This window comes from Mustela nivalis (genome assembly GCF_964662115.1).
Source record: "Mustela nivalis genome assembly, chromosome: 14".
Taxonomy (NCBI): Eukaryota; Metazoa; Chordata; class Mammalia; order Carnivora; family Mustelidae; genus Mustela; species Mustela nivalis.
This window is the reverse complement of record NC_139033.1, coordinates 33754994-34043351: the sequence shown is the minus strand read 5'-3', so window position 1 is coordinate 34043351 and position 288358 is coordinate 33754994. Positions and strand designations below refer to the sequence as shown.

At 40.8% G+C, this 288358-nt stretch overlaps 1 protein-coding gene and 2 long non-coding RNA genes across 4 annotated transcripts; 1 reads left to right on the top strand and 2 right to left on the bottom strand.

Annotated features, from left to right (window-relative positions):
* Nucleotides 1-67385: 67385 nt before the first annotated feature.
* Nucleotides 67386-271921, top strand: CDH20 (cadherin 20). 2 transcript variants are annotated; one of them, XM_082699384.1, is made up of 12 exons: nt 67386-67518; nt 220723-221122; nt 231119-231413; nt 231937-232056; nt 234462-234629; nt 238542-238729; nt 247238-247491; nt 254143-254279; nt 256841-256962; nt 261661-261778; nt 266282-266533; nt 270788-271921. In XM_082699384.1, the coding sequence occupies exons 2-12, from the start codon at nt 220877-220879 to the stop codon at nt 271291-271293; spliced, it is 2406 nt and encodes an 801-aa protein (XP_082555510.1). In that variant the 5' UTR covers nt 67386-67518; nt 220723-220876; the 3' UTR covers nt 271294-271921. The 2 variants fall into 2 exon arrangements, with proteins under 2 accessions (XP_082555510.1, XP_082555511.1); XM_082699385.1 differs by lacking the exon at nt 67386-67518 and adding an exon at nt 203983-204102.
* LOC309848172 lies at nt 131053-135258 on the bottom strand. The gene is made up of 3 exons (XR_014302874.1): nt 135153-135258; nt 132505-132540; nt 131053-131721 (listed from the first exon to the last, which is right to left on the bottom strand). It is a non-coding gene; the product is annotated as an uncharacterized lncRNA (long non-coding RNA).
* On the bottom strand, nt 146199-216063 carry LOC309848173. The gene is made up of 3 exons (XR_014302875.1): nt 215933-216063; nt 152331-152440; nt 146199-146606 (listed from the first exon to the last, which is right to left on the bottom strand). It is a non-coding gene; the product is annotated as an uncharacterized lncRNA (long non-coding RNA).
* Nucleotides 271922-288358: the final 16437 nt, after the last annotated feature.

The following is a 288358-nucleotide window of genomic DNA, read 5'->3' as shown; positions in this document are numbered from 1 at the left end:
ATTCCTCCAGCGAACGTAATTATCAATACCCAGAGGCTACACAGTTGGCATCAGGTGTTGAAGCTGACAGGATCCAAAGAGATGGAGTCAAGATGGATGAGCCCAAAAAGCAAGCTAAAATGAGGAAGGCAAAAGAAATGATGGGGGGGCACCTGGGTGGCTCAGTGGGTTAAAGCCTCTGCTTTCAGCTCAGGTCATGATCCCAGGGTCTTGGGATCAAGCCCCACATCAGGCTCTCTGCTTGGCAGGGAGCCTGCTTCCTCCTCTCTCTCTGCCTGCCTCTCTGCCTGCTTGTGGTCTCTATCTGTCAAATAAATAAATAAAATCTTTAAAAAAAAAAAAATGATGGGCAGGAAGAAAAGCCCTAGTAATGCAGAAAGGGCGAACAGCAGAGTACAGAGAAGTAGGGAGGAGTCTGGAGCCCCTGGTTCTGGAGGTTTCTGCACCCAGCACCCATGAAGAAGGCCTGTTATACCCTAATCCTCATACCCTAAGCATTCACTACTCTCCAGCAGGGCCCTAGCAGAAGGCCTCATTCCCTTAACACAGGCTGCCTCATGGTTTTGCCTCCGTGGTTTCCTGTACCACGGGCATCTTCCACCAAAACCCAAATGCCACCAATTACAATTCTCCCCATCCTGCTTATGATGCTTTCCTCATTGTACCAACGTAGAGTAACTCCTGTCTCCCTGCCCTATGCTTTCACAAAAACCTGCTCTTTAGCACTTAGTATGTATTATCTGATTTAGACCCTACAGTAGGAGCCCTGGGAGCTACCATTACTGCACTAGCCTCACTTCCTTGGCAACGAAAGAGAGAGACTAGAAGTTTAAATAACCTGCACGAAGTCCCATGGGGGCCTGGGATTTGAGCCCTGGCAGTCAGGTGTCTGGGTCTATACCTGTAGCCCCTATGCTATCCTGCTAAGTGGGGGCTTAGGCTGCAATGAACAAAGTAGGGTCACTTGAGGACTGGAGCTGGTGGGAAACAAGACACGTTGCTAACAGAGAGAAGATCCATAAGCCTACATCAGATAAAAATCGTTCAAATTCCAGCCCACGCGCCAACGACCTGGTGATACAAACATGATATAGAAAGCAAAGACTCAGATAATAATGGGCCATGAATCAAAATGCTCCCCCCTTCAGTACATGGGGTGGGGGGTCTATGGAAGCCCCACTGACCAATTGCCCTAAAATTCCACTCCTCTGGGGCTAGAGCAGTAGGAAACAGTATCTGAGCAGAGTAGATAACTCCAAGTCTTTGCTTCCTTTTCTTGTCAATGAGGATCAGAAATTATCTCCAAATTCCCAACATCTTTGCATGTTTCCTTGGAAACAGCCCAGCCTAGGGAGCGGGGCACTCAAAAGCAGCTGCTGACAGTAAATCACCTGGCAGAGAACTGTAGGCCTGTAAAGCCCTCCCACCTACCCCACAACCAGTCCATTTCAGAGGAAGGGTGGACACCTATACTGTTTAGACTATGTGCTCTTGCTTCACTACTCTAGCGCCGTTCCTGTTGGAGCAGGTAGACTTACACTAGATAAATAATGCATTTTGTAGATCTCTAATCTGGAATAGAAGAAGCTTACTTGATACATGATAGTTTTTTAATAAACATCTAAAATATTCTAGCTGTGTAAATGTGAGAAAACTTGCTTAACCTCTCAAACAATTTATCTGTCAAGTAGAGATAATATCCACTGCTTACAGTGTAAGAAAGCATTAAATGAAATACTATAAGTAAAACACTATATCACTTGTTATGTGGTAGGCACGAAAGTGATGTTAACCAATCCTAAATTCTGCCACTCATTTGTTCAAAGGCAAGACCTCAGTGAAATTAACCTATTCCTACCAATCCTTACATAATTCTCCAGTTTCTTATGGGGGGGGGGGGAGTATTTTGAATGAGTTTTCTTATTTTTGAGAAGGCTGCCAAAACAATTGTTGTAATTAATGCAATGGACTGGTTAAAAAAAAAAAAAAATGTATCGGTCACTAATTCTCTATAAATGTTTGAGTCGTCTTCTGAATAACAAAGTGCTATGGAAACTTTTTTAATATCAGCAAATCAAGCAACTGATTAGATATTTACTCTTATGTATTAATTTCAAAGAACTTAGAACAAAAGCTTTGAAACAAAAGACACTGAACAAACAGCTAACAACCAGTGCCTTGAAAACGAAGGGGGGGAAAATCAGTGTTTGCTAACCATGCAATACATCATTCTGCACAAAACTTCAGTTTGTCCTCAGAATATAAGGAAAAGAATTATCACAGTATTAGATTTTTAGACTTTGTTCATATTTAAACAAGCCCCATAATGCCCATTGATCTGCATTTAGACAAGTTCTGAATTTAGACAAGGGCCAGCATCTGGGCGGAAATGAAGAATCGTGAAACAGTAAATTATATCCCCAAATTGCATAACCTCTGTTCTTTGGGGCACCAGATGAAGACAATGAGCAATTACATGCCTATCAGATGCTCAAGATAAGGGTAGATTACCAGAAATCAGGGAGATTCACTATTCTGTTGAGTAAGATCAGACACAGAAATTTACAAATGAAGGATAAAAATCAAGGCTTCAAAAGAATAAAAGAATACCAGAATAACCCATTTAAAATATTTACTAATTTTTTAGCTCTCTCTATAGGCACTTCAAGGTCATCTGAACAAAAACTAAAATAATGAAACTATATCCGCAGTGTAAGAGCTTTCTAGCAGAAAGCAGGATTAAAAGAGCAAACCCAAGACAGGAGGGTGGTAATATACGAACTGCAGAAAGGACAGCAGGGAAGTTATGGGAGGAGAAAACGGTGCTATGGGTGGGAATTAACAGCTATGCTTATTTCAGCCCCAAACACTCTGGTCTCAAAGTTAAATTAATTAGAAGATATAAAAATGCTTTCTTTATGTACATAACAGAGAGAGGCAAGATTAAAACCTTCTATGGCTCAGAAACAAAATCATCACAAAACCAGTTTCTGGGCCATGGTGGCCCCTGTCTTCCCAGCATAGAAGCTCCTCACTCAGCCCAAGCCACTGGACACTACTTTGAATGTTCCCTTCAGGTGGCTTGCTTTCTTTCTCACCTTAGCTTCTGTATATGAGCAGGAACTTGCTTCAAAACTCAGAGCCAGTGACGATTTTTGCCTTGGCAGTTATTTGAGAAGCCAAAACCCCATTGATCAAAATGGCCATAATGTTCCCCTCAGCTTGACAAACTTCAGAGGCTCCTTCCTAACTGTAGGCCCCTGACCTCCCTTTTCTTAGAACATTTATTTTAGAAAACTTGTAATTGCAAATTCTTTCTCTGCCCCTTTGAAATGTAGATACATCTTGTCTAGGCCTCTTAGGTTTTACAAACCAGGAATTTCTTTCTCAAGGACCTTGGAGCGATCCCTTTGAAATGTAATCATCAAGAAAGATAGCGCCCCAGTCTCTGTAGGAGAGAAGCCTCCCTTAAACAAGAGACAATTTGCCAATGCCAATGCCAATGGACCAATTGCATTAAACAGTCCTTCCGGGAGCCCTTCCTGGAGGCCCCACCCCCACCCTCCCGCACAAACATCCTCCAGTGCTTTTCCAGTAGCTACCCGACACCCAGAGCGTAAAAACCATCCCATCTTCTGTTTTGGCAGAGTTCAGTTCCATTTATCTACTCTATTCCAATATTCTTTATTTTTTACACTATTATAATATTCTTGAAAAAAAGTCTTCCTTGCCTGTTTAACTCCGTCAACGTAAAGGATTTCTTTGACAATGTAAAGGATTTCTAACAAGTTGCTTTAAGGTCTTTTGCCCTGTTCAAAGATTCCATAATAGAGTAAAACAATAACATTTAAAATGTATCTACAGTAATACATTTCATGCCAAAACTCTAAGAGACAAAAATAACTCCCATAATATATATTGAGAAAACTTTCAATCAAATTATAAGAGATGGTCAGTTCTCTATCAAAACAGAAAATTGGGGGTGCCTGGGTGACTCAATCAGTTAAGCATCCAACTCTTGACTTTCCCCACACCAGGCTCTGCACTCAGCACAGAGTCTGCTTGAGATTCTCTCTCTCTCTCCTTCTTCCTCTGCCCCTCCCCCCACTTAAACATGTGTGCTTGCTCACTCTCTCAAATAAATAAATAAATAGATAGATAGATAAATAAATAAATAAAATCTTCAAAAAAAACCACCAACCAACCAGCCAACCAAACAAAAAACAGAGAACAGAAAAGTCTCCTGTCTGGAAAGCCAAGGAGGCAGAGAAATTTTAGAAAGATGGAGAGGTCAACAGGGTCATATTGTAGAACCATCCAGTAAGATAAGGCAGAAAGTGACTGTGGGGTAACCTTTGCAAAAGTAATTCCAGTTAAATGGTGCCATTGATTGTAAGACAGAAGAGGAGAGAACAAAAAAAAAGGAAAAAAAAAAAAAGGAATAAGCCAACTTCCCATGGAATTGTGATGATGAATTAATGATGAAATGAGTGTTTTTGTCCTGGATCTATATGCCTAAACCCTAGTGCCCAAAATATGAGCCTCACCTGGGTTAGCATGGTACATATTTCCAAATGTAGCAACTAATAATCAAAGTGGGATACTTTGCACTTTGCTTTCCAAGCCAGTTAGACAATAGAGGTAACAAAACTATTGGTAAAATAATTGAGTGGGATTGGAACTAGAAACACCCAGAAAGGAACAGCAGCTTGGGCTGATAATGAAATTTTAAACAGTAACAGAGGGAAAAAGAAACTGTTCGATTCTGTTCTACAAAAGAGATTGCTCTTCAGAGTGAAACCTTACCAAGAGATAAAATTAAAATCACCAACAACTGGATAAGCAAACATGCCTGTTCCTGTCATGTAAGGACACATTATCTATGCAGCATTTTTGCCAAAAATGTTTAACCAAAATCTGATCATAAGGAAACAATCAGACCAATACACACTGAGGAACATTTTGAAAAACAATGGGAGCATTCTCTTCATAAATCTTCAGTGTCATGAAAGATGTAAAAAGCAGGGAACTTTCTAGACCAGAGAGAGGTGTGACAACTGAATGCAACACACCAGGTTACTCAGATCCTGTTCCAAAGAACATCACTGTGGAGCTGGGTGAAATTTGAATATGAACCGCATATTAAATAATATGGTAATGATAACTTCTTGAGAGTGATAAACATATTGTTACATAAAAAAGTGTTGTTCTTTTTGACTGTCTTTCTTGTTCTCAATAGTTCTGCAAAATTATATAGATGTATTGTTAAAAAAAGGAAGTAACGGGGCCAAAATGCAGTCACTTGTGCTAAGCCCCCACATGAACAAAACAACACTTAATACCTAACCTAATATTGTTTTCAGCCTCTTTAAGGAATGTCACTGTTAACCAGTCAGTTAAATATCACTTTTTACAATAAATAAATATCCATTTATAAATTTGTTTATAATTTATCTATTTTATTTATCCATTTATATTTATTCATCCATCTATTTATTTGAGAGAATGAGAGAGAACAATGGGGTACAGCCAAGGGGAGAGAGAGAAGCAGACTCCCCTGCTCAGCAGGGCTTGATCCCAGGACTACAGAACCATTGACCCAAGCCAAAGGCAGAAGCTTAACTGACTGAGCCACCCAGAACCCCTACCCAGAGTACTTTTTAAGTACAAATGAGAAAAGATAGTTTTTCTGGTTAGAACTAGTGAGGTAATCTACCTCATAGACCTCTGCCTTTCCCAGAAGGAAGGTGACTTTGCCTGAAATAATCTTTTGTTTATGACTTCCTTGTCCCATCCCTTTAAAAACCTTCCATTTTGTACAGCTCCTTGGAGCTCCTTTCTACTTGCTAAATGGGATGCTACCCAATTCATGAATTATGGAATACAGCCAATTAGAACTTCAAATTTACTCAGTTGAATTTTGTTTTTTTCACAGTACATTATGCATTATAATCTTAAGCAAAATTCTATTTTAAAACTAGTTAGCAAGAACTTAGAAGAAGAAATCATGTTTACTAGAAGGCAGCTCCATGTTTACCAAATTAAGTTAGACTAATTTTTGAGAGCTTAGAACACAAGATATTTCAGGGAAATGGAATAGAATTTAGTGGGTTTTTTTTTTCCAAAAGACAAAAAGGGCAATTAATGTCTATCTTAATATCATGTAGACAAACTAAAGAAATATGAGTTGAATGGTCATATGACAAAATGAATTCAATCTTATCTGAATGGACATAATTCAAAGGATTGAAATCAGCCTGGAGGGATCTCCTACAATTAAGATAAAGGATTCTCATCATCGACTGGATAAGACATGAATGGCATGGTAATAAAGCCTGTTAGTGACAATGGAAAATACTCTCAGTGATACAGTTATGAACTCCAAAGATCTTGATGGACTAAATGGTCAAAACCAACAACATGATATTTGAAGTCCCATTATTATCCATTAGTCTACATGCATTTTGAACATATGCCAGGAACTGGAAATAAAAAGGTAAACAAAAAGATGATGGAACTCTTAATCTTGCATGAAAATTTACATTTAACACAGTTACAAGTGAGGGGTGCCTAAGTGGCTCAGTTGGTTCAGTGGTCGATTCCTGATTTTGGCTCAGATCTCAGGGTCCTGAGATCGAGCCCCATGTCAGGCATCACACTCAGCAAGGAGTCTGCTTGAGGATTCTCTCTCTCCCCCTGCTCCTCCCCCTGCACACACTTTCTCTCTCTCAAATAAATAAATCTTTTTTAAAAAAGTTACAAGCGAGATAAGTTCGTGAAAGTGAAAGCACAGAGACTCGGAAGGGTGTATGAGAGAGACCAAAGAGAAACAGAAAATCAGGAAAGGCTGCCCTTGGGAGGCAATGCATGCAGGGAACATTTTAGGGTGCTCTGGGAATAGCCAATCAAATGAGAAGGCATCACCATGGAGGGGCAAAGGGAATTTGATATAGAAAAAGAAGCATGTACCAGCCTGTCAGAGGGTGTACATGTTCAAAGAAAGGCCCTAAGTAGACATGGCCTTGCACAGTCGCCAGCTGAGAGTAATCTGTATACTTAGAGCAGAGAGAGCAAGAGGAGACAACCCCAAAGAAACACAGGAGGTAAGAGACAATCCTAATAGCTGCATGAGTCAAAAAGGGTTACAGGTTGGGGCGCCTGGGTGGCTCAGTGGATTAAGCCGCTGCCTTCGGCTCAGGTCATGATCTCAGGGTCCTGGGATCGGGTCCCGCATCGAGCTCTCTGCTCAGCAGGGAGATTGCTTCTCTCTCTCTCTCTGGCTGCCTCTCTGTCTACTTGTGATTTCTCTCTGTCAAATAAATAAATCTTTAAAAAAAAAAAAAAAAGGGTTACAGGTTTACTGACTCTAATTTCAGTATGATTCAATAATGCAATGCAGTTATTCAAATGATACAAAACCCAGGACAAGGACAGTGAGGTCCTGTTCTGCTCACTGCCAATCATGCCCAACTTTAAATCTGGGCTTAGTTTGAATATATTCAGAGCCATTTGTATGTTGGAGTCAACTGAAATCCCAACAAAGTGTTGAAGAAATGGAAGTAGGTCACCTAAAGAAAAGCGGGAAGATTCCAGGAGGCATGATAACTACCATCAAATATCTGAAGGGCTGTCATGTGAAATAAATAGAACAACTCGTATGTATTTATCAAGAGTTAATGTATGGGAGTCCTAACAATGCACATTTAGTTCAATCTTAGGAAGTCTTCTAATAGATCCTGGCTGAAGACGGAACGGCTGTCTCGGGGAATGCTGAATCTCCCAGGCTGACTGATAAATAGACAAGGAATTTATAGAGAGAATTCAAGTCCTTGAACTAGAAAATTAATAGGCCTTTTTCCAATCCTGATAATCCATAATTCTACGACAGTGCCATTTCCATTACATTGGCAACATACTAAACAGCTATTCAGAACATTCTAGTAGGAAGAATTTGAATAGGGCCAAACTGACAAATCTATAAAAATAAAACTTAAAACCAACATCTGTACCACAAAGTTAAGACTGAGTCTTAAGGGGTGCCTGGATGGCTCAGTTGGTTAAGCCTCTGCCTTCAGCTGAGGTCATGATCCCAAGATCCTGGGATCAAGCCCCCTGTGGGGCTCTTTGCTCAGCACAGAGCGTGCTTCTCCCTCTGCCCCTTTCCCACCCAAGCTTATGCACTCTGTCTCTCTCTCAAATAAATAAATAAAATCTTTAAAAAAAAAAAAAAAGACTGCATCTTAAAAGTTACTTCAAAAAATAAAACCTCAAAATGTAAAATAAAAGCAAACCTCATTTTTGAGATGAAGGTAGCCTAGCCATTAAGAATGTGGACTTTACAACAGACCTGTGTGACTCGGAACAAATTTCACAGCCTTTCTGTGTCTTGGTCCTTTATCTGTGTAATGAAGATAATTTTTTAAAGTACCTGGCTTATGGGATTATTGTGGGAATTGGTGAGTTAACAAATTTAAAGTGCTCAGAACAGTGCCGGGCACATAGTAAACACTATAGAAGTGTTTGATATCTGTGATCAGTCATGGTAGTTAGATGAGAGATTATGGAGTCAAATTTGGAGCAAATCCAAGTTCCATTGCTAACTAGTTAGGTGACCTCTCCCTCCCTATAAAATGGGGATGAAATGATCTACCCATCAAGGCTAGTTTCAAATATCAGAAACCATCCTGGCCAGCATAATCAGCTGTAGATTTAGTGGGTGGCATTAGGAGTTTTACAAAGGTCTGGGACAGAGGCCTGGAGGGGCGGGTTCTGGATGAGCCCTCAGGACAACACTACACCACTGGTCCCTCAAGAGAATTGCGGTCTCTGGCATCATTTGGGATCAAGAGAATCAGAAACCCACTGTCCCAACTGCTAAGTCTGCATCACTTCTGCTAGGCTCTGGAAATCCCAAACTGTTACCATAACTGTAGACTTCCAGAACATACCACTGGAAAATGGGGGCCTACACTCCATGTCTCTATAATGACCCTGTTGTCATTGCTGCAAAACAACAAATGCCCCCACCACCTTACCAGCAGAGGAAATAGAGATAGACTTCACCACTTGTATGGATTCTAAACAGCATGGCAGACCACTGATTCATCCACAAACCTGAACTGTAAGAAAGTCTGAACAATGTCGCCTAATTTTTCAGCGGTAGTGCAATGGAACATTCTAAAAGGGAGCCAGGGTGGAGATAAAAGAGCTAATTTGCAGGATCTATCATCCTAACTCTTATCACTAAGGTCACAAACAGATAGGATACAATGGACAGCCATTTAGCCCCCTATTTGGCAGACAGGAATCATTCAGTAAGTTACTGACTGACTTCCAGTATAAACCTGGCTGCGTAAGGATTACCTTTCCATTTCTCATCCCAAAAGTCAAAAGAAAAAAAAAAAAACACAATAACTTAAAACTGCGTTTTCAGTAAAACTAAGAGAAACACATTATCTACTGACTCATAAACATACATAAAGCCTTCCAAAATTAGCAGAAATACAACACAAGCCACAGAGAAAGGCAGGCAGACAGGAAATAGTGGGCATGCTGACAGAGCCCAGTGACCCCAATCATATAGAGTGCTGAAAGTGAAACTTCACACCAAAGCGCAAAAGGATATACCTGGTTTGTGCAAATGGGTGCAGAAATGGAAGCGAGAAAGCTGAGAAAATGAACTCTCCTGGATGACCTTCATTTTATTTTGAAAAACAGGGAGAAAAGTACCCCAATGATTCACTTTCAGGAGCCACAGTTGCAAAAAGAGCAGGTGAGGGCTTTTCTGTTAAGAAGCCTGGAAGGCTGCCATCACACACACACACATACAGAAGCCCCGTACAAGGAGACACTTAGGGAAAATTCAAATCATTCAATGAGTAATATAAAAGAAATTCTCACAGAATCAACATGAAAATAAGATAAGTGAAAAATCTTGGGGATAAAGAGTAAATTTTACCATTAGGTGAAGAACACTTACCAGAAAGTGAGGAGATAAAAATAACTAACAAAACAAAGAGGCAACCCACAGAATGGCAGAAGATATTCACAAATGACACAACAGACAAAGGGCTGATATCCAAAATCTATAAACTCCTCAAACTCAACACCCAAAAAAATCAGATAATCATGTCAAAAAATGGGCAGAAGACATGAACAAACACTTCTCCAAAGCAGACTTACAAATAGCTCATAGACACATGAAAAAACGTTCATTGTTAGCCACCAGGGAGATTCAAATCAAAATCACATTGAGATATTGCCTTACAATAGTTAGAATGTCCAAAATCAACAGGACGGGAAATAACAAGTGTTGGAGAGAATGTGGAGATAGGGGAACCCCCTTACTCTGTTGGTGGGAATGCAAGTTGGTGCAGCCACTTTGGAAAACAGTGTGGAGATTCCTTAAGAAATTAAAAACAGAGCTTCCCTATGACCCTGCAATTGCACTACTAGGCATTTATCCCACAGATACAGATGTAGTGAAAAGAAGGGTCATCTGCTCCCCAATATTCATAGCAGCAGTGGCCACAATCACCAAACTGTGGAAAGAGCCAAGACGCCCTTCGACAGATGAATGGATAAAGAAGATATGGTCCATATAGACAAAGGAATATTATGCAGCCATCAGAAAGGATGAATACCCAACTTTTCTATCAACATGGACTGGACTGGAGGAGCTTATGCTGAGTGAAATAAGGCAAGCAGAGAAAGTCCATATGGTTTCACCTACTTGTGGAACATAAGGAATAACATAGAGGACGTTAGGAGAAGGAAAGGAAAAGTGAATTGGAAGAAATCAGAGGGGGACATGAAGCATGAGAGACTGTGGACTCTGAGAAACAAACTGAGGGTTTTGGAGGGAGGGAGTGGGGGGATGGGTGAGACTGATGGTGGGTATTAAGGAGGGCACATATTGCATGAAGCATTGGGTGAACTGCATAAACAATGAATCTTGGAACACTGGAAAAATAAAAATTAATTAGTTAATCAATTAATTTGACAAAAATTTAAAATATAAGAATTCAATAAGATAATTACCTGCTATGGGCTGAATTGTGTTCCCCACCAAAATTCATATGTTTAACTCCTAATCCCTAGTACCTCAGAATGTGACGGTATTTGGAGATAGGCCCTTTAAAGAGGTAAAGATAAATGAGGTCATTGGGGTGGGCCCTAGTCCAATAGGACTAGTGGCCTTATAAGGAAAGGACATAAGGACAGACACGCGCAGAAGAAGCACCATGTGAAGACAGAGGAGGATGACTAGCAATAAGCCAAGGGGAAAAGCCTTGGAAAAAAATCAACCTTCTCAACACTTCGATCTTGGACTTCCAACCTCCAGATTGTGAGAAAGTGAATTTCTGTTGTTCAAGCCACTCAGTCTGTGGCACTTTGTTCTGGCCGCCCCACCAAACTAAAACTTCAGGAACTAAAACTCTAGGAACAAAGATCACAATGGAGAAATGCCAAACTCAAGCAAGAGATGATGAGAAAACAGAAGAAACTGAAATTTAAGCTGAAGAACTCAGCAAGGAAAAGGGAGGGGGAAAAAGGGCACAATGGAACAACTAAAAAACACTGAAAAAACAGACCCTACAGAAAACACTGTTAGGGATGTATCAGACAGAAATAATAAGATGAACAAAATTCAGAGGAAATAAGAAAAAGGTTTTAAAGGGTTAGAGGGAAGATGAGTATAAAAAGCAGTCAAAGCAAATCTAAAACGTGCATAATTGGGGGCATCTGGGTGGCTCAGTGGTTAAGCCTCTGCCTTTGGCTCAAGTCGGGATCTTGGGGTCTTGGGATGGAGCCTCACATTGGGCTCTCTGCTCAGCAGGGAGCCCGCTTCCCCCTCTCTCTCTCTCTGCCTGCTGTTCTGCCTACTTGTGATCTCTCTCTCTCTCTGTCAAATAAAAAAATAAAAAATAAAAAAAGATCTAAAACGTGCATAATCGAAGATGCTAAAGAACACCAAGACAAGTCAACACAATGAAGTTAAAGCACGCAATTTGAGGAAAGTTTCTTGACTCGCCACACCAAAGGGCTCACCATGTGCCTGTGGTTAACAAGACACATCCCAGTAAAGTTTGGTTGTGGTTAACAAGACACATCCCAGTAAAGTTTCTGGAGTAGAAAAATAAATATATGCTCTGGGCAGGCAGGCAAAAAGAGGAAGATGTTCACAAAGTTAAAATTGCAAAGTGATCACAAATTTCTCTACAGCAACACACAATACCAGAAGTGGGGCGACACTAACAGGTAGTCATGTAAGAGTGTGAATCGAAAATTACGGGTATATCCGCTCACGGAAACGTCAGGTGTCAAGCTGCAGACAACTGAATATGCAGGTGCACAAGGGGCACAACACTCACAGGTTCTTCTTGGGCACTTGACCAGATTTAGTCAAGCAAGAAATGCCTAGAAAGAAAAGGTAACAGCTGGCAAAGAGAACTGAATATACTTTTTCTTTTTAAGATTTTATTTATTTCTTTGAAAGAGAGAAACATAGCAAGAGAGGGAACACAAGCAGAGAGAGTGGGAAAGGGAGAAGCAGGCTTCCTGACAAGCAGAGAGCCCAATGCGGGGCTCAATCCCAGGACCCTGGGATCATGACCTGAGCTGAAAGCAGATGCTTATCACTGAGCCACCCAGGTACCCTGAGAACTGATAATACTTAATGGTAAAATTAACAAAGTGAAGATTAAGATGATAAAAGAAAATGAAAATATTATATCTCCCCATGATGTAATAACCATACAACAATTAGGAGAAGAAATAGGTTAAGAGGTAGGAATGTACAGTTAGTGGTTAGTTCATTGTTTCACCTGTTAGTTAGCAGTCAAAGGATTTCATTCAATAATGTCATTGAAATGATAAAACATAAGTACGGTTAACAATACAATGTAAACACTAAGAAAATACTAATAATTAAAATTGAGTTGTAAAAAAGAAAGAACATGGAAAAGGAAACATGGCTGTTCACTGTAGAAATCAATAAATATTGACTAAAGAAACACAAGACTAAGACCATTATTATATAAAGATTTAATTATAAAGATAACCACTAGAACAAAAATATAAACTCCTAAACTCTGTAAGAAAAGAACTATACACACCTACAACTTAACAGGCCAACAGGGAACATAGTTAAGACTCTGAAAACATTACAAAACAGAAAATATTACAAGTAACAAGACAAAATTAAGATCAAATACAACTTTTGTGTCAAATCAGTAAATGTCAGTAAGTTTAATTCACGTATTAAAAAGAAGCTATGGCTAGATGAAGAAGTCAGCAAATCTTCACACACCACACACACACACACACACACACACACACACACACAACTGTAAGTGGTCAAAATTGTCAAAATAACTATTCCAGGAAATAGACCTAAAGCAGACAACACATTGGAAGAGTACTTGATCCTGAATAACTACTATAGTTTCAGATAAGAATAGTCTATGGCCTCATTGCCTGGGGTTGGTTACATACCCAACCCCAATTCAACAGACAAGAGCAGTGGTCTTACCAGCATTGATATTTTGCTGGAAAGATTTGCTGGAAAACCAGCCATTCTGATCTGAAAAGGGGCAATCTTTATTTGGATTGGGGGTGAGGAGGTGAGGGTAGGAAACTCATGGCTTTCTCCCTAAAAATGGTGGGCCTTCATAGGAAGCAATAAGGAAAAATTTATCTCTTCTCCAGCTTGAGGCTGCACTCATGGATGGAATAAATGCTTGAAATGAGAGTCACGGAAGGTTCTCCCTCCACATATCGTTGACCTGCAAGACACAGGGATGTACAGGGGAAACTCAAGAAAGCCTAATGGTAAAGAAAAAGCAAAAGAGATTTAAAAATGGCTAACCTCTGCACTTTCAACCTCAGCAGAGGGTTGAAGTCTTACTGGCTCAAAGTGTTTGAGCACAGCCTTGGCCCAGTCACTGGCTGACCAAGAAACTATGCAGACTCAGGAGCCACCACTCTAAAGACTGGCTGACAAGTGAAAAAGAGAATAAATAAACTGACCAGAGATTAAAGTGTATGCACACAATAGGGGAAGTAAGATTCCACATATTAAGTTCAGAAAATCTACAAAATAAAAAGAAAAACAAACAAAATAAATCAGAATCCTGAGTAGCTATAAAATGTTAATTAAATTGTCCAGAGTTCATTCAACCAAAAATTACAAACATACAAAGAAAAAGAAAGTGTGACTTACCCTGAGAGGAAAAAAGCATTTAAAATGAAGTGACTCCAGGTAGATGGAGATGTTGGATTTTTTAGACAATAAATTTCAAAGCATTTATTATAAATGCTTGGGAAGAATTTTTAAAAATATGATAATGGTAACTCAAATACTGAACCCATAGGCAATAGAACTCTTATTTTAAAAACAGAATCTCCAGAGTTAAAAAGTAGAATAGCCAAGAGATACTGGGTGGCTCAGTGTCCAACTCTTGGTTTCGGCTCTGGTCATGATCTTGGGAGTCATGGGATTGAGCCCCACGTCAGGGTCGGTGCTCAGTGTGGAGTCTTCTGGAGATTCTCTCCCTCTCCCTCCCGCTCTGCCCTTCCCCGGCTCATTCTCTCTAAATAAATAAATAAATAAATAAATAAGAAACAAATAAATAAATAAAATCTTGGGAGAAAAAAAGAAGAATAGCTAAAATGAAAAATTCATTACATGCGATCAACAGCAGACTGGAGATGAGAGAATAAAGTGAGAATGAACAATAGAACAATAAAAATTACCCAACCCAAAGAACAGAAAGGAAAAACACTGAATAAAAAAAAAAAAGAACAAACCTCAGAAGCCTGAGGGTCAAGATTAATCATGCCAACATACATGCAACCTAAATCTCAGAAAGAGAGAGGTAACAGGAAGGAAAAACTATTAGAAGAGATGGTGGTTTGAACCTTCTCAAATTTGCTAGAAAACAGTCTACATATCCAAGAAACTTGACAAAATCTGATTATCACACATACATGCATCATAACCAAACTTGTGAAAGACAAAGACTAAAAATAAATAAATAAATAAAGGCAAGAAATCTTGAATGTAGGAAGAGAAGAAAATTTATCAATTAATGGGAATATAATATGAATATTGGGCGACTTCCCAGCAGAAAGCATGGGGGCAAAAAGTCAGAGGAATCATATAATCGAAGTACTAAAGAATAAAAACTGCCAACTAAGAATTCTATCTCCAGAAAAATCAGCCTTCAGAACTGAATGTTAAATAGTGACACTTCCAAAATAAAATAACAATAACATGAGACTTGTTGCAAGCAGAACTGCCCTACAAGATACACTAGAAGAAATCCATCAGGCTAAAAGGAAATAACACTAGATGGTAACTCATGTCTGTAGGAAAGAATGAAGAATTCTGGAAATGGCAGATATGTAAGTAAATATAAAAAGAACAACTGGCCAGGAGATACCTTAACATCCTAACTACACTAGACTTGCCTTAGCTTCTCCAGAAGCTACTTCAAGAAGCTAGTAATTCAACCCAGAAATGCGAGGGCGTTAATGTCCCCAAGAGCATACCCCAACCAATGGAAAACAAGACAAGAATAAGCAGGAAGTTAAGTTGGTCATCTGCCTCCTACTTCCCACCCACCCTTCCTTTGCAGAGGATTATTCTGGGTGTACATTTGTAAATGCCACCTCTGTTTACCACTGTGTTCTTGTGAAGCTGTGGCTTCCTTAGTAACAGACCTCCTTGTAATTTTTCTGTTTTATTCCTCAGTTCACTTTGCTTTTTCCTTCATTGTCTTTTCTCCAAGATGACAAACCCCTCCAATAAGGTCCCTTTTTTAGGGAACAAAGCTCAGAGAGCTGGTACCAAAAGTGGCCCTAGAATCCAACTCTGTAGATGGGATTCAGAAGCTGAATTAGCAACCTGTCTGGAAATAATAGGGAGCCCTCTCTGGCAGTCATGTGGTAGTCATAGTAATAATTACTACTACTTGTTATGATCCTGCACCATGATTTTTCACTTAACAGTGTGTATTTTTGATATCTTCAATATCAATATATAGTGAACTTTCTCATTCTGGTTTTTGTTTTATTTTATTAACAAGAGTCAATTTCTAAGTTACCAGAATATTTATTTATTTATTTTTATTCATCATCCAACAAATATTTATTGATTTCCTCACTGTGTGCCAGAATCTATGCTCAACACTGGAACCACCTGAATGGGAAATAGACAACACCTCCTGGGGGGGAAAAAGTCCTTTTCCTCAAGGAGCTAACAGCATAGTAAGAGAACAATGTTTATTTATTTTAATTTTTTTAAGATTTTATTTATTTACTTGACAGAGAGAGAGCCCAAATAGGCAGAGCAGCAGTCAGAAGGAAAGGGAGAAGCAGGCTCCTGGTTGAGCAGAGAGCCTGACATGGGGCTCAATCCCAGGACCCTGGAATCATGACCTAAGCCAACGGCAGATGCTTAACCAACTGAGCCACCCAACTACCCTGTAAGAGAGCAATGTTGAAACAGACTCAGACATGCCAATGAGATCACAAAAGTAACAGTACTGATTCCTGACATGCAATGGCACCACAATGCTTAGAATTTTCACCCACAGTTAATTGGGATGAGATGCAGGTGGAAGGTGAGGTACCAGGCAACTAAAGGGCCACTGCACAGAATAGGTATGGGCCTGGGATGATGACAAGAAATCTGGAGAGGGTTGTCTGCTTTTCAAGGAATTGAAACCCTTGCAAAAAAAAAAAAAAAAAAAAAAAAAAGAAAGAAAGAAAAGAAAAGAAAAAGAAAGAAAAGAAAAGAAAAAGAAAGAAAAGGAAAAAAAAAAGAAAGAAAGAAAGAAAGAAAAGAAAAGAAAAAGAAATTGATAGGGTTGGCAGTAGCAAATAGCAAATAGCATACACAATAAAAATAGAATAAAACAAAATTAGAAATAAAAGAGTTCTTCCAACACACACATAGACACACACCCCACATGCACACAACAGGGTGATACTTATACCAGGCAGATGCCTTACCCCAAGGAGAAAGCCAGACTCAAAGAGATCATAGTTTTCATCTCAGATTCCCATAACCTTCCACAAAGGTCAGAGAAGATTATCTAAAGGGTTCAGGATTAATACAGGCGGTCCCAGGCCTTCCAGAACCATACAGGACAGATGAGGTATTGTGTTGGGTGGAAGTCTGGACCTACACGCCCACCTGCGTGTGTACACACACATACACACTGGACGTTCACTTGCAATTACAAGGGTGGTGGTGAATACCTAACAATTTGTTCTACAACAGGCAGAGCAGTCAAATCTCTGATCAGCGATAAACAACTACAAAAGCTACACCTGTGCTTACCAGAGGAAAATGAACTTCACTGCTCATGTATTTCCTGCCTCAAGTCAACTTCTAAAACTCTCACAGCTTCCCAGTACTCAAACCTAGAGACACTACTGCCCAGTCGGAAGTAATGGGCTGAGGGCAGGGGTGGGGGCGGGGCGGGGCAGGGGTGGGGGCTGGGCACCAAGGTTAGAATGGAAGTCCCAGCCCTGGTCTTCCCGCTCCACGTGAGGACTGGAAGAGCCTATGGTAGCACACACTCAACAGACCACAGCCCTCTATACAGCCTGGTTGCCTCTACACCCCGGTCTGCTCCTCCTCCTTATTGAGCCACATACCCTCTAAGGGCCCTGACTCTTCTAGAATTAGGCTCTTCCTCTCCTTCAGCTTGGCACACCAGCAATTTTCAAGTGAGGACTTCAGCTCTCGCTTCACTTTGGCTTCCCTCCTCCTTCATTTCTGAGCACCCGCAGTCTTGGATAAACAGGATTGCCTGCAGAAAGTTCCCCGTCCAGATCGTCCTGGAATCAAGGATGGAATCCAGATATAAATAGGCCAACTGAATTATGGGCAGAGAAGTAAAGGACAAAATGGCTTTGGCCTAGAGTAGCAGAAAACAGATCCAGGAATTTTGCAAGGATGGTTTCTGCACAGATTTAAGAGCTAGATTTATATGAACCCAAAAGTTATTTCCTAAATAATTCTACAGATCATAACAACCTCTCTACAAAGTGAAGTAGCTGGGTTTTTTTCATAGCGGAGCTATAACTTCCCAATATACCCTGGCTTCAGCTATTTCCGTACGTAAGCAGGGCTCTCCGTAAATATTTGCTGAATGGTGAATAAATGGGTGAGTGCTTGCAGTTCTGATTAGACAGATTAGAGCTTTTGGTCCTTTCATGGCAGTTGAAAAAGAGAACAATGTCATTTTGAATTATTCTGAGACTACCACTCTGGAACTACGGACAGGGGAGGCCTCAAAGCTGATGTGCCAAAAGGTGCCATCAAAAAACTGGATCCTCGGGGCGCCTGGGTGGCTCAGTGGGTTAAAGCCTCTGCTTTCGGCTCAGGTCATGATCCCAGGGTCCTGGGATCGAGCCCCACATCGGGCTCTCTGCTCAGCGGGGAGCCTGCTTCCTCTTCTCTCTCTGCCTGCCTCTCTGCCTACTTGTGATCTCTGTCTGTCAAATAAATAAATAAAATATTAAAAAAAAAAAAAAAAAAAAACTGGATCCTCTGGAGCGAGCGACTTCACTGAGAACTTCCACAGCAACACATCCACTCTGGGGTGTAACTGAAGTTTACAAAGATCACCAAAGTAGAGATGTGGGTGGTTCCTGGTCCTACTTTAGCTTCCCCCCACAATTCATATGTACCTTTCCTCCCAGCTCCCCAACACAGACACAGCTGTCTTACTCCTCAACCTCCTGCACTTGCCATTTTTCTTTTTTTTTCCAGTTTTCTCTCCTCTAATTCCTGTTTTACTTATAGGTAGATAGATGATATCTATCAATTGATCGATCGATGATTTCTATATCTATAGATAGATAGAAGATATCTATCTGTAGGTAGATAGAAGATATCCATCTGTAGATAGATAGATAGATAGATAGATAGATAGACAGATAGATAAACTTATGGAATAGAAGGTAAAGACCTCTGTCTCCTTGAGATCTCTGGTGTGCTCTTGGTCAGTTACCTAGTCATCTGCCCATCCTAATGGGGTTTCTTTTCATAAGGTATTCCTTGCTTTACTGGCCCATAGCTATGGGTTGTTGCTTAGGCCTCTGGTAGCTAGTCCTTCCCAAGTAAGTCCTGGTGTGATTCCAAGGTCAAGAGCACTACTGGCAAGCCAGACAGCTCTCTAAAACAATGGAAAGGGCAATAACTTCACGGCATGCGAACCCAAATGCTGCACCATCCTAAATGTGACAATTCTGAGGAAAACACATCCATCTAACCAATAATTAAGAATGGATTATAAAGCCTCTTGCTGACAGTACAAAGCTTTACTTGTTAGGAAGATATCTGTTGATAAAATATCTGTTGACAAGAGACCCTGCCAAGGAAAACTTCAGGCTGTCAAAAATCTACCAAAGATCTCTATCTTTTTTTTTTTCCAGTTGACATCCATTGTCATACATAATCACCAAAAAAAAAAAAAAAAAGTTTTTCTTCTGATGAGAACTTTTCAGATCTACTCTCTTAGCAAGTTTCAAATATATAATATGGTATTATTAGCTTTAGTCTCTACGACATATATTATATTATATTCCTGTGACTTGTTTATTTCATAACTGGAAGTTTGTACCTTTTGCCCTCCTTCCCCCAGGGACACCAGGACGGTTCATCTAGAGCCCACCAACGACAGTATGACAGCTGGTCCTTCGGGAGAATGGTAGGTTAGCAGAGCAGTTAAGTGCGCAAGCTCTCAACCCAAGTTGCTTACTTGGCAAAATTACTTAATTCTCTTTGCCTCAGTTTCACAGTCATAAAATGGAGATAATAGTAGCACCTACTTAAAAGTGTTTTTGTGACACATAAATGAGTTAATACCCATAGAACACTCAGAATACAGCTTGGCGCTCAGGAAGTATGGGGATCTGATTCTATCCAGCAAATATTTATTAAGTCTGTACTACAAATACAGCACTGTGTGTTAGGAAATAGAAAAACAAAAGTGAATAAGACACAGTGTCTGTTCTCCAAAAGCTTGTAGTCTAACGGCTTCATGAGAGATTATTTTCTTATATTAAAATAATATCTAAGTACCTGGCAATCTGTCACAAACACTACAACTATTTCTGGGACACTCTGACCACGAAAAAGATGGGTTCTTTTTCATAAGAAATCTTGAAAGCAAATAAGAAAATTGCAGTTATTATTTGGGCCCATCAATGAACTACAGAATATTTCATTTAGATCCATATGCTTTTCACCTTAGTCACTTGGAGAATTTTCTAAGTCTACTTCCAAAGGAATCTATGAACCAAGTTCAGGGATTCAAATGCTAATTCTTTATACTGCTGCCAATTTCTCACTGCACCTAAACTTGTAAAAAACAGAATGCAATCGGTATATCAACCCAAAATCCATGCAGGTATTGAAAAAAAGATAAAATTTCACATAATCCAGCTTCCAAATGGAAGCCATCCCTAGATTCGTCCATAGAGCTCTGGTTAACACAGTTACAGAAAGAAAGTTGCTAAGTTAAATTAAGGAAGATGACATAATTGAAACCTCTGAATCTAGCACTTCCCTCCTTGAAATTACTAAAATTGTAATTACAAAAATGAAAATGACTGAAATCCACTTATCTTCAGGGATTGGTTTACAGATTATTCCATAATAGGCATACCAAATGATCACAGCAACAAAAGTTGTGACAGGGTCACAGGAAATGGGCCTCCTGCCTGAAATCTCCAAAGATGTAAGAAATCATTTCTTTCAAATATTATAATGTCCAAATGTGCTAAATTGTTATAAATGTTACTATCTGAGAACCAAGTTAAAGGGAACACAAAATTTTGTTCCTCAGCAACCCTTCCCTGCCTACAGATAAACACACGACAGAGATGTTATAATACCTCCTTCGTGGGAACTGCCCTGTAAAACTCAATCGTTCTGTAGGACCAAGTGTTGGGATGTTGTAGCTGTGATGCTGCCAGTTCCAACCTGCCTAAGAATGCCCTATGGTGATTTCCTCAGCAATAGAATAGCGAGTCTGTGGCCTAAAGGGAGAGTGTGGTGGCCTTTGGACCTGACCTTCCAAGACAAAGAGGTGAGGAGCAAAAGAAACACTCAAGGGATGCCTGGGTGGCTCGGTCAGTTAAGGGTCTGCCTTCCGCTCAGGTCATGATCCCAGGGTCCTGGGATCAAGTCTTGTATCAAGCCTGCTTCTCCCTCTCCCTCTTTGTTCCTTCCCTGCTTGTGCCCTCTCTCTCTGACAAATAAATAAATAAAATCTTTAAAAAGGAAGGAAGGAAGAGAGGCAGGGAGGGAGGAGGAAGGGAGACTGACTCAAGGAGACTGGGTATGAAAGAGGGAGGGCTGGTGTCACTGCCAAACTCAACACTTGGAGAAGTACAGAAGGCCTCCCAGCCCTGTCATCAGAGCAGAATGCAGCAACAGAGTTCTCGAGCAAGTCTGACATGGATGGCCTAGAGTCTGCACATATACGAGCATGGAGACACATGGGTCCCCTTGTCTGGCAAATTTTGAAGGGAGACCACAACTCTCAAAAACAAAACAGAAGAGCAGGTAGCAGTGGGTCATTCGAACTGCAAGGGTGGTCTTGTTTTCCTTGGGTCAAGCAAGTACTTGGAGGGTGGCAGGACTGGGCCCTCCAAGAGCGGGAGGTTGAGGAAACCACATAATACAAGGTTACAGATAACAGTGTTTTCAGATTAGTCAACCAGAGAGAGTGTGAAGCCAGTATACTGGAAATGTGCGATGCGATGGAAGAACTTCTAGATTATCCATCCATTACCCTGTCCATGCAGTTGCCCACAAGGCAGCATACCTCATGAAGCATCTACCCCCAGAGCAGAAGAGCACCACTTAGGTAATGTTTCATCCTCTCGTTCCTCTAACTGCCTACCTATCCAAGAGTCAACAAAGCAAGAAGAACAAGGAGAAGGAATGAAATACAACAGAGCACATCTTTTCCCCAGTGCAAAGAGAAGAGAGACTGTCAATTACATGCGCTAAAAATTCTTTTATTTGAAAAAGTCACAATTACAGAAAAGAGAATGATCTTCATTACAGGAAAGAGATTAGAACATTACATAATCTGCCTAAGATGTGATCAAGAAGAGAAGAACATCTTAGATGGGTTTGAAAAAAAAAAATAGTAATGCCTTTTTCTAATAGTTGTCCAAGACTCTCCCATAATCAGTCAATCAATCAATCAATCAATCAGGAAGTTTTAATTAAGCACAAATTCTGTGAGAGAGCATGGTCCCACACAAATAACTTAGAGGGCCTTTACCCCATTTGGCAAAATTGGGGTAGACAGTGAGCAGAACTATACTGCCTAGGATTAGAGATATGCTGCTAGTTCTATACCTGCATGACCCTATCCTATAGAAATGGGAATTTGGTAAGAGGGAGGATCTTGCTAGACTGGTATTCCGGAGGCCTATCTAGACCAGTATAGTTGTTGAAACTAACGTGCCTTCTAAAGATGGGAAAGTTTAGGTTAAAATCAATGATAAATGTAGAGGGGAAAAAAATAGTGGCTGAGGGTAAAGGAATGAATAAGTGGATATGGAACAAGGGAGATCCAATATCACATTAGTGCCCTGAGAAAGAGTCAGAGCAAGAGAATGATATTGTCTCATAGCATAATTATACCAGATGCCCAAAATAATGAAGCCATATGGTTGCCAAGACCACCCCTGCTTTTGGAACCTGACAAGGTCTAATGGCAGCCTGCAAACCTGAATGGCATCATTCTGGGAAACATTCTGGTTGTACAATGCGATGATGAACTCGACAAATTGTTAATGAGGTTGGAACTCCAGTTATGTGCCAGTATCTTCTGACTCTCATTTTTGAGGTAACATATACCATAAATGATATCACTTGGGAAGAAATCTCCAGCAACTGTGTAATAGCTTCTGGCAGACTGATCACTGTGCAACTATAAATAAACCTTGATAAACAAATGCTTAGAAAGGCCCCTGGTCATAATGGAGAAAGCAGAGAGCTATCTGCCTGACATGCCACCATGCACTATGCACAAGGGCATATTGCTCTCATTCTTGTGGATGAAAAGCTGTTAACCAGAATAGAAGAACCAATGGGTTTCTGATGAGAATTAACCAGTAGGCTTCACAAGTGGGTCCAAATTCCCCTGGGGAGCAGCCCAACCTAAGAAGAGGAAAGCTGTGGGAAGTCACACAGCATATTCAAACTACATTGCATCTAGGCATGACTACCACTCATTTAACCCAACATTTGAGAGACCCAAATTTGGGGGTACGAAACATGTATCCTAACAGCACTCAGGCTATTAGCCCACAATGGCAATAACATGCCAGTGGGGTAAACCCCATTGGCCCATGAGACCTAAGTGTTTTAGAGGAGATGGGCGCCAGTATAGACATCATAGGACAAGCTGAATTCACTTTTAGTGAGGAAAATATTCAAAGGAAAAAGATGTATGAACTAGAATAAGCAGATTAGAGGGAATTCTCTTCCAGGAAGAAGGTAAGGGTTGGGACCCAGCCTGAAAAGATGACAAGGATTTAGTGAAGTGAGTTAGGCCAACTCAACAAATAATGCTCGATAATACTAGGACCCAGCATTGAGAAAGGGCTTATATCCCAATGCACCAGTACCTCTTGACTATTTTTTTAAGATTTTATCTATTTATTATTTGAGGGGAGGGGAAGAGGGAGTAGGAGAGAATCCTTAAGAAGACTCCCTGCTGAGCACAGAGCCCAACAAGGGGCTCAATCCTATGACCTGAGCCAAAGCCAAGAGCCAGACATTCAAGCAACTGAGCCACCCAGGTGCCTCCTGACTATTTTAATACAGATTAAGGCTAAAATAACTATGGGGCAATGGCCTTCCACCTTGCTACTGAGGCTTAAGAAGTGGACTTATGGGACATCAGGGATCTCCAAACCTCAGAAATTTCTCCGGGGCAATTTAATTTACATGAATGAGCATTGACTGCTTTCACTTCAAGAACAGATCAGAATAAAATATAAACTGTGATGTAACTAGCAGGGCTAAGAACTATTCTGAGTAACACTTGTGTCCTCTCCATAGAAGGAAGTGGGCTTGGCTACAAAGGAGCACACAATGGAAACCTGTCTCAATACAAAACTTTGAACTAAAGTAAGGAACTGGTTTTGTCCCTAACTGACTTAGAACCCAGAAATAACCAAACCATGGTCAATTGTAATGATTCCTGTCCATAATATCTGGTATATAGACAAGGGCCAGTTCTGTCGGGAAGACATTGCAAATACCAATATAATTCTTACTGATATGTTTTGTAACAGAACTGAAATGTATCATGACTATATTTAATATAGTGTAACATGGGCAGTGTCGGTAAGATTCAACTGCCTTATATAAATAAGTTATATAATAGTACCCATATTAATGATCAAATATTTCAGAAGTTGCAGTTAAAGCCTCTTCAGGATAGTAGTACTGATGGAAACTGACTGGCCTGAGAAGAAGTGGATTTTAGCTAAACATTAATTAATTACTATGCTAAATGGTTAACACACATTTATCACAAGGTACAAATAACAACAGATCAGGGAGAACAGCAAATAATCAAATTAGTACAAATATATAAATATATAAAATATATAAAAAGGCATATAATGCCTTTACAGGATGGACTGGTTCTTTCTTTAAGTTTATCCCTACGCCACACTAGATCTGTAAAATGTTAGGTGTATTCATGCTGACACTATCGTTGCATGTTATATAAATGCTATATTAAAGGCAGACTCTCATAAAAATATGATTATTTTAGGAAGAGAGCCTAGGCCAGGGGCCAAGGGTATAGGCTTTGTGGGAGAGAGATAACTCAGTAGGCCTGTGTTGCTCAAACCCTTCACATTCCCAAGTACTGCCTTCTTTTTTTTAAAGATTTTATTTATTTATTTGACAGAGAGAGAGAGAGAGAGAGAGAGATCACAAGTAGGCAGAGAGGCAGGCAGAAAGAGGGGGAAGCAGGCTCACCGCCGAGCAGAGAGCCCCAAGTGGGGCTCGATCCCAGGATCCTGAGACCATGACCCAAGCTGAAGGCAGAGGCTTGACCCACTGAGCCACCCAGGTGCCCCCCAAGTACTGCCTTCTTAAGGATTGGTCCTTGGCTGGCTCCTAAAAGACAAGCTCTGAGCCCTTGGAATATTCTGCCTGGTAAGAGTGCTTTTGTATGCCTGTAGTCTTGGGTCACCCAGCACTAGTTCGATCAGATAGTTTATGCTAACAATGTGATTTATGCTGATGCCTATTTTTGCTTTGAGTGGTTGAGGTCAGTTGTCTATGTGACTTAACCCCAGTAAAAACTCGGAACACCAACCCACAGCCCTTCCCCTGTTGGCTACACTGCATATGTTGTCATACATCATTGCTGGGAGAATTAAGCCCAACCAAGTGATTCTCTTGGAGAAGAACACCTGGAAGTTTGTGCATGGTTTCCTCTGGACCTTGTCCTGTGTGCTTTTTCCCTGTGCTTATTTTAATCTGCATCCCTCCACTGTAATAAACTATAACCATGAGTATAGCAGTTTTTTCTGTTCCCTATAAGTCCTTTCTAGTGAAGCATAAAGATTTAGGGTGATCTTGGCATTCTCCCAACCCATGGCGCAATCAGGCTACACAGAGGAGGTGGGTAGATACCCATCCTGAAGGATGGGTAGATATCCTAAGGAAAGACATATCGTTCAAGACAAGAGGGTGGTTGGACACAAAAGAAAGTTCTCTACCACAACAAAGAATCCTGAAAAGGAATAAGGAATTTCACTCATCTAGAAGACTTTGGACTGTCTTATGGCTTCCTGGTAATCACTTTATGACTACTTTCTAACTCTGGCAAAAAAGAACACAAAGCTACATCTTTTTTATTTTCTAAATTACATTCCATAAGTTTAGAAGCTAATCATGATCAATTCTCTAACTTCATTCATCTTCCCTAAAACAGCCCTGAAACATTTTTCTATTCTGAATGTTGATAAGTTGTGAATTTTATTTTCCACTGAGCCTAAATCTTTTATTTTTACAGATAAAACCCACAAACATAGGCCTCAGTTGACTGTCACTTTTTTTTTTGAGAAAATTCACAAATTGTGCCACATGATAGAACATGTACTATAAAAAGTTATTCCACATCAGCTGTCACCAAAAGCATCTGAATTCTTTTTGTTTGACCAAGGCTTTTTGCCAAGCAGCTAAAAATGTTCTATCGTGGACACTTGATTTCCTAATAAATCTTCTAGTTCATATCTCTGAAAAAGCTCTGTGGATTATCTGTATGATCTGGTCCAAATTTGCCTGATGTTCTAATCATGCCAAGGTCTGTACCACAAAAAGTCTTCCTCTGGATATTTCTTATCACTGCTGCTCGTGGTCTTCTCTCTGACTGACTCCTAGTTTGAAGAAATTCTTTCTTGGTTCTCTAGTACCCAAATCCAAGACTTGAAGCTGTCAAAATGAAGACCTTCCACAGATATGTCAGAAGTTTTTTCCTCTGAAACACCATGAAAATTCTGAGTAACTTCCCATGGAAGTTTTTCTCTGCATTATATATGGAAAAATATGTAACAGGAGTGAAGGGAGAAGTAACTCTATAGTAGGTGGGTAACCACAGAGTATTTCTCTTGAAGGAACACTGAGCTCAACTGATTCCTCTGATTTGCTTCCTATTTAAGATGTACCTTTCAAGGACCTAACAGTTCCTCTGAGTTCATACACGTAACATGACTTGCAGGAACATAAGTCAGCTGGCTAAACAATTGATTGGAAACTCCGGGGCTATTAGTTCTCATTCTTGTATTAGAATATTATAATTTGGTTCAAGTCCAGTGGCCTCTTTCTGTTCTGTATACTCAGATGTGACACAGTGCCAGGAGTCCAAACTTATCTCTTGGATTGTTTGAAAGATTATTAATGATGGAAATTTCAAAGAGTTCTCCTAGGATAAAACATCATACCAATACTAAGTAAAAGTACATGAATGATTTTAAATTATCATGGCGAAAAGTGTGGTGTAGTAGAGACTGTAACAGCCTCTCACATTTTGTGTTTACATTGGCAAGAATAATAATGTTGGCATATAATCTTTGTGCAAGTAACAGTAGTCAGCCAAGGGCTTGCCTTGAATCTTGAAGCAAAACAGAAAGTCTTAGGTACTTCTGAAGCTGGCACTCTCAACAATAAGCCATCCCTAAGCCCAGCAGATATATTTAACGTGTATGAATGAGTTAAAATGCAGTGAATTTTACCTGAGACTTTGCCTAACTGTGTTATCTGTTCTGTTCCTTAGGTACCTGGCACCTGACAGATTCTAATTTCAATATTTTAAAATCATTAGTGAGACTGCACTAAGCTTTAATTCCAAATGCCTTTAATCACTTGGTAAAATCTGTCTCAACAAAATTTTTCTATTTTTAATACCTCTTAGACTGTAAGGAACGAGTGAGAAGTAGCTTCTTTGCCCAACATTTATCCAGAGCTTTTTTTCATGAGAATTATAGATAAGAAACCTGAAATTAAGTAAGCATAAACAACAACAGAAAACAACAAATCTGTGTTAAAAAATAATTGAAAATCTAGGATCAGATAATCTCTTTACAAGTCAAATTCTCTACTAATGCCTCTTTTAGAGTCTCCCAAATTTCCAAGTGCAGAAACCATTCGATTCCGAGCTCTACCTGTACAGAACATACTTACTGAGAATGATGCTCTTTTCAATCACGGAGAGTCCCTACAATGACCCCATTAAGCCAACTGCCAATTTCCAAACTGTCACTAAAGAACGCAGCCTTAGTCAAGAAGACTTAGTAGATTTACATGCCAATAATGTAGATGTAGAAAAAAAAAAGTGGCCATGTACACCTGCACTCCTCCAACATTGGAGCTGGTCTGCTCATCCATCATTTACAACTCGTTGCCATGGTCTGCAAAGACACACTCGTAACCCAAAGAGGAAGAAAAGGAAATTGAATTCCCTGTAGTCTATACACACATATACATAGTATAAACATATTTGCTCAAACATGAATGTATATAAGCAGGAATCCAAACTTAGTAAGAGAAGCAGGAGTCTGAGCCAAAAGTTTAAGACTACTACATTTGTGCTGAGGGCGGGGTACAGGAAGGGTCTTACAGGGAAGAGAAGGGTAGCAAGAAGTCAAAGGGAAGCAGTCAGTGAGAGATCTGTGAGCTCTTCATCCCGGGTGCGGTGCACCTGCTCAGAAAAGTTTGATTTTATCTAAAAGCACAACTTAGCACTATAGTAAAGTCTTTGGCTACGGTTTTATATTTGGCTGCTGACAGCTTCCACATTCCACCAGTGTTTCTTTCCCTTCTGCTCCACATCGGAGCAAGCTGCTAAGAAAGCCAGTGTGCACCCTCCTTTAGTGCCAGTAAAAAGTTCAAATGGTGTCAGCCCCAGCCCACGTGAGCAAGCCTTCACCCCAGTCCCAGCCGCGCAACCACAATAAAAGCCAAGCCAATCTCCTCTCCCAGCTCTCTCGTCCCACATTCAGACCTGCCTGGAAACCTACCCCACTCCCCCCAGAAAGACTCAGCACGTGAATAATAAACATTTCAGACCCTCTTGTTTCATGTGTGGCGTCAATCAGTTTCTTTTCTTATTTTTTTTTTAAGATTGTATTTATTTGAGAGAGAGAGCACAAGACAGGGGAGGAGCAGAGGGAGAGGGAGAAGCAGACTCTCCACTGAGCAGGGAGCCTGATGTGGGGCTCAATCCTGGGCCTCCTGGATCATAACCTGAGCTAAAGGCAGACACTTAACTGACTGAGCCACCCAGGTGCCCTAGCATCAGTTTCAAGATCGGAACCAAGTTTTAAGTGAGCAGAAGAGTACACTCTTTGTGCAGGAGAGCACAACGAGCTCCATCTAAGCTATGCATGGTCATTATCAATTGGAGGAACTATTACCAGAGCGCACTGGGATTAGAGTCATTTCTACTCCCACTATTCAGCCCAGCATTTTTGTCAGCAGACAAACTGGTAACAAGTCTCTTATAACATTATCCATGTAAAACTACTTGCAACCTTTTTATCAGAAGTGACTAAGGGAATAAGTGCCCTAATTTATCTATGAGTGTGTCACAAGTCCCTCAGTTCAAGTCTCTGCCCACATACCTAGAGGAAATTTATGGGGCAGCCCAGCATTTTGGCACCTGCACTGTGAATACACAAAGAATAATGCATAAGATGGAAGCTTTTAGTGAAATAAAATCTGAAACTAGTAAGTATTGTATCATCTCATCTCATATCACAACCTGCCATATAACATTTTCTATAGTGAGTGTTAAATGACTTCCAAAGAATAGATGGGCCTTGAAAAATATAGAGACTATCTAATGCTATTGACAATCAAAGAAAATGGGCTTTTCTGAGATCTCCGTCTATGTCTATCTTAATAAAAGCAGAACGAATTGAGAAAGACTCCACAAGAGATACTTCAGGACATAGCACAGCACCCCCTGCGTCCCCAGGCTAAGTGTTTACAGAGAATCATGAAGAAAAAGGCCGAGAGAAAGGTGAAAAGCTGATTCTAGGACTGCCCCCTCATTGGACTGCAGAAGGTACCTCCCTTCATTAAAACCCTGAGACAAAGGTGGTGTCAGATACACAAATGAGAATAGTGACAACCAGCTTGCAGAGTAAGAGCATCATACAACTTTAAGTATCCAAAGTGCCTTCTGAACCGAAGCACTACTTAACTAGAAGTTAGTAGTGACTGGGTCCATCTTTCCTACATCCTACTCAATCTCTTAAGAAGTTGTGATAATTCAAGTCATAAAGGAAGTTTGGCTTGGTATAACTTTTTTTATTACCCTTTCATTTGTCTTCTTGAATACCTTTGCATGTTTGCAACAAGCAGATGTTGTATATTTGTGAAACAGAAAAAAAAACAATAAATACAAATTTAAAGGAGTCTATTTTGCCAAGTTATGAGAAGGGATTTTCTAATTAGAGCTGCTCTACAAAGAAATGGGCTTTCTCAACAAAAGATCGAGCTTCTAAATCCTGGAAATGCTCAAGTAGAAGCCATCTGTCATGCAGCACTTCTGCACTGGGAGAAAGATTGGAATGCATGATCTGCAAGGCCCCTTCTACTTGTAAAATGTGATGTGGACAGGGAAAACATGCTGTGCATCTGAGAATGATCTGGTCCTCTTAAGAAAAAAAATGTTTTGATCTCTTTTTCAAAATGGCATTCCAAGGACTGTCACATTGATGGTCCCCTAGAGGAGAGTAAAGACAACTATCTAACTCCTACTTCACTTCTTTAAAACATAATTTCTGATTAAGAGCAGGGACTAGATCCAACCTGCATGGCTCACTAGGTCAGCACAGTTTTTAAAATTTTCAATTTAGGCAATTAGGAAGGACATACACCTTTCCATTTACCATGTCACCATTCCTCATATTATACCAACCCAATTCACATATTTACATCAACTGAGCCCTGCAGGTGGTGGCACTTTTGAGATCCTAATCTATAATATAAATGAATAATAGCAACAGTAGCATAGCATAAGGTGGTATATAGTTACTTTTAAACAAATGTCACAAACAAAAAATATTAGAGGGGTCTGGAGGAGGAAAAGATAGTATGAGCTAAGTCTTCTCCAAGACTTCATGAAGAAGGGAAAATTTAAGTAATCTCTACACCCAACATGGAGCTCAAACTTATAACCCCAAGATCAAGAGCCGCATGCTCTCATGACTGAGCCAGCCAGGCCCCACTAGAAGGGAAAATTTACTCTGAGTTTTAAAGAACAGAAAGGACTGAAACAAGCAGAAAGAAGAAGAGAAGCCATCCCACACATGATGATGACAGGAAATCAGTCAAGGTGGGAAAACCCAACCACAGCTAGAAAGAAGTGCTGAGAACAGTGGATGAAAGCAGAAGAAAAAGATGGGAGTAGGAAGTTAGACTTGATCAAATTTTAGAAGGTTTGAAAGTCAAGTCACAGTAATCAGAAATTTTGACAGAAAGTGACAGAAACCCAAGCCAGAGTAGTCTATTCAAAAACAGGAATTTATCAGCTTCCCCCAGTTGATAAATTCAGACACAGCAGGGTCCGAGCACTCAAATGATATGATCAGCATGTTTCCTCTTCTCACTCTTGCATTACTTCTCATTTCTTCCATGTGTTTTCTGTCTTGTTGCACATGGATCACCACCATAAGATCAGGGATCCTGGCCTTCAGGACCCTCAACTTCTCCAGCTAGACTGAAAGAAAGATCCTTTCTCTCTGAGTACTCATTTATGAGCTCAAGAGAAGGATTCTGAGTCCAGGATATGCTAAACCACTGTGGTCAGAGGAAACTGGGCCTGTTAACAATACTGATGTATGTATACTGGACAGTCACAATAAAGGAAGGTATTGGGATGGCTCATCACCCCGCTGAAATCTACTGAAGATTTAAAAAGATCTAAAGATGTAAAACCTGAAACTCACAAGACCAAAACTCTGCCTTAAGAAGTTCATGTGATGATGGGCGCCTGGGTGGCTCAGTTGGTTAAGCGACTGCCTTCAGCTCAGGTCATGATCCTGGAGTCCTGGGATTGAGTCCTGCATCAGGCTCCTAGCTCTGCAGGGAGTCTGCTTCTCCCTCTAACCTTCTCCCCTCTCATTCTCTCTCTTTCTCTCTCTCAAATAAATAAATAAAATCTTTAAAGAAAGAAGTGATGAACTGGAGGAAGAGGCAAAAGAATATGGGAGGCCAGTTAGAAGGCTCATCCAGCAGCCTAGGACTGAAGACATAAAGTTTAGACTAAAATGGCAAAGGATAATGAAAATCAGACAGATGCAAGAAATATTTAGGAGAAAAAATCAATAGAATATGGAAATTGACTGGACACAGGAGAGGGAGGTTTCAATGATACTTCGTTCAGTAAGGCATTCATTCTGTTCCAGCTACTGTTCCAGACACTAGTGAATACAGCAGACAAGAGGTCTGCATCACAGAGCTCATGCTCCTCTGGGGAATATGGAAGAGGAACACAAACTGAAAAATAAGTAACATCATTTCAGTTCCTAATAAATGCTCTGAAGAAAAAAATAGTATGTCCATGGCATAGAAAGTGGGGAGCAGAAGGTACTTATCTAAAGATAAGGAGATCTGAGAAGGACTGTCAGAGAGATGACACTTGAGCTAAGAGGTGGACGGTGAGAAGGAAGCAGCAACGTAAGGATCTGCGGGGAGAAGCTGTCCAGGGAGCGGGACCAGCAAGTGAAAACTCTAAGCCAGGAACAGGATTGGCTGAGGAGTAAGACATAAGATCACCTGGCTGGAGAAAAGTGGACCAGGGGAGATAAGAGGAGACGAGATGGGTGCTGGACAGGCCCATATCTGGTGGAGCTGCCGAAACCATGGAAAGGAGATAGGATTTTATTCACAGAAATTCAGTGAAGGATGTAGGGCAGGAAAGAGACATGATCTCATTTGGGGTCTCCCCAGACCACCCAGGCTTCAATGTAGAGAATGGACCACAGACAAGAAGGAATCAAGAAGAGTCATTATCAGGTTTCTATGGTGGTCCAGACAGGAGAAAATGGCGGCTTAGGCTGGGGTGTTGGCAGTGGAGATGGTGTCAGATGGTCAAGGAAATTCAAGGTTTTGTGCCTGAGTGAAACACAGAAGTGGTTGAAGATTTTTCGTACTTTAGACCTGATTATGTCTAGTACTCAAGAGATGTCTAAGCTGTTGGATGTCTAAACTCCCTGTTCAAGAGCAAAGGCCCACAAGTGCTTCCTTTCAACCATGCAGAGAGGGGGAAACATGTGAACAAGCGCCAAAGAACTGCTTCTGATTGAAAGTTTTAACCAATAGTGGAAAACTGTTGACAATAGCTATTTTGGATACAGGAAAAGCCCGAAAGGATGCCCCCCAAAAATGAAAGGATGAGAAAGGAATATAAAAAATAAATAAAAGAAAAATTATTTCAGAGGAATTCTTAAAAACTTCATAGAAGGAAAAAAATAAAACAAGTTCTTTGGCCTCTGGTTTTTACGAATTTTGAACAAAAGAGGCATGATTCCCTACCACTTCTTCACTTTCTTCTTTCTACTAGAATTCTGGTGATTTTTCAGAACAAAAAATATTATAGAGACATTTCTATATATTCCTGCTTAAACAGTAATGTTTACAAATTTTCTGAAGGGGGTTTGGGCAGAATGTGTAACAGAAAAACATTTATGTCCTTTATTTGTTCTGCTAGTTAGTTACAGAAATTTATCCTAAAGAAACCCAAATATGGAAAATATTAAAAAGTTAATACAGATTGTTATATACATATACATGTAGATATAGTCTATACAGACAGACAGACTACAGAGACTATATACAGAATATACAGACTATGTGTGTGTGTAGACATATATACACATATCCACACACACACATATACATACACATATCCACACACACATATACATACACATATCCACACACACACACATATATATATACATATATCCACACATACATATCAGTTAAAAGTGTGAAATAATCTAAAAGAACAAGAGAGAAATGACAGGAACACATAGATAACTTTCCCATATTCTTTTTGTGCTGCATATATAAACACACATGGGCAGGAGGGAAATCTGGAGAAATCAAGAGAAAGGCCCTTCCCAGGTTTCACTGGGTAAGTAAAACCCTTCATGCAGTACCTGGCTCATGATCCTACAGCAGCACTAAGAATGTGAAAGTCTATCTTTGCAAAAAAGAAATTCCTGCATCTTTGTTATTTCAGACCTCAAATTCCAGTTTTAAAAGCAAAATAATCAATAAAAAAGAAAGGATGAAATAAATAAATTAAGAAATCCTGGGGAACTCTAGGTTCATCACTGGGGGACTGTAAACAGCGGATCAGCACCTTGAGGCTACATGCGCAGCAGTTCTGTTACACTTTTATCCCAGAATCATCTGTTTCCCAATGTTGTTCTTCTCATGCACGGTTTGGCCCAATAAGGTGTCTTTCACTATACTGATCTTTGAAATGCCTAAAAATCTTTAGTCTTGTTTAAAGAAGGGGCCCAAGAACCCACAACAAAGAGGACAGTATACAAGGAACTGGTTGTCACTGCCTGCTTGGGTTCTACGTTGAGAGAGAGACAGAAAGAAAGAGAGGCAGAGGAGACAAAGGCATGTGAAAACGAACAAAACCATCTGCACCATCAACAGCTGTCTGTGACAACCGCATGCCATCACCTTTGGGCCACCACTGAGTAATTTTTCATAATTAATGGGAGAACTGAAGAAATAAATGGTAGAAAATTTAATGGCAAGGCTGAATACAATACTGAAGGCAGAGAAACTGATATGATGGCTTCATATTCTGAACCAAGAAAGAAAGAGAACACCATGTGTTTCTATTTTGATGTTTTCATGTTTAATTAAGGACTTCAAAATTTTTTTTAACGAAAGTTAAGTTTGGCCCCTCAAATTTCACATAACTTTAATCAGTTTCCAGATTTCTCCAATATTTTCAAGAACGCATTCAAGGCTTATTTCGTGCTTTGAGTGACAAACACCTAAACACACTGTGACACAACCCACTTTAGAGTTTTTACAAAGATAAATGTGTTAAAAGAGTTACATTTTGGTGACTCTGACTTAAAGAAAGATAACCACGTGCCCTTGGTTATAGTGACATTTGTGCCTTGTTCATGTGGCAAAATTCTCCAGAGAGATCATTTACATTTAACAAAACACATGTGGTATAATCAAGGCTGTATCTTAACATCCTCATTTGGGGTATTGTCTCATAACATTGGCCTCTACTTTGGACACTGAAAAAAGAAACTAACGATCCAGATCCTACTTTTCTTTTTTTTTTTTTTCTTTTTCTGTTTCCTCTGACATGGAGTCGTTTGCCATGATTGCAAAATACAACGTTTTGTTTCTTTATACATGATGATGCCTGCTCTTGCCTACGTCAGCCAGGTTCCAACTCCTGGAAAAGTGAGAGGATGCTAACACTGCCCCGGCATGGATTCCAGGGCCCCTCTCGGTGAAGGCACATTTCCATTTTAATGACAGAAACGCATCAAATTCTTACATTAAAAGGAAGTAGCCAAAGATAAACCAAGTTCAGTGAGAAATACAAGCATTGTTTAAGCTATGTGAATAATTCTCACCAATATCATTGAGACACTAGTGACTTCACTGGTTGAATAAGCAATGACCCAAAGGTCATGGTTCTCCCACAGAATCAAGGTAGATGAAGAAATGACAGCAACAGCCCAATATCGTAACAATTCAACACCAGCTGAAAAACCTGAAACTTCCCTACCATGGCTTAGGAGTATTTATTTTGGGAAATACAGTGGTGACTGACTGTGGCCATTAGTTTTTTCCTGTTGTGATCTTCCTTTTTTTTTTTTTTTCTTTCGTGTGAGATTAATTTGTGACTGAGATTTATTAGCCTAAAGGAGGCTGGGGTTGATGAGATTTTGCTGATATACTGTGTAGAACACACATCAAGTCAAAGGGAAAAGATGAAAAATTGAAATGATAGAGTTGCATTGCTAGCTCGTTGCTGAGGTAATTGAAGTGGCTTGTGTTGTGCTGTGCTGTGATGGGTAGAAATAAAATGTGTACGAATTTATCTAGATCATTCTTCTGAAGAAAAGGACTACAAAATATATTCCCTCGCTATTTATGTATTGAGGAAATCTCCCAATTCCTTTTTTGACAGTCATATTGAAGCAAAACAAAATGAAACCCATTCACAATAAGCTCCAGAAGTGAAGCCAGCTCGAAGTTATCCATGGAAATAGGCATAAGGGTTAGCATAGATAATTGAAATATGAGCATAATGTAAAAACAGCATTTTGTCTATTAGGTGAAACCACAACTCCATATAATTTCTTTTCTAAAAGAACTGAAATAGCAAAATGAATTCAATTTTTTTTAACCTTCCCAAATTTCCCTCTGATGGGAGATTCTAATTATCAGCGAAATGCCTAAAAAATACATACTCACCAGAATGTTTTAAAAGGAATTTTTTTTTTTTTAGAGCAAGACGATTAAAAAAAAAAAAAAAAAGCCAAGACATTCACAAAGAACTAGAATATTGGCTCTGTAGGAACAACAATCTTTACCTCACTTATGTGTCCCACACAGCTAGAACTGTGCTTGTCATATGAAAGGCACCCAGTGTACCTTTGGGAATTAGCAAAGTGCACAATCAATCCTTTACCACTGAGACATGACTAGCTGGTGTGGGTGAGACCACATATATTTCTTCCCTTTTGAGAACCATTTGACAGATAAATGCCTCACAAGGAAATCTGGCACTCCATGCCAGTTCACCAGAACATGACGCTAGAGAGAGGACCACAACCCAAGTCTAGTGGACATGGGTTTTCCTTGAAGGTGGTATGACTGGAGAGGAGACATTCCCCCTCCATCTACTACCTGCACAGTTGCAGAGATTTCAGAGCTAGAAGACCCTCCCTCTCTTCCACTGAAACCCATGATGATATACCAGGACTGCTCTACGCCCACCACCTTAATTCTTCGGCCCCTCAGTTCACTCAACCAGGTAACATCAACCAGGTATTACAGGTCCTTCCCGGAGCTGGGCAAATCAGAGTCCAGGCATCACTGTCCTCTCTGCCACTTTTTCCACCTACTATCTGGACACAAGTAAAATAAAGTTTAAATCAGGGGTGCCTGGGTGGCTCAGTTGGTCAAGTGTCCTACTCTTGATTTTGGCTCAGGTCATCATCTCAGGGTCATGAAATGAAGCCTGCGTTGGGCTCTGCACTCAGCTAAGTCTGCTTGACCCTCTCCTTCTGCTCCTCCAGCTGCCTGCTAGCTCTCTCTCTCTCTCTCTCTCTCTTAAATAAATAAATAAATAAAATCTTAAAAATAAATAAAGTTTAGAGGCACTTGGGTGGCTCAGTCCGTTAAGCATCTAACTTCGGCTCAGTTCATGATCCCAGCATCCTGGGATCAAAACCCACATCCAATCCGACTTCCCAGTCAGCAGGGAGTCTGCTTCTCCTTCTCCCTCTCCCTCTGCCCTCCCTCTGCTCATGCTCTCTCTGTCTCTCTTTCAAATAAATAAATAAAATCTTTAAAAATAATAAACACAAAAATAAGGTTTAAATGACCAAAATATCTTAACGTGGGGGTTGCACAAAAGAACAAAAGAAAAAGTTTGAGGGAGAGTTATAAAAGCTAATGTGGGGATGAGGCCTCCAGATTTTATGCTGGTGGGAACCATGTCCTTCTGCTTCAGACTGCCCTCTGCATCACCTTAACAGCAAACCAGAAGTCTCTATCCCCAATGTGTGTTTACTTGCAGCACCCCAAAATTCTGACCTTAATCCAGAGAAAAATCTACCACTGTTTTAGTACCTAAAACTATGGTTTTAGTACCTAAAATTATGGTTCTCCTCACAGCACCTGTGCTCCAAAGGGCACCTAGAACATGCTTCATGTTTCGTATGAAGGCTAAGCCAGCACCACGGGACCCCATTACAACCCTGTTCTCTCCCAAGACACCTCCAATGAAAACAAAGAATACCTAAGACACTCTCCTGCACTCAGTCTTTGGAGGGCATCAAAGTCTCAAACTTCCAGAGAACAAAGAAACTTCTCACCCACAGAAGAATACCTTAGAGTGCTGGTTCTAGAAATTTTACTAGCTACGTGATCTTGGGCAAGTCACCTAACTACTGTGAGGCTTATTTTGTTCATATGTTAAATGGAAATACAACAGAACCCACCTCCAAAGGCTGTTGTGATAGTTAATTATGTGTAAGATATTTAGCACAAATAAAGTGCTGCTACATGCTACAACTTAGATGAGACTTGACAACGTTCTGCAGAGTGAAAGACACCAGTCTCAAAGACCATATACTCCATGATTCCACTCATATGAAGGTCCAGAATAGAGAAATCTCACACAGACAGAAAAGCAGACTAGTGGTTGCTCAGGGCTGGCGGTGGAGGGAGAGTAGGAGGGATAGCTAAAGGGTTTCTTTCTTAAAGTGATGAAGATGTCCTAAAATTAACTGTGGTGTTGGTTGCACATATCTGTGAATGTACTAAAAACCACTGAATTGGACACTTTCAGTGGGTGTATTATAAATATGTGAATTAAATCTCTCAATAAAGTTGTCTTTAAAAAGATATTTAGGATTAGGCCCAAGATGGTGGAGGAGTAGGAGACCTTTGTTTCGTCTTTTCCCAGGGATTCAGCGAGATAGCGATCGAATCATTCTGAACACTTGTCATCTCAACTGGAGATCTAAGAAAAGAATAGCTGCAACTCTACAAATAGAAAATCCACCACTTTCTGCAAGGTAGGAGGTGCAGAGAAGTGAACTCGAGGCGATCTATGGGAAGATAAGCCATGGGTGGAGGGAGCCTCCACAAGCCGGCTACTGGAAAGCAATATAGCAGAGGAGCCCAATATCAGAACCTTTAGAAGTCTGCTCCCGTGAGGAACTTCACTGCCTGAAAGGTACTACAGCGGCCAAAGGGTGGAATCCTAGGTTGGACAGTGTTAGAATTCTTGGGGTCACAGGAAGCCTAGGGGTGCCTGAGTGTGGCACAAAGATCAGAGCAGGGAAGCCAGCTGCTATCAGCAAGCCTAGGAGAGGGCTCTCAGCTCGGGGTTGCCAGAAACCCAAACCATAGCAAGGTTGGGTAACTACTCTCTGGACGAGGGCCCAACAAGCGGCAGAAACAGCAAGAACTCCTTCCTGCCCCATGAGGAGTGGTGTGGGTGTGAGGTGCAGGAGTCTGCAAGATTTGGAGACTCAAAAGGGGCTCACGTGCCTGGGACAGAAACACTCAAGTCACAGTCCAGTGCCACCAGAGACCAGGGAGACAGAAGTGATTGACTGCTTTTCCCTGAGGGTGCACTGAGGAGCCGGCAGAGCTCTTTGAGCTCTGGAGCTGGAGATTGGGAGGCTGCCACTTTCATTTTCATTCTAGAAAGGTGTGGAAAGCCTTTGGGGAACAAAAGCTACATAGAGCAAACCAGAGCTGATTACTCAGCCTGGCCCCCTGGAAAGGGTGGTACAATTCTGCCTGAGGCAAAGACACCTGAGAATCAGCCCAACAGGTCCCTCCCTCAGAAGATCAGCAAAAACATCTGACTAAGGCCAAGTTTACCGATCACAGAGAACTGCCAAACTCCAGCACTAGGGGAAAATAATATATAGAATTCATGGGCTTTTTTCCCATGATTCTTTAATCTTTCAATTTTAATTTTTTTCTCTTTCCTTTTTCCATGAATTCTTATTTTATCAACTCTTTTTAAAAAAATCTTTTTTAGGGGCACCTGGGTGGCTCAGTGGGTTAAAGCCTCTGCCTTCGGCTCAGGTCATGATCCCAGGGTCCTGGGATCGAGCCCCACATTGGGCTCTCTGCTCAGCAGGGAGCCTGCTTCCTCCTCTCTCTCTCTGCCTGCCTCTCAGCCTACTTGTAATCTCTGTCAAATAAATAAATTTTTTTAAAAAATCTTTAAAAAATCTTTTTTTAATTTTCATTTTTACAGTTACATTCTATCCTTACATTGTATTTAATTTTATTTTTGTATATATATGTTTTTCTTCCTTTACGATTTTGGGATACAGTTTCTTCTAAGAAACAGACTAAAATAATCGCAGAATTCAGTGTACTGCTCCGTCTGTACATCTGTCTGATTATATTCTTTCTTAAAATTATTTATTTATTTATTTATTTATTTATTTTTGGAGATCTGTTCTCTTCTTTTTTGTTTAGTGTCTATTTCTCTGGGGTCACTGTTGCCACTTTAGTATTTTGTTCTCTCATTCATCTATTCTTTTCTGGACAGAATGACAAGATGGGAAAACTCACCTCAAAATAAGAAAACGAATGTGCTATGGTAAGTGCTGTGAAGTGTGTAAACCTGGCGATTCACAGACCTGTACCCCTGGGATAAAATTACATTATATGTTTATTAAAAAATTTTAAATTTAATTTAAAAAAATAAGAAAACAAGAGGCAGTACTGACTGCCAAGGACCTAATCCGTATGAACATAAGTAAGATGTCAGAACTAGAGTTCAGAATCACAATTATAAAGATACTAGCTGGGCTTGAAACAAATATAGAAGACACTAGAGAATCCCTTTCTGGAAAAAATGAAAGAACCAAAATCTAATCAAGTCAAAATCAAAAAGGCTATTAATGAGGTGCAAAAAAAAAATATGGAGCCTCTAACTGCTAGGATAAATGAGGCAGAAGAACTAGTGATAAAGAAGATGAAATGATGGAGAATAAAGAAGCCAAGAAAAAGATAGATAAACAACAACCAGATCATGAGGGGAAAATCTAAGAGATAAGTGACACCATAAGGCAAAACAATATTATAATAATTGGGATATCAAAAGAAAAGGAAAGGTGGAGGCAGAAGGTATATTGGACCAAATTATACCCTAGACTTTCCCTTATCTGGGGAAGGAAACAGGCATTCAAGTCCAGGAGGCACAGAAAAACCTCAAAAATCAATAAAATAGGTCAACACCTTGACATATAACAGCAAAACTTGCAAATTTCAGAGAAAAAGAGAAAATCCCAAAAGCAGCTTGGAACAAGAGGTCTATAACCTACAAGGGTAGAAACATAAGACTAGGAACAGACTTATCCACAGAGACCTGGCAAGCCAGAAAGGACTGGCATCATATATTCAGAGTGCTAAATGAGAAAAATATGAAGCCAATACTTTATCCAGCAAGGCTCTCATTCAAAATAGAAGGAGAAATAAAAAGCTTCCAGGACAAACAGAACTAAAAAATATGTGCTCATTAAACCAGCCCTGCAAGAAATATTAAAAAGGATCTTTTTTTTAAGTGAAGAGAGAGCCCAAAAGTAACAGAGACCAGAAAGGAACAAAGACAAAATACAGATTCAGTGACTTTTCAGGTAATACAATGACACTAAATTGATATATTTCAATAATAACTCAGAATGTAAATGGGCTAAATGCCCCAATCAAAAGACACAGGGTATCAGCTTGGATTAAAAACAAAAAACAAAACAAAAAAAAAAAAAAACAAGACCCATTGATGGACTATCTGCAAGATACTCATTTGAGACCCAAAGACTTTAACACCTCACTCACTGCAATGGACAGATCATCGACAGATCATCTAAGCAAAATATCAACAAGGAAACATGAGTTTTGAATGGCACACTGGACCAGATGGACTTCACAGATATATTCAGAACATTCCATCCTAAAGCAACAGAATGCATATTCTTCTCAGGTGCCCATGAAACCTTCTCCAGAACAGATCACATGCTGGGTCACAAGTCAGGTCTCAACCAGTACCAAAAAAACTGCAATCACTTCCTGCATATTTTTGGACCACAATGCTTTGAAACAAACTCAGTCGCAAGGGGAAATCTGGAAAGAACCCCAATACATGGAGGCTAAAGAGCATCCTACTAAAGAATGAATGAATGGGTCAACCAGAAAATTAAAGAAAAACTTTTTAAAAAATTCATGGAAACAAATAATGAAAATGAAAACACAACTGTTCAAAACTCTTGGGATGCAGCAAAGACAGTCCTAAGAGGGAAGTATATTGCAATACAAGCCTTTCTCAAAAAACAAGAAAGGTCTCAAATACATAACCTAACTTTATACCAAAAGGAGCTGGAGAAAGAATGGCAAATAAAGCTGAAACCCACCAAAAGAAGAGAATTAATAAAGGAGAGCAGAAATCAACAAAAAAGAAACCAAAAGAACAGATCAACAAAATCAGAAGCTGTTTCTCTGAAAGAATTAATAAGATCAATAAACCACTGGCCAAACTTATCAAAAAGAAAAGAGAAAGGACCCAAATAAATAAGATCATGAATGAAAGAGGAAAGATCATAACCAACACCAAAAAAATACAATTGCAAGAACACATTATGACCAAGTATATGCCAGCAAATTAGACTATCTGGAAGAAATGGATGCATTCCTAGAAACATAAACTACCAAAACTGAAACAGGAAGAAATGGAAAACCTGGAAAGACCCATAACCAGCAAGGAAATTGAAGCAATCATCAACAATCTCCCAACAAACAAGAATCCAGGGCCAGATGGCTTCCCAGGGGAATTCTGTCAAACACTTAAAGAAGAAACCATACCTATTCTTCTGAAGTTGTTTCAAGAAATAAAAAGGCAGGAAAACTTCCAAACTCTTTCTATCAGACCAGCATTACCTTAATCCCCAAACAAGACAAAGACCCAACCAAAAAGGAGAATTACAGACCAATATCCCTGATGAACACGGATGCTAAAATTCTCACCAAGATACTAGCCAATAGGATCCAACAGTACATTAAAAGGATTATTCACCACGACCGAGTGGGATTTATTCCTGGGCTTTAAGGGTGGTTCAACATCCACAAATCAATCAATGTGATAACTACATTAATAGAAGAAAGGACAAGAACCATATAACCCTTTCAATAGATGCAGAAAAAGCATTTAACAAAGTACAGCATCCTTCCTCAATTAAAACTCTTCACAGTGTAGGGATAAAGGGAACATACCTCAAAATCATAAAAGACATATACAAAAAGTCCACAGAAAATATCATTCTCAGTGGAAAAAACCAAGTTTTTTCACTCAGGTCAGGGACACAGCAGTGATGTCCACTCTCACCACTGCTGTTCAACATATTACTAGAAGTCCTAGCCTCAGCAATCAGACAACAAAAGAAATAAAAGGTGTCTGAATTGGCAAAGAAGAAGTCAAACCCTCACTCTTCACAGAGGACATGATATTCTATGTGGAAAACCCAAAAGACTCTACCCCAAAATTGCTAAAACTCATACAGGAATTCAGTAAAGTGGCCAGACATAAAATCAATGCCCATAAATCAGTTAAATTTCTATACACTAACAATGAGACAGAAAAAAGACGAATTGAGAAGTCGATCCCATTTACAACTGCACCCAAAACCGTAAGATACCTAGGAATAAACCTAACCAAAGAGGCAAAGATCTGTACTCAGAAAATTATACAACACTCATGAAAGAAATTGAAGAAGACACAAAGAAGTGGAAATATTCCATGCTCATGAATTGGAAAAACAAATATTATGAAAATGTCTATGCTACCTAGAACAATTTATACATTCAGTGCAGTCCCTATCTAAATACCATCAACTTTTTTCACAGAACTGGAACAAATAATCCTAAAATTTGTATGGAACCAGAAAAGATCTCAAATAGCCAAAGGAATGTTGAAAAAGAAAACCAAAACTGGTGGCATCACAATCTCAGACTTCAAGCTCTATTAGAAAGCTGTAATTATCAAGACAGTATGGTGCTGGCACAAAAACAGACACATAGGTCAATGGAACAGAAGAGAGAGCCCAGAAATGGACTCTCAATTCTATGGTCAACTAATCTTCAACAAAGCAGGAAAGAATGTGCAATGGAAAAAAGTAAGTCACTTCAACAAATGGTGTTGGGAAAATTGGACATTCACACGCAGAAGAATGAAACTGGACCATTTCTTTATACCACACACAAAAATAGACTCAAAATGGATACAGAGCTAAATGCAAAACAGGAATCCATCAAATCCTAGAGAACACAGGCAGCAACTTCTGTGACCTCAGCCACAGCAACTTCTTGCTAGACATGTCTGCAAAGGCAAGGGAAACAAAGGCAAAAATGAACTCTTTTGGATAAAAGCTTTTGCAACGCAAAGGAAACAGTTGACAAAACCAAAAGACAACCAATGGAATGGAAGAAGATTATCTGCAAATGACATATCAGATAAAGGGCTAGTATTCAAAATCTATAAAGAACACATCAAACTCAACACCCAAAGAACAAATAATTCAATCAAAAAATGGGCAGAAGACAGGAACAGGCATTTCTCTGAAGAAGACATCCAAATGGCCAACAACACATGAAAAAAATGCTCAACATCACTCGGCATCAGGGAAATAAAAATCAAAACCACAATGAGATACCACTTCACACCAGTCACAATGGCTAAAATTAACAAGTAAGGAAATGAAAGATGTTGAAAAGTATGAAGAAGATGGCACAGGGAACCCTCTTACACTGTTAGTGGGAATGCAAGTTGGTACAGCCACTCTGGAAAACAGCATGGAGGTTCCTCAAAAAGTTAAAAATAGAGCTAACCTATGACCCAGCAATCACATTAATAGGGATTTACCCCAAAGACACAAATGTAGTTATCTGAAAAGGCACCTGCACCCAGTGTATATAGCAGAAATGTCTACAATAGCCAAACTATGGAAATAACCCAGATGTCCATCGACAGATGAATGGATCAAGAAGATGTGGAATACACACACACACACACACACACACACACACACGACAGAATACTACTCGGCCATCACAAAAAATGAAATCTTGCCATTTGCAACAACATGGATAGAACTAGAGATTATTATGCTAAGTGATATAAGTCAATCAGAGAAAGACAGTTACCCTATGATCTCAAAGATATCATGGAATTTAAGAAACAAAACAGAGGATCATAGGGAAAGAGAGGAAAGATAAGACAAGATGAAATCAGAGAGGGAGACAAACCATAAGAGACTCTCCATTATAGGAAACAAACTGAGGGTTGCTGGAACGGAGAGGGATGGGGGGGTGGGGGAGGGTAGGGTAACCAGGTGGTGGACATTAGAAGGGCATGTGACACTGGATATTACATAAGACTGATGAATCACTGACCTCTACCTCTGAAACCAGTAATACATTATATTTAATTTAAATTAAAAAACAAATTAAAAAATAAAAATGAAAAGATACTTAGCACAGGGCCTACCATATAATTAATGTTTGAAAATGCTAATTTTTATCATTTACTCATTCATTCAATAGATATTTATTAAGTTTCTACTATAAATCTGGCACCGCTCTTGTTCTTATTATTGTTTATATACCATTTTTACATTTTAAACTTTAATAGTCCCAGAAAACTTCTTAATGTTATTATGACTAAAATACCTCACTTGAAAAGGTAAAATTAATTTAGGTGAATAAAATGTTCTAGGTATAAAGTTTTTACCTGGGAAAAAGTTACTGAAACCCTGAAACCACATAGCCATCTTGAGAATACCAACAAAAAATGTCTTCATTTATTCAAAAGTAGAGTTAATTTATCTATATTTAACTTAGAAAGTTTTCAAATGAGAAATACATAATTTAGTGACAGCAGATCAGAGAACAAGTTTCCAGGTTTCTGTAGATTTGAGCATTTCATATTAAAGAAACACAGAAATGAAATCCTGCATTGAAAGGTTTAAGTCAAACAATAAACAAAATCTAAAGCCACACCCGAACTTCAGAAGACATTAGACAATTACTCTAAGTAGCTCTCCAAATGCCGCCATCCCTACAAACTTCCATGACTTCTGTAAAACAACCAAATTCCACTTCCTCCTGCCCCGCACTTTCAAGCACCCTCATTTCCATCTTCCGCCAAAGATTCCAGGTAACAAGTAACATAACGGATTCATAAGGAAAAAAAATTGAGAAAAGAATAAACAGGTCTCTAAAGATCTATATCCAAATGGGAAATTCTTTTACAAAAAAAATTTGGATCTGCTTCAGCAAGTGCAGAGATTTAAATGGTGTTGGGTTATGCCAAGCCTGCCCGTGTGCCAGCTCAGAGCTGGTTGTTTTAACCACAATTGGGAGGGGCACTGAGAGAACAAAGAAGAAAACTGACAAAACAGCCAGCAGCCAGACTCCCCCTGTGAAACTGACCTCCATTGTTTTTGTTTTGTTTTGTTTTGTTTTTAATTTCGGATAAGACAGGCTGCTCACCAGAACGCTCCCTTGACATTCTAGTAAATTCTCAGAAACCAGGGCCGAACAGGAAGGCACTGAAGGCACCTGTTAGACCCAGCTTCGCCTACAGATTCGTTGGTATCTTGGCTGCCGGGGCTGGAACGCAGGTTGGAAAAGTAAGTCTGAGCTGGTGAAGGGTTCTTATTTTCAAATAATGCTGTGCCACTGTCCTTACTTCCTCCCTAAACACCCCATGGGTTAGTTCATTCACGCTCTGTTCTACACCACCCAAAGCCACTGAAAAAGGGAGGGAAGTTGCCCTAAAAATCAAGTATCCTATGGGGTATCTTTTTCCTTTCAGGCATATTCAGGATTCCTTCCCAAGCACACATTCTGGAGCAAATCAAAGGAAAGAAATTGGAAAAAGCTGAAAGAGCAGGAACAGACTCTAGGTCTGTAGGCCAATTTCCATGAGGATCACACTCATTTCTCTTTTTCTTAAACATATGGCTAACTTACTTAGCCCGCTCTATTAATCAAGCCGTGAATTTAAATCATTAAAAATTTTACATTCTTTATAGAAGAAAATGGCTAGTTTTATTTTTATAGATAGACCAGTTTATATAGAGCAAAGTAATAATAACAATATAGTAATAATAATTGGGGGGGTCCTTCTATTAAGATGTGAATTTTGAATGAATTAACTTTCCTGTGTCACCTATAGAAGTATGTCCTCGCAATCAGAATCATGTTTGCCTGAATACAGTGATTTGTCCAGGATTCTTGACAAGTGCCTTCCGCCTATGGCTTGAGCTTTAGGACAGTGTGCTGGCTAGACCCAATGTTTCTTGAGGAAAGTGACTATGTCTCCTTATTTATTTATTTTTATCCTTCTTACCTCACATAGAGTCTGTCCCATAGTATGGACTTAGAAATTATTTGTGAAGTAAGCGAATTACCACCTGAGTTACTAATGTACACGTGGGCATCATTTCAGAGATCTTTAAACCAAGCAAGGCAACTTCCCTCATAAAACATCAGCCTAAACCCTTACAGACTATTATGGAATGATGCCCAGATTATCACTGAGAAGAGAACTTCGCTATGCTTCCCCTTTTGGTAGGCTTCGATAGTTGATGGGAAAGAGAAAAGTCACTCGTGGTCATTTTACTCCATTTCAGCAAAATATTTCCTGTTACCTTTGGGATTAAGATACGAGGCATCTTAGCTGGCTCTTAACCTCCCCCCAAAATTGCACTTGCCTGCTATTTCCCATTTGACTCCCAGATCCAGAGCCCCGTGGTCTAGGGCACCCAGATCAGAGGAGAGATCTGGGGACACACAGGCTTGTACTCTCTGCCTACAACCCAAGCCACGGGCAGTGAGCCTGGGCTGCATGGAAGCCCGCCCGGGGCTCCTGACAGTTGCTGGACGCCCACCCAGCCTCTCTTTTCCTTTCACACGCTTCATTCTTTGCTCTCTGTTAAGGATATGTATTGACTTTGTAGAACCACTGCAGCGAGCTGTAAATGATGCATTTAATGAAAAATTCTTGCCTAGCACTGGGAGAGAGAGCCAAACAATGTAGGGCAGTCACTGCTGGGCAGTGACGAGTATTGTAGTATCACATTCATCTGCTTCACCAGCAAGATAGATGTACAGCTGGCAGCATCTCAATGGTGTACACGGAGTAAAAAATATTAACGAATATTTTAATCGTATTCATTGTTTGTTGTTTCTCCTGTCCCTATCACAGTAATCCTTTATTCTCAAAGATGGGTAACGATTTTGCCTGAACATTCCAAATCCTGTATCATGAAAAGATGCACAAAAGGATTTCGAATGATTACTTTTTTGGAGGGAGTATATTAAATTTTGATTTCTGCAGAGCTCTACTGTTATTGCTACCATCCTTGTATTTTAATACTGAACTTCAGGCTATTGAAAAGATGCTTTTTCTTCCAGTTTCTCTCTTTGTCTCTATTGCTCTCTTAAAAATAAATAAATAAATAAATAAATAAATAAATAAGCCAGATTTGGCCTTTTCCAACAATGCCGGGAAGTACAAGCCAAGTGACAGAGTCTAATTAAATGGGCGCCTATGGTAACAAGAGAATCTGATGGCAGGGCCTGGCTTGGATGAGACTTGAGACGCTTCCCGGGGTCCCGGGGCTCCTGCCCTGTGGTTCACACTGACAGCGAAGAAAGTGCAGTCGCTGGATTTCAGATGTTCCTGGATGACCACACGCAGTGCCCTCACATACTCAGAGTGCATTTCCTGCCATGGCCTCACACGCAGCCCACCAGCTGTATTAAAGGGGCCCCCACATTCGGGTGCCTGGGTGGCTCAGTGCATTCAACGTCCAGCTCTTGATTTCTGCTGAGGTCATTATCCCAGGGTCTTAAAATCGAGCCCTGCGTCGGGCTCCGAGCTAGGCATGGAGACTGCTCAAGGTTCTCTCCCTTTGCCATTCCTCCTCCTTCTCTCTTAAAAAGTAAAAATAAGAAATAAGGGGGGGGGGGTACCTGCATGGCTGAGTGGGTTAAAGCCTCTGCCTTCGGCTCAGGTCATGATCTCAGGGTTCAGGGATCGAGTCCCGCATCAGGCTCTCTGCTCAGCAGGGAGCCTGCTTCCACCCCCCACCCCTTGGGCTCCTTCTCTGCCTACTTGTGATCTTGGTCTGTCAAATAAATAAATAAAATCTTTTTTAAAAAATTTTTTAAAAAAAAGCTTAAAAAAAAAAAAAAAAGAAAGAAAGAAAAGGGGCTCCACATTGCTGAATAGCCCTGAGACCAGAGAAACACAGCGCAGCCAACATGAGCCGCAGGATAAGCAGCCCAGCACTCGGCCCCCAGCCTGCCGGCGTGGAGCTCAGACAGAAGAGCCGGGCTAGTGATGACAGCCCGCAGGTGCATCTACCTGCTCATGCCAATGGAACAGGCTGCCTGGCTGTCCCCTGCGATCACCAGAAGTCACAAAGGTACCAGCTGACTTTTGTTCCTATTACCTGAGGCCTGCCCTCCGAAGAGAGGATCTTCCTGTGATGTTCTTTTTCTCAACTACTTACTCCCCTAAGAGAGAGTCTGTCCACACTGCAGTCCGGTGCTGTGTGTTTATTGGAATTGCTATTCACTGTACTAATTAGAGAACAGATTCTCTATTGGGTTTGGAGTTTCTGGGTTTTGTTTGCTTTTGTTTTTGTTCTTTGCCTACTCCCGCCACTAGAGCATGTGTCCAAGTGAAGACAAAAATATTTTCCATGAGATATTTAAAGAGTTGGCCAATTCTGATCGGGGAAAAAAAAAAAAAAATCAGTCAGCCATGGTCTGGGTGTCATATAAATGAAATAACTGGTGGGCAGGATTTTGTTGTTGTTTGTTACTGTGGCTGGATACAGGTGGAGTTATGGAAACGGTCACTCATTGTTTTCCATTTATGTCTAGCTTTGACAGGTTTCCCGGAGTCTCCAGAATGACCTGCTGCCATCTCCAGCCATCCTCGTCTTCAGAGAAGCCTAATTAAAGAAAAATCTTGCTTCTTATGGCTAGAAAAATCTTACTTTTTAGCATATCTAATCATAGAAATGTCATGTGGAGGCTTTACAGGATGCCTAGGATCCCATTAACTCCAAATATTAAAAGATTCCTCAAGTTTCTAAGTTTTCATTTAAATGACTCCATCAATTCCCTACCACTGAATACATTATCAAAACAATATATTCGATGTGCAGATTTATATTTTTCCCAAACTGTATTTCTAGAAATATGCCCTGTCAATATCTTATAAAATCCATATGTTCACATTCCATGTTCTTGAAACCATCACTTGGTTTATCTTTATTTTTCTCTTTGTTTCATCCATCTTCCTAGTACTTCTGGAGTCTAATAAATCACTCACAGTTTCCCACATTTAAGCTACACCAGGCTAATGAGACATTATCAACCTCACCTCTTGTCTCCATGATCTTTCTCTTGAAAAAGAATCTTCTTTCAGTCACTTCTCTGTGCCTCTTCTTTCCCTGATAACCTTGCCGGCTTAGAGTCCAAAAATACTTTGCTGCATGGTATTTGGGGAGATGAGATGTCTCATCATTTTCCCCCAACACTGTTCCTGGATGAATGAAATCTCCTTGGGAACATTATGCTGACTTCATGCAGAAACCTTCTGTATAAAACAACACATGTGACATCCTTAACTTTGCCCTACTTTTTTCTATTTCCTGAAGCTTTTAAAGGATGATTTGAATGTCCTCAATCTAAATCCTTCAATTCCTGTCTTATAAACACAAACCTTCTTTGACGCTTCTTTGTGAAACTTTGCTGGTTTCCCTGTAAGAAATCTCCCGGTCCATCATCTCCCTGGTCACATTCCTCCTACCCTCTGTCTCTTCTGGATTTCCAGAACCTTGCTTCTCTGGCAGACATTCCTTTCCATCAGGAGATAAAACAAAAGGCTTGCCCCCCAGTTTCACATCCCACTCTCTCACAGAGAATCATACAAAATCCAGTAACGACTCACCACAACTCGTAGCCTATAGCAAAACATTTCATTACATTTGTCCAGATTTCCCATAAGGCTCAACATAAAATTTTCAACAAACAAAATTAACTATGTGTTCTCTAATAATGGCTTGTGAACACCTGGTATTTATCTGCCTCCACATCTTTAAGATTTTATTTATTTATTTGACAGAGAGAGATCACAAGTAGGTGGAGAGGCAGGCCGAGAGAGAGGGGGAAGCAGGCTCCCTAGCAAGCAGAGAGCCCGACTTGGTGCTCAATCCCAGGACCCTGGGATCATGACCTGAGCCGAAGGCAGAGGCTTTAACCTACTGAGGCACCCAGGCACCCCTTTATTTTCATTTCTATTTAATTTTGCCTCTTTTAATAACTTTAAACAATACACCCAAACTCTTACTGTCCTTGCTCTCAGTGGATGCATCCATTTTCTTACATTTTTTTAGAATTTTTCCCTTTGTTTGGGGATCACACAGTCTGTTTTTCTGGCATAATTCTTATACTTCAAATACTGACTCTTTTTTGTCTTATTACCAGTGGGACACTGTCTACATATGTTAATATGGGATGTATGCTACCCTACTGTTTCTTTTCTATCTTTAAAATCTACCAGCCTGAAGTAACTAGTTATCATCCTGAAAAATCTAAAATCCACAATATGACAAGGGCTATGACAACCTCTTATTACTACAGTTTTTCTCCTCTCCACCACGGAGAGTAAAGATGGATCTCTCTCACGTCTGTATAGACTCTTCAGGCATTAACTTGGCTGGTACCCACATTGAGAGATCTTAGGGAAAAACCGTGTTTGCTGATCCAAACATTGTTCTCCGTCTAAACCTAATAAAATTCCTTTCTTTGGCACCTTCCCTTGTTTCTTCCCTAAGACCAACATCAGTCACGGGTCTTCCGCCACATAAACAAGATCTGTTAGAAACCTGTTTAACAGTCTTCGGTTTTGGCAAGCTTCCTGCAGGCAGAATTCACTCACAAATTCTTCAATCAGCATCCAAAATATCAACAAAATCAAGCTGCAATATCTGCCTTCTCCTCCTCCTCTCTACCAGGAACCTCACTTCTCTCCCATGTGCCATGAGGGGCTGTGAACATTGGCCACTTGGGTTTCAAAAATGCAGAGAGAGCCATCTAAGTTAGAATGATTTGCTGTCCCTAAGAACTTGATCACATCGCTAACTCTGAGCTGTAAGTGATATTTCAAAAGATACTATCAATAACATTCTTTATAGAACTGTTTCGATGGCAGAAAACGAACTGGCTTCCTTTAAAACACACACACACACACACACACCTCTCTACATAATGACACCCTCCTAGGTCATTCTGTCCTGCTGATGACACCGGTCTTCTAGGTCTGGAGCACCTGGGCTTGATATTATGAGGTGAGCTGGGTATTACCAGTGAAAGCAGCAGGATGACCAGGAGAATCCCAAGGAGACGGTACCTCCCAAGCTGCTTGAGTCAGGACAAGGCCCAGCTGGCCCTCCTCTCTTGGAGAATCTACTCTTTCCAGCTCTCAGACGTTGAAGGTCTCTTTGCCATTAAGTGCTTTACTTCTTCATTCTGAATTCTCTCATTTCTCCACAACCTCTAATCTCAGAATGTAGCTCTTCCGGATCTCTTTCAGCACCTCTTAATCTATTGGCGCTCTACCGTAGAGCACCCATTCTGCTCTTGCAAATAAGATGGATTTGCCATTGCTTGACTTCGATCAACCTCATCCTATAGATAAATTCTTCTGTTATTTGTTCTTTGATTCCTGTTATTCATGCTCTGATTTCTTCACTGGTTTCCCATACAAATGGGTGTCTTTTGAATGCCCTTAGTCTCATGTCTTTGTCTTGAAAGCATTCTCTCTCCTGCTTCATTACACATTCCATCCTTCTGCAACCTTTTTAGACGGGATTTTGGCTTATATTTTTTAATTCAACATATTCTAAAGTGAGATTATTCCTCTGTTATGGTGGAATATAACTAAATTTTCCAGATTCTACAAATTAACCTGGCTATTCCCTTAAAATTGTAAGGGAAAAGGGATATTCACCCAGATGTCAGGAAATGTGTTTCAGACAATATCTACTTACTGTCTCTGTCTAGAACATACTTGTTTTGTGCTGGTCTCAGCCTATCAATTATCAGTGTTGTGGCTGGACAAGCCCTTTTGGTTCATATCATGACTGTTGGATGCCCTTCAACAATAGCCATCAGGAAACTTTGAAAAAATAAAGGTTTGTTACTTAAGGACCCAGAAATTACATGGCACATCTGGGGCCACAAAACAAGGTCACAGGTAGAGAGAGAGCATGTGGGCCTGGGGTTCTACATTTACTGGGGTTGAGGAAGGGACCTAGGGTTTCTCCAGCTCACTCTTCTATGGGTAAATTTAAAACATAAGTGTGAGAATTTAAAGCACCAGAAGAAAAAATGAACAAACAAAAATGGTGGCCCAAATGGTCGATGAATCAAAATCAACCAAGCTCTCTAAAACAAAGGGGCGTGGGGGAGAGAGACAGGTTGGGGGTACAACTGACCTGGCTCTTTATCTGGTCAGGTGACTGGCAACAGCATATTCAAGATATCCCTCTTTGAAGTGGATGCCTTGGCAACCAAAGCTTAAGTCAGGCACCTGCATTACCGAAAAAGAACAACAACAGAAGCCAATGCCAGCGCTTACACTACAATGACTGTACTAGGCATTTAAGAGATCAGACACTTCTCTCCACACTCACAGGTTCAAGATCTACCTGTGGAGCTAGGTGCCAAGAAACAACTGCATCCAATGATGCACGCACCACCATGAAGGTAGGTCCAAGAAGTCTCCATTGGTAGGAAGCGATCCAAGAGGTTGCAACAGAAAAGCAAAGTGTTGAAGGAAGAGCCCATTCGCCAATCAGCAAGCCACAGAGCACGTGGGAAAGTGGAAGGGAAAGAGCGTTCCAAGCAGAAAGAAAAAATCATGTTCAAAATCCAAGAAGAGTAATGTATTTAGAATAAAGTATTTAGAGAACTACATGCGCTAACCGCCTCAACAAAGATAAAGCCACCTGTGCAGCCAGACTCTGAGCAAACGTGACCCGCGACTATGGAAACCCTAGCAGTTCGTGTAATCTCATTTCATACTAACAACTTCGCAATGAAGGCATTATGTCCATTTTATGGATGAAGAAAATGAAGCTTAGGGATTTTTTTTTTTTTAACATATCCAACCTCAATCAGCCCTTAGATGGTAGAGTTGGGAATGAACCCAGTTGTGTCTAATTCCATAGCCCACACTTCTTCCACTCCACCAGGATCTCTTCCGGATTTCATTCTGCAAGTGTTGAAAAGCCAGAATAGTTTTATACAAAAGAGGAACTTGATCACATTTGCCTTTTAGAGAAAACTGGTTTGAGGAGAGATGAACTGTAGGTAGGGAGTCCTTTAAAAAAAAAAAAAAACACACACACAACTGTTTTTGATAACCCAAGGAAGAGATGATGAGGACCTTAATTGGCAGAGGTGGCTTTAAGGGTAGAAAGGAGATTGTAACTCCAAGAAACAATCAGGATTTCGAATGGACAGCCCTTAATACTGACTGGCTGGGCCCTAAGGATGAGTGAGAGGAAGGCATTTCAGGGGTGTCTCTTGGATTTCTGACCACATGACTTGGTGAATAGTTTATCATCCTCAGAGACAGGGAAAAGTAATGGGTGAGAAAATGTGGGTGATGGATTTGGTTTCTTTCACCAGACTGGCCATGCACAAGACAGGCCACGGTGTCCGGCAGGCTAGAAATCTGGATCTGATGCACAAAGGTATAAGAGTATCTAGCTCCAGGAGTTCCAAACAGACAAGATCTAGCTCCTCACCATAACAAAATCCACAGGCAGAGAGAGGAGGGTGGTTAAACAAGAAAAGAATTTATCTCAGTGATGCCAACACAGCAAAGACAACAGACGAGCATCTCAAAGACAGTCTCCAAAGTGCCGAAAATATTTCCAGGTTTATATACACAAAAAGGTCAAAGGGACAAAGGTCAACAGGTACATTCAGGTGGGCAGTGAAGGTCAGGTCGATCATTGTCTTGGGGCCAATCACACAGGGTCTTGCTGGCTTAGGACAGTCCTAATTGACTAATTGAGGGGGTAATTTCAGTTCCCACGAGGGGACGTCCCCCGAGTCTTTTGCCTGAGTGAAGAGGTATGCTAGAAAGAACTTAGTCAGAAAGTACAGACTGAGGTCAAAATGGAGGTACTTGATGCCCCCTTTCAAATAAGATGGGGGCACAAGACTGAGGTCAGAGCTAGAGATAAAAAAAAAGAATAATCAGTATATGTTTGAAGCCATGGATAAGCAGAATATTGACTAAGAGGGATACAAAGTTGGCCGGGGCGAGACATATAAGAATAGAGCAAGGAGGTGAGCAGATAAAAGAAAGTCCTAAAGGAGCCTAACGGCCACCATCCATGTAGGAAGAGAAGAGGAGGGCAGAGCTGGCGACCGAGAAAGAGGAGCGGTTCCTAAGGAAGCCGGCATGATAGTGGCGGCAGCCATGATGCTCCCCAATGATCCTGCCATGTGTAACGCTCTCTTGAGTGTGGGCTCAATTCAGAGGCCTGCTTCTAACTAAAAGAACAGCAGTGGGGGGGAGGGAGATGAGTCTATTAAAAGGCTGCCGCTTCCATCTGGGGCACTTGTGAAGTCGGCTGCCACGTTGTGACAGTCTTAGGGAGAGGGAAGCCAGCTGCCACATCTGGAAGCCTGCGGAGAACCCATGTGACGTCCCAAAGTCTCCCAGCAGCCACTGGGAGTGGCCTTCCGAACACCCCTCACCCCCGCCACTGATGAGCCCTGAGCTAACTGCGGCCCCAGCCAACAGCCTCACCCTCACCTCTGGAGAGACACTGCACCAGAAACACCAGCGTCGTTGTTTCTGGCCCCCTGATGCACAGAAACTAAAATAACATGTGCCGTTTCATGCCACTAAGTTTGGGACAATTTGTTGTGTCGCTACCGATAACGAATACTAACACCCTGCAAAAACAGCCTAACGTGAGACAGGACCAAAGGACCCCTGCTCACTTACCAGTCACAATTTATCTTGTTGTTATGCATACGTCTGTCAATTTTGAGGGCTCATTCATCATTTCGGTAACACATCCCAGCCGGTAAATAGTGCATAGGTCTGAAAAGCAGTACAGTGTAGCGGTAAAGGGCACAGGCTCCGGAATCCAATTTCTATACCTCTGATTACTGTGCAGCCTTGCGCATGTGACTTTACCTCTCTGACTTTGGGGCCCTGAATCTTAGGAAGGATGTCAAAGCCCCTGTAGGGCTACTGGGAGGAATACATGAAGGAATGTGCCCCACGCTCTCAAAGCAGCAGGCACACCCACCGTCAACGTTAACTATTACGATTGTGGGTGTTGAGTGTGGGCATGGGCGGAGGGAAAGGGAGAGACACGTCAATTTATATTCTCACGTTGACTAAACAGTCACCTCCACTGGTCACTCTTTGTTTTGATCATGTTTTCCCCCTGAGAAACAGTTCCTTATTCAATACATATATACACCTGACCTCCTTTTTCCTTGGTGGAAGTTCATTATCATGTAAACACCACCCAGATTTCACTTCATACACCTTTAGAGCAGTCACTGACTTAGTCCTAACCCTGAACCTGACCAGCCCATCCCTCATCCTAAACTCAGTCCTATTGACAAGTGTTGTAAAACCACACATCTAACTTAACATGCAGGAATGCCATGTTGAACCCTGTCCTTACGCCACACCTTTGCCTGCTGTCTGCCTGGCAGACTCGGTAACAGTGAGTTACTTGCTTTACACATTGTATAAAAAAGGCACAGTTGACTTTTCTTAGGTCCCTAAGCCTCCCTCCCTCTTCTCCTATTTACTCCAGGACAGATCCTGTTTCTCTTCTTCCTTATTCTTATCTTTGGGATTCACCAAGTTCTAAAGATTAATCACTTTTACCGTGTTGGGTCTCTCCAGTTTATGACTGCCATAGGCCCCTCCTTTCCTTTCTTCGACCGTGGACCTCTCTTTTCTGGGGCAATCAGCTCTCATCTCCTTTGCTGAGCAGGAGCTCTCTTCATCACGCTGTTTTTGACACCTCATCTGGCTCTTTGACCACTCTTCTGCCTCCTCATCAACCCTGCTTTTCCCCTGATTTCTGTGGCCCCTCGGACTATCTCACTTTTCCCCTCTAGGTGGCGCCCTTGCACCAAGAAGGGCAGATAGGACCCTGTCGTCCTCTCCGGTCGCATTCTGAGCGGCCCTCTCAGGCAGGGTGTGCTGCGGCCTTTCCTCCTCGCAGAGATGCTGCGCCACTTTATATAAAGAGATCACTGCTGGGCCCTTGTTCTCCACACCTGAAAGACTTCCCCTGACAGCATATTTACTGGAATAATTTCTTAAGCTGCACCTGTAACCTGTTTGTCTTCGGACTCTGGTAAAATCCTTAACCTCTCAAAGCTTCACCGCAGTCATCTGTGGGGATAATAACAATGGTAGGCACCTTCAGGTGTGGCGATGCCATTTAAATGACATAATATATGCAAATGCAGGCCCAGAGTAAACAAGTAATAAATGCTGGGATTAGTATTGTTGCTGCCATCAGCCGCAGCAGCTCTGCCGTTCACTAACAGATATAGCCCTTTGCACGTTAGGTAAAAAAAATTCCTAAAATGTGGCTTAACTCCATCTTCCCTAGGCTATGGATAGTTCCGTATCCCCAAATATGTCTTCTTCTTTTCCCAAAATAGCACCATTCCAAAAGAAGCCATGATTGCTTCAATCCCACTATTTTATTTCTGGAAAGAACGGTGAGCAATTTTCGTCCTAAACATGCTAAGTAAAATCACAACAAACTTCTTCCAAGAGTCCTGTCCCTTGTTCTCCTGTAAGATCTCCAAAATAAATCCATTTTCTCCACTGGTCTGAAGTTTAACATCAAACTTCCTCCTGGGCAGAACCCGGTTTGCGAACAGTATTTCCCATGGGCAGATCCTACCTGAGCGGATGGCCAGGGTCCCCAGCGCTGTAACGGTCCCTCTTGTTGCACAGTGGTTCCTGTCTCCCCTAAAATGATTCCTCGCAGCGACCATGCTCTTGATGGCACGGTTATGGGGTCCCCTCCCTCGTTCACAGACTTCCTAGACGTTTGTTACTTCTCTGTTTATTTCACTCCTAACTACCTAAGAGCTGCGTGAAAGGCAGAACAGACTTCATTCGCTTCCTTTCCCCTTCTCAGTCTCCTGTTCCTGTATCTCCTGCACGTACCGCTCTCCGCCACATTTTGCTGTCTCTGCCCCTTCCAAGCTCACACTGCAATGGCCGCCAATCCGGTTTATAAATCCTATCCAAAACCCTCCTGTCACTAAACAGGGTTCTTGTTTAATGGGACCAGCCCCAGCTCTAACTGCTCTCAGCTGCATCTCCGACCGCTTTCACAACAGCAGTCACATCGGCCACTTTGGGTGGGTATCTCTCACAGCTGGCTCTGTTCTGGGCTCCTGACCACCTTGGGAGTGAAGTCTGATCACAGGTCAGATTTATAGAGGAGAAAATGCAAGCAAAAGAAATGAAGAACTTGCCTGGGGTCCATCCAATGGGTAGACACAGGGATAAACTCACGACCTCACTTCTCCTATAAGAAAAAAGGGGGCCCTTTCCAAATATTCTCAGTGGACCCCTCTGGGCACACCGCTCCTGTGTGAGACACATTTCAATATCCGTGCTTCCCCCCTCTGTGTCCCCCACACTGACAAAGCTCCCCAAGCCCCACTCCTGAGAAGAACAAGAATCAGGCTCATTGGATCTAAAAAGCTGATTGTTCCATGAATCCACACAAAAAGGAGAAACAGCCTATATGCATATGGAGGGGACAAAATGGTGTGACTTTCGTAAGTTCCCTTGACTCTCCATACCTCGGGATTTTTCCAACAATAAAATGAGAGGGCCGGATCTGACTGTCCCTAAGATCCCTTAGATTCAAAAAATTCTGATTTTCTTCTTTTCACAATGGTACAAATGATATTAAAGGAGATATGTCAATACCCTTTCTTGACAAAGATGACATTAAAAAGCACAAATACACACAGATATTCATAACTCTTATTAATAATAATGGGTAATCTTTAAGGTATGTTTACCATGTGCCCTGCGGTGCTGAACAGTTGTCATGATTCTCTAATTTAATGCTCATAAGAACCCTGTGAGGTGGGTAGTACTAGTCACACCCACTTTCCAGATAAGGAAGTGTAGACACACAACAGGATTCAATGATTTACTCAAAATCACTGGGTAGTAGCAGAGCCAAAGACTCCTGGGATCCCCCCTTAGCCACCACACTCTCCTCCTTTTGTTTTCTTAATGCTTTTTAGAGAGAGAGAAAAATGTAATTAGTGGCTATTAACTTTCCAGTGTAATACAGCATTAATCCTCTGATTTAAGTCATCTACAACTTCGCCTTTAATACGTTATCAATAAGCATATTTAGAGCTGTTTCTTATGATTATTTGTTGCATAAGGATTTCAGAATAACGTCAAGAATAACAAATAGTTTTTACTTACAAAGGGACTTGCAAATTGAGTTCCAATCATCTGCAAAACCTCTCCACATAAAATTAGTCATCCTATTTTATACTTTATTTTTAGGCTGCTTTATGTTCTCTTAACATTTGGTTAGTTAAACATCAAAATTCACAGCAGTCTATCTGTATGTGAGGACTTACTTACCGGAGCCTCAAAAATTAATTTATAGTCCATGCTAATTTTAGGAATTAGTGTATTTTTAAATAACATGCACCTTGCCCAGCTCTTAAAGGATTTGTTATGAATAAGAAGTGATTATTATGCATATGTGTCATGCTGAGCGTATGCGAATTTAACAGTGAATATATTTCAAGAGTTTTTTTCCACCATTTACTCTATTCTTTGAGAAAGCATCAAAATGAAAATAATAAGCCAAACCCACACATTGCTAAAACACAGACATTCCCACTCCCATTGCTGGCAACTTACATTTTTTTATATGAACCATAACTTAATATTATATTACTTTCATTTTTTAAAATTCTTAATCATCTCACATGACATCCGTCATACAAATAACAATCACAAAAATAAAGACAAATGATTTAAATGCATTCTTCCAAAAGATATGCCACTTGACAATGAATTATAAAAGTGAATATTTAAACATGACTCTTTTGTTTCAGCAAAAGAGGTTATAAGCATGCATCGTGATTTCAGAGCATCCGTGCTGTGTTTCACAACTCTCGAGATGCTGGTGTCACACGGAGGGGAACTGTCTGAGGGACTGCATAGGAAGTTAATTTAAAACCATCGGCCCCCTCACTGCACACAGTATGACATAATCAAAGAACATACACTCTGAACTTCACACCACTAATGCTGTCACATATATTATATTCAGACTGAGAGCTGGAATTTTATAACAAAACCTATTTCTATAGTTGAATCTAGGACATCACAGAGACATAGCTCATGGCGTCTGGGGCATCACGCACACTAATATATGATAATAAATCCAAAATAGTAGGAACGCTGGTTATCCTTCTGGATTAGTTTTCTGCTGCTTTTGTAATCAATTACTGCATCGTTAGTGGCTTTAAACAGCCCTAATTCAGGAGCTCACAGTTCTATCAGAGGTCTGGCATGTGTCCCACTGGGATAAGATCAGGGTGTCAACAGAGCCGTGCTCCCCTCTGGAGGCTCCCGGGAACAGTGTTTGCTTGCCTCTTCTAGCTTCTAGAAGCTACTTCCATTCTTCCTCTTAAGGCCCCTTCCATCATCTTCAAAGCCAGCCATGGCCAGCAGAGTCCTCATGTCATGTTACTCTGTCTCTGCCTTTTCCGTCTACATTTTCCATTTTTAAGGACCCTTGCGATGACATGGAGCCCCCTTGGCTAATCCAGGACAGCCCCCCGCTAACTGAACGCCAGCTGACGAGCACCCTGCGTTCCGCTTTGCCACATAACCTAACGCTGGTATGGGTTCTGAGGAAAAGAACGCGATCACCTCCGAGGGACCATGGCCAGCCCACCTCGGAAACAGTTAAAAGGAAACCTTGGTAAGATGCCCTAAAGTTCACGTGTGTTTTTCTCAGACCCCAGGGGAGATGTGTTCTAGCCATTCTCCAGCTGTACCCACCATTGGTTCCACCAGATTTTTTTCATCTTCTCAGACACCTCCATAACCAGGAGGCATCTTCAACCCCAGACACGCTCTTTTTCCCAATGCCAATTAATAAGGGACAAAGAGCATTTTCGTTGTTTGCCTACCAAACTCCGGCACGAGCCAGAATCAATATTTTGCAATTCTTCATTTTCTCTGACACCCCACATCAATTGTGTTTTATTCCGTTCAGCAAACAATTATCTAGTGCCGACAACATGCCTGGCACCGTGCTACGTACGGAGACACAAAGAGAAAAAGGCAAGCTCACTGTGTGTGTGTCACATATGTACATGTGTGTGCATGTGCGTGCACGTGGAAGTGTGTTTGTGTATATGCACATGCCTATCTGTGCATCTGAGTATGTACTGTATGTGCGTGTGTGCGTGCGTGTGTGTGTGTGTGAGAGAGAGAGAGAAAGGGAAGGCTGTTGAGACCAGAAACATCCAGGACAGGCAGTAAGAAGACATTATTTCAAAGGTAAGGCTGACATGCCCGCCACACCGCTTTTCTACCTCTCCTCCTGTCTCAGCTCCTGCTGCCACCTTCCTGGCTCAGGCCATCATCACATCTTGCTTCCGCCGCTGCGAGTCTCCCAGCTGGTCCCCACCCCATCTGTGCCTCCCCCACCCCCAAACGCCCCACGCTCAAATGTAAGCACGGCTGCAGTTAGGTCAGTTCCTGGCTCAAAAGCAGCACCTTCCTCCCGGCCCATGTTACGATGTATGTATTTCTCCACAGGGCACCCGAGGCCCTATGGGCTCCACCTACCCTTCTAGGGGTATCTCCTTTCAATGTCCTGTGTACCAGGGCACACTGCAGTCACAGTCACAATCACCCTGTGCTCTCCCAGGCTCTCCCTCTGACCACTGATAACCCCCCCCCTCCCGTTCCCCCGAATTCATTACTTGTACTGCCCAGTCTTCAGAACCCAACCAATACACACCCCTCCCATTGAGCACTCTTCGGTCCCATTCTTCCGTCTCCACTGGGGGATTAAAAAAACTCTCTCTCTCACTGGGCTTCCCATAGCACTTCATTTTTTATCCTTTCATAGAAACTACCCATTTCTGCCTTAGATTTCCACTTTGCTAAATATCAAGGCCCTCCCCCCAGATTATAAACTCCCTGAGAGCAGTCACTGGTTTTAATTTCTCTTTGAAACCCCTCTAATAACGAGCACAGCACCTTGCCCACAGCAAGGATATGTATTCACGTCTGCCGGATTTGACTGACTGGACCAGCAGCGTCAGCTCCCAGAATGTCGTCACAAGCACTGAATGTTTCTACAGCCAGTTCCCCTTGGCCGTGGTGGTGGTGGGGTGCGTTTACCTCCTACCAGAGTCACAAACACAGTGAAACAGACAGAAACTGACAGGCATCAACCGCGAGGGAAACAATTTCTTCGGAGGATGACGGAAAGTCACTAATGAACCTACAAATTCAAAGGACAGAATAAATGCACGTTACACCAAAACAAAAGTAAAGTAACACAGAACTGCAAATGGCCTTAGTGAAATCAGTACAGAGACATCATCCGACTCATCCATCAACGCTCCAGAGAAGAACATGTAGATGAAGAGCGACTTCGTCTTGGTTTTGTGAACATGTGTGTGTGTTTATTATAACAACAGTTCTGTAATGAATACTTAAGGTCAGAGAGGCTATGAAGCCACAAAAGTGTTTTTAATGGGTCACTGTCATCAGTTCTACTAAGTAATTACCATTACAAATCCAAAAAAATATCTGGAATGAGTAAAACTGATCATCTAGATCATGAAATTGCATTGGAAGGGTATTTGCTGACTCAGGAGACTAATTACAAGGAGGGATTGAGCTGCTTAGCACTTATCTCAATTGTAAAACCATAAACCACACTGGATGCGCCGTGGCTGCCAATCAGGGTCACTGTGGGGTAGCAAAAATAATACTGAACGAGGGTCAAGAGCCCCAGCTTTGTCATTAGCTCGGTGACCTTGGGAGCTCTTACTAAAGATCATCCCACAGGAAAAAAGCCGATCCCTTCTTTAGAGAAATATGGCCATCCTAGAAACTGAAGCTGCTCATTCACAGAAAATACCCTCAAACTGCAGAAAGATTACACACACACACACACACACACACACACACACACACACACACCACATTCACTCACCTTTTCCCAGACTAATACCTTCTTGCTTAATGGGCCGGTGTAGTACTACTATTAACCAGATGATTATAATTTGAGCAAGTGTTATCCATCCATGTCCTAAATAACAGTAGCTGACATAAAAATGATCAAACTGCTTTCTCACCCATGCAATTTGTCAGCCAGAGGTCAAGGCTAAAGTTGCTATATTTCTGAATCTACTTTTGACCAATAATAATAATATCATTACATGGTATTTTTAAATTTCCCCAACCCCCTGCTAACTATTACATTTAATCCTAGGAGCCCAGGAAAGTCAATGGGACACATTTTCTGAAGTGTGCATAATTGGTGTTGGTGGGCTTTCCGAATGCCTCCCACGAAGCTAAATTTGGGGATACAAAAGTGATTAAGACAAGGTTCCTGATTTCAGGTTGCTCTTGGTTAGTGGTAGAGACAACACATTGTGTTCTAATTATTTCTTTGTGCATCTTAGACATCCTAGGGGAACACAAAGAAGAGGATTGTATTTCTACTGGAAAAAGAAGTGGTGTGTGTGCGTGGGGGGGTTGCAGGAGGGAGGCTAGGCAGAGAGAGAGAGATAAAAGATGGCTTCACTGAGAAGGTGACTTCGTCAGTGGATCAAAGTCCCCATTCTATCTGTTTCTAGAAGCTCAGAGTGCCACTGCATTTCTGGGAGCTTCATATTCCTTGTCAATTAAATATGGAAACAATGCTGAATTTATAAGGAGGATGGAATTACTAGGAGGATAGAATGAGACAGCATTTGGGCAAGCAATTTGTAAATAGCAAAGGACCCAATAAATACAGTATTATTATTTCCACTTTGCAGAGGGGCTAACTTGGCCAGCTCAAAAGGGGAATGGCTTGCCCAAGACTGCCACACACTCCCAACCCACTGTCCTATCTCGGACTCTCACAGCCCTCCCCCAACACTGCCCACTGAACTCTGGGGGACATATGGAAAGCACTCATCCTGGTAACATTTGATGGACCCTAAAATCATGTTAACATATTCATATAAATAAACATTCCAACACCAGAAGACTTTTCTGTGATATATTGCCTCTAAATCCTAAGAGGATACTCCATAAAAGAAAGATCCAATGGAGCATTGTAAGGGAAGAATCGTGATGGGGAAAATATTAAATATTTAGTACAGGGATAAAACAGTATATACTTTTTTTTTACAAAGGGTTTTAAACTACCCAAAGTTTCAGAGAATAAAATAAGGCAGACCCTCAACTGTTTTAAGTGATTTGACTGTGAACTTCAATAGAAAATCTTTGAATAGAAATGTGCCTTACATTTAATACACTCAACAACTGTTGAATTCAGAGATTTAGCTCTATCATTTTTACTCCTAACACTGTAATATTAAAATTTCTCCCCTCGTCTATCTATAAACCTTGCTTTAAGCAAACCTACCATAGTCCATTGTTGAATTCTTCAAAGATTTTATTAAAATCTGATGAAGTCTCATCCATATAAATATGTATACATATAATTTTTCCTCCCTTATTAATAATGGGTTTAGAAAACCTTAAGTAAAAAAAAAAAAAAACTTTAAGTAAAAAAAACTGTATTTATTGAATACTATACAGTATGAGTTGGTGGATGGAAATATTCAGACATTCATGGGAAATTCACAAATAGTAGTATTTACTGAAGGCATCCATCTGTATTAGTCAGGGTTCCCTGAAAAAACGAACCAATAGGTGACAAATAATAAGGAATTGACTCATACATTTATGGAGGCTGGCAAGTCCAAAACCTGCAGAAGCTCCCAGAAATTCCCAATTCCAAGGCCATCAGGCAGGAGAATTCACTCACTCAGAGGGCCAGCCTTTTTATTCTATTTGGGACTTCAACTGATTGAATGCAGCCCACCCATACTGAGAAGAGCAATCTGCTTTATTTAGTCTACCAATTTAAATGTTAATCTCACCAAAACACCCTCAGAGAAACACCCAGAATAACACTGACCAAATATGCAGGCACCCTGTGGCCCAACATGGTAACAATGAAACTAAGCACACCATGCCCCCCCAAACAAACAAACAAACAAACAAACAAAAGCCTGTTTTGTCTTTTCTCTAAATTTTGGTAGGGAATTAATCACCAAGGAGAAATCACCTCAACAAAACAGAAACTTCTCTTTCTAGAGAAGGCGGTAGAAGCTCCTAGGGACCTGAAGACTCTGGCATATTGATTAGGCTGCTTCGAATCAGAGTTCATCTTCGCCATCTCCCCCCATCATATATACTACTTACCTTTCTGAGCCACACCTTTCTCATCTATTAAAATGGAAAAATAATAGTGCATATTGAACAGAGTAGTTAGGAAGTTTGAATGAGATGATTCCCATAATGTGTGTCTGTCACATGACAAGTTCTCAATAAACACTGGCCGCAGAAGTAATAGTTACTGTTATAACTGGGAGTTCCAATCCCAAGCTTTGCTGAAACCTATTAAAATATGGCATAACTGCCTTAACCGGGGTATTTATTTCCATCAGCGCAAATTTGGGGATTTTATCAGTTGCTTATACATATCCTTTTATCAGATGTTGATGCATAGATCATTTGGCCACAAGTACCACAAGTACAGGTAAAACATTTAGTAACCAATCAATTCATCAAAATACGTTTCTTTTTTCTTTTTTTAAGGATATTATTTATTTATTTGTCAGAGAGAGAGAGAGAGAGCGGGCGCGCACAGGCAGGCAGAGTGGCAGCAGAGGCAGAGGGAGAAGCGGGCTCCCCGTGGAGCGAGGAGCCGGATGTGGGACTCCATCCCAGGATGCTGGGATCAAGACCCAAGCCGAAGGCAGCCGCCCAACCAACTGAGCCACCCAAGCGTCCCAAAATAAGTTTATTTATTTAGAAAATCAGTAATGGGGGTTGGGGGGTAGAAATCCTAGAAGCAGGGCGGCTGGGTGGCTCAGTGGGTTAAAGCCTCTGCCTTGGGCTCAGGTCATGATCCCAGGGTCCTGGGATCAAGCCCCACATCTGGGTCTCTGCTCAGCAGGGAACCTGTTTCCTCCTCTCTCTCTGCCTACCTCTCTGCCTACCTCTCTGCCCATTTGACAGATCTCTGTCTGTCAAATAATATTTGAAAAATATTATTAAATATTTTAAATATTTTAATATTATTTTAAAAAATCCTAGAAGCAATCCACCTGAAGACTTTAAATTTTTTTAAGTTTTGATTTATTTATTTGGCAGAGAGAGAGAGAGATCACAAGTAGGCAGAGGCAGGCAGGGGGGGGGGGGAAGCGGGCCCCCTGCTGAGCAGAGAGCCCAACACAGGGCTCCATCCCAGGACCGTGAGATCCTGACCTGGGCCAAAGGCAGGGGCTTCACCCACTGAGCCACCGAGGTGCCCCCACCTGAAGACTTTAAAGAAAGAGAGAGATGTGGATGCGGAAAGGGGAACAGAGGGAGTCCCCCTCTACCCACGGATTAAATCTAGTCAGTAGTCAGTAAATGTAGTCAGTAACTTCTGAAGAACTTGGCACTGGAGGGTAGGAGGCAGGACAAAGGAGAGGCTGTCACTCCTGTCGACCTTGTCTGGCCCCACAGCCAAAAAGTTTGGACTATAGTCAGAAACTGCCTTCTGGAATGGCCTTGTCATAGTTACTGTGTAATTCAGAAGGCTCCCCTCACCTGAGGATGGCCTCAGCTTCCTCCTCGGAAAACGCTGTCCTGCAGGGAACTCTGTCTGCCCCATCTCTACCTCACCCAAAGGTTTAAAACCCTATGGTTTTGCTACGAGGACAAAGACAGTAAATGACAGCATTTGGAGAAATTCTTAAAAGTAAATGATAGAGGTTTTCCTCTCCGTCTACCATCTCTCCCCACTCCTGCTCCTGAAAATTATGTCTGTGGAATCCTCAAGGTCAAGGTTAAACCCAGGTCGAAATTCATCTCCTTTCTGATCCCGTTTGCCTATCTTTTCCAGTTCTCATTAACTACCTCTTCCGGAATCCGGAATCTATGCAGAGTAAGTCGCTTCGACTTCGGGGGGAGTTTGGGGGTAGACACCCTCCCCTCTGCCCCCAGGACTTCCTACCTCCTTTCCTCTTGCTCCTTCTCAACACTTCCTTACTCTCTCAGCCAATAGAGGGGTTTAAACATGTAAATGTGGTATCTAAACTGCATTTAAAGAATTAACCCATTTTGCCCCTCACTGCTCTGAACCACAGGGTGCCAACCGGACTCTAATTGCTTTCATCTGGTGGGGTTCCAGACAGCTCCTCAGAAGGAAGGAGCGCACATTCCTGGCACCAATTGGCTAATTCAATTTACTTCCACGGCATTAGCCTCTGTCAGAATATTCATGAGCAGGGGAATGAGGACCCGCGGCACAGACAGGCGGCAGCCACTCGGGCTAGGGAAGGCGCGAGGGAGGGGAGGCGGACCGCGCGCCGCGCTCCGGGGACGGTGACCGCGACGAGGCGGCTCTTCTCCGCGCGGGGCCGAGCGCAGGGGGCCGCGGGAGGGCGGGGCAGGGCATCGCGGGGTTGGCGCGCCTGGCATTGCAGCCCAACTCCTGGCGACCGCGCGGAGACTTTGCGAAAGATCCGAAGGCAGAAAAGCTGTGACACTTTTGATACAGGGGGTAGGGGGGTGGGGGGGGCGGGGGCACGTCGCAAGCGGAGGCGAAGGGACGCAGCGGGACACCTGCCGCCCGGCGGGGCTGGCAGCGATGTGACCTGGACGCCCGCCCCGAAGGAGTCCGGACCGAACGTCCCCGGAGAGTCGCCGGCCGTGCCAGGTAAAGGGGAGTGCTCGGGTGGGGACCCGCGCGTTTGTCCCCAGGCTCCGGAAGCTGGAGGCGCAGGGAGCCGGTGCCCGCTCTCTCCGGGCAGCAGCCCCCCGGCGCGGCGCTCTGTCCCTCTCCGCGCCATGCTCTCTCCGCAGGTCCCCGCCGCCGCGGCAAGCCTGCGGGCCGCTCGGAGTTGGACTTCCTCGGACTTTGGGGGAAGGGGACGTGAAGGAGCCGCCCGGGCTGGGGAGCTGCTTCCCGGGGGCAGGGAGCTGGGGCGCAGCGGGGCGGACGGAGGACGCTGAGCGCCGGTGGCGGGGGCTGCGCGCGCGGGGACGTGGGGACGGACGACCCAAGAGCGCGGCTCGCGGGGGCGCTTGGACCCGGCTTCGCCCTCGTTTCCCCGAGGGCGGCGGCGCCTCCGTCTGGCTGCCGATGGGCGAGAGCTGGCTGCGTCCCCAACTCGGGGATGCGCCCCGGGAAGGGGGACCGGAGAGCAAGGCTCCGGGGAGGCTCGGACGCCTGCGGGGCCGGTCGCAGTCCGCGCCTCTCGCCGCGCCCCCGCTCGAGCTCAGCGGTGGGAGGAGAATGTGGTGGTGACTCGGGTCCCCGCCACCTGCCGGACATCGCCAACTCCCCGGATTTCCTGTCTCCGGGCCCGACACTCCCAGGGAAAGCTCTGAATTGCGCTCGGGGTGTTTGGGTTTTGCTCGCCGTGGTGGCCATGGGGTGAGAGCTGGGGAGAGGAGGCTGCTAGGAGGTCGGATAGGGTGAAAGTTGCAGATGCGTCCAAGAAACGCAAACGCTGAGTCCCAGCCCGCCCTTAGCAACAGGAGAGACTGGAGGCTGGACTTGGGCTGAAGCAGGAGACTCGGCCTGGCTCTCCACCTCGGGGGCGCGGGGGTGGGGGATGGAACCTGGAGGGCAGCCTGGAGGCACTGCCAGAGCCCTTTCCTGTGTGCTGAGACCTGGCAGAGACAGAGAGCTGGCAGCACAACACCTGGGGGTGGGGCGGAGGGGTTGGATCCTGGTGGATTCAGGCTTCACTGTGCCTTTATTATTGTCATTGTCATTACTATTACTATTGCTGCTGTTGTTACTGGCACAACCGCCAGGAAGTATTTTGTCTTCTGTTAATAGGTCGCCTGGAAACTGACTCTGCCCCTCCCCAAATAAAATGTCCCCTGCTCCCTGCTAGTCTCTGATGTCCTCCCATCAAAGGAAATACTGTGGTGGTGTCAGGGACACAGCTAAGGAATCCGAGCGACTTAAAAACACAGAAACAAAAAGTCGCAACTGTATACTGTGACTGCGCCCATGCTAGAGATGGACTTCCATCAGCTCGCCTTCCTCCGCCTTATCTGGGGCTGGGGAGCAGTGGAGTCAGTGCCAATTGTGAACTCCGTCCATGACCCAGCTTTCTCCTTTCTTGTATTTATACAATCTGGGAATTAATTTTTATCTTCGGGTGACCCTCACAGCCCCACTGGGCATGTGACCTGGCAGGGGCAGGCTTCGGTTCCCAACACTGGAGGCAGCCACAAGGGCACCTGCGCTTGCCTCCTCTTGGCTTGGCCCCTGGTGAGAGCTGGCCAGCTGATGATGGAGAAAACAGGGCAAGAGTGTGGGAGAACAGCGTGTCAGAGCTAAGCCAAGTACAGGAGATGAGGTCAAGCCTCTTCACTGGCCGTATCCCTTTCTGCCAGAGCAGAGAGACAAATGAAGAGCAAGTGGGAAGTAGTATAAATTGGCAAACCAAGCTCTCAGAGTCTACTTAAGGCTGTCGCCGCTGACTTTGGTGTGACCTTTCCTGTCCCGTGCTTCTGATTTTCTCTATTTGCCAATGCACGAGTAGCCATGCCTTTCTAATAGGACAGTTGTCGTGAGATGATCTAATTTCACATCCCCAAAAAACGCTTGGAGCATCCTGGGAAAGGACAGTCTATAAAATACGAGATTTGAATGTTTTGTGAAAAGTTTGCTACACTGCAGGTTACGGAGACACATTTTTAGCATGTGTGCCATGTGGCAGTGTAAAATTAAAATGGAAAAGGAAAGTACAAACATAAAAATGACTTAGCATTCTTGACATTCTTGTGCATACTTGTAGAAAAATTATCTTTCATTTGGGGAGAGTTGCCCGGGAATTTAATCAGTGTTTATACTACTGAAACGCCCCCTTCTACCTTTCTCCCCTGTAAAATTTTATGACCCAGTTCTCACAGGAAAGGCAATGCGAATGGGCTAAGTGCTGGGGGCTGAGAGGCCAGATCCAAGGGTTGTTAGGGGAACCATCACATAGGGTTTGGAGACTGGAATGGGAAAAAAGATGCCATCACCCTCACAGAGCAGGGAAATGTTCGGGGGGCAGGGGGCAATTGAGCAGTGTAGGGCAGCGGACCTAGCAGTGGCTATCATCTGCTCCCAGATTCAGGAAAGACACTCCATCAGTCCAAAGAGGGCTAACCAAGGTGCTTTTTCCTCCTCCCTTCCGTTAAGGTACTGCCTTTCTCTTGCCTTTGGATTGGCGGTAATTTCTCTATCCCCGACTGTAGAGTAGAATAGTTTTGTCTTGCTGTTTCAAAGAGATCCAGGCGTATTCTCTCAGCCCCTTACATATTTGTAAATATTCCCCAAGTTCTGAAGCTTCTCAAAGACGTGCAGCTGGTGGTGAATTTAAGTAAATAGTTGGAAGTAATCAAGAGAGCCACTGAAAAGTGGGTATGTTTTCCCCTGGTGGAGAAGTTATTGAATGCCTTTTGAGCTCGAAAATGAGCAGTTTAGAAAAGCAGAGGGGATTTCCTTGACTTCCCTCTACCCATAAACCAGTTGTTGTACTTTTCCTCCCCTCATAGTAGTGAGCACTGTTTGCTTAAGCATTTTTTACAATTTTGGACTTAAAATGGGGTTTCGCCTGCTGGTGCTCTATGGAGAGAGGAAAAATGTAAAGAGATACGGAAGGAAGAGCTGCAGGGGCCAGAACATAAATCAGCCAGAATATATGGGGGGGTGATGAGAATAGGTCTTTTCACCCTAAAAAAAAATGTCCACTTTGGAAGAAAAAGAAGTCTGATTATTGGCATCCGAGGCTGAAACCAAGGCAGCTGATGCCCAGAGGAGCCAAAGGGCAGTTCTTCTTAGTTTAGAAACAGCAAGACAGCCTCTGCCAAAGATTGCTGTAAACACGGAATAAAGATTTCATTGTGGGCTGCTGTGACTAGAATAATTAGACAGTTAATTGTTCATTCTGATCTAGTGCTGTTGGAATCAGTAGTGCAGAGCAGCAAAAATACGAGCAAGGGAGAAATAGAAAAGTAACACATCACTTTTATCTTCACTTGTTTCCCTGGGATGGTATTCTGGAAATCCTAGTTAGTGTTCAAAAAAAAAAAAAAAAAAGAAAAGAAAGAAAAGAAAAGAAAAGCAATATTCATATCCCCAGAACCCTGGGGACACTGCATCTGTGACCCACTGCTGCCATTTCTTCCCCTCCAGGTTCTACTCTGGTTATGGACTAAATATGGCATCTTCTAAAACCAGCCTGAGGAAGACAGTAGGAATGAATGCATTAGGTGACCTGGGCGTCAGTTACTAGACTTATGTTAGGGGAGACCCTTAGTAGCAGCTCAATCAAAAAATATGCAAATAGAACTAAATTTTTGTGCTTCAGACATTTTTTTTTTTAGAGGCATTTAAGAAGTGTTTAAGAAGTAAACATTCCATTATTGACATTTAATTATTTTCTATTATAAAACAAATTGCCTAGTGATTAATCTTTTACATTTAATTGAAGAAATAGCCTCCTCTGTATTTTCACGCTAATTTAGAGACAAAAGAAAACATATTTTAAGTGATAAAGGTGATTTTAAGCAGCCGAGCATCTAGTTATTATAGGCAGTAGACTGTGACTTATTGTTATTTACTAAAAGATGGCACCGTCATAAATTCCTTTCAAAATGACTTCTGCAAATAAGAAATGAGTAAGAGACTGTGGAGAGCATTAAGTACTTGGTATCAGGGGTGGGAAGGAAGAATGATGTTATCTATGCATCAGATTTAAACTGTCCCTGAATCCTCATATTGATATGGAATATGGAGCAAAGTTCTCATTGTTCGAATGAAAAAAAAAGAAAAGAACATCTTTAAGTATCAACGTTAAATATAATTGTTCTGTGGATAAAAGCACTATGTTATAAAGTAAGCATGCTAAATTACATGAGGTCATAAAGTCCCATGAAAAGAAATACTTCATTTCTCCAAGATATGCATTTGATCTCAGTTTGCTAAAGAGGTACAGAACTACCTTTACCAACCTTCAGTTTCTTCTACCCATCATGAATAAAAAGGGATTGCAAAGGCAGAATTACTTACTGAGTGTTAAAAAGCATAAGTGGTGCGAAATTATGGAACTATCTAGATTTCAGACGACAAAATACTTTATGAAACGCACTATCTACAGCAATTAAAAATAGAAAATCCTATCGCCACATTAAATTGTGGCAACAACCCATTTTAAAGAGAAATTTAGTCTTTTCTCATTTAATTGCTATTCATGGTTTGCTAAATAGTTTTTCAGAATAACCTGCCAATCTCCTGCTAACCAGGACTGTCTAGTTAAGAACGTTCCTAATTACATATGGATTAACTTAATTTTAGAACCCTAAAAATATTCAACTCAAAGCATTACTCAAGTGCAATGCAAACGGTCCAATTCCCCTCAAGGTATATGCAATTTTTTTTTTTTTAAGGAATCATAAAAGAGAGCCCATTCGGTATGGGAATACATCAGTTAATAACTACACTAAAAGAGTAAGGAAAGCTATAAACTGGTCTATCTTTTTAAAATATGCAAAGTAAAGTTATAACAATACTACTCATTTCTTCTTCCAAAGCAGTAAGGGCAGGTCATGTCCTGCAAAGTACAAATGTCAAATACATCACAGAGCACTGCCTTTTGAAAGTGGCATTTTTTTTATGTATAAGAATGGTTAACTATCTAATTAAAAGCTTGGCCCCTCTTCCAACTAACACCTTGACCATGTTGACAGCAAGGAGGTATCTTGCATGGAAGAAATATTTCTTTATAGTTCTATAGCTCCTCGTTGGAATCTTACACACAGTAGATTCTCAATAAATATGGGATGATTTCATTTTTTAGAAGGAAAATAAAAGAGAATTAATGGAACTGTCAAGTTCGATGAATTCTTAATATTTTACATAAAATACTTGGTCTTTGTTACTTTAAATTATTTCTCTAAATTGGCAAGATATGCCTGTGACAATAATAAGAATCATTACTGGTGTTCATTCATTCGTAATGTTCCTTCTGCTGTGGAGAGGAGGAAGGTAAGAAAAGAGGAAAAACTTCGAAGGCTTTCCATTTGTTTTGGCATGTTTTCGAGTTTTACCTAAATACTGAACGTGTTTACGCGTGTATGTTATTAAAAATACACATTAACTCTTCAGGAGGAACATGACACTTCACCAAATGGTTATTATTCCCAACAAGTAGTCACACAAATTCTACCCTTGAAGTACCGAGGATTCACTAGACCAATTATGACTACATGGCTGCATGTTCCATCTTCTATCAGCTAATTAAAGGGTTATTAATAGAATAATTATTCCACTCCATGGCAATGGTTACTTCCGGTTGTCACTGGAGTTTGTCTGACGTATGGCCAAATGGTCAAAGCTGACCACGCATCTGTAACACTGTGTTCAGCATCTGACAGGAGGACAGAAATGCACACTGGAATTACTTGTGACCAATACGCTTATACTTACCTGTTCTTGCACCTGATTTATAACTAAAATAACCTAAGTGAACCTTAAAAAAAAAGCAGGTGCCCACAAGGAACTAAAATGTTCATTATAAGGTAAATCATCAGCCTGGTCTTTCTGTTTTCCTTTTAGGTCTGACCTTAGTTGAACAAACAAGGTGGTCTTAGTGTTTTCCTAGAGAATAGTACATAGTGTAATATGTTGGCATAATTGGGAGCTAGTAGTCAAGAGAAGACCAGGATAGAATTAGCATGAAGATTCAATTACCCCTTGTTCCCAGAGAGAGTTGTTTACTAGGATTCGAGTTAAGGTTGTGGTCGAAATAGCATGAAAAAATGAACAGCACAGGGGCGCCTGGGTGGCTCAGTGGGTTAAAGCCTCTGCCTTCAGCTCAGGTCATGATCCCAGAGTCCTGGGATCGAGCCCCATATCCGGCTCTCTGCTCAGCAGGGAGCCTGCTTCCTTCTCTCTCTCTCTCTCTCTCTCTCTCTCTGTCTGCCTGCCTCTCTGCCTAATTATGATCTCTGTCAAATAAATAAATAAAATCTTAAAAAAAAAAAAAATGAACAGCACAGCTTTCTTGTTCTCTAGCGGATATCTTTGTATGGAACCACACTTGGGTTTCCACTTTCCACCAACAAATTACAATACAGCTTTGGAAAAAGTAGTTGCTATAAATTGCTGGAGAGACATTTTAAGTGTGCACCTGAACATACATACGTATTTTAAATGTATTTATAAAAATCTGCAGTTAAAACTATTGTACGCATACTATTTTCCCAAAGGCACGGTGAACATTTCATATCATACTCATTATCACTTTATTTTATTGTATAAAGTCAAAGTCTTTGAATCCCGTATCAAGTCCTAATATGTGGTTAATTTGTACATATCATGAATAATCGATGAACTTCCCATAATTTGTTTTTTAAAGCCAACGGAAGTAATTCAGCAATTTAATTAGAAATTGGCTAAAGGAATTTCATTTAGAAGTAATTTCTAAAGGCAACCAAATACATGTCTTTTAATTTGAAAGATTATTAGCGCTCTGATAGAAGTATCAGAACAGATGGAAGTAAACACTCAGTCTCTGTATTTAAATCTTCTTCCATGCAAATGTTTTGAATAACCTGTACAGTACACATTATCACCTACTTGCCAGCCTTTCAGGTCAGGGAAAAACCACCGGGACATTACAACCCTCTCTGTGCCCACCCTCACACAGGCCCAAAGGTTGCCTTGTCTTCGTTTTCTAATGCAAAGACAATACAAGTTCCCAGGGCTCTCTTCTTCAGTTCCCTCCATTCCCTGCATCCAAGGTCTCGTCTGGAGTATGACTTTGCAGAGGCACCGTCATCCCATCACTGAAAAAAGCAGCCACACTGGAAAGCACGGGTCTTGTGTGCATTTTTAGATATTAAATAAGAATCTAAATCTGTGCCCATAATTTGCACCAACTGGCAAGAACCTCCCAAGGATGTTCATCTTACCAATAAATATTAAACATTTTTTGTGCTATTACTAACATCACTCCCGACTGTATTTAAAGCAAAAAAGTATCTCGCGGTCAAAGTACATTTTCATCCACATTGTAGTTTTGAAGTGTTACAGTTTTATTTACCTTTTCCCCTCGCCTGTGCTCTCATCTCCATAACACTGGGAACATTTATGTCTGTCTAAAAATGGGAGGCATACTGGTATTTGGAAATAAAATCCTCAAGTAGTCATTAAAAAATTAGTCCACTTGGCAGTCCAGCATCTCAGTGGAATGCTTCAGGCGGCTAAGCACAGATCATCTGATTCACGGGCTGGTGAACATTTGGAGATCAAGTTGCTGAGGGTCGTTTCTTTAAACACAGGAAAACAACAGATTTCTTTATGATATAGAAGTGCTATCCCTTTCTTTGGATACATCTATGTATACAGTAGCTCGCCTGTGTCCATTAAAATGCGTAGTATTCAGAGAGAAAGCAGACAGAACAATAAAAATAACCACCACGTATTCAGTCCTCGCCTCCGTGCCAGACACTACGTGGAGCGCTTCACAGGCATGACCTCCTTAGTCCCCTCGGTGAAGACAGCACTGCTCCCATCTTTGTTTTGCATATGCAAACCCTGAAGTCCAAGGTTAGGGGGTCACTGAGGACAGATTTCAAACCTAGGACTCTACAGTTTGAAAGTGTACTCACTGTACATTTCTACCACCTCCCCCAGAGCAGGGTTGTTTTGTTTGTTTGTTTGTTAAAGATTTATCTATGAGAGAGAGAGAGAGTATGTGTGGGATGGGGAAAGGCAGAGGGAGTGGGGCAGAATCTCAGGCAGACTCCCTGAGATATGGGGTGCCATCTCATGACCCTGAGACCATGACCTGAGCGGAAATTAAGAGTCAGACACACCCGACTGAGCCACCCAGGCGGCCTTAGAGCAGGGTTTTATAACTTCTACCCTGGTATTTGGGGCCAGATAATTATAAATTCTTTATTGGACAGGTAAGAAAGGAGCTGATCTGTGCGTTGTAAGATACTTAGCTGCTTGTCTACCTGATAGATTCCAGTAGCTTCCTTCCCCCCAACTGTGCACCCCAAAAATGTCTCTGGACATTGTGACATGTCTCCTGGCAAGCGAAATTACCCCAGACAGAGAACTGCCACCAGAGAAGAAGTTTAATGTCCATGCATTACTTATCAAACACACGTGTTTTCAATTTAAAGGTACGTCGTCCATTTCCCAAATAATAAGATAATTTGCATAGTTATGCTAGCCACGTGACATAGTCAATGCCTAATAATACTTCTTTAATAAATGGATGACATTATGGATAACCTCGTATAGGTTTCGAATGCTCTATTGTAGGCCTCTGTTGGACTTGGTACATTTTACATTTTACTTTAATTAGTGGATGCGCCCGTACCAGTGTGCCGATCATAGTTATAAATGTAATGAAGCAAGAAGGGAAAGGTGATATGTTCAAAGAAGAAATGGGATCAAAACGGTTGGTGAGATGGGCTGCACCTGAGGAGACGAATTGTCACATGAACAAATGCCTATGAGGAAAACAGACAATGTGAAGGCTGAGGGACAGGCCCACAGCCTCTGTCAGCTAAGAAGAGGCAGAGCTGGCACTCAAACTCACACTGCTCGGTCACAGCCCTTCCCTGGCTTTGCTTTGTCTTGGTCAGGGTGCACCCAAGCTGTCCCATTCTGCTCTCTCCTCAAACTCTGCCTGAGTCCCATCTGTAGAATATATCCACTGGCCTATGAAGGGCTCACAAGCATACCTTTGAGGTGAGAGAAATCGTTGAAAGTCTACAAAATGGCTGACCCGACACAGAAATAGACATAGACATAACAATCATCTTCAAGTATCTGGAATATCTTCACGAAAAATAGAAATGCAACTTATTCTGAATTGCATGGACACCTGAGCCAGGTCCCTCGAATGGAAACTATAGAGAAGCAAACTTTACTCCAGCACCATGACAAGTTTCTTAAGGAACTGACTGTCCTACGTTGGAATGGGCTCCCCTAGGGTGAAGTGAGCTCTCAGTCAGCAGAGGGGGAAGATGCAGATGACTGGCCTATGGGAGTCTGAGCCCAAACAGAGAGGAGAATGTACCAGACAGTCTCCAGGGTACTTTCTAGCTCTCGGTGTACAGAGACTCTTTATTTGTTTGTTTGCTTTGAGAGAGAGACAGAGAGAACATGTGTGAGTGCAGGGGGCAGAGGCAGAGGCAGAGGGAGGGAGAGAGAGAATCCCAAGCAGACTCTGGGCTGAGCCCAGGGCCCAAACAAGGAGCTTGGTCTCGTGACCCTGAGGTCACAACCCACGCTGAAACGAAGAGTCAGACATTTAGCCAACTGTGCCACCCAGGTGCCCCAGGAACTCTCTCTTACAGGCTATTATGGACCTTGTAAACTACTCCGTGTAATTCTGTTAATAAAAGCAAGATCTGTGTTTCCTCTACCCCACATATCTAGAGTTATAGGGGTAAGTAAAATAACAATGAGCAGGTGAGAGAATCTTACCATGTATCATCATGTAGAGTAAGAATTGTCTCCTGTGTGCCAAGCCTTGTGTGCAATGTACCCCCATCTTTTTTTTTTTTCTTTTAAAGATTTTATCTATTTATCAGAGAGAGAGAGGGGGAAATTCTGTCTGCACAGGCAATCAGAATGGCAGGCAGAGGCAGAGGGAGAAGCAGGCTCCCTGCTGAGCAAGGAGCCCCATGTGGGACTTGATCCCAGGATGCTGGGATCATGACCTGAGCCGAAGGCAGCTGCCTAACCAACTGAGCCACCCAGGCGTCCCAATGTACCCGCATCTTATCCCATCTTTTCCTGAAAGGAACCCCCTAAAATAAGAACTGGTATCATCACCACTTCATAACTGAAGAAACTGAGTCAAACAGAAGTTAAATAATTGATCCAAGGTTACACAGCTACTAATTCTAGCCTTACTATGCGAAACCAAGTCAGTCCCGACTTACAAAGTCTGCTTTACAAATACACAGCATACTCCTTCATCCTTTCAGCAAGGATACACACTATTTTGCTCGAAATGCTGGCAATTTCTAGAGTTTGAGACATATGGCTATTTAAATGCAAATACCTAAAACATTTTCCAAAGACTCAAATACAACGTTTAAAAAATTATTTGCTATTTTCTATTATCCATGATATTGCCCCCTTCAAACAGTGCAAATTGCTATGAGTTGACTTTAAGTAAATGAGCAAAACAAGGTTTTTAGGATTTTTTTTGTTTTTAACGTCTATAGAAGAAAGACTTGGTAAAAGCATTTTAGATACCATTCTGTAAATGAAAGAATTAGAACCCAGGCCTCCGGGCTATAAGTACTAGTATGAGAACAAGACTGATAACTTTGATTTCCACAGATTTAGGAAATTGTCACGGTCAGGTTTTTTAGACAGTTATATCATTAGAGATTGTGTTCTCTTCTGATCCTAATCATCTTGTTGGATTTCTTCTGTTTATGGTTATCTTACTGGCTACTTTGTAAAACCAAACTGATTTTTAAAACTACTTTCTATACCTTTATTATTTCATTGTCAAAATGCTGATGAAAAGCTCTAAACTCTTCTGCCACACAGCACTGGATTCGGCCTATCTGTGCCTGATTTCGTGAAGGGAGCTTCAACTTTGCAGGTTGCATCTGGCCATGTCCTATTTTCAGGGAGAGCTGCTTCACACCCGCCACTCCAGACAAGAATCAGCCCAGGATTTCAAACACAGTTCAGCATTCTCTTTCTAAACTTATTGCCAGCTTGGTGCTTACAATCATTGCAAGGTGCAATGAAGCCCGTAATTCTAGGTTGGTCATTTTTGCAAAGCATAAAGGCAGTCGTACAAAAGGGCCCGAGCACCTATCATAAGACTGAAGATGGCATCCAAAGCGGCTTTCTGCAGGCGGCCCTTTTGTCAAAAGGCAGAAGGCTTCGCCAAGCCCTGTGGCTCACGGAGTTCTCCCTCTGTCCATGGTAGGGGTCGGTCACCTGTTGTTAATGAAATGTATGTTCACAGAGCACCCAGCACATGTCTAAAAGAACTACCTGCTGGGCCTCATACTGTAACAATCCCTCACCAGGGTACCATTCCACCATGTCAAACTATGACCTGAACAACGTTCCTAAGACTTTGTGAAGTGGAACAGAGATTAGTTAGTGCACTGAAGCTTTATTCACAATTTCCCCCAGGTTTTTATGTTATTCCATAGGGGGAAACCTTTATAAAAAGAATGTTCTCAATGTACTCCATGGTGGGAAATATTCTAAATCAAGAGCAAAGATGTCTCTTAAATGAACATGAGTCACAGGAAACATGTGTACAACTCAAAGCAGTGGAGAGCACAGAGTACGAAACCAGGAAGGCACATCCAGGATCACACTTGAGCTGCCCAGAATGTAGGACCTGATGGGTTAGCCAGGGGATTCAGAAGGAATAAACCAGGAATGTCCTATGAACACTGAGGAACGTACCAGGCAAGTGCCACTGCTAGTACCTTGATGCCAGACTTCTCAGGTTCTTGAGTCAATGTGTGTCAAATATGGCATCAACTTCTACCCTCATTCGTGGTTCTAAGAACGTTGTTGCCTTTAAGTCATGACACCTTTAGAAGTCACTGGCTAGGGTGCCTGTGTAGCTCAGTTGGCTTAGCAACTGCCTTTGGCTCAGGTCATGATCCTGGAGTACCAGAATCAAGTCCCACATCAGGTTCCCTCCGCAGCAGGATGTCTGCTTCTCCCTCTGACCCTCTCCCCTCTCTCTGAAAAAAGAAGAAGAAGAAGAAGTCATCACTGGCTAAGGGATCTGAATAAATGGGGCAGGAGTTAGCGATGTCGAGTGGAGAAAAAGAATAACCACTAAGGCACAGTCTTATTTATCACAATAAGGGAGGGAGGAAATGTGCCACTATTAGAAGTTTCCTTATGATATGTAACCTTTAAGTTAAAGGGATCTTCTACCTTCTCTCTCCCATCCAACCCCACCATTATTCATGTCCTATGGAAGATACCAAAGAGAACTCTTGGCATTTGGAAATAAAAAGAAATCTTTCATACATTTGGTGCTAGGAAAAAGAAATATTTAAACCAAATTGAAGGCATCAAAAATAAGTAACTGCATTGAAAAGTCACAGCCATATTGAACAATAAACAATTTATGGAAGGAGCCCAGAAAAAAATTGTTTTTTAAAAAATTGAAAAGCGTAGCTTCTGACAAGTATTGTTTATTTATGAGTATAAGTAGAATTTTTTAAGGAACACAAAAATACTAAAATAAAATGCAAGTTTGACACACACATTTTTCTTTGAGGGTTGGCCAAAAGGGGGAATCTAGGCAGATAGGAGGTTAACTGCATAGCTTAATTCAATGATCATTATCTACACTAATTGAGAGAACAGAATCAGGATTATGTGAAATTGTTAATGGTCTGAAATCATTTACAGTTGACTAAGGAAGTGTTTGGGGCCTTTTGAGTTGAATACAGGTATGCTATCCAGCAATTCAGTTTTTAGGAAAACGAGTTTCATAAGTGAAGTCCAGATGCCCAAGCCTGACAAATTCTCTTGTTCCTCCTCCTCCTCTCTTAGCTCAGCTCCTTCCTACTTGTCCTGGGGTGCCCGTGGGCCACATCCCCCAGATTAGTGTGAGGCTCACCTTCTGCTGGGTATATCAGATAACCCAAAGGGCCACTGGATGTGCCTTTGCTCTTTGTTCTCTGATAGCTCTTGTGACAGTGTAAATTTATGAGTCAGAGGTCAATGAAAGGGGGGAGGTGCAGAGAAGATTAACCTAGGAAATTTCTGCCCCAATACCACGACTCCACACCTAATGTTCCAGATTTGTTTACCACTATCAGATTCACAAAAACAAAATGCCACCTCTCTTAAACAATTCCCTGGTTTCCAGGCAAAATGAAGTATGAATTGTTTCAAAAGGATTCTATGCATGCAAAGTGGATAGCTGTCAACAAAGCTATAATTAAGGAGATGAGACGCTGTCAATACACTTGAAATAATGATTTTCCTTGGAGCAGACACACTGTGTCTTATCTGTTCTCAACCCTCTTCTCATATGGCCTCCCTCCAGGATCATCTGAGTTTTCTCAATATAATTGAGGAGGGGGAACTCCCTATGCAGCTCTTTAAAGATTTTGAGAAATTCATAGACAACACTCTTCTTCCTTTTCAATGGACATGTTGCTTTGTTTTCTTAAAATTCATCATGTGTTTTAGACCAATTATTATCAATTGTCCTACCTCCAGTGTTCCATTCATTTAAAGAACCCAATATAGTTTCATTAGCCGATGAAGAGCAATAAGGATTACCTGCTGGGTGAATGAATAGAGCCTTGTCTTTGCAAATTAGTTTCACATGTGCTATTTCATGTTTTCAGCACCATCTGCCAACCGCCCTTCTCCTGGCTGCAACTGATTCCATACTATTTTGGTCTACTTGGGACATTTTAGATCTCAACAAATGTTTTTAAATGGAAGTACGGACTTTCCCTGCCAATTAAGTCACTTTCCTTACTCGTCCACTCTTAGGAACTGTTTCTACCACAGTCTTGCTCATGTCACTCCCACTTCTTGAGGAAATCACATTTCTCTGGAACCATCGCTGATCCTTTTCCCCAAAAGATGATTCAAAACATCTCTTCCTGGATGAGACCTCAAACAATTAGCCATAGATTTCTCTGCCCACCCCCAAGCTTCTGCTGTTCTCCGTGTACTAACCTACTTTTGGGCACCATGTTTGATGGTGTTTCTCCCAGAGATGGTGGTTGGCTCAGGGGTGTATTTCCTCAACTGAATCATAACTTCTTCAAAGCAGAAAAGGAATGTGCTCCTTTCCTATGTCACAGAGCTTCCCCCCTCTCAAAAGTAGGGGCTCATCAACGCCAGTGCTTTACTCCCGAAACATTCCTGAGTGTCAGCTCCGTGCTAGGACTGTTCTAAGGCTGACCTCCTGTCAGGTGGTTGTCTTACCTATGCAACCACAGAAAGATGAGGGGCTGCAAAGGTGGAAGGAGAGGAGCACACGAGCACAACGAGAATTCAGAAAGGAACAAGGGAAGTTCGGAAGGGTGTTAGGAGGGAGCTGTAAAGCTTCAATGTGCAGGAAAAGGGGGAAGTGGTCAGCTTTTTTAAAATGTGAATAATTACATTTTGGTTGCTCCTTGGAATCTAGGTGTAGCTTTGTGATGCACTGGGAAAAATAAATTCATTTTTAAATTGCACGTGGGCTGTGCTTTAAAGGTTGAAGAAGACAGAAGTCGAACTGTATACTCTTTAGGACTGGCTGTGAGAAACCCAGGAATTACCAGAACAACTAACCATGTCTCCATCTCTGAATTCCAGGCACCAGGTGGTACTTTGGCAAATCTGTTCTCTGTGCCCTACCTGCTAAAAAAAATCTTCTGTTTGACTTTCCCCATCTGCCTCCTAGCAAATCCAGCCCAAATCCAAAACAAACGGATGGAATTAGGTTCTGGAGATGGGCACTTTCCCAGGAAAACCTAGAGAAGTTCATTAACTGTTAGCAGTTTGAAATACTCATTTGCAAGTTGAACCCAAAATACTGTCATTCTCTGGATATGTCTTCCCAGGTTGAGATGCATGAATATGAACTATCCAGGAAATAGGCTAATTTAGAGGGAATTTAAGTTCTTAATGAATGTCTTCTAAGATTCCATAATGACTCCATTCTGTTTCTGCCGTGTAAAGAAGTATGCCCTTTTCACTGTTGTTAGCATGCATGTCTTAGAAATTCACTACTACACCATACAATGGCAATTATTTTTCCATGGATATCTAGAAATTCAGCATCTAGAGGCTCTGCACTGAGAATCAGAACACGGTGATTCAAGCCGTAGCTCTCGAAACCAAGCCTAAAACCAAATGCAGCAACATCCCAAATTAGGCCAGAGAACTATATAAGACTCCTAAATTGCCAAGTGCATATGATAAAAGAAAAGAAAGAGAAGCGTATAAACATTATTAAAATTGGATGTTTTGATCAATCTCACAACTGTGGCTTGCCTCGATGTAATCTGGCACATTTCTCCATAAACTAACAGCAGCTGAAGATTTAAATGAATGACTAGAGAATCACAGCCAAAGGTGGCACATTAGCCTATAGGGGTTCCAAGATAAAACAGCACAGACGGGGTGGCTAAAACAACAGAAACTTATTTTCTCACAGTTCTGGAGCCCGCGAGTACAAGATCAGGCTGCCAGCAGAGTTGGTGTTTAGGGAGCAGTCTCCCCTGGGACTGAGATGGCCACCTTCTCACTGCGTGCTCACCTGATCTCTTCATTATGCATGTGTGGCCAGGTGGGGGTGGGAGGGAGGGAAGAGAGAGAGAGAGCAGGAGCGCAAGCACTGGGGTCTCTTCTTATAGGAACATTGGTCCTATTGGATCAGCGCCCCAACCTGTGACCTCATTTAACCTTAATCACTTCCCTATTTCAACAGCCACCCTGGGAGGATTAGGGCTTCAGCATATGATTTCAAGGCAGATACATACACCTGAGCCATAACAGGGCTGTTTCAACCAATAAAACCCATTCAAGTATTTGTCCAATTAGATCGGCACAGGCATTAAGGAATCCCTGAATACTGACTGAACCCAGAGGGCTGAAGTGACTCCCACTGGCCACACAGTAGCTGCCTAACCTGAAACTGGACCCCAGGGCCCAGGCCATTGGTCCTGCCAGTGCGATACAGTGCTCCACCTCCATGGCCACCTGCCACAGTGCCTTAGCATGACCACTGCATTTCATGGTGTTTGGCAAGGTCTGTTGCTGCCTAGTCTTAAGAAATACCAGAAGAATCTAGGGTTTTCTCTCTCTTCTACTGGCTTTATGTTCTAAGCCCTTGTCATTTTTCTTTACATTTCTAGCATGAAATTATTGCTAGAAACCTTCTGATTCTTCCAGCAAGACTCCTAACTTTTTGACAAGACTGAATTCCCTTCAGTGATCTCCTTGGTTCTAGGGCTAGACTCGCAAGGTCTCCGGCGGATGGGTCAGGGCAGTTGTGCAAATGGAGGGTGAGCCCAAGCAAGAGTCCTTCCTCAGCCAAAAGGAACCATAAGCAGATGACTGAACTCGTTGTGTGCTGGCACGAGAAAGAAAGGGGGCTGCATTTACTCACCAGGACTTACAGTAACACCTACTAGCTGCTAGAACAAAAATGCCAAACATCAGAGCTTTCACACGCTGGAGGTCTAGGTCTCGCTCTCATTACAGTGCAATCGCCTCCCACGCAGTCCTTCTGAGTGCTTTTCCTCTAAGAAATGACTCAGAAATGTCCATCTCTTAGGTCTGCTTCCCCTAGGGGAAGAAATCTTTGCTTGAAGTCAGCCAAGGAGAGGCAGAAGGTGTGGTGGGTCTTTCAGAAATTTGTTTTAATTATTTTTGTTAACATATAATGTATTATTTGCCCCAGACTATTTTACAGTTAGTCACGAAAATGGTGTAGATCACTTCCAACTGCTTTTCTTCAACTCCAGAATCCTGCGATGGGACCCTAAGCTAACAGCAGGGAGACTGGGAATGTACTCTTCCCATGTGCCCGGGAAGAAGGAATGGGACTCTTGAGCATGCGAACAGCTCCCACCCTTTTCCTAACTACTGGGAAGCATCTTGTTGCTTAGATGAACTCACCCAGTTTGGTGGCACTGAGGATGGGGGAATGGGAGATGGGGGGCTGGGGGAACACCACATCATTGTCAGTAATTCCACTTTATCTGTGACGTGAAATGCAAGCTCCTTAACAAATCTCAGGAGACACAACATAGCAGTACCGTATGATGGTTAAGGGTGTTATCTCTGGAACCAGACAGCCTGAGTACCGCCGCCGCTGGTCCCAGGATCATAACCCACCCCGCTTTCTGCGGATGTGGGTGTCGCTGTCCCCATCTGAAGATTAGCTCCTGGTGCACTGGTTGGGGCTTTAACCAGCAGATCTTGGAGTGGTTAGCTTTAAGATCCCTGTTCCTGTTTCTGAGCTAGTTACTTATAGTCCCAGACAAGTTACTTCGTCTCTCTGAGCAAGTTCACTCATTTGAAGAATGAGAGTAATAATGTCAACCTTGAAGGAATTATATTTGATTATCTATATAAAACACTGTGCACCTTCCCTAACACATAGGGAACACACAATAAATGGTGACCGCAAATACTATCAGAAGAAAATGGAACCACATGCCTCTTTATGACCGCTAGCCAATAAAGATAACTGCAAAACCAAATTTAAAAAACTAAAAAAATGTTAGGTGGTATGGGATAGTTTAAAAAACCAGCAGGTTTGGAATTCGTACATCTGTGTGTAAGCTGCGTGGCTTTGGCTAAGTACCTTGACACCTTTCTTTAAAACAGATGCCTGCTACCCGTGTCCTGAAATTGACCTCATGACTCTGCATCATGAGATAACACACAGAAGCATCTAGCAGTTCCTGTTACAGAGTTAGGTACTGGAAGCAAGTTGAATGTGGGTCACCAAGTTCCTCTCAAACGGTTCTCCATCAGAAAGTAACATTTCAAACAATGAGAGTGAGAAAACACCATCTTAGAAAGACATGTTCCCAGAGAATAAATGATCGGTTTCAAGCAGATGCTTATTATGGTGATTTTTTGATCTTTGACCTTTATCACCCCCCAGCCCCATCTGAGAGCAGCTTCTTGATGCCTCTATTCAAATGATAATCACTGTGCAAAAACTCAATGTCTCTCCATTCAGGAGCTTACAGTACACATCTTAATAAACCATAATGAACTGAAGACGTGGATATCACTGGATAAACAGGCCTCTCTCTCCAGCTGTCATGTCTGTTTGTGACAGCAACTGGTATTTCATTGTAAAAGATGCTAATTTCAATCTGAGCTGTGGCAGTGTTGAGAGGAGCATAAAAGGAATTCTTGATTATCTATATCAGGAACTGTGGTCCCTGGGGATATGCTCGGAAACTTCAGATCACATATGGCAAGAGTGTTGTGATAAAATATGCATCAATGAGGCTTCACGATTTATGATAATAAAGAAATGGAAAGTTTTGCCCTCTATGATAACTGTTTGTGGCTGGTACGTCTCTCCTTTTTTCTATTTCTGGAGGCTTTATAAATGACATTTGTTGTACTAATTATGACATCATTCTGTACCTGGACCACCATCTCATTGCTGTAACTGTTCTGTCCAATTCCTGGGGGTTTCTCATAGTACTGTTTGAACAATGATGATTTTTCCCCTACCTTTAAGAAATAGTAATTATGTTGGCTGCTGGACCATATTAGCTGCCTATCAGAGTTAAACAAACACTAATTATTATTTCAACTTAAATATCACTGCTTATTAGCACTGGCCAGGCTACAGGGAGGCCAAAGTTTTCAGAGATGCAAAGCACACATTAGAGGGGGAGACGTGTGGAGGGCCAAATCAGGGTGGCCGCTGTCTTTCCTTGGGAATAGGTCACTCTTTATTTTTAAATATTCCCTTGGGGAGCAGAGAGTGTTGTGGTGAACTTTAACTGGTGTGAATACGAGCTGATGATGTTTGGGGAGAATTAATATTCTCACTTAGCAAAATTAAGAATTAGCCACTGCAACCCCTCGATTGCTTTATTTTGACCAGTTCTTGAAATCTCAAAATCCGAAAACCAGTGCAACGCTTCCCTATAACCCAGCACAAAATCTTCAGGTGGCTGAGGGCTTACTGACCATTTTACAAGGTATCTGGTTCTATTTTTAGAAGCTCTCATGATCAGAAATGTACTCACTTGATTGATACAAATCTGCCTTCATATGTTTGCAACCCTCAGTCCTCTCGTGTTACATGGAATAATCCTCATCCCTTTTGACAGAATGACTCTTCAAATGGATAAAGGCCAGCGTGGTCTCCCAGTTGGCCTCTGATCTGGTCACGCACACCTGCTGCTCATGGTTTCTACTTCATGATGACCCTAGGAACCACTGTCCCTTGCTTCCCGTCACCTCCAAGACCTGTGCTCTGACACAAGAAGGGTCTGGTACCTCGATTTCCAACTTAGAAATATTCCTTTAGCTGTCCAGAGATCAAAGCCTGAAGTCTTTAGAGCCTCACTGGCTTTTCCGCCACAGGCTTTCTCTCCCACCAGCTTCCCGCTGCAATCCGCACCAGTACACCTCCTTCTCTCTGATCCTATCCTTTTCCTGAACCCTGGGCCTTTTCTCCTCTAAATGATGATCTCTATCTCTCCAAGCCTGACTTACTCTTCAAAGCCCACCTCTCCCACAAAACCTTCTCAAACCCATAGGCTGGTATTCACTTCTCCAGCCCCTAGAGACCCATAATAGGGACTCTATATTGCAATACCAGCACTAATGATTCATTTACTTGTGTTCCTGTTGGTTTCCATAGGACATTAGAAGATCTATAATTGCACAGACGGCCTCACTTGCTTTTGAATACCCCGTAGCATCTACCACAGTGCTTTGCACTTGGTTTAATGTTCATTAAAATTCTGTTCCATTGAATTAAATGATCTCTCGCAAGCACGCAACCTATCAAATATCCTTCAACTGCCATTCCCCAGTTTGCCAACCGCAGACCCCACTGAGATCTCTCTTGATCTCAACCCACACCGTCCAGTACTGGAGTCACTAGCCACATGTGGCTATTTAATTTTAAACTCACATTAATGAGAGTTAAACCAAATTAAACCTTCAGATGTCCGTCACACTAGTTACATCTCCAGGGTTCTCTGTAGCCACATGTGGCTAGTAACTACCATACTGGACAGCACAGATACAGAACATTTACATCACAACAAACAGTTGTACTGGAGAGTGTGGGTCCAGACACTGTTCCAACAATAGAAGCACAACTTTCCTTGCTGTGTGATTAGCCACATCACATGCTTGCCGAACAGCATGCAAGCCTCTGGCTAATTAAAATCCCCAGGTCTTTTTTGAATGAACAGCTTTTAAGCTCAACTCCCTTCCTAGTGTACTTAGACAATTACTTCTGGGGATCTAAAGGTAATTTCCTCTCCACCATACCCCATTAAACCCTAATACATTTTATCTCTTCTGTTTTATCCGTCCAGCTTATCAAGATCTTTGGTTTTTAATTCTAGCATGCTTTGGCTATCCTAGCCCAGGTTTGAGTCACCTACACATTTTAAGTACTTCTAACTTCACACAAGTTGTCGATAAAAATGCTGCCTGTAAATAGGAGGAAGATATGATTTGTCATCCAAACCAGGACACTTTTCAGAGTGAAATGGAGTGCTATAAAGAAACTATGCCAGGACACAGGCACTAAACTGGGGCTGGGACCAGGGCACACCAGGGTGGATGGAACTTTGCCCATGAAGGTCACAACCAGACCGTCACTAGAGAGAGTCCTCCTGAACTGAGACTGCACTAGTATTTAAAATCTGGTAATATGCTAACTCAGTTTTATCTAATTTCAGACCACACTGCTCCACTTAATTCATGAAGCTAGCATGAGAAATAAAATATCCTAAGTTCAAATCATCTTAACTCCTCTTAGCCTTCAATACATGTACCAACATGACAATTTTTTTTCAGAAAGAGGACAACATAATGTAAGCAGAAAAAAACTCACATATACATTAGAAAAATATGAGCAGAAAAAAAGAATAAATTTATAAAATTGAATATAGTATCTTCCTTGTGGTTATATCAGGACTCCAGGTGTCCACAAAAACCTGCCTTATACATGATAAGTTAACAATGACTTAAAGATAGATTTTCAGAGTCAAACAAAAAGAAAGAACAGCCATCTTATATTACATTTTTTTCTGAATGTGTCAATTTAAAGAAATCTTACAGCTCATGGTGGTCACTAATAGTACTTGCCATTCATCTAGTAACTGAGCTAGCAAAATCCTGGTAAAATCCTAACAGAGCATGGTGCCCAGATTTTGTAAGACTGTAAAGACAGTATGGAGGCTTGCAACTTGAAGAAGAGGATGTCACATGGTCAACCCCCCATAAAGGAAATAAAATAAAGATTTATGTGGAGGTCTGTTTTAGTGGATTTTATGCACAGAAATATGAATAAATTTGGACCCCAAACTGGACAAAATGTCCCATAAATTAATGTAGCTAAAAGTCAGATAAAGGTCACAGCATTAGTTGACAGGGAGAGAAAAGAGTAATACTAGACAGAAAGCAGAGAAGAGAGAGAGTCTGGCCCCGTCTAGCCAGCCCTGTCCAGGCACTTCTTATCCTCTGAGCACGTTTCCTGATTCACCCAGGAAATCTCTCTTGGCCCCGGGATACCCCAGGCTGTCAGGAGGAGTGACCCCACCTCTTCCAAGTCCATAGGGACCATCTTGAACCCAAGTTTTCCAGCTTGAAAATCCTGCAATGCTACATCTAAGTGTCAAAAGAAATACTAAGGACTTCTCATACACATTGAAAATACAGCTCTCATTAAAATTAAAATGAACGCTTTTTAGAATTGTCACTTATTTCTTGGATCTCCACAATGTATAGCAAATGTCTAGAATCCATCTTTTCTACTTTTAAGACACTTTTAGGGCACTATATAGTATTATTGTGCCTATGTCTTTTACTTATTTTTCAACATTTTTCTCATACAGATTGTATGTCCTTCAACTCGAAATCAGATATGTGTAATTAGGTGCTTATAAATGAAATATTATTTCAATAAAATCTTACTTCTATTGAGCTATAACAGAATACTGAGATGAATATTATCTCTTAGGAAAATATTTATTTTCCTCTGCAGCCTAGATAGGGAAAGAGAACTTTCTAATCATTAGTCTGTGGGTTGAGTATATGTCATCCTTTTATTTTGGTCCTTATTTTAATTCCCAAGCTAATAGCAATTCACAGGCAGTTAAGAAACCCAATTTGATCAATTTTCTAAGTCCCTTGTTTTTCATTAGGACAATCCTTCAGGCTGGTGGCCTTCAATTAGTTTGGTGGACAGCTCTGGTTAATGTTTTAATGATCCCTAGCAAGAGAAACAAAAAAAAGAGAAAAAAAATAGGGTGGTGGGAGATTTACAATGGTGAGGATAAGCTCGATCAGGCAGGGAGACAGAGTACATAACCACGAATTAACTCTCGTCATTTCAACATCTGGAAGCTAAAAGGAAACACCCAAGTATCCCTGTGCTGCTGACAAGTCAGTCCTTGAAGTGTGGGCTACAACAAGTAGCCCCAATCCTATATTCCCAGACACTAGGAACTTGTCAAACAGCCTAGCTAATAACACTATTACAATATCTAATTTTTGAGGTTGTAACGATACCAAAATACTTGCCAAAAAAATGGAAGGAACAATATAATCTCTTGCAACAGTCTTCTAACTATCCCCTCTGCTTCCATCTTGCCTCTCTGCTGTCTAATTTACACACAGCAGACGGAATACTCTCTAAGAACAAACTAGATGGTATCACTCCTTTGCTTAAAACCCTCTAAAGATTTCTCGTTGCAATTAGAATAAAGTACAAAAATCTTTACTGTGGCAATAAACCCTACATGATGTAGTCTGTAACCACTTACACTTTTAGCTTCACGACTTAGGAACCCAGTTATAATGGCTTAAAAACTAACACTTAAATGAGCCAGAGATGCAAGCAGTTTACCTTAAACAAGTAAGGGCTTCCTTTTTTTCTCCTGTAACAAAAAGTCTAGAGATTGACAGCGCAGGGCTGGTACAGCTGCTTGACAAAATCGTTAAGGAACCACATTTTCTCTGGCTTCCTGCTCGGCTATCCTTATTATGTGCCTTTTGTCCTCAGAGTTGCAAAACGGCTGCTCTATTTCCAGACATTAAGTCTATATTCCAGGCAGGAAGGAAAAAAAAACAAAGGATGAAAGTACTGCATGCCAGTTGAGTCTGTGACTTTTAATGAGAAAAATAATCATTTTCCCAGGATCCCCAACTGGTTATCATCATCTCTTTGTTCAAGACAGTATCACAAGGCTACTGCAACACAAGAAAATCAAGCGCTATGGTTTGACTCCATTTCCTAATCTCTTCACTCCATTCTCCAGGCTCCAGCCATCCTAGCCTCTCTGTCACTCAAACAGCTTCTTCCTCCTTGCCATCCCTGGATCTTAACACTTGTGGTTCCTTTTGCCTAACTTTCCTCCAAATGGCTGCCGGGGCCCCGCCTTCCCATCATTCAAGCCTCTGCACGAATGTCAACTCCTGCACGCTGCTTTATCTGACTCTCTAGCAAACATAGTCCCCCCCATCTCCAGTCCCTCTCCATCTCTTATTTTGTTACACATTTGTTGTGGTGGTTTATTTTCTTTGTATCATGTCTTAGTATTTGAAATATTGTATTGTTTTGTCTTGCTGCTTATTATGGTCTATCCCCATTAGAATATAATCTCCTACCGGTGAGGTTTTCCCCTCTCTTCTCTCTGCCATCAGTGGTACCTGGGGCAGAGCAGGTATGGATTTGAGAGCCTGTTTCTGACTTAATGAATGGATCGTTGGATTTCCTGACCTATCCCAAATTTTCAACCCTTTCTTCACTAGATTCCTCCCTCACTCATGTTTGACTCTGAAATGAGTAATAGCATATTGGTGCTTGATTCTATTTGAATTTTCAAATTACATTTCATGTTTTCTTAAATTTCCATATCACTTAGTTGGCTTTTGTAAACATGATTGTCTTGGTCATAAAATGTGTTCGAGGAAATAATTTCCAATTATTTAGTATACGCGGTGGACTTTTGATTCCCCTACCACTTAGAAGCCTATGTTTTTAATTATTCTAAATATCTAGGCCATGAACAATTTTTTTTTAAAGATTTTATTTATTTATTTGACAGAGAGAGATGACAAGCAGGCAGAGAGGCAGGCACAGAGAGAGGAGGAAGCAGGCTCCCTGCTGAGCAGAGAGCCCGATGCGGGGCTCGATCCCAGGACTCTGAGATCATGACCTGAGCCCAAGGCAGTGGCTTAACCCACTGAGCCACCCAGGCACCCCGGCCATGAACAATTTTTTAACATTTTCTGAGTGACCCCTTCTATGTTCTAGAGACCACTATTCAAAGCTGATCCTGCACCTTTTTCTTTCTTAAAATCCAAGAGCATACATTAAACAATTTCTCAGAAACATCTCTAGACCCCTTATGAACTAAACAATCAATTTCCACACTCTCTCAGACAAGTTTCTAAATCTTTGAATACAAGTATTTTTGACTATCTGATTTTCATTCCTGCTTCAAACTTGGTAAATGACTTTAATGTGACTTTCTTGTTCCATCTCTTTTTGCATTCCCTAGAATACATTTTGCAGAGCATTACAGAGGGACTCAATTTTCCTTATCCCAAAGATTTAACATTTATTATGCTCAAAGCTTCCAAAGATTTTTTTGACGTAGATTTTTCCTTTATATTCATTTGTCTTGCTGCAGGGACAAAAAGCCAGGAGAGCAGGGGGGGGAAAAAAAGAAGAAAGAAAAGAAAAGAAACAGAAACAGAAAAAGAAAGAAAGAAAGAAAAATGTACCAAGCTTAGAAATCTTTTCCTTTTCCCTCATGGGCATAAATGAGAACCTTTTCATGACCAATCTTCTAAGAACTCATTTTTCTTTTCACTCTAGCTTCACTGAATAAGGGTGGGGAGCATGGATTATCTGGGTAAAGTAAAAGTAAAAATAGTGCTAAAGCTATGTTCTTTTCTTGAGAAGCCCTGAGGCATGCTACACTTAAAAAAAAAAAAAATCAAATTGTCCCATCCTGGGGTTTCTTTCTAAAGAGACAAGAAACATTTGGATACACTGAGCAAGAGAGTTAAATGTGTCAAAACGAAGCCTGAGCCCTATAGATGAACCAAAACTGATCTTTCCAGCCTTCAGTCCTGGTCCCTGGGGATCACTCCTCATCTATCACCACAGCTATTCCTCCAGCAACCCTAACTACTTGGTGAGGGCTGGGCTGCTCTGGTGATGGCCTGGGTTTAACATCAGGCCCCGGCTCGGTCCCTGGGCAGAGTGACAACAGACAAGGCAGTCATCCCTCGAGCAAGGTAAACTCTTGCAGGAGATTACAGAATAATTATTAGCAACATCCCAAAGAGTGGCTGTTCAAAGTTTGCCAGAGTCACTGAAAGGCTTGCTGAAAATGCAATCACTTTTTTTCTTCACTTTTTTTTTAAGATCTATTTATGTATTTTAGAGGGGAGGGGCAAGGGAGAGGGAGAGAGAAACCCAAGCAGACTCTGCACCGCGTGCAGAGCCCAAAGCAGGGCTCAATCTCATGACCTTGAGATCACAGCCTGAGACAAAACCAAGAGTCCTACACTCAACCGACTGTGCCATCCAGGCACCCCCTCTTCACTCTACTTTCACTGAATAAGGGTGAGAGCAGGGAACTAACTGGAAGTAAAAACAGTGCTAAACTAAGACTCCATATTTGATGGGTGCAGGGTGGAACTTGGGAACCTGCATTGAACAAACTCCCCAGGCAATCTTGATGCAGATAACCTATAGGCAACACTCAGAAAAGATACCCCAAACTAGTTAATGGGCAAAAGGGAGGGAATACGGCTTGGGTCTTGACAATTAAACCTGTTCTCAAAAATTGATGCAAATACGTTAGATTGCTGAATGGAAGAAACAAACAAAAACCAGCATGGATGTATGAATAAATGAATGAGAGCCCTTATTCACTTAACATTTATGGCAGGAATACGAAATGGAAGAATCTATGCCCCGGAAATTCTCAGTCTCGAACAGAGCACAAGTAGCCACCATACCATGGAGGAAAGCGGGGCAGGGGCTGTGCAGAGTGGAGAGCTCGGATTTACTGGGCAGTGAGGCTGTGCCAAGCACTTTGGAGACAGGTGCCCTATATACTCTGCCTGGTGGCACTGAGTTGTGCCTCAGAAGGGAGATTACACGTGAAGAAAGAATAAAACTTACCTGCTAACTAAGATGGGCACATTCCAAAGCACAGCCAGGCACAAAGACCTAACCACCTTTCCAATTCTACCTCCCAGGGCTGGGTGCAAGGACAAAAGTTGTGGAAGGTCATTTCCTTAAGTTGCCATCAAAGCCATGAATGTCTGTCTATGCTCACAACTTTCTCTTACATGTCAACTGCAATTTGCTGAAATCACACCACATTTGCCATGCTCATGTTAGCCACTGTAGACACCACCCTAATTTATGCCTCAGAGTTTTCTAGCAAGTGTGCATGATAAATCTCAGTCTGTGTCCTTGGCACTGTGTCAGTAAGGTGGACAATTAATGTATCATTCAGGTGGACTCTTTTCTCTGAAAGTCCCTAACAAGCCCTGTGCGGTGACTACAAGTACTTCAATTAGTTTGCAAAAGCAAGTTCACTCATTTTTTCCCCATTGCTTCATGGTTACCCTTCCCTTCTGCTAAACATATGCTGCAAAGTAGTAACAGAAGCTTGGAGAAGCAGCTAAGGAGAAGAAGGTAAATGCGTGCACTCAGAGACATCCCTCACGCTGTATTTAACAGGTTCCAACATTATCAGTGCTATATACTTGAATGAAATTTTAAAACAAGGGGAAAATTGTCTTCCTAGAGGATTGCACAGTGCATTTTTTTTGGTCCTGTCTGTGCTTTTCTTTATTAGTTCAACTTACTTAATTTTTGTTTATGAATTTTATTATCTCCTTCAGCCAATTAACCTCTTCACATTATACATAAAAGAAAATCTAACAATTGCTGAGCTAAGAACGAAAATATTTTTAAATTACAATCACTCATTGATAATATAATCAAACCAGAAGAATCATCAGAGGCCACATACGTGTCAGCTAGAGCTATTCCATAACAAGCAAAGTACAGAAACTGGGAGGAAGTGTTTACAAACTTCTATAGCAATTTGACAGAGAAATATTCTTTTCAATTAAATCCAAATATAAATTTTAAATTTGGGCTTGTCTATTTTTTTTTTCATTTCATTATTCTATTAAGCCACTTTTATTGTGCTTTAGAAATGCCCTCACAATATAACAGATTAGAAAATAAAAGCAGCCAGCCTATCAGCACAGATGGTTTGAGATGCCCTGATCTAAGATTATCCTCAGACCTATAATAATAATAATTACAATATTAATTTACAGTTGCACAGAGTTTTTTGTTTTTCAAACATTCCCTTGGTGGAATTCACATGATAGCAACCTTGCTAATTATCAATTTCCATTTCACAGAAGAAATTCGTCTCCAGAGAGGTTAAGTGAATCATCCAAAGGTCACACAGCAAGCCTGCGGTAGACATAGGACTATGACCTGTGGCCCTTATTTTAAGAAAGACATTTTTTTCTCCTACTATAACTCAAAACCATCACTTAAAGGAGGAAATTTTAGAAAATTTAAGAAAACCTACCGACATTAGGAAAAAAATGTTTTAAAATTTTTCTAAGACATAGTTCAATGGCAGCTTTCAAAAGATGCTTTTCTGTTTATGGAGGATTTGAATGATGGCAGAGACATTAAGGGTCCGTACCTTATATACCTCCCCTTGTATTATACAGATGGGGAAAACAGACCTAAAAATATAAGTGCTACTTATCAACAGAGTCAAGCAGAGTCAAGCGAGAGAGATGCTACATCTCTTGGACACTGCCCTTTCCACTTGTAAGCAAAGCCTCTGTCACTGATTTATCCAACACTTATTTATTGAGCACCTACTGTGTACCAGGGGCTATCATAGTGTGAAAGATACAAACTAGCAAAAACCCCAGCCCTCTTGCAGCTTACATTCTAGTGGGGACAGTAAGTGAATTAAACATGTTAGCAGTAAGCACCATGAGGATAAAAAGAAAAGGAGGAAGGAAGCCGTGAGAGTAAGGGAAGCAGGAATTTTAAGTAATCAAGGTGACATAGACCAGTCTTTGCTAAAACACACACATTTATATTATATATGTATATATAATATATTTATTCAGTTTCTCCAAAATGTCATTGCTTTTAGCCAACGACAGAAGTGCATTTATAGCAAAATCATAGTTCACTAACCTTCACAGGAGGTAAAGCCTTTGAAACAAGATACTTTGAAGATATAAGTGCCCTGGAGAAGTTTTATGTCTTATTCTTGCCATCTTCATGATCCAGGGACAGAAATGAAAGAGAGCAGATGAACCTTTTATGATTAATTAACAAGTGTTTATCCTGCTCCCCTAACATGCTTGGATCTGTGCTTGAATTATGGAGAAAACAAAAAGAAGATATTTGGTCCTGTTTGGGGGGAGTTTACAATCTAGCTTGTATGATTAAAAATATATATATACAAAAGAACATACTTAAAACCTCTCAAGAGCCACACAGGGTGAAAGTAAGCAAGAGAGGCTGTAGGCTGGGGCAAGGCTACAGGGCACGTTGAGGAAGCTGTTTACCTAAGTCCTAGGTGGGAATCTCTATGGGCACTATACTTTTTATGGGACCCCAAAACTCTCCTACCAAGCAACTCCACCCATTCTTCAAATAATGATGTAACAGGCATGCCTAATATCTTCTTTTCCTTTGTAGCTAATTTATGGGGAGGTCGAAGTATTCCTCAAGGACAAGGCCTAAGACCAAGTGGGCACCTGGGTGGCTCAGTCAGATGGGCATTTGCCTTCAGCTCAGGTCATGATCTCCGGGTCCTGGGACTGAGTCTCGAGTCAGGCTCCCTGCTCACTGGGGATTGCTTCTCCCTCTGCATCTGCACCCCGCCCTCCTGCCTCGCTCATGCACTCTCTCTTTCAAATAAATCAAATCTTAAAAAAAAAAAAAAAAAAAAGGCCAAGAGAAGGTGAATAAGAGACATCAGGAAAATGAAACCATAGCACTCCTTTAATGCATTTAGTATTTTATTTCTTTATAATGTATTTGAGAAAGAAAAGAAAGAGAAAGCGCACCTAAGTGGGGGCGAGGGGCAGAGAGAGAGAGAATCTCAAGCAGACACCGAGCTGAGTGCAGAGCCCCAGGCGAGGCTCAACCTCACAACTCATGAGATCCTGACCTGAGCTGAGACCAAGAGTTGGATGCTTAACGACAGCCATCCAGGTACCCCACATTTAGTATTATTTTAATTAACAAATAAGAATCCATGTCTCAATACACGTGAACTGTTGTCATTCTTTTGTCTGGAAGAGTGTAAATCTTTAATATCCATGTGGATACATGATGCTTATTTTCTGGGCTTGTGCTACATGTCACAGAGAGAATAATGACTTATTGTAGATTTATGAAGGAGGTCTATAAAAATTTATTTTCTCTTACTTAAGACAAGAGTCAGGGAATTTTTCCCACTGGATGGTAGTAACAGCTTTTTATTACATCAAATCTGGTAGTAGCTTACAGAGGAAAAATTGGCCTTCGATGGTGTCTAACTTCATGACCTAAATGAAATGAGATAGATAGTCCTCCCCTGGATGATTCTTTATATTGCTTGAAGTTAAATAAATAAAAGGTAGTGAGGGAGAGAAAGAAAAAAGGAAAAGAAAGTACTAGTAGTAAAGCACATCTTCATACAGTGCAGTGCTGTTGAGACCACACAGTGAGGTGCCAAAGTGACATAGGTTGGGGACAACTCAGAGCAAGTGCACCTCTAGTACAACGCATAGTGGCCATCTCTGTCATTGGTTTAGGTAAATTACAATTCCTTAAATTTAGTTAACTATTAGACAAAAACAAAACAAAACAAAGAAAACCACGATAGAGCTTTGGGAATATCTGGGAAATAAGTCATTCTATGTTACTAAGCTAGGGTTGACACTGTATAACTTTCAGCATCTAAACTATTTTTATTATTTCAATTTGAATAGAAATCCCATTTTCTTAAGTAAGGAATGTGTGTACCTCCACAGCATTTCGTCTCCACTTTCAGGGCATTTGTAGATAGAACTATCTTTTCTTTTCACATCCGTCTGCCATGCCAGCCGACCGAAGGTACACTCCCCAGGAAGCAGAAGTGTGTTTCATTCACCTCTGCTCTGCACAGAGTAGATGATCACTAATCTTAGTGGGATGAGTCCGCAGCACCCTTGCCATGTCTACTGCCGTGCCTTCAAAGATTCTTTCAATGATGAGTCAGACATCACCATGAATAACCGTTACTGAGCCAGACTAGAAAACACTCCCTGCGGTCCCACTCAGGAGCATAGGACTGTTTGCCTCTATATTAACTGGTCCCAGACATTGTGGGTTTTTTTTTTTAATTCAAAAAACTCATAGCTACTTCTGCTATGGCTACTTCTGCTGGGACACTAGACAGACCATGACACTTTTTTCAGGTGCCTTGGCAGAGTGATGCATTTCCAGTGACAGTCCCAAGAGTAAAAAGGGTTCGAGGAGTGAAAATGTGAGTTGTAACAGTAGGACTTTGTGAACTCTCTCCTGACAACTCAGACCCTCCCTTCCCACTTTGTTTTTAAACTGATTTGGGGGCTCTCAAATATGTATCAGAAAGATGAGACCAGTGATTGCATAGTTAAGATGTTGTATTTTCCAAACTGAAAAACTTTTGTAGGTTTACAGATTCCTAAAAATCGGGTCTTTTCAGAGGTAAATGTTTCCTTGGAACTCAAAGGTTCTACAACCTTGTAAGCTACTGAAATAGTAAAACTCGTATTTCAACGTGACACAGTGTTTGGCCACATACTAGACATTACAAGTCTTCAGTCTTCTTACCAAACAGAATCAACTTGAGGATTTATGTTAATATTTATAAAGTATTTAGAACTTCTTAGATATAAAATTTTTGGCAGAAATACTGGAGTTTTATTGTGACATTTATAACTCTAAAAAACACACTACTTGCAACAATGCCCATTGTAAGCCTCTTATGGTTTTCCCATACATTATCTAATTTAATCCTCACGCTGACCACTCATAAATATAGGCCAGTGTGAGATCTTTATCAGTTAATCTATAATACTAAATTATCAAATTTCATTTGGTTCTAAAACTGGCCTGAATTCTCTTTATGCTAGATATTATTCATTTCTTGTGTAAATGTCAGGGGCCAGAGAAAAACAAACTCACATTCTGCCATTTGGTATGAAGCAAGGAATTCTAAACCAACATCATTAGTGTAGTCAGTACTGGTGGTAAGCACTGCAAATACAGAAGATGTGTTTTAAAGTTAGAAGGCAGGCTTCTCCTCCCCCATGGCTTTCTTCTGACCACTTCAAGTTTCCCTAGACTTTATTAATGTACATCATTCTGTCGTTCAGAAAATTTAATGTTTGTAGTATGAACGTGGCAATATTTCTCTAAGATATACACTGAAGAAGTGGACATGTCCATAAATAAGTAAGTTTTTATTATAGGTATTTGATATTTATTAAAGGAACAGCAGCTGATAAAAGTTACAAAAATAATGGGATTTATATTTCTTAATTTTTAATGTGAAATTAGTCTACAGTGAGTAACCGGTATCTCTGATTTAGGCATGCCTTAATTATAATTTTAAAGCATTTGTTATAAGCTCATTCTAGACAAATCTGAATGTTATTTGGAGATTTATAATGTTGCTACACACACACACACACAATTTTTCATAATTCCTTTTTCTAATTTCATTTCCAACAGTGAAAAAAGCAGAGAGGGTAAAAAAAAAAAATCTCTTCTTGCATGGTTGTATTTTACCTCAAGATTATCTATTAGATGTTACTTTACATAATGCTAAATTACTGTGAAAAACTCTGGAATTACGGAGGAGGCTTGTGGGGATACAAAATGAATATATTAGGACTAAAACAGGTAAAGTCAGTTCCTAATTTTTAGTATACTAATGGCCATCTGTGGTGTGACTTAAGAGGTACATCCAGGATTGTAATTTCAGAGAAAAAGAGAAGAATAAAAAAAGTGGGTTTATTGAATGTCTTACTATAAAGGGCTTCTCCAGCCTTTTTAGAAAAGGTACCCGTTTCCTGTTAAGTAGAGCAGGGGAATATCCTAAAAGAGTCTTCAATTCTTAAGAAAGGGAGAAAAAAAGCATGACAAGTTCCTTTAAAAAATGTTTTACATGTCCTCTAAAATAGCAGACAGGGGAAAAATGAGCCCAAAAGCTTTGAACCCAAAATGATAAAACCAGAACAAAAGAAAGCCAAGCAAAATCCTAAGGAAATCAGATTTCATATCTAAGAGAAGTTAAACTCACATACAGGGCTTCTGTAGCAGTTGTAACAAATTAGTACAGTTGACCCTTGAACAAGGTTGGGGGTTAGGGGCACCAGCCCACAGTCAAAAATCTGGAAATAACTTCTGACCTGCCAAAAATTTAACTACTAACTGGCTACTGCTGACCAGATGCCTTACTGACTAATGTAAACAGTAAAATAATACATATTTGTATGTTATATGTATATGGCATATTCTTATAAAAAAGTGATCTAGACAAAGGAAAATGCTGTTAAAAAAAATCATAAGGCAGAGAAATACATTTATAGCACTAGACTGGGTTTGCCCCAAAAAAGGTAAGCCGATACAATTCAAACCTGTGTTGTTCAAAGGTCAACCGTAAACAATGTACATTTATTATCTTACAGGTCTGGAGTTCAGAAGTCTAAAATGGGTCTCACCATGCGACTCTTGGTCTCAGGGCTGTAAGTTTGAGCCCCATGCCAGGCATAGAGATTACTTAAAAATAAAATCCTTGGGGCGCCTGGGTGGCTCGGTCGTTACATGTCTGCCTTTGGCTCAGGTCATGATCCCAGGGTTCCAAGGATCGAGCCCTGCATCAGGCTCCCTGCTCGCCAGGAAACCTGCTTCTCCCTCTCCTGCTCCCCCTGCTTCTTGTGTTCCCTCTCTCGCTGTGTCTTTCTCTGTCACATAAATAAATAAAATCTTTAAATAAATAAGATCTTTCAAAAACAAACAAACAAACAAATCAAAATGGGTCTCCCTGGCCCAAAGTCAAGGTGTCAGCAGAGCTGTATTCACTCCTTGCTGGAGGTTCTATGGGAGAAACTGTTTCCTTGCCTTTTCCAGCTTCTCCAAGCTGCCTGCATTCTTGACTCACAGCCCCTTCCAGCTTCAGGGTCAGCCGTGAGGTCACATCTTGCTCACACTTCCACTCTGTGACTCTTCTGCCTCCCTCTTCCACATTTAAAGGACCTGCTTCAGTTTGCTGGGGCCGAGGCCATAAGGCTCTTCCTGGAGCCTGGAGGCTCCTTCTCCTGAGGGCTGCGGGGGAAAGACCTGCTCCAGGCCTCTCTCTTTGGCCAAGAGATGACCTCTTCTCCCTGTCTTCACGTGGCCTTCCCTCTATACCTGTGTCCACAAATTTCCTCTTCTTACAAGGACACAGTTATATTCCAGTAGGTTCTGCTTTAACACACTTACTTTAACCTGATTACCTCTGCAAAGGTCCTATTTCCAAATAAGGTCCTAATTTCCAAAATATCTCACTTTGAGATAATGGGAGTCAGGACTTGAACATATGGAATGGGGTGGGACTACTCAATTCAACCCGTAATAGGACCCTTGTGATTACACTGAGTCCACTTGGATAATCCAGGACAATCGCCTTATTTTAACGTCAGCTAATGCACACCCGTAACTCCGCCTGCTTCCTTAATTCCCCCTTTCCGGTATAAAATAACATTTTCACAAAGACATGGATACCTCTGGGAGGGATCATTATTCTATTGATCACACTCACTCTATCATTTTTATTTAATGTCAAGTTTTGTTTGTTAAGAAATCTGGTATATTTGGGGCACCTGGGTGGCTCAGTGGGTTAAGCTTCTGCCTTCAGCTCAGGTCAAGATCTCAGGGTCCTGGGATCAAGCCCCGCATCGGGTTCTCTGCTCAGCAGGGAGTCTGCTTCCCCCCCCCCCGCCCCTGCCTGCCTCTGTGCCTACTTGTGATCTCTCTCTCTCTGTCAAATAAATAAATAAAATCTTTAAAGAAAAAAAAAAAGAAATCTGGTATATTTGCTATATGTTGATGCCTGAGATATTTTGGATAATTAATAAATGTGGACTATTGGGGAAAAAAATGCTGTTTCAGTGAGGGGTGATACAACATACATAGAGCCACATACATTTTAGAGTTAAACAGAGAATTCCAGAAATTATAAACTCAGATGATATATATATATATATATATATATATATATATGCTATTTTTTAAATAATTAAAAATTTAAATATGTGTGGACATAGCCAAAACCCTAGAAATGACTTTATGTCATTTTTATGTTTTATGTGACATTGTATCATAAAACCAGATAATACCTAAAAATTTTTATTGTTAGTATTACATACTTAAAAACATACATACATACTTGAAAGCAAATTAGTAGCCAACTGCATTTAAAGTATAACTATACCATTAAATAAGCTTTACTTCTAAAAACATTCTTGTGGGGAAGAAGGCAAACATTTTCTCAAATGTCAAGAAGGAGTCAAAATTTATAAGCAAGATGTGGAGTTCACATAAAGCCATCCCAGAAATAAAATAAAGTGGGAACTAGTTCTTTTTCAGAAAGAAAGTTCCAGTTAGCTGAGAGTTCTATAAATCACATTTGCCCATTCTACTAGTCTCATAGAAAACTGGGCCTGACATTTAATAATATAAAAGCCTAATTTCTAATAAATAATTTTACTGAAAAAAATCATAAAAAAACAAATAGTTCCTGGACCTGGAAGTGTTCTATAAAAATCCCAACATGGGGTCTGGATACAAACAAAAGAGCAAGAGGAAACCATACAGGTTTACTGTGCATGAGATAGATCCATTTCAAGTAACAACAATACAGAATAGGTAGGTAGTATTTGAAACTGTGGAAACGGGGGCACCTGGGTGGCTCAGTCAAACGTCTGACTCTCGATTTCAGCTTGCATCATGATTCAGGGCTGTGAGACTGAGCTCCGAGCGGAGTCAGCTTGAGATTCTCTCTCTCCCTCTCCTTCTGCCCCTCCCCTCAACCATGCTCTCTACATACATACATACATACATACATATATACATACATACATACATACATAATGTGGAGACAGGCTCAGAGAAGTTACATGATTTATCCAAGCTCAAACAACTTGTAGCGATAGAACCGGAACTTGAAATTTGAACTCAGGTTTGTCTGACCGGCAAAACTCATGTTCTCCATCTGAAGGAAATATACTATATGGATTTCTAATCTCTTTAGTTATAGGATCTACTTTTAATACGAGTATATAATTCTACATATCATATATGTTCAAGTTAAGTATTCTCTTTAGAAAAACATCCAGCTCATATGTTAGGGGTTATGGGCTGAGCCTAGTAGTTTTAAGTAACATATTTTAAAAGGGATATAAATTCTATGTTTACATTTTCATTTCCAAGATTTGCCTCCTGATTTGTGAATTTTTATAACTAAGGATTTCTGCTCTAATCAGGACAGTTAGAACTTTATGGGGTGCTCGTTCTGTTTTGTCCATTTGATTTCCTTAGTCAGCCTTTGTGTTAAGGCAATAAAATGACGTAAGGTCTCTCATCCGGAGCACAGCCTTGTTGTCACAAGGATGCTCCAAGGTTTATGGGAGGCTTGCTTGCTGGCTTATCTTTGTCTAAATGAGATTTCAAATGTCAATGATTTAGTAATTCAGATCAATTAAGAGTGGGTATATCTATGCTTTGAGTCCAAAGCATAGAGGTAAGTAGGTAAGTCAAATACCTACTGAATGTAGGAGAGTTTTCATAACTCATGTTATATGGACACAATAGTACTTTTCTAGTACTTAGTAATAATAACAACAACAGTAGCAGCAGCAACAACAATAATAATAGTAGTCTCTACTTTGAAGTTTGTATTAAAAAAAAAGAGCAATGACAGATGAATTTTTAACCTGAAAACCATCATCGGGATATTCTTTTAAAATAACAGTGGAATTTTCCTCCAGCTAGAAAAAAATCATACGAGGCAGGTAGCTCCAGCAATAATTACTGATGGATAACAAAATCTATTAAAAAACAGAAGTGTCCTTTTAATACAACTCTTTATTGTTAGGGTCATTATGTCCAAAATAATCTTCCGAATTAAGAATGAATTTTAAGGGGCACCTGGGTGGCCAGTGGGTTAAAACCTCTGCCTCCACCTCGGGTCACCATCCCAGGGTCCTGGGATCGAGCCCCGAATTGGGCTCTCTGTTTGGCGGGGAGCCTGTTTCCCCCTCTCTCTGTGCCTGCCTCTCTGCCTACTTGTGATTTCTGTCTATCAAATAAATAAATAAAATCTTAAAAAAAAAAGAATTTTAAGAGCAAGAAATATTCATTAAAAAAAGATCCAAAGAGAGAGAGAGAGAGAGAGATCATATTTCCTTGTTTCATGTTTCCTAAGTTTAAAAAAATTACGGGAATTAGTAACCTTCAATTAACCTGTGGTATTTGTGCACTTCTCATTAATCAAAGTGCTTTCCATTGTAACCAATGAGATGGAGCACTGGGGCAGTATTTCTTCATTAGTGCTGGTTGGCTTGTTCTTGGTTTTTGTTTCCTACTGAAAAAAAATTAACTGGTGATAATGAAATGGTGTCTGTCTTGTTACAGGTGTTGTATAGTGAATCACTACAACCTTCTTTGGGATTGCTATCCATATTATTGGAACATGACATTTACTAAATTGAGGCGGCTAGACTCAAGGAAATGAGGTCACACATATTTTGTAATCCATTTATATGCATGGATATAAAATATACATTTGCTTGGATATAAGGAGAAAAAACTTCTTTTCAACAGAACTAACGAGAAAAATGAGGTATTTTCTTTCCAAAAATACCCATGCCCTATGTGTCATTACACAATAATGATTGACAGCTGCCCAGAGGGCTTAGTCTCAGGAAAGGCTAATAAATGACCAAAAGAAAATAGCTCATTAGGAGCTAGAAAGCAATGACTTTTTATATCCTACAGCTAAATTTGTGACAAACATGATTATTGGCCTTAACATTTTCCAAATGGTCTCCCTTCTTTCATTACAGTACAGAAATACACACTACTGCAAGTCAGCATGTCTTCTAGATGATTCCAGTAGAGGAATGCTACCTGTAAACAGCTTGGTTAGTCAGAAATGCACTGACTTCAAGAACAATATTTCAATCCCAGTCATTCCTCCTCATACTTGAAGGTCATGTTCTTAAAGATCCCTGTGGGAGTAAAACTGCAAGTTGAGAAACTATCCACTATAGAAAAGATGAGGCTGGAAGTCACAGAAAAGAATCTAATAAGAAGTCTTCATACTTCCATTCACTAGATGTGTGTGTGTGTGTGTGTGTGTGTGTGTGTGTGTGCGCGCGTGCGCATGCACATGTGTGAGTATGTGTGTACAAATACTGTACACTAAATAAAGATAATTAACAAAGATGTTTCACTCGTTTTAAAATTTAAAATAATGCGTACTATACTATTAATTTTCATTTGTCTCTCCTAGCTCCCCAGAAATTTCTCAGGATCTCTTTTCCCCATAATTTCAGTGTCCTAGGTTTTGCTTTGCTTTGCTGCACAGAATACTCATGGTAAAAGATTTTCTGCACGTTCTGATCCATTCAAATGTTCAACTCAGCTCTAAATAAATAAATATTAAGCCCTTATTAGGAAAAGAAAATATTTTAGGGGGCGCCTGGGTAGCTCAGTCGTTGGGTGTCTGCCTTCAGCTCAGGTCATGATCCAGGGTCTTGGGTTCAAGCTTCACATCAGGTTCCCTGCTCGGTGGGAAGCCTGCTTCTCCCTCTCCTGCTACTTGTGTTCCCTCTCTTGCTGTGTCTCTCTATGTCAAATTAATAAAATCTTAAAAAAAATTTTTTTATAATAAAAGAGCATTTATTTAAATATGTAAATAGTCCAGAAAGACTTCAACTAGAAAACAAAAAATGAATCACAAAGTTTCCCAAATGCTTCCTCCACGACAGTCTCTGCCCCATCAAGCCCTCTGATTTAGGCCAGAAGTTAGCAAACTATGGCTTATTTTTTTTATACTTGTCTATCTAATACTTTATTTTATTAAAATCAAAGTTTTACGGGGGCGCCTGGGTGGCTCAGTGGGTTAAGCCGCTGCCTTCGGCTCGGGTCACGATCTCAGGGTCCTGGGATCGAGTCCCATATCGGGCTCTCTGCTCAGCAGGGAGCCTGCTTCCCTCTCTCTCTCTCTCTCTGCCTGCCTCTCTCTCCATCTACTTGTGATCTCTCTCTGTCAAATAAATAAATAGAATCTTAAAAAAAAAAAAATCAAAGTTTTACGTATCTAAGTCCTCTCATCTAAGGTTTGAAGATTATTAATGTTTTGTCCATCGGCAATCATACATAAAATTATAGTAGTTTTATGGTTTTAATTTTTTAATTTTTTAAATTTTAATTCCAATATAGCTAACATAGAGTGATATATTAGTTCCAGATATACAGTACAGTGTTCAACATTTTCATACATCACCTGATGCTCGTCAGGACAACCGCTCTCCTTAATCCCCAGTCCTGTTTCCCCATGCCCCCCACCCCCCTCCCCTCTGGTGACCAACAGTGTGTTCTCTGTAGTTACAAGTCTGTTTCTTGGTTTGTCTCTCTCTCTCTCTGTTTTTCCTTTTCTCATCTGTTTTGTTTCTTAAATTCCACATTGGAGGGAAATCATATGGTATTTGTCTTTCTCTGACTGATTTCCACTACTTATTTTTTATACAGCCTGCAGCTTAAGAATTATTTTTACATTTTTAAAGGGTTGGGGAAAAAATCAAAGGAATACATCTGCGACATTAAAAATTATATGAAATTCGAGCTTCAGTGTCCATGAATAGAGTTTGATGGGCCCGCGGCTACACTCATTCACTGATGGCTCCCCTACGGCTGCTCTGTGCTGCGGCTGCAGAGCTGTGTAACAGCGGTACCCAGGCCGGACCGCAGAGCCTCAAGTCCTCAATATCTGACTGTTTACAGACAAAGTGGGCCAAGCCTTGGTTTACAAGGCAGCATTCCCCAATACATCAAATTACACATTCTCAGTCCTGTCTGTGATGATCCCATGAGCAAATTATGTCATCAATCCACCCCTCTTCATTAATGCAATGTCATTCAAAGGCAGGATTTTACTTTGTCTTTTCTTCTCTTGTCCTCCCCAACCTCTAACTCTTCTTCTTTGGGAGGTTTGGGGGATATTTTTGTTTTGTTTTAATTCTCTCTAATAGGAATGACTTTATTGTACATAAAACCCACCTAGCCCTGACCCCAGCAGATATTTATTTTAGATCTAATCACTACTGCACGAGTTTCCTTTACCCAACGACCAGAAATCTGCCCCATCAGATTCTCCTACCATTTCTCAGGCTCCTGAATTAATTTCAGAGCTCCCTCGTACATTCCATTGGGACTTCTGTTTCACCACCCAGATGTGCCACCCATGGCAACTGCTGCCACCATGACTGAGTTGTTGACTGATCTTCTCTTGGCTGCTCTTTCCAAAGCATGGGACACACCCTGATTCCATGCAGTACTTACGAAACCAAGCCTTTCATAAAGTCTTAGGGATGATGGAAGAAAGTGTAACACAAAACATAAATGACTACTGCTACTAAAGTGGCCACTTTTAAAGCCTGGGGCCCCAAACTTAATAGGACCAGAACCACCCATTTCCAAGAAGTCACCATCCACATCCTCACCTTGGTATCCGGGACCAGGTGAGTACCCATCAGATGTGGAGGAAGTTGTCCTTCCCAAGCCAGGGCCCACTGCCTGTCTTGTTCCATGTCTGAGGACATTAACCTTTCCCCCAGGCATCCCTTCTTATCAAGGCAAACCATGTCAGACTAGGGACTGATTTGGCACCAAGGTCCAGACAATAAAAGTCCAAGTCTGTCAGTACAGTTTTCCCCAAAATTCTGAATTGTCTTCCGCTCTCTGCAGTAATCTTTTCTCTAAGATGAAATGACAAGAAAATCAGATGTGTCTTTCTCTCTTGAGTCCTGTCTTAACTTAAAATCCTATCTAGATCAGATCATAATTGTCAAGCATAAAGCATCTGTATTTAAATTTAGAATGTGTGTGTTTGGGAGGGGTGTTCACCAACTATACTCCATAAAAGCATAAATAATACAGCAAATCTCCACTATTTAACACAACTCTTAACACTTCAGTGTAAAGCATTTTTATTGAATTGCCTCACTGTCAACACATCCTGAGAGCAAAGGGTTGGTATTTGCTTTATATCTGCATAACTGATAATATCCAGCATAGCGGAATATTCCACAATTGTATATTACATATTCTTCCCAGAATAAGAGCATGGTCTGTTCCAAATGGGGGGAAATCCCCATAACTCTTTAAAAGATAATGTTTCAATCTAAAAAACAAAACCGTAAAACTTTAGATTTTAGTTTGAACAGAAACTGTAACCAAAAACATTACTCTTTTCAAAAAGGTATAAAGAAGCACAGTGGTATATATTATAATTTCAAAAAATTGAACACCTCTTTGGAGAGGAACAGTTTTATATTCTACTTGCATCTGTTTTTCAGAACACGAAGATCAATTAGCATTTTACACAAAATTATCTACCCACCCTTTTTAAACTCATGAAAAATTTTCTGTTTAAGCCTTTTTAAAATACTTTTAGAGTTTTTAGATTCTCCTGGACTTGAAGATTTGGGCTTCCAATTATCTACGTAAGGTTTAACTATGCCCTTCCAGTTTCAGAGGTAGGTCAGTAGAGACCTGTCTATACCAAGCAAACACAAGTGAAAGACATGGTCTTATATCCCAGTGCAGTTCTTTCTGTCCACAGGTTCTGTCCCCATGCTTTGGTAACATCACCTTTTTCCTAAGTCAATTAGAGAAAGATAATTATCATATGATCCCTCTGATAAGAAGAATTTGAGAGGCAGGGCGGGAGACTTGGGAAGGAAAAAGTGAAACAAGATGGGATCAGGAGGGAGACAAATCATAAGAGACTCTTAATCTCACAAAGTGAGGGTTGCTATGGGGTTGGGGGGTAGGGAGAAGGTGGTTGGGTTATGGACATTGGGAAGGGTATGTACTATGGTGAGTGCTGTGAAATGTGTAAGCCTGATGATTCACAGACCTATATATATATATATATATAGCATTTTGTAGATGGTGTTCCTTTCCTGGTCTATCCACTCTGGTCTTATTGTTGTTATTATAAATAAGGTAATCCATCTTATTTTACGATGTATCAGTTTTGGCCACTCAATATTTAGGGTCTTCAGCAATAGTAAAGAGGTTATCTTAATGTAAGCCTTCATAAAGACAACAGAAACATTAGATTAGTTTTGAATGACTAAATCACGGTGTAGGATATATATATATTGCATAATTTATTAACAAATACTTATAAATATATATTAAATCAAGTAAGATATAAATTCATCATAAACCAATAAATACTTTCTATAACTCTGTAACCTCTTTTTTTTCAATGGGGAAGCAGTCTAGCTTTAAATCAGAACCAGAGGAAATAGGAGTTACTTATTGACTTAAGAAAAGTATCTGCTGAGGGACACCTGGGTGGCTCAATCTGTTAAGCATCTGCCTTTGGTTCAGGTTCATGATCCCAGGGTCCTGGGATCAAGTCCCACATAGGGCTCCTTGCTCAGCAGGGAGACCACTTCTGCCTCTGCCTGCTGTTCGCCCTGCTTGGGCTCACTCACTTGTTCTCTCTCTCTCTCTGACAAACAAATAAACAAAATCTTAAAAAAAAAAAAGTATCTGCTGAAAATAGGATTCATTTGATCATAGAATGCACATAAACATATTTTGAGCTGATACCAACTGTTACCCCATTAATAGAATATATTTTTTAACATAATGAAGTTTTTGAATACAGTTCTGTCTTGCAAATATTCTTAAAATAAGTTTAATAACAGCACAATGATATGTGCTCTCCATCCCTAAAATAGACTCAGGCCACCAAGATTCTGGCCTGTTGGCCAATTACGAGGTGTGAAATCAGCTCAGCTCCAAGTCAATTCCAGCAGATCCTGTTCGCAGGTCAAAGGAATGCATAGATCTACACACAGCAGTTGGTTCCTTATCCTGATTTTCCTACCAAATGTATAAAAGATACAAGGCAACAGTACTCAACTCTCTGTAGGCAGCATTTTTACAAAAACCAACCAATTCCTTTCTAAAGAAAAAGAATCAGGGCTGAATAGCTAGCTATGTTGAATTTTTACATATACATTTGTATGGGTTTTGGTTTACCTCTGGATATAAAAATATCCTCATCCGTCTATTATTTTTCCATCGGAAGTCACTTTCTCTCAACTACCAGTAGTATTTCTGGCATTATCTAAGAGAGATTTCTAACATTAATATGAAACGCAAATTCATAGCTTCTTAGGTGTTGATTCTCTTAAAAACTGAACTTTTCCAATCTGATATTTCCTTTCAAAAAAGATGCTGCCTCTTATTGAATTTGTGATTAGCTGTTCTAATTCATTATTATTAAAATATGTGTGTGTGTGTGTGTGTGTGTGTTGTAGGAGACAGACATAGAGACAGAGGAGAATGAGAAAATAAATATGCTAAAAACCTTAAGCCCAAGGTGCCTTGTTAGCGCAGTAGGTAGTGCTTTAGTCTCATAAAAACCTTAAGCCTTCAACTTCACACTTCGCAGACACTTTCTTCATGAGTAAAGTAAGTTTAGTGTATGGCCATGTCTCTTTGGAGGCGTAGCTTTCGCTTACTCAAAAGGTTTTCTGTATAACATATGAGCTATTTCAGGGTATTAAGAGCCCCCAAAAGATCAGCAATCAGGGCGACAGTGGTGAGGAACAGCTGTGAATGCAGGCACGGAGTTAAGTTATTTATGAAAGAGAAGTATCAGGCAAACCTAGAGATTCTGCTAAGGTTTTATTAAGAAGAACAGTAAGTTGCATTAGCAAGGCTGAGTAAAGACTAAGCTGATACAACAACAAGAATACAGACGAAGTTTATTTCTCTTCTGTATAGAACATGAGGCAACCCTGCTCCATGAGGCCACTCAGACAGGCATTCCTTCCAACGTGGAACCCTTAGAACTGACATAGTCAAAGTTGAGTTGACCCCCACATCCCTTTTTCCAGTCTATGGCTCTCACAGGGAAAAGTGGGAAAAGGAAGTCTGGAACAAGTAATTTCCTCCCGGACAATCACTTGCAGAAGTTGTACTTGGCACACTTATTTTCATTTCACTGGCAAGAATGGAGTCTCGTGGCCATATCCAGCTGCAAGGGAGTCTGGGAAATGCAGTTTCCAAGAGAGCAATTACATACCCAGATAAACTCCATTACAATGGAACAAGGAAGAACAAAATTAAGAGAGAATCAGCAGGTGCTTATTTGAGCCCTTTACTTTGGATTCCCCAGGATTGCCATTTATCTGGTTTTAGACTACGGGTCTCAATCTTGGGGGATGAAATTACATATTGGATCTATGTTACTCTTCACCTCAGAAACCTGCAGATATTTGATGTCCCTGCTTTCCTTGGGGAACTCAAGGGCCAAGAGGGCTCTGTTGCATCAGAAAAGACTAAAATGCTAAACAGCACTTTGTTCACTATTGGTTCATTCTACAAGATCAGATTAAATACTTCTATGAGTATTAAAAATTAAATCTTAACACAACAGGATGATGAAACAGCTTCATCTTCAAAATTACACTGACAGGTTAGCTGATATAGTAGACACATTTTTCCCAGAGAAAACGAACCAACGGGGATATACGTATGTAAGAAATTGGCTTGTATGATTACAGAGGCTATGTAAGTCCCCAGGTCTGCATTTGGCAAACTGGAGACCCAGGAAAACCAATGGTATAAATTCTAGTGCAAGCTCCTGAAGGCAGGAGAAAAACCAATGTCCCAGCTCAGAGGCAGTCAGGCAAAGGGAGTGAACACTTCCTTACTTAGCCTTTTTGTTCCGTTCAGGCCCTCGGCAGATTAGGTGCCAACCCACACTGGGAGAAGTAATTTGCTCTACTCCAGCTACTGATTCAAATGTTAATCTCATCCAGAAACACCTTCACAGACATTCCCCCAAACACTTTTTAACCAAATAGCTGGACACTTTGTAGCCCACTCAAGTTAACACATAAGGTTAACCATCAAGGCTGATGACTGTCCTTATTCTCTTTAGTAAAAGCTCTGAATTAGATCAAGAATGACCAAAATAATTGGGTGGATAATGAGGAAAACAGTTCTGTGTTGTTGTTTTAATTTCTAAAGGCCTGGCATTTGGCACTTGAGCTTAGGTGTGACTTGGGGTGTATTTTAAGGAAACAACCACACTCCAGGCAGAATTAATATGAGACATCCAGGGCTACTTACCAGGAATAGAATATATACTGCAAATAGCCAGTCTAAGAAAGAACATGTAGCAATTTAAGATCTTGTGATAAATTTGGAAGGTGGTCTTTTTCCCCCTCCCCCTCAGTAGTTTTCCCACAGTATTAAAGATGTTCTGAGATGTCCAGATAAATATGATACAAAATGAAAACTTAAGAATAACATCCACAATTAGGTTTTTTCCTTTATAAAGAACATAATTTGCAAGCTTTTAAGCTGTCTGTATCTCTTGAAATGATGTATAAAAATGATAATGACTCAGACAGTGTGACACAGACAATCAGTTCAGATAATTATGGCACAAAAGTAGATTTCTCTTATTCCAATTGGCTATTTTAATTGATCAGATAAGCCTAATAAGCAATTTCTACTTAATTTGTGCTAGCACATGTAATTTCAGCAGCTTTGAAGCATCACTATACTCCCTGAAATTTTTTGTTAAGGCTCTTTGGAAAACTGTAATGTCGCATTTTAAGGGCTTTATAGAATAGGACACCAAACCTTAAAACATGAAGAGAAAAATCCCTTCATAGCATTGTAGTGGTTTCCCTGGTTTTGAGATCTAGAATACACAAACTTAGCAACTGTTTTTCTATTCTTCAGGCTCACAGTATAAAGCTTAATAAGAGGGAAGAAAAACCTACAAAATATTCGTGAGGACCAAAGAGACAGAATGTCTATTATTAACTGATAGTTGTCAGTACTGTTAGATAGCTCCCAGTATGAATCCCAGAGAGATCAAAGTTATAGAGCGCTCTGAGTAGCAGAGAAAACATCAGAGGGGAGCCTTGACTGTGAAACTATGGACTGGAGATTTACATTTTCTCCCTCGTCTCGTGTCTTTGTTCATGAAATGGTCACTGTTGGAGTTGTTCTAATGTGATTTGTTGACTGACTCCAAGGGTTTGGTTAAATGAGGTAACCCTCACCACCGAAAAGGCTGCCAAGAGGGAGAAAGCAGGTGGGTGTCCTTCGATGATTTCATTGGGATTGTCATGTCAGGAGCCCGTCGCAGGCCTTCTATCTGCCCTCCATCTGCTGCTGGCCCAATGCGACGAGGAGCGCGCGTCGAAGGACTTTCGGCTCAGAGCTGATATAGGCAAAGCATCCTTGTCAGGTTTAGTAATGCAGGCAGACAAGAAGATGTTTATTTTAGATCATTCCTTCTGACAAGACCGTCGATTTGGAGTTGCTGCAACCATGAGTTAAGGGAAGTACCAAAGTGGCTGCAGGCACAGAAAACCTCCAAAAGGGAGCTTCTGGGGGCTTCTGGGGAAGAGCAGCAATAGCCCGATGAAAAGTCTTCTTAAATTTATCCACAGTTAGCTTTGAGCTTGCAAAATCTAAAGTGAAATCAAAGTGAGCTTCTAGGACTTGCTGCAAGAAAGAAGTGCCATAGCACTTTCCTCATCGCATGGAGCCGGGGGTAGGCGCGGGGGAGCACGGTCTCGGACTGGACGCCGCCTACAAATACTTCAGCAAAATGAAGGGAGAAAAGCACTGGGGAAGTGATGTGAAGAAGAGATGACAAGGTCCGCGTTGCTTTTTTTTACACAGTAGAAATGGAATTTAATTCCCATTTTCCTGTTTGAGTTTCCACAACCGTTGTTGTTAGAATTAACCAGACCAGGGTTCGGGGAGAATGGGCAGAGGTACTTCTTGGTCAGTTGGTGGCAGGTACTGCTCAAGTAAGATAAATGGGCTCTGATTTTGAAAAGCAGTTATTCTACAGAACGGATACAGCTGTCCCTCCCCTTAGTGTGATGAACAATGTGTTTACTATAAAATGCTAATTAGCCCTTAAAGTTATTAATGTAATTATTGTTCATCTAAGGACATAAATCTGAGAGTCCCTGAGGACAGAGGCATTGCTCATTTTGAAGAAGCAGGCTTAAAGCACTTTCTGCTTACCTATTTGCTTATTTTAAACTAAATCACTCGTAAAAGACAGACAACAATAAAATATGACCAAATTGCCAGCTATTCAAAGAGGACAAAGATGGTGAGAGCTGAAATAAGAGGTTGGAAGACACACTGACATTTGTTCATAAGTAAGGCACCACTTTTTAGGCCGAATAAGAGCAGATCGTGTATTTAAGTGTACGTGTTATGAATGCCTCATTTAATCTCTGATAGGGTAGCTTACTTTGAATCTGGAAGGGTTTGGAAGAATCATTTGGGCAGGGAAAATGAAAAATAGTGTTGCTCTATTCACTAAATATGGAAGATTTTGAAGGGGGTCTATTTATTTATATTTCTCACAGAACTGTGAGGTTAATGTGTCTCTAGGGGAAAAGAGCCATCTCCTCCTCCTTGCCTTCTTCAAACAGAGGGTTATCCCTCTAGTTGTCTGTAGTAAATAAAAGTTCCTTGCTACAAAGGTAAAAAGCATATTAGAATTTTACCTATCATGTTCAACTCGATTTAACTGAAAACGAGGTCAGGACTCCTCATCAGGACAGAAAGAAACAAGAGGTCTCACTGCTCAAATTCCCAATCCATTTCCTACAAAAATTATTCATACTGCATGTACCAGAAAATCTAGCTTAACATGGCTTAAGCAAAAACAGAGAATGGGTTTTCTTCTATAACTGGACACCCTGAGGTATAACCAGCTTCAGTTACTGTTTGATCCAGAAGTCCACCATATACTCAAAGTTCCCACTATGCTCTGCTGTGATTCTCACAGCTGTGTCCTAATCTGTGTATTGTCTTTGTCTTCAGGTGCACTCCCTTCAGAGCAATGATAGTGGCTGCAGTTTTAGATCTCAGAGCCACATTATCACATGGTCCATAGAAAAGGGGTGTTTATAGGTCTCTTAGAAGAGCAAGGAAGCCAGAAGGATGCCCCTGCAAAGATCTACTTGTGTCTACTGAATCACAGGCCCAGTGCAACAGACTCTATGTTGCCTATTCAATAGCTGCTATCCCCTTCCTCTTTGATAGCAGAACCTTGATTTTGTTCAAGTACGGACCAGTGTCGGGCTCAAGGAAGTGGGCCACACCCTCATCTTAAGGCATAAACCATAACTGGACTAAGTCAGTCATAATAATAACACTACTTTTTCCAGTGACTCCTTTAGGGCCTGGGCAATTCTGTTCAGTAGTACCTTTAGAGAAGTCTACTTGATTCCTCTGGAAAAGAGTTTCCTCATTAATAACAGAGAGAAATGTAAGTAGACATCTACTCTATCATCTTTGCATGTTGTTATAAAAGGAAGAGATATTTTAAACTGGCAGCTATCTTGAGACCATGAGAACCTTAGGCTGATCTAGAGACTGACTTAGTTGAGCCATGGAAAAAAACTGTGGAGCCCCTTCCAGAAATCTTGTTGGGGGATAGCCTCTTGGTTCCTATGACACTTCTACTCAAGTATCCTGCTATTTGCAGCTCAAAGCATCTCAATTGATAAAACCAATCCTGAGGACTCAGGAGATGGATGCGGTGGTGAGCTTAAGTTCTGAGGGCCCACCTAAGGGGTAGACTAGTCCCATTCAAAGAGCTTCGCTGAGAATGAAAAAGAGGAGTTATATAGAGGCAGATCTGAGTGACTTCAAGAAAGGCAAAAGGGAGAATGAATGCTGCAGAAACAACCCAAAAATGTTTGATACATATGACAATACACCTTCATTAAAAACACCAAGCTTTTCCCCCAAGAACCTGTAGAAGCCCCCGTTAATTATGAAGACAACCAGAAAATAGACCCTCTTTGGCAGATTTCAGCTGAGCACTTCCTCCTGGGTATCTCACAAGTTCATCACACTTAAATGTTTAAAATAAAACTCATGGGGCGCCTGGGTGGCTCAGTAGGTTAAAGCCTCTGCCTTTGAGTCAGGTCATGATCTCAGGGTCCTGGGATCGAGCCCCACATCCAGCTCTCTACTCAGGGGAGCCTGCTTCCTCCTCTCTCTCTGCCTGCCTCTCTACCTACTTGTGATCTCTATCTGTCAAATAAATAAATAAAATCTTTTAAAAAAATAAAATAAAACTCACAGTCTCCCTCAAAAGTCATCCTTCTATTATATTCCAAATCTCAGGTCATAAGATCTCTTTCACCAGTTCAAATAAACTAGAAAACTGAAAATCATTCCTGACCCTTCCTTCATCACCACCTCCCAATAAGGCCAAAACTTCTGTTCATTCCATATCCAGAATGTCTTTTGGTTCATCTCTTGCTGTTCATTCCCATTTCCTTCCTCACTCTCACCCACGTCCTGGGCCCCACAGCAACAAGGACTAGTTAGACTTCCAGAGTGTAGACACATTGAACTCCATCATTTCACATCTATTGGGATCTCAAACATTACTGAATGTTTAAAACAACCCTTCAAAAATTTCTTATACTGTTTCTGGGGCGCCTGGGTGGCTCAGTGGGTTAAAGCCTCTGCCTTCGGCTCAGGTCATGATCCCAGGGTCCTGGGATCGAGCCCCACATCAGGCTCTCTGCTCTGCAGGGGGCCTGCTTCCTCCTCTTTCTCTGCCTGCCTCTCTGCCTACTTGTGATCTCTGTCAAATAAATAAAATCTTTAAAAAAAAATTTTTTTTTATACTGTTTCTGATATAAAGCCTCAGACCACTTTGTTCCCTAAGTCCACACTTCAAAGCATGCATCTAAAAGCACCATGGGGGACGCCTGGGTGGCTCAGTTGGTTAAGCAGCTGCCTTCGGCTCAGGTCATGATCCTAGCGTCCTGGGATCGAGTCCCACAGAGGCTTCTCCCTTTGCCTCTGCTGCCACTCTGTCTGCCTGTGCTCGCTGTCTTCCCCCCTTTCTCTCTGATAAATAAGTAAGATCTTTAAAAAAATAAAAATAAAAATAAAACCACCATGGTAATTAAGCTAACAACAAGCAAGGTCATTTAAATCAAAATAATGTTTGCTAAAGAAAATGAAGTAATAGGGCAAAAGGGCAGAATGAGAAAACAAGGGCTTTGGAGTCAGCAAGTCCTCCACCTGAGTTTTAGCTTATTAGCTGGGTGAAAACTGGTTAAGTCTCTTAACCTCTCAGAGACTTCCTTTTATGAGTATGGGGAGCACGGTCCCCACTTTAGGAGCTGACAAGGGTTTGAAATAAGAAAACGATGGATAAGTAGGGCAGAATGACAGGAGACACTCAACAAATAACTGTTAGTGTTGTCCTTATTACTAGGCACTTACAAAATACTGGATTTTCTTCCTTATCCAGAACCAAGACTTTAAAAAACAAAATCCACAGGTTCATGTACTACTGCTCATATAATTTTCTCCTAAGAGAGCACCAACTGGTAACAATATGCAATTCTAATAAGCTTTCTTAGGTTGATTTCCCCAGTCCAAATCCAATGAATAGCAGCAAATTGAAAGGCAGAAAGGGTGAAGTCAGAGAAACAGCAGCTGGCAGGAGGGAAGCTGAAGGAGATGCCTTCTCAAAATGCACGAGCGGAGGCCAACAGACTTCACCAGCCCAAAGGGACCTACCCCGAGAGGTACAGAGAAGAGCACCACGTGGTGGTTAAGGACACAGATTAGGAACCCCACTACGAGGGTCTGAATCCCAGTTCTTCTGCTAACTACCTTACAGTCTCGGGCAGTTTCCCAACCTCCCTGTGCCTCAGTTTCCTCTCTGTGAAATGATGACAATCACTATCCCTATGTCATAGGGCTGTATGGAAATACATGTGGAAGTAAATCATCTGAAGCTACAGGGGACCTTGACCCATAGTGATTGACCAGAGAAGCAACTGCTTTTATTGTTACCACACCATATCATCAATAGAGATTATCAGAAAGACTGAATCATCACGTATTGTGTTTTGTATCCTCTGCTTTTAAAGAGAAATGGCAATACCTCTGATAATTAGTTCAATCAAAAATATCACATTCTAAAAACAGTCTGGCGCTTATGGTAGGACATTTTAGGTATCTGAAATATTCATGTACCTGAAATTCCACCAAGACTACCAGAAAAATGAGAAATTACACCAAGGTGCACATTTTTAAGTGGATGTTATTTTCAGTACATTAAAAGAGGTCTTTTCTTTCCCCCACGCCTGCAGAACCAAAAAGAGAGACAGGGAGGAAGACAGGCTTTTTTGAAAGGAGTTCCCCGGCACAGTGATGGAAGGGTCCAGCCTCAGCGGATGTTCCCCAGTGGGGAAAGAGCTGGACTCGAACGATCCCCAAGTTTCTAAGTGATCTAAAGATCCCAGCCTTGTGGCTTGTGAGATCGCCAGATCTCGGAACAAGCCTCCCTACCTCAAACACAAATCTGCCACAAATCTTCTCTTTTCTGTAAAGAAAACCACAAAAGAAATTTACTTATTCCCATTCCCTTAATTGAGAGAAGCTGGGAGCAGTGGATCTTGCATTTTTATAAAGAATGAGTGAAAACCACTTACCAGATTTTTGTCAGTATGTCGTGTCAGGCTAGTAGGTATGTTCACTACAGAGGTTTTTTTAAATAGTAAATCACTCAAAAAATGCTGCATTTAATTTTCAGTCCAAAAGCAGATGAACGTCATTTATCGTCATCATTCAGACCTTGTTCCTTGGATCTCATCAGAACAAAAACGGAAGTCCTAATGCAGTCTGATTTTGGCAATAAGTTCATATACAGTCTTCAATATTTCAGTCTTTGGAACCAATCTTCTGAAGGTGGAGGGAAATGCCTGCCCTCTGCCATGAAAACTAGAAGTAAGAGTCTATGCACCCCTCACAACTGTGCCATCTTTTCTCATTTAGTTACTCCTAATAAGTTAGAAAATCTAAACAAAAGTGTGGCTAAGCCACTGTGGCCAAGAAAACTGCCTGACAATATTTTTCAACTGTAGTCGTGAGCACTACATTAATATCTGACACATGAATCAATAATACTGATTTTATTTTCTTATAGAATCTTCAGGATTCTCTTAGCATTTAGGGATTAACTCCAAGTAATCAATTGTTTAAGCTGGTAATTTCCAGCTAAATGATGATTAAAAGCCCCACATTAATATCTACTCTTAAAAAAATAATTTAAAGCAAATCAAATTTGAGAATGTTATAACATTCCATGGCAGCCCAGTACTTTACCACATCAACGTAAGAATCTATTAGTAGACAATATATAAATCTGATAGGATTTGCTCAGTAGATACAAAAATGAAGTTTCAGGGGTGGCTGGGTGGCACAGTCAGTTGAGCGTCAGACTCTTGGTTTCGGCTCTTGTCGTGATCTCATGGGTCGTGAGAATGAGCCTCGCATTGGGCTCCATGCTTAGCGTGAAGTCTCATTGGCTTTCTCTCTCCCCTCTCCTTCTGTTCTTCCGCCCCTGCCCCCCACGCTCTTTCTCTCTCTCTCTCTCAAATAAAGAAATAAATTTTTAAAAAAAATTTTCCACAAAATTACCATATTTTCCTAATAGAAGTAAAAATAATAACTAACATTTAGATACACTATCTCCTTTTACCATCTCATCACCAAATTCAGAAGATGACACCACAGAACTCCATGTAAAAATTTAGGCTTAGAGACATGGAAGAATTGGTCTAACACCTTATTTCAAAACCTAGGCTTTAACCCATAATAATACATTATTACTTACACACTTAGTTAAAAGAAAAAAAAAAGAGGCTATTTCCTTAATGTGATAAACCATATCTACCTTAAATCAACAACCAGTATTATATTCATGACAAACAAGACATCAACAGCCAAGAACATTAAGACCCCCACATAAAAGATGTTAACAATTTATATAGAACACAAAAGTAGACAAATATAGGAAAAAAATAATTAGAATAATTTGTAAAAAGCAAGATACCTTTTATGTGTCTCCAAAATAGCAAACGTTTCAAATATAAAACTCAACTTTTTTAAGGATCTACTAGAACAATTACTGGCAGAAGCACAAATATCTATAACTTCTCCAGCCAGAAATGTATCAATAAATACAAAAACTTTCAGATAATCACATCTTTTGTTCCAATAACCCCTAGTTATTTCTAGGAAATAACTAGAAATTTATAGAATTTTTATAAAAAGACACTCTTTGAAATGTTCTATGTAACATGGAGAAAACCGGAACCAGCCTATTGGAACAATAGCGGAATGGTTGGGTTAATTTTAGTCATCCTGATGAAAAAATATTAAGCCAACTTCAAAATGTTGTTTGAATATTCACCCAACTTAAAAATAATCTGAATCGAGACACAGCTAGCTAAAGTTAAATGAAAAACAGGACAGCATATTTATATGTAATACTATCTTAATTGTGTACCTATGTGTATTAGCAGAAAAAAAAACTGAAGTAAATATATGACAGTGTTGGCAGAAATTATTTTTGTGTGGTAGATGTATGGTTGATTTTTATTTCTATCTTCATACATTTCTGCATTTTACAAAATCTCTACAAGGAACCTGGATAAATGTTATTTTCTTTAAAAATGCTATAAAAACAAGAGGGTCTCAACTGATGGTATCCTTTAAGAGGGCAGTGTGAGACACCCTCAGTTTGCGTCAGCACGGAGCTCCAGAGGAAGTGATCTATCTGCACGCAGACTTGCTCTCAACTTTCATGAATAAAGCAGCCGCCATCACACCGCTGATGTCCATTAGAGTAAGTGAACGCCAGCGACCATCAGGGTGGTCAGGCTTACGCACACCTCTTTTGCTGTTCCCGACTAGGACTTCTGCCAGAACAAGTAGGGGATGGAGGAGTGGGGAGCCTGAGGTAGACAACTGGCAGGGTCTATGCTCAAAGTGTAAGCAACCCATCCATAGGTATAATGACAAAACTGTCACTAAGTCATGGTTCTCATCACCAGTCGCCCTCAGACCATTAACTATGAGAACCTACAGGAGCATGTATCCCCCTCTGGGATACATGTCTATTTGCCCAGTTAAGTGGAGAGTTCTTGTTTGGCAAAAAGGTTGGAATTCATGAAACTGCTAAATTTCTTGAGATCTCCAGAGTCAAGTGCCTTCACACAGTACTTTCTAGAATTTCTTGAGTGTTCTTTTTGTTTTTTAAAGATTTTTATTTATTTATCTATCAGAGAGAGAGAGAGAGAGAATGAGTGAGCACAAGCAGGGAGAGTGGCAGAGGGAAAAGCAGGCTCCCCACTGAGCATGAAGTCTGAAGCCAGAACTTGACTCCAGGACTGTGGGATCATGACCTGAGCTGAAGGCTGACACTTAACCAAGTGAGCCAGCCAGCCATCCCTAGAGTGCTTTCTAGACAAGCTTGTCCATCCTCTGAGCAAATGCCCTTCACTATTCTAAATATACATAGAACAATGTACATAGACATAGAACAGACATGAATATATGTCTGCCAGGTGACTACATTAGACATCGAGAGTCAGGCAAGACAGCTTTATCATCTTCTACTACCTTCTAGCATCAACAGTGCCTACCCAACTAAAGTCAACATCTATTTGTCCATGGTGCAGCAAACCTTAGAAAAAAAATATTTCAGATTCTAGAGGTTAGGGCAATGGATAAAAGAAATTACTATTTTTCATTTTAATTTTTTATAATTTTTCTAAGTTTTCTCTCCTTGAGTATATAGTACCTTTATAATGGGGGGGGGGGCAACTTTAAAGTGCTTAATGTTCTCTGCTTTTGCAGAAATTAGCACCTGGCAAGGAGGACAGAGTCTTACAACCGGCTATATGACAGTATAAAGAGTATTACCAGCACAGTGCAAAAGTTTTGGGGAGCCCCCAGGGAAAGGGGAAGATTAACTCTGTCTAAGAAGAAACAGGAGCGATGATGTTGAGTTAGCTTCAGAGAGAAAGCAGCTTCTGAAATGGGCCTTGAAGGATGAGTACCATTTTTGTCTGACTAAATAGAGCATTCCAAGGAGAAGGTCAGCATGAGAAAACTCAGACATGAAAATCGAGCACACTCTAGGGATGTTAACCTGGTGAGACAGTCCTTATTTGATGTAGCCACCCAAACTGTCACCCTATTCCAACCCCAAAATTAATCTTGATTAACTTTCAATTCTTCAATATGCATTTGGGTTAAAATTGATTTCTTATTTTTATGTGTTTCACATTAAATAAAACTATGTGCTTCATCTGTCTCAATGTGAAAATTATTTTAAAAATGAAACTGATTTCAAAATTAAACAGATTTCAGTGTTCAGTCAATTCATTTAATTTGCATTTTAGAGATTTCTGTTGAGAAATTATAATGGTTCTTCAGAGCTCATTATTTCTTAGCTGTTTGATTAAAGGTTCTGTAACTTAGCTAATTCAGGTGTAGAACAACATTTAGGAAAACATATTTAAGTGGTTTTATGACATATGTGAGGATGTGAACTGTAATATAAATATGCAGTAATAGTTTCCAGCAGAAATTCTTTCAGACAGTTTAACCAGAGACTCCACCAAATCACCTTACAGCCAGTGGGGGAAATCATTTGCAGTGACAGGACTGCCCGAACAAGGAAGAGAGGACTGGGGCTCAAGTCCCAGTTCCTTCATTTATCAGTTGAGATCAGAGCAAATGATAAACTCTGAACCTCAGTTCCCAAATCCATAAAAGATGTAGCAATACTATGTATTCCTTACTTCACAGGATTACTAAAAATAACATGAGCGTGTACATTCATCACTTATGCAATTGTTAAAGACCTTAGAGATAACCTTATTAGGTTTCTAGATTTTACTTCATTCAGGGGCCCCTACAAGATGCAGGAAGAGTGGAAAAGGATGAAGAACATCGCTGCGAATGGATGGGGTCTACTCTCTCGCATCCTCATTTTCAGCTGAGGAGTCTGAGATTATCTGCTTTACATTCTGGGCTCCCGAAGAAGCTTCCATTTGAAGGAAAATGCCCAATGGTTTAAAAGGATTGAAAACCACAGATTTATTCCAACTACCTCATATTACAATGAAAAAAGTAAAACCCAGAGGAGCTGGATAACTTCTCCAACCTTAAGTAACTAACTACAAAGCGGCTGGGCAAATAAGAAAATACAATTGAGTCATCTAACCCCAAGCTCAATACCTTTTCTGCTATCCACAAGGAAGCATGAAATAACATGATGCACAGAAGTAAGGTGTATAGGAGAGAGTACATCACCTGTACACGACAGGAATTCTGCTCAGTAATACAAAACTATAGCTCATTCACTAAGCTGCATATTTATTCAATAAATATTAAATATCAGGTATCTGCCAGACATTGTTCTAAGCACTGGTTTAAATGCTGAATGCAATTCCATTTCAAATGAAGAAACTCTGACACCCCAGTTTAACACTGGAATAAAACACTCCATTTTGTCTAAAACTGATGAATGACAGGCAAAGTATTATAAATTTAATTATTGCCTATCCAAAAGTACCTCTAGTTCCAGGAGTGAAACAAACGTTAATATACTTTTTTCTGGGGCCACTTTCCCTGAATTTCCTTATTAGCACCTTTCCTTTTATCAAAAGCTAACACTCCATCTGAGAAGTACATTTCCTATACTCTCACCTTCAAGGAATAGGAACCTACAGGCACTGCCCTTCTCCTCTGTATATTTATTTTCTCCCTACCTAGAGATCATTCTGCCATAGATAAATATCTTCTAGTAACTCCCATATTAAAAACAAAACAAAAACCTTTGCCCTCTGACCAACTGCAACTCAGTTTCCTTTCATAGTTTCAAAGCAACTGTTTTTGGAAAAGAGTTGCCTAGAGATACCACAGTACAGATACTTCCCAAGCTTACCCCTCTCCCCCACCCACATCTCTCCTCAAGAAGGTGAGAAAGGAGATCTTGTCTGCTCACTATTTTATCCCCAGCACTGGAACAGCAGCTATTATCATATGCCAAATTCAGTAAATATTTGTTGTATGAATAAATCATGTAGAACCCTACAATGATTTAGTGAATTATATAACATGTACTTGCCAATTACTCATATATTTCTGAAAGATCAGTCACAGTATATGCTAAGTTTTACTTGTTCCAATTTTAAATAACACTCCAATCACCACTTGAAAAAATTTGTAATAACCCATAATGCTAGGGTAAAAGTAATCTACAAATGTAATTCAATCCCTACCAAAACTGAAATCAGATATTTTTGTAACTTGGCAAAATAATTCTGAATTCCATTCTAAAAGAATAAATATTTTTAAATCACTAGGAAAATTTGACTAAGAAGAATAATGCAGGCAAAACTGTACTACCAGATACAAAAATTGTGTTATAAAATAATAGTAATTAAAATAGGATAAAGGAGCAGAAACAAAAGAGAGAGTTCAGAATTGACCTCAAATATATCTAAGGATTTTGTAAACAAAAAAGGTAACACTTCAAATCAAGGAGGGAAATTGTGGTTATTCAATAAAAGGTCTTGGGACAACTGCCTCGCTACTTGCTAAATACGTAACCCTTCCTTACTCCTCATACCAAATTCCAACCAAATTCATAATAGAAAATAAGGATTTAGAAAATAATTTTATAGCCTTGGAGTGAGAATGCCTTTTGAGTATATCAACAAAGCTAGCACCATAGAGAAAAACACTGACTGATGACAGACTCAAGTCCTTAAAAGTGAAAAAACATATATGGTGAAAACAAAACAAAATAAACTAGGAAACCCTGTCAGCGAGATTAAAAGGCAAACAAACCCCAGCAAACATTTCTGCATCATATAAATGAAAACTGTTACAGAAGAGTGATGCTAAATCCACAGAAAGAACATCCTGATAGCTAAATGGGCAAAGGAAATAAATAACTCACGAAAGAATAAATATAAATGGTCAGTAAACATGTGAAAAGATAGCCAGGATCCTCGTAATCAAAAGAAAGCCAGTGAAGATGTTAAGTTTCTTTGAACTGTTATCCTAGCCAGCTGAAACGAAAGTATTGACAATACAAGGGGATGGAAAACAATTCTTCCGCACTTATTATGAGAGAATAAACTGACATAAAGTTTCTGGGAGTTAGTCTGGCATCTAATGTAAAATATCCATTAAGCGAATAATCAGACAATTAATACATAAAGGGTATTATTTGTGGAGTCATTTATAATTGAAAAAACAGTCTATCAGTGGGAGATTACTGAATATGTCATTATTGATCTGTGCAAAGAACTACTACAGAAACCTAATAACGTGAACCTACATTTTTGAAATGTAGAAAGATACCCACAATATGTCAAGTGGAAAAAGCGGATGACAAAATCATTCTACCTCCTAAATATTTCTCGAGTCAATCCTCTTCTTCCGTCTCCACCGCTACTCCGGCACAAGCTAACATCGCGTCCTCTTTCCTGCGCCAGCCTGCTTTCTGTGGCATGTCCACAGGCAGCTATGGGACAGCTTTACAGTGCTAATACCTGCTTATTTTACTGCTCACTGAAAAAGCGTCCTACCCCTTGGCCCATCCAGTTCCTGCCTCCTCCTCCAGATCTCTTGCCTCTATCCTGCTGGCTCCAACCTCCGTGGCCTTCTTTCAGTTCCCTATAACCCCTGGCCTACTCCAGTCTTGGTCTCTTGCACTTGTTCTGGAACATTCTCGCCCACCGTACACCTCCCATCTCCACACTATGCCTGTTGATGCTCCTGCCTTTTCAGCATTCAGCACAGATGCCATCACCTCAGGAAAGGCTTCCCTTTCCATATACTGTGGGTCAGTGCTGCCTTTATACATTCCCGTAGCTCTCTTACCTTTTCCTTGCTCACCTTATCAGTTTGCGATTTTTTATTTGTAGAATAGATCGTTACTATCCATCTCCCTCTAAAGGCCAAGGACAAAGACCATGTCAATTTTCTTCATCATTATATGTCACTGACATGTATTAAACACAATATGGAAACTGCCATGTGTCGGGCACTAAAATATATTATGAGTGAAGGAAGGAAAAGAGGGCGAGAAGAGAGGAGAGAATGAGGAGTCAGCACTGTCACTTGAAATTCAACAGAAAGAGCTAAAACCAAGACCTAAAGCTACTTCTTGATTATGATGATTAAAAATGTATCTATCCATCACAGATTTTGAACCATGAAAGTAGTAAACAGACACCTCACCAAAGAAGATAAACAGATGCCAAAGAAGTTTATGAAAAGATGTTCCATATCATGTCATCAGGGAAATACAAATTAAAACAATTAGATGTCACCACTACATACCCTTTTAGAATGGCCCAAATCCATGATACTGACACCACCAAATGCTGATGAAATATGAAGCACTAGGAACTCTGATTCATTGCTGGCAAGAATGCAAAATGGTAACGTTAATTTGAAGGTCAATCTGGTGCTTTCTTACAAAACTAAGTATACTATTCTCATAGGATTTAGCAATTGCACTCCTTGGTATTTACCTAAAAGAAGTTGGGTCTGCACAAAAACCTGCACAATGGTTACAGCAGCTTTATTCATAATGGTCAGAACTTGGAAGCAACCACAGTGGTCCTTCAGTAGGTGAACAGATAAGCTGTGGTAGTTCTAGACATGGGATGCCATCCAGTGCTAAGAAGAAATGAGCTATCAAGTCATGAAAAGATATGAAGGGGAATTTACATGCACGTTACCAAGTGAAAGAAGCCAATCTAAAAAGGCTACACACTATCTGACTCCAAACAAATGACATTCCGGAAGAGGCTAAAACTATGGAGACAGTAAAAATATCAGTGGTTGTCAAGAGTTGGGGGAGGGAAGGATGAAGAGGCAGAGCACAGAGATTTTTAGAGCAGTGAAAATACTCTGTATGATACGAGAATCGTGGATACATGCCATTATTCATTTTGCATCCAACATCAAAAGTGAACAGTAAGTAAATGATGAACTTTGGATCACAGTGATGTGTCAATGTCAGTCCAGCGCTTGTGACAGATGTAGCACTCTAGTGGGGAATGCTGATAATGGAGGGAAGCTGTGCATGTGTGGAGACTGGGGTGATACGGGAACTCTCTGCTTTGCACTCAATTTTGCTATCAACCTAAAACGGCCCTAAAAATAGTCTCTTAAAAAAGTGCTAAAGGTGGTGGTTGGGTGGCGGCACCTGGGTGGCTCAGTGGGGTAAGCCTCTGCCTTCAGCTCAGGTCATGATCTTAGGGTCCTGGGATCGACCCCCCCCCCAACAGGCTTTCTGCTCAGCAGGGAGCCTCCTTCCCCCTCTCTCTCTCTGCCTGCCTCTCTGGCTACTTGTGCTCTCTCTCTGTCAAATAAATAAATAAAGTCTTAAAAAAAAAAGTACTAAAGGGCTTTTTTTTTTCCTAGTATTTATCCTTCACAAATCAGAGGCTCAATGATGCATTTTCCGCTTATTCCCCTCATTGCCACAAACAAAATGGCAAATTCATCTCTAGCGTCAGGATCACTGTCTGGGTCAAGTTTATAGGACGTCAGTAATTCTGATGCCGAGAAACAGACCCATCTGTAACCCAGAGCCAGGATCCTAAATATTGTCCATAACAAAGCCAATTCTATTTTCCATTTGCATATAACAAATCAGAAATTCTATTTTAAATCAATGATTCCAGATTTCCAATTCTCACTCCCTCTTGCCCTAAAGAATTCCTAAGATTGGGGCGCCTGGGTGGCTCAGTGGGTTAAGCCGCTGCCTTCGGCTCAGGTCATGATCTCAGGGTCCTGGGATCGAGTTCTGCATCGGGCTCTCTGCTCAGCAGGGATCCTGCTTCCCTCTCTCTCTCTCTGCCTGCCTCTCCATCTACTTGTGATTTCTCTCTGTCGAATAAATAGAATCTTAAAAAAAAAAAAAAAAAAAAGAATTCCTAAGATAATTCCACTTTCTAGGGAAATTTCACTATAAACCTGAAAGGAAAAGACCAATTTCCTCTTCATCTTCACTCTGCTCCTCTTTTCCACATCATATGCCACAATATCCACCAAATCCACCCCTAACCACCTAGAAACTCAGGGCAGACATTTTGCTCCCATGGTTATCAAGTTCTAGTCCATGGATCCTAGCTCAACATTGTATTTTTAAAATTATGGAATTGCACTGGTGACAATCAAATGTTCATCTGTCAGTACAATAAAGAATCCAGGCCTAAGTGTAGAGCCCAGTCCATTTCTCCCAGTTAGGTCATTCTGATCTCACTTAGGAAGATGAAAGCTATTAAGAGAGCCGAAGACCACAGTGGTTCAAGGTGGTTAACGATTTTATTTTGAAAGGATTCAAGAAAATTACTGTGCATTTTGGCATCAAATACATGTGATATAAATTGTTTATAACTGTAGGCAGATTGGCACCTGTGGATAGTGGGTGGCTGAAGATTTACAGTCAATATTTAGTCAACAGCTCAGTCACTTTGCTCTCGATAGAAATGTCTATGACTTCTTCCAAATATTATTTTCCACTGTGTTTACAAGCTCATGTAATCTTTTTCCCACAAGTTATATCAAAATAATTTTTTAAATGATACATTTCAAAGACATCTGACATGCTAGTAAATGGGTCCGCAAGTGTGTTTATATCCCTGGTGTAATTGAAGGAATGGAATTATGGTAGGTAGACCCGCAGGAGGTCATTTGACATTTCTGGAAATGATATTCTTTACCTATACGGTAAAAAATAAGCCAAATCATCTGCTAGACTTCACTTCCCTTCTCAAATAGGCTTTTAATTTATGTAACAGTCTGCTTGTATCTTATACATGGCATTTATCAGATTCTACTTTTTAGGTATCTGAATTTTTCATACTCTACCCACTCCTACCACCACCAACTCCGGGTCCCTGGAGCCAGGGATTTTGTTTCATTCTATCAGTATATTCCCTGCTATACTTAGTAAAGTGTCCCAAATGCTCAGGTGCTCAGAATAGATATTGAATGAATGGGAGTGGTCAAAAGTGAGCAATTCCCCTGACACCCACTGTTCTGGGTTGAACTGTGCCCCCACCCTAAAAATTCCTATGTTGAAGTCCTAATCTCCAGTATCTCAGAATATAACTGTGTTTGGAACTAGGGTTGTTGCAGATAGAATCAGTTAAAATGAACAAACTGGGCTCCAATCCAATATAGTTGGTATCCTTATAAAAAGGGGAAATTTGGACATAGACACAAACACAGAGAACAGCATGCAGAGATCACCGTGAAGTTTTTACAAGTCAAAAAACACCAAAGTTTGTTAGCAAACTACCAGAGGTTAGGAAAGAGGCTTGAACAGATTCTCCCTCAGAGCCCCCAGAAGGAACCAACTTTGCCAGCACCGTGACCTTGAACTTCTAGCATACAGAACTACAAGACAATAAATATCTGTTGTTTAAGTCACCCAGTTTGTGGTTCTTTGTTATGTCAGCCGTAGCAAAGGGTACACGCACTGCATTACCAATAGCTGCCTCACTGGCAGTTACGAAAATAAACCCTTGGAGCCTCCACAGGTGAACAGCCACAGCTGCTGCTAGAAACCCAAGCCCTCTTGGCCAGTCTCACCAAATCCTCATGTCCACCGTCTGTACATCTGACCAACCCCTTACCTGCCCATCTGTCCCCCCTCCACTGGGCCTGGGAGACTTCCAGTATGCTTTCCCCTTCCACAGAACGCTCCTTCCACTTCCCTTGCATTAATGGAAACCTGTGCTCCCCCAAGAGCACCTGCTGTCTGGAACCTGCCGCTTTCTTAACTGGAAGCTGGTTTGTCTTTTGAGCTTCTTAGAAGTCCAAGCCAAGAGTCTGAGTTGCCCCAAACTACCACTTCCTCTTCCTTTTACAAACCCTCCTGCTTCTGGAAGTTTCACACTGTGCCCACTGGCTCCATTAGCTGCTGTGTTACCTTACCATTCACTGAGACAGCAGAGCAGGATAGTTAAGAATGGAGGTGCTATGGCCAGATTGCCCTCATCAGAGAACCAGTGCTGACACCTGCTAGCAATGTCACATGGGCAAGTCTGTCAACTTCTGTGCGCCTCATTTTGCTCATCTATAAAATGGAGCAATGATAATATATAAAGCTCTTAGAACAGTGGTAAGCGCCAAATAAGTATGAGTTACTATTGTATCAGTTTCTAGGTCCGAGTTGTTGTCTTTATCTCTACCTTACTCATTGTCTTCTTTCTTGGTGCCTTCCACATTCATGGGGATGACCCATCCCAACTTTGGCTTTCAATTCCTTGATCTCCTTCTTTCCATTGACTTTCTCCTTCACATTATCTGAGCCATTGATGACCCTGATCATGTTCCAGCCTCATCAACTCCAAAATGTGTACCACCTCGAACTTCTGAAATTAAAAACACCCCATTGTCTGATCACAACCTCCAATCTGTCTGCTTACTTGTGCAAGTGCTCTCACTACAAAAAATCTACAACCTCCCATGGCAACCCAGAAATGCCATTCTCAGTATTCCTCAGTCTCCTCCATCTTCATTTTCCTCTACATTCTTCCTCTCCACACTGGTCCTCAAACAAGTAAATATTGCTAAAGAAAATTATAGAACCATTTAAGCTGGTGCAGTGGGTTTTGGCACTTTGAAATATTTCCCTTCCTTCCATTAGTTATCCATACAACAGTAAGACTGTTCCTTTTAAATATGCTGATAGGCAAGACTCTGTTGACTCTCAAACAACTGGATGCATGAGCAGCTGTCTTTGGCTGCTGGTTCCCAGTTCAACCCTCGTCATAATCATTAATCTCGATAATGGATGGCCGTTTCAAGTAGCAAATGGGAACCCTCCAATCCTAACTGCCACTCCCAAGTTCTTTCCTGAGACTCCCACTCCCCTCAAACAACCTCTTTATGTCTTTACTGCTAGATATGGGATCTAGTTATGGGGATATTCTATGGAAAAGTGTTCATTTCTTTTCATAAAAGCAAAGCAAGACATTTTTTTCAGAAGAACAGGTACTTTTCCAATAGTCTTAGAAACTATCCATCCCCCTCAAAGACTGTGCACCAGCCCTGCAGTGAAGCCTGGTTCCCAACTCTCTCCCCAGGCAGAGTATCTCTACCCATGCCTGTGCGTGCATACTTGTGTGTGTCTGTACACAGGCGTAGGCATCACTGTAAAATGAGGAGCACACACCACTGAATGGGTATTCAATTCACTTTTACCTTGATGGCCATTTCTTAGACTAGAGAACAGTATTTTCACTTTAGCTGGCTCTGCTAAAAGAGTAAGGATTAGTTCATTTAGAAAATTCACAGTCCAAGTTAGAAGTTGTAAAAATCATTTTCAGAACTCATCTTTTCTAGGTATTCTTCTTAAAACCAGTAATTTAATTTACTAAAATTTTTAAATTATTTTTAAACCTGAGTACTTTCCCCATTCTTTCTTCTGAAGACCCCTTTTTATCTGCCCAGAGAGCTTAAAACCCCAGAAGGTTCTCTTGTGCTTTTTCAAGCTCTACCTCATGAAAGACCATAGTTATTTCCAAAATCCGCAGTGATTTCTGAGAGTTGACCTCCTCTCTGCTTGACAATTCTCCCACAGTTTACACACGTTGCCTCTGAGCAACTTGGCTTTAATTCTGGGGTTTGTAATTAACCTGCAGTGTGAATGTTTGCTGCAGGTGAATTTTTACCAAACCTAAGATGCCTCCATGTGAAGCAAGTAAGAGCCTAACTCCACAAACTCAGATGTTCAAAAGATCAGATCTATTTTTCCATTATTCCACTTCTGTTCTGAATCTCCATTCCGTACGGGTGGCTGGGAGTTCATCTCTGGCATTCAGCAAACCTCCTTCTCCTGGGATCAGCCTAACTTTCTGGGGAGAAGGGAGGGTTTTCATGGTAGCAAGACATTGGTGACAGCATTTCCCATTCACCTAAACAAAGTCTCCTGAGACATCCCTGGTGGCTGTCTGCATGATTCCTTCAATCCCCGCTGATCTTTCTACTGTGATCTGAAGACCCGGGAACTGTTTTAGCTTTGGTGCCATGTTGGGCCACCAGAGCCTCTCTGATGCTACTCATGAATCCATACTTCGATTCCTCTGATTGAGAAAGGTACTGTTCCTTCCGTGGGCATCAACCCAGGACACAGGAACAGGTCACCCCAATCTCGGCATCTCTGAGTTTCTTGGTGGTTGGCAAACCTCTAAGACTTCCCACGGGACTCACCTATACTCTTGTCCTCCTTACTTCTCCTCTTTCCCTCCATAGACTTCCCCATCTCCATCCCAACTTTCCATATTCCAAAAATAGTTTTCTCATCTAAACAAATAGTTTTCTCTGTCTCATATAGTTTCTTCCAGGCATTTTGTCTCAAACCTTTTTCTGATTCACTCTCCCCCTGAGGCAGCAAAGGCCCTCCTGGCTGCTCTAGCACCCAGCCCTTGTTCAGTTCCTTGAACACCTGACCTTTCCTTGGCCCAAATACTCTCTCAACCCTCCACTTGGCTGCCTCCTTCTCACCCTTCCAGCCTCAGTTTATCCTCTATTCAGTGAAACCTCCCCTAATCATACTAAGCTGCTACCCTTTATTCTCCATTACCACTGTTCCCGTAGACCTATCACAACTCGTTAATTTTTGTTTCTCTTTTGTTTACCTGTTTGTTGTCTGTGCTCCCTCTGGACTGTAAGTTCTAGGAGAGAAGAGACTTGGGGTTAGGAGCATATGCATGGGCTTTGGAGCCAGCCTGCCTCAGTCCTAATCTCAGCTCTGTGCTTATTAGCTGTGCGACCTTGGGCAAGTCATTCAACCTATGACTCAGTTTCCTCTTATGTAAAATGAGGGACACTTGCCTTATAAAGTTGTTATGACAATTAAGTAAGTCAATACTGGGCACACAGAAAGTGCTATAAAATATTTATTAGAGCAAATACCTAACACTTGGCATAATGCCTAAGTTATATGGGATGCCCAAAACATGTCTACTGAATGTAAGAATAAAAGGGGGAGAAATGAATGAATGTGGTATTCATTCATTCATTCCTCCCCCCTTTTATTTTACTACTGTCTGTAATTCACATGCTCTACTAGTTGAATCACAGGGTAAGAAGACCAAGGTCATTTGCTTGAATCCTAAAAAGGGAAGCAAAGTTTATTGTTTCCCAGCAACCGAGTACATTTCTAAACCTGTGTAGTTGTCCAGCAACTGAATAATGCTGTCTTCAGCTAGAATGAGTAAGAAAGTCTGAATGGGTCAATGTTTGCTTATCACAGTTAGCATAAAAATCATACCCAGGACATGTCCTATTCACTGTAGCCTCACATGAATGCTAGCTCTTATGTTTAATCACCCTATGAAAACTATCATTTTACAGACAATAATCCTAGAAGCTGAAAAGAGTAACAGCAATTTAATTCTGGTCTCCTTAGGATTACTTTCATATGTATAAAGTTAATATATCTAGAGGTACATATTTAACTCTATATATGGCTCTGTAATCAAAATCTGAGTCAAGTATTTGACTCAAAGAACAGTACATGCAAGGTCGGAAAACCCTTCTGCTGACTCATGTGTTGACATTTTTTTTTCAATATCCAAAACAAAACAAAAAAGGAAAGGAAAAGCAGAAGTAGATCAGAAGATACAGAAATGATCCTTAAAGAGGAGTCCTTACTATGCATTTAAGATTATCTATGACAGGGACGCCTGGGTGGCTCAGTTGGTTAAGCAGCTGCCTTCGGCTCAGGTCATGATCCCAGCGTCCTGGGATCGAGTCCCACATCCGGCTCCTTGCTCAGCAGGGAGCCTGCTTCTCCCTCTGCCTCTGCCTGCCATTCTGTCTGCCTGTGCTCGCTCTCCCCCCCCCCTCTGATAAATAAAATCTTAAAAAAAAAAAAAAAAAGATTATCTATGACATCCAGCATGTGCGAATGTTCCTGTTTTATTTGCTTTGTGGGCTTGTAGGCTCTTGCACATGGATTTTTCTCTTTCTTTTGCTTTCCCGCTGTCCATTTCAGGTCATTATAAAGGAATCACTGGCATGAGAGTGGGTCTAGCACTGACTGGTTGGAAAGAGAATTCTCATATTAGAAAGTAGAAATGAGTTTAGAAGGCTAAGCTTCCTATGACACGATCCAGTCTATGTAATGTTCTGGGGAGCTAGCACTCATCATCCAAGAACAGGACAGTCCCCTTGACTCTCTGACTAGCGGAAAAATTACTATTTCCCCAGACCCAATCCATTATCAGTTCTTGAGAGCAGAGCTGTTATGGATAAAGGAGAGCCCATTAATCTGTTTGTTTATACAGTATGCTTGAAATGTAGCCACGCATGCAACTTTTATCCATACAACTAATGAAATAAAGACATAAGATAGACACATTTCATTAGGACCTACCTGTCAGATTCTGACCCTAGAAACATTCAGTATTCGCTGCTAATTCACGTTGAGTCCCCAGCTGTATTCACAGAGCACTGGCAGTGGTATGAAACTCTACTGAGTGGAACATCTGAGACGTTTTCTGTGATTCACGTGCCTAACAGCAAAATGTTCTGTATTCTGCCACTAATTCCAAGATGTACTCAAGTAGCCTAACTTATCATGCTTATCTCTCTTTGCCGCTTTCCTTGGGTCTCATGCCCCAATTTTAAAATCTCTATGGCTATAAGGCCACATAGAGAAACACCTTCTCCCTGTTACACTTGATTTTGTGCCAATACCATGATTCATTTCATACGGGCAGCTCAATCTAGCATTTCCTCTCCAGCCTAAAATCTCATCGTGTTTTGTTCAGCTCACTGGATCAAAAATATATTGCCATATCATTTTCTCCACTGGAAAACATACTTACTATCATTTTTTTTTTTCATGGAAATCAGGCTTTACCCTTTGCGCACTGTTCCTCATCTCCCCTACCAACAGCTCCCTCCACTCCTTCCTAAATTGCTCACCATTCCAATAAAGTGACATACTGGAATGGAAAAAACTTGGTTTCAGTCTCGGGGATCAATTTATGATAATCTTAAATAAGCCTCTTTCTAATTGATGAGTCTATTGCAAATTGCATACTTCAGTTTACTCTGTAAGGAATACAATTAAACTAAGGCAAAGCTGGTTATGACTCATGTATAATGAAATGAAAACAGTATCATCATTAAACACCAAATAAAGCCATTGATTCCGTGTATTATTCTGTCAGTTTTAATTGAATTGCATTTTCCCCCTTTCAGTTCTTAATTATGCAGTTCATGCTGAATCTTTATTTTTATGCACAGAATGGGATAATGTTCTCTTCCTCCTTACCTTAGTGTCTAAAAATATAAGCCTATTGAGAACAGAATAGTCTTTGTTGGTCTTAATTAAAGCAAAACACCTGCTTTTATCCTGGGAGCTGAATGTGTTGCTGTACTGTGAGGCTGTTACCAAGTGAGGGGACAATAGGGCTGCTTCCTGTTGCATGTCCCTCTCCCCGACCTGTGGTCTCAACCTCTTTCTAAATTGTATCACAAGAGGGAAACTGTGACATCATATTGCCCAGCAGAGAAGATCCAGGACCTCTCCAGCCTGCTAATGAGCATTAACTCTGTCTAGACTACCAGGTCAAGATGGTACCAACCGAAGCAGATACTGTTTAACAGGGGGATAGATACAGTCAGCAAGATAATAATCTAAAAATTCACTCTTCTCCTTAGTTAGCTTGTGGAAGATTTCAACGCAAGAGCTGGACTCTCTGATACATACCACATAACTGAGGTTACATGCAAGTAAAAATGAACAAAGGAAGATGGTGTAAGTGGAGAACCTAGATGTGAAGGATATCCCGCTACTCTGATGTAATGCCTGTAATTCAGAAGAGGCAAAAGGAAGACAACCTTTACTCCTCTCTCTTCCCTTGAGGGTGTTGGCTATTTCTTAAGTGCTTCTCCCAGATTCAGGGATACACATCACTCTGATATCTACACACTTTTACTTCTAAGGTTCGATTCACCGGGGCCAGATGCTCTCATCTAGAAGTGTCAAATGATAATGAGTAATGAGCAAGTTTTTATCTTAGAGCATACAGACAAAGGCAAAATTATGCATTTTCAGGTAGGACAGTGTCCCAACAGAAACATAGTTTGGTGAATAAATCTTGGAATTGAGAATCTAGGGATGATCTAAGGTCAGTCTTTGATGTTCCAGTGATTTTCTATTACGAGCTGAGTAAATAAAGACTGAATAGTTATTATCATAGCTTGGAAACCCAGATGACCAGAGCCTGAGTCATGGGAAGAGGAAGAGGCTGCCATTCCGATATATCCCCAGAGTTGAGGGACTGTCCTTCTTGGGCTGAGAATATCTGATGGGTGGTGAGGAGCTGGCTCTCCCTGGAATTTCTCCTAGCTCTGGCATATCAGACTCTGCCACCCGTGCAGCTGCATCTCCAGTATTCATGCTAACAGTGAAAGCTGTCTTGGAATGAGAAGAGGCACTAATCATTCTTGTACTCATTTTACCCATGTTGAAACTCATCTGCCAATATTTCCCTGTATGATGCACTGCTAAGCATTCTAATAAGCTTATTCCAATTCCATCCTTTCTATTCCCAACTTACCCTGCTTTGATAGAAGAGAGGAGAGAAAAGAAATGCCTAAGAAATGAGAAGGGGGAGTAGAGTAGGCTGTGAGAAATAAAACGTATCAAGTTCCTTTCATGTCATAGGCACTGTTTTGTTTTGTTTTGTTTACATCAGTTACCAGTATTGGGTTTTTGTTTTTGTTTTTTTACATCACTGGCAGTTTTTTGTTTTTAGTTGTTTTTTTTTTTAAATATCAGTTTATGTGTAGGATTAACAAGGAAACAAGATCATGTTGCTTTGATACTGGACAGCCAAGGGTTAAATGTAAACGTGACTCATGGGTCTCCACATTTTAAAATATTCTTGACTCAGATTTTCTGGTAGTAGGTAGTTGGTAAGTCTATAAATAATGTTGATTTTCTATGTTCATTGTTTCTAATGTTGCAAACTAATGCTTATGCCATAGTATCATCTATTTCAAATCAATTTCCTACAAGTGCCTTTTTTAACTATATTAATAAATTAATTTATATTAATAAATTAAAACAGTATATTTGGGCAATGTTATTTTTCCTGTCCCACACAAATATGCAGAGATCTAAAAAGATTATGCAGGAGATAAAACTGTTGTTTACAGAGACTCTCCTTCAGAAGGGTTTATGAAATTCTTCTTCCACTATTAAAAATGAGAAACCGCAAAACAAGGAGATTATAACAAATCCTTGGCATAAATTCACATGAAGACTGCCTGCCAAAATTTTAATTAAGGAGAATAGGTTGGCTTATCAAATATAATTGAGAGAATATTGACCAAACGTTGGTTTGTCTAAAAGGCAACTGATGGAACATGAGGTTCTAGACACAGCCTCTCTCTGGTTCCCCCTCGATGTCCTTTGAAAAGGAACATTCTCCTTTACTTGGCCTTCCAAGAGCTGAAACAGTTAAATCAAAATGCCTGGCTGGGTCTGACAGCTAGGTTCTCTGGAAGTATAAAGCCTTTGGATGCTGAAGGAACTTTTTGAAGGCAGACACCAAAGGGATCTCCAGGCCTTTGCAGATCCAGAAGGATGCCCATGCTAGAGAAGGGTTCATGCCCCACCCTGCCTATAACTTGGGCCCCAACAAATTCTCTGATTAGATTTGCTGAACTACTTCTAAATGCGGACGACATAGATTTACCCTGCCAGCACACAGAAATAACTTCCTGAGATTAAAAAAATGACATATATTCAAGAAAAAAATGGAAATCAACTGACAAAAATACCCCATGAAATACATCCCTTGATTCCTTAATGTCATCCTCTTTAAGAGCCAGATTTTCTCACCGCCTAAACTACTCCCTGATTGTAAATTAAACACCATGTGGATAACTTGCTTGACAGTATTCTAGTGATCTCAGGTTAATGTTTAACTATTAACAGAAAATAGGATTCCAGGTACTATAGCCTGGGAAGAGTACCATTAGGGTACCATTTAGCAGATTCTGTTTAAGACTTACAATAAAGAAGTAACTTAACTGCTGGAGGAATCTGAGCCAGTGAAGAAATTGATGTGAAAAGAATCTATCCCCTGGGCTGGGGTATTTTATGTTTCAATATTGAAACTTGAACATTTTTTGCATCAGAAAAGTTATTCTTAGTTGTTGGCAGAGTAAATCCATGTTATCCTGCATTCTGAAGCAGTTCAGCTGAATCTAATTAGAACATCTGCAGATTTATGCAGCTTTCTGTATATTAAAGTCCCTAACCCTTGTGAAATAAATATTTCTCCTCAATCCTTTATTTTTACCCATCTGAGTGTTAATCAGACTAATATGGTATAAATTTTAGCAACCACTTTTATGATCCTAGGATGAATGGTGCACTACAAGTCTAAAATATCAAGACCTTATAAATAGTGTCAGTGTGCACTGGATTTCAATGCCTTCCTACTGGCCATCAATTTTGGCTTAGAGAAAGGGAAACAATTATGAACTCAGTCGTTTGCTTCTTGTTATTAGTTTTTCAGAGATTTTCAAGGTGATCCATACATTCCCAGAATATTAAGGAAAACCGCTTTGGTTTCAGTGTCTCTTGATAAAAAAAAAAAATTCATTGTCTCATGTAGACAATTAAACCAAAAAAGGTCAATTTGTTTTTGCAACTTAGATAAATTACTCAGATGCATATTGAAAATGACTGTTTTGCTAGAGTTAACTTTAAGATACTCCAACCCTCTTGGTAGGCAAGTCTGCCATCTTCCTTGAGTAATACACCTAGATGCTATACTTCTCGTTGGGACTTTGTTTTTTTTTTTAAATTTTAACCAACCTTCTATATCAGAGTAGGCTCACCTCCAGCAAATGAGTAATCTCCTCCTTAGACGTATAACACCTCAAGGTGTTACCAATTAGTCTGAAATTAAAATTAGTCTGAAATTTTCCAGCTGAGAAGCAGCACAGTAAAAAGAGGCTTAATCCTCAAGCCAGCTAGCCCTGTTGAAATTCCAGCTTTATCCCTGACTAGGTTTGAACAGCTGGGCAGCAATCAAACCATCCTGAAGCTTAAATTCTTCCTGGGTAAAATGGAGATAATATTTAACTTGGTAATAACTATAAGAATTAATTGAAAAGATGCATGTAACTAGGACATACTCAATAAGTAAGAGTCAAAATAGAGACATGGGGGCCTAAAAAGAGAAGCATGCAAAAAGAGATCCTTTTTCTTGGCAATTAAAAAGAATGTAGCATTTAATTTTTTTAAGGCATTATCACTCCCCCAAAGATTGTTATAAACAAGCCCCATCAACTTCTAGTCAAGCAACACTTTAAAGCAATGACTCTCAAAATACAGGGCCTGGACCAGCAACAGCAGCACTTGAAAAATTGTTAGAAATGCAAATTCTTGGGCCCCATTCCAGGCCTACGGAAGGAGAAACCTGAAGGGCGGGGCCCAGCAACCAGTGTTTAAAAAGCCTTCCAATGCGTGCTCAGGTTTGAGAAACACTATTTTAAGCCTTCCTTCAAATGTCAGCATAACCCCTAAGGCTTCCTCTATGAGGCGGTGAGGATTCCTCGTAGACTTGCTAAAGGATCTGAATCCCCACTTCCTCCCTCTTGGCATTCCTCTCCTGCTCTTTATTCAGGACTAATTGATGTTCACACTGGCCAATTAGTCAATGTTACAATTCAAATAGCCCCAGCTGGAGCCAAAATTAACATGAAAGCTTTCCTAAAATATTTGAGTGGGGTTTTTTTTTTTTTTTTTTTTTAACATTGGAGATTTTCCTATTTGAAAAACAAGGATTTGGGCCTATTTTTATTCAAGTACGAAGGTGTGTTCATGTGCTCCTTCCTCTATATAATCATGTTATGTGCTCATCAAATACAAACACTGCTAAAACTAGTCTGTTAAGTTCTCTACAAGTTGAAAAGAAATACCATAAAAGCAGATGTCCATCTTCATTGTATAATCATCCTAATCTGCTGATACTCATTCTGTTCCACTAATAGTCATAGTGGGACAGAAGTTGCCAGGCGCCGTTCTAGGTAGGTACATGGCATTCAGCTGTGAATAACAGGACTGGTTGTGGATAGAGGAGAATACTACAAAACAGTCAACAAATCAATACATACAGTAATTACGGATTGTGTTAAGTACTCTGTAAGATCCACACGGGACGATGTGATGGTCTGTGTAAGGAGTGGCTTCCTTAGGGTAGTCAAAAAGGGCCTCTTCAGGAACATATTATAGGAGCTCAGTCAAGAAAAAGAGGTAGAGGGGCACCTGGGTGGCTCAGTGGGTTAAGGCCTCTGCCTTCGGCTCTGGTCATGATCCCAGGGTCCTGGGATCGGCCCCGCGTTGGGCTCTCTGCTCCGCGGGGAGCCTGCTTCCTCCCCTCTCTCTCTCTGCCTGCCTCTCTGCCTACTTGTGATTTCTGTCAAATAAATAAAATCTTTAAAAAAAAAAAAAAGAAAAAGAAAAAGAGGTAGAGGGGGGTGGAGGATTTCAGGCAGAAAACAGAGCAAGTAACAGCTTGGGATTTTTCAAGAAACGAAAGAAAGCCACAGTGAGTTAATGGAAAAGAGTGTTGGGAAAATAGAATTAAGAACAAAATCTTCTCCCAATCCAGGAAACCTCTCCACAAATGTAGATAAGAAAGAAAACAATTTTATTATTGAACAAGTATTAAGCCAGAATGTGACACTCATCACAAGCAACCCACTAAGTGCCCCCAGAGACTGAAGGCCATCTAACTAACCCCTTTACGTGGCCAAGTGGATACAACCCATTAGATACATATTCTTAGGATAAACAACTAGTCAAGTAAAAAGCCTTGACAGCACCATTTGTCATACAGTTGCTCCTAAATTTACTTAGTAGTGGGGTGACCATCTGTGTTAGCTAATTGGCTTTATTCAGAGGAAAAATAAACTTCTCTTTATGACAAGGAGTTTCGTAACTTGGAATGAGGCACCCGCTGCAGTTAGGTTCTATCCTCCCACAGAAACTGGGAGGTATGTAGGGGCTCTATCTTCCTTAATGAGGACATTTCAAAGAGATGCTTCCCAGGGCCTTGAGAAACACAGTCCTGGGTCCTAAAGCTGGCAAGAGTTTATTTTAGCTCTTACAAAGATTTACATACATTTCAAACAGACAGTGAAAGAACTTACAAGTTTTTTAAAGTAAGCGTTCTAAGATTAGGGAAGGGAAGGAAGTCTCTTCCCTTATTTTCAACACTGAGAAATAAGCCCCTCATTTTTTCATTTGTTTTCACCATTCCATGAGGCATGAATTAAAGTACACAGGGACTAGATTATGCAGGTTCTGAAAACAGTGTGTATTTCATCTCGGAGAGATGGAATCCCACTGAAGGTTTGGGACAAGACCCAATATCTCTTACAAGACATTTAACCCCTCTGACATGATGTCCTGTGAAGAACACAGCTTGACTTTGGTGATGATTCTCACCAAAAAATGCATAACCTCAATCTAATTGCAGAGAACAACAGACAAACCTAAACTGAGGAACATCCTCCCAAAGAACTGACAAGCACTTTTTCAAAAATGTCAAAGTCATAAAAGATAAAGACTGAGAACCCATCATAAATTACAGGAGGCTAAAGAGATAGGAAAATGAACTGTAATGTGCGGTCCTGTATTAGGCCCTTGAACCAGACACAGTAGTGGGAAAACTGGCAAAATCTGAATAAGGTTTGTTAGCTTAGTTAATATTATTGTACCAGTGTTAATTTTCTGGCTTTCCAAGCTGGATAAAGGATATAGAGGAATGCTCTGCACTATTTTTGTACCTTTCTATAGGTCTACAATTATTTCAAAATTAGCATTTAAAAAAATTTAATAGATCATTTAAACTACTGAAAAATTGACTGGGGGGAGGAGTGCTGGGGATAGAAGTGCTGAACCCAGTTAGAAGGCTAATGAAAGAAAGTCCCGGTAAGAGATCATAGTTTGGAGATGATGTCAACAAAGAAGGAGAAAATTAGGAATGAAGATGTATTTTTAAGACAAAATTGACAGTATTTGGAGATCTACTCAGTGTTTGAAGTGAAGGACAGGGCTTATTTGTAGGAGTCTGGTGTAAGTAACTAAGTGGAGTATGTCATTTGCTCAGATAAAGCGAAGGGAGAGGGGCGCCTGGGTGGCTCAGTGGGTTAAATAAAGCCTCTGCCTTTGGCTCAGGTCATGATCTCAGGGTCCTGGGATCAAGCCCTGTATCAGGCTCTCTGCTCAGCAGGGAACCTGCTTCCCCCTCTCTTTCTCCCTGTCTCTCTGCCTACTTGTGATCTCTCTGTCAAATGAATAAATAAAACCTTTAAAAAAATAAAATAAAATAAGGTAGACCCAGGGTTCTGACAAGATGATCTGAGGTTCCAACCTCTCCTCAAGAGGTCATCTCATAAATCCAGCTCCCTCTGAACAAGGAGAGGGCACTGATCAATGTTATAATAATCAATATATGATTGTAATATTACCACTCAGACAGGTAGCTACAGATACTTCCAACCCTAGTTTAGACCCATGGACATAGCACAACCTGCACATGTAAGACTTGTTTCTTACTAATAATTTGGTTTTAGATTTGCTTCCTTTCCCTCCACTACTCCTCCAACCGCTTAGATGGCAATCTAGTAAGAAAACAGAGGTAACCAAAACCCAAGTGAAGCCTTCTTCCTCTTAATTTAGCCAACTGTGGAAGCCAAAAGAAAACTGCCACCTGCCTATTTTTTTATTTAAATAGTCATTACTGCATCAGTTAAAATTTAAGTAGTTTTAACTAAACTTCACACAATCATTAAATGTGGATAAAAGATAATTCAAATAAGAAAATGACAGAACTAACATTTCTAATTCTAGTATCAGCTCTTCATCCACATTACAAGTTTAAAAGTCAAGGCAATTAAATCAGATAAAGCAGTTAACATTCTTATTCTGCATTTTTTAAAAAAAATAAATAAGTAATTACAATCTTCCTCTTCCACATGAGGATGACTTTTCACAGAGACCGAGTATGTTACTACTTTCCATAGGATGCTTATGCAATGCCTCCACAGCATTCTCAACATCTTAAAAAAAAAAAAAAAAAATGGTTACGTAGAAATGGATTCATTATACAAGATTTTTGACACCAAAAACAACATGAGTCTATCTCAGAGTTTTCACTGCAGAAAAGTAAAATCCCCAGGGTGTATCTGAGGCAGCCTCCCTACCTCCCCTTTTTCAAAGACTTTAAGACCCTGACTTTTGGTTTTTGTTTTTTGTTTTGTTTTTTAAGATTTTATTTATTTATTTATTTGACAGACAGAGGTCACAAGTAGGCAGAGAGGCAGGCAGGGAAAGAGGAAGGGATGCAGGCTCCCCGCTGAGCAGAGAGCCCCATGCAGGACTCCATCCTAGGATTCTGGGATCATGACCTGAGCTGAAGGCAGAGGCTTTTTTCCACTGAGCCACCCAGGTCCCCAAATGTCATTATTATTATAGAACTTTAGTTATTACCCCAATTAAGACCCTGACTTTTAAAGGGATAGGCAACTCTTTCTGTCTTTGTGGTCCTGACTCGGGGGCAGACTTCTTTAGCAAGTGCCCAAGGCTGTCCTAGGGAAATTACAGCAAACTCAGGAGACCCTCTGGTGGAAACATTTGGACTCCGAAGTCACAGGTCCTGGAATAACCACTGTGCTCTCAGTAGTTAAGGCAAGCTGTTATTGAAACATGAGCACATTTAAATGACCCAAAAATATTGAAAAATAACTGCAAAACTGAATTAACTATAGGAAAAGAGTTCAGCCTTACTAAGAACCAAGGACATGTACAATAAAGTTTCCAGATACTAATTTCCATCTATCAAACTGGCAACTTAAAAACTCTATGGAAACCTACGCAATACAAATGTATACAAACACTGGTAAGGCGCAGGGAAAGAAACACTTGCATGTGCTGCTAGTGGGAGTGTAAACTGGTACAGCTGTTCTAGACCCTCCCAAACCGTGAATAGAAACTATACCCAACAATTTCATTTGATGAAACGAGTGAAGTTTTTGCATCCTTCTTGATGCAAAACATACTATAAGGCTACAATAATGAAAAACAGATATTATATGAACTAGGAACAGAGAAAGGGATTCAAATAGATATAACAATTTATATCAAGCTGGCCCTTGAAATGAGTGACGGAAGACGGTACAGAAAAGAAATGGTTTGGAAACAAGCGGATATGTTTTAGGAAACGCAAAAAGTTAGATTCCTTCCTCATACCATTAAGCAAAAACAAATTTCAAATGGATTAAATACCTAAACATAAAAGCCCTAGCAGAAAACTATTTCATAACGTTTGAGAGAAGAAGGTCTTTCTTAGCTAAGTTATAAAACCTAGAAGTCATACATAAGAGGACTAAAATTTAGACAATGAAAAATATTTGTATAGGGAAAAAAAAAAAGTAAAATTCAAAGATAAATGAAGACAGGGGCTGCCTGGGTGGCACATTCAGTTAAACATCAGATTCTTGGTTTCAGGTTAGCTCATGATCTCAGGCTTGTGAGATGGAGCCCTGTGTGGGGCTCTGTGCTCAGCGTGGAGTCGGCTTGAGAGTCTCCTGCCCTCTCCTTCTGTGCCTCCCCACAACAACTCTCTAAAACAAATAAATAAATCTTTTTTAAAAAAAAGATAAATGAAGATTGAAAGAACCCATTTGCCAGACATTTAAAAAAGGGCTAAAAGTTTCTGTAAATCAGAAACTTTTAATAGACATATACACATACGATTGAAACAGAAAATAATTCACTGAAATGGGAACACATCGACACACATTGAAAAGAGTTTTTTTAATTATTAAAGCAATAAAAATTAAGTTATATATGAAATTTTTGCATGTAAGACTGGCAAAATTTTGTTATTTATAATGCTCAAGAGGATGTGGAAAAATGGAAATTGACATTTGTTCCAGGCGTAAACTGGTACAATTTTTTAAATAATACTTTGGCAATATTTTTAAAACTTTAAAAACCACACATCCTATATTGGGATATCTCTCTTACAGAAAGCTATACTATGTAACATACTCAATACCGATACAAAGATATGCATCCAAGATGATAATAGTAGTTTTATTTATAATAGGAAAACAAACAGGGATAGCCCAAGAGTCCATCAGGTGGGGAATAAGGGTACATAGTGACTCTGCCTGTAGTATAATCAAAAAACTTTAAATAACAATAAACAAAAAAAATAAAAATAACATGTCATAACCAAGCTATTGCTTTAAAACAAATGGTTCCTCTATAAAGAAATACTTTATAGTCATTAAAAATGATGCTTTAGAATATTTACTGAGGCAATAATAGAGAAGGGTTCGTTATCTATGGAATAGAATGAGGTTACAATATCACTAGTTCAGTATGACCCATTTTTGCAACATACACACCAAAGCAAGGGCACACATCAACATACCAACAATGGACATTTCTGGGTGAGACAAGAAAGGGCATTCCAAAGTGGCTTAATTTATTCTTTTATTGTACTTTCCAACTTCCTCACCATTAACAATCGAATTTTGTATTTGGGGGAATAAAAGTTTAACAAAAAAAAATAAAATGAAGAGTCAGGAGAAGAATTCCAGAAGTAAGGCACAGTGCTTCCTTTTTCTCTTTCTCTCCAAATCCTAACTACCTAAAATGAAATGTTTTACACTTATTCTTTCAATCTAAATACAAAATGTTCTAATTTCATCTCCAAAGCATCCACAGTACCATCCATGCTCACATCTGTCAATCCCTTTTACAGGGGGTTTGGGAGTTTGTATGGTGAGATCTATGAACTCCACATTCTGCTGTCAGTCTTAACACCAGGGGTTTTAGAAAGTAGCATGAATAAAATGTGCTAACGCTGGCCTTGGGATAGAATCATTCCACAAAAGTGTTTATTTTTTATTTTTTTAACCAAAGAATGGATACATTTTTCAGCTGCTATATATAAAAATATTCACTTTTCAGTATGAAAGCTCAGCTGCGATGGGAAGAGAATATAATGCATTGTAAGAAAAAATTTAAAGTTATAAGCTTGTGTGGCCATGCATAAAAACTCCTAAAAACTGTGACCATCCAAGGGTTTCTCTCTGAATGGGTCTTTTATTCCAGTGAGTTGGCACAGTGAAAGATGCACTGCATTGTTCTGACATCACACCAGGGTGAAAACACACAGTTCTGTTGACATCAATACAATGCACTACAATATATTTTTTATATCCTCTGTAGGTGTTCTGAAAGGACCCCATTGGTGGAAACATTTTTTTAAAAAATTGCAGGAAAATCCCTGCAATGAATAGAGCACAAAAGCATCTCAATTTCCTAGGAAAAACTAGAGCCTACTTAGAAATGTGACAGTAACATTAAGCATACAAATAGAAAGAAATTTCAAAGGGAACATATAAAACACTTTTCCTGTGTCACAGTTCATTATGCAAACTCCATACATCTTAGCATAATGCCATATATTTAAGAAAATCAGTTTATCAGGAAACTTGCTCATAATAAGCCTCAGCAGATCAAGAGAAACTTAGTTTTGATGTAGACATGGTTTTATCTCCCTCTGAGCTCTGTTGTTCTCATACCTCCTGACATGAGACAATAAAATCTGTCTTTATTCGAATTCTTATAAATGAGCCTTCTTGTGGACTTCATGGTCCCTCCATCGAATTCTGGAAACTGAAAAATAAAACATTATCAGAGGTAGGTGTGAATGGTAATATGGATAGTGTGGAAAGCAATTAAACCAGTGGGAAAACAGACAAGTAAGGAACTGATGCAACCCTGGGACCCCAGTGGGTCTTGAATACTGAACAGTCAAGTGTAAGAATTCAGAATCTTGTTACATGCAGCTTGACTGAGAAACTGGAGAAACACAAAGGAAGGCCCCCATGAAATCAATTCATCGCAGCCCTATATATGATCCTCACGTTGTGAGTCTACATATGACCCTCACATTATATAAAACAGTAGCTCCAAATGAACTCTAGGAATCGGAGTACTTAATCATTGGCTAGCTTAGTTAGATATTAATTATAGATTGGTATTAATTGAAAATAATATAATATACTGTGCTCAAATTGATATAGGCTCCATTATATAAAAGTGTCAAATGAGTGATTTAGGATACTGTATGCTCTATCTGCTTCTTTTAGGAGCATATCCACCTAGTACAATATCCATAGAAAAGCAATTCTGTCCAAAAACATGTAGAACACCCAAAATAAAGGCATGAGTAAGAATGAAAGCAGTCATTAGGGAAAGCATTCTGCTAAAGGCAATTTGTGTTTTAATTCAATTAAAATTTTTAATTTAAGTTTTAGTTTTTTAATTTAAGTAACACATTTTAACTATCTCTATACCTACTCCTCAGCAGCATTAGATACATTCACATTGTTAGGCAAATATACCACCTTCCATCTCCAGAACTTTTTCTTCTTCCCAAACTAAAACTCCATACTCATTAAACAGTAACTCTTCACTGTATAAAAATTTTAAGAGGAAAAATATCAACAAGTGTACAAAAACATCATTTAACAAGTCAAATCCAAATAAAGAAAATTGTTTTGATGTGTTGTTTCCCGAACTATATATATAACAATCTCTTTTGTGATTTTTTTTTGCTATATTCAAGCATTTTGATTAACTTGTATTTTTATGAACTTAGTATTTATCATCTAACTACCTATTTCTACTTAACCCTAAGTACACCAGGAAAAATAGCATCATTTATCATCTGAGTCAAATAGGCCTTTTGATATTTTGTATTTTAAGTCATTTTACAAAAAACTTACAGAATAATAAAGAGATAATGAAAAACTTGATTTAAAATTTCATAAAAATTTAAACACAGCAAACCTCAAACAAGTGAATTTTAATACACAAGCATCATAAATGTTGAAATAGTACCAGAACACATCCTTTTTATGAGTCTTGTCACAAAATCTCAGTATATCGAAGTCCCTCCTGGTTGAACGACAAACGGAGTAAGAATGCCGTATTTTTTCATGTATCCTTAGAGATATATTGTTCTCTCATCAAACTAGCTTTTCAAGTTTGAAAAAACAAGATAGACATCTCCATCTGAAAACTCGTAATCTCGAATGTGGCTTACATGATCCATTTCGCCATCATCACTCAAGACCAGAGTGCTGCTCTCTGCCTCCTTGCATTTATCTTTGGATTCATCTTGTGTTTTGAACCAGCTTCCTTTATTTCATCCCTTACCATTTTGGAAAGAAAATGTAAAAATCTGAAGTCTCAGATTTATTTTGGTAATCATTTCACTGCATATATTCACTATATATATATGTATCAAATCATTATGCTATACATTTGAAACTCATACAATGTCATAAGCCAATTAATTATACCTCAACAAAACAATTTTTAATAAATAAAAAATTTTAATTTTTTGAAAGAAATATTTTTCAGTACCTTGGACAATATAATAAGAAAACTGAAGAATGGTTATTTTTACTCATTACATCATTCTTTTGAGGGCCTCAAATTTAGGGAGTTCTATCATTCTTATGTTTTCTTATTATTTCAGTCCTGTTTGGCCTAATTAGCCTACTTTGGCCTAGTTAATAACTGATAAATAATAATTAAATAATTCCTCACATGATGAATTAGCTCCATGTTCTAAGATCTAAAAAAAAATAGTGATAATAACAAGGTCACTAAGATCTCATAATGTATCTTAGATTTACAAAAGGATTTGCTGGACCCATACAGTGACTGCAGACTGAATGTGTTCTTCTATTTAAGAGAAATAGTAGGGGCAACTGGGTGGCTGAGTCAGACTCTTAGTTTTGGCCCAGGTCAGGAGCTTATGGATCATGAGATCAAGCCCTGCATAGGGCTCCATGCTCAGCAGGGAGTCTGCTTGAAGACTCCCTCCGTCTGCTCCTACCCTCGCTCAGTCTTGCACATGGGTGCATGCCCTCTCTCTAAAATAAATAAGTAAATATTTTTTGAAAACACAGAGAAATAGCAAATTTCTCTTTGCTCTCTGGAAGACTCTGAAGAAAGAATAAAAATCATGAAGTATCAGAGGTCACAAACAGTTAAACGTATTCAAAAAATAAATTCCAAAATTAGATTGAATCCAGTGCATATCAGTCAAATAAATTTGTTGTATAAGTAAATTTTGAATTACTGACATAATTTGAAAAACCAGTAATATTTGCTGTATCCATCTGGATTGTGTTCCTTCATATACCCGCCTAAAATAACAACAGCTTAAACAGATAAATCTCTCATTCAAAAGTAGTCAAGCCATAGGAAATCCAATCTTAGCTATGGTAGTAGCATCATAGTAATAATTAGGGAGCAGTATCCTATCTTTCTGCTTGGTCTTTCTTAGTATGAGTCCGTTGTTCTCAAGACTGCTTAATGGTCCAGCTCAGTGGCTGCTCCTCCAGCCGTCTCAGCTATAGGAGAAGCAGGACGGAAGAATGGGGCTAGGGCACACAGTGTGCAATTCTCAGATGAATAAGCACTCTTTAAGCATCCTTCCTGGATATCACACATGGCATTTCTGCTTATCTCACTGGCCAGAACGAAGACACATGACCACACCTAGGTGTAAAAAAAGCTAGGCCTTTACCTGGCACATTGCCACTATCAATAACAAAGAGATTCCTTTAATAAAGAAGAAGGAAGTGATGTATATTTAGTAGGTAATGAGCAGTTCATGCTACAGCCACCAAAAATAGATAGTAACTACAACACATTCAAGAAAAACAAAATATTATTTAGCTATATATATGGTATTGGTTGATAACTTAAGTTCAAAGCTCAAAAGCTTCTTGCACTTGGTTATAAAGGGAATGGTATCAAGTACTAGAAAAATGTTAACAATTTTCTCCTTGATTCCAACCGAAAGCACTGAGAAGGGCAAAAACTATTTTCCCCCACTAATTTAAGAATTCTGTGATCAGTATTTATGTCATATTTATGTCAGCACTAACAACCACCTCTCGAGCCACTGATATGCATCCCACACTTTGGGAAAGGTTGGGCATGAAAGAAATCATGAAAGTAAGTAAGATCATAGAGGTAAACTATAAAAGATGGGTTGCTGAGTCAAGGGACTCTAAACGAGAATAGTGGAATATATGAGCAAAAGGGCACTTAGATATGAGGTAGCCACAGAGTCATAAACTCATAAAATTGAAAATTATGTTACTAATCTTTCCCCATTGAATAGGATGATTCTTTTTAGAACATCTTGGGAATAGTCAATAATAGTTATCTAAGCTCTGTCTCAACCCTTCCAATGAGAATGGAGCCAATAATTGACAACCAATTCCATTTTAAAACATATCTATATACAGAATTAAAATAAACCTAATGTAGCTAACCCCGATTCCTCTCTGGAACTATATAGAAAAAGGAATGTAACCGTTTCTCCATGTATAAATCCTCTAAAATTGTATTTATTCACTTTTTTCATTTATAACTTCCACTTATTACTCATTCCTATTTTTTAAACCACTTGAATACATTTTTATGGAAAAAATACAATTTATGCAAATACAGAGCCCCCTGACTCTCCCTGAATCCCAAAGAGGGAAGCATTATTATCAGCTTATTATGAATTATTCCAGATCTTTATCTCTTTATGCACATAGGGAAATGAAATTATAATACATACATATTATATTCAGCATGCTATTTTTTCCACTTTATAAATCTTGATGATATTCTACATATCAAAACCAAGATCTGCCTCTTTTGTTTTCATTGCTGCATGGTATTCCATAGTTATATCAAGGATATAACCTAATTATGATAAAACCTTTGAATATTTCCAATTTGGGGCAATTAATAAAATTTCTAAATACCCTTATAAATTTCTAAATTATAAAATTTAGCCTTATAAATTTCCTTGTATATGTGCTTTTGCACATATGCGCCTGTGCACAAAATTTCTCTAAATTACCTATCAATAAACATTCATTTAATTAATCGTGCCAAACTGCCATGCCACACAACCACAGCATTTCACATCCATTAACAGATTATAAGGGTCTCCACTTCCTCACATTCTCAGCAGTAACAGATACTGTCAGTATTTATAGCTTTTCACAGTCAGAAAAAAACTTCTTTTTAAGATTTTATTTATTTATTTATTTGACAGACGGAGATCACAAGTAGGCAGAGAAGCAGGCAGAGAGAGAGAGGAGAAAGCAGGCTCCCTGCTGAGCAGAGAGCCCGATGCGGGGCTCGATCCCAGGACCCGGGATCATGACCTGAGGCGAAGGCAGAGGCTTTAACTCACTGAGCCACCCAAGCGCCCCCAAAAACTTTTTTTTTAAGTCATGCAGTATCTTTGCGATCCTTTCTTTCCAAGCCTAGCCCTCCAGTTCCTTCAATCCTACTTGCATAGGTCATGATTTTCAGACCTTTCACTTCTCCTAGAGATGCTTCAATTTATCATTATTACTCTTTAAAATGTACTTCTAAGAACTGATGACAATGGTATAACTATACTTTGACCTGACCTGTATACAAACAGGACTATTACTGATCTTCTGAACTTAGATCTTAACACTTTGGAAGTCACTGCTCTCATTAAGAACTTAGTAAAAGGTCTGAACATTTTCTCCTAAAAAAGAAGAAGAACACCGCCACCACCACCACATAGGGTACAAGATGCGTACAATATCAGGTTTCATGAACCATAGACCCAAAGTAAAATACATATTAATGCAGTCCCAAATCACATTTACATTAGAGACCATATCAGTTTATTGTTGTTTCACACTGAGTTTGCAATCAAACTAGATCTCAAATGTAATTCCCGTTATATATTTAACTACTAGAAAATTACATCTTTGTCAGCCTGTATTTTTTATACGTTTTTGAACCTAGGTACTAAAAAGCATTTACATTATTCTTTTGATGTTTCATCTTTTTACTTCCTACCCACTCTATCAGCCCATTGTGTTCTTTGTGAAGCCCACTGTCACCTAATTTATGAATGTCTTCAACCATCTCCATGAAAAAGATTTGAGTAGAAGCACCACAGCATGCCATACAGCTATACTCTCCAGAGGCTTCTTTTTTTTTTTAAAACAGGTATTTTTTGAGTGACCACTGGCCAGGCTCTGAAGTGACTAAACTGTGACCAAACACATACTTACTTTCCCCTGAAAGATGTCACGTACAAATTGATAAATATCTTGCTGACATCCAAGCACACTTTATGGGTAGCATCCCTAGTCTACCAAATTAGTAACATAAACATCAAAAAATGAACTGATATTAGTTTGCATTGCCCTGATCTGTTTTATTCATTCTTTCAAAAGATTTATGTAACATATTCTAGGTGAGAAGTACTGTCCCAGGGTTGGAATGGCAATGGTGCACACAACAAAATGATGTCCCCCTTACCGAGTCTGAAGTCTAGTGAGGGACCACAATGCTGGCTCCACGTCATCACCACACACCTTGCCGAGTGTCCAAAAACTTCTATTGGATAATCCATGCTAATACTGTGCCAACTATAAAAAACAAAGGGTCAAAAGGTGATTAAGTTTGGCATTATCTGATCAACAGTAACAGTGGTGAGACTACCAAAATGGTGTCTAAGACAACATTCAAGAATTTTTTTTTTTTGTTAGTAAAGGAAGCAGAGCAGAAAAACAGCCCATCAAGAAGACTGCAGCAAACTCAGGACATTAAAAAGTAGCGTAATCTAATCTACTGAATATGAAGATAAATTTCACTTAATGAAATTCATATTATTCTCTCTTATTATCTTTGCAAATTCACTATTATCACCAGAGGCATAAATCCCATTTGCATATTCCAAAAGGGTAAATATGAGTCTCTGGCAATCAGGATGAAATGTCTTCCACTGTTGAATCTCGTAGTCTATCAAAAGGGCACATGGTATTGTAGAACTGACAATTCGAAAAATCGAGTTCGATTTGTTTAGTGTCAATGAGTTTGGGTTTTTTTTTTTAAGTAGTTTTCATCTGAATAGTCACAAATTCCATTTTCAATAGTCCCTATCATAAAATGAGCTCATTTTCCAAGCCACTTTTCAAAAATCTATACACTACCATGCTTACTATGCCTAATATCTAAAGTAACAAAAGAGGTATATTGATTTGGGATTAACATGGTTTTAGGCCCATGCACTCATGACCTTAATCAGCATGGTAATATAAAAATAATTCATGAAGGACAATGTTAAATTAACACAAGTAGTTCTTTAGTTCTGCAGGATAGAAAAGTGATTTCCTACATAAGCTTAAAGACATAATTAAACATATATTTCATTTCTCTTTCAAGAATATTCTTTTTTTTTTTTTTTTTTTTAATCAGAGAGAGAGAAGGGGAGAGAGCAAGCACAGGCAGACAGAATGGCAGGCAGAGGCAGAGGGAGAAGCAGGCTCCCTGCCGAGCAAGGAGCCCGATGTGGGACTCGATCCCAGGACGCTGGGGATCATGACCTGAGCCGAAGGCAGCTGCTTAACCAACTGAGCCACTCAGGCGTCCCAAGAATATTCTTTTGACCATGTCTGATACAGCTGCAGGGAAAGCAGTTGGCAGCTGCCCATCAAAAGAAAAACTATCGGTTTTTTATAAAGTGGCTTTTCAAACTCTCTTTTTGTCTCTCCACCTCAATCTCCTCTGTCTTGATATCATTTCTTGAATTAGAAATTGGTGTTTTACTGGGGAAAATAATATTGCTACAAGTAAAAACAAAAATTAAATAGTGAAATTAATGAGGATTTCTCTAATTCCTTTTTAGTTAGCCAGGAATTTTTGTTGACCCCTGCTCTGTGTTTTTGAGAGAAGCTGTTATTAGAAGAAAACTACATAGCTGCAAATTACATTTTTAAAAAACTGAAACTATTTGTACATCTCAGAGAAATAATATTACCCAGCATGGGAGCCAAGATTCTACAAAAAAGATCATCACACTGTGAGTTTTTGATTACATGAGATTTAACAGAAATTATTTGTAGCATACATTATAAATGAGAACAAAAGTACATTATTTGTTAAATGTTATATTTATATAATATATAGTAAATGTGTAAATACTTATATATTTATAAATATATATCAAATGTGAATATATTTCTAAAATTTAGATAAATGTCCATATTTTATAGACATTACTAGTAAATGTGAAAGAGCACAGAACTCATAAGTAAAACTGCCCATGACTCATCTATTTAACATAAGACTAACTCTATGAAACAGTAGGGAAAATATGTTTTTTTTTTTTTAAAGATTATTTATTTATTTATTTATTTGACAGAGAGAAATCACAAGTAGGCAGAGAGGCAGGCAGAGAGAGAGAGAGGAGGAAGCAGGCTCCCTGCTGAGCAGAGAGCCCGATGCGGGACTCGATCCCAGAACCCTGAGATCATGACCTGAGCCGAAGGCAGCGGCTTAACCACTGAGCCACTCAGGCGCCCAGGAAAATATGTTCCAACAGTTATAATATTTTGCCTTTGACTACATTCAGATGTGAATTCTTTTGTACAGAGAGCAATGTGTTTCTCTATTACTTTTGCTTATTTATTGTCCTGAGTCTTTAAACATCAACAATTAGCAAAGAAAGAAATATTTTCTGTGATTCTGAAACATTCACAACTCTTCTTTACCTTCTTCTAGGCAAGTTAACTTTCTCCAAGTAGCAGGAGAAAAAGAGAGGAAAAATACAATGGTTAATTTTGTAGCTTGGGATAAATCTTATGGGTAGATAGCTGGCTTACTAACTAAATACACAACTGTATAATTATCATTTTGTTTTATTGCTTCCTGCTATTTCTTTAAGAAGAATCAGCATGACTACTACATACAATGGTTACCCACAGCATCCATCTTAAGTAAAATTATGAAACTGACAATCATGATTTTACTTGGAAAACAGTAAGCCAACGATTAGTAAGTCCGGCAGCTGTTCAAACTGAATCAGCAAGCACAGAGGATACGCAATGGCTCGGCACAGAGAAGTAGGTACAGGGGCAAATCCTGAGCCTGCCAAGCATCACCTGAAGAGTGGACCATGAAAGATGTGGTCAACAGGCTCGGGTCAGCATCAGAGCAACAGAGGATGAAGGTATCTGGAGCACGGGGAGAATAGTTTTGGGAGATCCCCTGCCTCCTCAATGCCCCTCTTGTCGGCCCTGCCAAGACAGTCTTCATCAGAGCGCTCGCTGTTTTGTGACACAGCCCAGATCTTGCATTTTGAGCTTCTCTCAGTGGGTCTGAGGACTCACTTTTCAGTGTGGAGAATTCACTATTCTGTAACTTCGGAGAGTACAATCCCACCAGAGATAATCTATGTGTACATATATATGTGTACATACATATCTCTATGATCTCTGCTTTACCCACCAGGGCCAAGGCCCTGTCTTCCCTATACACTGACTCCCCTGAATTGATGTATCACAAATCTGAGGATCTACTAAGTCCACACTGATTGTCTCTTATTTTTCTTTCTAACTTAATAGATCTATGCTATACTATAATATCTAGCCAGTAAGAGCCATTGTTTAATCATGATGTGTCTTGGACTTCCCAGTCCCTGTTCTTTTCTACCTTTCTTCCCTTAAAATCCTTAAATTCAAGGCTCTGTGATCTGGTTCTATAAATCTGAAGTCCTGTAAAATTCTTCTACTTAACACAAATTGTCTGTATTTCACTTCCAAAGCTAGAAAATGGGTTGTCTATGTTTCATTTCTAGATGTTACATTAAATTCTTTCAAACTGACAATTCTTTATTGTTTCCTAAAGTACCCAAATTAATTAAGGAATATAACATATATACAAGATAATGATCTCACTTTCAAAGATTCTAATCATTTCTAAAAGTCTGTAGTTGTTTCCAATTTATCTTTCTCTTGTTTTCTGGCAAGTATACCCTTTTTAGCCTAGTCTTCCCATACTCAACAAAAAATGGCAGGCAAGACAAGCTCCATAACTCTAAAGCAAACTCGAGTATATGCCCGGGTCTTTCAACTCATGTTTACAAGTGTGCTAGAGACACAGAAGTCTCACCTGCCATCTTGTACAACATTTACTAAATATCTTATTTCTCTGGGCATTGGGTAGCATGGCAGTATTAGCACTGATTATTTTTTGTGTCCAGATCAGACTTAATTTGCTCTAAGAAGAGAAGATGCCCTTCCCAATCAATATAGTGTACATCACACTATGAAATCTTACAAAATATAGAGACAGCTTACTGAGATCTCATCCATCTAGACTTTTGTATGTTCAGTTTCTTTAACATCAAAAAGTATTGGTTTAAAATTAGTCAATCTAGTCTTTGAATGTTTGCTTTGTTTTGTTTGCCCTTTGCTTTGAGAGCCTTCTTAAGATCCCAGGAATACTACTGGAATCCAATCTGATATAAGAATCTACTTGCTGCTTATGTAATTTTAAATCACATATTTTTTCTTCTTCCGTCAGTATTTTCGCTTTCTAACAGTAAAAGAAATAGTATAAGAATCTGGCCCTTGGGGGTGTCTGGGTGGTACAGTCAATTAGCACCTGACTCTTGGTTTCAGCTCAGGTCACAATATCAGGGTCGTGAGAATGAGCCCTGTGTCAGGCTCCACACTCAGCATGGAGTCTGCTTCAGATTCTCTCTCCTTCTCCCTCTACCCAGCCCCCTGCTCATGCTCGTGCTGTCTCTCTCTCTCTGCTAAATAAATCAATCTTTAATAAAAGAAAAAAAAAAAGAATTTGGTCCTTGGCCACAAACCATTTTGGGGAATTCCTCAATATTCTCACCTCAATTTCTATTCAAGCAACGAAAAGCTAATCAATGATGGGGTTAACAATTAGATTCCAGAGCTTCTAAAATATCTCCCATTACTCCACAGTCCCTTTCTCTTCTTCCCTCTCCCTCCTTCCTAAAAACATCTTACTGAACACTCAAGACAAAAATGAGGAGAAAGCCCAAGTCCTAGGGAGGCTTGCATCAGGGTCTGTATTACAAGTTCCCCAACTTCATTGTTCAGATTTGTTCTCAAGCAGAGGAAGATGGACAGGAAGTGGTGGGAACTTCTAGTGATGACCCTGTCATTGCGCTACAAAACAGAGGGTAGAACACTGTGCTCTCAGGTAAGGGGAAAGGTCAGAAGGAGACAGAGAAGGAGGGAGAAGGGGCATGAGGGGTGGCTAAGGGGCAGAGGAATGGCAGAAGGGCATCTCCCTCACTGCTCCTCATGCACGGTTAAACAGGTGACCCTGTAGACACCTGCCACCAACACATTCGCCCTGCCAGTCCCTGCGTCTCTCTTTGCCCCAACTTAAAATGGGGATAAAGAGAATGTATTTCCCAGGATGGTTGAGAGACTCAAATGAGTTAACATACATAGAGCCCTTAGAAAAGGGCTCAGCACATAATAAATCCTCACTAAATCATTTTTTAAAGAAATGCCACATGGCATAAAGAGGTCCAAGGACATGAAATTTAGAAAGGGTTTGAAAATGGGTTTTTAAAGCCTTGAGGGAGGAGGCATTATAAGAGGAGAACAGTGTTCTTTATCTTCTCAAAATACAGAACTTTTTAGTAAGCCTGGCAGATAGCCAAGGGAGCACATTTTTTTTATTTTCTTGTTTTGTTTTTCGACAAAACATAAATAAGACTACCTCCAGTCTTAGTAAATCAGTTCCTTCATATGGACAGAGTTTGATGAGAATGAAAACATCTCGTCCACTGTCACCCACTGCTCTTTCCATGACAGGTCAATATTGCTTGTCCCACAAGGACTGACTTAATGGCCTACATCAGGAGCATATTATGTGATTCATTTTCTTTGCAGGAAAATCAGTCATCATTTTCATAAACATCTGCAATCACTGCTCACCTCTGCTGCAGTGTTCCTGTGACACATCCTCATTGTTGTGTTAAGCAGCAGAGTTGGTGCTCTGTCAGGATACCGGCCAGCCAGGTCATCTCTGTGATGGCTCCAAAAGAGAGACCAAAGTCCCAGAACACAGGAGGGCAGTGATTCTGTCATGGTTGAGGAGGCAGGGACCTGACTTAGCCCACAATGAGGCCAACCTGTTTTACAGTAAACAGTGTGAAGAGGGCACAGAGCAAATGAGGGGAGCAGAGCAAAGTAGGAAACAAGCACGCAAGAATTCAGAGAGTGTGATCATTGTTGGGAAGGAGAGATTTGGGATAAAAAGAGGAAAAGAGTGAGAACATAGAGTCTGTTGAGATATCTGGGGATCCAGGTCTCTCTTGGAGTAGCCTTGTAACCACAAGCAACTCTCACCACTTCTCCGGGTCTGCCTTTCACCTATAAGAAGAGCAGTGGCCAGTAACCGTGCAATATTCACACATGGCAGGCCTTGTTCTCTCTGCTCTATGTGTGTGGACTCTTTATGGTCCCAACCACCTCAGGACATAGGTATAAAAAATTCCATCATCATCGTAGCCCATTTTTACAGAAGAAACTGAGGAACAGGGATTAAGTAATCTTCCCAAGGTCACCCATCCAGAAAGCAGAAGAACCAGATTCCCACCTGGGTCACCTACCTCCAGGGCCCATGTCTGTATCACCTTGCCTCTCTGAAAAGGGAGAGAACTAAACTATAAATGTATAATTTCAGATGGGAAAAAAAGACCTTTCGGTTTCTTTCATTTCCAACCCTTCATAAACCAATACTATCGTAATACTGTTACAAATAGGAAGTACTAAGAAAATGATCCCAGGCCTAGATGTTTCTGCAATGTCAAATACCTCAAAGGTTTCCAAATGCTTTCCATCTCCGTACTTACTGTAAAACAAGGAACAATCCACAACACAGGATGTGTCCATCGACCACACTGTGTTTAATCCTAGACTGATGGTCTCTAAACTCCAGCTCTGTGGTTATGAAAGGAAAATTTTGCAAAGCTGTCCAGGTGTCCCCCTTCTCTACAAAAACTTGATTTCACTAGAGGTTAAAATTCAACCTTAATAAAGCACCGAACACGGTGCCTGCTTTAGGTTAGATATCCTCCACTCATTTACAAGCAATTGCTGAGCTCGTGCTTTGTTTCTGGGGTTCATTCAGATGTGGAGGACGTAAGGATAAAGATACAGCCCCTCTGTGAACTTAGACTCTAGAAGGGAAGACAAAAAAACATATCCCAGGTGATACAAGACTGCCCCAAGTGTTGAAGACGTTTAAAACCGTAAGAGCTTTCCTTCTCAAGTCCTCCTTTTTACCAGGTGAGTTTAGGATGGGGAAGTGTCAGGGGATATAAAAATGGAATTTCCAATCCAGTAAGAGCATCAGTTGGCTCCAGCCTTCTCTATACTACAGCAACTCTGGCTCTTTCTCCTTAACACTACTACCGACGAGGTTTGCGAGGCCCCAGATATCCGAGAGTACCCTGTAGCTAATCCTCTTGACACCCTGGCACATCAAGGGCCTTTTTCTCCCTATGACCAGGATCTGGTTCGCTGTGATGATGCCTTGTGCATTGCACATAAGTAAGGGATAGTTCAGCAAGCGATGGCCACTAGAGTCTCCTGCACTCAATACTGAGGTCCTGCTATAGGGTAGGGTCTAGAGGCAGGCCCTTCACCAAAGACGAACACCATCAGGCTGATGCCTTCCATCTCAATATCTCAAATCTCCTAACTTCCACTGTTCTTCCATTGTGTGTGCCTCCTTTCCCTTGCCCAGAACTTGAGCCTTAGTTCAAACAGCTGTGGTTGGAAGGACACTGAGGAATTCTACACAGAATCACCACAACTCTTGGACACTAGCCCAAGGCTGAGATCCACATTTCACCTCTCCCTGCAGGATGAAGTCCTCACATTCCCCTTAGTTCTTTCCAGTAACGTGGACCCACAAAGGCACCATCCACCCGTCCTCCAGACATGGCTGATGCAGGTTTAAGCTAGAATACCTGTTCAAGAATATGCCTGTGGCTCAAAAGTAAGCCCCTCCCCTTTTCTTTAAAATGATCTCCACTTATCTGTGCCACAGGATTCCCAACCTCAGCAAGTCTGCAAAACCCCACATCTAGTAATGTTATCTTGGTGCAGGGATCAGTGGAGAATGTTATATAGGAATCCAGGTGGTGATGGGGATTTTATCTGAATCTCTGAGAGGTACTGGAGGTGTGCAGAGAATCATGAGTAAGTGACTTCTTTCCAACACATGGGCAAACAAGGGAACTTTCTGGAAAACATAATGCACCACATTTTTTTAAATGCTAATTCACATTTTTTGACTTGTGTTGCTCACTGTTCTCCTTCCAAACACAAACTATGACTGAACAGTGAGAGTGGGACTACATCTGGGGATTCTGCAGGATACCTTCTATACCTTACACCCGTATTTCCTCTCTCAGTGGTTCTACTTCAGGTAAAACTGGCTTTCAGATGCCCTTCCAGCTGTTTATAGCCTCCAAATAATTACAGTTAGTATGTTTGTTGTTCGAATAGAGCCAGCCAACTGAACATCTCCTGCGACTTCCGCTTTGAAGGGAAATCCTGTTCTCCCGATGCAGCCACAACTTAATTAAATTTTTTATAGCTTTCTCCAAATTTGATTTATCTTCCCCAAACCACCTGGAAGAAGCTCAAAGTGCTCTTCCCTCCTCTTCTCTCCAGTGCCCCTGGACAGTCTCTCCACCCACCCCACCCCCCATTCTCCCTAGCACTGAAGAATTGACCATCCCAGCAATTCTTCAGTCTTCGAGAAGACTATTGAATTAAGAGAGCAGAGAGAGGCTTGGGGGGTTCATTCTGAGAAGTAATTCCTCACCAATCCCTTCTCAGATAAACAATGATAGTTTACAGTTATTTCCTGTTTGGAATTAGTTACCCTTCTCTCTTTTACTTCAACAGACTTCTGTCCCTTTGTAGTTGATACTCTGAAAAACAGCCTATAGCCTCTGCTCTGGTGTCTGTGTTTGGGTCACATACCACACGTGTAACTGTGAGGAAGCTGCCACCTCAGAGGTGACCGGCACAGAGGCTGTGACAACACAGGGCACCAGGAGGGGTTCAGTAATGGTAGGAAAACATTTGGCTCTAGGTTTACCCCCAGATGTCTTTTTTTTTTCTTTTCTTTTTCTTTTAACAAAAATTCCTGAGTTGTTTTTCAGGTTGATCACAAAGACATAAATCTCACAGTATCTGGGGCACCTGGGTGGCTCAGTCGGTTTTTAAGCATCTGACTCTTGATTTCAGATCAGGTTGTGATTTCAGGGTCGTGAGATCAAGTCCCAAGTTAGCACCCATACTGGGCATGGAGCCTGCCTAAGATCTCTCTCCCTCTGTCCTTCCCTCCCCTCTTTCTCCCTCTCAAATAAAATTAATTAATTAATTGATTGATTTAATTAAGTAAGATAAGATAAAATAAAATAATCTCACAGTATCTAGGTTGTAAACTCTGTGAATAGTCGTATATCATTTTATCTTTAATTCTCAGTACTGCTGGGCATATAAAAAGGGTTCTCAACAACCACCAGACAGCTCCTTACAGAGGTAAACCATGAATAAATTCCTTTTGAAAACATCCCTGAGGAAGAACTGAATTTGCTGCATTCACCCATCACATATTCCGCTTATTACCATGAGCTACAGATCAGAAGGCAGATCTGCAGATGATCAGAAATGTTGGCTCTCACCTGTGTGCGCGGGAAATGAAGCCTGTGGATTGGAGTCTGTGTTCTGCCTCCCCGCGCTGCCACCCTCCTCCCACCTGGGAATCCACTCCTACTTTCCTTGCCTGTGTCCTTCTTGATTGGCAGCTGAACTGATACTCTGACCTTTGAACCGCTGATACTTTAAGGGTTTTTGACTTATTCTACCTAAGCGCTTTCCACAAAGGATGTACCAACACTCCTACCAAACCTCAACAGTGTCAATTTTCCAGCACCCTCACCAAAACTGAGTTAAGGAAATGTATGGTGAGTGGTGGAAACGTCTCACCGTTGGAATGACAGGTTTCAGATAAGCAAAGTAAGAAGCTAGAATGAACCACGCAGTACTGGATGAGGAGCACTTATAAGGATGAGCTCATGTTTAGCTTAATACAGACACGGATACAGACAGAAAAACAGTATCAATATACAGGTACAAGTGTGGTAGTACATATACATAATATTTCCTGACACTGTTCCCTAAGAGGGCCTAGAAGTAACACCACCCAGTAGCAACAAGCACACCTAGGGCCAAGATCTTGGTTTCTAATACCATTCTCCAGGAAAAGGAACCAGGGCTTCTTGGGAAAATGGCTGATTCTGGGACTGGGGCACTGAATATACAAGTGGAGCAAGGATCATCTTAACAGCGCCAGAAATTAAGTGTGCTCAAAAAACAAGTGACGGGGGGGCACTGGGTTAAGCCTCTGCCTTCCGCTCGGGTCATGATCCCAGGGTCCTGGGATCGAGCCCCATATTGGGCTCTCTGCTCAGCAGGGAGCCTGCTTCCTCCTCTCTCCACTTGCCTCTCTGCCTATTTGTAGTCTCTGTGTCAAATAATAAATGAAAATCTTAAAAAAAAAAAAACAAAACAAAAAAAAACCAATGGGAGCCTGCCACAGTTATAGGTGCCAACCTGAAAGAAAGCTGGGACTATTTGGCTGACAAAATAAATAACATAATACTGGATTATAACAAAGTATCTCAAAGTATAACATAAATATCCGTAAGTCCATACTAACATAAATCAATGATTAAATAAATAATTAAATGAGAGAGAAGAGACAGTCCCTGTGCAGTCCTCCAAAGAATTATGTAGATTTACCACCCTCAATGAGGTGGGACGTAATTCCCCACTCCTTCAGTGTGGGCCGCACAGTAACTTCCTTCCGAATAGTAGAGTATGGAAAGGGGAGGAAAAGAGTTACTTACAGTGGAGAAACCTGACAATACTACCAACTGACCCAGGCTGACATCAACAGTGATAAACCATGTTGATCGCAGGCATCCTGGATATGACGGGATGAGACCTTAACCTCTGTGGTCTTCTTCCCTAAAGCCCGTAACTCTTGTCCAACCATAAGGAAAACATCAGACAAGCCCAAATTGAAGAACATTCTACGAAATACCTCACCAGGATTCAAAATTGTCAGCGTCATCAAAAACTATGAAGTGTGAGAAACTAAGGAGATATGCTGACTAGATGTAATGTGTCAGCATGAATGGAAAAGGACATTAGGTAAAAACTAAGGAATCCCAAAGAAAGTACAGACTTCAGTTAAAAACAATGTATCAATACTGGTTCATTAGCTGTGACAAATGTTCCACAGTCATGTAAAAGGAAACTGAACACAGGGTATATGAGAACTCTCTGTAATAATCCTATATTTATCCTTTATATCATATATATATATATGATATATATGATATATATTATGATATGATATAAATATATATATATATTTATCCTATATATTTCCTTTTCTATAAATATAAACCTATTTTAAAATAAAAAACTTTATTAAACTTAGGGGGGAAAGGCATAGAAAGTACATGGAGTTCAATAAATAGTAGCTCTATTTTTTTCTAAATGATTTTTGCCATCTTGCAAAGTGAAAGAAAACATTTTTGTTGTTGTAATTTTAATTTCTTTGATTACTAACGAGGCTGGCCTTGCAAAAACGTTTGTCTTTGCTTTTATCTGGATTTTGTAGCTTCTTGATTCTTCTGATTTATCTGTACTCTCTAGGGTGATCAAACTTCCCAGTTTGTCAGGGAACAATTTATGTCTGCTATTCCAGCTAATGATTAATAAGAACATTTTTAATTTCAAAAGATAAACTGTATGGTCACCGTCCTACGTCCCACTGCTGCCCTCATGTTGTGTTCTCCCACTAATTGCCACCTCCGGCTGCTAATCCTTACTCATCCCCTGCTGCTGGTGTCCAACACATACCTTGACAATTAAATGGGTCAAGTTTTTGGTAGCTCACAGTCTTCTACTTCAACTACACTTTAAGAAAGATATGATCTCAATATAAATTAAAACTCATTTCATACTGCAATCCCCAACTTCCCATGATGGCAAGAGCACTGTTCTAAAGCGTGCAGGTCCCTTTCCCACGCTCTTGTGTTTTGAAAGACAGTTTCCTCTGCTCCTGTCCTCTGCGTTGGACTGCATTCAATGCCATGCCCAAAATGAGGCATGGGTACAAGAGCTGTGGACACACAGCTCTTCCAGCCGCCTTAGGAAGACATCTTTTCTCCTCATCCCTCCTTCCTTCCTTCCTTCCCCCCTCTTGCCTTCCTCTCTCTTCCATTTTCTTCCTTCCTTTTCTTACTTTCCCTTCTTTCCTTTCTCCATCTCCTTTTTTCGTTTTGACAAAAAGGAAGTTGTTTATGGTTCAATTTCCTCCCCCCTTTATTTATTATGCAAATTAAGCTCACTGAAGAAAATTAGAAAATACAAATAAGAAAGAAAAAAAATTCCACATCCATAGAAAACAACTACTAACATTTTTATGTATGTTTGCCTGTATCTGCTAGGGGAAATCTACCAATGTGCAAAAGCACTGTTGAAGTCAAGAGCATCCCAGCTCTCACACATATTGAGCATGTGACCTTGAATAACTTACTTAACCTAAGCCTCAGTTTCCACATCTGTAAAATAAAGATAAATAGTATAGTATCTAATATTAAAATATTTCATATTATTATTAATGTCAGGAGAAAAGACAATATATGTAAGTCACTTAAAACAGTACCAAAAATAGAACAGGTGCTGAATAAATGGTAGGTCTTACTAATAATAACATGTTTAGTCAAACAGGAGATCAAACCAACATTCCAAATTTGGTACCCTGGAGTTTTGGTCAACAGAACATGGAAATCTGTGACTAAATATAGGTCTATGTTCTCATTCTGGGCATTTATTTCTTTGTGCTGCATTTTATTTTGAAATATAATGAGGGAGGCACCCGGGGTGCTCCGAGCCAGCCTGACTCTTGGTTTGGGCTCAGGTCATGATCTCAGGGTCAAGAGATCAAGTCCTGCATTGAGCTCTGTGCTCAGCTCAGCGGGGAGTCTACTTGAGATTCTTCTTCTCCCTCTAACCCCGGCCCTCCCCACCCCAGCCCATGCTCACATGTGTGCTCTCTCTCTCTAAAACAAATACATAAGTGAAATATCATGAGGAAAAGTATACGTTAAAAAATAATTATTGAACATGATATATTACCATTACTTTAGAAACTCCCTGACAATATCATTTCCCCATGAATTACCACTATTCTTTTACTTTTACAGGAAAACAGGGCCACTTCACATGGTAGAAAGGCAGGGCCAGTGGTATCCCTGGTGGCCCCTCACTCTCGTGAGCTTCAGCCCCTGAAACCAGATGCTGCTTCAGGGCCAGCACTGAGCTCCAAAGGGGCCAAATGACTCCAAAGAACAACGTGCGCTAGCATTGATCCCCAAAGTAAGAATTTAGGGTGGTCTTCCTATCATTTGATTTGAGGAATTGCCTCTTTGCTTTTGTTGTTCTATCTGGGGGAATATGGTTTTTTGGTGCCCTGGCAAGTTGTTGTTCGTGCTGTCCAAGAGCAGAGGTTCGGCCTATATTAGCTTTCATAATTGAGAAACAAGAAATCAGAAAACAGTAGAGAAATGTAATTTCTATTTACTCTTAGAAAATGGAACCCTGAAGCAAATTCAGGGGTGGAATTGATACAACACAAAGAGAAGGTATTGAGTTCCTTAGTATTTGACCAGATTTTCCTTAGAGAAGAGTCTGGACAGGCTAATTATTTGGGGACACAGGTATATATGTGTGCTCTTCCAGGGTTCCAACATAAGAGTTAATAGCCCTCTGCACTATGAGTACATTTCATAAGTAGTCTGCATGTTTCTGAATATATTTTCATATTGCATTCTGTATATTAAAAAACCATGTGTATGAATCCATGAAAGGAGCCTCAATGAAAGAAATCTTCCTGTCAGTTAACTGGTTCACTTCATCTGTTAGAAGAAGTCCCCAACAGGGACAGCTAGCACATCCCTGGCATACTAGGCAATGATAAAGACCTGCTGAACTGATTTGAAGGTAAATTACTAAAAAAATATGGTATGAAACTCTACATTCAGTTACAAGCTATGTGGAGAAAGGGTCTTCAAAGGATCCCTCAGCATGAAGCACATCTATGAAGGGCTTACTAGGTACCAGACAGTTCGAAGTGTTTCACATCATCCCCACATGAAGCGTCCTCACTTCATCTCCCAGACACCTATGATGGGGGCTACTATGATGACCTGAGTCTCACACACAGGGATACCGAGGCCAGGAGAAGTTACGTCACCAACCAAGGGCCCACACAGCTAGCAGGTGGCAGACTGGCATGAAAGCCCCACCCTCAGCCACTTGTCTTGGGACTTGGCCTGGCGCTCTCTGGGGACAATCACTGGGCAGCCCAAGGACCAGGTTCAGACCCTGCCTTCTCAGTCTTCGGTGCCATGCAGCTTCCTCCCGCAGCTCACTCATTACTGAGCTAAGACTGATGGAAAGGATTGAGGACACAAATGAAAATCATGACATATGAAGACATTTTGACCCATAAAGTAACCAGTTACTGAATTCATCCCAGTGTTTATATATCCCACAGTTCTTTCACTAATACTTTCTCTTACATGTCCACAATAAGGAATGAGAAAGAAAACACAACTGAGGTCCTATGTTTACCCCTTTACTGAGACAGGGCCTGAGAACAGGACTAAAAGTCAAAATAATAATATAGAAACAACAACAAAGCCCTCTTACCATATTACAGACAACTTTTTATACATTCTCATTAAGTATTTACAATTCTTACAAGTGTCACTATCTTTTTTCTACAGATCAGGAAATTGAGAGACTCAAAGAGGGTAGATAATTACTCAAACCCCCCAGATGGGTTCACAGCCCGGCATCAGCATTTACTATCTCTAGGACCTTGAGCAAAGCTGTCCTTCTGCCCAAGATACTCTGTGGCCTCTCGTGTGCACCACATCCGGGCCAACCATAGACAAAACTGAGATGTGGGCAGGATGACTTCAGTACCTCCTGTTAGTCCAAAGCCTGCTCTTTTCCCTCCTTTCAATGTCCCCATTTCTCCTAGGTTCCTGGGGGTCTCCACCTGTCCAGGTTCTCCTTGGCATGCAGGAAAATGCTACTGCCCTCCCCAGGATAATTCACCTCATAAAGTGGGTCAGGTCTGGCCCAGGCATGACACTGGATGCAGGTGGACAAGTATGAACAGGAAGCTCGCCCTTGCAAAGAATCCACAGTGGAGCCCAGGAAAGCAGCAGGGATGCTATTACCCTGCCGTGGGGCATGGGTAGGTGGAACAAGCTCAATTTTTTAAGATCTATATAACAGCTTTATTGAGATACATTCACATACCATGTAATTCACCCATTTAAAGTGGACAGTTCAGTGGTTTTTAACATATTCACAGAGCTGTGCAACCATCACCACAGTGAATTCTGGGATATTTTAAACACCCCCAAAAGAGACTCCATACACATTAGCCAAGACTCCCCATCCCCACACACCTCAGACACCAGCCTGAACAATTGCTAATCTACCTTCTGTATTCGTAGACTTGCCTATACTGGACACTTCATATAAATGGAATCATATAATATATAGTCTTTTGTGTCTGTCTTCTTTCACTTAGCATAATGTTTTCAAGGTTCACCCCTGCTGTAGCCTGTATTAGTACTTCCCACCATCTTACTGCTGAATAACATTCCATTGTATGGATATATAACAGCTTCCCCCACAATCAGTTGACCAACAGTTGAGCTGTTTCCACCTTTGGGCTATTCTGAATGATACTGTTATGAATATAAACATTCAGGTACAGGTTTTTGTGTGGACGTAGGTTTTAAATTCTCTTACGACTATGCCCAGGAGCGGAATTGTTGGGGTATAGAACAACTCTACATTGAACCTTTTGAGGAAATGCCATACTCATTTCCAAAGTAGCTGCAGCATTTTCCATCCCCCAGTAATGTACTGGGGGGGGGGGTTCTAATTTTTCCATATCCTCACCAAAACTTGTTATTGTCTGACTTTTTTATTCTAGACATCCTGGTAGGTCTGAAGTGCTATCTACCTCATTGTTCTCATTTGCATTCACAAATGAGGGAAGAGGTTTGGTTTTAGAATGCGAGATGCCTATGAAACATCTAGAAAACTTCTGGAAATGCAGCTATAAGCTTAGTAAAAAGTCCAAATTTAGGATAGATACTGTATTTACTCTTGGATGTCATCAGTGTAATACTGTAAAATAAAGCATTTTTATTTGTGGAATTCAGGCACTATGGTGCACTAAGTGCAAACTATATGGACATGGGATTCTCCCAAGAATTACGAATTGTACCACCACGGGTAACTCCTAACTCCACTCACACCCAAGACTAGCCTTGGCTAAACAAAGTATAATCAGACTTTTCCTATTCTGTGTTATGTTTAGAGACTTTCTGATGGTGGGAGAGGCTGCATAGCTAGGGGTTAAAAACTCAGCCTGTTTGGTTTCAATCCTGACTTACACACTACATAGCTGTGTGACTTAGGGACATTTTACATAATCTCTGTAAGACAGTTGCCTTTGCTGGATGGAAATGAGGAATACGCATCTGTACCTATATCCTAAGGCTACTGTGAGGAATAAAATAAAATAAAACAAAATAAAATAATAGGACCTGGCACACAGCAGGCACTCAAAAAACAATGGCTGAATGCATGAACGAGTGAATGAATCAGTGGATAAAATGGAATGAATGACTGAGTTAATTAATTAAAAGTACTCAGCACAGTGTCCTGCACTCAGTAAGTACTCAACGTTTACTATTAATACTCCAAACGTGCGAGCAATAAAGATTAATGTGCAGCAAGGGCAACCATTCCTTCGCTACCATCATCCTCTGACCCGAACAAAACATGAATGGTAGATGTCTTCCTATGTTCTGCCCAGCTGCCAGGTGGCTCCCTGTGGGCCTGTCAAACAGGAAGAATTCATGTCCACAGTCACTCAGCTCTTTCAGCCGAGTAAACGTGATTTGTGAGCCGCCATGCTCATCATCCTCCTCCATCAGGCCATTTATGGCCCTTACAATTTCACTCTTGATGAGAATGCATAAAATATTATTGGCCCTGTGTGCTTACTGTATAATATACGGAACTTACAATAGACATTATTAAATATTGTTAAATGAAGAGCTGAATAGGCACACTAAAACGACTGCATGTTGAAAGGATTCGTTAACCCCGCTGACGCCACAGAAAGTAACTGTGACACTTCCTGGATTTCTCCTTGCCCAGAAATCCTTGTTCACTGGTTCAAGGGGGCCAGGCAGAAAGGAAGTTTGGGGTCAGGAGCACCAGCCCTGGGGTCAAGAGCCCAGGTTCGCTACTGGCTCTGGCATCCAAATTACCGAGAGCCAGTCACTTTACTTCTTCAGACCTCGGTCTCATCTACAAAATGAGAGGCTGGCTAGTACAGTTTCAAGGTTCCTTTCAGCTCTAGCATTCTTTAACTCCATGGAAATATTCAGTGGAGAATTTGCTTCTACTACCCTTTTCTCCCTTTAGTGGATTCTCTCTTCATTCCATCTACAAGGTGTTTGGGGGGCAGGGTTGATGAAACATTAAACACAAAGAATCTCAAGAAGAATTTTACTTGGCACACATGTGCAACCAAACACAGAATATGGGGCAGGACAGTGAGGTATGGTGGATGACCAAAAATGAGTATTCTGAAGCTAGAAAGTCCCATCGGCGGGATCTCAACAGGAGCATTTCAGCTCAGCCGGCAGGTCTCTAGCTCCTCCACTTTCAAACTTGCCTGGGCCTGCTTCCATCTTCCTTGGATGCTGGTCTCTGCACTACTGGCCCATCCCTGAGTGCCTTTCTGCCTGCATCTCCTGCTTTCTTTCCCCAGGACTCTGCTGACACTGATTGCTCCGGAGGGACACAACAGACTTCTTCCCTGGCATCATACGTTCTCAGATGTGAGGATGGAGACAGGAAAGAGGGGTTGATTCAGAGAAGACAGGGAGGTGGAGAATTATTCTGGAAAGGGTCCTGGCCCTCTCCCGACCACATGTACTCCTGCCTGAGGGACTTCAACACACTTGACACAGACAGACAGGCAGAAGTCACCTTTAAAAGACAAATTCACAGGGCAAACCAACCAAAAATAGCACCATACTTCACATTTTTTTAGTATGTTATTTCAAATAATTTTTTCTGATAAATGCTTATAGATACTGAGATAGTGGTATATGATCATTTTTAACAAAGAAAAAGTATTTTGTGACTGTCATACTTCCTAAATAATAAAGTGGCAGCATTCAAGGGAAGACCTATCAAAGAAAGAAGCTATGTTAACAGTCAACCACAAAAAAACAATGTCTAGATTCTAAAACTCTCAGAGAAGAATATGACATATATAATACAGGTGACATACAATATATAACAGGGCATTTCAAGCACTTTTCTGTGTCACCTATTATGTGCGAGGCAGAGTCCTGCATTTCTATAATAAAATGAATTTATTCTCTTTTTTATTTGTTTCAACTCATTTTACAGCTCAAACTAAAAACTATTTCTATAAGGTTTTTTTCCTATTTCTACAACACTGTAAACCCAAGGGAACCTTACTAAAAGGGAAGTAGATAAAGTTATAAAACCAAGGGCAGGAAAAATATCATATAACCTCCAAATGTAGCGAACATAAAGAGGAACTGACAGGTGAGTTGAACAAAAAAATGAGAACATCTGTGGCATATGCCTACTCCAAATAATATAGGTTTCAAGAATAGTAACTCCATATTCATCCCAGCATATCAACTGCCACAGGTCTTTAATAGGCTGTTTTGGCTTTTTTTGGCAACAAACTCTTTACTGCATTAATGAGTTCCATCAAGTATTTCAGAAAAAGAGTTTTCCCCCATTTTGCCTTCTAAATAGCTCTCTCTGTGGTCAAATATTACTCCTAATTCTTCATTTCCTTCCTATAATAGGATTACACATCATTCCCTTGCCTTTGGACTCTGCTGGGCCTCCCACAGTAGAGGTAGACTACACACCACCACACTGACTTGTGGTGTGGCCATGCGACTTCCTTCACTGAATAAAATGTTGGTGGACAGGAAGTGAACAAAGACTTTAAATCTGCTCACATATTTTAGCATGACTCTTGTGTTTCTGCCATCTGTTGAGAAAACCCTGACCAGGGTAGCCCTTAACCCTAGATGAGGGACACATGGAACAGTCCTGAATCCTACCCTCAGCTGGAAGAAGCCAACCCAGTATCTGTACGGGAAATAAAAACAAAAAAGAAATATTGTAAACCAGTAAGAGTTGGGAGTTGTTTGTTATACAGCTTTATTGTAGCCAGAGCTGACTAATACACAGCCTTTGTATCACTTTTCCATTGCCATAACTATGCTCTGTGACAAAGCAACACAAAACACAGAAAACAGCAACCACTTGTTATTATTCATAAGACTAACATCAGCTGGATGGTTCTAGCCTCAGCTGCATTCAATGAAATTCACTCATGCATCTGTAGTCAGCTTCAAGCCAGCGAGGAACATTTTCTGATCTTGGCTAGACTCTTCAGCTTACCTGGGAGCCTGGCTGCCCGGATGGGCTTACTCAGCTCCACCCCACAAGCCCTCTCACCCTCCAGCCAACCAGGCTTATTCTCATGGTTATAGTTGAGTTCAGAGAGAAAAAGCAAGCATACTAGGCCTAGCCTTTGAACTTCTGCTTGAGGCCACTGTCACTTCTGCCTGCTTTCTACTGACCAAAGCAGTCATAAAGTCACCTGGATTCCGAGTAGAGGAAGACAATTACACCTCTTCATGAGCAGAGCTACAGTCACATTACAGAACATATGGATATAGGAAAGGGTGGGACTTCAGAAAGAACCAAACTAAGGGCTGGGGCTCATCCAGGTACTATCTGTCCCTTTTAGTAGGTGAACCAAAGAAGTAATAAATATAAACTTTGCACAAAATAAATTGCAATTTAATAAATTGCACTGATGTTGGTGAGACAAAGAAACACTGCACGGTCTTTGTGCCCATAAAATATGGTCATGCTGACAGCAATGGGACCTAGTATCTTCAGTCAAGCCACCATCTTTTAAGTATTTAATAAACTCAACTTTGATTCTGCCTTTATTATGTGTCTCATCAACATTTCTATATTCTATTTATACTGTAGAATATTTTACATTTAGTGAAAATCCCTTATTTTTCATTTATACACTTACATTCTTCTTATATTCTCTCACCCATCACGCTTTGCTTAAAATTCTAAATTCAACTGACTTTTAGACTTTCAGCTCAGGAGCCATAAGATCTTATGCTATTTTACACTAAATTAATAAGTAAAAATAAAACAAAATGCAAACAAATCTCAGAAGGCACCAAACAAAGGGCTGGTTATGTGGTCATGGGAACTGGCCAGGCAGGGTTTCTGTTTTAGAACATCATAGTGGTTTCCAGAACTTTACCCAAGTCTGGCTAACTGAAGGCTTACTAAAAACTAAGTCTTACGCATCATAAGTACTCTCTCATAATTCCCAATTTCAATTAGTGCATTTAGTACAGCACGAGAAAATATATTCAAGGCTTTAAACCAATGAAAATCTGGCATCGAGAAATCTGACTAAAACTGGAGACTACTGTGTGCTTTCAGAGAAGTCAGATCAAAACCATTTTGCAAAATATGTAAGGATTAGAGGGAGCAGTGAAATGAGAATCTTTGTAACAAGAAGATCATTGAACCATTAGAAAACCAAAAGGCAGCTTCTAAAGCAGGACTTTGATATAACCTCCTCTCTCGGGAAGGTTAACAGTAATTCATCACTGAGCAGTTAGCAGTGGTACACAGGGCCGGGCTTCTGAGACACCCTCTTAGCCTTCACTGGTTTGTTCTCAGGTCTGTAGATTTAATGGCTCCCAGGTTCCTGGAAAAACAGTGCCCAACAGATTGGCATTGTGGCTTTGCTGTGCATGAAAGGATTTATGCATATTCACCTTTCCTCCACTCTCCTCTCCCAATACCATCACTCAGCAGGTTCAGTACAACAAGTTTTGAGTGATTTTATGAGAATACAAGAGAAGACTCCATGAGTGGATACAAGAATAAAGGAAAGAAAAGGAGGAGCATTCTCAATCACACCCCAGGCCAGTCCTTCTCCCTCCTGGCGCTGAGCTACAATCATGCTTGTTCAGTAACCCCCATGGTTCTTAGGGGACACCAAATCAAATGCCTCTAGGTGCCCGGCAACATAAATAAAGTAGGTCAAATGGATCCCTTGGGTTCCCTGATGCCATATGCCCAATATAAAAGGGCTAGTCACTTCTCAGTTTCCTCTGAGTGTTGCCATGTAGGACTATGGGACCTCAAGTCATCACACATTGAAGGAATGAAAAACAAAAGCATGATTAAGAGGCACTGGAAATGTAGAATTCTATGCAAGATCTTTCCACTTAAAAGGGTGACAAGAGTACACAGGCCAAATAAAACATATCTGCAGGCTGGATACAGTAAGGTGGTTCTGTAATTTGCAATTTATGCTTTAGAGCAAGCTACTCAAAGTATGACCCAAACTATTTTGACCCAAACTCCACAAACTATTTGTTCCCAATCTATGACAAGACAGAGAGCCAACACTAGAATGTAAATCACTAAGAAAAGTACATAGTCCAGCTGATGTCTTTCCATGGTGAGATTTTCTTTATAGGGGACACAGAACACTGGTTTCTATTCCAGCTCACGCTCCCTACCTCATTGTAGGGGGCACTGTAGGTAGCATCACTCTCTAGAGAAACTTTCAGGGACCTTTACCACAGTGTGTCTCAAAGACTTGAATGGACCCGTACCTTGGCTCCTTAAGCCCAGTAGCCTGTAAGGGACAGAAAGGAGAAAGGAGAGACGAGAACTTCAGTAGGGTCTAAGAAGTCACTTGTGGATGGTCCAAGACTAAGCCAGGCAAGCGGGACCTCCCTGTCCTCCAGGGGAGCTGAGTACATAGTGTGGGCAGGCAGGATGGCGGTCAGCCTCCCAGCCCATTTATGCTTTTCCCTCTCTGTCTCTCTCCCCTCCACCCACCTTTTTTTTTTTTTTTAAGATTTTATTTATTTATCTATTTATTTATTTGAGAAAGCAGGAGCAGGGGGAGGGGCTGGACGAGAGGGAGAGGCAGGGAATCTCCAGTCAACTCTGCACTGAGTGTGGAGCCCAATGTGGGGCTTGAGGTCACGGCCTTGAGATCATGACCTGATCCAAAACCAAGAGTTGGACACTTAACTGACTGAGCTTCCCAGATGCCCCTTCCTCTCTCTTAACATACCCAACACCTGCACTCTCTTAGGCACGCAAGAGTTTTGCACTTGTAGCTAGTCGAGACATATTGTATATCATGAATGCTCTTTCTATTGGGACTTGTCTATTTTTTGTTGTCTGTGTCCTCATCACTGCCACCCCTTCCCCAGGCCCCACCACAGATTACAAGCTCCAGGAAGACAAGGGGTCTAGACCACTGGCTAGTACACAGTAGATACTCAGTAAATAGCAAATGAATGAATGATATTAGAGCAAAGGTACAGAAGACAGGTGAACACATCACACTAATTAGATAGGTAAAACAATTTTTAAAAAATGTTTCCAGAGGTTGACATACACCTTTCTCAGGAACTGTTAAGTATGCATTTTGTTATTATGGCCAGACCAAAAGAGATGTTCAATAGCGATTAACTATGGAATGGGACATGTTTAAAGGGCAAAATCCTTGAAAAGACTGAAGTGGGTAGATAATGGGAAGAATTCAGGATGTGGGGGTTTCCAGACCTTGAGCTAGTAAATTACTGGCTGATAATCTTTTCAGGAAAGACTAATTTCTTATTTAAGGAAGTTTGAGAGAGATTCAGCCCAAAGAAGAGGACCAGTAGAGGACCTCAAGTCCTGTGCAAACCAAAGGGTGTGGCTAATGTGAATGATGGAGAGATTTACATCCCTCCCTTCTCTGGTGTAACTCCTAAAACTAATCCTGCTTATCAATTATATTCCTTTCCTTCCAGTCTCTTGACCTTCCTTGTTCTCTCACAACTTCAAATCCATTATGGTGTTTTGTGGCCTTTTCTAATATTGAGAAACTCATTATTTTTCTAATCTCCTAAGCCTATTTCCTCCTATTCTCAGTATTAGAAGAAAGGGGTTGCTCTAAATACTTTTTTGAAGTCTTTATCTTACTCTCATCATTCAAAACTTTCTTCTATTGAAACTATTATTAATTACTGATATCATCCTTCCTGAAACTTTAGCACCATCTCTACTTGAACCTTCCTGTAACTGCATCCAGGGCTTCAGTGCTTATCTCAGAATTTTCTAGTCTGCCCTACTCCTACTAGTAGCCATAATAAGTTCAGGGATATCATGCTAATTATCACAGATATAACTAGTACGCTACTACTTGGTGAGTACCTACCACAAGCCAGTCAGTCACTATGCTACTGCTAATCTGTATTACAGATTTTAACCTCCAACAACGCTGCAAGGTAGATTTTATCCTCTATTTACACAAGAAGAATGCATGATTCAGACCAGTTCCATAACTTGCCCAAAGCCACATACTTTGTTAGCAATGGAACTAGAAAGTAAACACAGATATAACTGATGCTACAGCCCAAGCTCTCCCAGGCTTCCCCACAATAAAAAGAAGAGCTACCATTTGTTAATGACTATCACAGGACAGTGACTGACTTTATACCAATTATTTCTAAACTGCACAGTAATCCCTGAGCTACATATCATCCCCACTTTCAAGAAAGGACAAGGGGAGCTCAGAAACGTTCCAAGTCACACAGGTAGCCAAAGATCTGAACTCAGAACTCCCCGTGTCCAACTTTTTGCTCTTTGGACAGACCACACTGACACACAGAAATAGCTCTCTGTTGATCACCTCGCTGAAACCCTGCTCCCATTTTCTCTTGCTGCATATAAACCACCCAGATTTAGTGGCATAAATAAAACAGTAATAATCATATTTTCCTCACAAATCCACAATTCGGGCAGGGCTCAGCAGGAAAGGCTCCTCTCTGCTCCACATGGCGTGAGCACAGATAGTACAATCAAAGGCCTGAGGATAAGCTTTCCAGAGGGTTCCTTCTGGGACTGCCAGAGTGCTGCTGGATTTTAGCTGCGAGTTCAGTCCGGGCTGAGAGCTGGTTCACACCGTCAGTGCCTTTCCCCGTAGATCTCTCCATGTGACCTGGGCTTCCTCAGAGCATAGTATTTGATGGTGCCTCTTATGAGAAGAATATCACAGAATAGGCACACATTTTAAAATCGCCACACACACTGCCCCACACCCTCTCACCCATTCCATCTCTGTTCTGCTAAACTAGCCATGAAAACATGCACTTCAACCACCTCAGCATCGCCAAGGAGGGCATCAAGCATGAGACTCGGACTCTAGGGCTCAGCCACTTAAACTGTTTCCTGCTCTTACCTCTCTCTCTCACTACCTTACTGCTCCTGAACTTAACCTTCTCCATCAAGAACTCTAATCTGTTTCTTCACATTCTTCAAGTCCTTCATCTCTCAGTTTGGGCTCCGAAGGCAGGATTCCACTGCTGCCCCTGCTAGCATCTTGTAATTCTTCACATCCCCTTCATCACCTACACCCTTTCCACCACCGGGCCATGTTCCTGTCCCACAATTCCTCTCAAATTATTTACTCGGAAGTTACCAATTACCTCCGAATCCCCCTAATTACCAGCTCTCTTCTCGCATTTTCCTTCCTATTTCTGCATCATCTGATGCAGCTGTCTTTAAGTTTTTCCCATTTTTTGTAACCTAGGATACATCTGCCTTGCCTCAATTCATTTCAGTGTAAGAGAGGAGCCCAAACCCTAACAGGAAGGCCAGCCCTAAAAGCAGATCTGAGGGTAAACATCTGATGAATGCTAGCCCAGCAGAGCAAGCTGCCACATGTGTAAACCAAGTGACTGTGTTATTCTCACCAGGGGCACGAGATGAGATGAGAAATACTATAATGGCCAGGATTCGTAAGTCTGCACAGAAGTATCTGCCCCAACCATCGGGATCATGATTCACAGGAAAGAGCTCTTATCTTACGGAGGAATGCACAGTAGCTATAAGCTTTCCTTGAGCCATGGAACTTTTAAATTGTCTGATGAAAGCTCCAGACCTTCTCTTTAGACCAAAAATATCTACAGAGAGAGACACACAAATGTTTGAATAAGAAGACTTAGTGTGTCCATTCGGCGCATGTGAGATTTATTGAATTTGAAGTGCCCATGGGACTCCAAAGCGGAGTTTACTGGGAAACAGTTGGACACAGAGTTACATGCTCAGGAAAGAAATTCAAACTAAACTAGAGATTCTGGAGGCAATAAATACAGGCTAGCTGACGCCACTGGGTAGAGTTCATAACCCCCCAAACATAAATACGGTAGACTGACACGTATGTTATGAGTAGACTCCTGGGAAACAACAGAAGGTCAAGAGAAAGTAGAACACACGAAGAGACCCGTGAGGAGCAGCCGATGAGGTGAGGAAAAAACTTACAGAGAGTGGTTTTCATAAATGTCAGAGAATTTCAAAAAGAAAGTGGTTTGTAACATTCAATAAATATTCAATAATTGCTTTTGTCTTATGGGTTGAAGATTCAGCAGTAAAAAAGGTGAGGAAAGTCCATGACCTAGGGGGGTGAACAGATATTTAATTAGATATTTAATTAGATATTTAATTAGATATTTAACAGATATTTAATTTATTATGAATGTGATGAACTAAACCAACCACTCTCTTTTGGGAAGATCTCTATTCCTGTCCTCCGTTTCCCTACACAGCCAGTCTGAAGCCACCTCACCAACTGTAACAGGTACGTACCCCCACCTGTCCTCCATCCCAGTGACATTCTGCCACCTCAGCTTACACCTGCCCCTGCAATGCAGGTCCTGAGCAGCCAACTCCTGCCCAAGGGAGTACCTTCTCAGGGTCCTCTTTTACTCTGGACCTGACAAGGGTTTAAATCCAGGCTCCACCACTCACTAGCTACACAACTCTGAGCAAGCACTTAACCTCCTCTATAAGCTCCGCTTTTCTCCTCTGTAAACTGAAAGTGATGCTACCTCCCTCCTGTTGATGTTATAGGCATTAAGTCAGATAATGTATGTAAAGCATAGAACACGATGCTTCGCTGAATGTTCATTAAATCAAAACAAAAAGGGAAAAGAAGACTAAAGATGTGGTTAGCACCATTCACCCTCCCTTGATTTAGAGGGGAAGCTATAGAAAGCCCAGCCCTCCCCCATCACGAACATTTAAGGGGATAATAGAAAACCATGTATTTTGGAATACTTGTAAGAACCTTCCTTCTCTCTCAAATACGAGAGAGGTCAAATCATATAAGCTTGAAAAGTGTCCACCAACTGGGCAAGAACACCTTGGGTGAGTTTCAAAAGCCATTTCAATTGATTAGGGAAGGCAAAGCCAGATATCACTAAGTTGCAAAGTGAATGGGAAGTGAGAAAGTGAAAGCTATATAAACTTGGCTTTCAGGAAGGTGGCCATAGCAGGCAGGAGACCTAGACACTCTTGAATTTTAATTAGCTTGAGCTCCTCTACAATCACCTGGATCTTCCCTGAAGAGAGCCAAATTGGTCTTCTTGGCCTTATTTGAACAAAATCTCATTTAGTTTCTCTCAGATATGGAACCAGTTAAGGTTGTTTTAAATATTCATCCTTTTCTAATCACCAGCTCTCTCTCCATCTCTCTATCCTGCCAATCTGATGACATTTCTGAATCAGGAGGAGTGGCTAAATCTCTCTCTAGAGGTGTTTAAGAAACAGACAGACCATTATTGCTGAAAGGATTAAACTCTGGTTTAAACCAGGTGACCTCTGAAGTCCCTTTCTCAACAGCAGAAGTTAATGCTTTTTGAGCTCCTCTATCTAAAATCAATTCTAAGTAGCCTTACCAATCTCTTCACTGAGAAAGGACTGATATTTTCTTACCCGATACTCCCTTTCTGATGGTATCAGATGGGCACCCTGATGCCAGGTACTTAGAGAGGCTACTGATGGCTTTCAATTCCACTGCTCCATTTATATTTTGCTTTCAGTGCCAAAAAAGTCAAGAGGACCATATTCACATAGCACTTTTCTCATTAAAGCCAAACATGAGCCTGAACCCCCCACCTTTACCACTCAAACCAATAACGACCTCATTTAATTCCAGCACAGAACAATGTCTTTCACTTAAAATTAATGTCTTGTCCACATAAAATTGAAATACAGAATGCAGCCTTCCTGATGATAGGTAGAAAGCATAAAGGTGACTTTTAAGGAGATAAATTTATTCTGTCAGGGAAGGAATAAAAACCTTTTGCTATTCGCCTGTGACTTGAACACTCCTAAGCAATGAGTTCTTCCTTATTTGTAACTAAATATGATCTGTCACTCAGCCTTCCCTTGCTGTCATGTGTTAAATTAAAATATATCATTAATATATACATTGCTTCTGATCCTCACATGGTTAATGGCTCTCTATTAAAAGACCAGGCAGTGTGTTGGCATCCGATAGCCATGCATACGGAATAATATACCATACAAATGGATAGGCAGTAGGAAACACGGTCTTTAAATTACTTAAAGTAGCATAATTGCATCACCTCCATTTACAGAGAATATCAAGCAAGGCAGTACAGAGTGTTTTGAGTTAATGGAATAATAAAGAATTACCGATAATCCAATAGAGATTTCTGGAAACAAAATTATATAGAAATATTTGTGTTGTTTAATATGACAGCCCAAATTTTCAAACAGGAAAATATGTTAGATAATTGAGCACAGAAGAGGTATTTTCTTCAATGAGTCAAAATCAAGAGTCTTGCATTCAATCCTCCGTTATCTCATTTCCAGATACAAAAGGGGACAACTTATATTGGCTAGTCTCTCAAAGAAAACTTTGCTCAGGCTGTGTTTTTGTTGAATCACTTCCAGTGCAGATGCAACCCACATCTGGTGAACACTTACTAGGTGAAAAGTATTTTATTTAATGCCCACAACAAACCTTCAAAATTTATTTTAGTATCATCATCATCATCATCCCTATTTTTCAGATTAGGAAACCAAACAACAGAATATCTAAGTGATTGGCTCAAAAATCACCAGTGAATACAGTTGATTTTGCCTCTCGATAAGGAAAATAAGACTGACTAGACAACTATCGCAATCAAAGTCAGAAATGAAATCAAACTAAAATTCAAACCCTTCTTTTTTTTTTTTAACTTTTTATTATGGGGATATTGAAATAAACATTCAACTAGAGAGAATGGTATTAGGAACTGCAAACAAGACTTTTAGTTCCAAGTCTAAGGCCCTTTTTTTTTTCTTAGAACATTTCTCATCTATGCAATAGAAGTATTTATCGCAGCACTTTTTAATAGAAAGTGCTATTTTTCACTGCTATTTTTAATTTTAAGGGTAATATATATTACCCTTTGGAACTTTGGAACACTGGAAAAATAGAATAAAATTTTAAAAATAAAAATACATGTTCACTACAAAACCATTCATTGAAAAAGACAAGAAATAACAAGTGTTGGTGAAGATGTGGAGAAAAAGGAACCCTTGTGTACTGTTGGTGGGAATGCAAACTGTACAGCTACTATAGAAAATAATAGGTGTTCATCAGTGAATAAATGGATAAAAAAGATGTGAGATAGTACCTATATATTATATATGCACATTTATATATTTTTATGTATGTAGACACAGCCATAAGAAAGAATGAAATCTCGCCATCTGCTATAACATGGATGTATCCAGTGGTATAATGATAAGTGAAATAAGTCAGAAAGAGAAAGGCAAATACCATATGATTTTACTCATATGTGGAATTTAAGAAACAAATCAAACAACTAAAAAAGACAAACAAAAAGATGGACTCTTAATACAGAGAACAGATTAGTGGTTGCCATAGGGGAGGTGGGTGTGTGTGTGTGTGTGTGTGTGTCAGATAAAGGGCATCAAAAGTACACTGATCATGATGAGCCCTAAGTAACGTATAGAATTGTTGAATCATTATATTGTACACATGATACATGTAATACTGTATGCTAATTATGTATCAATAAAATTCTAAAAAATAAGAGATTAAAAAGACAAAAAACATTCATTCAGAATAGAAAAACTTGCCTCTATTAATAGCTGTGCAAATCCTTCCAGACTTTCTCTATTCATACATGCACACGTATAGAGATATAACTATTTTTTACAAGATGGAATCATACTTTGTATACTCCTAAAACCTACTAATTTTGCTCTTTAAATGTATAATGGGCATATTTCCATTTCAATAAACATTTATCTACAGCTTCATTCTTAATGTTTACATTGTACTCCACTGTATCAATGAACCATCATTTACTTAACCAATCCTTTGTTGATGAACATTTACGTTTTATTCAATATTTTGTTACCATAAAAATACTGTGGCAATTTCCTATCTTATACATCCTTCTATGCTTGCAAAATTAATTCTTAGAAGCTCCTGGCACATAATAGGTTCTCAATAAGTTTGCTGAATTAATGAATAAAGAGCAAAACAGTTTGGTCAGAAAGCTGGTAAATCTTATATTTTGATATGTATGGCTAAATTACCTTCTAGAAAGGCAAATAGTCCATCTTATTATTTATTTCTTATTGTTTTAACTTTGCTTATGGTTTAAATATTTCAGGAAGTTTCAAATCTTCTACTTTGTGGTTCTGTCTTAGGGATAGTGATGTGTAGGAGAGCCCAACACCTTGTGAAAATCAATGGGTCAATTTTCAGAAATTCTGAGAACCAGTTATAAAATGTAACCATTATTTTAAAACTATGTAAACTTAAAATGAAATAATATATATTTAAAATAGAGGTGGGACACCTGGATGGCTCAGTCCATTAAGCATCTGCCTTCGGCTCAAGTAATCATCTCAGTGTCCTGGGATCAAGTCCCACATCAGGCTCCTCACTTGGCAGGGAGCCTACCCCTTCTTCTCCCTCTGCCAGCTGCTCCCCCTGCTTGTGCTCTCTTTCTCTTACAAATAAATAATGAAATCTTTTTTTAAAAAAATAAAAAATAAAACTGCACTACTTCCTAGTTATTTTTCTATATTTTACTATTATCTGTGCTCTCAAAGTTATGAATAAGTTTTGTATTATCAACCGAGAAAAGAGGCAGAACTGAAATTTTTAAAAAGCATTCATTTAGGGTCTCAGAATTAAATTGAGGGAGCACAGGTTTAGGTAGCAACCTAAATTGTGTCCCACTAGGGAGCAAAAGTCGGGGGCTTTTCTTTTTTTTAACACAAAAGTGAATGCTTATACATGTTTACAAAGAATTTGATTGGTGTTGGAGGCAGAAAACTAATCTTGGCTAAACATAATTGATTTCTAAAACTATCACTAAGCAAAAGCCTGTTACTGTAGCAAGTTGTAGATGTTCTTAGAGAGTCCTTGGAATGTTGGGCCCAGTTCAGAAGTTCATGGTTTCACCCAGTAAGGACATGCATAAAACCCACCTCCTCTCAGCTCCATTTAAAAAACCCCTGACATAAGTGACTTCATTTTACTTCACGTTTCACAATATCTAGAGGGTGGAAATAACATATAGTGGGGTGCACTACTCCGATCTCTTTCCAAATCCATGTTCAATGACTTTACCTTGGTAGCTTGAAATTGGTCATGGTAGGAGTTATTTACCTTGGAAATCAGTAAGTGCTATAAAGCAGGGCTTGATTTAGTGTTGAAGCTGAAAGAGTTTTTAGTTTAATTAAAAATTTATATGAGGGCGAGAAGAAGTTCAACAATAAGCCACATATCAGATTTAAAGGCAATAAATCTATTGGGAAAAGAGCAGATTGAGATGCAACTCCCTTGGTCAAATCATGGTGGAATATGACTGCAGATTTAAAGTTAGGAAAAAAATCAAGAAAGGTATTATGAGAAAAACAATTGACTATATGAAATTATACTTTATTTACAATAAGAGAATAGTGAGTTTTTATTTGTAAGTTGTGTGCTATGCATCCTTTATATTAGTAAAATCTATAATAAGCGCATGTACATATCTATACATACTTTTTTTGAAAGAGCTGTTTGCTAAATATTTAACAGCACATTACAGTTTAGGGTCATATACTGATAAGTTTCCTCTTATAAAAAAGGAAATACCACGTGTACTTTTCTCTAAGTTCCTATATGGAGATGGCTATTTCTGAAATTTGGGTTGTTTTATTGATCTTTCTGTATTTATGGTTTTAGTACTGTAATGATTAAGTCATAGCTTTAAAATGTAGTTAGATTATGTTGTATACCTGAAACTAATAATGGTCTGTTAACTATACTTCAATTAAAAAATAATAAAAATAGATAAAATGCATTAAGTACCCGGAAGGGCAAATCCACTCACTACTTTCCCCAACCCGTCTATATGAGATGAACTTTAAAAAAAATTTCCAACAGTAAGTTCCAATAGTACATCAACGATCTCTCCTTTCATTCAACTCTTATTTCATATTCATTATTAGAATCATTTGCTTATAGAATCACTTGCTTCATATATACCTTATACATTTCTAGTCTTCATAAATCTATATATATTGCCTTCTATATATTTTATGTCTTTGGTTTTTAGGTACTTCATACATGGGATTTTTATACTTTTTAATTTATTACATGAGTAATAAATGTATGGTACAGAATTGTTGAATCACTATATTGTACACCAGAAACTAATATAATATTGTATGTTAATGACACATACATGGATAAAAAATACATGGAAATAAAAATTATTTATCACAGATGTTATACCACTAGTTAGAATAACTGCAAAACTCCTCCACAAAAAACAAGTTTAAAAGAATTGTGTCACAAACCAATTCCAACAGGATGATGGCTGGGTCATTGTTCATTTTTCATTATCCTTCCAGTAATTCTCAATTTTTCCACCCAGAAACTGGTTAAGGTTATTTCTTTAAAATTCCTTTCTTGGGGCACCTGGGTTGGCTCAGTGGGTTAAAGCCTCTAATTTCCGCTCCGGTCATGATCCCAGGTTCCTAGGATCGAGTCCCGCATCAGGCTCTCTGCTCAGCGGGAAGCCTGCTTCCCTCTCCCTCTCTGCCTGCCTCTCTGCCTACTTGTGATCTCTGTCAAATAAAAAAATAAAATCTTTTAAAAATAAAATAAAATAAAATTCCTTTCTTATAGAAAGAAACGTGTGAGTTGTGAGAAAGGGAGTTCTAGAATGCCAACCAAAACCCATAATACCAATTAAAGCATGGATGTTTTATCTGTACCAGGAATGGTAATTTACTAACATGTACATATATGCCATCTCTAATACTCACCCTTTCTATATTGTAGAATATGAAAATAATATTACCCCTACAAATGTACTAGCACTTGATTTTCTTATATTTTTCTTCTACTTTAATGTGCTTCCCTCTTGGCTGTGACTGAAAGACAGCACAAATCCAAGTTTTATGTTCAAACAGTTTCTTAGTTAAGATGCACACACTATTTTACATTCTCCTTCCCTCAGGGTCTCTTTTGGTCATTTTTAATGCACTAATAATGCATGAATATCTACCGATTAAAAAATTCAAACAAAAATATTTTGGAGACAAAGACACACTTTCCTTCTTTAATGTCTATGTCCAATTTTAAATTAAACTTTTTATTTTGAGCTAAATATAGTTTCACATAAAGTAGTAAGAAATAGTTCAGAGACATCTTGTATCACTCACTTCCCCCACCATCATTCCCCCATGGTAACTTCTTGGTAACTAAGAATCTCAAGCTGGGTATTCAAGTTGAAACAGTCAAAGTACAGACCACTTCCATCCCCACAGGGACCCTGTATGTTGTCTTCTTATAGTATATCCACTTCCCTCCTGCCTCCACCCATTCCTTAACCCCTGACAACCATTAGTCTGGTCTCCAGGTCTGTAATTCCGGAATTTCAAGAATGCTACATTAATTGATTCATACCGTGTGTAATCTTTTGGATTGGCTTTTTTGACTCAGCGTAAGTCTCTGAAGATTCATCCAGGGTACTGCATATATCACTGGTTTTCCCTCATTGCTGAGTGGTCTGCTATGGTATAGATATGCCAGTTTATTTAACCATTCACCCACTGAAGGACATCGGGAAATTATTATGAATAAACCTACTATAGGTTTCTGTGTGAACATAAGTCTTCATTTGTCTGGGAGAAATGCTCTGAGGTACAAGTGCTGGTTAGTATGATAGTTGAATGTTCACCTTTTTTTTTTTTTTTTAAAGAAATTGCCAAAGTGTTTACCAGAATGGTTTTACCATTTTACAATCCCACCAGCAACGCATGAGTAATCCAGTATCTCCACATCTTGAGCAGTATTCAGTGTTGCCAGAATTTTTTATTTTAGCCATTCTGAATGACATATAGTACTACCGTATTGTGATTTTAATTTGCATTTCTCTGATTGAATACTGATGTTGAACATCTTTTCATATAAAAGTGCTTATCTGCCATCTGCCACATTGGTCAAATGTTTCTCCACGTCTTTTACCCATGTTCTGATTTAACTATTTGCCTTCTTTACTATCTTGGTTTAAGAATTCTTTATGTATGCTAGATACTAGACCTTTGTCAGAGATGTGGTTTAAAACATCAATTCTCCACTCTGCTGTCTTTTGTTTTGGTAACTATAAAACAAACCCATAGTATGTGGAAACCCAAAAAATTCTATTACATAAAACACAGAGTTGTGAACTTTAAGATTAATGCAAATCAGTAAATTTCATGTCAGCCTTCCAGTATGTGTGAGGGAGAGCGGGGGGCGGGGGGTTAGAGGGAGACACTGGTGGGGGGGGAGAAAAATGTATTTTCATTTATTGGACATGTATGAAAGAAAATAATTACTGAAAAAAACAACATGCACTGTACACTGAAATGAGAAAGTCCTAAGTGAAAGGAGTCACTTCCCACCTCATCCCTTCAAAAGATAAAAACATCTGGGACAACTGGCTGGCTCAGTCAGTTAAGCAGCTGCCTTCTGCTCAGGTCATGATCCCAGAGTCCTGGGATCAAGCCCTGCTTGACGGGGAGCCTGCTTCTCTGTCTCCCTCTGTCTGCCTCTCTGCCTGTTTGTTCTCTCTCTCTCTCTCTCTCTCTCTCTCTCTCTCTCTCTGTCAAATAAATAAAATATTTTTTAATTTTTTTTTAAAGGTAAAAATATCTGCCTTTTAGCCACCAACTCTACAAACAGTATCTAGATAGAACACTAGGACCATTTGCCAATCACATTAAATCCAAATAACCATTTTGTAGGATCTCATATTTTTTTCTGTTCTTTTATTTTAAGCAACCTTAAATCATCTTATAAATAGTCCAGGTAGACACATAAGTACCACCAGAACTGAGTAACTCCATACTATGTGAACGTTGTCCCAGGAGTATAGACAGCATCACCAGGGTTTGTTAGTCCCCCGGGGTTAAGGTGTTGATTGGGCAAAGAGAGAGGCATCATTCAGAAGCATCATGGTGCCCTGAAAAAGGATTAGTGTGTGGTAAGAGAACTGAGTACTAAGCTAGGCACTATAACTGATCTGGGGGAAGTCATTTAAACCACAGAGGATATGCTTTAGATGCCAATGAAATCAGGAATTTGGATTAATCAATAACATGGCTCCTAAAGCTGCTTCCAGGTCCTAATTCTATTATTGCCACTAGAAAAGTATGAGAATTTTACTAAAAGGTGAAATTTTAAGAAAACATCATACAAACCCAAACTGATGGGCCTTCTACAGAAATACATAAGTAGTACTCTTCAAAAAGTGTCATGAAAGCCAAAGAAAGCTCAGGAAACTGTCACAGATTAGAGGAGACTAAAGAGACATGATAATTAAATGTAATGTAGGATCCGGGATTAAATCCTGGAATAGAAAATGGACATTAGTGGAAAAACTGGGGAAACCTAAATAAAGTCTGTAGTTAATTAAAAAGTATGATTGATGGGGAAAAGTTTTAGTAGGACAGTTCACAAGATAAAGGTTCTGGAGCCATTAATGGAATTATTTTTTCGAAAAGAGGTCAACTCTTCTTTTTAAATGTGAATATGCATATTTAAATAATCTTAAAATGACACAGCTTTTGAATAATTTATTCCATGTTTTGGGTTTCTTCGATATGCCTAATTATAAAATCAATGGAAGGTTACATTATATTCTTAAAATTCTTCTGGCCACATAGTCATCCTCTAGCAGATTCTACAAGTATACAATTATTTGTCAAATGTGGGAATGTGGCTATGAGAACTTGAGTTAGAAAAGCAAACAAACCAACCCCATAATTTTACCTTTAAGATGCCATTTAATTTTATTTTTATCTCAAATTAGTATCTGTTAAATAATTTGGGCAGTTAACATCATCTCAATGATGAGCATCCCTTAGGAAGAGTTTTTAACGAATTACTGGAAAGTGTTTAAACAGACTGACATGAGTTTAAATGCTGGACCCCTCTGCATTATAGAATTTATCCCTACAGATTTCTAAAAAATGAACTTCTATGACCCTATCACTTAATAAGCTTATAGCTTGGACTGGCCCCATTCCACAGTAGGTTGCTAACCTCAATCCTCTCTCCTATAGCTTGTGTGGCCCCATTCCTCTTATTTGCTTGAAGGTGGGTATGGAATCTGAGTAGTTTCAAGATAATGAATTTTGGTAGTAGACTTGAACTATCTCTTCCCTTCTTTCAGGTCATCAGATGCAAAGGATGACTTGGACTTGGTATTCTGTGTTCTCCATAGGATTTGAGGAATACCTCTCTGAGGTATTCCCAGATCTATTACTGTCTTTATTTGTTGTTCATGGGTAATAGCACTAGATGATGCACTTTTCATGTTGGTAGTTCTTCCAAAGCTTAAAGGACTTCTAATCTATTTTAATAGATCTGTCTTTATGTTTCAAATATAAAAGCTACTCATGTCTAAACAGAGTTATATAATTATATAACATTTAAAATACAAAACCAAGGTTGGGGAGGACATTTTTTTTTAAAGATTTTATTTATTTATTTGACAGAGAGAGATCACAAGTAGGCAGAGAGGCAGGCAGAGAGAGAGAGAGGAGGAAGCAGGCTCCCTGCTGAGCAGAGAGCCCGATGCGGGACTCGATTCCAGGACCCCGAGATCATGACCTGAGCCGAAGGCAGCGTCTTAACCCACTGAGCCACCCAGGCACCCGGGGAGGACATGTCTTAAGAGCAAGACAATTTCAGCAACAAGGTTTAGGTGGGAGATATTTTACAATGGGAATAGTTCATCTTATTTACAAGAGCTCTTTGAGGGATACCTGGGTGGCTGAATCAGTTAAGCATTTGACTTGATTTCAGCTCAGGTCATAATCTCGGGATGATGAGATGAAGCCCTACATTGGGCTCCATGTTCAACGAAGAGTCTGCTTGAGACGACCTCTCTCCCTCTCCTTATGCCCCTCTCCCTAGTTGACTATATGTGCTCTCTCTAAATAAATAAAATCTTCAAAAAAAGACTTATAATTAAAATTTTTTTAATTTAAAAAGACCCCTTGATTAATAAAGCCATTTCTGGTAGAACACCTTCCAATTAGAGATTCTCCTAAACCTTGCTCTCCCTGAAACTCTGTTCTGGCTTCTACTGTAGAACTTCAGTCTTGTCTGTGAAGCATTCCCAGAATCTAAAAAGAGATTCACTGGTTGCATAACCATAGCTTACTGAAATGAGCAGTAGCTATGAATCCAGAAAACCTGGTCTGAATAGCTTATCTAGCATTAATAACTATAATAATGACAGCTAGCATTTACCTTGCACTTAGAGAGTTTTGTCAGACACTATTCTAAGTGTTTGTTGTACTATTTTCTTTCATCTCGACAACAAAAGTCAGGTACTCTTATTATCCTTCCCCTTTTTCAGAAGAGGAAATTTGGGCACAGAAAGGTTAAATTACTTGCCCAAACTACTACAGAGGAAGGGCTACCCCGTGTTCAGCCACTATGAATGCTACTCCTATTCCTTCCTCATGAGGTCACTTTCCCCAAGTAATTAAATTCCCAGTCTGTTTCCTTATCCTCCTTTTGACTAGATGGCTTCAGAATCAATGACTATACCATCTACTTCACAGACTTGTTGGAAGGATCAAATATCATTGGCAAAGCAATGTGTTTGGGTTTTTCTTTTTCTTTGGGGCTGTTACAAAAAATACTGAATATAGAATATATAACATATGTGGCATGATCCTGACTACTTGGATGGAAATTGAGTGCCTTCTAGAGCCAAAGGAACAATGAAAACAGGAAGCTGAGGATTCTTCAGTCCCTTTGTCTCCTTCCCCCTTTCCATCCGGTCAGGCCTGGAGCTCCCACTGCGTGGGACTTCACTGCCATTTCCTGGTTGGCCTCACACTGATGCCTCTCTTCCATACAAGAGATCTAATTTTAAAATGCAGATCCTCCAAAGAACGATCTGGGTTCTCAGTCAACTCTTTTTGTGATCAAAGAAACTACACTTCCTTCGAACACTTTTAAAAAAAACACACATAGAACATAACACAAGCATTCAAGCAAACACAACAGAATGTCTTTCTGCTCTGCCTCTTTGTGTCTTCTCTCCGTGTCTGTTTCTCTTTCCTTTTGTCGGCCCTGTTGTTGATATGAGACCCTCTCCATCTGGTTGCCTTTTCGTTCTCTAAAATCTCCTCCCTTTGTTGTCCGCACTCACCCCCACCCAAGCTCTCAGTTTACTATGTTAGAATACTGAACCAACATATTACCTATTATTTACTCTATTTCAGAATAGGGTTTTCCTTACTTGAGGAGAATAATGAAATATTCTAAATATTTATTTTCAAAAAGAATTCCAAAATACCTTAGGTTGTCAATGATTTATTCAGCCCTTGATCCTGATTTATTAGGCCCATTCCTGCAATATTTGGGGAATATTTTTGGTCTGTCAAAGAGACCTCTTGGACATTATCTCTTCCCACATGAGGCCTGCCAAAGTCCCTTCCCTTTCAGAGCAAAGCATCTGGGTCTGAACTCTGTCAGACGATAGACAAAAAATTGTTCTCCACAAACCTTTTTGATTCTGCATACATCAACAGAGCCTCCCTCGGGCTTGGAGAATCAGACTGAGAGGCTCATGGTGTCTGTAACCCGTGATTCCTTCAGGATCTGAACAGAAGCCAAAGGGCCCATATGCAGTAACTTAACTTGAAGGTAGATTGTGCATAAACATCTGAGAGCAGAAGTCAGCCCTGCAATGGTATGTGAATTAATGAAGGCAAATTAGCCCGGGATTTGTGTTTATTGTGTGGGAAGGTGATGGCAGAGTAAATCTTCCAAATTTAAGTATATTTTATGTTAATTGCATAAAGTAGCATAGATTTGTTGCTTTAAATCTCATCCACAGGGAGCCAGAATTGGGCTTGTTGATTTCTTTTATAAGCCACGAAAATGACTCCAGTCCTTATTTGTATTTACTAGAGAAGTACAGATCTATTTCGGAATTGCTTTACAACTTTAGGTGTTTTAAGAAACTTCTTTTTAATACCATCCAGTTAATTGTACCATGATAGCTCCTAAGTGGAACATTATCTATCAGTCTTAAGTGCTGGTGTGGCTATAATACCTTTGGTCATATTATTATAATCTCTTTTATTTAGAGCAGTTGGAAAGCTAAAAATTAAACATGCCTCAATCTGCTATCATTCTATTACTCACCTTAGTGCTAAGTAAATACTAATGAAACTCTATCACCACTGATTCAATTATATTCTGAATCTTTCATGATGGAATACAAGTTCATTGAAGACAGACATCTTTTCTTGTTTTCCCTCTCTCTCTGCAGTTAAAAATGTTTTCTCTGTAATGGCAGGTTTCTGTGTGCACTGATTTTTGAACTCAATTTGTGCACTTAGTGGGGGAGAGAAATAAAATGGAGAAAGAGGAAATGGAATTACATCCATGTGCTAAATCCTTATGCATTTAACATATCAAGCCCAGAAATGTCTAAGTTCTGAGACAGGGCCAAGTAAAGTTAGAGATTCCCCAACGGGGGCAGCCCCTTGCTACTCTAGATGTAGCCCACCAGTTAGCATGTTTATACCTACAAGCTTTTCAGCAATGTAAAAGCTCAGAACCCACCCCAGGCTGCCCTAATAACAACGACACCCAACCAGACCCTACAGGACTACGTACTAGCCAGTCTGAGAAGCCTCTGCTTGTCCCTTGTCTGTACCTGGCCCAGCGCCTCCAGGGAAGAGATGGAAAAATCCACACTGACTAGCCTCAGGAATTAACTAGGAATATTCTAGTCATTCCCCCTCAGCAGACAATGGTGCTAAAGAGACAATGGAAAGTAAAAAGCTGCAACTCTTTAAAAATCAAATCAGCCATTGAAATCTGGTGGTGGGAGAAGCAGAGACAGGGAAGTGGGAAAGTGTCACACACTTAAGTCCAACCAACTGCTGAAAGAAAAAGCTCCTGTTGGAACTTTTTACCCTCCTCTGCGTGATGTTATTGGATTTGATCTCCTTTCTTCTAGAGAAGGACAAATTGGGAAAAAAAAAAAAAATGACCTAAATTCAGTATTCCATCCAGATGCTTTCAATTTGGCAGGCGGGAAGCAAGTTTTGCATAGAGACTGAGCTCACTGAAAGGGATTAGAATTTTGAGTTGGAAATTCCAAAGGCATTTTAAAGTCAAGAAACTGTTGGGGAAAAGAATAAATACGAATGACCTTGACATAATTCTGCAATGATACTCCCATCTCAGAGCCATCTTGGAATACACTCCTCAGGGTACCTTTGTAACGGGTCTTCCTGAGTTCAAAACAACAGACTTATGCTGAATTTCATTCAGACTAGTGACCAAAAGTGGGAGGTGAAGTAGGGCCAGGAAAGCATCTAATTGAAGGGGAGGAGTCAGTCGCAGAAAACTCCTGCAGCACAGGGAGGTCCTAAAGTGAGCTGGTTGCCACCACCACGAAGGCTGTGCTAATCTAGCTCATGGTGTCGCAGAACTGGCTGCCCTCTGAGTCGGACCCAGTCCTGGCCTTCATACTTGATGGCCATGCGTGGGAGTGACGTGGGCAGCAACAGCAGCCGTCCCTGAAAGGGAACCTGTAGGGTCAGACTGCCTCTGGTCTCAAAGTAAGTCTGAGATTTTTAACAGCCCTTGACCATATAGTCTATGCTTGCATTAGCTGTTTTTCTGAGGTTCCTTTTTCCTTAGCCATTTGTGTTTTTCTCATGTTTTGCCACTTCTTTCAATAAATAATGATATCTTATATACCATCAGCTGCTAACATCAGACAGTATTTAAGTACTTGTTTTTCATTTTTTTCAAATAATGTATTGATTTAGGAGCAAATGTATCTTTCAATATTTTTTTTAAGATTTATTTATTTATTTATTTGATAGACAGAGAGCACAAGTAGGCAGAGAGGCAGGCAGAGAGACAGGCAGAGAGGCAGGCAGAGAGACAGGGGGAAGCAGGCCCCCCGCTGAGCAGAGAGCCCGATGCGGGGCTCGATCCCAGGACCCTGAGAACATGACCTAAGCTGAAGGCAGAGGCTTAAACCGCTGAGCCACCCAGGCGCCCCAATATTTTTTAATCAAAATTATTTAGACTATCTCAGGCACTAAGTGCTAACGAGGTGTAGGACATTGTTACTTATATTTTTTTTCCACTAAGAAATACAAATGAGTTTTTTAATTCTAAAAGAAAAATAGAAGTTTTATCATTTCATGAAAAGGTAAATTTGAACCACACCATATACAGATTCTATAAAAATTATACAAGTGCCTAGCCTATACAAGTAGGAGATTTGAATTTACTATGAATTGGGAAAATGTTTTAGTTTAATGACTATAATGACTATTTCATCTCAAAGAGCAATACACAAAACTAATGACCTCATTCAGAATTCGATCAAAATGATTACTAGTTATAGAAAAATAGTTAAGTATGCTATATTAGCTTCCTAGGCTGCCATAACAAACTAGATGCCTTAAAACCACAGAAATTTATTGTTTCATAATTCTAGAAGCCTTAAATCCAAATAAGGCCACATTCACAGGTACCAGGGTTAGGACTTGAACATATTTTTTGGAGAGGGACACAATTCAACCCATAAATGTGGCAAGCGTTTTCTAAAGGATGGAACATAGCCTCTAAATTTACTAAAATCATAGTATTACTCTTTCTCTCTCTGCTTCAAAAATTATAACTTTTCACATGCCTTCACAAAACAAAGGAACAGTTAGAAATCAAGCAACAGTTGCTGATGTAATATGTCCAACAAGTATTTGATAAAGGTTCTCATAGAAAAGAGAAAAGGGCAGCTAAAGCATGTCAGGGATGGCTGCACCAATGATAGAAGCTGATGACTTAAGGTCCTTGAGATTTTCAAGAAACTCCTCTCCCTGGGTGGCACAGGGTTTAACAAAACAAAGTAGTGATAAGTTCAAAAGATTCATCAAGGGGAAGAGATAGAAAGCTACCTAAAGTTACTTATTCTATAAATTATTTAGCATGACAAATCTCTGATACCAGTTGCATGGTCAGAAAACGTAATTCCCACTAAGCTATAATGTACCATTCATCATGTAACATATTGTAGTAAATGACTTTTTGCTGTTACAGTATTGAAATACATGACTCTCTTCCCCAAACTTTGACTATTCCCACCTTCCCCTTGCAGTCAAGGACCCTTTCCGTTGTCTCTTCCCCTGGGTGAGCTCTTCCTCTCTTCCTTCACAGGCACCTCTCAGCACCATCCTGCTTGCTTGCTTCCCCTCATCTTCCTCTAACTTCCCTATTCCTATCCTATCTCTTTGATATACACTCATGCTTCTCAAACTTGAACATGGGATCTTGTTAAAATACAGATTCTGACTCAGTATGTCTGGGGAAGGGTCTGCCATGCCATCCTGCACACCTAACAAGTTCCTGGGTAATAACCAAGCCACCCGCCCATGGACACCATAGCAAGGCTGTACACCCTGATGGACAGCCCTCTAAGGCCTTCACTAAAAGACCTACCACCGTCCCCAGGTTGGGCCTCTCTTCTCCCTCAAGGGCTCATACTTTGAAAATGACCCCTTCCCACTACTACCCACCTCCTCTCATCAGCTCCTGTGGCCTTAAGCATATCGCAGGTACTCAAATGAATGAAAGAATCCTACTAAAGAATGAATGCGTGATGCACTCTCCCTGCCGCCCCACCGCCTCTCACCCTCCCAGAGGTTTTCCTTGGCTGTTTGTATGACTATCTAAATCAAGTAGTTTTTTCTTTTTTAATTTTATTTATTTATTTGACAGAGAGATTACAAGTAGGCAGAGAGGCAGACAAAGAGAGAGAGGGAAGCAGGCTCCCCGCTGAGCAGAGAGCCTGATGTGGGACTCATCCCAGGACCCTGAGATCATGACCTGAGCTAAAGGCAGCGGCTTAACCTACTGAGCCACCCAGGCGCCCCTAAATCAAGTAGTTTTCACTTGAAGTATAAACATTGGTACATTTTTCTGGAAAGTGGAATCAAGACTGTTATCAGACTTTCAAACAACTCCCCAATCCTTTTTCTTTAAGTAGTAAAATAGCACTTTAAGTAGTAAAATATCAGGTACTGTCAATAAATCTATTTCAAAGGGCAATGGAGGGGTAGGGGTAGAGAGGCCACCTCTTCACACACACCACTTGGCTTTCTTCCCTTCGCTTTTGAGAGGCTATTCATGGGAGAGGAAGGGACAGCAGAGCTGGGGAGTGCCACATGTTTCCTATTCACATTCCCTCAGACCCAGAGAACAAGTTGCTTTGGGTTCTGCTTCCTTGTATTCCAACAGAATTGCAATCTGGAGGCTGGAGCACAACTCCCAGCCCTTCAGGGAGATTTGAAGGTGAGACAGGGTATGGAAGGAAGGAGCTGTATCCTCACTGATTCCATCTGTAGCGAAGGAAGATTCCAGGGCCCAGGAAGTCCAAACTCCCAAACAGGAGAGAAGTCAAAAGGACCCTGGACCACTGGGAAAATAAGTGCCTCTGCCAAAGGAAAGAGAATCCTGGGTCTTCCAAAGGGCCTGGATGTGTAACCTCTGCCTCCTCGAACCACAGTAGACTCTGGAAATGCCTTGTTTAGCTACACATTAAATGAGATAACATATGTAAAGCACCCAGCATGGAGCCCGGCAGATATTAGGAATTCAATAAATATTAGCTCCCTTCCCTATTAAAAGTAACACCAGCTACACTGTTTATGTGATTTGCTTGCTGTTATTACCATACAGCACAGTGCGTAATTAAATATGTACCACTATGGTAATTTCGTTTTTTTAATTTTATTGATAACATCATTATATGCTTTATATAAGCTCAGAGTTTTCTGCTTATGCAGCATGGTCAACTATTCCTAACTTTCAAAAAAAAAAAAAAAAAAGCAAAGGAACATCTGAGGGAAGAACAGTTTAGTGACTGAACAAGGTAAAAACAAGTTTAACATCTTCGGCAGTGTAAAGTATCATTTCCCTCATTGTTCTTCCTGAGCTAACCCAGTCGCACCCCTCAGCCCTGATACCCCCCACCAACCTCCACAGAACACCCCTTCCCTCTGTCCTCGCTACTCTGCAGCAAAGACGGGGCAATCTTCGGAACATCCCCTCTTGCAGTTGTGTTCTGGATGCTTCGATTCATATGCTGTTCAACCCTAGCAGTTTGGGAACACCAGCCAGGGCACTGCATACAACAAGAGCTCACAGTTACCCATCAAAACTATCCTCACTTGCTCGGGTCCCTGATCAAAACACTGGTGCAGAATGAATGTGGGCAGTCACTTGACACTACAGGAGCTGAAAGCCAGCACACCCGTTTATCACTATGTGGGAACTAGGAAGAAACAGCGGCATCAGAGTGAAAGACAGCCAGAGCCCTCCAACTTGTAAGCAGGCATTAATGAACTAGGCACAGAGCTGGAGCTGAAGTTGAAGTTGAGGTTGAGGTGAAAGCAGCTGGAACCTCCATCACTGAATGTGAATTATTCCTACTAAAACGTCTATGGAACCATTTAGGAAATTCTCGACAGTATTTGCCACTTGTAGCACACTAATTCTGATTTTTAACTAACTAGAGAAAATGGTAATATCCACAAATGGAATCAATCATTTCAAAATCAGCCTTGTCATCCCAGACAGCTTCAATCCCAACGTAAATCTTAAAGATTTCGTCAGGAGGCTCGCTGGCCTGATTGCCCAAGAACATCACCTGATATTTTTTTAAAGTTGAAACTGAAAATAAGGTCATTGTCAACAGGCTCTGGCACTCACTACTCTCCACACGTGTACTCCTACAGCTACTAACAAGCAAGGCATCAAAAGCAAAGAACAGCACCAAATCTATTAGCCATACTCATCCTCTAGCCTGCGGACTTTTCTCAACCACAACTCTGCATCTGACAGTTACAACTGCCATCTTCCTACAAAGAATAGCACCATCCCCACGTTTTAACTGTGTGGGCCTTTCACTAGTAACACACATTATTTCCCATCACAATAAAGAAAATAAAACAGAAATGGCAATTAAGAACCCTAGATCGTTTATTTACCAGGTTTGCAAGACTGAATTGACATTCGATTTCTAAAACATTTTTAAATTTTCATATTTTGGAAATAAGACGATTCTTCATGTTCAGAGAGAATTAATGGCCTGGAATTTTGTCATCAACTCAGGTGAATTTTAGTGGCTCATTTTAAAAATTAACATTGAAAGGAAACAAGAAGTTTCAACAGCATAGTAGATCAAAGCAGTCAAAAAAACAGATGGAAGGCGATGTCTGTGAGCACAAAGTCAATAAAAACTATCCTCATTTTAATTCTACAGAAAATCTCAGTAACCCACCCACATACATGAGGATCTGCCCTAAAAAGCAGGTGTACTCATCACCTAAACAACACAAAGCTGAATAAAGACATATTCCCTAGAAGCAGCAAGCAGGTCTTTCACTGTGTAAAGAGTAATGAATCACTTTTTGTAATAAATACAAATACAAGATCTACAACAGGTCAACAACTCTTGAGAGTTATTGTCTACCCATTTTTACCAAAAAAATTCCACCCTAGTCATCTCACAAACGTTCAAACTTATTTTCTAACATATACAATAGAAACATACTATTTTATTTAAATGCTGTATCATAGTATATTTCTTAAAAATTAGTATTCATAAGTCCTTCCATGACACGATGTTCCAGTCATGCAAAGTTACAGAATATGCAGCTCATGACATCACCGCCATTTCTTCCAAGGCCATCTTAAGATGGCTCTACCTTCTGCAGCTCATCTTAGTAATAAAGGCACTCAGAACAATCTAGCAGGTGAGAGAAAGGTTTAACTCTATGAAAATCTCAAAGTATTTTTCCAACAACTTGAGGTCAGTTTTCCATGAAACAGACATAACTTCTGCTAGTAAAGTTTTGGTCTGAGAGAACCAAAACTGGTTTCCTCAAGCTAGTTTTAAGGAAAAGGGTGAAATGGGTGACTGCATGGTTACAGAGGTATCTCAAAGAATCTAAAGGCAGGAGGTTAGGCTCAGCCTCCCACAGGGGAGAGGTCTTGTGCTTCCCTTGTGTCTCTCATTTCTCTGCCAGTCCTCCTTTGCACAGCCTCTACAAGAAACAGCATCCTATCTATCCCTGCACATGCCAGGTCCACACTCCCGGGAAAGAAAAGCTATATGGCCCATCTTGACTCAAGATGTCTACCCTGTGCCAAACAGTTTCAGCCTGGAAGAGGGACACAGTCTTTTGCTATGAACAAGGCCACAGGAGGGTCCCAGGCTTTGGGACCCAGGGGAGGTTCTTAAACAAAACAGACATAGGCTATATAGGAACCCCAAAAGGCATTCAGGACAGTCTCTAATAAAAGGCTCCATACGTAATGATGAGTCTTCCATTGGGAGACATGATTGCTAAGATACTCCCAACAGATTCTACTGTCAGAATTATGTGCAAATAATTGCATTGGAAAATATGTTCCAGATTTTTTCTATATTTGGAGATAATTTTGTGGCATAATTTTCCCTCATCTCCCCTTGAGAATCTGACAATTTCTACAAAGTCACAGTGAAGAAGCACGTTTGCAGTGTTTTGGTCTGTTTTTCCCCCAAAAAAGGTGTCAAGAATAGAGCGTCCTTTTGACAGGCCAGGTAGAACTTTACATCTCATCTACAAGTGTCCATTTTCTGCTATCCACCAAATAGAGGATGTGCAACTTCAATATCTTTTTTTTTAAGATTTTATTTATTTATTTGACAGGCAGAGATTACAAGTAGGCTGAGAGGCAGGCAGAGAGAGAGGAGGAAGCAGGCTCCCCGCTGAGCAGAGAGCAGAATGTGGGGCTTGATCCCAGGACCCTGAGATCTTGACCTGAGCTGAAGGCAGAGGCTTTAACCCACTGAACCACCCAGGCGCCCCGCAACTTCAATAACTTTAGGGAAATCATCATTCAGACTAGTAAGTAATATGAAACCCCATGTTGGGCAGATTAATTCTCCCCCTCCAAAAAACCTCAGGAAAAGATGCAAACAACTTTGAGAAAAGGCTTTATAGTTTACACCACAGGAATGTTGTCTCTTCTGCTTTTGGAAAGAATTAAACTTTTACTGAGCACCTGTTTTATTTCACACACTCACTAAGCTTTGCATGTTGCAGACGGAAGATGATTTAACCCTTAGGGCAACCCTGCAACTCTATAGATTCGAAAAACTCTCTGAACCTCAGAAAGATGAAATAATTTGGTGGGAAAAATCACAGTGAAAAATGTAAACCTGGGGGCGCCTGGGGGGCTCAGTGGGTTAAGCCGCTGCCTTCGGCTCAGGTCATGATCTCAGGGTCCTGGGATCGAGTCCCGCATCGGGCTCTCTGCTCAGCAGGGAGCCTGCTTCCTCCTCTCTCTCTGCCTGCCTCTCTGCCTACTTGTGATCTCTGTCTGTCAAATAAATAAATAAAAAATCTTTAAAAAAAAAAAAAGTAAACCTGATTCTGCCTGATCCTACAGCCCACAGTGTTTCTCCCACTAGTACTAATAGCCAGTATTTGTTGAGGACTTACAGTGTGCCAAGGCCTTTCCCTTACTTTACTTACAATGACTTAGGCAGTAGATGGATAAACTTGCCACCATCAGCTCCGTTTTGGACACGTGGACAGGGAAACACAAAGAGGTTCAGTGTTTGCCCAGATTCATACAGCCTGTCAACGGCGGGGCGGAGACCAGCACGCAGGTGATCCAGCTGCACGCCACATCCAACTGCCTTCTCCGGAGAATCCGATCCATAGATGGCACGTGGCCCTTCTTACTGATTGCTCTCATTATTAAGTCGATATGCCTTAATTGCGTCTGTGAGAGTAGCCATGATTCCATCACAAGTTCAAAGTAAAACAGAGCTAAAATTGCATAGCTCCCCTTTTCACCGCGTGCGTGGAGGATGGAAAGGACAATGTTGGTAACCAAGATTCTCCGATCCTTGTTCCACTTTCCAACTGCTCTTTTTCCTTATAATCCCTAAAGATTCAAGACATGCTAAAGGTGTTACAGGTGAGGGAAATCTCTTCACTTCTTGGGGAAGAGGTGCGTGTGCATGCATATCCGTATGTGTGCGCGCACGTGTGTCTGTGTGTGTGTGTGTGTGTGTGTGTGTGTGTGTGTGTGTTTGTGTTTGGGCAGGAGGAGAGCACAGTATTAAAGACTATTGGTGACTCTCTTCTGAGAACGTTCTTTTCCTTGCCTCTCCTTTTAAAGATAAGCATATGTGGTGTCTCTGCCAGGAGAGCTTAATGGAATGCATTCCTCTAGCAGCTTTTTTTTCCCCTGCTTGCTCCATAAAAAGTCTTCCAATTTCAAATCACTACAGTGCAAGTGGCTTAGATAATGTACTGTCCTCCGTACCTCATACATCGTGTCCAGGGGGCTCGCCTTACAGTAAGCATCACTTCAATTGCAGTGAGCTGGCCGGAAGCCATGACCTATGGTGGCCCTTGTGGCCATTTATGGTAAACTATAGCTTCTGGGTGATGCTAATGAAGTTCTTCAAGAAGCCACATTTGCATGACTTCACATTTTACCGTGTCTCCTTTAAAACTGCTAATAAGAGGCTGGCAAACGTGCTCTTTATTATTAATGTGGTAGCCCATTTTCTTCATCTCTCTGTGCAGGGGAAACCACTTCCATGCATCATGCTACAGCGTGTCCCTTCAGAACCACCAAAAATCAAACACCTCCCGCCAAAAAATCGCAAAAACCTAATGTGGTAACTGCCTCCAAATTTATATGCAAACTGTTTGTGACATTTACAAAACTGGGAAGAAACCGCAATAGCACTGTGTTTCTGGAAAGATGAGGCCAATTTCAGGATCCAATTTTCAAAAGGAAATGCCATGTTTGTTTCGTGTCAGTCTCTGCTTCAGACCAGAGAAAAAAGCCGAACAAAGCAAAAAACCGTTGGTCTGACCGGTTATTTCCAAGCAAAGCAGAGGGCAGATGGAAAGCCATTCAGTTGGCTGTGGCGCCTTGTCTTGTCTACCTCCAGTGGCTTTGGAAGCAGCTGAGCAAAGCTTAACCCCACTGAATGGGGATTCTCATTCTCTTTCTCTCTCGCTCTCTCTGTCTCACACACACACACATACACACATACACACACACACACACACACACACACACACACACACACATGGTTATTTAAACAGCAGTATTTTTAAAAATATAGGCTGGGCTGTCACACAGCCAGGTGGCCTGGCTGCATTAACAGTTCTGCCACACAAGGCTGGCTGCCCAGTTTATTGAAGGCCAGACCTCCCAACCTACTGGTAGTGACAACACTGTACAGAGGCATGGGGGCACAGAATACCCTCAGGGCCAATGCAGTCTCATGTTAAGGTGGAAAGATTTCCAGAAGAGAACATGTGCTATTTGTAGATTTGGAATCAAGCTTTGGAGTATGACTATACATATATTTTTCTACACATATATATAGAAAATGAAAATCACCTCTGCTATTGCATGTTTGCATTTACATTTCCATATGTACATTATGTCCAGCTACATCCATATATATGGAATTAATGCATAAAAACATGTCACAAACACTACATATATAAACACATACCAAACACATACCAAATCTAGATACAGTGAAAATATCACAAATCATATACAGTTCACAGAGATTCAAATAAAAAGGTGTATAGGAAATATATATATATATATAAACTTTTTTTAAGATTTTTTTAAATTATTTATTTGACACAGAGAGAGATATCACAAGTAGGCAGAGAGGCAGGCAGAGAGAGAAGGGGAAGCAGGCTCCCTGTTGAGCAGATAGCCTGATGCGGGGCTTGATCCCAGGAACCTGAGACCATGACCCAAGCCCAAGGCAGAGGCTTAACTCTCTGAGCCACCCAGGTGCCCCCATATCAACTTTTAAATGAATTTCATTCACCTATAATCAGCTTTATTACCAAAGACTTTTTCTCATCGCTCCCTACTGTAAAACAACTTGAGTATTACCTCTGTTGGTCTATACAGTGTGCAAAAAGAACACAAGAACCAACCAGTCCCATCTGTGTTGGCTTGCCTCTGCCTACTGTCTGCATATAAGTCCCACTCCCTCCCCTGCCTGCTGCAGTATATGCAGATCGTACAGAGCAGAATGTTCAAGGCGCGTGTGGGGAGAAAACAAGGCTCGGTTAGCTTGATGATTGTGGGGGTCACATCTTATCATCTCTGCACACAAGATATCCCATGACTGTTGTCTACAACACGACTGGGCACTAGCTGTATCCAATCTATTTCTACGCTGTATTGTCATTGGTCAAAATGGCCTTGTTCTCCATTCCCTCCATTTTCCAACTGAAAAAGGAAAGGAACTGATAAGCCTGAGCTCAATTTGTTCAGGCAATTATTGCAAAGTTCCTACTGTGAGGAAGGCCTGCCCGTTGGTGCGGAATGACACGCAGCCATCCAGGGCCCAGACAAAAGGAGTCCCTGCTTTTCACCAAGTGTATTCAGCCATGTATAGACAGATTGGCTGAGATGCCTGCCCATTCACATCTTAATGGGAAAAAGAGAGAGACAAGAACCTAGGGGGGGAAAAAGGAGAATGAAAGATTATCAAGTGATACCAGACAACAAAAACGCGAACTTGGCAAAGAGGAAGAAAGGAAACTATTTTGACCACAGGATAGTAAATCACTGATAAAGTGTGGATATATACGTTTTAGTACTCTCCAGCTAAAACAATGCTTTTATCCCAGATAAAAGGTTCTCTAATGATACTGAAATATGAAACTGAAGAAAGTTACGCTTGGAGGTTGGATTATATGACTCTCGTTTCTACTATTCTCCTTCTGTCTCTCTCTCTCTCTTTTTTTTCCCTCTCCCTCTCTCTCTCCTGCACATTAATTCAACCCAATGAAACTGTTGGATGAAATACCACCAAGATGTATTCTAAAGTGTAATTCCTCTGAAACAAGTACATAGCTTTATTAGAAAACCAAAGTACCGGTCAAAAGGTAAAAAAAACAGATTATATTATGATGAAAAAGAGGTCATTTAAGAAAAGGCTGAAATAGCACTTCTTTTTGAAATGGCATATGGAGGCTTTTATAACACTGAAAAAAGGGTGACATTTTTTTTTTTCCATATTTGTCCTTATTCTCTGCTTATGAACGGAAAGAAAATGTTTGACGATAAGGTCACTTCAAATTCTAGGCCACGGCACATGTTCTTCTCTGGAGAAGAACGCCCTCATCTTTCCCCTTTTCAACTACGTCTAGTGATAATTGTTCTACCCGTCCAACACTCCTGTCTACTAAGAAAAGAGTTGACAAGAAGGAATGTCAGAGTTGCTTCTGTGACATCCCACAAATCATTTTTCCCAGCAAAAGTCACTTATTTCAAAGTTTAAGTAATGAAATGGGCAGGGGGAAATTAAGTTAATTTTAAAATCTGTTATTAGTTGCTTCTCTTTAGTCATAATGGAAATGGGGGGGGGGGGTTACAGATTCAATAACGTGCATTTTTTCCATTATGGAGATTGGCTAATTCAATGGATGAATCATTAGAGAGAGATCCCTCTGGCCTTACGCAACTCCAAACAGAGGAAAAAAAGGAAAAGTTTAAGACATAAAATATACCATAAAATTGTTGGGAAAAATGAACTACAACCCTCAATGAAATTACCTCGCCTGGCAATTAAGAGCCCGTTTGTTGGAGCATTAAGAGCCTCAGGCAAACTAAACAAACCCATTCCTGGCTGCCGGTAATGACAGATTTCTTAGGGAGTATTATTTAATTAACAATAATTTGAAAGAGCAGCTCAGCTGAGACACTGCATGTACTTACTGGAAACACTGAGCAATGGTAGTGGAAAAGACATGCAATTTGTTCGCCTTCCCATTATCTTTCGTTTCTGAAATAAGTAAGCAGCTGATCGGTATTTGCCACCAGATATTTTCAGCTGTCTGTGAGGCCAACATGTCCTAAGAACTTGAGCTCTTACTGTACCAGGCTGCTAATAGTCCTCTGCCGTTTGATTCTGTTAAGAAATCCCCCAGGGCCTCCAGTGCTCAGGGACAGCATTCTTTGTCCTTCCCCCTTCTAGACAAGGGCAACTGTCAGCCCCCCTCCCCTGTGTACGCCAGGCTCCCTCCCACCCCCATACATCATTTGCTGCTAATCACCTAACATAAGTGATGCCTTTTGTTCTCCTTCCCTTCCCAAGTAGCTTTAGGTTGCATCAGCAACTCGGTGGCTGGCTGGGCCTTATTCCCCCAAGAGACGCCTTCCGACCCCATGGCACTGGCAGAGGGGGAAAGAAAGCTTTAGCCGGGAGCAGGCTTCTCCCCTCAAAGTTACTGGACTAAATTCCCTACCTCCAGCAGCCTCCTCTAGAGCTGATTATAATTTAAAGACCAATTTCAAACTGGCAGAGAAAGGACCACTCTCAGTTGTTCTGACATACAGTGGGAGCTGGCATCATGAAGTGAACTCCACAAGTAAAGTGACAAGCTCAGGAAAATGCAAAAATAGTGCACTACGTGGAAGAAGGAGAAAAGTAAGTTATAAAACTTTTCATGTCATCTGTTATTTCCAAGACATAGCGTCACAAAATCTGGTCTAAAATTGGTCAATGACATGTAACGATTGTCTTGGGAAGTGCAAGTGTTGATTTAGTTCCTGTGGGAGCCAAACAAAGCTACGCTAAGACAGTAATTTTAAATTATTATTGGATGGCTGTTAATTGTACTCACCAGTGTCCATTAAAATTCCTGCCAACAGAAAATCTTTATCTTGACTTGATTTGTGAGAAGCTTAGGAATGAACAGTCAGTGCAGAACATGGTTATTAAGTAAAACAAATTTCTGTTTGTGGCTTCTGAAAAGACAAATCTGAAATCCTAACCAGTTGGCTCATGCTTATGATTGAGAGTAGATTAGGACAGGGTACATATAGAGCACCAGCATCCACAGTGGGTTGAGACTGATTGAGGGAGCTAAAGATTTTTTCTTTGATTCTTTTGAGTCCACAGTAGCTTTCGCTCAAATAATATCAAAGACATCTGATTAAACACATCTCCCAGCAGGATTTTATCGTAGGGCATGCTTTATTGTGTACAGTATAATCAGACTGATATCATACGGCATCAGCCAGTGAATGCCTTGTTTTGAAACAACTTGTGGAAATAGATTTTTATCCCTTTCTTTAATCCTAATTTGATAATATTAACCAATTCCATTATTTAAATTGACTATTAAGATTGGAATCAGTTTGATTTATCAGAATGTATTTCCCATTAATAAGGCTTTCTTTTTAGCCTCTCCCTTTAACCTTTATTTACTTTTAGTACTTTGAAGAGAAACATTTACAAAATCTTCTTCCCTCATATGGATTAAAGCATGTGGATTGGTTCCCATTAAACTATTCTTAGCCTTACAGTGCAAGAACAAAACCTTGTAGAGTTTATATGCATTTCTTTTAATGACTCTACTATATAGGGAAAAAAATAAAAGGGAATAAAAGACAAAGAAATAATAAATTAAATTTTGCAGAAGATACATAAGAGCATTTCCCATTCCAAAAAAACCCAATTCCTTTACTGACACAGAAAAGAAGTAATACAGGAATTTTAACTGCTAATGCGGTTTCCACTAGTAACTTCGAACATCTCTGTGGCCCTGCCATACGGTATTTAAATATCAGAAAGGGGGAAAGTGCTAGCATAAAAGCAATAGAGACACAGAATTTTTCCAGACAGCAGAGCTAACGATCCTATCTTGCCACAAGTGTTCCCTGAGATTAATCAGCAAGTTATTTAAAAAAAAAAAAAAAAAAGGTTTTTTCCTTTTTTTAACAGATACCTTGCAGCAAGTAAAAGTATAAATAGCTAGTATCAAGCATCATCGCCAACTGACTGCACTTTAAAGAAGGTTCTGTAAATTCAGCATTTCTTCTAGGCAAAAATGAATGAAATGTTGTAAATGTTGTACTATGATGCAAAGTCAGCATTTGAAAATATCACTCATTTACGGGATTTGCAAAAGGCCTAAGGCCCTTGGTTCCATTCCCACCTTTGACAAACCTACTTGAGTCTGTGCTCCTCACCCCATAGTCTCCTGCCCCTGTCTTGCCCTGTCCAATAAAGGGCAGATTTCTTAATTTCCATAAGCAACTCATCCCAGTTTATAAGCTTCACTGTCTGGAAATCATCATTTAAATCTCTTCCTCTACTGATTAAGGCCATGGTCCTTGCACCTGGTTCCTAGGAGATGTCGATCTTCAGTGAAGATTAATTTTTTAAAATTTGTTGCCATCATCAAGCTACACCTTGACTTTTTCTCCTCTAGCCTGAAAGATACCATCTCCTGGGGCACGTGGCTGGCTTAGTCGGCAGAGTATAAGACTCTTGATCTCAAGGTTGTGAGTTCAAGCCCCACGTTGAACGTAGAGATTACTTAAAAATAAGAAAAAAAAAAAAAAAACTTTAAGAGGCGCCTGGGTGCCTCAGTCAGCTAAGCACCTGTCTTCAGCTCAGGTCATGATCTCAGGGTCCTGGAATCAAGCCCCACAACAGGCTTCCTGCTCAGCAGCGAGCCTGCTTCTCCCTCTACCTCTCACCGGGGCACTCTCTTTCTCAATAACCTTTTTTTAAAAAAAATGTTTTTTAAAAAATTTCCTTTCCTTGGACACTGTAGGTTTCATCTTTAGAGCCTTGAGGACTCCTCTGAACCTGCTGCAAGCTCCCACCCTCATTCTGCAGCCCCCTTTGGGCTGCAGCTCTCAAGAACTGAGAGGGTTCTGGTGAGGAACACGGTCCCGCCTGGCAGACCCTCAGACATGCTCTGTTAATATTGCTATACAAGTACCACAGTTCTCACCAAAATGAGAATGTCATATTGCGGAATCGTTCTCTCTTTGTTTCATTTCATTCTATTCCAAGTTTTATCATAATTCCTGCTTGGTACTGACACTACTAATTCTGAAGACATAGGGGTGATAGTCGCTGCCCTCAGAGAATTAACAGGCTAGTGGGGAAAGCAGACCGTGTGGGCTGGCCAGTGTAATGGAAAGAGTGGCATGGCGGCACAGGAGACGGGCCTTATAACTAACAGATGCTCCTGGAAGAGAGGTTGCCAAGCAAAGGGCCTGGAAAAAGCATTCTGTTTGAACAAAAGCATGAAGGTGTTAAAATATAGGGTCTATAGTTTATTATAATGGACCCAAAAAATGTGAGAGGAGAAGGGGACAGAAAATGAGGCTGGAAGGGTAGGCAGGAGCCAGTTCATGTAAGTCCCAGCATAACCTTGTCAAGGAGCCCAGATTTTATCAGTTAGGAAATGAGGAGCGAAGCTGCTGAGAGACCTTTCAGCAGGTGAGTGACCTGGTAAGATCTCTCTGGCTGACAAGAGAACAGATTAGAACAGGGACACTACTTAGGAGGCAGCTACTTTGGTGAAGGTGTGGAAGTTACTGGAGACAGAAGGAATCCTACATTAACTTCTGGATTCCTACTTTGATGGGTGGAAGTGCCATCTATCTATGGTGAGAGTAAGAAGAGCAAGAGACCCAACAGAGAAAACAAGTAGGAGACAAACTGGGAAGAAATGATATCCATTATGACCCACCAACCTTACATTTGTTCAATGAGCTCTTATTTCTAGGTATCACTAGATTTTATTTTGTTACTGCTCTGCTTATATTTTAATGCTTCATCAAAGAGCCCCATGTTTAAAGTCAAACCACATTCTTTCCCACCATCACTTTACTTTGTTCCACTTTGGTAAAATCTCAATGCTTAGTGATCATGACTTTAGCTATCTTTTAAATATGATTATTAAACACCTGATACAGAACTCACCCCTTTAAAAATACTTCTTGTCATTGCACTAAGGTTGAAAATGATCCACTGATAACAATTCCCCAGTCATTCAGTAATAAGAGTCAGAACCGTATTTCTTGATTTGTTATGCCTGAGCAGGTATAATCAAAAGTTGCGCAGGTATCGCTTAAATAGATACACCTACCCTTTACATACACCCCTCTCAGTCGCAGCATATATGGAAATCGGGCCATTCATACAGAAGTTCCTCTCTATATATGTTTGGGTTTTTTTTTTTAATCAAAGAATGCCTATCCCCCACCCCCACCCCAAAATCCCCTTCCAAATACAAAAACTTGCCTTTGCTTATCTGAGATTACAGAAGTTCTTCCACACTGAACTCAGTGGCTCTGGGTTAGCCTGACTGATGGGCCAGGTGTAGCTAAGTGTATTTTCTAATGATGGTCACAATAGTATGTGCCATCTCACAGGCTCTCCTGGAGCCTTGCCACTCTCCTTCAAGAGTCTAAGTTCCTTCCCTGGAGTATGTGGACTTGGAAGTGGCTCATAACCAACAGAATACAGCAGAAGCGCAGCCTGAGAGGGTTCTGCAGTTGGGTCAGAAAAGCTAATGCATCGTCTGCTTTGAGAATGGACATGCTCACCTGGGATGCCTGACCACATACATGGTCCAAATGCTCTCATGGAAGCCACCATGCTGAGGAAGCCCAAAGTAGTCCATGTGGGAATTGCATGTAAATGTACTAAATGAGACTACGTGAAGGGACAGAGACACCCCAGAGGGCTCCAGCGGCCCCAGACCCCTGCCATCCCAGTCCAGGCACCATCTGACTGCAGATGCCTAAGAAACCCCAGGCCAGAATCAACCAGCCAAACACATCCAAATTCCTAACCCACAGAAATCACAAAAATTAATAAAATAATTGCTGTTTTAAGCTACTACATTTTGAGGTGATTTGTTTCGTAGCAATAGCTAGCCAGAAAACAGGAATTAGCGCCAAAGTGATCAGTACAAGGTCAAATGATAGAGGATCAGTAGAAATCTGGATTAATATTGGGTTTTGCTACGCTAAGAATATAATAATAAAAATAAATAGATTTAAATTCAAATAAAATGTCTCAATATTATTTCCTTAGGATCAATTACATATTTATTTTAAAGACATGACACATATTGCAAAATGCTTTCAAGAAAGTTTTGTCAACCTGTATTTCTAGCCAAAGTATATGAAAATGTCTAGTTCTCCACATTCTCCGCAACATGAGTTAGCTTATTTTTCAATGTTTTCCAATTTAATAGGCTAGAAATAACTCATTTTCTTCAGCTAATTGATTATCATATATTTTAGGTCAATTTATTTCCTCTCCTATGAATTTCTCTCATTGTCATTTGATCATTTTTTTTTAAGATTTTATTTATTTATTTGACAGAGAGAGAGAGATCACAAGTCAACAGAGAGGCAGGCAAAGAGAGAGAAAGGGAAGCAGGTTCCCGCTGAGCAGAGAGAGGCTGATGCAGGGCTCAATCCCAGAACCCTGGGATCACGACCACTGAGCCACCCAGGCACCCCGATCATCATTTTTAACAATGAGCATAAAGACTCTTTAACATGGTAAGGGTAGTAAGTCTGTTTTCTCATGCATGTTGCCTGATTTTTATACTAAAAATGTACCAATTTGTAGTAATTATTTGGTTCAATCTATGAATATCATCCCCTTTATTACTTTTGAATGATACTTTGGGAAGGCTTCTTCAACCCAGTATTGATAAAAACAATATTCACCTACATCTTCTCTTGGTATTTTTTTGTTTTTTCATATGTTCTACTAACCTGCATAGTTTGATCTTTCGCATTTGACTCTCCAATGAAAGGAAGAGTGGACGGTAGCTGGTGAAGGACAGGAGATAGCTTTTCCAACTACAGTTAACCAATTTACTAAGGAAGTCTGCCTTGCCAAATATATAATATAGATTAAGATGGAGTTTAGTAAAGATACAGAAATAAAAGGAAAAAGGAGAGGAAGCCAGGGCCTACCAATTTCACCTTGAAAAAGCTTCAGAACTTCTCATGCCTAGAAGAGCAGAGTTTTGAAAAATCCTTTACTAAAGGATTTCCACTTCCTTGATCTAAACACAATCAAAAGGTGCCAGAAATATAACAGTTGGAATTTCAGGTTGGGAGAAGAAAGGTATTAATACGTACGTGCTAATAATATAAATACTAGTAACTGTGATTGTTATAAGATACATTTGGATCTCAGAAACACTTAAAATTTTTTTATAAGTCCTAAAAAATACAAAATACATTCATTAGGTCTGTTTGGAGGGTCTCTTTTCTATTTAATTCTTCAATATTTATTTTGTTTATTTTAAAATGCTTTTAAAATTTTAATCAGTTTTTATTTTATTAAAAGTAAAAAATTTGCATTGGTCAAAAACAAAATAAAATAAGACAGTACTGGAAAGCTTATAATTTAAAAAAAAAAAAAAAAGCAGTTCCTTGCCCCACCCCAAAACTCAACTCCTAAAGGCAACCCCAGAAGTTCTTTCTTCAGGTACTTGCCCCTATATTTCTAAGTAATATGTTAACACTATTGTGTATCCCTGGAATCCTGGAATATTTATTTAATTTTTTAAAAGATTTTATTTATTTATTTGAGAGAGGGAGAACACAGCGGAAGAGGGAAAGGGAGAACCAGACTCCCTGCTGAATGGAAAGCCCCACGCAGGGCTCTATCCCAGGTAGGACCCAGAGATCATGACCTGAGCTGAAAGCAGACACTTAACCGTCTGAGCCACCCAGGCCCCCCATGAAATATCTATTTTAGATGATTGAAGTTGACTTCCCAGTAGGATAGTTGAGGATTTAGTCCTCTTTAAATATACTTCCACTCATTCTCCCCTCTCTCACCCTCTCAACACAGTTCTATTTCAATTTTCACTAAATTAGTCAAAATTTATGAATGAATCTTGTTTCCTATCAAGCAAAGTTGTACATTAAGATTCTAATTCCTGTTTTCTAGAACAGCTTTGTTTTTCTGGATTAACAACTGCCTAGTATTTTCTTTTCTCCTCTTCTTTATGCATGTGTCACTATTATTTTTTCAAGTGTTCAAAATATCTGTTTCATGGTTATTGGTAATTTTTCCAAAACCTGTAAGAATTTCTCAAGCCCTTTCATATCAGTTTCATTTCTTTCCCTGGTACCCTCCCTCCCCTAGTCTGGCTTCTGTGTCAGGCCTAGTATATAATTGTTATCCTAGGGCTTTTCCTCACTAGTCTTCTATGTTGGATCTCCTTTCTCTAAGATCCCGTGTCTTTTTCTTAGTTTTCTCTATCATTTTGCTAAAATACATGACATTTCTCAATGATAATACCGAGTTCTAGAAGACAGTGGAGCAATTATCATCACAGACTTCTATTCATAACCAAACGACAGAATAAAAACATTTTAAAGGAAATGTAAATATAGCCATATGGTGAAGACTGGACCAATAGAGAGTCTAAGTTCAATAAAGAAGGGACAGGTAGAGAATGAAAACAATTCTAGAAAAAGACACGCTCATATCAGCCCCTTTCCCCAGAATTAAAGAGATAAAAAGCTAAGCCACCAGAGATAACTTTGTGGTCATTTCCCTTTAACTAGAGAACTAAAAAATATCCCCGAATTTTAGAGCACTATAATTTTTCAAATGCCAAATCCCTCATCAGGTTTCCCAGCATCTCTACAAAGGATTCCTTAACTTCATATTGCAATAAATGATGCCAAGGTCTAGAGCACTTCTGACTTATCAGGGTTCATTTTATTCGCTGTCTAAGAACAAAACTATAACGTGTAAAAATTCATTGTTTTCTGGACTTTTTTGCCTTTATATTGTCTGATTATACATGCTTCTTAATACCTTGGTGGTAAAAACGGATATTAAGAATGAAAAAATATTAAATAAAATTAAAAGACTGAAGGCAGAAAGAATAATAATATCAAAGTGTTAAATACTTTTTACAGCTTAAAAACACATCAGCAGGTGCCTGGGTGGCTCAGTCACTTCAGTGTCTGCCTTTGGTTCAGGTCAAGACCCCAGGGTCCTGGGATTAAGTCCTGCGTTGGGCTCCCATTCAGCAGAGAGTCTGCCTCTGTACCTCCCCCCACTCATGATCTCTGTCTCTCTCTCTCTTATCTCTCTCAAATAAATAAATAAAATCTTTAAAGAAATAAAATAAATAAAAATACATCAGGACTCAGTTAATATTTACTAAACACCAGAGATGTGTCAACTGCTATACTAGGTAACCAGTTTAGGGATAAAAGACACTATCTGCGTCTTCAAGGAGCTTATAATATGGGGAAGAGAGAGACAAGTAAATAACTGTAATACCAAGTAATGAAGAGCCAACGGGAAATGCATGAGGCACTCTGAGGAGAGAGAAGAGATGGGAAACACAGAGGAAGTAAAAAAATAAAATAAAACAGAACTTCATCTATAGTATTAGGTCACGACAACCTTTTAAATCTTTAAGCCCTTTAAAGGAGATATCTGCTCAGCAGGGAGCCTGCTTCCTCCTCTCTCTCTTCCTGCCTCTCTGCCTACTTGGGATCTCTCTGTCAAATAAATAAATAAAATCTTTAAAGAAGATATCTGAGCCTCAACAAGGTTAAGCAAACACCCAGCATCACACGTCAAGGGGCAGAGTTAGAAAGAGTCTTAAGCCAAAATGTCCTGAGTCTAAATTATGCATCATTTTCCAAAAGAGAGGTATTTTTGAAAACAGATATTAGAAGACAAACTACAGAAGAAAAAATAAATATCAGTGTGATTTTGGGGGGGTTATTTGTTTTACCAGGAGTTTTTTCTTTTCCTTGAACAGAGTATCCAGTTGTCCTCTATGTATACGCTCCTTACCCATTAGAAAAATGAAAGATAAAAAACACATGACTCCAATGTGAGAGTGGGTATTGTGTAAAGCGAAAAACATCTGGGAGCTAACAGGTCGAAAGGTCCCTAGCTGAGCTGAAGCCCCAGAGTCAGCTTCACCAAGTCGGCCACAGAAAGGCACCTGGAGCAGGACCAGCCCTGGGTCAGCAGCAGGGGGCGTGCAGGCAGCGTGTGCTCTGGAAGCAGCCAGAACCACTCTCAGGGAGAGGAAGAAGCTCACATTCTTTATGTCCAAAGCTGCTTTGAAGTTTTGGACTAAAAAGAGAAGGAAAGTTCTTGCCTCTTTAAATAATCAGGCATAGAAGGATGAATTTTTTATCCCTAACTCTAAAACCAAATTTATTACCTTGCCTCTAACGAATGCCTCCTCCCAATTTCCAGCTGTAACCTAAGCACAGAACTTTCCTATCATTGTTTCATTAGCCCCTCAACCCCCGTACCCACGTTCCTTCACATGGATTCAGTTTCCCAGTGATGCAAACTCTGCCTCTTCCCCAATCCTCTTCCTACCCCAGGATTCCTGGCTGAAGTCCTCCTTACGGGTTCCCCGGGACTCTAAACAGACTCTCTCACCAGCTCTCCACCACTCTTTAGTAGCGACATTACTAAACAGTGATGGGACTCGCTCTGGCTGGTTTGCAAGCTCAAAAACCTTTAACTGCTCACTAGAAACAACTACAGATTCAAAACACTTCAAATCCAGCAACATTCAAGCTCCTAGCTACTGTTTTTTGCCTGTTTCCCCTGCGCCATCTCTCATTACTCTCTCTCTCTTTTTTTTTTTAAGATTTTATTTATTTATTTGACAGAGACGTAGCGAGGGATGGAACAGACGCTGGGAGAGTGGGAGAGGAAGCAGACTTCCTGCTGAGCAAGGAGCCTGAAGAGGGGCTTGATCCTATGACCCTGGCTGGGATCATGACCTGAGCCAAAGGCAGACGCTTAATGACTGAGCTTCCCAGGCACCCCCTCACTATTCTCTTGCAGGCCCCATTCTACACCCAAATTCAAGCTCTGCATCCTTCCTCTGCACCTTGGCACTTGCATTTGCTTTCCCTTGGAATACCCTCCTCTCCATCCTTCAAGGTCTAGTTCATAGGCTACCTTAAACTTTTCCTCCCTCACAGAAGTCATTTACCCCTCCCCTGACCTGACCTAGCACTGGTTTCAGGGTTCTGGCAATCCATGTCACAAAAAGACCCGTGTCACAGTCAGTCACATACAAAACGCGTGCTGTAGGGGCGCCTGGGTAGCTCAGTGGGTTAAAGCCTCTGCCTTTGGCTCAGGTCATGATCTCAGGGTCTTGGGATCAAGCCCTGCATCAGGCTCTCTGCTCAGCAGGGAGCCTGCTTCCTCCTCTCTCTCTGCCTGCCTCTCTGCCTACTTGTGATCTCCGTCTGTCAAATAAATAAATAAAATCTTATTTAAAAAAAAAAAAACCATGTGCTGTAGTCGCTCCTAAGGCAGAATCCAAGTTCTCCCGCTCGCTCTCCCACCACATTTGCCAAGAGCTATGGTGTCAACACTCACATCATGGCCAGTTTAAGGAGCTGCAGAGAAACATGCAAATCAGCTCTCGGGAGAGCTGGTGGGAGCCGAGGAGCCATCCCAGCACACCACTACTGGTCCGTCTCTGTGTAAAATGGGAAAAGTATACCTTTTCATGGGATTCTTGCGAAGACTAAATGACAAAGTAAAGGTACAGGACTTACCCGGCCTAGCATGAAGTGAACACTCCACGCTAACGCTTCTGTTGTCGCTGCTTCTGCGATTCCTGCCACTACCACGCTGTCATCACTGCCACCAGTGATGCCATAATGCCTACGCCTACTCCTACTCCTACCAGTATTAATGGCAATATCTCCCCCACTAAACTGTAAACTCCTTGAAGGAGGGAAAGAGAACAATTATTAAGCGCCTACTGTTTTTCAAACATAAGGTTTTAACCATCTGCCAAATACCATGCTAAGAGCTTCATGTATATTTTCTCACTTAATTCTGACAATCACCCTGTGAGAGTCTATAATTATCTCCAGTCTGCAGATGACAAACAGAATGAAAGAGTTTAAGTCACTTGCTTAAGACTGCTAAGTTAAGAGGTCCTAGGGCTGAAACTGAAACTCCACTTCATTTGGCTTCACAAACCACTATTGATCAAGCATATTTGATGCTCAAATATTTATCAAATTAATAAGTTGAGTCTTAATTTTAGACAGCTAACTGAGTTTTGCCAAAAACTCTTCTTCCTATGGATTAACCTTTATGGTCCAGGAAGGACTACAGAACTGTCCTGCTTTCCTAAAGGTCTGTGCAAAGGCAAAGTTAAAGAGAAAACTGTAAGTAGCAATTATTTGCAACTTCTTTTGAGGAAGAACTTAAGCCAGAGAATTACTTAATTTAAAACACATGCTTTTTTAAAACGAACAAGCACAAATTTAGTGCAATTATAAATGCCACATAAGACGAGAAATTAGTGAGCATATGAGACAACTCCGAAAAATCAAAATTGATCATTCTTGTCTAACTGTAGTCAGAGAAATTGCCCATGGACTTAACTGTACTTTCATAAGCTTGATTAAAAGAGAAAACTAGAGGAAGCATAAAGTAGGTCAAAAACTTCCTGACTCCTTTAGGATTAAAACATGTACTAGATACTAAGTGTGCATGAAAAGATGCATAAGAATCTATTTGCCATTCTTGGAAGATATGGAAAGAAAGACAGGGCATCCTCAAATGGAAAAATTAATTACAATGGAAATGAAAGCAAGGAGGACCTGGGCATGAACTCTAGTGAAAAGATTTCTTCAGTAGAAATGCCTTTGTTTATGACCTGAGCTGAGAGTTTACAGCTAGAGGGTCGGCATATGTGTAGGATGCTGAGGTGGTTTTTATTAAGGGCCTGACCAGGTTTTTCAAAGCCAGGTCCTAATTACGTAACTCACACTTTCTCCCATTTTTTTTGTTCTATTCTTCTCACCCACACGTGGACACACACAAACACACACACACCCTCATATAAAACCAGATACTGGCCTAAATTCTTTGGTTCAATCACACTGGGCCTCCCCCTCAGCCACGTCAGCCCCATACTTCCATTTTTGAATTTCTTAAAAGCACTTCCTCTCATAAACTACTTTGGTTGTGGGGAAAGAAAAGGAAAGGAGCAAGTGGTGAGAAAAGGAAGATTTCAGAGATGATAAGAGAGGAGTGAACATTGTAACTGAACTTTTAGGCTCAGAATTTCCAGTTTTTGAAGAACCTGGAGAAGTGGGAATTCACAGGTAAGCAAAATTAGGATAAGCAAAAGCAATGGCCACCTTTTCTACGAAATCTCCATGGAAATTAAATGTGCTTTGGTTTTTCTTCTGCTGCTCAATTTTTTTAAAAAAGGCAATACCATAATTCCTCAATTCTAGACACCATCAATTTATAAACAGCCTCTTTGAGGGGAAGAGAAAGGAAATGTGGCCACATTAAATGTACACACTGACTCTAAGCCGTATTCACTGCAGAAAGGCTAACTTGGGGGTTGGAGCAAGTGTCATGAGGCTGGCCAAGCATGGAATAGGGGAGTGGAAGTAAGAGCACAACCCAAATCCAAGAAATCCAGTACCTGGACGACCTCCTCCTGCTCTGCCGAGGGTCGGTCGCCTCCCGAAATAGGTAGCTTTGCGTAGGCTGGTACGTAGGTGGCCACAAAAGAAAGATGAAGTTTCTACTCACTCAATGACTGGCTGCCCAGGAGGAAACGGAAGACGACACATCTGCAGTAAATGAAAAAGACTTCAGGTCAGAGAAGTGTCTCATCTTCCAGCATTCAAAACCACAGTACACACCCTTTCCAAAACACACTCCCAGGGGCGGAGTCTGGTCAGCAGTACAGCCACACACATCCAGGTTAAGAAATGCTGCAAGTCCATTCACAGAAGCAATGAAAATATTTTCTTTATAGGATTCCACAATAGGTATCTTGTTGTTTGTGAAATATACATATTCAAAGATATCCCTATCACATGAACTTTTCTCTCCAATTTATATCACAACCACCTGCTCTGTTCTCTCTGGGTTCTATACTCTGTACTGAGAGCTGCGACTCGTAAGTGTGCTTACTCGTAGTTCTCAGATGAGACCCCTGAATGAGAGGCAGGATAGCATGATGGCCCTGAGATGCGGTTCTGACTGAATGCCACTACGCATCCCAGTACGCAGTCGCATCTCACCACCATATCTAGGATCTTCGCAAGGTTTCTTTTCTCTTTTTAAGTACATCTTTAAGGCTCTTTCTAGAAGTAAAAGTGATAAGAAGTTTGGCAACCCAAAACCACAACACCACTGTCTATATTTACCTCTTAAAGACATGAGGTCGTATCAAAAAATGAAAACACTTTCTTCCCTCCAGAGGGGGAGTCAGCAGCAGAGGCAGCGGACTTTCTGCTTCTAGAGAGATGTCATTTGAGCTTTACTGAGCAATACTTCCATTAACCATGAAAAGCTCAGGAAAATTGGAATAATGAAGAAAAGAAATAAGAGGGAGACCGTAAAAGCCCAGTTCATTTCAAGGAGAAAGCAGTAACATTCCCTTCCCCCTACATTTTAAATATCACAACGAATTTAAGTAATGAAATAAACAATTCACCAAGAGCACACTTTATCTACAACTTTAATTTCTTCCTACTGTGTTCATTACCAAGCTGTTTGCTTTCTTCAGGCAGGATGGGGAAAAAACTTTTAAAAGACTCATTTAACACAGAAGTCAATTTCCACTAATGTATTCTTTGTGTGGCATATGTGGTCTTCCAAAGCAGATCTATACATACAAATATACATATATTAGCCTCTTCCTTTACAAGAACAGCAGAAATTAGCCCACCTTCCAACAGATCATCGCCACTATTATCCCACAGGAAAAACATGAACATGAGAACCATATTTTTTGTAAGAATTGAAAACCGGTTAGTATTTCTGATAGAACTGACGTCCTTTCATTTGTATAAACAGCTCTAATTGTGAAAAGAATAACATAACTTTTCTAAGACCCAGATTTTACTTTCTGAAAAGTTAGGCAGGGAGTATTTTTCATGCATTCTGCCCAGAGGAGGCAAGAATAAAGTGCTTTCCGCCAACTGTAGCTATCAAGTCATTTAACACAAAGAGTTTACAGGTGCTGCGTGCTTTGGTATTTGATGTCTGGAAGGGGGAATATGAGAGGCACACCCAGACCACCCAAGCTTTCACAGGATCACCAAGGACTCTACAGGTCCTAAATGTCCAGAAGCTGCTCTGGTATGTGTTCAGCGAAAGGGAAGAACGTGAGGACCTTGCACTCGTGTGCAGGAGGCCAAAGTGGGCAGGAAAGACAGATGAAAGCTCAGGCAGCCGCACGACCTACAAAATATTCATCACAAAGATTCCAAAGAACACCTTTTTTTCTCAAGCTCTTCAGATCACACCGAGGTAAAGACAGGAACTTTTAATTGGCAAGAATGCATGTCTAGTTTATAAGAGATGAGAGAACATAAGGGACAGTATTTAAAATCCCCCCAAATTTCCTCAAATCTCATTCTGTCCAGAAATTGAGCATACAAGCAGGAAAGGGGACATCTGCACACTCCCGCACACAAACATGCCTGCACCTGAGCACCTAGAATCCGAAAGCAAGATTCTAAAACCAGCTAGAGAAAATACAAAATAGTCAAAAATAATACTTAGGCGGGGCACCTGGGTGGCTCAGTCAATTAAGCATCTGCCTTCAGCTCAGGTCATGATCCCAGAGTCTTGGGATTGAGCCCCGCATCGGGGAGTCTGCTTCTCCTTCTACCCTTCATCCTGCTCATGCTCCCTTCTCACTCTCTAATAAATAAATACAATCTTTAAAAAAGTGCTTAGGCAAAATGTGCACATGTGAAACAGACATAAAAAGAAATATATTAAAGTATATACATTGAATTCTAGCTTTAATAAATGCAACCCCGAAAAAGAATTTTTCTCTACAGAGTTTTCTAACAGCTAGTCCTTCATTAAGTTCCTTTATATGGAAAAAAAATAATTGTGATTATTACAGAATTAGGCTAGGCCACAATCTAATACCCCACAGTACTTATCCCAAATGTAGAAATCTGTGAAATAATATATATACATTAAGCCCTTTCAGAATGTTGGTTCAAAAAGTGCCCACGAGATATGGTTCAGGCTTAGCTCCACCATTTCTTTTTTTTTTTTTTAAGACTTTTTAAAAATTTTATTTATTTGACAGAGATCACAACTAAGCAGAGAGGCAGGGAGAGAGAGAGGGAGAAGCAGGCTCCCTGCTGAGCAGAGAGCCCGATGTGGGGCTCTATCCCGGAACCCTGGGGTCATGACCTGAGCTGAAGACAGAGGTTTAACCCACTGAGCCACCCAGGCACCCCAGCTTCACCATTTCTAACACAACCCAGGTAAGCTCTCCTTGGGTGGTTGCTCTAACGTCAGCTGGCTGGCACTTCAGTCATTTACAGAGTACATTCACCCTTGTAATCCTGGCGGAGAGATCCTCAGATAGTCCTGTGAAGTAGGCAGGCAGATTTTCCTTCCCTACTTACCTGGAGGAACTGAAGTTTATAGAATGAACAAGGAAGAGGTAATGAAAATAGAACCAGGGGGACAAACTGTGGAATACGCAGCCTAGCGCTCTCTGGGGAGTTATAGATGGCTTTGTGTTTGCAACACATGGAATATTCCCCTTATGACCATCCATCACAGTATTCTGGTGACAGCTTCGGGGGTCATGCCCTTTAGTCCACCTTCTAAGTCCCGAAAACAGCATAGCTGTTTCTCACCAACCTTTTTCATTAATCCATCTCCCTGGGTTAAGACTCCTTTCAAAACATCTCTTCTTAGACCAGCATCAAAGAAACATGAGCTGGGTTTCTGTCCATCAGTCCAAAGAGGAAAACTGCTAATACTTGGTAACCGACCTTCTAGCACACCACTGCTCTTCATTAACAAACACGTCACCTTAAATAAGGCATACCTAGCTTGCTTTTATTTAACAGTCAAGCTGAGTTTAAGAGCTAGAACGTGAGGCACAGCCTCCCCTCAGGTTACAGAAATTCTACAGTCTCCCCCAGCTGGTCCCCTTTATCAGTTCTCACCGAAGTGATTTCTCACACAGAAATGAAATGGCATATTGTGTGAAATGATTATAAGATATCTTTTTTAATTCCTTTGTTCATTTCAATAGTGACTATTTGAGAGAATGCTAAAATGAGTTCTGATGGTGACAGGTAGAAGGTGGTAATTGAGGTGCCATCAATGCATTCATTTTTAAACCACTTGTAGAAAGGGAGCATTATTTGGTTGCATGGGGCTGAAATCCCCAAACACACACATCTATTCTGAGACGCTGACAGTTCTCCACATTAGCAGTGAGAATATTAAGCCCACAGAAGACATTTTGGTTGTTCCGACAGAGTGGAGGGAGTGCTATGCCATTTCATTACGCCCAGCCAAAGTAAAGGAAGAAAAGGTGGATGAGGTCATAGCCCAGGAGTGAGGTCACCAGCTAAGTTGCCTTCATAGCAACAAAAGAAGTTTGACTGATGAAAAGGTGTCCCCGGGGTAGAAGTCAACATCCCTCTGTCTAAATGAGTCTTTCAGATCAGGAAAGAAATATGTCGGCTGGCCTCTCCTGACATGCCCACAGTAGCATGTGACTAAGGGCACTTTAAAGTCTGTTGTGAGTGATAGAATGATTAACTGACCATTCAAACCCTAGAAAGGTCACATTAGCTGCCCCTCTCAGGGCTTCAGAGCCAGAGCAGTAGACTGTGAAACACAAATTCCACAAGGAACTCAGAGAATGATTAAAGTCAGAAGTGATCTGTGGCTGCTTATAAATGAAATCTGAGATTCCTAACGTTATCAATAACATGGGGAAGACATAAGATAATTGTGGGTGGCAAAAAAAGGCAGTTGGATTTGCTTTTGGCTTTTTAATGAGCCACGAAAAGCAGCTGGGCTAATGAAAATATTAGTTATTAGCTGTAAATTTGGAAATGAATGCTGTTTTTAAAAGTTTAGGAGGCTGTCTGATACAAATATTCCAAAGAGCCCGCTATTAATTCAAGACAATCAATAATACAGCATCACCCTCCAGCTATGTTACCAATGAGAAGAAATTTATTCACCAGTTTTATTCCCACTGAACCATATCCAAAGGTTTGGGATTGATTATAGCAAGATAGGTTGTCTTCTTTTTATTAAAATATTATTTGTTACTCAAACATTTCTAAAGCAATAACACGTTATGACTCAATAATTCGTTGAGTAGAGAACAGAATATTTACTGACATTTCTTGAAAACTTGCTATAAGCCCACAGGAGAGGATCTGACATCATCACAGTGTGTTCTCCTTAACTTGACAGGAAGTCAACTTCAAGCAGACTGACTCAAATCGAGATCTCCTTTGCGAAGCTTAAGTGTCCAGGAAACTGCATTGGTATTTTTTCACTTGGAAAATACTCGAGTTCCAGTGGCTTTACCATCCTGCACCTTACTTTCTGAAAACCTGGCAATCCCATGTGGACTTCTGGTAGAATGAGCAATGCAAAGAGCTGGCTGGGACTTGGCATGTCCTTGTACTTCTGGGGACTGATGGACCTTACAACCACCGTTCTCTCGGGCACACCAACACCACCAGGCAAATTAGAAGCACTTCTGTCAGACAAGCCACAGTCACACTCGCGGACAAAGAGGAGCTGGGTCTGGAACCAGTTTTTTGTTCTGGAAGAGTACACTGGAACTGATCCTTTGTATGTTGGCAAGGTAAGAATGGCCACACAGACAAATTACCAGGGTATCGAATATTGAAAGGGAGTACGAATATGAATCGAGTAAGAGAGGTCACCTAGCCTGTGTTGCAGTCCTGAGAACAATTTTGTTACTTGACAGTTAGCTGAAATCTAATTTTGGCTTTGTCAAATCCCAGTCAGAAAAGGAAAGACTTCTCTCCTTGTCCAAGGCTCTGTTCTAAGTGGGAGAAAACAAGGAATTGGATTTTGGAGGAAAAGCCTGGGACCCTGCAAGAGCCATCAGAGTCCCAAAAGAGGCGGCAGCGGCAGTGTGGGGAATAGCAGAATGGGGAAGAGAGAAATGGGAAAATGCAAAGGGGGGAGCAGAGGGAGCGCTCCCTTTTTTTTCTTTTAATTTTCCCAAAGCATTTCCATACGTATTGCCTAGGGCCTAATTTTAATGGGGGGAAAAAAAAAGAATAAAACATTCTTCATTTCAGAAGATCCTAGCAAGTGCTTTAGAAAAGTTGGAGACAATCAATGAATATATTTATAAACTTTACACTCGAATTCCCTTGATTTATCTACCATCATTTCATTTTTAATCCAGGCTTTCTCCGGTGTTTACTTTATTTGGATGTTAATCAGAGACCATTTTGTGAAAGCAACCAAGTGAGAGAAAATGGGAAACAAGGACCTAATTAAAAAATAAATAATTCATTCAAATATAACTTAAACACTTGTTTAGCACAGAGGCTAAGAATGTGGGTTTCAGAGTCAAACATATGTGGGCTCAAAACCCAGCTTTGCCAATTGCTTCCAGAACAACTCTGGAAAGGACGTGAAGCCCCATTAGCCTGTTTCCTCAAACATCAAACAGGGATAACAAAAGAACTAAAACTTCTCAAAGAGTTGTCTGCATAAGCTCTTTCCCCAACTCCTACCTACTTCTGAGTTCAGATCTGACTTCTGTCCACTGCATTAAAGTTGTGTTTTCAGTGCTTCCAAGGACCCCCTACTACTAAATCTCGTGTTACATTGTACACAACCACCCACCTCGTGTGCTGCTGATCAGTCCCTCCTTCTTGAATCACTTTCTTCTCTCTGCCTCTAGACCTTCACAATCCCATTTTTCCCTCCTTCCTTCTCAGCCTCTTTGCGGCCCTCTTCCCTCCTCGCGACCACAGCCATTCGTGGTCTGGCTCGTCAACTTTGCCCCGGCCGTCTTCTCTACCGACATTCATTCTCTGGATGGATTTGCCATCCCTATGGCTTTAAACACCACCTCTAAACCAGTGACTCCAAAGCCTCCATCTCTGGCTCAGGCCGCTTGTCGGGGCTTCAGACTCATAAACCTTATCGCATATGTGACAGTTCCACATTTTTGACTCAAAGCCCTCCTAAACGTAGCATATCCGGTAAGGAATTCTTGGTTTCCCTCCCAAACCTGTCCCCAGTCTTCCCTATGTTATTAGCACTGCCTGCCATCACTCAGTTTCTAAAACCAGAGATAAGGTGGTCATTCTTCCCTTTCTCTTGCCCCCTCCCCCAGTCTACCTGCCAATCATCAGTCCTCTGCTAAAATACATCCCAAATCCTTCATTTCTCCCACCCCCACTTCCACTGACCTCTCTCAGCTGGGCAAACACCTTGATCCCAACTAGTTTCCACAATTCTACCCACACTTTCTTCTGATCCATTCTCCACACGAGAGTCAGATCACATCACTCTGCTTACGTCCCTCAGTGCGCTCCCACTGTCGTCTGAATCCCCAGGCCTCCTCCCCACAGCTTCCGAAGCCAGCCCTCTCTGCTCCAGCCTGCTTCCTGGCCCCCCACCACATCACAAGCCACTCTTTCTTTCCCTTCCTCCTGTGTTCCAGGGACATAGCCTTCCGGCATTTCCTACAACTTGCCAAGCTTTGCCTAATTGTTCTCCCATAATAAAATATTCTTCATCTGGCTTCTGTGGTGGTTGGCTTCTCCTCACTCTTTAGGATTCATTTTGAATCTAGGTCTTCCTAGACCATTCTCTAAGGTAGGCCCCTCCGTTAGACTCTCTCACAGTCACTATTTTTTTCAGAGCTCTAATCACAACCTACAACATCTAATTCATTGGTTTATTTATGAGTGCTGTCTGAAGCCTTGGACTAGACTGTAAGCTCAGTGAGGGCAAGGACAGTGCTCCCATTTTATCTCCAGGGCCTAACACAGCACCTGTCACATAGAAGAGGCTCAAAAAGATATTTAATAAGTGGATACTTCTCGGGGTGGTAAGGATTAAATAAGCTAACACATGTAAAGTGCTCAGCACAGGACCTGGTCCAGAGTAAGATCTTACTGATCATAAGTCTGTAACGATAGTAGTGACAGTGGCAGTAGCAGTAACAGTCGTAGATAGGGATTCGTAGATAGGGATATCATTATACGAACTCAGCAGCTCCTTAAAGCATGTAACCTAACACAGCTGCAAATCTCTTAGCCTCAAAATCTGTGACTTCTCTTTGAGTTCTTCCTTTCCTTCCCTCCCTCCCTCATGCATAACCAGTCACCAATATCTCCTCGACAGTTTCTCTCAGATTCACCTCATCCTCTACCAGGCTCTGTCATTACTGTGGTCCCTCTGCTCCTCATGATTAGATTAACTAAGCAGCCACTGCCTGTCTCCCTGTAGAGAGAATCTTCCCAGTCCTCCCCCAGGACTCAGAACATTCATCTCCTTGAAGCACCCTTTCCATCATGTCACTCCTCTGATTCAGAAAGCATTGTAGCTCCAATGCTTATCAGAACCTTAGCATATAGTTCAAGGACTTGCAGAAAATGAGTCCTCCTCCCTTATCCAGCCCTCCCCTACGATTCTCAAATCTAGTCCTGATGCCATGCTGGCCCTGATAACATACCACATCTGTCCCTAACACAGACATGTACTCATTCTATTGCCCTACCCAGGACACGATGTCACCGCCTCTCTGTTCAATCACATTCCAGTTTCTCAGGGCCTTAGTTTAAAAGCCATTTTCATCATGAACACATCTCCTATCTATTCAAAAACTTTTAACTTCTATTTGTAAAATATTTCTTCCAACTAGACATATATGGCTACTGCTAAACTTTAATAAATACATTTATTTGGGGACACCTGGATGGCTCAGTTGGTTAAGCGGCTGCATTCCACTCAGGTCATGATCCCAGGGTCCTGGGACCAAGCCCTGCATTGGGCTCCCTGTTCTATGGGGAGCCTGCTTCTCCCTCTCCCTCTGCTTGCTGCTCACCCTACTTATGCTCTCTCTGTCAAATAAATAAATAAAATCTATGAAAAATCTTTTAAAAGATTTTAAAAAGCTCTCTCCTTTCCTAAAAAATAGAAAGAAAGAAAAGAAAGTACATTTATTTGTATTCAACGATCTAGAGCCCTATTCCCTTTTCCCAAGGGCAGAAGCCGAGATGCCAAACAGCCTTTCCTAGGCTTCCCCAACACTGAGTACCCAGCACAGGGCTGGACATACGACACTAGAGAAAGGCAAAGGTTTGTACTGGGCTACCACGGGGCTATGTGTCAGTCACAGTCACATGGAGCAGATCATTTAATCATCATAACAGTGCAGTGAGGTAAGTGTGATTCACCACTTTTAGATAATTAGCCTGTGAAAGACTATACTTCCAGGGCTCATTTCTATAGTCTGTTACTAGATAATTAGCCTGTGGAACGCGGTTCAGAGAGGTTATGCTTATTGTCTGAAAATACAAAGAAGGTAACAGAAAATCTGACACCGCAGCCACAGGCTTCTCTTTTCATTGCCCTGAGACTCAGCCCTGAGAAACACAATGAAAAGTCAATGGTGTTAGGGCACCAGGAATCCGACCAAGCCCAACTGCTTCCTGATGTGGGGAACTTAGCTGTCTAGCACCCTCTCTCTCTTGTACTCATGATTAGCGCCCTCCCGTTGTTAACGACACGCAACCCAGGACACAGAAACCCCGGTGCATCTCTACAGCCTTCTTACCCAGCCAGCACTGAGCAGCCAGTGGAGTGGGGTCTGACCCCGCATTATAGATTCACTTACCCAGGCACTTCCCCTCTCTGTTCTGAAAGAGAATTTATCCACCTTTCATTCCCTCTCTCCCAAGGGCATTTAGCTTGTCACCTTGAGCTCTGGAAGATGTCTGTTTAGAGAGCCTGCCTGAGTATTTGCTTATTTCAGAGGAGTATGGCAACAATTATCAGCTGTAATTGCTATGGCCTTATAAAATCCACACTGGGCCTTCCAGGGACAAGGCAGTGTCGAGCTAAAGCTAGATTATATTGACATATGCAAAGAGCGGGATGCAGAGAGTGTGTGCGTGGGCACGAAGCTGTGGTTCCAAGGCATGCTGAGGTTAACAGCTACACGGAAGCTGTCTAACCGCGAAGCGTAAGCACTGCCGAGCTCCTGGAATTGTACGAAGCACTGTGAGAGATGATAAAAAAGACTGAAAATCACCCTTGTTTTTAAATATTAAATCAACTAAGATTTTTCATAATTTACCTGGACTTCACACCACTCACTACTCCTTTGACTGAACATCTTATGAACTCCAACATTATTAGGATACCTGTCTTATTCTTTCTGGATTTGGGGAGGAAGAATGTTTTCCCAATATGTACATAACCATGTGCTGCCAACTCCATTCCAGAAGCCCCTTACCTTCCTCTGAAGAGCTGGTACTCAGTCAGCATTAGCAGAATTTAATACGAACAGATTATAAACACATTTTTATTACACTGCCAGTTTGCTGAGTGACGTAAGGGAAAGCTATCAATGCTCGCGTTTGCAGTGGTCATAACCAGATGTGTATTCTGTGGCTGGCAAACCCTAATGCTACATGCACATTACCATGCTGATTCCTCAGCTAGAGTCTCTCAGCTCTGTATTCACCTTTCCCTACGCCCCACAGCGATGTCAGTCAGGGCTGGGACTCTGCGAGCCACAGTTTCTCCTTTTTGGACCAGCACCCCATTGGGTTCCGACAGTAGAATGTACGAGAGGGAGAATCAGAGGCAGGAGGAGGGAGAAGGGACTTGTTCCTGCTACCCAGCCAACAGGTGCTTCCAGTTCCCAGCTCCTCCCCACACCCCCAGCACCAGCCTCATCGCATCCCCTCAGAAAGCGCAGCACACCAGGATGGCAGCCCCTCCTCAGAAACCTGGGTCTGAAGTCTGAAAGAAGTGGGTGCTGGGGGCACCTCCTCCATGCTCCTGAAGCTCCAACCCCAGGTGACAGCACTCCCTCTTCGGAGCCCTCAGGTCCAGAATTCTCCAAACATCTAGATTCCAGGAGCCCCAACTGCTGCCCTCTGCCCCCAGCCAGAGGGACACTAGCTGTTTCCTAGAGTTTCTAATCCTCTAAAACCTCAGTGTTCCCTTTTGCCTTTCTAATTCTCCACATTAAATTTGCTCTGCTAAAATAACTGGTCTAGGTTTTGTTCCCTGACTGGATCCTGAAATGATACAATTATATTCCTAAGAAAGCAGGGGGTTTTTTTGTTGTTTGTTTTTTAAGATTTTTATTTATTTATTTGACAGAGAGAGATCACAAGTAGACAGAGAGGCAGGCAGAGAGAAAAGAGGAAGGGAAGCAGGCTCCCCGCTGAGCAGAGAACCCAATGTGGGACTCGATCCCAGGACCCTGAGATCATGACCTGAGCCAAAGGCAGCGGCTTAATCCACTGAGCCACCCAGGCGCCCGAAAGCAGTTTTGTATAAGCAAACTCTGGTCCCTTTCATACCTGGTCCCCATTTGTTCCTGCCATCATGCGTCTCTGTGGATGTCCTTTCACCCCCTCCTCCGTCCCTTCTCTCAAGGGCTCACAAACACGCACCCAGAAGCTACTTGAAAGATGCTGCTAGCTCTTTTAAAACAAAGGTGACTTTTCACAAAAAACTTTAACCCTAATCCTATACCCTACATCACTCATTCCAGACAATTTTATTGAGCCCTTGCTACATGTGAGAATCCACACTAAAATGAAAGCCACATGAGGTTCCTACCTTCAAGGAACTTACCATCCAGAGAATTCCTCAAATTCTTCTCCCAATACAGACAAAAACAAAAGATAACAGATCTGATGTTCAACCCAGACTCTACTGACATCAGCCAGCTGGATGGCTCCCAAGGAACCTGGACCTCTACAGCAGCAATGATAGCCTTCACTTACTAAGCACACTCCATACACAGAATACTCACTTAAGTTTGGCCTGTGATAACAGTAAGTATGCTTAGTTTTTTTTAAAGACCACAGGACAAAACTTTTTAGATAATAAGTAGAACACCTCAAAACAATCCTGGGTACATTATGTCAGCTTCTATTCTTTTTTCTTCTCCCTAAATAATCTGCCATGCCCTGGATGAACTTTTTTCCAGATTACATGTCTTCATATACAAATACACAGCATTTTTAAAATTATGTTAGTCAAAATACAGTACATCACTTGTTTTTGATGCAGTGTTCCATGATTCACTGTCTGCGTATAACACCCAATGCTCCATGCAATCCATGCCCTCCTTAATACCCATCATTAGGCTCACCTAACCCCCTTACCCCCTTCCTTCTAGAACCCTGTTTATTTCCCGGAGTCGAGAGTCTCTCATGGTTTGTCTGCAACTCCAATTTCTCTCCCTTCATTTTCCCTTCCTTCTTCTAATGTCCTCCATGCTATTCCTTATGTTCCACAAATAAGTAAAACCATATAATAATTGACTTTCTCTGTTTGACTTTTTTCACTTAGCAGTCTCTCCTCCAGTCGCATCCATGTTGGTACAGAAGTTGGGTATTCATCCTTTCTGAGGGCTGAGTAATATTCCATTGTGTATATGGACCACATCTTTTCTATCCATTCGGGCATCTTGGATCTTTCCACATTTTGAGTACTGTAGACATTGCTGTTATGAACACTGGCGTGCATATGGCCCTTCTTTTCACTTCATCTGTATCTTGGGGATAAATATCCAGTAGCACAACTGCAAGGTCATAGGGTAGCTCCATTTTTAATTTTCTGAGGAACCTCCACACTGTTTTCCAAAGTGGCTGCACCAATTTGCATTCCCACCCACAGTGTAAGAAGGTTTCCCTTTCCCCACAACTCTTCCAACATTTACTGTTTCTTGCCCTTGTCAATTTTTGCCATTCTACGTGGTGTAAGCTAGCATCTCAATGTGGTTTTGATTTGAATCTCCCTGATGACTAATGATGATGAACATTTTTTTCATGTGTCTGTTACCCTTTTCTATTTCTTCTTTGGAGAAGTGTCTGTTCATATCTTCTGCCCATTTTTTTACTTATCTGGTTTTTGGGTGTTGAGTTTGAGGAGTTCTTTATAGATCTTGGGTATCAGCCTTTCATCTGTAGTGTCATTTGCGAATATCTTCTCCCATTCCTTGGGTTGCCTCTTTGTTTTTGTTGACTGTTTCCTTTGCTGTGCAGAAGCTTTTTATCTTGATGAAGTCCCAAAAGTTCATTTTCGCTTTTGTTTCCTTTGCCTTTGGAGATGTGTCTTGAAAGAAGTTGCTATGGCTGATGTTGAAGAGGTCACTGCCTATGCTCTTCTCTAGAATTCTGATGGATTCCTGTCTCACACTGAGGTCTTTTCATCCATTTAGAGGTTATCTTTGTGTATGGTGTAAGAGAATAGTCCAGTTTCATTCTTCTGTATACATCTGTCCAATTTCCCCAGCACCATTTATTGAAGAAATTACGTTTTTCCCACAGGATATTTTTTCCTGCTTTGTCGAAGATTAGTTGACCACAGAGTTGAGAGTCCATATCTGAGTTCTCTATTCTGTTCCACTGGTCTATGTGTATGTTTTCATGCCAGTACAATGCTGTCTTGGTGATCACAGCCTTGTAACATAGCTTGAAGACTAGGGCACCGGGGTAGCTCAGTTGGCTGAACACCTGACTCTTGGTTTTGGCTCAGGTCGTGATCTCATGGGTCGTGAGATTAAGTCCTGCTGGCTCCAAGCTCAGCGAGGGAATCAGCTTGGGATTCTCTCCCTCTGTCCCCCTTCCCCTCTGTACACACTCTACCTCTCTCTCTCAAATAAATCAATAAATCTTTAAAAAAAAAAAAATCCTGAGATTCTCTCCTCCTCCTCCAAACCCCATTCCTTTGCCTGGAAACACAGTTCCAGATCAAATGGATTTTCATTTCTTTATGACCAGGTTCCAATAAAATGGCTTTTTATTCTACACAACAAAAGCTGGGCACCTCTGGGTTTTTTAACTGCATAAATAGAAGATTTAGATTGCAAGAAATAATAATACTGTATATGCAATGAGGAAATGTGAGAATTTCATACTCTAAACAGAATTCTCTAAGTAGAAAAAAAATTCCTCGGCCATTTTTTCGGTCAATGTTATTCTATTTGCCCTCTCTAGATAAGACGCAGCTGAATTCCTCTCGGCGGCAAAATCGCTGCCTACGTGATTTGGCCAGGAGTCAGTTTGAAATCAACTCAAAGCTAGCCTCAACCTCCAAACCCATCCCTGTCTGAGGATGTTATGAATACATTTTCAGGTGTCCTCTTCGTGTCTGTGCCATTTCATGCTCAGAGTAACACCGTCCTAGCCGTGCTTCAGGCAGCCTTCTATACCCTTCCCCGTTAGACTATGAATAATAAAAAAGCCAAAGGTTGTTTGTGCCGCCTCTGCTACACTCCTGAAGGCTTGAAGGGAGCAGAGAAGAGCTGGGCATGTTAATACCCTTTTCTCTATGCATATCGCCGTCATTATTACCATCATCATAATCAGCCCCATTTATAGCATTCCTATTATGGGAAAGACGCTGTGCTAGGTGCTTTACATACATTAATTTCTAATGATCCCAACAACCCTTCAAAGTAAGTATTAATGGTGCCCTCTACATTTATAATATTAGAAATTTGAGAGTAATAAACATTCACTACTTTGTCCAAGTCCCTCAGCTTATAACTGACATTATGTTTTAGGCCAGATACATCTGCCTCCACTAGCCTAAAGCTAAAACTGGTTGTCTATTTTATAAACTAAATCTCTGAACCATTCAAAGTGCTAAAACCCACTTTAGAGAGAGACTGTTACTTATATGATAACACAAACCTTCAGAATTCTTGCCATAGAACGTTATCCGTAATTAGAGATGCAGAAATGTATTTCTAGGCCCTAGTATGAAAATAGTGCCCTGGACTCCTTTTGAGAGTGCCTTATTCATTACAAAGTAATCCAGGAGATAACATAGTTGGATGGGCAGATAAAAGCATGTCCCTAACTCAACTATCCACATATAGATTTGAGTGATTCAATTACAAGCCCAGGAACTGGTCCCACCAAAGAGAGAAACACTGATGCAAATACCAACAACCAGCTGTTAAATCCATTCTGATACCCAGAACACTGGCATGCATACATAGTCCTGTTGAATGAAATTACTGAATCGGGACTGCAGAATCAGAGTTGCAGGAGTCCCTGGAGGTCATTTACAATTTCCAGGATAGTGGCCATAGCCTATTTATTAATCAGTCCATCAGTTTTTCAAGCAACTTGAATCATCACAAGGTTTTTGAAACTCCAAAACTTAGTTTATGTCAAATACTTATTTTAAAATGTTAGCTTTGCCCACTTTTTTTTTCTTAAGTGGAAATGCTAGGCTCCTCCTTAGTAGACTTGCTCTTACTCTCATGCTGGGGGCCTATACTTCCCAGAACTCCTGTTTTCCATATTTCTCAGGGCAAGGAACCTAAAAATACAGTAGTAAATTCAGGATACTGAATGTGATGTGGAAAGAATTTTACTTATTCATCAATCTATATTTGGTCTTTGATACAATCATGTTCAATGTATATTAATTCTTTGTAGACCAACAATTTAAATGTTTGGGTGAAAGAAATTCTTTCAAAGAAAGTCATAAGTTTGAAAAGGAAGTCATAAGCTTGGATCAAACTGAAAATCAATTAATTTCCACCACGTCTTCATATGCATAATGAGATTTGGGGGTTTGTTTGTTTGTTTTTTCTTAGCTTCACTCAGACATGGACAGGGGAGATGGATCCATCAAATACATCCTCTCAGGAGAAGGTGCAGGTGTCGTGTTTACCATCGATGACACCACTGGAGACATCCATGCCATTCAGAGGCTTGATCGAGAGGAAAGGGCCCAGTATACTTTAAGGGCTCAAGCCCTAGACAGGCGGACTGGCAGACCAATGGAGCCAGAGTCAGAGTTCATCATCAAAATCCAAGACATCAATGACAATGAGCCCAAGTTCCTGGATGGACCTTATGTGGCCACTGTGCCAGAAATGTCACCAGTGGGTAAGGTGGAGAGTCACTGATTCTCACAGACAGCAGTTCTCCTACAAAAGATCCTCCTCTCTATACACAAAGAGAATGTGCAAAGCAGCTCACAAATTCTAAAACTGGACCAAAAATGACAACCAAGTCCCTAGGCAGGAAACTACTTAGTGAAATCAGCCACAGTAAAAAATAATAGTAACAATAAGCTTAGAATTGTTATTCAGTTCTGATTCTTAAAAGATAGAAGGTAGACAGATAAATGTTTGATTCATAAGGAAGAAGCATTTTGGTATTATCAAAAAAGCAATGAAGAACCCAAAGACTGTGTTGTTCTTACTGGTTACTAAGAATTTGAAACACGAATTAACTCCTGTCTCACTAGAGAGGCACAAGTTAGGAGCTATTGAAGCTTGACTTCAAAAAGGGTTCTCCCAAGGAAGCAAACGTAACAATTGCAAATGCGTTAAGATTGCCTATTCAGCACTGCTTCCAGCCTTTAGCTATTCAACTTGAACAGGTTTCCACCATCTCTCTTCCTCAGGGACCTCTGTTATCCAGGTGACAGCCACAGATGCTGATGATCCAACCTACGGCAACAGTGCCCGGGTAGTGTACAGCATTCTCCAGGGCCAGCCATATTTTTCTGTGGACTCCAAAACAGGTATGTGATGCAATGTCATCAGAGCTGGTTGCTTTATTCCCTACTAATTCATAACTGCTACTTATGATAAACCCAACTCTCCTTTTCCAGGACTCTATAGGGACTGTATTAATGAAAGAAGATTGTTACAAGCTTTAGGATTAAGACAGCAAACAACCACTGCGCTGGTGGGTAAAAGCAGCACTATGTCTAGACAGTGTACAGAGTCTGACTGGAGAGGCCAAAAGGCCTGCCTACACAAAGGGACATCCTCACTAGCCTTCAGTAACTCCTACAGCTGAATTTATTCGCAGGGACTGTCTTTTATCACTCCAAGAAAACCTAAGAGGATTGACACATTAAACTAGGCTCACTAAAGAACTAGGATCATTGATTTTGGAAACTATGAAGAGCCTTAGGGGAACCATCCAGTCCATTACTGGTCACTTAACAAATAAGGAAACTGGGAACTGAGACCCAACGAAGTGCTTCTCTCTATAGATATGTGCCCTGACGTTTGGTCTGATGCTCTCCCCACTGAACCACCCCGTACTAAGTAGAGAATGTGGCCAGAATAAGGGGATGCCAGGACACAAAGATTTTGCTGAGGGGGGAAAGAGCGCAGAACATGGGATGTGGCCCCTAAAAAGGCAAGTGCTGAGTGGGAAGCTCTCACAGGAAGGACAACTAAAAGAACTGGATGTGTAAGAACGAATGTGGCAACAAAGAACAGACAGACAGAAGTCTGGTTGTGGTTTTTTGTTTTTGTTGTTTCTTTCAGTTTTACATGAAAGCTTTGACTACAGAATTTATGTTTTATCATTATTACCCTGCTTGTGCCAAGCTTTCTTCCTTGTAAAATACTTTCATAGACATTACCATACTTGAGCCTCCCGTTATTCCTGTAAACCTGTGAGATACGCGGCAGTAGTGTTATTCTCATTCTACATACAGGAAGACTGAAGACCTAAGAATAATTAACAAGGAACTTGAGTAAACAAACGTACAGCCTCAGAGGTAGAGTAAATGGTTAACACTCAAAGTCACCTCTCCATTTGAAAGAGAAAAAAATACATTTCTATTAGCAACCTGATCGAATTTTTTTTCCAAAAGTCCTAAGGGGAACCAGGCATTCAGAAAATTATATTGTAAAAGCAGAAAGTGAGGAAGTATAAGTTAGGAGGAGGAAAGAAAAAAAGGTTGCAGTGAGGGACTTCTATAAAACAGTAACTTTAACAATTCTGCAGAAGGGGAGGGAAAGTGGGGGAATGCCCACAGGGAAGAAAATACAGGCAGGAAGAGGGTAATGTGTCCTTTATATCCTAAGAGGAACCTTATATTATTTTGACAGCTCCCAGGGGGCATCTTAAGTGTTAAGGTCAAAAATACATGAAAAGATAGTTATTGCTGTGCCCATAGGGCATTTAAAAAAAAGAAAATGCTGCATATTTCACTTCAGAATGTTGTTACTATAATGCAATATATACACTTCAGGAGTAAAGTGGAGACAGGTTTGTGGTTCCCAATCTCTCTTCTTTGCATGCAAAAGGTCTATTTAGCCAAGGGTCACACTGTAAACTTGCAGTAAACTAGCCTTTAATCTTTGCCTAGAGTGTAGAGAAGTCAACTTTTCTACATAGCAGGGCTAAAAGGGAGATAAAACATTACAGCACACCCTTGGCAGGATCAAAACAACACATTTCCCTGGGTTTTGATTTAGACCCCTCTTCTTAAATGAAAGTGTATCATCACACTGTGATGCTGCTACTTACCGTCTGGGGGAGTTCATCCCTTATGCATGTTAAAAACGAATAACTCAACAGAGCATCTTTTATGTCCCAGCTCGTGGAAACCAGTGATGCACATAGGTAAGCAGAACAAAACTGAAGGCATATATAACAAAAGGACAATTAAATCAGAATTTCAACCCTGCTTACAGGTATTGGGGAGACAGGGAAAGGAGAGTGGGAGTGAGCTGCTCAAGAAAAGTGATTCACACTACAAGGGCTCTCGGGGCTAGAGAAAGTACTAGAGAAAGTACAGGCTGAAAGAGAATTATCTAAAATCACAGATTTGCAGACATACGAGGCTGTGTTTTACGGGACCCAAAGCCCCAGTTTTCTTTGGTACAACAGAGATCCTTGAAATTGGCCCGGACTGCTAGTCCCTAACTCTGTTCGAGAACCGCTGCTGCCACCTCCTGTTCTCTCCTTGTAATGTCGCCAAAGGAAGCTCTTCCTCCTGGGGTAGTGTTTGTTTCACCATTTGTTTAAGCACAGCACTCTTTCGAAGCTAGAATTCTGACCTAAGTTTAATAAAATACAGATGATTTGCATCTAGACTCTAAATACTAACAATCCACAAGGGAGAAACCTGAAAGCCAAGCTTAAACACTGGATGTGTGGATTTGTTTTTCTATCCTGCAGGTGTAATTAGGACAGCACTCATGAACATGGACCGAGAAGCCAAAGAATACTATGAAGTGATTATCCAAGCCAAGGACATGGGAGGACAGCTTGGAGGACTAGCTGGGACCACAACAGTCAACATCACCCTCTTGGATGTCAATGATAACCCACCCCGCTTTCCCCAGAGTGAGTACCTAACCAGTGAGAGTAAAGATCTCAGGCCAGAGGGAGGCACCTATTACAGAAGAGGAAGAAAAAGCCCAGCCTGAGTTCCTCTTAAAGTTCAATTATCCATGGGTTCCCTTCCTACATTTATTACAATTCTTATATCACCATTTCCCTTCTGGGTCCCAACATCCCATAGCACGGAGCCACTCTTTCTCACTTCTTTCATTACCACCACTCTCTGGAGCTCTGATATACTTTTTTTTTTTTTTCTTGATTTCCACACCCTGCACTCCACCCCACAAAATGAAATACTAAGGAATAAGATTTTGTCGGGAACGGCTGAACTTTAGAGAGCCACAAACCACTGTAGCATTTAAGATTTTTGTTCCTATCTCCCCCTTCCCCAAACTGATGTTTGCCCCCTTGGATACAATACTGCCCTGTTGAGAACACACACAGAGAAAATAACCCAAAACGAAGATCAACACAGAGGTACCCATCTGACTACCTTAGCCAGTCAATTCACAAGAGTACCAACCACCTGCTTTCCAATGGCACTGGGCACGAGGGATACAAGATGCGTGAAACTGAGTCCCTGTCCGTGTGAAGCTGAAGATCCAGCTGGGGAACACATACTCTATACTCATCAAAAGTTAACCAAAAATTAGCATTTGCTGTGCCACTTGAGTAGTCCAGAATGAAACTTGCACAATAAACTAAGATGAATGAAGGCTTCATTGAAGGATAACACTGCAACAAGGACTCAAAAACATAAAAGATTTAAATAGGAAGAAAGAAAAACATTCCAGAAGGGGCAAGCCACTCGTTCATTCAAAAAACATTTGCCTCAGGCACCATCTAGGTATGGCATATAGAACAGTATACAAAACAAACAAAATCTCTGCTCTCTGAGAGCTCATTCCAATAGAACCTGAATGTAAAGAAAAAATATGTATCTACAGTATAAAGACCTGGAAATAAAGTAGCAAATGTGATTTCATATTCAAAAACTCCCTAAAAATGGAGACCTGCTCTTTAGTGTTTTAAATGTCTTATATTTCTAAATATTTCTATATTCTAGATGTGCTATATTTCTAAAGGAAGTCACCGAAAAGTTTCGGAGCAAGACAGAGACCTAAAGGAAAGCTAATCTGAGAGCCATGTACAGATGGGCTGGCAGGAGTGGAAACTAGAAGCCAGGGAATCCATCAGGGAGGCTTTTAGAATGTTCGAGATTTGCAATGATAAGCACTTAAGGAAAAATCAGAAAGAGTGCAGTGGGACAAGTAAGAAAACATGGGTTTCTGCCTCCTGATTTCTTGGCTGAAGGAACCGCAGCAGAGGGTGGAGTCCAAGGTAACCATGATGCCTGAAGTCTGGGTGACAGGGCAAAGAACTGTAGCACTGATAGAAACGGAGTATGCAGAAGGGAACTGATGGCAGGGAAGGAGGAAGACAAACTCAGATTTGAATATGAAGTCACAGACGACAATCTGCTGAATGGCCTTAAGGATGGTGGAAATATAGAGATATACCTGTGGAATGGAGCCCAGGAATGGAGACGTGAATCTGAGAATCAGAAGCCTGAAGGAGCAGTTGGGAGAAATGAGGATAGCAGACACAATTTCATGTGAAAGACCTGACCAGGAAAATCAGGTATTTAAAAAAGAAAAAAAAGAAGGAAAGAAAGAAAAAAAACTAAACACAGAGTCAAACCAGACTTTCGGCTGAACATCTATACTTTGAGTCAGCCAGACCAAGTGAGTCATCTCTTTTATCTACATAAAGACAGGAAGGAAATTCAAACATCCTCATACAACTGTATACACAGAGACTCCATGACATTTCATAAAACAAAAAGGCAGAATACTAGGTACGTATTTCACAAGTGGTACAACCAAGTAGCTACTAAACTGATGAGTTCTACAGGACAGCGGGGCATCACAGAACAGTTTGTGAAATGCCACACGGACTGGTTTCTTCCTTTGTGTACGTTTATTACTTCATGAATGGCTCACACTGCACACACTGCACATTACAGATTCCTGAATATCCCTGAATATTCCTGAATATTTGGCTTTTTAAATTTGACACTCGACAGTACCTCTGATGAAGACAGAAAGAGCAAAAGCAGCAAGTTACTACATAGCTCATAAGTATGTGGATTTGGACAAACTGCAGGAAAATCACACCACCCCAGACACGACAACTTTACAACCGCATAACACAACGCTAACCAGGGTTTTGGTCCTGCTCCACAAACCAACATCTTAACCCATTCTAAAGCAAACATTTCGAGTTACCACTTTTTCAAGATAATGGGGAATCTAGCATAGAGCATGACTGTGCTGCACAGAAGATGAAATGTAAATGCATAAAAGTAATCTGCCTGCAAGCATTTTTTGCGCATCATCTCTGCTTCTCCTAAAATTGTAATTATTTTTGGACTTTTAAAAAATTGTCTTTATCTCACCATTAAGTATCTCCCCATCTGTTTGTTAAAACAAAGTTTAAATGATCTCACTATTCCACAAAACTACCTTGGATAAACTCTCTGCTTTACTATCTTCTGATTGCTTATTTTAAAAATTCAATTTTCCTTCCTTTTTATAAATATTAACATAAATGATCATGGGATGTTGGCAAAATGACACCCCTACTATTTATATTGAACAAGCTTAGTTACCTGTAACTGAACCAAATGTAATGGAATATCAAGATCTCAGATCTAATACAGTGCATCACATGTAGAATCACATGTATATGCTTTTTTAAACACAGAACACAGAGCTTTCCTGGTGTGGGAAAGACACTTGTTTATTTTTCCTATAAGTTCTATAATAACAAAGTCTAATCCATCAACAATTTTGGAAGAGAATGGAAAGAGATTATGAAATCCAAGTGCCTGCCAGCTTAGTACAGACATTAGCAATTTCTGGCTCAAATTTGCCAGGAACAGGCATTATTTCTTCTCCTGTGCAAGGGAAGGTGCTGTGACCTGGTTGGGTGCTGTCAACTTCCCCAAATCTTCATGAAACTCAAGCCCTCACCCCAGGCTTCCCTGTAGCTTGCAATACACATTAGAATAAAAGAGACCATGAACATATTGAAAATATGATTATGTGATTTTCTATGTTATTTAGTCAGTCACATTTTGATTGACAAAATAATGAAGAATGTCAAAAAGCTGAGCCCCAGAGAAGGAACGTGAGTAAAGACACAACTCTAAATTTAATTGTGAAGCTGAGAAGAAAGACATTCTTATGTTTTGTGAGAACTTTCAGGGTTTTCTGTTCTGGAACAAGAGAACAAGAAACAACAGAGATTTCCACTGGGCAGAAGCAAGTGCAAGGACATACAGACGGACAACATGTGGAACTGGAGGGAACTTGCTCTCTGTGGCTATTCCTCCTTTACAGATCAGTGATGGCCACTAAATCTGGGCAGGCGGCCGCAGAGGTGAAAACTCTATACACTGGCTTGGCCGCAAAGGAAAATGTGGGCATTTCAAGTCGAAACAGAATAAGTATGTTCTTTGCAATCACAATGTTTTTTCTTTCTCAGAATGAATTAACATTTGGGGAGATAGTTCACTAGGAGGGACTGAAAGATTGGAAAGCAAGGTAATTCCTTCCACTCTGAAGGTGGATTCATTGAGATAAGAAATATTTTTGTTTTTATTTTGTCCTATTCTTAGGATTAGGTCATGCCTTTTTGGCCTGTCCTTATCAAACATCTAGTAAAGGCTAAGACCTCATACTATCTGCTCAGCCTCTTCGGATCTCAGATTTTCTTCTGTAAAACCCAAGCTTTAATTCTTGAACCAAGAGAAAGACGTCTGTTCCAGCAGGCCTGATATGATTTGACACCGCCGAGGCATTTTCTATAGCAACAGATTACAAGAATGCATGTTCTGACCTTTCTCCACAGAACATTATCAGATGAGTGTGTTGGAATCGGCTCCAGTCAGCGCCACTGTGGGTAGAGTGTTTGCCAAGGACTTGGACGAAGGAATCAATGCCGAGATGAAATACACCATTGTGGATGGAGATGGTGCAGATGCCTTTGACATTAACACAGATCCCAATTTCCAAGTTGGCATCATAACTGTGAAGAAGGTAATCCAACTCCTCTTTCCAAATCATGTTAATGGAGGCTTTGAATATATATGAGATGTTAGTAAGGACTGTTGTACTATTAATACACATTGCTTCAAATCCTTTGATAAACATTCTCCTTTGAAAAAAAAACAAAAAACTCTTACTTCTTTTGCTCACATGTAAAACTGGCTGTGTCATCATTTTACAGAGAGGGTATCATGTCATAATAAAAATATATTATAAATATGTCCTTTCTCCTAGCTCACTAGTTAACCACTTAAAAAATTATTGTAGCTTAATTCACTAATGATGTTAATGACTTGATCAATATTTGCAGTTGAACAACAGTCATTTTTTACTGTAGTATACCATAAATAAGAATAAAGCAAGCTATAATATTATTTATGAATCAATAAATAACACAAAGATTTTTTAATTGCTACTATAAGATCCATAGAAGCTAATTAGACTTGGAAAAGCTTCATCAAACATAGCTGCTGGGTAGTATTATCACTTGAAACTCCTTTGCTTCATAAATTACCAAGTTTTTTTAATGTAAGCTATCAATTTTTTGGTGGCATAAAGCACATATGGATATACTGGTATGGAAGATAAAACCTTAAAAAATCGAAGTTTTAATATCTTCGTAAGTACATATGTGATGAACTTTAAAAACCCATTGATTTAATCTTCTTTCTCTATTTTAAATAGATCTAAAAACCCAAGGTATATTAAATTATTTATTCAACAAATACTGACTGAGCATCTCCCTATGTGCCATGTATTATTCTAGGCATTTAATGTAGAGAATAAATAAAACAACCAAAAATATCTGCCTTCATGGAGCTTACATTCTAATAAAGGGAAGAAGACAATCAAAATAGCAAGTAAATCAACAAAGTAATATACCAGAAAGTGCTAAGTGTTACAGTGGGGAGGGGTAAAACAGAACAAAAGTGATTATCAGAAAAGCCAACACGACTTCAAATTTTAAACTGGGTGCTTGGGATTAGCTTCACAGAGAAGTGACATTTATACAAAGATTTAAAGTGGGTAGAGTCACAGCACAGAGCTGGGCAGCCTGACAACGCAGAATCCTGGGAGGTGCCCTACAAACGACTTTCAGTGAGAACTACACATGCAGCCCTGAAGACAAGGGAATGGGCACAGAGATACTGTGGAAAAGTGTTCCAGGCAAAGGGACAACCGGTGCCAAGGCCGAGAGATGGGTCTCTGCCTAGTTTGTTTCAAAAGCAACAAGGGGGTTGATAAGGCTAAGTGGAGGGGAAGACCCATAGATGAAAAAATTCAGAGAAGTAACAAAGGAGCCAAACTGCATAGGACCTTATGGGCTGCTGTTAAGTACTTTTTCCTCTGAGTAAACCAGGGAGGGCTTTAAAATCTAAGTGGATAAGACCATTAAGCATCTAACTCCTGATTTTGGCTCAGGTCATGATCTCAAGGTTGTGAGATCGAGCCCCACATTCAGCAGGGTGTCTGTTTCTCTCCCTCTCCCTTTGCCCTTCCCCCCATTCATGCTCTGGCAATCTCTCTCCCTCCATAAAATAAATAAATCTTTAAAAAATAAAACATACAACATAACTGGACTTTCTTTATAATTACTCTGTCGGCTGTGTTGAGAAAAGACCATAAAAGGGGAGCAAGGATGGGAACAGGCACACCAGCTGAGACGAGATCATCGAGGTAGATGACAGTAGTGTGGCCTAGGGCAGTAGGAATGGAGATAGTGAGAAGCAATCGAAATCTAGATATATTTTGAAAGTAGAGTCAAGGGGATTTCCGAACAGATTGAAGAGGACATGAAGGAGAGGTGAACTGAGCAACCAGAAGAGAGCGGTCTCTGAGATGGGAGTCTGCAAGGTGGCAAATAGTAGGAGTAAGTTCTGGACATGCTACCCCAGTGGAGATGTGCAGGAGCTGCTGGTTATAGGAGTGTGGGGCATGGAGAAGAGTTCTGAGTTGGAAATAGAAATTTGAGAGTCACAAGCATAGAAACGGTACTTAAAGCAAATACAAGAAAATGACATTCCAAGGGCCTGAGCACAGACAGAGAAGACAGTGACATGAGCCCCACAGCATCCCAACATGAAGAGGTCAGAGAGAAGAGCAAAGGACAGCAAGGAGACTGAGAAGGAGAGATCAGGGAAACAGGAAGAGAATTAAGGGAGTGTAGTGTTCTGGAAGGCATGAAAAGCCATCTCCAGGAGAAGGGAAAGACAAATGCTACTGAAATTCTTATGAGACCATTGAAAACTGACCACAAACTTTAGGAACATGGAGATCACTGATGATCATGATGAAAGCAATGTTCATAACTTAAAATGGAGCACAAGTTAATGTGTTTAATAACAACTTGACTATATGCTATTCCACAGAGTTGAATTAACACTGCTTTAAAAGGCACGAGTTCACCTATTTGCCCTGTATTCACTTAAGCAATATACCAATACAGCAAAAGAACACAGATTCAGCATTCCACCAACCAGAAATCTTTACAAGGCAGCACATGATGACCTCAAAACAGTATAAAATGCCGATAATAATTTCACAAACAAATAAATCTGAATGTAATTTAAATACTGCAGTTTCTTATTCTCATCCCTTGAGAGTTAATAACATGTTAGAAATATAAAAGATGACTAGAATAATACCAATTTGGTATATGACATAGGATTAAGAACATACTCCTTTCATGTGGTATGCCTCAAGTAAACAGATAATAAGACACTGCTTACCATGACTGATAACTGTAAGCAAGGTAAATACTCAAAGATAATTATCGTTGTATTGAAGATAAAATGCTTCAGATAATCACTGTTTCTTTAATGCAAAAATTTTCTTTAAAACAATTAAGCAATCAGAAAAAGAGCTTTTGGGATTCTCAATATATTTTAAATGCTATTTTGTATTTTAATATATAATTCTAAACATTAATTTATGTCAAATTATTAGAATATAGCTTAGACATTATTACAAGCCATTCATTTTTAAAATATTAACTATCACAATTTTGTATCTGAAAGGAACTTCAAAATGTTGTTTTCCCCAGCTCCCTTATGTGGAGAAAAGATTAAACCTAATAAGACATACCACTGTCCCTCACTGTCATTAAACTATATCCACGTTTAATCAAAACAACAATCAGTTTGCCAAGGTCATATGGATTTCTCTTCTGAACTTGGGAAGTGAGAGAAAATGGAATTAAAAAGAGGTCAATAAGTTGGGTGGATAGACAAGTCAAATATTATAAATACTTGAGGCTATTGACTGCTTCAGTCTATACTTTTGGAACATTCACTCAGATGCCTGATCCACGCCCATCTTCTACTTTGTCATTAATAATGTTGTATAAAATTGAAACGGAAGTTCTTCTTTTGATTTATTTCCCTAAGCCCTATTATTTGTCTAAAAAGCACATACTTTTTCAAAAAGAAAAATTAAGTTGAATTGATATAATTGGGTCTTCATAAAACCATACTGATTACTACCCAGTACCTTGGGTCTTTTTGGCTTTTAAGTAATCAATCAATTGATTTTCAGTCTCTTAAGTCAAATGCTTGAAAGATAACTTGAAATATATATTTTGAAGATTGCTCTTTATTTTAGATGAGCATGCTGTTAGGCCATATTCCAGTCTTCAGCATATCTTCCATCTCCGAGCATACAAGAAGCAACTGTTTTTACTTCCTTTTCCTCTTAAATAGTCCACAAAGAGCAAAACTTCTATATTTCATCAAATCTAAGATGCCCATGAAATGTAAATTGCATCATTCTTTTATATACTACTTTAAAAAAGAAAAAAAAAAAACTCTTGCAATTTAAATGATACAAGGCCTTCTTCTTCCCTAGTTTATAGTTTTTGAAAAAGCTCTAGTTGACACAGACATATGTGCTTCACTAATAGCAGATTTACTCCCTACTGTTGTTTCCATGCCATTCTGCCCACATAACACTTTTTGTTTCAATGTCAAATCATAGTACAATCTTTCTGAAGACATTTTAGAAGGCAATGAAGTTCGACACATGTGGTACCCATAATGTGCAGAACTCAACTGCACCCTCTCTCCTGTTGGGCGTAAGCAACTGTAAGACGTCATCAACTGGAGAAGCAATCCTAGCTCCAAAATGTCAAAATATGAAAAGATGCACCCCTTAAAAATCACTGAAATATTGTAACATAAAATCTGTATATATTATCACCCAACCAGGACTTGTTAATAGTTGGACTGAAAAGCTTTTTTGTCCAACTCAAGGTAACATTTTGTTGCTGCATTTGGGTTTTAGACCTTTGCTAGGCGCAGGGAAATAAAAACTTAATTCATAGTTTTTGTCCTTGAGTCTGTGAAAGGGACCAACAAAGAAAGAAATATTTGTAAAACAGAATAAAAAGAACCATAATGTAAGTATGACAAAGTACTATGGAAACAAAAGAAGGAATAATTAAAACTGCTTTAAAAAAATTGCATATTACTAGTTTTTGCCACAATTTTTGTGACTCAATTTTTAAGAATATAATGTCTCTTCTTTATGTGCTCTAACTCTAGGAAATTGTTGAATTTGGAATTTAGGTTTTGAGATACTATTCCTGGATTTACTATTATGACTATGGAAACAAACAATTCTTTGATTTTAAAAAATAAGTACAAAAACTTTTCATGAAAAAAAAGTTAAACTTGGGCGCCTGGGTGGCTCAGTGGGTTAAGCCGCTGCCTTCGGCTCAGGTCATGATCTCAGGGTCCTGGGATCGAGGCCCGCATCGGGCTCTCTGCTCAGCAGGGAGCCTGCTTCCTCCTCTCTCTCTCTGCCTGCCTCTCTGCTGGCTTGTGATCTCTCTCTCTGTCAAATAAATAAATAAATAAATCTTTAAAAAAAAAAAAAGTTAAACTCATATTTCAGTTGTGAGCAATTTAAAGCTTAGAGTATTTAGGACAATGTTTTCTTTGGATTTTAAATAATAAAATTATTTAGGTGTTAGGTGAGAGAGACAATAATCTTAATATAATCATCACTAGGTAACTTATTTTTTAATAATTAAAAACTCACTTTAGTCTCTTCCACAGTTAGTGTTGGAACAACTGGATATCCATATGTAAAAAAAACCATTTCATATCTCATAAAAATAAGTTCAAAATGGATCATATATCTACCAATATGCAATATACTAAAACTATAAAATTTCCATAAGGAAACATGGAAGAAAATCTGTGTGACCCTCTCTAGGCAAAGATTTCTTAGATCTGACATGATAATACCAATAAGAAAGTGATAAATAAGATTTCATCAAAATTAAGAGTTTCTGCTCTTCAAAAGCACTGTTAAAACAAATCACAGATTGAGAAAGTGATAAATAAGATTTCATCAAAATTAAAAAATTAACAAATCACAGATTAAGAAAGTGATAAATAAGATTTCATCAAAATTAAGAGTTTTTGCTCTTCAAAAGTACTGTTAAAACAAATCACAGATTGGAAATAAATATTTGCAAACACATGTCTGATAAAGGACTTGAATACAGAATACATGAACAACTCTTCAAGAAGATACATAAAAACACTGAATATCATTAAGCATTAGGGAAATGCAAATCAAAACCACAATGAGATACTACTTCATACCCACTACAATGAATAAATCAGAAAAACTGATGAAATCAAATAACGACAAAGACGTTGAACAACTAGAACTTTCATACATTCCTGGTGGGAAACCGGTACATCCACTTTAAAAACTGGTGTGGAAGTTTCTTATAAAGTTAAAAACACACCTAAACATATAATCCCATTCCTAGGTCTCTACCCAAGTTAAATAAAAATCTATGTTCAAAGAAAAACCTGTATGCAAATGTTCATGGCAGCTTTATTCATAACGAACAAACTAGAAACAACTGAAATGTATCTCTAGCAGAGAATGGATAAATAAACTGTGGTATACCCATACAGTAAATAGTACTTGGCAATAGAAAGGGACAAACTATTCATTCACAAAAAGACATGGATGAATTTTAAATACATCGTCCAAGTAAAAGATTCGAAAAAGTATATATTGAATGGTTCCATTTATATGACATTTTTATAATAGGGACAGAGCATAGATCATTGGTTGCCAATGGGAAGGGGCTGACAAAGGGGCACAGGGCACGGGGTAATGGCAGAGACAGAACTGTTCTGTATCTTATCATGGTGGAGATATGACTACATAATTTGCCAAAATATGCTAAACTTTATACTAAAAGGATTAATTTTAATGTAACCTCAAATTAAAAAATACAAAATTTATACCAAGTTAGGAAAATGACTTAATATTAAGGGGAAAACAAACTTTACCTAGAACAAACCTAATATAAACAACAGTGCCCACTCTGGGTTACCCATATTTAAGGAAAGAATTTTAGGAAAACATAATATAATTTACCAGAGAACAATGAATGTCTAAATTTAGAGAGTAAATATAAATAAATTGGTAAAACTATTCCTTCAAGTGTATCATAGTCTGAGTGGCAGATTTCCCTGTTAATAATACCTTGCCTTTTTATAACTTATTTTTTTAATTTATTTTTTGTTAATCTTTATACCCAATGTGGGGCTCAAATTCACAATCCTGAGATTAAGAGTCATATGCTCTACCCATCTGAGTCAGTGAGGTACCCCAAAAACCTTGCCTTCTGACTAAAAACTAGGGAGACAGTAAGACTGGTAAAATGGCTGCTTAAACGGGAATGGCTGATTCCAGGAAACAAGAAATACAATTTAGGGTGAAACTAATGCAAAACAAGTAATAACCAAAGAGCAACTACACAAAAACTTTTTGTTAGAATTTGAAAATGCCTAATTTAGTTAAAGGAACTTCTACTGCTATTTGTTTCTCAAAAGCAAAGCAGTTAATTAAATGGACACATGCCTCTTTCTAACCTAAAAATGTGCTGACATTCAGCATATTTTATGGGAAAAAAAAAAGCACCAGTGAATATTTAGTTAGAAAAATTTAACTCACTACCAAGTGGATATGTGACTTCTAAGCTTTAGTAACTGCTTTGCTATCCACTGTAAGTATCTTAAAGAATTAACTTTCCATGATTTTTTTATTATTATTGATGATGTTCTGAGGTAAATGTTGCTCAAAACATTTAGACATTTTGTCAGCTTAAAAAAAGAAATGAGGGGCACCTGGGTGGCTCAGTGGGTTAAGCCTCTGCCTTCAGCTCAGATCATGATCTCAGGGTCCTGGGATCGAGCCCCGCATCTGGCTCTCTGCTCAGCGGGGCGCCTGCTTCCCTCTCTCTCTGCCTGCCGCTCTACCTACTTGTGATTTCTCTCTCTGCCAAATGGATAAATAAAATCTTTAAAAATAAATAAATAATTTTTTTTAAAAATGAATGGATTGTTCTTAAGAGATATCACTCGAGTTCAGTTTCTATCCCAAAATTGTATTTATTTTGGCATAAAATATTTTTAAGGTAGGAACAGATTAAAAAAAAAAAAAAAAGAAGCAACCAAAAAATTTTATGTATGACATGGAATTTTACTACAAAAAGTCAAAGGTTTATAGACGACCTTTGAATGAGGAATTTAAAAATCTATATAAGCATTTCTACTTTGACACTGTGGAACCATGCACTAAGTTCCAAGAACCATGGAACTAAAGCTCCAGTATTTGAAGCCTTCTGTCTCCAGTCTCTTCAATTGTAAAATGAGGCATTGGATTAGGCCTTTAAAAGAGATTTTTAAAAGAGAGCATCTATGGTAAACTTAATACACAAACATTGATCTGACACGGTACTCTAAGAACCCTGGTAAGGTGCTTATAGTAGTTTCTTTAAAAAAAATCACTACTGCTTTGTACCAGAGAATTTTTTTTATAGGGACAATGGGTGGCTCATATGGCTAAACGTCTGCCTTGGTCTTAGGTCATGATTTCCAGGTGCCAGAATGGAGCCCCAAGGCCGGGGGGGGCAGGGGGTGCTGGAGGTGGTGTCCCAGCTCAGTCTGCTTCTGCTTTTCCCCCTCCCTGCTTCTCTGTCTCTCTCTCACAAATGAACAAACCAAATCTAAAAAAAAAAAGAAAAGAAAGAAAAAGAATTGTTTTAGGGAAGCAAATGGAAAAGACTAGGCCTCAGTTTGGATATTGTGAAACTGAACTCACACTCTTAGTTCTCATGACATTCTTTCAGATAAACAAGCAGCTTTAAAGACACATGGACCAGGTTAGTTGAAGAGTAGGCAGGTTCAAGTACAGCCTGCCCAGAGCAACGGAGTTTTTCCAGATTCGTACCCCAGCTGCCTTCACACTCTCTGAAGTGTCCAGATCGTCCTTACATTTTCTATTAAAAATAACCTTAAGACCAAGAACTACTGAACAAAGGAAAAACTCCTCTTGTTTTTCCTTTTGCCTCTTTTCCACCATTTTAATGAAGTTGGGAGTCTACCCCAAGCCATCAATACTGGCGATCCTTCAGAACCTTGACATATATGCTCATGGCTAATCAATTTTCCTATCATTACTTTTCAGCCCCTGAGTTTTGAAAGCAAGAAAAGTTACACCTTAAAAGTGGAAGGAGCCAATCCTCACCTAGAGATGCGTTTTCTGAACCTAGGCCCATTTCAGGACACAACAACAGTGCACATCAGTGTGGAAGATGTGGATGAGCCCCCCATATTTGAGCCAGGCTTTTATTTTGTGGAGGTTCCTGAGGATGTGGCGATTGGAACAACCATCCAGATCATTTCTGCCAAGGACCCGGATGTAACCAACAACTCAATCAGGTTTTTCCACATATTTCACCTTTCTTACACCTTAGAATCTTCCCTTTTCTAGTATCTAATTTTCCAGCACTTTCTCCCTTTGCTTCTTTGATATCTAGAGACTCTCCTTTTTAGTTCTTCTTGTTTAAATAAGATAGTCTTTTCATGTTATTTTGAAGTAAAGTTATCGTTATGTCTGCAACTCACCATCAATTACTTTAGCAAAAAAAGGAAGCATGCACATTCAAGCACACACACATACACACACACACACACACACCCTACCTTAGTTTTCAGTCATAGCCCTACTGACATTTTGGGATGGATTCTTTGTCATGACAGGCTGTCCTGGGCATTGTACAATGTTTAACAGCATCTCTGGCCTCAACCTACTAAATGTCAGTAGCACCCTCTGAATAGTAACAACTTAAAATGTCGCACATATTGCCAAATGTCCCAGGAGGAAGAAGGGATGGGGGGATCAAAATCATCCCCAGTTGACAACTACCAATTCAGATAAAGCACAGACAGACACAAAGATACCAAAAAGTTAAGAATGGTCAAATCCAGGGCACCTGGGTGGCTCAGTGGGTTAAAGCCTCTGCCTTCAGCTCAGGTCACGATCCCAGGGTCCTGGGATGGAGCCCTGCACTGGGCTCTGCTCAACAGGGAGCCTGCTTCCACCTCTCTCTCCGCCTGCCTCTCTGCCTACTTGTGATCTCTGTCTGTCAAATAAATAAATAAAATCTTTAAAAAAAAAACAAAACTGTCAAATCCTGGGGCACCCAGGTAGCTCAGTCAGGTAAGCATCTGATTGTTGGTCTCAGCTCAGGTCTTGATCTCAGAGTTGTGAATTCAAGACCCACATTGGGCTCCATGCTTGGCATAAAGTCTACTAAAAAAAAAAAAAAAAAACCTGTCAAATCTCAGTAGTGAATACAAAAGTGAGCAATGCATATTCTTTGAATTTTTATGAACCTTTGATTTTTCTAGTATATATATTTCCATACACTACAAAAGAACACAGAAACTACTCCTACTGTCAACAGCTACAATGCCATGTAGGACTTGCCAGATAGGGCTTTCTATTTCAAGCCTATAAACCAGTCTCTCCGTGTGTTTCAAACTTAAAGATTCCAATCAAGATGCTTCACTGTGGGGGGCGGGGGAAGGGCTCCTGGGTGGCTAGGTCCATTAAGCCTTAAGGTCATGATCCCAGGTTCCTGGGATTCAGCCCCGAATCGGGCTCCTTGCTCAGCAGGCAGTCTGCTTCCCCCTCTGCCGCTCCCTCTGCTTGTGTTTGCTCATGGCACCTGGGTGACTCAGTGGGTTAAGCCTCTGCCTTCAACTTGGGTCATGATCTCAGGGTCCTGGGATCGAGCCCCACATTGGGATCTCTGCTCAGCAGGGAGCCTGCTTCCCCTCTCTCTCTGCCTGCTTGTGATCTATCTCTATCTCTCTCTCTCTCTCTCTCTCTGTCAAATAAATATATAAAATCTTAAAAAAAAAAAAAAAATGCTTCCCCATCAAGGCATGGAGGAGAGCTACTGCTCTTAGAGCCATGGCCATTTCCTCCCATCAACTCTGGAACCAAAGTGCAAACAGCTGGTGGACAGGTTGACACCTCAACCTTCCAGAGCAACTGCCAAGCCTCTGAAGCTTGACACAAAAGATCAGGATTCCAAGGCTGTTTTGAGGCCATCTGTCACATTAATTGTTGAAAGCCACATGGCAAAATGGATCTGGGGTTTTAGAGCAGCTAACACATTTTAAATGCACCCCAATTTATCAAATGCCTTTCCTATCAATGGGTACTTCCCTCACCTAGTGCTATTTCGTATTTAATGAAAACGTGCTTTTTCGGTTTAACAAGGATGTTTCTCTCCTGAGAATAAATATACTATTGGAAATCTGCTTCATCTAACCAACTAGTAAATATTTGACATTTGCAGGCATTAAAATGGCTAAAATGATCTTGTTTAAATTCTGGTATTTGATTTTTAGAAATCAACTAATCCTTCTGGTATGAATTATATCAACTTTACAGAAGTGATATTTCAACCTTAAGGTTTTCAAATATATAAGAGGAGGGAAGAAGTTAGTGAAACCACATTAACCTCAAAACTACCATAACATAAATGAAACAGATTCTATAAATTCGTATTTTCAGTAGCCAAGAAAAAATATGTATCTCCTGATCAATTAGTTAATCTGTTCATGTTGGAAAAGATACTGTGGGGAAAATTTTATGGAGGGAGAGAAATGAAGCAGGCATAAACTTGAAAAAAATAGAGCCCGTTTCTAAAACAGTCAATCAAATATCCAATGGATAATTCCACATCTTCCTTCCTGATTCTGAATCTGGACTTCCACATGGTAAGCACTGGAAATATAGTTGTTAGGAGTCACACTGCTAAATGACAAACAAAAGAGACTGCAGTCAGAAAACACACACACACACCCCTATAGTGTTCGTGCAGTATTCAAGACTAAAGTCATTAATTATCTCACAACAGATGCAGAAATGAAAGCAAAACACCAACAGGCCTACATCCACTTCTGCCATGGAGCAAAACAAGGTACACAAATTAAGGAATCCTGTCTGGCTAACAGAAAATTCTGCTTCAGATGACTGGCTTTTGAAAATCATCAGTTGGCCAGCATCAGGGAGGTACATAATAGAGGGTTTTTTTATTCCAATGGATCCCAGTGAGGAGGAATCCACAAATGAATGGGCCAGAGGCAGAGAGCAAGGTCCCCTGGGCTTATCCAGGGGCAGAACTCTAGGTCCTAAGAGAGAAACTGGCAAGAACAGGATGACACCCACAGACCTGGAGATAACAAGATAAGCATTCAGACAGAGGGGGCAAAGGATCCCACTGATCAAATCGGAGATCATTCTCCCTCTGCCTTTCAGCTGCAAAATACAATTCAGACTGCCAAGACAGAGGGTTCCTGACTCTGCACTATCTGACAGGAATAAAGAATGGTCCCTAGACTCAAGAGAAATACCAGAGTCCTGGATTCTCAGAGGGGAAAACACATAAAAGGCAAATCCTTGGCTATCATTTAATAAACCCATTTGGAAATTACTGTCCTATGTTATCTTTCCCCAAATTGCTCATTTTATCTTTATTTTTCCTCTGAAAGCTATTCTCTTTTAAAATAATTTGCAAGTTATATGCTGCTTGGCTAATTCATCTTCTGCATTTTTATTAGAAATAAATGAGATTTATATTCCTGTAAAGAAAACACATATTAAATTGCCCCCAAATCAATATATCACCTGAAGTTAAAATGTTATGGATAAAAGGCCATTTAACTTTTTAAAAAGATTATTAGGACTTTCATAATCTCCTTTCTAGAAATTTTATGGCATGGTCAGGCATATAAGCTGGTTGTGATTTACTAGTAAATCCCAAAACCAAATCTCCAGATTTAGTTACATATACATGAAAAATACAATGTTTAGCATCACCTAAACAATTTGGGATTTCCTAAATTTTTAATAAATGCCCAAAGCACTTCTGGCAAGCAGGAAACTAAACCATTTGGCCACTGAAATAGGCTTCTGCTGGTATGGAAAGAGCCTGCTCTCCTGTGCCTTCCTAGAGTATGTGTGCGGATTTAGCAAGCCTGCCCATGGTGCCCTCCCTACCTTCAAATCGCTCCCACATTCAGAGTATGTCCTCAGCCAAGCAAGTAAGCCAGGAGCCCAACAAACACTAGCTATTGTTCACTGAAGGCAGTTTTGTGCGTGCATATTGTGCCTATTCTGCCCATAATAGGTGAGAGCATTATGATTAGAGAAAGGAAAACCACCTACATAATTCACTAGTGTGTCCCAATTTCCTCATTCTCCATCTGTATCTACACCTTTAATCTGTTCTCCTGCCTCCTGAAAATTGGCCCCGTGTCCCATTCAGAGTAGCGAGTGCCATTACTGCCTCAATTCAGTAACTTCCAATCTGGGAAATCAGAAGGAGGTTCCACTTGCTGAGGAAGGCTTCTCTGAGGCAAGCTTGCAGGGTTGCCTCTCGCTGTGGCACCAGGCAGGACTGTCAGGGGTTCTGTCCGTTGGTTATTTCTATCACCCGACCTCCCGCACCATCTGCAACATTTGCTATGGCACCGCAGGTCTGGGCGTAGAAAACTGCTTCATCATAGAGGCTGGGGCTGCCTCTCCCCTCGGGAACTACGCCTACAGCTTGGAGAGCTGCCATCAGGGTTATGGCTCTATGGGCTGAATGGCTGGCTGGAAGAAAAGACCGCATTTTTTCCCAAAGACAAATTCAACTCTTCAAAGAGCCAGGGAACTTTAAAACTAAATCACTAATTATACCTAGAATTGTTCCAATTAATTTTAAATGAACTTTATAGGCATGTGTTTGTTCTTTACTAAGAAGTCAAAGGTTTGCCATCACAGGCTTAGTCTATTTCAAGAAGAGATAAGGCTTTGTTTCTTTAAACAATTGCATACATTTCCTGTAAGGTAAGGCAGCCTGGAGTGGCAGTTACCAGCAGGAACCTGAAACCAAACTGCTTAGGCTTGATTCCAATCTTGGGAAAGTGACTTAACCAATCCAGGTCTCAGTTTCCTCACCTGCATAACCAAGATAACAGCACCTACCCTCCTAGGGATACTGTAAGGATTAAATGAGCCAGTATCTGTAAGCGAGCCAGCGCCTCGCTATAGGAAGTGTTCATTAAATAGAGTCACAAGAAGAGAAAGGTATTAATGTACTTCCTTAAATTTCCCAACTCTTGGAGAATCACAACTAAAATGATTTCATTTCTCCAGCCCTTAGTGGTCACTTTTTCCTTTAATTCCTCTCTGAACAGCCAACTGGAATCTATCTGGAACATTTTACCAAATAATACATACACATGCATATACTGTGTGTGTGTGCACGTACACACATATTTGAAACAGAAGTTGTAACATCAATATTTACCCTTACTGCATATGAGAGTCTGGCATGCATATGTTCTATTTCATTTTCTTTCAACACTAGTCATAACCTACTATATTGATTTCACTAACCTGCAATGTAAAAACAATGAATGCACTGAAGAAACTTCTTACTCCCAACAAAATGGCAGTTTCCTAGTTTCAACTGCTTTAGGACACACACTGCAATCACTGGTAACTTTAAATAGAATTCTGAACCCAATATATTACATGGTTTTATATTAGTTCTGCATATTATTAGCTATTTAACTGTATGAAAGCGACTTCTCTTAGTTTTCTTTTCTGCTAAAAGAGATAATACCTACCTTCTAGAAATGTTATAAAAATTTAAAAAGAAGGTATAAGATATCTGGTATTCTGTAGTGGCACCAATTATAATTACTGGCTGTTACCAAGGACTACAAAGATTCTCAAGAGTGATTCTCAAGGGAACCCACTGAGTGGCTCAGTGGGTTAAGTGTCTGCCTTTGGCTCAGGTCATGATCTCAGGGTCCTGGGATTGAGCCCCCAAATCAGTCTCCCTGCTCAGTGGGGAGTCTGATTCTCCCTCTGCCTGCCGCTCCCCCCCACTAGTACATGCGCTGTTTGCTCTCTCTGACAAATAAATAAAATCTTTTAAAAAAAAATTAGTGGTTCTCAATCATGGCTATATATCATGGAGAATTTTAAATATACAGATGCCTGAATCTCGCTCCACACTTTATGAATTTTCCAAAATGGAGACCAGGTGAGTGAACACAGAGGGTCAGATTGCCAAATCAGATTCCACAGGAATTGTCGCTCTTACCCAGTACCCAAAATAAGTAATGACTCAAAGGATAGAAACAACAGCAAAATATGAGGCAAGCAGTCTGTTCTTGGAGAGGCCTGAAACCATCAGGTAAATATCCTTCTTCTCCTGCATAAGGATGCATGTTGGTCCATATCAAACATGAAAAATATAAGCAATGAAGTGCACGTCTCAACAAAAAAGGAGCCATTTTGGTTACAGAACATCTGCTTTTTATACCCCATTAATTACATAGCTCACATGATATTTTCCAACAAGCTGTGCCCCATAAATTCATAAATTCCAGGTTTATTTACATTAAGCAATGTAGTCAAACCTGGTTCATCCTGCTAAAAATATTCCACAGATAAGGATTCTCTAGCTAGTAAATACCAACACCATTGTTTGACAGAGTCAGTCATGAGCATGCTTACAAAGGACCTGATGGAAATCTTTCTTTCTCAATAGGTGATACTAATTACACAACTGGAACCAATGAACTATACCTTTTCCAGTCCTAATCTTGCATTTCAAAACTTACATGAATAAAATTTGTTGTGAACTAAGACATGTAGGGGCCAATATTCAGAATGACCCAAAAGCCTTAGGGCAGTATTGAGCTTTAAATAGCTGAAATTGATTATTAATTGGCTTAAAACTGCCCTAAGACTTCGGCACCCTGTTTTATTTCATTTTACAAATGAGGAAATTCAAGCAGTAATAGTTTGTTATTGGTTGTTTATGTTTTTAAGGGGTTTTGGTGGGGGACTGTTTCTGGACATGATCAAACAGCAAATGCAGTCTTCCAAGGGTCCATGAACTCAGAACTGTTTGGGCCATGTTTCACACAGTATGCACTGAGTTCTCTCATGTAATAAGCTATAGTATACTTATTCAAACAAAACAATGGATTTAATCTGTGTTTTTACAGATATTCCATTGACAGAAGTAGTGACCCTGGAAGATTCTTCTATGTTGACATTACAACAGGTGCCCTAATGACTGCAAGACCCCTTGATCGGGAGGAGTTTTCTTGGCATAATATCACTGTCCTTGCTATGGAAATGAGTAAGTAACATAATACATTGGTCTCCATAAGATGACAAAATATAAGCATTGTAGAATGTGAAAGAAAACTTTTAGAGCTTGTTATATTCTTTATGGGAAAAAACAGAAATTATGGTTTATGCAAGTGAGTGAATGCATTCAGTTCAAATTTTATCTCCTATATACCATGTCCTATGCTAGAGCGTAAAAACAAACAAACAAAAACAACAACAAAAACCCCACTATGCAAAAGCAGTACAAAAAAACAGCATCCTTAAATCAAGGAGCTAGACTTCTATATGAAGAAAGGGACAATGTCTAAGAAATCTAAGAGGTTTTCAACCTTTCGTAAGATTAGGAATGCACAAATAGTATTGAAGGGGAGCCAAGAATTCCTGTCCCCTTCAAAGGTCCTTCCAGCTGGACTAAGAATCAAATTGACAGGAGACAGATTAACAAAAGAAAATCAAATTTAACATACATACATATGGGGAATGCACACAGACATAAAAATTCCAAAGACACACAAAATGAGGTGTATGTATCATTCTGAACTATAAAGAAGAGGTAGGAGTTTGAGATTTCAAAGGAAAGGAATGCATTTCATAGGATAGTAAGAGCACATATTTGGTAATTAGAGGTTTCCCCTATCATACAGATGGGTCACTCAGATAAAATATATCTGTTAATAACCTTTATTCTGGGTGGGGGGAGCCCAATTTAGATTTTTCTGTGTGGGTTAAGGGAGTGACAAAAGTTTCTCTTGAACCGCAGGGCCTCAAGTGCCTTCAACTCAAAATAATCCACAGCCAAATTGGCACATGGGGACAGGGGGAGCTGTTCTGAACCCCTTCAGTATAAAATATTACTACTGGATGAAAGAAAGCATTTATAACGTATCACCCTTACCACACACATACATACACAGAAACACGGATACAAGAATTTGAGACATCTTACACAAAAAGCAGACTTATGAACAGAAACTTAAAAACAGAATGAAAAACAACTAAAAATTAGATTAACATATTTATTATGAACTTCACAAAAATTAGATTATTTACTACTACCTTCAGTTTGTTTGTTTGTTTTCATAACACTTAGTGATGGTGAAGGTTCAGGGAAATGCAGACTCTAATGTACTGGCAGAATGATGTATAATCACTTGAGGGGCAGGGGGGAATTAGGCAATTAAGCTTTCAAGATTCTCCAAAATATTCATACTGTTTTTCTCAAGACTTCTTACAACTATCTGAAGGAAATAATCATAAATATCAACCAAGATCTATATACCAAAACATCTATTGCAGTGCTATTTTAACATAAGGGAAAAAATGGGAATTACCTAAAAGCCTAATAATAGGAGTCTGCCTAAGTAAACCGCAGTAAAACCAAATAATAAAATGAGACTATCAAGCACATATTAATATACATGTTTTCAAAGTATATTTCAATGACACAAGATAATATTTGCCAAAAGTTTTAAATCCAACTTTTTAATTTCACTTAATTGCAGTGCATATTTGTGTGTCTCTCTCCATATTTTGGGACACATGTAATATTACATATATTATATAGTGGATATCTCTGGTGGTAGGATTGTAGATCATATATACCCTGACATTTTGGGGGGATTTTCATTAGTTCTTCTATAAACTAGTACCATGGTTACAATGGGGGGAAAAAAAGTAAATAGGTCAGTAATTTTGGTAATGAGGCAATAGAAATATTTAAGTAGATCATGTAGGAGAGCACAGATATTTTGGGGAAAGAAAAGAAAAAATAAATCAGAAGAATAAGGCATTCTGAGATTTTATAAAATTATTTACTATGAATAATCTGTGTGTCTAGTTTCTATTTTATCTTCTTGGGATAAGGCCAAAACAAAAATGGACAAGAGGGGCACTCCTGGGGCTGTGAAACTATCCTCATGTGGCAATGCCAAGCAAAAGACAGACCAAAAGACACACTTCCCCATGAGTGACTATGAGTAACTTCTCCCGCCCTAAGCCAAAGATACGGATTTGGTGTATGTTTGATCCTATAATATCCCCTTAGTCCCTTAGCAGAAATAAATGTGCAGTGTTATCTGTACTTCCATGAATAACCTGAAACCTTCTGAAATACAATTCAAAGAACTGATTATTCCACAAGAATAAAACCAAGAAAAAAAAAAAGGAATAAAGCCAAGCAATGCCACACAGTATGCATCCAGTTAGAAATGTTTTCAAACCCAGAATATAGAACTGACCTGTCTTTAATTTCATAACCCGAAGCAGGAGCCAAGTGAGTCAAACCTTTTTAGGCTGCATTTTGTGTTACTTGCCCCCGCCCCCCAGAATCATACTCTTCTCCTCATCCTCCTGACATCACACACTCTCTCAGACACACACCTTGATGTGCCCTCGTGCCCTGTGTTATGGCCACACTCTTACTAGGCCACACATGCATCCTAGGTTTCTCTTGCCATTTCCAATTCCTTTAAAAAACCCACACTGACAAGGCAAATACCTATTCCAGCAACGAGCAGCTTTCTTGTACTACTGAACCCTCACCTTTGGTTTTCTCTGTGTTCTCTTTAGATAATCCTTCCCAGGTTGGAAGTGTTTCCGTCACAATCAAAGTCTTAGATGTGAATGACAACGCTCCAGAATTCCCCAGATTCTATGAAGCTTTTGTGTGTGAAAATGCCAAAGCAGGGCAGGTAAGGCAGTCTGTGTGATGTGCACGTTGGTTCACCTCCGCCATACAGAATGACTGACTGCTACAGATAACCAAATTTGCCATCAGAGAAATTTAGACTCCAGAAACTAACAGTTCACGAAAGGGTCCCCAACTTCCATGCATGATGTTCCAAGTTTGTTCAGTCAACCATGTGGCATCCCCCCACCCCACATTTTAATGGTCTCAGCAATGCTTTGATGGTAGCTTGCTTCACAGGCTGGCCTGAAGTTATCTACCCATCTTGGAACTGAACTGTATAGGACCAACTGCGGTAAAGTGTGCTCTGGGTCCTGGGAGCGAGGGACCAGGAAGATCAGAAAACTCTTCTCTTTTCCTCAGTTTAGCACTAATACCTGAAAATACTTGCAGTAGGGAAGCTTTATTTTTTGTATTTTCCCACCTCCCTTTCTTAACTTCGAACAATAGGTAACTTGTTTAGGGACTACCTGCCCTATTCTTAGAATGATTTGTAACTTAGAATACCTACTCTCTCCTCCCTCAGTTAAAACATCATTTTCCTAATGTTGTTCATGTCAGATCAGTTTTGAGAAGAAATGAATCTGAAGACACAAATTTCTACTAATTTGAAATAACCACAGTTCTCTAATTTGCGTATTTTCTAAAGTATGCTTTTAAATGTATATGAAAAATTTGGTCGATCAAATTCCAAGTGCTATAACTGAGAAACATTCAGAACTCTGCTTGGAGTGGCCATGTATTCATGCATGTTTTGGGCTGCTGCCTACCCCGTACCCACCCTTCCATACCTCAGAGCATCGGCCACGTCCTGTTTCTGCTCCTGGTTTTGTAAGATGCTTTCTTCTCTCACCTGTGACACAAGAGATCCCTTAACAGCCCTAATTTCTTCCCCCACAGTATATTCTGTGGTCCTATGGATACAGGCAGTAAAGCAAATGGAGTCAGAATAGTTTTAATATGGAAGTTAAAAGTCTGTGAAGTGCATAGCTACAAGGCAAGGACTCATGCTTTGGTAATTCAGGCAGATTTTGCTTTCTCTTCTCTTACTCACCTGGAACATGACATCCTGCTGCACAGAGACTCATTTATACAATCAAAACTCATATTAGCACCCTGCATTCACCAAAGATTAAGTCAACACATCTTCACCTTTCTCAGTTAAAAGAAAAAAGTGATTTACATCTACCACGGGGGTGGGGGAGGCAGTCCTATAATGATTCTCATCTAAATCCTCCCATCAGTGGATTCTTAAAATTCAGGGCAATGGTGTACAGCCCTCCTAAAAATTTTTTCAGCAAGTCTTTAATAATTCTACTTCCACATCTACTGAATTTCTAAGAAGACCTGAAACATTATGCAGCTAGTAAAAGTTACAAAGCAGACTTTATGGTATAAGAAATGATCTGTGTCACTAGAAGTAAAGAAAGAAGGTATAAAAACCACATGTACATGCTTGCAGCTACATAAAATTATGTAGCTACATAAAATTATGCCTACATGTGAACTAAGACATGTAAGGGTCAAGATCCAGAAACAGCAATAGTTACTATGCTATGGTAGCTGAGTTTTGAATGAGGGGGTTTGAACCTGTATTTTAACAATTTTTGTTTTGTAGTATAACAATTTCATATATACTATATAAAGCATAACATAAAATGTTGTTTTATAAGATCTTATAACAAATATACATGATGAAGCTAATTATTAATCTACATTATAAAGAAGGTTAAAAAACAGCACATTAATTAAAGCTCCTCTCCCCCAGAAAACGAAGCACTTACTTTCTTAAAGGTTTTCAGAATAGAAGTTGCATTCTGACAGGTCAATAGCACTTTTAACTACCTATCCTAGGTTTCAGGTTTTGTTGTTGTTGTTTTTTTTTTTTTTAAGGATTTATTTATTTATTATTTAGAAAGAGAGTATGGCTGGTATATGAAAGTGGGAGGAGGGGAGAGGGTGAGGTGAGAGAGAATTCCAAGTCCGCTCCCTGCTGAGCACAGAGCTTCACATACGACTCACCCTCAGGACCCGAAGTTCATGACCTGAGCTGAAACCAAGAGTCAGACACTCAACTACCCGAGCCACCCAGGTGCCCCTAACTACCTCTCTTGGTTTTGAAGCACATGCACACATCTCCCATTTCTAAATACATTCTTTTTTTTTTTTTTTTTTTTTTAGGTTTTATTCATTCATTTGAGAGAAACAGATCAGGATTGGGGGTGATGTGGGGGGAGGAAACAGGGGGGAGGGAAAGGGACAGGCAGACTCTGTACTGAAAGCAGAGACCTACACAGGACTCGATCCCAAGACCCCAAGACTGAGTCAGATGTTTAACTGACTGAGCCACTCAGACCCCAAGACTGAGTCAGATGTTTAACCAACTAAGCCACCCACCCTTCCAAATACACCTTTTAATGGCCTATCAGACAGTCCTTTACAGCACAGTTTATTTTCTGGCTTAAAGATCAGGTCATGGGCCACAAGTCTGTCACATTTATCATCCTTAGCCCAAGATACTAAAAATCCTACCCCTTGATTTCGGCTCTGGGACATACTTTAAAGGTTTTCGAAAGCACACAGCTCAGTAGGCATGTCTGGTTTATAGCGCATCAGGCCTCCTTGTGTTAGATGTGTCCACATACTGTGGTCAGCTGTGTGTCTGCTGAGTCGGGAAATGTGCTGGCCTCTCAGCAAGCAGCCAAGAAGAAGGCCCATAAAGAAATCAGATGACCTACCTGGCGATGGCTGAAAGCAGAATGAAACCAGCTGAGCCAAATATTGCATGGCAAGTGGGACCGAGAATGAAATCTGACCTACCAGGAGAGTGGAGGGCAGGAGCACAGGCCATTGTGTTCCCAACTATTGCAACCAAATTTGCCATAAAAAAAAAAAAATCCAGACCCCAGAAACGAACCCAGCAAAGCAGTGCCTTTGCTCACTCATTCTTTAAAAACCCTGTAACTGACCCCTGATGCACTGGCAGGAGTGTCAAGTCTACAGGGCCGGTCCTCTGCCTCAAGCCCCCATCTCGCTAATATGTGTATAATTTTACAGGTCAGATATTCTGAAATGACTTACCCAACTATGTACTTCATTATACACAATCACCTATTTTTTAAAAGATTTTATTTATTATTTTTTGTCAGACAGATATCATAAGCAGGCAGAGAGGCAGGCAGGAGGTGGGGGATCAGGCTCCCCGCCGAGCAGAGAGCCCAGGACCCTGGGATCACACATGAGCCAAAGGCAGAGGCTTTAACCCACTGAGCCACCCAGGCGCCTCCATAATCACCTATTTTTAACCTTGGTCAAGAAATATGTTTCATCAGAGCACCTGAGTGGCACAGTTGGTTAAGTGTTTGCCTTTGGCTCAAGTCATGATCCCAGGATCCTGGGATTGAGCTCCGTGTCGAGCTCCCTGCCGTGTGGGATGCCTGCTTCTCCCTCTCCCTCTGTCTACCCCTCCCCTTGTTTATGCTCTCACTCTCACGCTATCAAATAAATAAAATCGTTTTTTAAAAAATTTTTTAAAAAGAAATGTTTTGTCATTATGTGTGTGACACTATGGGCAAGATGGAAAGTACAGGACTTATCTCAGGAAAGTACGACTTGCCTGAACCACCCAGGCACCCCTTTTGCAGCATTTTTTTTTTTTTTTTAATCATGGCCTTCATAACCTTCATGACAAACTACTACTTTGAAAAGCACTGTGGAAAAGGCAAAGTTTGAGCCAAAAGAGCTCAGAGAAAACCATCGCTTCTTTGGTACTCCTCAACCCCAAGCTCTGCTTCTGACTCTACTCTGTTCCATACATCCCACTGTAGGTCTTGGGCTCTACACCTTTCCTAGCTCCTCTTCCCAGCCACCAAAAAGCAACAGCCCTGTGACCCAACCCCTCCATCTGTGTATTAACCTGACACAGGAGATTTCTCTCCTAGGTATTGGCAATTTTTTTTTTAATTTTTTTTTTTAAAGATTTATTTATTTGACAGAGAGAAATCACAAGTAGACAGAGAGGCAGCCAGAGAGAGAGAGAGAGGGAAGCAAGCTCCCGGCAATTTTTTTTTTTTTTTAATTTTATTTCTCTATTTGACGGAGAAAGAGAGACAGGGAGAGAGGGTACACAAGCAGGGGGAGTGAGAGAGGGAGAAGCAGGCCTCCTGCTGAGCTCGATCCCAGGACTCCAGGATCATGATCCAAGCTGAAGGCAGATGCTTAACAACTAAGCCACCCAGGCACCCCCTTGTATTGGTCATTTTTAAGTAGAGGCTTCTCAAAGATAGCAAAATGACCCTGAAAATATTAACCCAAATGATAAGGTTAAGTAGGTGAGGCAAGAGAATGAAAAAGTGGGAGACAAGCAGGAACCTGGAGCATCTCACAGCTCTTTAAGCCAATCTTCTATTTAGATTGCTTTAAAATGACTAGCGTTGGTGTGGGAATTTGTTATGGTGAGGCTTCACCCCGGAGGTACTCCGGTAACATTCACCATGTACCTGTCAATGTATTTAGGCCCAACAATAAAGACCAAATACAATCCTGAGTTGTGTGATGGTACGGGGTACTTTCCATAAGTTTCAGGATGTCCTTCTCATCAGGGAAAACAATCCACTATTGGATTTCAGGGTTTAGGATCTCGCCAAGCCCTGAAGATTATTCTTTCAACCCTGATTCATACGATTTCATGTCACTCCCACAGCTGATCCAGACAGTGAGTGCAGTGGACCAAGACGACCCACACAGTGGCCAGCACTTCTACTACAGCTTGGCTCCAGAGGCTGCTAACAACCCCAACTTCACCATTAGGGACAACCAAGGTAATGGGGGGACAGGAACCTACCAATGCTTTCTTATAGCTTGGGCTGGATACTTTTGGTCACTATACCATGCAAACAGTGTCAAAGGTCACCTGCTCTTCAGTAGCAGTGGGGACATTCAATGCTAATTTGTAATTTTTAAAAGTTTTATTTCAAAAAAAGATAAAAATTTAAATTAAAAAAAGTTTTGTTTCAACAGATCAAAGACAATGTCCTCTGCTGATTCTGAAACTTTTAGTTCATCAGTTCACAAATGTTTTAGAGTTGGCGCTGTGTGAGGCAGTGCCAGGCAAAAGCTTTCCCTCATTGCCATAGATAACAGCCATGTCTGTATGCTCTGTAACTATAGGAAGAATCTGAGAAAAACGGTAGAAATTGAACTAGATAAAGAGAAAAACCTGAGGGAACATTTCTGACCAAGCATCAAAGGGGATAACGGTGAAAAGCTCCCAGAACAAAAGGGAGAAAAGGCTAAGATGACAAAGGACAAACATAGGATCACAAAGTGTAGCTTGGCACTGAAACAACTCTATTACTTTATAATGATTTTTAAAAGACAGAGCCAGGTGGGGTTTCTTATTTCAGAAAGCACTCCCCACTACAACTTGGCTGGAAGGGAATTCTAGACCCCTCTTGTGCAGTAAGCATTCTGATCAGCTAAGAAATGTATAGACCTAGCACAGTCTTCATTAGGCATAGGCAGGAAAAGGAGGGACTTTTTGTTCTCTCATCAAATGATTTTCAAAGAAAGATCAGAAAAAAAATCACTTAAATCTGTCAAGTGAACCCCTTCTGTTGCTAACTCTGCTACGTGCTGTCTGACCTTGGGGAGAGAGGTCATCACTTCTCTGGGCCCTACTAGCCTCATTCTTATTCCAGTTCTAAAATACTAATTGTTGGGGCACCTGGGAGGCTCAGTCTTTAAGCGGCTGCTTAATCCCAGGGTCCAGGGATCGAGCTCCGCATCAAGCCCTGCATTGGGCTCCTTGCTCAGCGGGAGGCCTGCTTCTCCCTCTCCCACTCCCCCCTGCTTTTGTTCCCTCTCTTGCTGTGCCTCTCTCTCCCCATCAAATAAATAAAATCTTTAAAAATAAAATAAAATACTAATTGTTACTGTGTAACATCTAAACAAAGGGAAACAAAAAGTCATGATTATGCCTGCCTGTCTTAGTCTCAAACATCACTTATTTGAGACTTAAGTATTAATTCAACCCCACATGATATTCTGCCATTAACATTTGAGACTATCAAACCTGTTTTCTTTTAAATGTAAAACATCCCTCCAAATCTTTCCTTTAACATTCTACATGTTGTCATAAAATCACTCTGATAATTCTAGAAGGGAGGGTAATACAAATCATAACAACAGAACTACAACAATTAAAAATCCTGATCTTTTTATTGGATCAAATTTTGAGCTATTCATTTATCTGCTTCACAGGGAAATCTTTCCTACAAAAAGTAGTTCAGCCCCCTCCAGACAGGTTTCATAGTGGAAACCAGGAGCCGGGGGGGGGGGGGATATTACATTATACTCTTTCTTCATATTTTCACTGAAGTGTCACTCTATGCCTTCACTCTGATATTTATCAGAATCAACAAGAAAACAATATGCAGCAAAATGCCGCAAATTTTTTAAAGATGACTTTGGATACCAATTCACGGAGCCAATGCTTTAAAAAGATGGGCCACGGGAGTATGATGACTAGAAAAAGAAATGAGTCATTTCTTGGAAGGTTTTCCAAAACAAAAGTCAGCACATCTTCAGTAGAAAGGATGAACTCTTAATCTCCTCATGACAATTTATCCCATGAGTATTTTCTACGGAGGCTCATTTAAAAAATTGACCAGCATCGATCTGGTGGATCTGCTGTCAGGACCCCAACTCCCATGCCCAAAACATCTCTTTTTATAAACACCACAAGGCACTATCCAAGTAGAGCCTTCCTTACTTTTTTTTTTTTTTTAATCCACAAAGCATTATTAAAAGGATTGTGTGTATGTAGCATTTTGCAGTTTCAGACACATTTTTCCCATACTTTTCTTTATTTGATATTTATAATAACCCTCGAAGGTTTCGATGAAGTTACTAATCCCTCTGATTCTCGTTGTCTCCGATAAGGAAAGAAGGCAAATGGACCACAATCAGAAAGTGAGTAAGCATTATGGCTAGGACTGGAAGATGGGGCCTGTTTTAGCCACACACACACGCGCGCACGCGCGCTTGAAAGAAAAAGGTTTTGTGTCACCTTGGAAACAAATACTGTTTCTAAATGGGTTACTCAAGCCCTACTCATCATATTCAACAAAAACTCCGCAAGTGGCTACTGCAAGTTGCCAGAACCCTTCCAAGACTAAAGTCAGCAAGGCAACACTCTGATCTTTTTTCTTTTTCTTTAACCTTAAATAATTCTGAGATCAAGAAACATGATGTATAGTACTTAATTAAATGATGATGTAATACTTTTATGAAATTCTGCTCTGGTGAAGCTTTCTAAAAGTCTTACAACCCAGCCTCAATTAAACTGAAAAAAGTAAAATAGATTTCTATTTGAGAAAAACTTGGTTTCTGAAAAAACAAGACTAACACTGTAAAACAGAATACTATTTAGCTACTAAGTCTGGAAAAACAGAAAAATGGGTGGGTTGTACAGTAGGTAGAAATATAATCTTCAGGTGGGCAAGCAGAGGGCCTGTACCAAAGCAGGAAAGGATTTCCACTGGCTGGATAATTTTCAAGAGTTAACATCACTAGACCAAATAACAAATAACAGCAAAATGGAAGAAATGTATACTTGGAGTCCGAGAACAGAGCTCAAATCTCAGCTCTGCTACTAAGTTAGTAACTTTGAACAAATTTCATCACTTTCTCTAGGCCTTAACTCACCTGTATAAAAGGGTCAGATTATCACTATCTCATCAAATGTGAAAATGAAATGAGATGCTGTGCACTTAAGCACTCAGTAAACAATCACCAATATCGTGAAAAGGCAGGGCAAGGAGGAAGGAGAAAAGCTAACAAAGGGATAACGTATCCATCAGAATAAGCTAGCCTATGCTGAGGAACAAATGACTGCAAAATTCCAGTGGTTTAACACAACTAAAATTAGTTTCTTACTCACATAAAACCAGCTGTGGATCTGAGCAACAAGGACAGCTGTGTCCATGTAGCTCAGGGTCCCAGGCTGCCTGGCTCTCCATCTCAAACGTTCTTGTATGGTATTGCACGGAGGCAAGAGAACACAGAGAAACACGTATCAGCTGTTAAATTCTTCTGCCTGGAAGTGATGCAAATTGTTTTGCTCATTTTTCATTATCAAAAGCAAATCATATAGATATGCCACAATTAAAGAGGGCAGAAAAGTATAATCCTTTAATATGTCCAAGAAGGGAAGGAGAACCAAAAATATTGATAATAATGTTTACTTTGGTTAGGCTCTCAGAAGTTTTTGTGAAGTTCTAGACTCTTCCTTGTAAAATGTAAACCCCTTGGACCTTCCCTGTTGATGTCAGCTTTGAGAGTCACTGCTTGCATGTCCTATCACATCTCTAAACTTTTCCTCTACTGAAAATGATCTGAACTTTGCAAAAAAATATATGACTTGTAATTCCAACCCACTGGAAGAAACTTGAAAACAAAGATTAAAAAAATAAAAGATCCTAGAACATTACATTAGGCAAATATAAATATAAATACACAGACACACACGACCTTTAAGAAAACACATCAAATAATTTTGCTACTTCCCTTTAAAACTGGAGGGAAAAAAACTAGTATTGCCGATCAGGAATGAATTTCTCCAAGTTCTTATTAACTGTGTCCCCTCAGACCACAAGTAAGGGGAAATAACAGGGTGTGTCACGTGATTAGGGGATTTCAAACAAGCTTCCGCTAAATGAGCAGTTTCTTCAGAAAGCACAGAAGGAGTTGGTGACTGCTTTCAGAGGTGTAAAAGAAAACAGCCAAAGACGTGACTTCCAGTGAAAGTGGCAAAAATAAGCAATCTGCCACAGCCAAGTGGGCTCCTCAGCATTCTTTTCCTGGAGGCACAAAGCAGCCCCAGGGCCTTGGAAAGCTGCTGAGGGGGGGTGGGGGAACAAGCAGGGACCGCAAGTGGCCAGTGATTGTTCATTCCTATCAAGCTTTCACAGGAACATTCCAGTTAGATCTGAAGTCTAACAGTTCGCCCTTGGCACTTTATGTCACAAAGGGTAAAAAAGACTCTCATAAAGGGTTTCTCTCTTAGGCCCCAGGGCTTTGCCTAGAAGCAGAGCAAAAAAGTCCGTGGTTTTGGAATCCACATGCTGATCCAAAGCAGAGGGGGCGCTGGGCAGCCCCTCCAGGGACTGTCTGCCGCTCCCTCTCCGCCCTTCCCACTCCCACCCCTGCCCTCTTGCTCTCCTCAATCTAAGAGATTAATTCGCTTACTAGATTCTTCCTTTTTCTTTCCTCCCACTTTTCCACTCCCTTTTTCCAACTCCTAAATCCCCTGTCTTCTTCAGACAACACCGCCCGGATTCTCACCAGGAGGTCTGGCTTCCGGCAGCAGGAGCAGAGCGTCTTCTACCTGCCCATCCTGATAGCGGACAGTGGGCAGCCGGCGCTGAGCAGCACGAGCACGCTGACCATCCAGGTGTGCACCTGCAGCGACGACGGCCACGTCCTCTCCTGCAGCCCCGAGGCCTACATGCTCCCTGTCAGCTTGAGCCGCGGCGCCCTCATTGCCATCCTGGCCTGCATCTTTGTCCTCTTAGGTAAGCAAGGGGCTCCCTTCTTTTCTGTGGGGTCCCGTAAGTGCTTACTTGGCTACCATTCTAACACTGCTGTTCAGAACCCGTCTTCTATGCCATGCTTATTGAAAAGGTGGTAGAGTAAGGCTGGGAAAGAATAAAGAAACTGAAGGTAGGGTGCCTGGGTGGCTCAGTTGGTTAAGCAACTGCCTTCAGCTCAGGCGGTGATCCCAGAGTGCCAGGATCAAGTCCCGCATCAGGATCCCAGCTCCTCGGGGAGAAGCCTACTTCTCCCTCTGACCTTTTCCTGTCTCATGTTCTCCCTCTATCTCCGTCTCTCTCTCTCCCTCTAATAAATAAATAAAATCTTTTAAATATATATATATATAGAAAGAATTTATATATATATATATTTATATATATATATATATATATTTAGAGAGAGAGAGAGAGAGAGAGAGAGAACGAACCTGAAGATAGGTCCTTCCTTCAAGGAAGTCATGGCCTCTTTGGCCAAATCAAAGCAAATACATTTATCAAGCATCTGCTATGGGCCAGGGTACCATTCCAGGTGCTGGGATTAGTAAGACAGACACATCCCAGCCTTCACAAAGCTTACTTCAGAGCAAAGCAAGTTCATTTTGACACCACAGAATCAACACGACAATTTGGGGCAGGATATGATAAACACCTCTTCTGACCCCTTCATTTCACATAAGTAGTAGCTAAATCACAAAGAGAGAGTGACAGGCCCAAGGCAAAATGTCAGAGGCAGAGGCAGAAGTGAAATGCAGACGACCCTGCACTATTCATCCTGTATCTGAGTGGCAAGGCTCTTTTCCTAAGTGTTCATCCCCCAAATTCTGGAGGTGGTAGGTGTTAAGGAGAAGAGAAGAAGGACAGGGTATCCTGAAGGGACAGGAGACAAGGCTGGGTGCCATTTTATAGAAGGTGGTCAGGGAAGGCCTCCCTGATAATAAGACCTTTGAACAGATACTTGAAAGAAGTGAGAGTGAACCCCGTGGCTCTCTGGGGGAATAAGCTATTTGGGGGCGTTAGCACTCCTCCAAGGCACTGTGGCCATCTAACAAGGAGCAGTGACTACACAGGATCAGCGTGCCACTGCTGGTGACATAAAAAGGTGCGATGACAGGCTGGTGGGAGAGCACAGGTGAGGGAGAGGATCCTTTCTTCCTCTGCTCAAATCATACAGGCAGCCACTCACCTCCTTGCTCATAAATAAGGCTATTCGAGCAACTGTTTTTGAACTCAACACTCAAAAACCAACAATAAAACACGTAAACTAACTCTAAAAACGACAAAAATATCTGTCCATATATCCCAACTCTTCTGATTAAGTAATTCATTGCGCACATATTTTGCTTAGAAAAAAAAGCAGACTTAGATAGTAATATCATCTAATACGAAAGAAACCCTACCGTTCTATGAGGGAAAAGAATACAGTGCTGGGGATTTAAGTGAGAACAGACATGTGGAGATCCACGTAACCCCCTGGCCCCAGGTTTACCTATGAACCAAGAAATGGAGTCAAACCGAAGACAGAACGTCCTGACTACAAAACGTCAGCCCTTCATTGAATTTCTAGGTAGGTCTGTGGAATATGCCTCTCAGAAAACATTTGCAAATACCACATGTGGTTTGATTTTGTTGTTTTAGTTCAGGGCTACATGAGAAGTAATATAAATTAAGTAACTTTTCTAAATCCTCTGACCCCTAGATCAGAGAGTTGTTACGATTTCTGGTCCGGGTCGGCACTAACACCCTCCTGCAATTCCCCGAGTGTCCACAAGATGGCAATGGGAGTCCTTGAGTGTAGGACAGGATAACCTACAAGAAGCCATCGAAGAAACTCGCTGGCGGGAGAAATTTCCAGCCTGCCTATTCCTACTCCTATCTTTGGAAAATGTCCACATTATAAGTTCACCCTTGCCCACAAAGAATAGAAAAAGCCATCATTACAGAAAGACCGATTTTAAAAGACTGGCACAGAGATAGTCTCAAGCTAGAAATGGTGTGCAAGGAACAATTTACACTGTGCCTCCAAACCCACTATGTCTTATCTTCTGAACTGTACAGAATAAACGGGTAGTTTTCACAAGCTAAACTGAGCAGAGCTTTATATGCAACTTTAGATAAAATCCTCATAGTTTTAGGCACTCTTATTTCTAAGAATGCGTATCCTAAATAAAACTTAATTCATAAAACTGAGTAAGACTGTAGTGGATTTGCCAACAAAATACTACATTTTACAGACAATTAAATAAATTTACTAATTTCAACTTTATAGTTTTTTTTTTTCCATGTCTCTAGTATAGATCTAATTCCTAGAAAAATCTCATGGGCCCTATGCACTGCGCTTGAAATACCTAAAGATCCTCTTCTGTCAGGGAAATCTTTCAGTTGAATAGGACCATGTTTCCCAGAATCTGATTTTCAGGGCATTATCCGATACTTGTTATTTAAATCAGATTATCTAAAAAATACATTTGTATCTTATTTTGTAAGATAAAGATATTTGTAAGGTAAATATAAGATCGATCAATTCGATAAGCTGCCTAATTCTCTAACATCAGAATTCCTTCCAGCAGATATCCAAGACTTTTCTAATTTTGCTTCCTAGCATTTTCTTAAATACCACCCCTACCATTCCAGGATCATCTGTGTGAACGTTTTTCGGTCCTCTGGGAAGAATTACCCAGCCAGCCCTGCCTCTGAAATCTCTTTGCAACACATATAACCCTATGATAGTCCTTCTCACTGCCTGACTACTATAAATCATCTATATTTCCTTAGATTACAAGTTTATAAGACCAAAAATCATGTCATATCAATGTTGTTTCTCTACTGGTTTGCATAGTACATAAAAAATATGAGTTTAGCACTTGTTCACTGAGCCCCACGAACACATAATGTTCATTTAGAATCATCCCATTTACCCAGCTCTACATCCAACCAGCTCACACACCCGCCTCCCACACCCACTTTAAGCCCCCACTTCTTCAGAGCCCTATTAGACCACTCCTCTGAAATCCCGCAATCAGGTAGTCCATAAGTCGGATTTTGGCACACACAGAAAATATACAAGAGTATGTCATTGTTTCCTGTGTTTGCCTTTTGTCACCCTAGCTATTTGGGAAACTATTAGGCATTAACATCATTTTAACTGCAATTTACAAAAAGCCCATTCTACATCCAAATGTTTTAAATCATTACCATGAATTTTTTAAGTCAGTTCATAATTTTACTAGGCATACGACTGAACTCCATTTTTCTTCCCCTTGGTAAACTGAAGTTTCATTTTGTAGTGTTGTCAAGCTGTTACCGTTCACCAGCTATAACAAAGCACATCAGGAAAAAAAAAAAAAAAAATCAATAGCAGTTCTACAGCTAAAACCTCAACACACTTCCTGGAAAACATTTTCAGTCACAGAGATAAACAGTTCAATGGGATTATCTCTATCTCTCCTTTAAACCACAGTGAACACATCCTGGGGGGGGGGGGGACCACCACATTTATTGGGATAAAATTTTATCCAAATCTGCAAGGGCACCTCTAACAGTGTGGTGTTTCTTTGATAACATGCGGAATTACATAAAATGTCACTGCTAGTTCTTTTCCTTCCATGAACATCCCTGGGTCCAGACAGTCACCACTACCTCTCTAACAGAAGGCTTTCCGAGGAATCGGAGTTTATTGGAGCAATAAGCAATATGCAATCGCTTATTTTTTTTTAAAGAGATACAGAAAGACTAAGACTTGGGTTCATACTTAGCCTTTATGTCCCTATGCATATGTACTAATACGTGATTCTATTTGCAGAGTGAAATCCTACTAAGATCCTAATGTCAAAAAAACAAAACAAAACAAAAAAAGCGGGGGGGGCGGGGGGGTTCCGCCTACGTAATAAGATTCCCACATTATCAGAAATGTATTCTTGTCCTTACACGGTCAGAAGACACTGTCTGAGCCTTAGCATAGATTCCACGGAGGCCGTTGAGCTTACTGGGATTTAATTCGGGGGTGGCCGGCCACCACCTGCAAGAAAGAGAGGGCTTCACCTGCCTACAAACCCCCAGCGCGACCGCGCAGAATGAGTGAGGAGGCCGACCCCGAGGTTCAGAACATCCGAATGCCGTCTCTGGGCTCAGCGCTCAAAGACCCGGTCCCGTACCTGTGGTTCCCCGGGGGCCCCTGCCGTCACGGCCCCCACAGCCGGGTCTCCGGGGTCAAGAGCCTGTCCTCTTTGTCTCCGGCAGTGCTGGTGCTGCTCATCCTGTCCATGAGGCGGCACCGGAAACAGCCGTACATCATCGACGACGAGGAGAACATCCACGAGAACATCGTCCGCTACGACGACGAGGGCGGCGGCGAGGAGGACACCGAGGCCTTTGACATCGCGGCCATGTGGAACCCCCGGGAGGCGCAGGGGGGAGGCGCCCCCAAGACGCGGCAGGACATGCTGCCCGAGATCGAGAGCCTCTCCCGCTACGTGCCTCAGACGTGCGCCGTGAACAGCACGGTCCACAGCTACGTGCTGGCCAAGCTCTACGAGGCCGACATGGACCTGTGGGCCCCGCCCTTCGACTCCCTCCAGACCTACATGTTCGAGGGGGACGGCTCCGTGGCCGGGTCGCTGAGCTCCCTGCAGTCGGCCACGTCGGACTCGGAGCAAAGCTTCGACTTCTTGACGGACTGGGGGCCCCGCTTCCGGAAGCTGGCGGAGCTCTACGGGGCGTCGGAGGGGCCCGCGCCGCTGTGGTGACGGAAGCCGCGAGGCAGGCGCGCGTCCAAACGCGGACGTTCTTGGCGGCCGCGCAGCCGCGGTGCAGCCGACCACGACCACGCGAGCGAGCGAGCAATACTGTGCCGGAGAGTGAGAGGGTGAGCAGCGGCGGAGAGAGCTCTCTCTGGATCAGCTTTACTTGGTTACGTGAAGTTAAGCAGTCGCACGGAAACACAGGAAGAAGCGGGGGCAGAAACTCCAATATCCTTTCGTTCCTTTTTTCTTTTTCATTTTTGCGACACCGCCTTCAAGGGCTTGGCGTCCAAGGTCAAGTGATGGCGAGCTTGGCCTTTCTCTCCCATTCGCCAAGGCCTTTGTCGCTTTGTCACTCTGCCACCACTGAAGAGTTTCTGGTCTTACCTACGCAGGTGGCAACTGAAGGGAAGTCTGACTCTCATATCCTTTTTCCTTTTTCCTCCCTTTTTGAAAAAAATTTTTATCTTACTTTGTTCTCCATGTAAGGGTTTTGCTGGCTCATCAGACCGCACAAACCAACCCACACAAAAGAACGCTGAAAAATTGTTACTCGGTGAAATTAACCTACTTGTCCTGGGATGGATGGAATTTCTTTTAACCCTTTTGAGACGAGGTTAAGGCGAATCAGCCTTGCATGACGGGTGGGTGGGGGATGGGAGAAGGAAGAGGCATTGACTTTGTGCTCAAGTTTAACGGCTGAACCAAGAGTTGCTGGCATTACAGCGAAACCAACGGCATCAAGTTAGAGTGCTCTGTTCTCTCGGCTCTTGAACTGTGCCCCTGCAAAATTGTTCAGAACAAAACCAGAAAATCTGCCTCTTTTGCACTGTAGATGTCTCTTCCATGTGCCAAATGTGAAGATTAGATGCTACAAATGAAAGCCAAATAAAAAGAAGTATCTGATAAAAGCATGGGTTAGAGGGCTTTCCTAATCTGTGTGAGGTCAATCCAAGGGATGTTTACATACTGTAGATAACCTACTTGAACAAAAATCAGTATTATAGAGAATAAATGGATGTAAGAAAATTACATGTATAAGTTTTGTATATTTGTTAATAATTTTGGTAATAAATATGATGTACTGCATCTCAGTACCCTAGCACTTCTTTTAATAAAAGTTAAATAGAAGGGAAAGTCTATTGCACATTTGTTTAATTGCAGAGCACGAAGATGGCCTTGTGATCTTGACCTAGCCTCAGGTTCCTGGGGCTGGAGCTGATTCATCAGGCAAAGGCACCAGAGGAGTAGTATGACACTGTGCATTCTTTTCCAGTCACTGAACACATGAATATTGTGGTTCCAGCTGTTAAACGTTTCGTGAGCACTCTTCATCCCCTCCATCTCTGAAAAGAGTAAAGGACGGTTTGATGATATCAATCATGTAAAGGTGAATCATGCCCCAAATTTTTCATTTTGTGAGAGGGTTTTCCACATAGCCACCAAGGAGACAGGCCACTCTCCTACTTCTATCTCTGTTCTTTTTTTTTTTTTTTTAAAGATTTTATTTATTTATTTGACAGAGAGAGAGCACAAGTAGACAGAGAGACAGGCAGAGAGAGAGGAAAGCAGGCTCTCCACTCAGCAGAGAGCCCGATGCGGGACTCGATCCCAGGACCCTGAGATCATGACCTGAGCCGAAGGCAGCGGCTTAACCCACTGAGCCACCCAGGCGCCCTCTATCTCTGTTCTATTGGCAAATCAACTATGTACAAACGAATACAAATATATATCAAATCTGTACAGCTCACCAAGACTGGATGAGTTCACAGAAGGCAGGGACCATATTTTATTCATCTTTCCTTGCCCCACAATTGATTGTAAACAAATTAGTTTTGTGTGGGTCTTGTTTATAAAAATGGTTCTCAAATTTTGATGGGTTCAGAATCTCCTGGAACACTTGTTCAACAATAGCTTGTTGGGCCCTACCCCCATGCAGTTTCCAATTCAGCTCATCCGGAACAATTTGCATTTCTAACAGGTTTCTAGGTGGTGCAGATGCCCCTGGCCCATGGGTCAGTCAGACTTTGAGAAGCTCTGCTGTAGGGCCCCTCTCTCTCAAACACAAGAAGATTAGATTATCAGCCCACTTACACTGGGGCCCATCTTTTCCAGTATGAAGGATAGTTTGGCAGAAGTGTGCAAGAAGACTGACAAACATCCAGGAGCCCGAAGGATATGTTTTATGGTCTATTACATGGTATACTAACAGCCAAGAAAATTCTTATCATCAGACATCAGTAGACTAACCCTTTCTTCCCATCAAAGGCAGCTCTCACACATCCTCTATGAGTAAGGTATGATATAACCAAAGATAAGAATAAGCAAAGAAATAGGGGCGCCTGGGTGGCTCAGTGGGTTCAGCCTCTGCCTTCGGTTCAGGTCATGATCTTGGGGTCCTGGGATCAAGCCCCACATCAGGCTATCCATTCAGCAGGGAGCCTGCCTCCCCCGCTCTCTCTGCCTGCCTCTCTGTCTACTTGTGATCTCTCTCTCTCCTTGTCAAATAAATAAATAAAATCCTAAAAAAAAAAAAAAAAAAGAATAAGCAAAGAAATAAAGAAGGCTATGAACTTGACTCCAAACCAGCCTCTACAACTACCAGTTACTTGAATGTGAGCAAATTAACCCCTATAACGTTTTCCTTTCTGTCACGAGCCCTGAGGATAATTTTGTGACTATTTTCCTTTGTATTGCATGTGTTAAGAACTGGGAACAGCTGTTATCCTAACCACAGGAGGTTATCATGCCCCACATCCTGCAAATGTGGTACCCATGATACTGGGCATGAAGTGATTAAACAATCTCCCAGAGCTTCTGGGCCCTGGGAGGATGTTTAATGGTGTGATACAGGAAGTGTGAGAGAAGTACAGGGTGAGAGCTCCATTTCAGCTCACATTTTAAGCTGAAAGAGATTCTTCCTCCAAACCAGTTTTAAAATTCCCTTTCCATGGCCACAGTTTACCAGAAATGCTTTTCCCTCTGAAAAGAAAACATTAGCACCACCAGACAGAAGGCAGAATGGAATTAGGTTAGGCAAGAGTGCTGTAGAATTATTCAGCCATTGCTTTGTTAACAGGTAAAAGAGCTAGCCTATAATTTACATGTTGGGGGGAAACAGGAGCATCGGTAGGAATCAATTAATAAGACTGTCGGAAACTATTCCGGAACAAGAACACAAGCAGATAAAAATGATCAGTGAATTTTCTGAAACAAAAAAGCAGAATATCTCAGATGGCAAAGACAAAGATGGAATGGTACACACACACACACACACACACAAATCCTGGAATCAAAATTCAGACAAGTCCCAATCCGTGCAGGCACACTGATTATAGCTTGTTACTAGTTCACTAGTGATGCAGAACTGGACCTTGATGTCAGAACTCATAACATATTCTTCATAGCGGTGGGACTACACGAACATGGGGTAAACTCTACAAGTCGGGTTTCGTTGCAGATGGACCCATTCTCAAATCCATTTGTCATCTCCATAATAGAGCTAAAGAACTTACAAATATTTTTATGCATAAATACCTGGATTTAGGAGTCTTTTGTTTGATTCTAAGGGTCAAGGTTCTGATATAGGGAGTGGACAAAATCAGATCAAGGAATCTTCTTTTTAAAATGATCTAATGACACAAACCTGTCTCTTGTGATTGATGTTGTGCAAAAACCATGAGTACTAACTTATAGTATGTCCAATTACCTATAACTTCAATGGGGCGCCTGGGTGGCTCAGTGGGTTAAGCGTCTGCCTTTGGCTCAGGTCATGATCCCAGGGTGCTGGGATGGAGCTCCGCATGGAGCTCCTTGCTCAGCGGAGAGCCTGCTTCTCCCTCTGCTTGCCACTCCCCTTGCTCGTGCTAGTGCGCACTCTCTCTCTCTTTCACTCCCTCTCTCTCTCTCTGACAAATTAAAAAAATAATAATTATAAAACTTAAAATTAAAAAACTATAACATTAACTCCAAATAAAATTTTTCTAGAATGTTTACTCCTGAGACAGGATGCTTACAAATCCAGCCCCAAGTATTTGGCTACACTTTGGTTTTGAAAGGATTGTCAGGGGGCTGATGATGAGGGAGTTTCTTCCACTCCAACACTTTTGCTACTGTGGCTGCCTTTCTGGTACTCATGATGACAAGGGTTACTTCCTATTCCAGAAAGCCTTAGAACACTTCTCGGGATTACTGACTCTCAAAAACCATTAAAACTCCCTATGAATCTTTTCTAATTTTTCAGAAAGGCTGAATACTAGCTTCTCTTTTATTATTTCCATGTCTTCCCCTTCCTCTCCAATCCCTGTTTTATGATTATTGCTGCATAAAAAGGCACTCCAAACTTAAGTGGTTTAAAAAGACAATGACTTTATCATGTTCACAGATTCAGTGGCTGGAGACTCAGGAAGGATCCACCAAGGACACCCCCTCTTGGCTCCACGATGTCAGGACCTTAGCTGGGGGGGACCAAAGGCTGGGGGTGACTCATCCGCCTCCTCCATATGTCCGGGGGTTGGGGCTGGCCATTCAGACCAGCCGGGGCCACCAGCAAGACCTCCTCATGGCTCCTTGGGCTTCCCACATCCCAGGTGCTGAGTTCCAGGAGCGAACATCCCAAGAAAAGGCAGAAACCAAATCGTCTTTTATTAGCAGAAGTCACATAGCATTACTTCCACAGTAGTCAGTCACAAGACTCTCCACTTTGAAAATGAGGAAACATGAACTCCACCTCCCAACGGGAAGAGTGTCTGGGCCACATTGCAAGAAGAAATAACGTGCCTCTGCTGGAAAATGTGATCAGCCACGTCCTTCCCCTTTTCCGCCTACCTCCTCCCCACATCCCAGGAATCATTTTTTATTCTATTCACCATTCCTCTTCTCTCTTCACTCCTCCTCCTCTGTATAGACTACATTCTTGTTCTATGGGCATATTATTCTTCTCCGAAATTCAGCTATATCCCTACCACAGTACTTTAAGAAGTAAGTGAATATTCCATGCAAACAGCTAACAAAATATCCAACACGTAACCAGTGTATATTTTGATTGAGGTATAATTAACATACAATAAAAATATTTAAGGTATATAATTTAATAAGGGTTGGCAGACATATATACCCATGAAGCCATGACCACAATCAAGGTCGTGAGTGTATCTGTCACCCACCAAGGTTTTCTCACATCCCTTCATAATACATCCTTCCCACACCTGCCTCTCTCCCCCGCAACTCCAATCAACCACTGTTGTGCCTTCTATAGATCTGTTTACATTTTCTAGAGTTTTATAGAAATGAAATCATACAGTGTGAACTTCTTTGTGTGGGCGTGGGGGAGATCTGGGATCTTTCAACTCAGCATTTTTGGAAATTCATCCAGGTCACTGTGTACATCAGTCCCTTGCTTTTTGTTGCTGAGCAGTATTCTATTTATAGACACACCACAACCTGTTTCTTTGTTCATCTATCAGTGTGCTCGGGCTGCCATAACAAAGCACCATAACCTGGTTGGCTTAAACGACAGAAATTAATTTTCCCACAACTCTGGAAGCTGGACGATCAGGGTACCAACATGGTCAGGTTTCAATGAGGACTCTCCTTCCAGTTTGCCTCTGGATGCTTTCTCACTGTGTCCTCACAGGGCAGAGAGAGGGAGTGAGCTCTCCGGGGTCTCTCCTCTTAGACACAATCCTATCAAATTAGTGCCCCACCCTTACGACCTCATTTAACCTTAATGACCGCTTCTTTTCTTTTTTAAATTTTATTTATTTGGCAGAGAGAGAGAATGGGAACACAAGCAGGGGGAGTTGGAAAGGGAGAAGCAGGCTCCCCTCTGAGCAGGTAGCCCAATGCAGGAGATCCTGCCTAGAGCCAATGGCAGATGCTTAACAAATGAGCCACCCAGGTGCCCCCACCCCACCCCGTAATGACCTCTTTACTCCAAATATAGTCACATTAAGCATGAAAGCTTTCAACATATGAATTTGGGGGATTGAGGTGCCTGGGTGGCTCAGTTACTAAGTGTCGGCCTTCAGCTCAGGTCATGATTCCAAGGTCCTGGGATCGAGACCCACATCAGACTCCCTGCTCAATGGGGAACCTGCTTCTCCCTCCCCAGCTCCCCCTGCTTGTGTTCCCTCTCTTGCTGTGTCTCTCTCGGTCAAATAAATAAACAAAATCTTAAAAAAAAAAAAAAAGGCAGAGACACAATTCAATCCTTAGCTAGTCACATGTTGCTAGACATTTGCATTGTTTGCGGCTTTGGGCCATTACAAGTTAAGCTGTATGAATATTTGCTTACTCGTCTTTGTAGGGATATATATTTTTTTTCTTCTCCTAGATAAATACATAGAAATGGAAGGGCTGGGATCATGAGGGTATACGTTTTGTGATGTTTTACTGTCAAACTGTTTTCCAAAGTCTTTTTTATCATTTTCTGTTCCCACAAGCAGTGTATGAGCTTTCCCATTTCCTCCACATGCTCCTTTTTTTTTTTTAACTCCTCTGCCTCTGACATTTGTTGTGAGTTGAACTGTGTCTGCCAAAAGATAGGTTCAAGCCCTTACCCTCAGCACCTGTGAATCTGACTTTATTTGGAAATAGGGTCTTTGCTTACAGATGTAATCAAGTTAAGATAAGGTCATCCTCGTTGAGGATGGGCCCTGGTCCAATGACTGCTGTCTTTATAAAAGACAAATTTGGACAAAGGAACAGAGACACAGGGAAGGGAGCACCGTATGACAACTGAGGCAGAGAGGTCAGAGTGATGCTTTAAGAAGGATTGCTTGCAACCACCAAAAGCTAAGACAGAAGCACGGGACAGATACCTCCTCCACGCTTCCAGAAGGAACCAACCCTGCCCACACCTGGGTTTCACACTTCTAGCCTCCAGAACTGAGAAAATAAGCTCCTATCGTTGTAAACAACCCCGTTTGTAGTAATTAGTCATAGCTTCCCTGGAAAACGAATACGAACCTTACGCAGTACATTTTAGGAAAACTATTTTAGCATAAAAATCAGTAAGCCTCCTTTACATGCTCCTGTAATTTGGGCTGGATCTCCAACACATATACACAGCCGCTTACGTGTTAATTAACTAACTAGTGTGTCTGCCTTGTGGGGTTTTTGGTGTTTGGTTTTTTTTTTTAATTTCAACCCAGCCACTGCACACGTTCTGAGGGGACGGAGAAGGCCTCTGAGGAAGCCTGCTGTCTGGCAGGCCGCGGGCGGCGGCAGCCCTCTCTGGCTGACTTGGCAGCGTGTGAGCAGCTCTCACAGCTCCAGGCAGGGGGCAGGGAAGAAGGAATCACCAGATGGCTGAGAAGAGACGCTTTCATTCATATGACCCGGCTGACGCGGGCGGTGCAGCGAGGTTACAGAGAATGAAGGGAGAATGGAGACAGGCGTGCTGCTGCTGAAAACAGCCCTGAGTGCCCGCTGGTCCTCATGCTCCACAGTAAACGGACAACGTTCTGAGTGGTGTTCCATGCTCTGCCGCAGTGTGGAACATGGGCACCACACCAGGGAGGTCCCCCTTGGCTTCACTCTGTAGGTGAAGAGCTTGCATTGCAAAGGGAAAAAATTCACCTTCAAAGAACAGGCCGCCTGGTTTCCTTCTGTCGCTCCCACTGAATATTCCCTGAGCACCCCAGGAAGCTGGTACAGTCCTCTGTGTTTCCCTGCCCGGCCTATACCTAGTGACAGTCACTCGTCCTAACTACTATTCCTCAAGAGCCTCGTGAGGGGCCCTGACTCTCAGGCCTGCTATTTTCCCCCATGATTAGCCTCACCAACCTCAATGTCTACCTTTGCCAATGACTTCTTGGGACTTTGACTCTTGGACAATCTATGGTCAGTGCAAGATGAGATTCTTTTTCTTTTTAATATTTTTTTTCTTCAAAGATTCTAAATTTATTTATTTTTTAGAGAGAGAGAGAGAGAGAGAGAGAGAGAAAGAGGGCACAAGCAGGGAGAACAGCAGGCAGAGGAAGAAGCAGGCTCCCCACCAAGCAAGGAGCCCAATACGGGACTCGATCCCAGGACCCCAGGATCAAGCCAAAGGCAGACAACTGACTGAACCACCCAGGTGTTCCAACAAGATGAGATTCTTAAAGGAGGGACATTCCCTGAGGATGACTATTACTTACACCCATGAGGGGACACAGGTCCTCAACAGCATGCTCCAGGCCGACTGATGTCACTGCTGCCGAGCTGGGGAGTTTGGGAAAGAGAAGGGGGAAGGAAACTGCCAGCTGCTGAGCACCGACTGGAACGCAGGTACTGCGCCTGGTGTTTTCATGCAAAGTATTTCCCACACATTGAAATATAAGCAAAGAGCAGACCTCACATCAGAAAAGGAGATAAAGTCGTGTATGACACACCTTGCACGCTGATGCCCTTGGCTCCTCTGGGAATTAGAACACACTAATGAGCTCTGCACACATGCTTAACCGCTGATTATTGATAGCCCTTATACACCTGAAGCCTGGAGGATTGAAGGCTGGCCTTCATGGTGGGCGGCGAGGCAGGCGAGGACAGCTGCCATGAGTCATCTGAGAAACTACTGAGTAATCAGGCTTTCGAAGTTCCAGTCTTGTGTTCTTTCCCAAAACCATGATTTCACTACAGATGTAGAATTTTTTTTAAAATAATAGATGTCATTGGATAGGACTTCATTACCAGGGACCTTACATAATCAGGAGCAGGAGGCTGTTTCCGGAGGACACTGGCGGGCTGCCACATTTACAGTGTGTCCCGTATCTACAAACTGGGTACAAATTCTCTGCAAACTCAAAGCCACTTACCCCATCCAGACTCCCACATGGATCTAAGCATATGCCATGTACACCTCAGGCACATTGGGCAAACAGATTATTTATGGGCCTTGGCAGGGAAGTCTTTATCAGGGTTTTTAGTCACAGTCTCTGTGACAGCACCCACTGTGACAGTGAACAGGTAAAGTGAATAATAATACATCCAACTTGGAAGGTCAAGTCCTGCTCATATTTCTAATTATTGAGTATACAATTATCGAGAGCGTCTCTGTAGCAGAGTCCCCTACTGTGGAATCTGCTCATTATTCGAAGCTATTATTTGTTGCAGACATACAATAGCACAAGTGCAAATGGCTGTAGTATAATCCCTTCTTGGGGGGCGAAAAAGACAGCTTTTTTCTTGAAATGGAAGTGAGTGCTTGTTTCTTCTCATTTCATTCCCATGCCCTCCTCACTGTTAGAGTTCACTGGTAAACTTGAGGCTCAATTAAAAAAGAACTTGATTAGGGGTGATCGTTTAGCCTCACCTTAATTGGTCTGTGGCCCTCCTGTCTAAACACTGTTAAGGGAAAAGAAAATGATGGGACTTTCCCGTTTTATCTCAAAGAAGGAAAAAAAAACCCACAAAAAGGAATTTCAGGTCACAGTCATAGGGACTCAACAGGACAGACGAGGTCCCTACAGGCTCCCACTAACCAAACGTAGACTGGGCTCAGAAACGCCAACGCAGGAGAAACTTGACCTTCTAAACAAGGGTCACATTAACTGTATTACTTGACCCTCCTTGGCCAAGTTTTCTAATAAGGCCTAAATGAATAAACGAGACAAATAGCAAGCTTAAGTAGATAGGTTATTTTTATATCTTCTCTATTAACCAGCACACTTGGGAGCCTGAATTATTGAATAGTAATCATAAGACCATTCAAGGGAATGACTATATATCCTTTGCCCTCTGTTTTTAAGTCTTTGTTACAAATGGCACTATTACCCACCACTGTGCCCTAAAAGTTTGCTCAGCAACGTACTCAGTTCTTTGGTCAAAGTTCCATACTGCGGGAGGTGGGGTGGGGGTGGGGTGGGGGTGGGGGGTGTATATTCTCCCTCTCCAGAATGAAAGGAATGGTGATGCCAATGTGTAATGACACAGAGCTAAAGAAAGAAAGTTGCATCTCGATGTGGAAGACGTTAGGGTGATTCACATATCCTCCCGTTCTCCTCTGTGCAGGCACACAGTAGGTCTGCACTCCCCTACTTTTCAGAGTTAGACCTGGCCATGGGACTGCACTGAGCTAATGAGACAGAAGCAGGAGCCCTAATAGCCAATGTAGGATTTGCCATACTCCCTGCCCCTGCTATAGTGATTTTTAAAGTCTACGCCCTGCTGGAGCCTCTAACTACTTAGGTCCTTGAGTGGCTGTTTTAAGTAGGGTCCTTCTGCTGGCTTGTAGCGAGAGGTCGAAATGAGAGTTGTCCCAAGAGAAAGACATCAGCTTTTGTGGTATTAAGCCCCTGAGATTTTGGACTTACTTATCAGTGCAACAGAAGTTAGCCTACCCTGACTAATACAACAAAAATTGTTAACTTCTCTTAGGAGGAAAAACGGAACAACTGTATACCCGCTACAGCCAGCATGATGGCCTCTGAGGCCTTATCAAGAAGGTGAGGCATATTTCCTGTTGTTTCTTTTTCTGCAAGTAAGAATGGATTTCATTGACCAATTCGCCGCCTACCGTTTCTCCTCTAAATTAGCAATACAGTACACATTTTCAAGGTTAAAGGAGATGGACAGGCTCAGAGGCGATGTAGCCATGTGACAATGTAGGGAACACAGAGGGTTACTAGCAACCACCTGATGTTAGAGGACAACCAAGAACAGATACTCCCTTCGAACCCCCACGAAGGAATCGATCCTGCCATACGGTGATTTTAGACTTCTGGCTGCCAGCACTGCCAAAAGATAAATTCCTGATGTTCTCTGCCACCCCCTCACGGCAGCCCTGGAGAAAGAACACAGACTTTAGCTGTACTTTCTTCCCTTCCTCAGTCGGCTTACCATTTTATGAGGAGTCTTTACCCAGCGGTCCTGCACATACCTGTATTTTAAACCTTGATGTTTTCCAGGCCTCTTCCTGAGTAGAATAAAATAGAGCATGAAGCCTTCTTTCACCAAATAAACCCCCCCAAGCAATGTCTTGTTCATCCTTTACTCCCTCCTCCAAGACCTTCCGAGAACCTAGAACAACACCTGGCTCTCCAAAATATTTGTTTAGAAAATTACAGAACACACACAGGGTATTACTCCTTATCGTACCTCTCATCTCATACTAAATAGTGATTTAGGACAATTGAATTACTGTCTATTGGTGTTGGCTCACGTCATGGCCAATTACCAAACAATAAACTGGGTCACTCTGGTAGCCAATTTAAATCAGTCCATCCATACATAGAGCCAACTATTCCATGGTCCATTAATGCCATTTTCATCAATGATTATATCAAGTCAAGCAAAGGAAGAGCCAATCACCAGAGCCAGGCTTGGGGTGCTTGAAGTAACAGACCATCATTAATCACTGAGGGCAGAACAAGAAATCTAAGATTTAAGAGGCAAAAGTAAAAGTTAATCTGAAAAACTGGGATTCCGTGTGCATACAGCCCTGACGTCCATGACTGTGTATGCATACCTCATCACCAGCAGAATTTCTGTTTATTCATTTGTTATTTGTCTTAATGAGTTGGCGCACAGGTAAGAGATCTGCTGGCTTCCATGCACACTCGACTTTCTTTCCAAGCATAAGGCAAAGCCAATGTTCTCATTCTGACTGGGAAGGAGTCCTAATTGCCTTAAGAACCAGCACATTTCAATCTCGTGAGGACTGAGTTTCACCATATAAAAATGCCCCCAACACACAGATTTCTGTTTCACGCGTAGAGAAAGCCAACTGAAGGTCTTTCCCCAAACCACTTAATGCCTGGGAGAATCTCTAGTCAACTTTATCATTTGAAACCATATCCCTTACAGGCAAACAAAAGGTCCTTAAAGCCTCCCTTTCACCATTAATCTTCCTAATTTGTGGCATTTGGGTGATGTTTTAATTAGCTCAGCTGCTTTATCATTCCATTAAGTATCTCCGGGTATCTGCTGGCTTCCTACAGGTTTCAGGAAAATGGCCTCCTTCCCCAGAGGTGGCTGGGAAATCTGTATTTGCTTTCAAAGTTCTATGACAAGTTCATCTTATTTCCTTTTCGCTGCTAGTCATTAAATGTTAAAGGCCTTAGCAAATTCTTGGTGCACCACCCCCAGATCCTCTCTGAAGAGGCAAAAAATCTGAGTGAGCTAAACGCTCTTTATGAAGACATCTTACACCATTGCAGCATTGATCAGGCCACTGAGATAATGATAATTTTTGTAGAGCCAGGGGAAGAAGGGGCTCTGATGGTGACAGGGTAGGCACAGAATACACAGCCAGAGAGGACTCAGAGAGTAGACGATAGAATCCTTGATCTCCGATCAGGCAAAAATTGTTCTCTCCATTCCGGAAATAAGACAAGAGTCCTTTAGAATTAAGAAGGGTACCCCGTGGAACAGCAAGAAGACAGTAAATCCTTGAAAATGTGTATGACTAGAGGATGGACAAGAACACAAAAGGGCAGTGGGAAGGTGCCAAATCCTAGCTGGCTCCTTCATAGCTATGCCCAGAATGTTCTCTGCTATGTGGAAATGCCAGGGCCACCCATGAAGGGGACACATTGAACCAAAACCTGTGATGGATCTGAAAAAATAGGACTTGAGAGAAGGGACTTTGCATGAGGGAGGGGGTGCTGGCCTCAGGAGACGCAGTGGTGGGGGTAAGAAGCAGAGTAGAGAGCCAGAGACATCGAAGGCTCTGGGTAGCTGGCAGAGAAAGCTGAGAAATGGAGAGGGCAGCGGCACCTGGGTGGTACAGTCCCTGAAGCATCCAACTCTTGATTTTGCCTCAGGTCATGATCTCGGGGTCGTGAGATCCAGCCCTGCATCCAGCTCCAAGCTGTGCGTGGAGCCTGCTTAATTAAGACTCTTTCTCCCTCTCCCTCTGCCCCTCTCATCCCCCTCACTCTCTTTCACTAAAAACATAATAATAATAATAATAATAATAATACATACATACATACATACATGGGGAGAGCAAAGACAAGGCTATTTCTCCATTGTTTGGAAGCTGGTACTAGCCTGGATTTTATTCCTACATGTAGGATAGATTGACAAGTACCAGGGGGAAAGAGTGACCAGAAAGAAGTACAAGTAAGGTAGAAATGAACAAAACTGAAGTGTTTCTGTGTAACATCCAGTGTTCCAAGACTCCCACAGGAAAGCTCTGGTCAGAGATCCACAACTACACCCTGGACTTGTCCCCCACGATGGTGGACACGACTACGGATCCGTTGGAGTATCTGTCTCTAAGTAACAGAAAAGTATATTAATGGCGGCCTAAGCAAAAATTAATTTTCCTCACAAAGAAGAACTCCGTGTCACCTTGGTGACTCAGTGGTGTCATTAATCTCGTTAATCTTCACAGCCAAGATGGCTGCAGTTCACAGGTCACAAAATGGCAACAGAAGCTCCAAGGAGCAAATCTCACTCTGCATTCAAAGGCAGGAAGCCGAGGACAGGGCTAGGTCAGGTTCTCTTCTGTACCTTCCCCTTACCAGGGAGGGGGAGGGAAATTCTTTTCTGGAAGGTCCCAGCAGATTACTTACCTTCTTGGTGATCTATGTGACATTCCTGTCCTTAGATTAGGGACTGTGCCCTGATTCCCAAAAATGAAGAGATGCCCTCCCCCACCGGAAGCCTATCCAAAGAGGTCGCCCCTGCTCCTTCCTGTGAGCCTGGGGGATGGGGACTGGGCCTCCTCAGGGTCTCTAACTTCTATTGTTGATGAGATCTCAGCGTCCACTGAGCACCACCCTCGGAGCAGAGCTGTCAGGACCAGCAGAAACAGGAGATGGCCTGGACTGCCAGAGAGAGAGAGAAGCGTGCATCCCGGACGGGCTTACTGTCCAGATTTAGAAGCAAGAGCTAGCCTTCCCAGAGGCTCCTTTGAAACTGTTAAGAAGTTATAATTAGACTTAGTGTTTCTGCTGAGCCTTTCATCCCAGGAGCTCAGGGCGCTTCCCTGCATCATCTCGTTAATCTTCACACCATTCGAGGCAGCCGGCATCTATTGTCATCTTTATTTTCGGGATGAAGGAACTGAGATGTAGGTACAGGTTAATGACTTGCCAGATGTCATATGCTCAGTGAGTCACCAGCCAGCTGGGGACGGCACCCGGATTGATGGGTGCCCAATTACCCCAACTCACTGAAGACCCAGGAAAAGTATGCAGAGGTCATTTACTTGCCCAGATAGTGTGAGTCCTGAAAGGCGACTCGATGAGAATGTCAGAGGTCTGGGCAAAAAGGCAAGAAGAACAGGTTGCAGGCCATGACTGACTGTCCAGGCAACCTTGAGCAAACCACTCACACTTTCTGAACACTTTCCTTGTTTAAACAATAAGGATAGTGACAGCTACCCCCATCTAATTCATTAAGCTGTTTTAAAGACAAAATGTGTCTTTCTAATGAAACCATGTGAGGCAGGACATTTTTGTAAAACCGAAGACAACCGAAGGAGTTGGTAGAACCAATGTGTGGAAGCAGCCTGCTGCTTCTGGCTTATAACGACAAGCCTAAATTGCAACCAGCCGGTTATACAGAACGCTTCCCTGATGACCAAGGAATTCCCTTTTGCCATTCAGCGCACTAAGAACAGACTTTCAGCACACACTGTATGGAAAATGCGAGGTGGGATACGAGCATAACCAGGATGTGACCCACATCCTCGAGGAAATAGTCTGGTGAAAAAGCCAGACAACTGAACCACTTATTTCACTGGGAGGCAGAATGAAATAAGAACCTAATGGACAAGATGGCCCAACGGTGGAGGTGGAGAGGAGAGGCGGAGGTGGTTCGGCTCAGCCAGGAGGCTGGAAGAAGGTTAAGCGGGGAGAGGAGGCAGTGGACAAAAGCTAGCAGAGAAAAAAAAAAATCCTCAGCTCTTCTTTTTTTTTTTCTGAGGGTCTATCATTCTTTTCTCCGGGAAAGATGAATTCAGGGTGGCAAAGCAGTAGGCGCTGAAGGCTGGGTTCTCTTTGTTTACTGCGGTGGGCAAGGGATGTGCAGAGAGAACATCCTTTCCTCCCGCGCACCCGGGGCGGGGCCCTCTCCGCGGGCAGTCTTCTTTTTGGACACTGGAGGGCGCCTCTCCTCCTCTGCTGGTTTCTTTGCAACGAACGCAGTTTCTTTGCAGCGAATGCCGCCAGGCCCGCCAGCGACAAAGACCAGGGGTTGCGTCTCCAACACGTGCAGCCTAGAAACACTGCGCCAAGGCCTGGGGAGCCTAGAAGACAGGGTCACAGGCACGCCCAGCTTCCAACATTTTATCTGTTTTCAACGAACCAGGACCGATGTTCAAAAACAATGTACACTTGAAGGACAAGAATCCCTAGAAAATCCTCAGGAAGCAGTAAAGGGAAGACTGTCTATAGGAAAGAAAGAAACAGATTCATAAGGAGCTGGAAATAGTTTCTCTAGCCCTGGCAGAGAGGTCTCCCCCATCCGAGGCTTAAAATAAAGGGGTAACCAATTGGCATAGCAGCATGCTGTCCCTTCTCAGGGACATTTTGTCTTTACAACAGCTGAATGAAGTAGAGGGGGGGGGGCTGTTACAGTGTGATGCTAAGGAGACTTCTAGGAGAAGAAAGGGGCTTCCAAATCTGACACGTGACCAGAAAGGGAAAACAGTTACCCTTCATTTATTTTGACAATTAATTGTTAAGAAAGGAAACTAATCAGGGGGGCTCAGTACCAGGCAAGAATTCCTAAATTGCACTAACTTGGCTGTTGCCCAAAGTTGCTTTGTTCTCGTCACACCCTGTGGCGACATGTAAACATACCCCTCACTGCCACCCTGTGTTATTTGTCTCCAGGGAACTAGAAAGGAGGTTTTAAGATAAGGTGGAAGGAAACACTGACAGCCAATTAGGAATCTTTCTTGCTCAAAACTTCCCTTACAGGGACGCCTGGGTGGCTCAGTCTGTTGAGCCTTGGACTCTTAGTCATGATCTCAGGGCTCAGGGGCATGGAAATCAACACACACACACACACACACACACACACACACACACATGCCCCAACCCCGTTGGCTCGGGGCTCCTGGCTCTCTGCTCCGGGCTCAGGGCAGAGTCTGCTTCTCTCCCTCTGCCCCTCCCACCACCAGCTCCCTCCCGCTCTCTTAGATAAATCAATCAACCTAAAACAAACACATAAACAAACAAACTTTCATTAGAATTAATAAAGGACTGTTTTGCATGGTTTTGTCTCCTTAGAGTTAAGTAATTGCATGATTTGGGGTTAGCTGCTGGGATGCGTGACTTCTGCAGTAGAATAAACCTAAACTTCCCAAACTTTTGAGATGAATGAGAGCTATGACAGCATGTAAAAACAAGAATGACCACCACACTAAAATTATCCCTTCTCATAAGGGAAAGAAAAATGCCAGCTTATGAAAAATTTTTAAACAACCGAATAACTACATACTAACATCCGAAATAGATTGGAAGTAGTCTGAGAGATGCTCAAGCTAAAATCCCATACCTTGCTCCAGAGTATTTGTCAAGACACATGCCTTAAACATACTGTATATATTGACGGCTACCGACAGACTAGGGGAGGGCCAACATCAAGTATGTGGTTCATCAGCCAGAGCCTGACTCAGGTAGAGCCCATGGTTAAACCCTAAGTTTCCCCCCTTTATCGGCTGAGCCTGGGTCCCAATGTTTGGCACAGCGCAGGATCAGGATCCTAGATGGCCTTGGTGTTCCTGTGGAAACCAAAGACCAGTTCCCTCCCCACAGCAGAACACTGGGGATTAATCTGAATTACAGTGTAATATTGGGCCGAGTCCATCTCTTTCTGGAGACATCTCTCTGGGTGTTATGGGCTAGTCGGAAACACAATGACTCATCCGGTTTCTGTAGTGGTCACACTCTCCATAGGTTTGTGTTTCTGAAATCACACCAACACCACCCACTCCAAGGACATCTGAAACTAGAAACATTAAGGAAACTAAGATTGCAGAATAAAGATTATGTGATGGTTAGTTTTATGTGTCAGTTTTATGTGGCTATGGTACCCAGCTGCTTGGGCAAACACTAGTCTAGATGCGGCTGTGAAAGTATTTTATAGATGTGATTTAAGATAGTCAATCTGTTGACTTTGGGTAAAGGGG

Coding starts and splice junctions, on each gene's coding strand:
- CDH20 (XM_082699384.1), top strand. CDS start 220,877: ATGTGGACTTCTGGTAGAATGAGCAATGCAAAGAGCTGGCTGGGACTT. Junction 231,414..231,936: donor GCCAGAAATGTCACCAGTGG/GTAAGGTGGAGA, acceptor TCTCTTCCTCAG/GGACCTCTGTTATCCAGGTG. Junction 256,963..261,660: donor AAAATGCCAAAGCAGGGCAG/GTAAGGCAGTCT, acceptor TCACTCCCACAG/CTGATCCAGACAGTGAGTGC.